At 43.3% G+C, this 230,706-nt stretch overlaps 10 protein-coding genes across 20 annotated transcripts; 7 read left to right on the forward strand and 3 right to left on the reverse strand.

Annotated features, from left to right (window-relative positions):
* The first annotated feature begins 2,368 nt into the window (after nucleotides 1-2,368).
* On the forward strand, nucleotides 2,369-20,458 carry SNW1 (SNW domain containing 1). Its single transcript, XM_053378262.1, has 14 exons — nucleotides 2,369-2,479; nucleotides 5,572-5,725; nucleotides 6,212-6,373; nucleotides 9,789-9,884; nucleotides 9,966-10,072; nucleotides 10,691-10,795; nucleotides 10,887-10,956; nucleotides 13,110-13,175; nucleotides 14,683-14,799; nucleotides 15,090-15,231; nucleotides 15,738-15,834; nucleotides 17,830-17,947; nucleotides 19,521-19,687; nucleotides 19,766-20,458. Exons 1-14 carry the CDS (start codon nucleotides 2,466-2,468, stop codon nucleotides 19,962-19,964), a joined length of 1,614 nt encoding a protein of 537 aa, XP_053234237.1. The 5' UTR covers nucleotides 2,369-2,465; the 3' UTR covers nucleotides 19,965-20,458.
* SLIRP (SRA stem-loop interacting RNA binding protein) lies at nucleotides 20,388-25,201 on the reverse strand. Its single transcript, XM_053378302.1, has 4 exons — nucleotides 25,084-25,201; nucleotides 24,551-24,609; nucleotides 22,494-22,601; nucleotides 20,388-20,520 (listed from the first exon to the last, which is right to left on the reverse strand). Exons 1-4 carry the CDS (start codon nucleotides 25,154-25,156, stop codon nucleotides 20,455-20,457), a joined length of 306 nt encoding a protein of 101 aa, XP_053234277.1. The 5' UTR covers nucleotides 25,157-25,201; the 3' UTR covers nucleotides 20,388-20,454.
* Nucleotides 25,202-25,208: 7 nt separating this feature from the next.
* Nucleotides 25,209-39,157, forward strand: ALKBH1 (alkB homolog 1, histone H2A dioxygenase). Of its 2 annotated transcripts, none has more exons than XM_053378279.1 (6): nucleotides 25,209-25,394; nucleotides 31,223-31,331; nucleotides 31,595-31,757; nucleotides 35,740-35,830; nucleotides 36,605-36,798; nucleotides 38,336-39,157. In XM_053378279.1, the coding sequence occupies exons 1-6, from the start codon at nucleotides 25,263-25,265 to the stop codon at nucleotides 38,757-38,759; spliced, it is 1,113 nt and encodes a 370-aa protein (XP_053234254.1). In that variant the 5' UTR covers nucleotides 25,209-25,262; the 3' UTR covers nucleotides 38,760-39,157. The 2 variants fall into 2 exon arrangements, with proteins under 2 accessions (XP_053234254.1, XP_053234265.1); XM_053378290.1 differs by lacking the exon at nucleotides 25,209-25,394 and adding an exon at nucleotides 25,410-25,684.
* Nucleotides 39,158-62,128: 22,971 nt separating this feature from the next.
* SPTLC2 (serine palmitoyltransferase long chain base subunit 2) lies at nucleotides 62,129-128,520 on the forward strand. The gene is made up of 12 exons (XM_053378314.1): nucleotides 62,129-62,360; nucleotides 75,848-76,042; nucleotides 86,667-86,821; nucleotides 88,858-89,006; nucleotides 89,213-89,337; nucleotides 90,399-90,492; nucleotides 91,781-91,886; nucleotides 92,972-93,191; nucleotides 94,388-94,514; nucleotides 117,631-117,766; nucleotides 118,471-118,600; nucleotides 122,505-128,520. Exons 1-12 carry the CDS (start codon nucleotides 62,238-62,240, stop codon nucleotides 122,622-122,624), a joined length of 1,680 nt encoding a protein of 559 aa, XP_053234289.1. The 5' UTR covers nucleotides 62,129-62,237; the 3' UTR covers nucleotides 122,625-128,520.
* A 4,155-nt stretch (nucleotides 128,521-132,675) lies between these two features.
* ISM2 (isthmin 2) lies at nucleotides 132,676-154,580 on the forward strand. Of its 2 annotated transcripts, none has more exons than XM_053378328.1 (6): nucleotides 132,676-133,117; nucleotides 147,422-147,685; nucleotides 149,589-149,931; nucleotides 150,719-150,859; nucleotides 151,955-152,032; nucleotides 153,036-154,580. In XM_053378328.1, exons 1-6 carry the CDS (start codon nucleotides 132,980-132,982, stop codon nucleotides 153,551-153,553), a joined length of 1,482 nt encoding a protein of 493 aa, XP_053234303.1. In that variant the 5' UTR covers nucleotides 132,676-132,979; the 3' UTR covers nucleotides 153,554-154,580. The 2 variants fall into 2 exon arrangements, with proteins under 2 accessions (XP_053234303.1, XP_053234314.1); XM_053378339.1 differs by lacking the exon at nucleotides 132,676-133,117 and adding an exon at nucleotides 133,124-133,250.
* Nucleotides 154,581-163,580: 9,000 nt separating this feature from the next.
* Nucleotides 163,581-174,105, reverse strand: AHSA1 (activator of HSP90 ATPase activity 1). Its single transcript, XM_053378394.1, has 9 exons — nucleotides 173,889-174,105; nucleotides 169,615-169,805; nucleotides 169,289-169,371; nucleotides 168,922-169,039; nucleotides 167,174-167,262; nucleotides 166,156-166,290; nucleotides 165,521-165,622; nucleotides 164,423-164,474; nucleotides 163,581-164,007 (listed from the first exon to the last, which is right to left on the reverse strand). Exons 1-9 carry the CDS (start codon nucleotides 173,966-173,968, stop codon nucleotides 163,835-163,837), a joined length of 1,023 nt encoding a protein of 340 aa, XP_053234369.1. The 5' UTR covers nucleotides 173,969-174,105; the 3' UTR covers nucleotides 163,581-163,834.
* A 1,450-nt stretch (nucleotides 174,106-175,555) lies between these two features.
* VIPAS39 (VPS33B interacting protein, apical-basolateral polarity regulator, spe-39 homolog) lies at nucleotides 175,556-193,607 on the forward strand. 4 transcript variants are annotated; one of them, XM_053378371.1, is made up of 20 exons: nucleotides 175,556-175,658; nucleotides 177,322-177,414; nucleotides 178,476-178,572; nucleotides 179,265-179,408; nucleotides 179,942-179,980; nucleotides 180,516-180,580; nucleotides 181,632-181,688; nucleotides 182,843-182,935; nucleotides 183,985-184,018; nucleotides 184,899-185,001; nucleotides 185,372-185,399; nucleotides 185,787-185,860; nucleotides 186,518-186,593; nucleotides 187,614-187,748; nucleotides 188,590-188,631; nucleotides 188,964-189,053; nucleotides 189,535-189,621; nucleotides 190,067-190,156; nucleotides 191,415-191,519; nucleotides 192,856-193,607. In XM_053378371.1, the coding sequence occupies exons 2-20, from the start codon at nucleotides 177,322-177,324 to the stop codon at nucleotides 192,874-192,876; spliced, it is 1,473 nt and encodes a 490-aa protein (XP_053234346.1). In that variant the 5' UTR covers nucleotides 175,556-175,658; the 3' UTR covers nucleotides 192,877-193,607. The 4 variants fall into 4 exon arrangements, with proteins under 4 accessions (XP_053234346.1, XP_053234336.1, XP_053234356.1 ...); XM_053378361.1 differs by having other exon boundaries at nucleotides 175,650-175,758; XM_053378353.1 differs by lacking the exon at nucleotides 175,556-175,658 and adding an exon at nucleotides 176,147-176,168.
* A 2,734-nt stretch (nucleotides 193,608-196,341) lies between these two features.
* NOXRED1 (NADP dependent oxidoreductase domain containing 1) lies at nucleotides 196,342-204,448 on the forward strand. Of its 5 annotated transcripts, none has more exons than XM_053378414.1 (8): nucleotides 196,346-196,470; nucleotides 196,642-197,147; nucleotides 197,671-197,819; nucleotides 198,823-199,003; nucleotides 200,179-200,333; nucleotides 201,666-201,891; nucleotides 203,454-203,774; nucleotides 204,094-204,448. In XM_053378414.1, exons 2-7 carry the CDS (start codon nucleotides 196,861-196,863, stop codon nucleotides 203,731-203,733), a joined length of 1,278 nt encoding a protein of 425 aa, XP_053234389.1. In that variant the 5' UTR covers nucleotides 196,346-196,470; nucleotides 196,642-196,860; the 3' UTR covers nucleotides 203,734-203,774; nucleotides 204,094-204,448. The 5 variants fall into 5 exon arrangements, with proteins under 5 accessions (XP_053234407.1, XP_053234389.1, XP_053234397.1 ...); XM_053378422.1 differs by having other exon boundaries at nucleotides 204,143-204,448; XM_053378432.1 differs by having other exon boundaries at nucleotides 196,342-196,470; nucleotides 196,955-197,147; nucleotides 203,454-204,448.
* Nucleotides 204,449-205,575: 1,127 nt separating this feature from the next.
* Nucleotides 205,576-208,042, reverse strand: SAMD15 (sterile alpha motif domain containing 15). The gene is made up of 3 exons (XM_053378479.1): nucleotides 207,557-208,042; nucleotides 206,893-206,991; nucleotides 205,576-205,987 (listed from the first exon to the last, which is right to left on the reverse strand). Exons 1-3 carry the CDS (start codon nucleotides 207,935-207,937, stop codon nucleotides 205,613-205,615), a joined length of 855 nt encoding a protein of 284 aa, XP_053234454.1. The 5' UTR covers nucleotides 207,938-208,042; the 3' UTR covers nucleotides 205,576-205,612.
* A 192-nt stretch (nucleotides 208,043-208,234) lies between these two features.
* Nucleotides 208,235-222,389, forward strand: TMED8 (transmembrane p24 trafficking protein family member 8). Of its 2 annotated transcripts, none has more exons than XM_053378456.1 (6): nucleotides 208,235-208,515; nucleotides 213,323-213,401; nucleotides 215,305-215,434; nucleotides 217,479-217,620; nucleotides 218,525-218,818; nucleotides 219,396-222,389. In XM_053378456.1, the coding sequence occupies exons 1-6, from the start codon at nucleotides 208,350-208,352 to the stop codon at nucleotides 219,611-219,613; spliced, it is 1,029 nt and encodes a 342-aa protein (XP_053234431.1). In that variant the 5' UTR covers nucleotides 208,235-208,349; the 3' UTR covers nucleotides 219,614-222,389. The 2 variants fall into 2 exon arrangements, with proteins under 2 accessions (XP_053234431.1, XP_053234440.1); XM_053378465.1 differs by having other exon boundaries at nucleotides 217,479-217,605.
* Nucleotides 222,390-230,706: the final 8,317 nt, after the last annotated feature.

The following is a 230,706-nucleotide window of genomic DNA, read 5'->3' on the forward strand; positions in this document are numbered from 1 at the left end:
CAACCATACAATCCCACTGGCAGCCTCAAGGAGTGCAGTCCAGGGAAACTTTTACTACCAGGTGTGTTGCCTGCTGTTTATGACTACTTTTGTTGTGTTTATTTGTAAGCTGCTTTGAGCACAGTTTTGACTTTCGAAAGGCGACATACAAATAAAATGGTTGGTTGGAAGTAACTTTTTGCATTGTATATAATCATAGAATTGCAGAATTGTAGAGCTGAAAGGGACCCCAAGGGTCATCTAGTCCAACCCCCTGCAATGCAGGAATCTTAGCTAAAGCATCCATGACAGGTGGCCATCCAACCTCTACTTAAAAACCTCCAAGGAAGGAGAGTCTACAACCTCCCGAAGGAGACCGTTCCACTGTCGAACAGTTCTTATGGTCAGAAAGTTCTTCCTGATATTTATATTTTTCCAGACATGTGATGCCATTAAATATTCACAGGAGGCAAATCAAAGACAGCATGAACATCAAAACTGATATCACACTTGCCATTAGGATCACAGCATTTTCTGCAAATAGGAAAGTGATATTCTGTATATTGAAAATAATAAGTACAGTAGTGGAAAGCAAGGCTTAAAAGGCATAATTCAATTCTTAAATTGCTGAGTCAGCCCACTACCTACAATTGCATCTTTAATACGGAACATTTAGCTCTGTCATAAACATATTTACTGAGAAGTAAATGCCACTAGATTCAATAAGCTTCCACGCAAATGCACATATTACTTACTCATATCCCTTTTTCACTTTTTACCATGCAAGGTGGCTTACAAGGAATAAATAAAATTGGCAATAAAAATGTCAGAGTGCAAACTACACTTTATAATACAAACTTTGCAGGAATGCAGGCAGCCTCAGGGAGGCTTCCATGTAAATACACACAGGTTTTGGCTGAATGCAGTACAGTAGGTGCAGCAGAAGGGGTGTGTGGAATCCTACATCAAGCCTTTTTTGAGGTGTAGTGCACTTAGTACAACTGCCAGCTAACCAGGAAAGTGCTAAACAAGATTAGTGTGAAAAGTACACACCAGGCAAACATGGCATAAAAGAAACCAACTGTAATTACAGCCCAAGTAGTGCTACGTGAATATTAATGTTTATGAAAGTTGCGCCCTTTACTGATATATAAATATTAAAACTACCTTTGCTTTTCGGTATTTTATGGGACGGCAGGGTGGGGCTTAACTGAATTATTCAATGGTTCATTCCAACATATAAAAACAATTCAAAAAATCAAGATTCAGGTTACATAACTAAATTTACTTTGGAATAGAGCCCCTCCAGCCTGGTGTTATGTTCTTGTAGGTATATTCTGCAACATGTCATTGATGCAATAATACTGTAGTGCAGCCATAGGCAAACTCGGCCCTCCAGCTGTTTTGGGACTACAATTCCCATCATCCTTGACCACTGGTCCTGTTAGCTAGGGATGATGCCTATGTCTGCTGTAGTGCATTAGTGGTGGATTGATACTAGACCGTCCACACATTGGTCCATTTTATTAATCATTCTGTGATGACTCCCCGTTGTTCGTATTATTGCTGTTTGTGTAAAGGAAACTGTTGTACTAGTGTGCAACAAACCAACCAAGCCCCAAACACTGGTGGTATAGAAGCTACAGGATTTTTGGAGAAAATTACAGGACAAGCCCTGAATGGACATGACACAGTATTAAAATTCCATAAGGCACAATAAAAAGGATGTCTGAAGGGTCTCATAGGATTGCACTGCTTATCTACCACAGCCCTATTTTGTGTGTGTGTGTGGCTCCTTTATTGCACAGACTATTAAGAGGATAGTTACAGGTAGGTAGCCGTGTTGGTCTGCTGTAGTCAAAACAAAATTTAAAAATTCCTTCCAGTAGCACCTTAGAGACCAACTAAATTAGTTATTGGTATAAGCTTTTGTGTGCATGCACACTGTCTATCTGAAGAAGTGTGCATGCACACGAAAGCAAATATAAATAACTTAGTTGGTCTCTAAGGTGCTACTGGAAGGATTTTTTAATATTTTGTTCAGATGATGCAACCCCGTTCTCCTCGAATGGAGTTTGCACCCAACTTGAAGGGAATGTGGATTTTCTATCAAGAGACTGCAGAATTAGTTCCTATATGCTCCCCTTGAGTTCCATGTAGTCCAAAGCCGAAACAGCATTTTCCTTGACCTGTCTCGTTTTCAAGTTTCTCCTTTTCTCCCCGTAGTGGAAGGAGTGGTAGGGAATACCGCGGGGCGGCGGGGGTGGGAGAGCCGCCATCCCCACGGCATACTATTCCCACGCATCCATCTCAGGAGAGGCCACTGACGCGCATGCGCCGAAAGCAGCCGCGCGACCTCGCGTCGGCAAGCGAAGCAAGCGCGGGCACTACAATTCCCAGAATGCCTTTGGCTCCCAAGCGAGCCTTGCTTTATCGACGCTGTCAGGAACCGCTGGCGAGGCCCAGAGAAGAGGAAGAACGGCAAGATGGCGCTGACCAGGTTGGTTGAGGGCCTGAAGCGGTACCCTGCGAGGCGGTGGGAACAGATTCCCCTCTCTTTTCCGGAGCTCGTTTTCTTTTGAACCGGAGTCCCAGGTTTTTGTTTATGGTAGTCGGTTGTGAGGAGGTTACGATGGCGGCGCAGTTTCGCCAGTGAGGCCTGGACCGATCCGGGCATTTTCCTGAGAGGTTGATCCGAAGGCCTCGCTGTTTTCGTGGGGGTGAGGAGGCCTCTCTCCCTCCGGCATGTCTAGTAACGGCAACGGAATTTCGGTTTCGCCGGTGATGGTGGTGGGTTCCCATCCACGACTGGTGCGAATAGACCGCGATGGGGGCGGGGCGATGATCTGGGTTGCCGGATACGGGTACACTGATTCAGACGTGCTCTCGCTGTCGGCCGCACCTGGGCAAGGATTTAACCTAAGCCTGGAAGCTGTTTTTGTACCCCGCTCGGTTTTCATACGGGATGTCCTGTTGTGTTGGGAAAGGGCTTCTTCGCATGTTTTATGTCCAAGCGGGATTTTCACACGTTACGTTCAGTTAGTGTACAATCTATACACAGAATTTGAGCTGTGCACCTGTAGCGTTATTCACACGCTACGACAGTTGAGCTCTATGGAACGCACGTGCTCATTTGTAGAGACGGTTTGTCCCTCTGTTCAGTGTAATGTGTGAACAAGGCTTTGGGGACTGTGGCATGAAGTGGGCTGTAGTTCCGTAGTAGAACACTTGCTTCGCATGGAGAAGGTTTTAGATTGAGTCACTGGCTGCTCCAGGTTGGGCTGGGAAATACTTACGGCTAAAATCTTCTGCCAGTTAACATATGCAATACTGAGCTAAATGAACCATTGCAGTTTGTGTTGCCTCAAACAAAATGTTTCTCAGTATGTTCTGTTTACACCTTCAGTTGCAGCTTATCAGCAGTAGTCAACTGGTGGAGTGCATGTATGAAATAAGCAAGACAGTGTGAAAGCCATGTTTACATTTTCATGTGCCATTGTTACATGTTAATCACATGTATGCACGGTGAAAATACTTAACATACAGTGCTACCTCGGGTTACAGACGCTTCAGATTACATACACTTCAAGTTACAGACTCCGCTAACCCAGAAATAGTACCTCGCGTTAAGAACTTTGCTTCAGGATGAGAACAGAAATCATGCGGCGGCAGCAGGAGGCCCCATTAACTAAAGTGGTGCTTCAGGTTAAGAACAGTTTCAGGTTAAGAACGGACCTCCAGAACAAATTAAGTTCTTAACCCGAGGTACCACTGTATTCAGCTTTGTCAAACCATGTGCAGCCTTCAGGATTTTTTCTGACATCAGAAGATCATATGTGGAGTTATCTTGGATGTGATTTGATTAATCCTGTGTTATACATTCCCAAATTTATTTGTTTTCCTCTTTATGCATGCCAGCTCAGTTGCTTAGACTTAGCATGCTGCTGATAATGCCAAAGTTGCAAGTTTGATCCCCCATATGGGACAGCTGCATATTCCTGCATTGCAGGGGGTTGGACTAGATGATCCTCAGGATCCCTTCCAATTCTAAGATTCTGTGAAATACTAGAACTCAGGGGCATCCAATGAAGACTTTGGGGAAGGCTTTGCCTCATCATGCTGCAACAGCAAACTGAAGGACCATAAGTGTGAACGTGGTGTTAAGTGGTTTGATATTGAAAGGCTAGAACCTTGCCGCCCAAGGGTCACAGATTAAGTAGGTAAATAAATAAATATGGGGAAGCCAAAGTGTTTCTTACAAAAAGATCTGAAATATTTTCCTTGAAGCTTGAATTGGTTTTATTCTAGATTATATTATTTGATGTTTTAATGTGTTGCTAACCACTTTGAGATTTTTTTCTTTAAAATATAAATCGGTATAGAAATTAAATTAATAATAATAATAAATTTCATTGAGGGGGAAATTGCACCTAGACATTCTGTTTTAGCAACCATAACCTAGGTTTAAGGTGCCATTTGGGGGTTAGCTTATATATATGAGTTTCTAACGTGGTATTTTATTGGTGATAGTGGGTTGTATCCAATACTACACACATGTAATTCTCGCACAATGGGACTTGTTAAGTTTCTTCTTCCTCCCCAGCACCCCACCCATCTGCTTTGAACTCTCCCCTAATCCTCAAGAGCTGATTCTTAGGGCATGGGCTCGGTCCCTGCTCCTGCCAACCTAGCAGTTTGAAAGCACGTCAAAGTGCAAGTACAGTGGTACCTTGGGTTACAGACACTTCGGGTTATGCATTTTCAGGTTACGGATGCTCTGAAACCCGGAACTACCGGAACAGGTTACTTTCAGGTTTTGGTGCTCACACATGCACAGAAGCGCTAAATCGTGCTATGCGCAGAAGCGCGGAAAAGCATCACGCGCATGCGCAGACACGGCACTGCGGGTTGCGAATGTGCCTCCCGCACAGATCACGTTCGCAACCTGAGGTTCCACTGTAGATAAATAGGTACTGCTCTGGCGGGAAGGTAAATGGCGTTTCTGTGTGCCGCTCTGGTTCGCCAGAAGCAGCTTAGTCATGCTGTAAACCGGCTCCCTCGGCCAGTAAAGCGAGATGAGCGCCACAACTCCAGAGTCGTTCGCGACTGGACGTAATGGTCAGGGGTCCCTTTACCTTTACCTTTAGAGGCTGGAGGGAACAGGCAAGGGAAATAAAGTTATTTTGCACACATGGAAATCTGTTGTGCCAGTGGAGCTGCAATGTTGGATACAGCCCACTGTCTTTTCTGTCTAGTTGGAGTAATGCTCAGATATGCTCATGCTTTAAACCAAATGTTTATTGTAGCATCAGCATTGCAAACCAGTGGAAAGGAAGAATGATTTTGCCGCAAGAACTCAGTATGGACTCTACCTAAACCACCTTGGATTTTGAATCAGAACTGTAGCAGCAGGAACCTGAAGTTCAGGAAGGAAAAGAGCTCTTTAGAGGCAAATGAGAGGAAATAAATCAAAAGTGCAGAACTGCAGTTTCTTTGTAAAACGGTTTAATGGAATAAGAACAATATTTCACGTGTTGTCTAATGTGTACAGATATAGTTCAAATATTAAGTTCCTTCTTTCTGTTTGCTTAGTTTTTTGCCAGCACCAACTCAGCTATCTCAAGACCAGCTGGAATTAGAAGAGAGGGCAAGATCTCAAAGGGTGAGACAGACTGCATTGGTGTCATCACGAAGGGAGCCACCCCCTTACGGTTATCGGAAAGGATGGATACCACGAATGTTGGAGGTAAAGAGTGCTGACATGAAGTTGCTGACATGAATAATTATTTTATTTACTTTAGAGAAGTGAGATCTTGGCTTTTGAATGTAAGGGCCTATAATATGTCTATTTCTGTAACTCTGCTGCTTACATAGATACCCATCCTAACATCTAGTTCAGTGGTGAGAAACTTGGGGCCTGCCAGATGTTGAATTACGTCACTCCTGACCTTTGCTCATGCTGCCTGAGGCTGATGGGATTTGGAGTGTGACAACATCTGCAGAGCCAAAGGTTTACTGTTCCTGAACTTTGCTGTATATTTTGTTGTTTCTTCAGCTTGTAAACTGCCTTGTGTATTAGTAATATAAAAAGGCAGTATACAAATTAAAAGTGAAATGAAATGAAAATCCTAGTCTTTGCTGTTACTTTTTGAATGACTAGTCTAGTACTAACAATACCTTCTTGTTTCTTTTGCCCATTTTGTAATCATTTCCAATTTATTTTACTGTATAGGATTTTGGAGATGGAGGTGCTTTTCCAGAAATTCATGTTGCCCAATATCCTCTGGATATGGGCCGAAAAAAGAAAATGTCCAATGCATTAGCTGTTCAAGTGGATGCAGAAGGAAAAATAAAATACGATGCTATAGCTCGGCAGGGACAGTCAAAAGACAAGGTAATAGACTTTCCAGATGCTTGTATATAGATATATAGTTTTATTGTTTATGGATATTGTTTTATTTTACTTGGCTTACTAATTCTAATGCAACCTGGAAAAGTTTTGTTATGAATTCTAGATGAGTTTCTCACAAGTCCAACAGTACAGTGGCAGAACATGAGATTTATATCTTGAAAGTATAACATGTGAAGACACTTTTCTGAATTGCTACACTCTTAAGAAATAATACAGGAACACATTTCATAGCATCTGCCTATTATAAGGCTGTGAGTCTTTATGTGGTCACATAGTCAACATCACTGAGGCCTAGTCTCCATATGCAGCAAAATTATGTAATAGAGTGGACTGTACCACTTCAGGCTGCAGGGCAACATTCATAAACACAACCTTCCATCCTCAGTTTGAAGTACTACAGCCGATTCTACCATCTTAGAATATTTCCACCTCATTCTGCTACATATATAAATCCAGGACCTAGAGTATTGTCCTTAAGCTGGCATCCTCAAACTTGGCCCTCCAGCTGTTTTGGGACTACAGTTCCCATCATCCCTGACCACTGGTCCTGTTAGCTATGGATGATGGGAGTTGTAGTCCCAAAACAGCTGGAGGGCCGAGTTTGGGGATGCCTGTCCTTAAGTGACTAAGGAGTAGGTGATTTGGCTATTCTCACAGTTAGTTGCTGAGGGTGTTGGTGCCCACTCCACTACTATGGTTGCCTACCCAGTCTACGTGTCATGTTTCTGGGACCAAGGAAAGTAGAGATTGGGGAATCTACTTAGCTTCACCCAAGAATGGGAAGCCAAACAAAGGGATAGATGCTTGAGCACTACTTTCCTTGGTTGCAGGAACTGAAGGACAGCGAAGGTGGAGATAGTTATATTGTCATATATCAGTCTATGAACACACCAACTGTTCTGCCTTAAAGATCCAGTAGCCTTTAAAGTGAAAGGGAGACAAAACTGCACATACAGCTAAATATGAGAGTGACCACACCAGCACTGCCTCTTCGGTTTTGCAGCTCAGCTTCTCCTTTAAAGAGCAAATTGCCTTTTGAGGCTAGAACACACCATGCATACTCTGCATGGATACTTACCTGGCTCATTCTTTACCCAGCCAAGGTGAATGGCAAAGCCTCTTCTCAGTGCATTCTTATTAACCAAATAGGGAATCGAGCCTGTCTTAATCACTGTGAGCTTTAGAAGTGAGTGTGAGACTATGATGAATCTGTGTTAATTATTTTGAAGTAAATGATGTTTGTGTCATGTGAAGTGGAAATGTGTTTCTACCTAGTATTCCTAATAGTTCCTCAGAGTGTGATCATCCCCACACAGACATATTCTGCTGTTTTTCCTTCAGTAGTGTGGGCTATTTCTCCAGGATCAAGGTAAAAGACAGTGTACCCAATGCTCAGTCTCCATGCATATAAATGCTAAACATGTGGAAAAGAGAGGGCGAAGAGCATTTTGAACAACCTCCATCATGTAGCCTTGTGTTAAGAGTTGCACTATGGGAAAGAACCAAAGAGTCATGTGGGTCTGTCCTCCCAGTAGGCAGGACTCACCTTATTGCTTTGAGGAAACATTTGTTCTCCATACATGAATGGGCAAGTGGGTAATTGCAAGCCTGTTATTACCAGTAAGGCTACCACATGGTACTCGGTTTACTATCATTTTCTCATAAACAGTGGATAATGAATCGTGGCTTTATCATATTCAGAGCTTCCTCGTTTTAATGTGGCTAGAACATCATCTTATTTCATTCTCTGGGATATTTTGAGCTCTTAAAGTGAGCTTGGTTCTTCATGCTTTGAGATTCTTGGGGGTTTTATAGTTAATTACCATGAAGAAATACTGCTCTTCAAATGTCCTTCATTTGGCTTTGTGAGATGTGTTTCCATTGATACTCATTTAAAGGGTTGTTAATTCTGGAATACTTGGATGAGAATTGGAAAATCGTTCCTGTGCTAAATTATTAGTTGAGCTACAGGTCTGTTTTTATAGTTAGGCAAATGCCATAAAAGATGGAGAGGTGCTGCTTAGAGCAATCTCTTTTGGGGTGAATACTTGCCTCCTTGAGTAACGTTGAGCAATTAGGCTCAGTTTATGGATATATAGAACAACTTAATTCCTGGTTTGCTAGGACTTAGTTCTCCATTTCTTTATTTTTTACCATCATCTTTTCTTGTATATGTTGTGTTTTGGATAGAGTTTAATACATTTTCTAGCTTTCACAGTTGTGTAATTATACACATGCTTTGAGAAAACTGTGTGGTATTACTGCCTCCCCCACAGGCAAAAGATTAAGCGATCACAAAAGTATGTCACAGTAGCTTGAGAGAAATTACCTGGTAGCACCACAAAAAAGAACACGTGTTACCATTTCTCTTGGCTCCTGGCATAGTCTATAGTAAATGGTATATAGGTTTAGTTTAGTAGACACCTTTATACATGCATCCTGCTGCAACATAATTGCCTTATCCCATTTCTAGATGGCAAAGGGGCACTAGTTCTTGAACCTGAAGAACATTGCCCAGAAGCTCTTAAAACGTTACCTTATTCTTTAAAGAAGAAAGCTGCCACAAAAATGCAGTGATGTTAATAGCAAATGCAGTACACGCAGCAACCATTTTAGGCGTGTCTGGTATGTGTGCAACCTCACACACGTGCATCGTGCCAAACCCAGATGTGACCTGAAAATCTCTCAAAAGTGGGCGGGGTGGGGCGGAACAGGGTGTTTGCAGGCTTTTTCAATGGGTGTTCAAATTATATGCAATTTCATGCAACCCCCTCACAAACAGGGAGTTGCCTATAAAATGAACTTCTCACAAATAAGCCCTCAATAATTCAAGCTTATTGACACAAATGTGTTTCACTTGTTCTGGTCTCAAAAATTAATAAATGTGACAGCTTTGCAAAGCACTCTGTCTGCTTTTTCTTAACCAATCAAACTCCATAATGCTTGCAATTTGTGCAACTTTTAAAGTTTCAGACAGCCATTGCACCAGAGGATGAGCTATTTCCTTGCAATTATTTTATTTATCTTTTACCTTCTGTTTTTATGTTTTGTATTTTAACGTTAGCCACCTTGAGTACCATTTGGTGGAAAGGACATAAGCAAAATATCCCAGTAGCTCCAAACAGGGTATGAAAGAATTCCAGGTTTTTAATCAACTCAACTTTGATTCTATGGTCATGATAAAAAGGCTTCCGATTTGGAATTCTAAATATATTCTTAGTGTTTGGCCCTTATCTGGACAATTCTATTTTGGAAAGCTAATCTAGTTTTTTGTTGTTGTTGTTTTTAATTAAAAAAGGCTCCATAAATGAGGAAGGAAACGAAGCTCCATGAGTATGCAGGATTTTTTGTTCATTTACAGTATTCCCTTTTCATAATGCTGTTTTCAATGTTTCAGGTCATTTACAGCAAATACACAGACCTGGTTCCAAAGGAAGTTATGAATGTGGATGACCCTGATCTGCAAAGACCTGATGAAGAAGCTGTCAGAGAGGTATTGTGGTCAGTGATGCACCTAACTATTGAAGCCACTTGCATCTCGTCCAAGTGTTTAATGTAACATTTCTGATTGCAGCTTACAGAAAAGACTCGAGCAGCACTGGAAAAGTCTGTCTCCCAGAAAATTGCAGCAGCCATGCCAGTCCGAGCAGCTGATAAACTAGCTCCAGCTCAATACATTCGGTACTGGACAATTTTTGGATTGTTGAAATTTCTTTGCATGCAAAGTTTAATGTAAGGCCTTTTTTGTGAGTGTGAAACATAACCATTATCTCAGGCCACAAGCAGTTACATGAGTGTTAAGAAATTATTGCTGTTTAATGAAATGTGATATTAGTCCTGTTACAGAGAACGTGATGTACTTAGCTATGCATAGGAAACTGTGTGGCTATGTGTTCTCTTCTTGGTTTGTTTCTGATAATGAACTTTCTTGCAATAAATATATGATGGTTTTTATGGCCCATAAATGGTGAATAGCACAATGAGGGCTGTGAAGCTACCTTCAAATATATAGGTCTGAAATACAGGGTATCCAGTTGGAAAGATTTTTACTATCCTACCAGTAAAATTGGATAGGAATTAGAACATTGGGCTCTGCTGTGTGATTGAAACAGAGCTCTGTAGTTCAATGTGTGCTCAGTTTGAAAGAACAGTGACACATCATCTACTTCTGCACTTCTACTCAAGTGTGTATGCTTGGCAATCCAATGTCTGTGAGCAAAACTAAAATTCTGGCAAAGTAAATAAGAGGCTCATTAGAGGCTCTGTACTGATAACTGAATTTCTTCCTTGTTTTTTCAGATACACACCATCACAGCAAGGTGTGGCCTTCAACTCTGGTGCAAAACAGAGAGTTATTAGAATGGTGGAGATGCAAAAAGACCCCATGGAGCCACCAAGATTCAAGTAAGAATCAGAAATGTACAGCTATTGTGCCATAGAGGGTCCAGGGACGGAGATTGACATACTAAGGTTACTATATTTTTCAACTCATTAGGATTAACAAGAAAATTCCTCGTGGACCACCATCACCTCCAGCTCCTGTAATGCACTCTCCCAGCAGAAAGGTAATGGACAACCGTGACAACTCTTATGTAACATTTTTAAACATCTGATGCATAAAGTATGGAGGATTCAAGTGTACGTATCAACAGACAATTCGTTGGGGGCCATTGGGCAGGAACTGTTTTTATCCAGCCTCAGGGAAGTTAACAAGCTATCCCAGCATTAGACATGATGGAGAGTGGGAAGGACATGGATTACAATAAAATGTAATTTTGAGGTGTCAGTTTAGACAGTTTAAAAAATGGATGGATGTAAGTTCTTCTAAGTATCTGTATTGGTACCACTGCTTTTTAACTTGTTGATAAATGGACTCGAGTTGGGAGCAAGCAGTGTGGTGGCCAAGTTGAGATTGACACCAAATTATTCAGTTTGGTGAAACCCAAGATTGTGAAGAGCTCCAAAAGAATCTCTACAAACTAGGTGAATGTACAAAAGAATAGCAAAAGTGGTTCAATGGAAATTGAGGGGAAAGATCCTAATTGCACATATTACGCCAAGGAGATCTGAGAGCAGTGACTAACCAGAAAAGAAAGATCGGGTTTGTGGTGGAGAGCTCAGTGAAACAGCTACTTGCTCCGCAGCAGCTGTGAAAAAGATAAATTCCATTTTAGGAAACCTTAGGACATCTCAGTCAAAAATATAATTGCTGTTACTGTAATGCCTGCAACCACAACTGGAATATTGTGTGTAGTTACGTTTGTCATATCTGAAAAATGATATTGAAATCCTGAAAATAGGTGCATAAAGGGACAACTGAAAGGATCAGAGGCTGCAGCAGCTCCCCTGCAAGGAAGAGTACAGTGTCTGGGGATTCATAGTTTATAAAAAAATGTAAGCAAGGGGAAATAAGTTTCAGGGCCATAAAATTATGCACAGCATGAAAGTTGTTTTGTCTCCTTGTCTCATAATGCTAGAAGCCAGGGTCATTCAATAAAGCTAGTCACTCTGAGAAACAGGTTGTTGGGCTAGATGGATCTTTGACCTGAGCTAAAATCATGGAATTGTAGAGTTGGAAGGGACCACAAGGGTCATCTAGTCTAACCCCCTGCAGTGCAGGGATCTTTTGCCCAATGTGGGGTGCGAATCCACAACCCTGAGATTAAAGAGTCATGTTCGACCAACTGAGCTATGTTCCTCCTGGTTAGATTGTCTAGTGACGTTCCAGATTTTTTGTTTTTCTTTTCCCTATAGCTTGTGGCTAGACTTGCTTGCTTGAGAAATCTGGAGCCATCTATTCCGTAGGCACTTTGGCATGGTGAACCTTGTTCATTCATTCCTGATAGCTACTTGAGCAATGTGGCAATGTTTGTAAAAGCCATGAATGTTCTTTGGGCTACTATTTGTTGAAGAAACTTTCAGTGCTACCAATGAGGATTATGTGAACTCATTGGATATAGATGTAAGTTCCCATTTTGGGGAATTGGACTGGATAAACTGACCTAGGTGTCAGGGAAGAGTTAGAGTTAGAAGATTCCAGTTTCCCAGAGGGAGAAAGCATTCCCCAAGCGGGGGAGGAGAGCAGTGAATTGAAGAGAAGAGAGCAACAGGAACAACAGGGAGGGACCAGCTGTTCCCAGGAAAGGCAAGGGTTAAGTTCTAGCTCAGATTTGGAGGAGGGGAGATACAGGCCAGCTCTAGCCAGGAGGTTAGAAAAAAGAGCGGGAAAGCGAAGGGAAGGGCGCCTTCACCATTTTGAGAGTGGCTGGTCATGGAGAAGCAGAGCTCAGAAGGTATCTGAAAGAAGTGACTCTGAGGAATAATATTTAAGAACCGTTTATAAGAATGTTTTGTTAATATGCAATAAAAAGTTTTATAAAAGAACAAAAAGCATTTGTGTGGTGATCTGAAGAGGACAACGACCAGTCCTGACACTAGGTCTTCCCAAAAAGTTTGGTATCTGAGGTTTAAACATTCAGCTACTGTTGCCAGAATTGCTGATAGCTTCTCTTTTAGTTTTAGCTTTCCAGGAGATGCAGCTTGAATGAACATGACAATTGCTGGGGGGGGGGAAACATTTCACTGTGTTTTGTTGACACTTCCTATTTGACGGTTCATGGCTACTCAGCTACTGTGTTTCAGAATGGGAATGAATCCCCGCCTCTCATTGGTAAAAAGGGGGAAAAATCTGAAATCTCTTTACCTCTTCTCTGTTCAGATGACCGTGAAGGAGCAACAAGAATGGAAAATTCCTCCTTGCATTTCAAACTGGAAAAATGCTAAGGTAATTAACTTGTCATAACGTCAAACTGTAATGTTGCATCCTGCTGAGGAAACTCCTCAAAAAATGATCTGCAGTCTGAATGATACTTTCAAGCATCCAGAGCTGAGTAAACCAGCTGTGTTCAGAAAGGAGGTTGCAGTGATATGGCTTGACTCTTCTCTGCCTTTTATCTTAAAGCTGCCAAGATGACAAGGGCAAAGAACATGCTAGATAGTAAATTGCTGTTTTGCAGTGATCAACTGTGGTTAGGCAAAGGAAAGTATTTAAAATTCCCTCATACTGCTGTTTGCAGGGTATGAAACCAATTTGCCCTGATGCTCTCAAGCCTTTACCAAAAAAAGATATATTCTTGCAGTAGCATCTATTTATCCAAGTCATTGGAAGTGTTGGACTTGAATCAGAAAGAATTAGATTCAAATTCCCACTTAGTCATTAACCCTATATGATTACCTTGGGCCAGTTGTGTACACTCAGGCTAACATACTTCACAGGACTGTTGCTATAGACTGGGGTAATCATATATACACAGTGGAGGAGGAGCAGGATACAAATGGGAGGAATTACGTATATAAAATTGTTTACTGGTTCACATTTATGGTATTTATGGTAACTAGCTTCTGTTGCAGTCAGTGTGTATATGTACCACCTTCTCTGTCTACCAACTAAGGTCTATGATGTTGCTAGAGAAAGCTTGGGCCACAATAAATTGGTTATTCTTCAATTGCCTCAGCTGCCTTTGTGTCTCTGCTATACTCTGAGCTATTTTTCTCTTTTGCAAAGGCCCTTTGTTGTCCTATTCAGAGAACAATGACATTGACAGTTCAGTGCTTGCAGGAAGAGGGAGTAGTGATGAATTCCTGTGGTGTTTAGGATAATCCTCCTTGTTATTAAAACTTCTGTGGCAGGTCTTACTAAGAGAATATCACATTGAGGCCACTGAATATGTCATTGGTGCAGGGGTTTCTTTGATTCTTTTAATAAAACTTTAGTTTGTAGAAACATGATTAATTTTCCCAGCAACTTAAACATGTTTGGTGATACTTTGGTGCTACTTTTATTTGGAATGTTATTCCCATTGTTAAATAAACGTGCTCAGGATTGCAGCTTCAGTCAGATACTTGGTGGTGGTGGTGGTACGAATCACTTCTGCATTTGTTGGGATTCTTCAGTATACAACAAATACTGAAAAGGAAAAATGTGTTGCATAATTAGAATCAAGGAAGTTTTAAAGACCATTTTCAATCTTGAAACTGAGGGAATTGTATTACTTCAACTAATGCCATAAACAGGGGCTTGGTGTATGGAGGATTACAAAAGTAAAAACCAAACAATGCAACTACTTGCACCTAGAGCAAATGAACTGCCCTCAGACCTTCGGGTATAGGGCAGTATAGAAATTAATTAATTAATTGATTAATATTGAATTACAAGTAAGGATTTAGGGCAGCTTCTTGGCATGCCATGTCTTTTCCTTCATGATCAACTGTCTTGTCTGTTTTTCCTCCAGGGTTACACCATTCCATTAGACAAGCGTCTGGCTGCGGATGGCAGAGGACTGCAGACTGTCCACATTAATGAAAACTTTGCCAAGTTGGCTGAGGCTCTCTACATTGCTGACAGGAAGGTCAGGCTATAGTTGCTTCTCTGCAGTGCATCTTTCTGAGTAATTTCTTTCCACAGAATAAATTTGAGCAGCATTGCAACTTTGAGCCGGTTGCTTGGAAATGGCTTTGGGTCAGTAGTGGCTTCTACACTGTTCTTCTAGCCCTCGTCTAGTTTCTTGATCAGCCCAAAGCAGCTGGCTGTTTCCAGTTCTGGACTGTACATCCTGTTTTATATTACCACTCAAAAGCATAAAAAGTAGGTCTTCTTGTTCTCTCCTTACCATCTGGCTGTGCTCTGAATCTTGTGCAGGCTCGTGAGGCTGTGGAGATGCGAGCCCAGGTGGAGCGGAAGATGGCCCAGAAGGAAAAAGAGAAGCATGAGGAGAAACTCCGGGAAATGGCCCAGAAGGCCAGGGAGCGAAGGGCAGGGATCAAAACCCATGTGGAGAAAGGTATATCCCATCCTCCTGCGGTTTTCATAAAATATTCCAAAGAGGGTTCTGCACATGACAAGTGTACTGACCTTAACAGGAAGACTGCACTATATGCAGTTACAGAAGGGTGGCTTCATTCTGGAGGCCTCTACATGCATAGTGTTCCTCATGCAAAAAGAATGCAGCTCATTTCTATGCATGTTTATGTGGAAGTAAGTTCTCCTTTGTTAAGTGGCGTTCACTTCCAAGTAGGTGTGCATAGAATTGTAGTTTAAGTGGCTTCTTGTTAATGGCATGTAACCTTTAGATGAAAACTGGGGAAAGCACTAAAGTTGTTGGGCCAGGAAAAAATTAAGTATTTCGTGAAGAAGTGTAGAAATGCTAGGAGACCCTTCAACTTCTGAGTACTTAGTCCACCATCCCCTGTGTTCTTCATAGCTGCAAGTTCAGCTTCCACTATGTTGCTGTTAACTCACATAAGAGATGGCTGCATATAATTTTGAATTTCAAATGTATCTGTGCAGAGGATGGAGAAGCTAGAGAACGTGATGAAATCAGACATGACAGACGAAAAGAGAGACAGCACGACCGGAATCTTTCCAGAGCAGCCCCTGACAAAAGGTAAAGTTGTTCAGCTAATAATAACTGGGCAGTATACTACTTGATCAAGGTAAATGTAAAACGTTTGATTCTAACCTAACAAATTAGTATTCGTTTGGTTGTTCTTTTGTATTAAGTAACTGTTTATATAAAATTTATATACCACTTCATTGGAAAAAACCTCAAAGCAATTTACAAGATTTGGAAATGTACATACCGTCTTTTTTGCTCTATAAGACTCACTTTTTCCCTCCTAAAAAGTAAGGGGAAATGTGTGCGTTCATCTTATGAAGCGAATGCATGCTGCGCAGCTATCCCAGAAGCCAGAACAGCAGATGGGATTGCTTTTTTCTCTGCGCAGCGATCCCTCTTGCTGTTCTGGCTTCTGAGATTCAGAATATTTTTTTCCTTGTTTTCCTCCTCCAAAAACTAGGTGCGTCTTGTGGTCTGGTGCGTCTTATAGAGCGAAAAATACGGTGCCTGTAGTGAAGTGATTTCTGGTGTGCTATGGCACACTATTATGTTAAAAGGAGTAGTATGTGTTGATTTTTGTGCTTCTGTGTATTAAGTGCTTGTGTATTCTTCTGCATAGCATTAGTTGAGGCTCTGTATAGGACTAGTTCCTTAGTTTCTCTCTACCAGTCCCAAAGGAGGGACCAAGGATGTATTATGATGGGATCTGCATCTGATGGGAACGAGATTCAGGTAGGTAGCCGTGTTGGTCTGATGCACTTAAAATATATTTTTTAAAAATTAAAAAATTGTCCAGTAGCACCTTAGAGACCAAGAACAAACTTAGTTGGTCTCTAAGATGCTACTGAACAATTTTTATTTTTAAAAAAATATATTTTGATGGGAACAAGTTAACTTTGAGGATTAGCATGGAGAATATTAAACAGACAATCTATGGCTTTTTAAAATGTGGGGAGGGGTTATGGTTTTGTTTATTATTAAGATATTTATTGTTGTTTTTATACTGTAAACCACACAGTAATCCTTGGAGGAAGAGAGGTATATAAATTTAATAAATAATAATACCACCATGATCTTGCTTTTGATGGTCAGACACTGTAGAATGCAATATTTACCCTTAGGCAAGAATGATGCTTGGATAAAGGCTTGAATGTGGCAGGTCCTCCTGTGGCCATCATGTAGATTTCCCCCCACCTAGTTTACTCTTAGGCAGCACACTTTGTGCCAGCCGGACTAGCTGTATATTGTATTTTGAGAACCATCTCTTTGCAGGGTGGATTGATTTTTAAATCACCCAGAAAAAAAAAACATTAATGGATTAAATTTGCATCTGAAGATTTAAATTGTTTCAAATCATCTCCCTTGTTTTAATTTATGCACTTCCTGAGCAAGCATACATGTGAACTAGCTGCTAGAATAATTAACACACAATTAATTGTGTTAAGTAGCAATTAATAAGAACCTTTATACAATATATTCCACAACTTCTATGCAGCCCAGTTCTTTTGCGCAACAGAATTATACCTGCTTTGGAGACAAGGGGAACAGTTTAATTTTACAGTCTGTTTCTGTTTGGCCCTTTCAGTATTACCTGTATTACCTTTCTGTATTCTGTATTACAAGCAAGATAACTTCCTTGAAGTTGAATACCAGAATCCAAAGATGCTTAAAACATGTTACTAACGACCTAAGAGGCTCTGAAAGAGCACTCCCCTTGCTGTTGCCCAGGCTTGTATGGCAGGCTATTTTTTGAAGTTGAGAGTCTCAAAAACAGTTTGTCATGGTGTGAAGTTAGCTTTATGAAGATGGAAAAATGCAAAGGAACCACTGGGTAGTTCAAATGTCATTCATGACTAAGTTATTCCTGTGTTCAAGCAAATCAGCACTGCTTCCTCAAAGTATGTCTAGCCCCACCCCCACCCCCCGCAAAACTCTTAAGTCTGACTTCCAACATCTTTATTCTGAATAGGCAAACTCCTCACATGGAAATTTTAATTGTTGATATTTTTGCAACATAACCAGTATACAATGTTGTTAACTCAGGTCGAAGTTGCAAAGGAATGAGAACAGAGATATTAGTGAAGTCATTGCCTTGGGTGTTCCTAACCCTCGGACATCCAGTGAGATCCAGTATGACCAAAGGCTCTTCAACCAGAGTAAGGTAAGTAATGCCTTCCATTGCTGTGGAAAGTTGTCACGTTTGAAGGAGACAATTGCCATGTGTATGTCCAGATGTACAGCATTAAAAAGATATATACGTCATAAAATAAAAATACCCTAAGCCGCGAGGCATCCCCAAACTGTGGCCCTCCACATGTTTTGGCCTACAACTCCCGTGATCTCTAGCTAACAGGACCAGTGGTCAGGGATGAAGGGAATTGTAGTCTAAAACATCTGGAGGGCCAAAGGTTGGGGATGCCTGTCCTAAGCTATGACATGTCAGCCAATAGATTGAACAAGCCATATTTTATCTGCTTGTTTTCCAAATAGCTCACTGTGTAGTAGATCTGAAAACAGTTATTTGAGCCTATGTTCCTAATTTTCAGCAATTCTAATTTTAAGTACTCAGATGACAACAACTAGGAACCTGTAACTAGTGTGTGTTGCAGGTTATACATTTGTTGTAGAAAATATTAGGCTGGTGGGGAGTGGGTAGGAAAGGAATTGGACTCTGAAGACACATGTCCTCAAGATTATTTTTGTAATGAAGGAGCAGCTACCAAGCACTCTGTACTGTTGCGTTCCAGACCAAGAGAGGCCACAGGAAAGGGCCTATTAAAGCAAGCGCCACATCCCAGAATGGGATAGCCCTATCCTAGAACACATTGAGTGAAGGAAAGCAAACTCAGCACTTCCTCCAGACAATACAATTAAACAGCTTCATTTTCTCAACAGCACTAGATTCTAACACCAACCTGTGCCTTTCAGTTGTTAGGAATTCAACATGTAAATTAGGGGTGGGTAACTTTTGGTCCTCAGGAAAATTTTATGCAGTACTGATTTTAAAAACCTTCTGCAAGTGATCAGTTCAAACCTCTGGCATACAATAATCTGCCCACCCCCACAACCTGCTAGGATGAGGAGGCGGCAGCAGCAGAAAGAGATGAAGGGGCCCCCCCTTTGGCTCTGACTCTTCATCATGTGCCTCCTACCAAATTACCCCTAAAGTAGGTAATGTGGCCCTCAACAGGAAAAATGGGTGCCCACTCCAGTATAATGTAATACAAAAGAAGACACCTCTAAATATAAATTAATATACTACCAAAGCCCCTCAATGAGCAGTGGTTAGAAAACTATGGGTAGGTTAATAGTAAAATGCATTGCACTATCCTACAATATCGCCTTCTTTATGGGTAAATCTAGCATTCACTATAATAGTGTTTCAAAGCATACAGCACTTCTGTTTAGTGGAGAAGAGTGCCCTCTGACACCACTGTGGTTGGAGGCTAAACCTGAACCTGGCATCCCAAGCCATTGAGAACCAAGTTTCTCCTTTCATCTGAATAGTTCTATCCTTTTCTCTTATGCTAGTATGCAACAAAGTTGGGACTTGTTGGTTTTTTGGGTAATTTCTGTTCTCCCAGAGAATGCTGGATTCTGACTCTGAATAGCAATCTACCTAATGCAGTTAGGTAGGTTTTCAGAGTAGTATTAATAACTTCTAAGGGAACCTGTTTTTGGACATTGTGCTTGTTAGTATCCAACTAATATAGATGGTTTTGGTGTTCTGCTAGGGTATGGACAGTGGCTTTGCTGGAGGAGAAGATGAAATTTACAATGTCTATGACCAGCCCTGGAGAAGTGGTAAAGACATGGCCCAGAACATCTACAGACCTAGTAAAAATGTGGATAAGGACGTGTATGGTGATGATTTGGAGGCACGAATAAAAACTACTAACAGGTATGGAAATTTCAAGTATTTCCAATTGTATTTTTACTACTAGAACACTCGATTTACTACTTTCTTTTGGTCTCGCAGGTTTGTTCCTGATAAGGAATTTTCTGGCTCAGACCGCAGGCAAAGAGGTCGAGAAGGACCAGTTCAGTTTGAGGAGGATCCTTTCGGTCTAGACAAATTCTTGGAGGAAGCCAAACAGCATGGGGGCTCAAAAAGGCCTTCTGATAGTAGCCGTCCTAAAGAACATGAGCATGAAGGCAAGAAGAGAAGGAAAGAGTAAGGAATTGGTTTCAAGCATTTTAAACAAGACTGCAGGGGATTGTCTAAACCACCTGACAGTTCCTGTATAGTGGATATAGGCACCCAGCTAAAGGGACACTTTTGCCCAAGGAACAGAGGAAGTAAGGAAAAACTGGACCACTGAATTATAGGTTTTGTGTTTGGGGCTCTAGCTTTGTGCTGCCCCTTTGTTTTTACACAGGTGGAGCTCTGTTCTCTTAAGGTCAGAATAAGCTGCCTGGTGTATATGGAGTTCTTAGTTAAAGCTGCTTATTCCATCTGATAATACCCCCTTGTACATAGTTTGCCCTGCTTCTGCTGTAACGTATGTGAGAGGGGGAAGAAAGTGTATTGTGGTTCATTTGCTCTGCTGTGATTGTATAGTTCATCTTAAGCTTATGAGAAACAGCTGGATTCATTTAACTGAGATGAATACATATCCAAGTTTATTTTAGTTTCTTTATACAGCAGTGAAATAAAGTCTCCTTCCTTTAACTGATGTCAGCAGTTCTTCTGTTTGAAAAGTGGCCTTTGCTTTTCTGACGTTTCACATCAAGCTGAAAGATTGAACAAACACAATTGCTAGTAAGGCAGTAGAAGAAACAATCTTAATATCCATATCAATTTGATATACTTAATATATTCATTTTTGAGGTGATGTTCCACATAAGTTGAAACCACTCTTCATAAAACATTTGTGTAATCAAAACGAATCAAGGCCTGTTTTGAACCCCTAATGAAATACGTTTTTGGCTGAAAGAAATACCAGATCAGCTTATTAATTAAAATTACCTAGGATTACTACAATGTGTGTTTCAGATACAGCTTCATAAATGGCTTTCAACATTTAATTATGCCAACTTTCAACTGTAGATGCACTGACTAATGATCAACCAACTTTCCTTTATTCAATATACCCCATTTCACATTTAGAACTTTAAACATTATAGATTTCCATAACCTCACACTCCACGAAATTTTCAAGACTCATTTTCATTTGTGAAGTAAATGTCTGTGAAAAGACTGTTAGACTGAACTTATTTCAGGTATGAATTGAACTATGAAGGATAGAACATGAGAGCCATTTTATTTATTTCTCTTCTTTCCTGTAAGGACCTGAAAGTGGGGTGCATAATTTTCCTCTCCTTCATCCTTGTAACAATCCTATGAGGAGGGTTAGCTGAGAAAAGAATAAGTGGTACAAGGTCTCTGAAATGTTCCTTGGCAAGCAGGCTTTGCATTGGGTTCCTTTTAATTGGCACCAAATGCAAAACCCACTGGAACTGGTTGCACTCAAGAGCTCTTTACGGAAGTTCCCTAGTACAACTGATCCCTGCTGAAAGTTAGGTTTGCAAAGCATATATTTACAGCCTGGCTTGCGTTGCACCTGAGCTGCAAAGACCCAAGAAGCACACTTAAGAACATGCCCCTGAGTATTTCAACTCCAGCCCACCACCTCTGCTGCAACTGGAAGCGGTAGAGATAAAATGTAGCTATCCGTTGTGAATAAATGTTTGTGGATGACAATGCTAACTAAGGTGCCTCTCAAGTACCACAACAGAGTACAGTGGTACCTCGGGTTACATACGCCTCGGGTTACAGACTCTGCTAACCCAGAAATAGTACTTCGGGTTAAGAACTTTGCTTTAGGATGAGAACAGGAATTGCGTCGTGGTGGCGGTGCAGCAGCAGCAGCAGGAGACCCCATTAGCTAAAGTGGTGCTTCAGGTTAAGAACTGTTTCAGGTTAAGAACGGACCTCCAGAACAAATTAAGTACGTAACCAGAGGTACCACTGTATGTACAAATCAGCTGTGTCAGTTGTTTTCTCCTTGCCCTGTTCTCTGTGGTCAGCTCGGCTTGGGAAAGTGGTGGGTTGAGGCTTAACACTAGCATTGCCCCCTACTCAGTGCTGCCTGTAAGGGGGGGGGGATTACTATAACACAGTAGGAAACAATTCTCTTCCTCCTCCACGCAATCAAGCAATGAGACCATGTTAGGAGAGCGCAAACCTACCCTCTCCTTGCTCAGACCATAATAATATATTACACCCTGTAGATCAGGAGTGGGTAAAACAAAGACATGCCACCAAATGCTGGCGCTCAATACTCCCCAGTCCACACCTTTCTCTTTTACCAATCTGGAACATGTTCTTTAACTGTGGTGCCGCCTCTTGCTTTTCTATATGGACAGGTGGATGCATAAAGCCTCTGGTTTTGCATGGCTCTTAGGTAGCCTACTGTAAGTCACATCCATTGCTCTGCCCACTTTCTGGACCCCATCCACCACTGGGGTGTAGGCCTAGAAGGTTGTCCACAAGGGATTATGCCCCTTGGACTGAAAACTATTCACTCCCCTGCTTATAAATCTGTTGTATTTATGCAAGTCTCAAGTCACTTATTAGGTCTGAACTTGTGAAAGGTCTGAAATGTGCAACAAACAAGCTAACCAGGCCATTCTCCTTTAAATATAAAATAGCAATTCTCTTCTAGGATAAGAAATTCAGTATGCACAGTACCATAGCCTCTTACCTTAGCTCCTTCTAGAATATGAGTGTCTTTCTGCAAAGTATTTTTAAGACCTTCTTCTGTAGAAAATCCAACCCAGCCAAAACCTTTGTGGAATCCCGTTTCTTTATCCTAATCATCCAAAACAAGTACGTTGAATTGATTTAGATTTGATGGATCCTATGTACTTAATCAACTACTGCTTAAATGCTACTTCAGTATGGACTACATGTGCCCTTTTCACCTTCAACAGAAACCTGGTCAACAACAGCGTCATGCAGAAAGCCATTACCAATCATAAATGTTAAACAACTGGCAAATTATATTCTCTTCCCAGCAGACTAGGAAGTTTCCTAGCCACTTATTTCACTGGTTTATGTGGGATGACAAGAATGAATTTGCTGGAAGCTAACTAGTTGCCTCAGGAGTAGCCAATGTGGTACCCTCCACATGTTGTTTAATTCAAACTTCCATCAACACCAGGCATCATGCACAAAGGCGACCCTTGAATGGTTCCTCCATAGTTACTGGGGTTACTGGGGTGGTGATCAGGTGGGATTGCTATGAGGAATTATAACAAATATAGAGTAAGCCATCTGTGTCAGCAATGAAAGCATTGCGTTGACTGGGTTTAAACTATTTTGATAGGATTCTTGATCAATCCACACCTCTGCATCCCTGTTCCATCTCTCTTGCTTCAAAAGTCACTTACACAGCCCAGTTGCTTCGCCAGGCAGGCTCTTGGGCCATAAAGGTAGTGGGTAAGCTTCTCTGATGTCGCTTTCTGGTATGGTAATCTTAGGATGCTAATCTTAGGGCCAGGAAACAGATCTCACATGAAGGTGATAATGATTGCTGTCCTCCTGGCCATCCTCCTTATCATGTGTATTGCTTGTTTATCACCTCCGGGGTTGCCAAATGGACTCCTTTGTAGTTCTGTTAATTAGTTTTGGTGATTTAACTTGTTCCCACGAGGGTTTGTTGAAATGCTCAGAAGAAATCTGACTGGTTCTTACGAACACTCTGTAAAAAACTCTTTTGTAAATAAAACTACCTGGGCCAGGGGCTGCAGACAGACAGAATATTATACGCACCCTTCCCAGAGTCCTGCTGGTTCAAGTCTCTGTGTCTATTCTTATTAATCCTTCCTTTACTTTGTGAACGCCTCACTGGGGGGTTGAGAATTTTCTGGGGGAAACTAATTTTGGATAGGCCACTGGGAATGGGTGGAGTTATAGCTGAAATCCTATAAGCTGGGAGTAAATCCTCATTAAAAGAGGACTTACTTGTGAGTAGACATATGTGATTGCACTGTAAATATAAAATTTAAAGGAAAGCAGTTACTCTACAAGTAACATTTTGTACTTCGATTGCCAGTATCCAAACACAAAATACTCAACTTGAAACATGATCTAGCCATAGTTGCATAATTAACCCTTCCACTGAAATCATTAAGATTTCAGTACAAAAGTAATGCATTCCCATGAAACGCAAAGTGCTCATATTTTGATGTCCCGTCGTTGTGTTAGCACAGCAAAAGCTGTGTGTGTGTGTGTGTGTCCCTGTATCCCTGATTTAAATACACAAGCAGTGAACAGCACAAGATAGGAAGCAATCTATCGTAAAGTGGGAACTGTATGCCCTTCATATTAAGTGGATAGTGCATGCTTTTCTTTAACCCTGAGATATCAGCATCTGAGCACAAGCAGCCCTTAGATGCAGATATCACAGAGGGCAGAAACTAGCTGAAAGTCCATCCGAAAATAAAGTTTGTAAAATGCATGGGAAGAAAAAGAACCATTGGTGGCCTCTGCTAAGTGTGTTCAAATACAGTTCTAAAGGTGCCAGCAGGGAATACTGCATTGTCTCAATCATTTGAATTTTTCTTTTATAATTTTCAGATGCATTTTAAAATCCAAATGCAGGTGATGATACCAACTGGATATTAATATTTGTTAGGTGGCTTTGTGCCAGACCTGAATTTTACTGTTATATGTAAATTGCAATTGTATAAAACTAAAACACGGTGGAGAAGAAATATTTTGTTGAGTTTAGGTTCAGTTAACGGCAATGATACTCACAAATGGCACCAAGCATTTTCTCACAGAGCCAAACTGAGCAAAATACTGTTTTACTTCATCTGCAAAAGAGAGAGAGAGAGAGTCATTTATCAAACCAGGTTGTCTTGGGGCGTTTCTGTGCATGACGACGTGGTTTTTAAATTAGGGCGAGAATAGTGGAGATCCTCTTAGGGCTGCACACATGGAAGATGGACCGCTGCAAAAGAATTCAGAGCGCTGCACCGTTGCAGAGGAAAGGCGGTTTCTGTAGGTGCTGCTTGCATGGCGTCAGCCGAAATCCCTTCCTCTGTAGCCCTTTAGCCGGGGTACAAGGCCCTCAGCACAAGAAAGAAGGTGGGTTCGACTCACGTCTCGGGCCTCCCAAGCATCTGATGCAGGGATGGAGAAAAGGGCTTAAAACCTCGGGAGCGGGAGGCGCCAGGCACGCTATAACCCCGGCTAGCCTTCTTTTAAGACGCCAAAGGGGCCGGCTTACAGCACCCCTTGGGACTCTCTAAAACCCCTTTCCTCCCCTAACCCTGCACCCCACTCACTTGGCCCCGCCGTCCAAGGTACGCGGGCGACGAAGACCTCGAAGAACCGCCGGGAAGGACCTGCCGCCGCCATCTTGAAAGCCAGGAGGAAGTAAGGCGGGCTCTCGCCGGCCAGCCAATGGAGAGGCGCGCTCTTGCCCTTTCCGCTGAGCGCGAGCAAGGTCACTCCCGGCGCTGAGATGGCGGCGGGCGCCGTCTCGGCGCGGGAGGGTGGCGAGGATGCCTTCCGCCGGCTCTTTCGCTTCTACCGGCGGTGGGAGGGCTCGGACCCTTCTGGGGCGATTGATTTCTCGAAGCCAGCGGCGCGGCAGGTAAACCGGACGGTAGTACCCTACCACACCGCCAACGCACGCTCTTGTCTCCATGGTGACAGCTGCCCCTTCCGGGTTCTTGCACGTGCCGCCGCCCCCCCCCCCCCAGGGGGGGAACCTTCTCTCCTCCATCCCCCGAACAGATTTTGCCTCTGTATTTGCAGCTGAGCAGGAATGCCGGATGGATGGATGGAGGTGGGAAGGCTCCTCTTGTGGCAGAACTGAACTTATTGGGGGGGGGGTTAGGCCAGCCGCCCACAACATGTGCACTCAGGTGTGGAATTCCTCAGGTAGGGAGAGTGTCGATTTTTAATTGTAATTTTAAAAAGAGATTAGTACAGCATATCGCTGCATGCAAGCAGCCACAAGCATTCAAAAATATAATTCACACACGTGCAGTCTGAAGCAATACAGGATTCTGCTTTTTTTTGTATAAGGCGCATGAATATATGAAATACATATATATATATGAAAAATCTAGACTGTTAGCCTTTTAACCAGCCATAAGAGAGATGCCAGCGGTTAAATCTGGAACGTTTCGTCTTCAAGGCAGTGTGCACTATTACCAAAGTGTGGCTTTTCCACAAAATGACCCTACGTTTCTGATTGGAGTGTGCTTTTGGGATTGTTGGTGAAAGGGGTGAAGGAGAGTGGTAAACTGAATCCTCATGAACGGTTGTGGGCAGCTAGAGAAATGAATGTCTTTTATTATAATAGTTTACAAATACTGATGATTTGTTTGTTCGTTTATATCCCAACTTTTCTCCCAGAACAGTAGGTCATAAAAATTGAAGCAAACGTGGATAAAAGCATATAAAAGATAATAGTTCAATTACTTTTCAACTATTATCTTTCATATGCTTTTAGCTTTCTGTTTTTTATCCATGTTTGTTTTAACTATAAGAGAATTAGAATCATATGAAAACAAATCTAGTAAAGAAAAAAACAGTGCAGCACTACTAAAAGCCCTTTCCTTAAGAACAGTTAGCTCCCCCAAACCCACCAGAAGATTACAGTCTTCACTTCTTGGCAGAAGGATAATGAGGGAGCCAGTCTAGCCTCTCTAGTAAGGGAGTTCCAGCCTGGGAACAGTCACCAAGAAGGCCTGTGAGGGTGGCATGTCATGAAAATCTTGGAGCCCAGCCAGGTTCATTTGAGAGAAAATGGTTCTTTGGATAGCCTGGGCCTAAGTGTAGGCTGGCTGTCTTTAGGATATCTTTTTTTTGCTGCACAAGCAAAGATACATTTATTGATATTCATGGCATTTTCTAAAGATTAGCATCTTACAGCTGCTACAGTTTACTGATCTGTCACCAGCATTCTAATCTTTTCCACTGAAGGGAAATGGTTATAGTCAGACATACAGTGGTACCTCAGGTTACAGACGCTTCAAGTTACAGACTCTTCTAATCCAGAAATAGTACCTTGGGTTAAGAACGTTGCTTCAGGATGAGAACAGATATTGTGCGGTGGTGGTGCGGCAGCAGTGGGAGACCCCATTAGCTAAAGTGGTGACTCAGGTTAAGAACAGTTTCAGGTTAAGAACAGACCTCCGGAATGAATTAAGTTCTTAACCCGAGGTACCACAGTATGTGCCATTGAGTTCAGTGAGGCTTGTTGTTGTTGTTTAGTCGTTTAGTCGTGTCCGACTCTTCGTGACCCCATGGACCAGAGAACCCCAGGCACTCCTGTCTTCCACTGCCTCCCGCAGTTTGGTCAGACTCATGTTTGTAGCTTCGAGAACACTGTCTAACCATCTCGTCCTCTGTCGCCCCCTTCTTCTTGTGCCCTCAATTTCTTGTGCCCAACATCAGGGTCTTTTCCAGGGAGTCTTCTCTTCTCATGAGGTGGCCAAAGTATTGGAGCATCAGCTTCACGATCTGTCCTTCCAGTGAGCACTCAGGGCTGATTTCCTTAAGAATGGATACGTTTGATCTTCTTGCAGTCCATGGGACTCTCAAGAGTCTCCTGCAGCACCATAATTCAAAAGCATCAATTATTCGGCGATCAGCCTTCTTTATGGTCCAGCTCTCACTTCCATACATAGTGATGGGAAGATAGTACTGGGAAAACCATGGCGTTAACTATACAGGCCTTTGTTGGCAAGGTGATGTCTCTGCTTTTTAAGATGCTGTCTAGGTTTGCCATCGCCTTTCTCCCAAGGAGCAGGCGTCTTTTAATTTTGTGACTGCTGTCACCATCTGCAGTGATCATGGAGCCCAAGAAAGTAAAATCTCTCACTGCCTCCATTTCTTCCCCTTCTATTTGCCAGGAGGTGATGGGACCAGTGGCCATGATCTTCGGTTTTTTGATGTTGAGCTTCAGACCATATTTTGCGCTCTCCTCTTTCACCCTCATTAAAAGGTTCTTTAATTCCTCCTCACTTTCTGCCATCAAGTGAGGTTTACTCCCAGGTAAATGGGGTTAGACTTTCAGCCTGTTAATTTCATAAAGCTCTTTGAGAAAATTACCTCTGGATACAATATCATTATACACACCTAGAGTTGCAGCACCGCCGGACACCTCTTGTGCTCAGATTGTAAATTGCAGTAAGGAAGCAACTCGCTGTCTGGACACAGGAAGGCCACCTTGGAATTGTTCACGTGTTCAGCAGATTACTTTTAATTATGCTCAGGTGCGCTTACCAGATAGCTGGTTTTTCATGTGTAATCAAAGAAGTTATAATTACATTCCCACAGATTTATCTGATGCTCAATGCTGCCTCAACAGACTGACATGGGTCCTGCCTAGTTGCTCAGTTTTAGAAAAGAATAGGCATAGGTTGTTGAGCTCTCCTTTAGGAATGTGCTAGACATCTTTCTGTGATATAAGAACACATACATAAACATGAAGAGAACACAGTATTCCTGTTACCTTAACTTCTACCATCTTAAATTTTTCTTACAAAAAAATAAAAAAATAAAAATTTTAAAAAATAAACTTTAAATAAATAAAAAATGGTGAGATATAGGAGTGCAAATATCCAGAGTGTGGGGTCAGGTGGGATTACTATGAGGAATTACTGTATTTTTCGCCCTATAGGACGCACTTTTCCCCCTCCAAAAATGAAGGGGAAATCTGTGTGCGTCCTATGGGGCGAATACAGGCTTTCGCTGAAGCCTGGAGAGCAAGAGGGGTCAGTGCGCACCGACCCCTCTCGCTCTCCAGGCTTCAGGAAGCTATCCGCAAGCCTTGGGAGCCCGCGGGAGTTCCCTCCGGTCTCCCAAGGCTTGTGGAGAGATGTCTGCATCCTGAAGCCTGGGGCGCGCTGAGAAGCGCGCCCCGGGCTTCGGACAGCTCTCCGCAAGCCATGGAAGCCCGGTGCGACTTCCTGCTGGGCTTCCTAGGCTTGCGGATAGCAGCCTGTTCTGGGGTCGGGAGAAGCTCAGGCTTCCCCCACCCCAGCCCCGCGCCTGGGGGGGAAATAAAATTTTTTTTCTTTATTTCTCCCCCCAAAAAAATACTAGGTGCGCCCTATGGGGCGAAAAATACGGTAGGTAGAAAACTAGTGGGGTGGGGAGGGCATTCTGGTTTTTCTCTGAATATCTCTCCCTTTAGCTAGTTCTGCTTTGGGTTCTTAAGTCTAAATCCTTTAAAGACTATTTATTTGTTTAAATATGTGATTTGTCTTTTGTATGAGCCTCAAGGCAATTTTAATATGCATCATATCTGAGCTTAGGTTCTTGCCTCTGAAAACTAAAGTTACAATCACCTACTTGGTACTTAAGGGGTCGCTTCATGGTTTTTTAACAATCAAGTGGCATATACATTTTATGAAATAAATAACAGGGTAATCTTTTTACTGGTCACAGTGCCTTAGCCATTGTCTTGAAAAATAATTGGCAGTCTATACACATGACAATGGAGAAGTAGTGATAATTATGGGCAACTAGTTGTCAGAAATCTAGATGAATATGCAAATTTCTGTGCACACTAAAAGACTGTATAAGAATGCACAGACAATTGTCCTAATTCTGGAATATTGCTGTTGAACGTTTTTAATGTAGATTTCTTATCCCTTCGATTGCTCTTTAAAGCTGAAAGGAGAGACCTGTATCATGGCCCACTCACTTGTTTGGTACATCCACAGTGCCTCTGATTATTATCATCCTTGTCTGTGGCAAATATACGAATTACATGTGTTCTTCTCTGTGCTTGATTTTTTTTAATCAATGGGCTTTAAACGCTGGTGACAAGTCACAAAAGTTCAGTGTAACCTTGTAAGGAAACTGCATAGGAGTGCTCACTGTGTTATGCATTTTACTAGTTAGTTCTCCACTGTGTGTTCTGTCTCTTCCCTGTCTTTTTTTTAAAGCCTCTTTGCATTATTATCAGACATGTTTCAGAAAGGAAGATTCTGTCTTGCCTATTGCTTCTTACCCACCTCATCCCATTATCTTCTGACTGTTGCAGGAAATTAACTACTGAAGAGAAAATTAACAATAAAGGTGACATTTTCAGGGTGACAGAGGATTAACACTGTCTTCAGTAACAAAAGATCCCTTTTTATTTCATTAAGAATAACATATTAAAAGTGACTACTAGGTATTAACAATTTCCGACTAGCACCAGTGCTTAGACAGGTTTACTGGTCCTCAGTTAATACTGTAATGAGTGCTGTATAATTACAGCCCTCCCAAGGAGAATTTCTGTCACAGAAAGAAGCTCTTCAGACCTCAAGATTGCATAATTATGATTACCCTCTTATTTCTTCAGCATCGTTTGTAATTTCAATTAAAATCACATATCCACCAGAGTTGGAAACTAATGCATTATCCCAATTGAAATTGGGATTCTACTCTGCCACAGGCTATAAAATGTTGTGGCTTTCTAGCACTAGCAATCCCTGTGTTGATAGCCATAATCGTACATAATGCTGGGATTATGGTGCAGACAGAAAAGTGAGCTGTTTGTCAGACTTCAGGTTTCACAACCTACTGAATCAAGAAATAAAATGTGCCACAAAAACCATCACAGGTCCAGAGAAGCAACTGCTGCTTTATTGTCTATCTGACAGTTCCCCTGTAATGAAAACAAATACTATATTGCTTTGAAGAGCTGAAATTCTAAATATAGCACATGCCTCTGACTCAGGTATTTCACAACCTGGTAGATTTCAGGAAGCATCGCGAATCAGTGCGATAGGTATGCATCAATGGGAAAATTTGAGTGTAAGTTCAATTTCCTGGGTTTACTATTATTTCCATTTTAAAGCTATAGTAACTGACTCTAAAAGATAGTAGGCACAGTCCAGCCCCAGTACAACTAACATCAGGCCCACTTATTTAAGAAAAACACTATTAACTTTTGCTTCGTTGTCCCCATTGACTTAACTTTGATAACCCATTGAATTTAAAGGTAACACTATCCAATGAACTCTGCTGGTAATTAAAATATTTTAGTGAACTTTTAGTATAAACTTGCCTTCTCCACAGAATATTTAAACTGGCAAGGTTCTTCCTCCCCCCTCAGCTGCTCTTCTTGAAGGCTGACTTTGAGAAATATCAAGGTGTTTTCTGAGCATGTCCAAACTCAGCACAAGATCTAGCTGGTTTCTCTGCTCTTGTTGGGAAAAGGCCCTGGAGAGATCCGTCAGGCAGCTTAGTAAGGGACAAGGCACCCTCAACTCTGAGCTAATGAGGAAGTTTGGGGCTTATTTTTGTAGATGAACTTAGCCTCTCTGAAACGTATTGACATCACATTTAAGACTCAGTTCCTTTCAAGGGGCAGATTAGGGTTGGTGATGGGCACAACTACTGGCTAATAAAATTCAGCCAGGTTTTGTGGGCCACGTTTCAGGTGTCTCATATTCAATTTTCCGCCACCAGATTGTCAGCTCTCCCCTGAGTTTTTCCTCAGTAAGTGATCACGATGCTTACAGAGCAGGACTGCGTCCAGTTAATCAATGGAAAGCCTATGGCCTCAAAAACTATCCAGGTGAGTGTGTTTGTATGACAAGCGAGGGGCAGGGGAGGACTTTTTTGATGTGGTGTTTGCTTCTCTCATTATTTATGATATAAACTTTATATGATCCAGATTTAGTTGGGAGAACAGCTTGTAGCAACTTGTATTGTTTCTGAAGGACATAGGTTGTAAACTTGTAAGCTCTGTGTTCCTGCTGTTTCTCAACGTTCTTTTCAGTGCTCACATGTATAGAGGGCCTAACAATCTCTTACCCATCCACCTTCATTTTTGTCTAGGGTTTATATTTATCCCAGATCCCTTCCTTCCTGGCTGCCAGCGTCACTGGGTGAAGCAGTGCCTGAAGACATACACCCAGAAGCCTAATGTGTGCAATTTGGATATGCACATGTCTTCTACTGAAACCACTGATCTGTGGGGGAAGAGTCAGCATCAGTTGCGGTATGTCCTGGTTCCAAATAATCCCAAGGCAATTTGATAAAAAGTCATTTACATACAGTGGTACCTCGGGTTACATACGCTTCAGGTTACATACACTTCAGGTTACAGACTCCGCTAACCCAGAAATAGTGCTTCAGGTGAAGAACTTTGCTTCAGAATAAGAACAGAAATCGTGCTCCAGCGGCACGGCAGCAGCAGGAGGCCCCATTAGCTAAAGTGGTGCTTCAGGTTAAGAACAGTTTCAGGTTAAGTACGGACCTCCAGAATGAATTAAGTACTTAACCCAAGGTACCACTGTATCTCCTTTATATCCCAGTTCAATAATCACTGACCCCATCTGTATGAGTGCCATTGATCACTCCCAGAGTTGGCTCATTCAACAACATCATGAATTCAAGCCTTTAGTGTCATCAGCCCAGTATTGTGGAATACTCTGCCAGTAGATACTGCAGACACCTGCTGTTTCAGCTTTCAAATGCCTGCTGAAAGCTTCTATTCTGTCAGGGTTATTCAGACAGTTGAGAGCATATTCACAATAATTTCTGATTTCAACTTTTATATTTTTTTATTGTATTTTGTATGCACAATTGTTTTAACTGCTCTGATTTTTTTATGAATAGTTATATATAAATATGTTTATAAGTAATAAAGTCTCTTAACTGTGTTTTACGTGTCTGGTATTGTCTTTGGTTCTATTTAAGAATAACCAAGGTGCTAACATATTTCTGTTCAGATTATTTAACATTAACCAACTTGTTCTTTGAAACAAACTAGGTATTTACTTTTTATAAAAAAAAATACATGAAAAAAGCATTGATGTTTATCCATAGTGTACTAATTTCAAGAGACAGCTTTGTCTTGGTTGCTAACTATTCTCAGTACTGGATTCATGAACTTAGAGGCCCTCTGTGCTGCTCTATGCTGTTCATTCACCCTATTACATGTGACTATGTCAAAATTAGGGTTGTATAAGGATATAATAATAATAATAATAATAATAATAATAATAATAATATGCTTCCCTATTACCAGACAACTTTAGAACAATTCCTGCTGTAGGTCAGAGCAGGAGACAAATGCCGGCTCCCTCGGCCTGAAAAGCAAGATGAGCGCCACACCCCATAGTCGCCTTTGACTGGACTTAACAATCCAGGGTCCTTGTTTTACCTTTAGCTACTTATAGTGATGGGGAGAGTGGTAAGAACAATCATGTAAGCAGTTGAAATCTTGGACTTAGCCAAGAAAGTGAAAGGCTTTCTCCTCTTTTCCCTTGAGGATTTCTTCTACCTCAACTTCTTTCTCTGAGGATTTTTTTGTCTTTGATTATTCTGTGAGCAGTAGAGGAAGCTGCGCTGCTCAAGCAGTTTTGGAGATACAATTTTTGCAGCATGGCAGTGAATTAACCTTATTTGTAGTTGTTTGACCTGAGTTTTTGACATTACAGTTGGGCATCCAGTCAAGCAAAGGGGCCAAAGGATTAAATGAGGCTGAAATGCACTTGCAGAGTAATGTAATTAAAACTTGTCATTATCTGCACATGGAGCCAGTTATTTGTAAAGGCTGCCGGTTCTATTTGACCCAGCAATGAAATTTAAATGCTGAAGTTTTACCTCTATAAAACTTTCCTCCAGCACCAGGATAAAGGATTTCAACAGTGACTGTGTAATTGCCTTGGGAGGTCTTAAATTGTAAAGTCAGGTGATTTGCGCTTCTTTTCAGTTGTTATTTTAAAAGTCTTTTTTATTGCCCAAATATGGGCTTTTGGGTGTGTTCTCTGATTTTGATGTCTGAACTGACTTATAACAAGTTGATGGTTTAGAAATACCCCAATAAATAAATATTTGGAAGCTACAGTCATACCTCTTGTTACGTTTGGTTCAGGTTATGTCTTTTCAGGTTGCGTCCCGTGGCGACCTGGAAGTACCAGAAAGGGTTACTTCCGGGTTTCGCCACATGCACAGATGCGCAAAATGGTGTCATGTGCAGAAGCGGCGACCCGCACTTGCGCAGACGCGGGTTGCGTTCCTTTCAGGTTGCGAACGGAGCGCCGGAACGGATCCCGTTCACAACCAGAGGTACCACTGTAGTGTATTTCTGCTTTTAAGGTAATGTGGTGTAGACCTCTTTCCATGGTCAGAGATGTTGGGTGTCTGCCTTGACCTGGTGGTTGCAAGCAGATCCCACTGGCAAACTTTTAATATCTATTCTCTTTCATTTTGGAGCTAATTTCATAGTGCCCGAAGACAGTGATGCCATAATAATAATAATAATAACAATAATAATATATTTCTTAAACCCTGCCCAACCAACTGGGTTGCCCCAGCCATGCTGGGCAGCTTCCCAAAAAAATACAGAGGGAAAGAAAAAAGAAAGCATTATAAACTTGAATATACCAAATTGAATTGCATACATACACAAAACTCAATGTAGGTGGACTCGGGAGACCTGGAGGCTTCCCTGCACCTTTCCACGCATAGCTCTGTGACCTACAGCCATTTCTTTGCTACTCTGGAGCTTCTGTAGTTTTCAAAGTTTTGCAGATGCATCTCAGTTCTGCTGTGCAGCACTGTCTGCCATCTTAATTAGGGGCACCCTGCCAAGATGTGTCAGTGTTCTTCAACCAGATCTCCAAACTCACTTGCTGTTTCTCCTCCCACTCACCCAGCTCTTCCAGTGCTCTTTAATCCTGACCTGCAGTTCTCCCTGCTGCTTTGTTCTCAGCAGTGTGGAATATCATATTATGCACGACAGCAATTGCTTGTGAAGCTACATGAAAATATGAAGACCTGAGCAGCTTACTAAAAATATGTCATGAACTTTGTGTCTCTCAGTCAACTACAACATAGTTTCTCTAGGCACTTAGAAAATTAATTTGCAAGTGCCAAATTCAGTTCAATTTGTCTGTGTCTTGGAAGCTTGAGGCTGCTTGTGGATCTCAGTGTCACAGGCAGTGCTAAAAAGTTACTGCACAAAAATGACTGGATTTCCCCCCCGGTGAGATTAAGGAAGGAAATGGGATAATCTATTCTGTTAAAAAAGGATAGTAGTAGTGGGTGCAAGTTGGATTTCTTCCTGTGCACTTAAAGATAGGGAGGCCCAGCTTTCCAGATCAGATACTGCTATTGAGATTATGTAACTTCAAGAATTGGTGGCCTGAATTTGTGTGCTTTTTTCTACCCTCCCCATCTTGTTTTCCTTTTGTATTGTATCTATTGGATATTAAGCCTGCCAGCAGCTACTACCCTTTAAAAATATATCTGTACACTGCTTAGAAAATTTTAGGTTCTTCACAAGTGATAAATAATAATAAAGAATTTGAGCCACTTGGCACTATCATTTATCAAAATGCTCTGAAAAGAGGCCCCCAAGTTGCGTGTCTTAGTATTTCATTGATTTGAAATGACAAGTTACAGGAACATGCAATTATCTGTGGATTGGGAAACATGATCTTTTTATCATTATCAAATGCAATCCTACATGAATTCTGATAGGCAATCTGCCATATTGTTGCAAGAGAAAAATGGAATGGGTTTCATTTACTTTAAATTCAAAGATATTTCAAGATGGAACTTTAATTCCTCCAGTCAGACCAGCTCAGCTTTCCATTAAGCCTCCTACACAAATTGACATCTTTCCCAGTCTTGGAAATACTCACCTTATCCAGCTTTTCTTCACCCTTCCATAGTTCCATTTCACTTTTCCAAAATACTTTCTGTGAATTGCCTTAATCGACCCTTCAGCTCACAGCCCATTTTTTCCCTTTATATTTTTATCATTGAACCTATTGTTGATAATGTAGCACAGATCAAAACTCACTCACATTTGTACAAGTAATAATGAGAATCAAGCTTTATGGGCAGGCTTTTTTAAAGTTAAGAATTGTATTAAGCTGCATCAGAAACTTGGCTTTCTGTATGAAACTCTTGCAGAGATTCATAATTGAAATTGATTTTTAAAAAAATTTTCTTTTGTATCTTTCCAGAAACAAAAGTTCCAGCAAACGGGCCTCAAAAACTTTACTGGAAAAGCTTCGCTGGGTGACTTTGGGTTACCATTATAACTGGAATACAAAGGTATTCAAGGACAACAGAGCCTCTTGGCAATGTATAACAGGAAGATAATATGATAGCAAATATTTGTTGATTTTATTTTTGCAGTGGTTAGAAAATGTAAGCATAAAGTCACTGTGCAAGCTTTCTGCTAAAGACCCCATGGCTTCTTAAAGATATTTGAAGCCAAAACATTCTAATCAGATTGAAAACTTGAGGTAGAGTGAGAAAGAATTGTCTATCAGCATGCTGCAGACATGCTTAACCAAATGAGCCTGCAGCCTTATCTGCTTATTGTCTGGCCTTAATAAGAAATCCACCTATTCCCAGTCTTCTCATCAGAAACATTTAGCAAACCATATTGAGGTTTCTAGTTCAGGGAAGTTTGTATTTAGGAATTTGTGGGAAAGATTCTGGACTATGTCACCCCTGTATGAAAAATATTAATCGTCATGTCTGGTATACTGGGTGTCTTGATTTTTGCTCCTGGGTCTGAACTATAAAATCACTGTTGCAACCGCTAGCACTAACTGAGCTTCTTGTTGGCAATAGCAGAGGAAGTGACAGTTGAGGCTCTAAAGCCCATTTTGAATGGATGTTACACTTGGAACTCCAGTAGGGGAAGCTGCCTAATCTGCTTCCCCACCTCAGCTTTGGAAAGGAGATAGTGGGCTCCAACACAGCCAGGCATTGACCTAAAACTCACTTTAAGTCACGACTGGATGTGTTCATAGGATGGCTTTGTTCCTCTGGAATTCTGTTTGCGTATTTGTTGTTGTTCTTTTGCTCCTTCGCCAGAAATATTCAGCCAACCACTACACGCCTTTTCCATCTGACTTGGCTTTCCTCTCGGAGCAAGTGGCTAAAGCTTGTGGTTTTCCACGTTTCCAAGCGGAAGCAGGAATCCTCAACTACTATCACTTTGATTCATCTCTGGGAATTCACGTGGATGAGTCCGAATTGGACTATTCTCAACCGCTTCTATCATTCTGGTAGGCTACGCAAACATTTTGTAGAAGGCAGCGTACACCTTTCATCTTCTAGCTAATGCATCTTGATTAAAGTGTACAAATGACAGGTTTCATGTGGCAAGCGCAAACTTCTTGCCTCTGGAAGTATGAAGTGTAGGGAAATAGGGCAGATCAAGATCATGGGCAGCAATCGACTACTGATCCAGAATAGTAGGATTGCTGAAGTCTATGGGAGCCATTGTTTATTTCATTTATAAACATTGATTCCGTATCCCGCCCCCCAATAACAGCCCTGTAGGCTAGCCTGTCAATTGACCTTTGTCCACCCCAACATTCTGCACTGTTCCTGAGTTTCTTCTCTGTAAACTGAAGTCAGACTGCAAGTGAAGGCTACAACCCAAAATAGAAGACCTATTCTGTGGAAGAAGCGGTGAAGGAGTACTTCTTAATGCTTCGTTTTCTTTACTGTTTACATTGGGGAAAGTGCCAATAAATAATTTCTATTATTGGGGTTAGAATGGAGAGGGAATTTTAGCAGAAAAATCACTAGTTGGGAGATAGTTGAGAAACACCCCACCAAGCCTTCATGGCTGCGTTTTGTAAAAGAAAATAATAACACCTGGGACAAGCTACGTGCTGTCAGGTGTCCTGTGTGGTTTGGCCCTGTGAATAACTTTGACCATTACATAAGAACAGGGCAAGCTCACCCATGAGACAAGGTGAGGCCACTGCCTCGGGTGGCAGGATCCACAGCGGCAGCAGATCCCAATGTAGATATTTAGTCTCCCCCCACCCTTGTTTCTGATGTAGATCTTCACTAACCCTTCTTCAATGATAGGGAGTAGGACACCATTTTGCAATTTGTCTCAGGTGCTAATATATTTTGGAAGTTGCCCCATACCTGTGAAACACCCTGCCTTCAGATGTCAAGGAGATAAAGAACTATATAACTTTTAGAAGACATCTGAAGGCTGCCCTGTATTGGGAAGCTTTTAATGTTTGATGTTTTATTATGTTTCAATATATGCTGTAAGCCGCCCAGAGTGGCTGGGGAAACAAAGCCAGATGGGTGGGGTATAATTAACAACATTATTATTATTATTATTATTATTATTATTATTATTATTATTATTAATTAAGTCAGGTCCATCTAGGTCAGAACTGTGCGCTGGCTGGCAGCGGCTATCCAGGATTTCAGGCACGGGTGTCTCCCAGACCAACCTGGAAATGCCAGGGATCGAAATTGGGACCTTCTGAATGTAAAGCAGATGTTCTACCACTGAGCTACAGCTCTTTCCCTAATAAACGTGTTAAAAGTACCATAAGAGGAAGGGTGTGGGGAGCTGTTTGTTTGCTTTAGAGTTGAATGAGATAACACTTTGGAAAGTGCATATGTATTATGTAAATTATAACAAAAATACAGCACAACACGGGTGGTCTTTATGTGTGCCAAGTTGCAGCAGAACTTCCACCTTGCCTATTGAGAAGAGAATAGCTGGTAAAATCTTCCCATAGCTACAGTTTTACTAACTGCCTTCCCTCTTTTTCCTCTGTTTAGTTTTGGACAGTCATCCATATTTTTGTTAGGGGGGCTGAAACGAGATGAAGCCCCTGTGGCCATGTTCATGCACAGCGGGGACATGATGATCATGTCCGGCTTCAGCCGCCTGCTGTACCACGCAGTCCCCAGGATTCTTCCCAACCTGGAGGGGAAGCCTTTGCCTTCTTGCCTGGAGCTGCCTCTCCCTGCTGGCCTTCCTGAAGACTCTGTTATGGAGCCCTGCTCTCAGGAGGACTGGCAAGTCTGTGCCAAGTATCTGCAAGCATCCCGTGTCAACATGACTGTCAGGCAAGTGCTTGCTGAAGGTCAGAGCTTCCCAACTGAAGCCAGGACAGGGAGAGACCTGGATGCTTCCTCCGTAGGCTCTTATCATGAGGAGCACAGTGAAATAAAAAAGCACAAGTCTGATACGGGCAGCTGAAACCTGGCCAGATGGAGCAGCAACATACGAAGTGGATTTGTTACAAAACGTTTTGAACTTTGTGGGCAAAGTACATGGCTCAGACCAAAAGACTACTTGTGTTGTGTTTTCTCCCAAGGTCACACAACTAAAGAATGTCGCTCCAGTGCTTTGGTTAACACCATCTGAATATAATAAACATTCCCTGACTTATAGCTGTCTTGTTACTCACTGTTACAAGTGACATCTTTTAGAAGACATCTGAAGGCAGCCCTGTTTAGGGAAGCTTTTAATATCTGATGTTTTATTGTATTTGTATTTTTTTGTTGGAAGCTGCCCAGAGTGGCTGGGGAAACCCAGCCAGATGGGTGGGGTATGTATGTATGTATGTATGTATAAATAAATTATTATTATTATTATTATTACCATGAGGTATTAGGACTGGAGGGAGGCACCAGCCAAAGGAGCAGCTGTTAAGTTTCAGATTTTTGCAACCCTAGGTCATGCCTAAAATAAGCAGGTATGGGTCTGTTTCTTGCCTAGGTGGGAGGCCACAAGGGGAACCAAGAGGAGGGAATGTTACAGATAAATAATAAACCAAATGTTAACTTTGGTTCAGACTGAAATGGCCATTCAAAGACACTTTGCTTGCAGCAGAATGTACATCCCTTCATATTGCCAGCCTGCTCTAGAGAGGCCTGCTGTATGCCTTGCAATGTGCTTATTACCCACTGACTGATACCAAGGGTTCATTTTGAGGGTGGGATGAGGCTTTTATTTAAAACAACCTCCCTTTCTTGGAGGAAAATAATTAGGGACTGTGTAGTGATTTTTCTATTCAATATGTCCTTTTCTTCCCCTTGTCTCTGAATACTAAAACTGCCCTGTTCCATCAGCGTCAGGCCGTTTGGCTGCCTGCATAATGCAATCTTTGCAGTCTGCCTCCTTCAGGAGCAAGCAGAAGAGAATGACTTTACAAACAGGAACAATGAAGTTGTAGATGAAGCGCCCAGAAAGAAAATTAATCAGCGACTATCTCTATTGCCCAAAAGGTAAATATATTGAAACAAATAAGGACAACACAGTCTTCAGTGTCCATCTGTTTTAGGATTCCGACTTCCCTATCTGGTTTTTAATGCAATTTTAATTGCCAGAGTGCAGCGCTCTGTCCCAGGGGTGTTTTGTCGCACTTTTCCCATGAATAAGCTTACTCTGTTTTAAATTAAAGATCCCTATCTGTCTTGGAGGGCTGTTTCTCTCTCTTTCCTCCTCCTCCCCTCCTCCTTTTTGCTTAGTTATTTTGTTCATGCTGCAGTATTGTTCATGCTGCCTTGAGCAACTCTCACCTTTTCCTTCAGGCTGTGTCTAGCTCTGCTGTTCCTGATATCCCCCAGCAGAACAAGGAGTATCTCTTCACCTCTACATGGCTAAACTCTGAGGAAGTTGGACATTTCTTTGCAATGCTCGACCATGGCGTGGGTTTGGTATAGTCCTCCATATCTCTCTCTGGGCTATTCATTCCTGTGGTGCATCAGGATTTTCAAAAGAAAACAACTAGCACCTGTTTTCAGATGTTAGGCTTGCATTTCATTAATGGTTCAAAGTCTTTTCTGTGCAGGCATTCAATATGGAATGATATTAATAAATTAGTTTTCCTGAGATAACATGTGAGGGTACACATTTATCTACTTGTACTTCGACGTGCTTTCGAACAGCTAGGTTGGCAAGAGCAGGGACCGAGTACACCGGGTACACATAACATGTGAGGGTACATTTCTCTTTCACATTGAGACTCAGAAACAGCCCACATTTGCCAGCAAATGCAGCTGGGAGCTGCATCCAGTCATGACTCCCTGACATGCTTGTTGTGTTCCCTCTTAGCATTTCCAGGGGAATACTTAAGCTTTCTTCTGAGTAAGCATGCAGAGGGTTACACTATTAAAATGTTTGGGGTATATACTTCTAAAACTATAATGTGTACAGTAGCTCACAGATCTCCCATATAAAGTATGTACCTGAGATGGCCACTTCTGCTTCTGCTTGTTGTGGAAAGAAGGGGGTGTGTTTAGGTTTACCTTAAGAGAGGTTGGCTGCCTGCTGTCAATTAGTGCAGGTCAGCTAATCCCGGGACATTTTAAATTGTGCTCAGTGTGGCTGCCTATCATTTTATTTAACAAACAGTATATATATATATATATATATGGGACGCGGGTGGTGCTGTGGGTAAAAGCCTCAGCGCCTAGGACTTGCCGATCGCATGGTCGGCAGTTCGAATCCCCGTGGCGGGGTGCGCTCCCGTCGCTCGGTCCCAGCGCCTGCCAACCTAGCAGTTCGAAAGCACCCCCGGGTGCAAGTAGATAAATAGGGACTGCTTACTAGCGGGAAGGTAAATGGCGTTCCGTGTGCTGCGCTGGCTTGCCAGATGCAGCTTGTCACGCTGGCCACGTGACCCGGAAGTGTCTGCGGACAGCGCTGGCTCCCGGCCTCTAGATTGAGATGAGCGCACAACCCTAGAGTCTGTCAAGACTGGCCCGTACGGGCAGGGGTACCTTTACCTTTATATATATATATATATATATATATATATAAAGACTCCATTTGAGGATCTCTCCCTCATTACAGTCGATCAGGTATATGAAGATGAGCAGCAAAGGCAGTCCTCAGGGAATGTGCAGGCGACCTTGGAACGGACAGCTCACGGAAGAACCCCGACCAGACCTAAGAGGAGGCGTGTAGTGGTGATAGGGGATTCCCTACTGAGGGGAACAGAAGCAGTGATCTGTGGGCCTGACAAGATGTCTCGGGAAGTGTGCTGTCTCCCCGGGGCTAAGATCCAAGATGTAACTGAACGACTGCAAGGAATCATAAAACCCACTGACAAATACCCCTTCCTCTTGGTTCATGTGGGAACCAATGACACTGCAAGCAATAGCCTCCAGAAGATCAAAAGAGATTACAAGGCTCTGGGCAGGAAACTGAAGCAATTAAATGCACAAATTGTCATCTCATCTGTCCTCCCAGTTGAACGACGTGGCCCAGGGAGAGAGGGAAAAATAGTGGAAGTGAACAACTGGCTTCGCAAATGGTGTAAACAGGAACGGTTTGGATTCTTAGATCACGGAATGCAGTTTCTTGAAGATGGACTTCTGGCAAGCGATGGGCTGCACCTCACAACGGTTGGGAGGAATGTTTTTGCAAAAAATCTCAGAAACCTCATCAGGAGGGCTTTAAACTGACTAATGTGGGGGAGGGAGACAGTGCTCCTGAAGGTAGGAGTCTATCAATTGATGAAGATGATCATCCAAATGTCATAGACCGAATGGAGCAAACAGCACACAGACCTAGTGGTGGGAGGAAAAAATCCTTAAATAAGAGACACGGGGGAATGATTAATGGACTTCAATGTCTGTACACTAATGCACAAAGTATGGGAAATAAACAAGATGAGCTTGAGCTCTTGGTACAGCAAACTAAATATGACATAATAGGAATCACTGAAACCTGGTGGGATAAGTCCCACGATTGGAATGTAATAATGGAGGGATACAATCTATTTCAGAGAAACAGACCAGACAAGAAAGGAGGAGGAGTGGCGTTATATGTCAGGGATGTGTATACCTGTGAAGAGATCCAAGATTTAGAACCTCAAAGCCAAAGTGAGAGCATTTGGGTCAAAATTAAGGGAGAGAAGAATAACAGTGACCTCATTGTGGGAGTTTACTATAGATCCCCAAGCCAAACGGAGGACATAGATGATGCCTTCCTGGAACAGATGGCCAAGCATGCAAAAGGAAGGGAGATAGTAGTAATGGGGGACTTCAATTACCCGGATATTTGTTGGATGTCAAACTCAGCCAAGAGCATAAGGTCAAACAGATTCCTCACTGGCCTTGCAGACAACTTCATTGTCCAGAAAGTGGGAGAAGCAACAAGAGGAACAGCCATTTTAGATCTGGTCCTAACCAATGTTGATGACCTGGTTAGTGGGGTAGAAGTGGAAGGATCATTAGGCGCGAGTGATCATGCTCTTCTGAAGTTTACTATACAGCGGAAAGGAGCAGCCAAGCATACTAGGACTCAATTTCTCGACTTTAAGAAAGCCGACTTCATAAAACTTAGGGAAGTGCTTGGTGAGATCCCATGGACAGTAATACTAAAAGGAAAGGGAGTTCATGATGGCTGGGAGTTTGTTAAGAGGGAGATAGTAAAAGCACAACTTCAGGCAATACCAATGAGACGGAAACATGGAAGGTGCCTAAAGAAGCCAGGGTGGCTATCTAAAGAACTTTTAACTGAGTTAAGATTAAAAAAGGATGTGTACAAAAAATGGAAAAGGGGGGAAACCACCAAAGAGGAATTCAAACAAATAGCCAGCACGTGTAGACACAAAGTCAGAAAAGCTAAAGCACAGAATGAACTCAGGCTTGCTAGAGAGGTTAAAAGCAACAAAAAAGGCTTTTATGGGTATGTTCGTAGCAAAAGGAAGAACAAAGAAACAGTGGGGTCACTCAGAGGAGAAGATGGTGAAATGCAAACAGGGGACACAGAAAGGGCTGAACTCCTCAATGCCTTCTTTGCCTCAGTCTTCTCCAATAAAGAAAACAATGCCCGACCTGAAGAATTTGGAGCAAATGATTCAGCAGAGGAAACACAGCCCAGAATAACTAAGGAGATAGTACAAGAATACTTGGCTAATCTAGATGTATTCAAGTCTCCAGGGCCAGATGAACTGCATCCAAGAGTATTAAAAGAACTGGCAGATGTGATTTCAGAACCACTGGCAGTCATCTTTGAGAATTCCTGGAGAACAGGCGAAGTCCCGGCAGACTGGAGGAGGGCAAATGTTGTCCCTATTTTCAAAAAGGGGAAAAGAGAGGACCCAAATAATTACCGCCCAGTCAGTCTGACATCAATACCAGGGAAGATTCTGGAGCAGATCATTAAGCAAACAGTCTGTGAGCACCTAGAAAGGAATGCTGTGATCACCAATAGTCAGCATGGATTTCTGAAAAATAAGTCATGTCAGACTAACCTGATCTCGTTTTTTGACAGAATTACAAGCCTGGTAGATGAAGGGAACGCAGTGGATGTAGCCTACCTTGATTTCAGTAAGGCATTTGACAAGGTGCCCCATGATATTCTTGTAAAGAAGCTGGTAAAATGCGGTCTTGACTATGCTACCACTCAGTGGATTTGTAACTGGCTGACTGACCGAACCCAAAGGGTGCTCATCAATGGTTCCTCTTCATCCTGGAGAAGAGTGACTAGTGGGGTGCCACAGGGTTCTGTCTTGGGCCCGGTCTTATTCAACATCTTTATCAACGACTTGGATGATGGACTCAAGGGCATCCTGATCAAATTTGCAGATGACACCAAACTGGGAGGGGTGGCTAACACCCCAGAGGACAGGATCACACTTCAAAACGACCTTGACAGATTAGAGAACTGGGCCAAAACAAACAAGATGAATTTTAACAGGGAGAAATGTAAAGTATTGCACTTGGGCAAAAAAAATGAGAGGCACAAATACAAGATGGGTGACACCTGGCTTGAGAGCACTACATGTGAAAAGGATCTAGGAGTCTTGGTTGACCACAAACTTGACATGAGCCAACAGTGTGACGTGGCAGCTAAAAAAGCCAATGCAATTCTGGGCTGCATCAATAGGAGTATAGCATCTAGATCAAGGGAAGTAATAGTGCCACTGTATTCTGCTCTGGTCAGACCTCACCTGGAGTACTGTGTCCAGTTCTGGGCACCACAGTTCAAGAAGGACATTGACAAACTGGAACGTGTCCAGAGGAGGGCAACCAAAATGGTCAAAGGCCTGGAAACGATGCCTTATGAGGAACGGCTAAGGGAGCTGGGCATGTTTAGCCTGGAGAAGAGGAGGTTAAGGGGTGATATGATAGCCATGTTCAAATATATAAAAGGATGTCACATAGAGGAGGGAGAAAGGTTGTTTTCTGCTGCTCCAGAGAAGCGGACACGGAGCAATGGATCCAAACTACAAGAAAGAAGATTCCACCTAAACATTAGGAAGAACTTCCTGACAGTAAGAGCTGTTCGACAGTGGAATTTGCTGCCAAGGAGTGTGGTGGAGTCTCCTTCTTTGGAGGTCTTTAAGCAGAGGCTTGACAACCATATGTCAGGAGTGCTCTGATGGTGTTTCCTGCTTGGCAGGGGGTTGGACTCGATGGCCCTTGTGGTCTCTTCCAACTCTATGATTCTATGATTCTATGATTCTAGGAATAGCATTGTATATAAAGGATGTGTATACTTGTGAAGAAATCCATGATCTGGAGCATGAAAAGCAGATTGAGAGTATATGGGTAAAAATTGTAGGAGAGAGAAACAACAGTGCCCTTGCTATGGGTGTCTGCTCTTGACCGCCTAGCCAGACTGAAGCCTTGGATGATGCTTTATTAGAGCAGATTACCAAACATTTGAAAAGGAGAGAAATAGTAATCATGGGGACTTCAACTTCCCTGATAGCTGTTGGGACTCAAACTCTGCCAAGAGTGTAAGGTCTGACAAATTCCTCCATTGCCTCTATTGTCTGACAAATTCCTCCAATTTCATTTCCCAGAAGGTGGAAGAACCGACAAGGGGATCATCTATCTTGGACCTGGTCCTCACCAATAGGGAGGAACTGATTAATGAGGTGGAAGTGCCTGGAAACTTGGGAGGAAGTGATCATATTATCCTGGGTTTCAGGATACAGAGGCAAGGGAAAACTGAGTGTAGTCGGACACACACACTGGATTTTAAGAAGGCCAATTTTGAGATGAAGGTGATGGATTACATGGAACTGGCGGAAATGACTGGCAGAATCCGAGACCAGGGAAAAGAGTCGGTGGAGGAAGATTGGAAGAAATTTAAAGACTATTTACAGAAACATTGTAAAATTAATGAATGTTAGAAGGATGTTGGAATGATGTTAAGTGGTTTTAGCAGAAATGTTATAAAGGATTAAGAAAAAACTGACTGTTAATTGGTGAAAGGAGGGAAAGTAAAGTTACATTGTGATAGGAATTTTATGGTCTTAGATATATGGCAACGTTCATAACCACACGTACATAGATCAGCACAGGAAAGCCAACCTGGAACCATTTTGATTCCTAAACTGAGCAAATGTTTCTCTGCATGGTCAAAATGGAAAAGCCTCCCCATTGTCTCTTCCTTCACAAATCCTGTCTTAATCTGTGTTTGAATAAGGGTGTGAGCCTTATCATTACAAAAGACTGCCCAGGCTCCCCAAGAAATCCAATCAAGTAACCTGCCAGACCGGAAATAAACAAAGCGACAGGAGAAAACAACATGCAAATGTTCTGTTTTAGACCGCCTTATCTGAGGGGTGGTCTTAGGTTACACCCTTCTGTGATGAATGCATAATGTTTCTGGGGGTGGTCTTGATCTAGAGGATGGGAATTTCAAAAGTCTTTATAAGCCCTTGCACAGCATTTTTGGGGGTCCTCCTTTCCTGCGAGTGAGGGGAGCACCATGTTGCAACAGATCAATAAAGATCAGGCTTACTAGCTGCTTTGCTTCTCAATATTCTCTGGTTGGCCTCTGTTCTCCTACCAATAGGGAACCTATGTAAAGACTCTATATGGGCTCTTGGATACCCCATAAGGGAAAAGGGCATATTTTTATTTACAACAACATTATATTAAGATAAATTACAGGACAAAAATATGAAAAGATGGAAAGGATTTGCTGAAACAGATAATCGAACTAGAATACAAAAAAGGGAGGTGTGAGGAGGTCAAGGAAATAAGCTAATGAAAGATAAGTTATGGGAAGACACGCTGTATTTTTCTTTCTTGTTTTTTTTAATGGATTTTATTTTTTTGTTTTTTCTTTATTGTGATGTGTTGTATTGTTTTTGTTGGTGTTTTTTACTTTTTCTTTCTGTAACCTTTAAAACTTTAATAAATATTATTTTAAAAAAAAATAAGAAGGCCAATTTTGAAAAGCTGAAGGAACTACTGGGTGTGATCCTGTGGTCAGAAATACTCAATGAGAAGGGAATCCAAGAAGGATGGGAATTTCTAAAAAGAGAAATATTGAAGGCCCAAATGCATACAATACCAACAAGAAAGAAAAGTGGGAGGCATGTAAGGAAACCGGTGTGGCTGCATAAGGAGCTTACAGTTGAGAATTAAAAAGGGCATGTATAAGAAATGGAAGAAAGAGGAAGCCACAAAGGAGGAGTATACATGAGCAGCCAACAGCTGCAGGGGGAAAGTAAGGCTGGCTAAAGCTCAGAATGAGCTCAGGCTTGCAGGACAGGTTAGAAATAATAATAAAATGTTTCTTCGGTTAAGTCTGATGTAAGAAGAACAAGCAAGTGGTAGGTCCTCTGCATGGGGAACACGGAGAAATGCTATTGGGTGACAGAAAAAATGTGGAACTATTTAACACCCCTATTCAGTGCTGTCTTATTAAGCACCTTGAATTACCTGAGAAAAGTATCCTTCCTGCTTTGCATTTTCCGAAGGAGATTGAGAGAAGCAGTGTCCTGTAGCAGGGCTCCTGGGAGTCAGGTTTCCCAAGGGAGTCTCATAAGCATCCATTCCTTTCTTTGTTAGGTACTTGAGGAAGAGATAAGGAACTTTTTTCTCATTAACAGAAAGGTCCTGTTGATTACAGAAGAGGGGAAAACAAACTATAGTTTGCTGTGGCACATTACAGCCATAATGAGGCTCAGAAGAGCCAACTGATGAGTATTGGAGATGGTTATTGATTTTTAAATGATGGAAGATTCAGCACACAGAAGTGAATCTAGGAGCCAGACTCATTCTTCATGCCATGTTTCTTGGTTACATATAGTCAGCACAGTACAAAGAGAGGGGAGTTCAGTACGTTCTTGGCATCCGTCCGTCTTGGGAGACATTGGAGGAGTGCACCTTTGAAGGTTAAGCTACCCCTCCCAGTTTGTTGCCATCTGCAAATTTGATGAGCATCCCCTCAATTCCTTCAGCCAAGTTGTTTGAATCGGAACTAACGGAGCAAATTGGGTTTTTTGTGGGTTGCCGTTTGCTCCAGTGCAGCGGTAAAATGGTTTGTTTTGGTTTTTTTTCAGGGAAAGTGCCAGAGCTAAAATAAAATAAAAACACAACTTGGACATGCGGCATTAAAGTGGAGACCTGTGACTGGAAAACATGGTGCAAAAAAAGAAGTCTGGATGAGCCCTTAGATTCTATTAAAGTCTGTTTGCCAGTCTTTTTGACCTCTTCGGGTTGTTTTCCCCTCAGACTATTTAACAGGTTCTGCCCAGAGCCAGTTTAGTTTCCGGACTCAGTTCAGAGTGCTGGTTTTAACATAAAGCTTCTTGACCCCAATACCCCAAAGACTGCTGTTCCCTATAGGAAGGGTCAGAGGGCCTTTTCAGTGGTAGTCCCTCACTTGTGGAATTCTGTCCCCAGGGAGGCATGCCTGGCACCAACTTAATCTATTTTTAGGTGCCAGGTTTTTGGTCCTCAATTTGAAGGATTTCAGGAACTTGCAGTCTCTTTTAGTGGGGCAGGACATGTCTTTTATTTATACAGATGTGTTTTTTAGGTTTTGATCAGTTGTGCTTCTTGTAATTGTTTCAGTGTTTAAGTCACTTTGGCTGCTTTTGTGAGGAAAGCGACTAATTAGTATTTATTATTACTACTATTATCATTTCCAATCCTTTTCCCACAGTTCTCGAAAAATGGAAAGCCTTAAAGGAAACAAGCTCTACCTATTGACTTTACCCAACTTGAGTCACACCTGACTGCAGCTTTCTAAATGCAGTAGTGCAGGGAGTGGGGTCACAATAGATAATAGGAGAGGTTTAATGTCAATTTTTCTTCCCAGGGGACCCTAGGAATTACAGGTCTGAGAGAGGAATGGGGTCTCCTAACAACTCCCAGCACCTTTAACAAGTGAAAGCTCCTAGAATTCTTTAGCGAAAGCCGTGACTATTTAAAGTCGTATCATGGTGCTTTAAATGTATGTTGTGAATATGGCAAAAGTCAAACTTCCTCACATTGGGCCTCTTAAGCCAAGGAATGAGAGTGAACATCGACCAGAATAATGAAAACAAAACAAAGATGACACAGCTGGGGGGGGGAAACACTTGTCGCAGACACAGCAGACCCAAGAAGTGTGGGAATGTTCAGGGGTGCAGGAGAGGATATATTGTGAGATTATATCCTAATCCAATTTGTGCTAACAAGTTCCCAAAATATCAGCAGAGTTTATAGACATTCCCCTTTAAGTTCGCAACGGTAACGTTTGCACAGGTTCGCTAGAACCTCTATAATAATTACTCTGGTAATTTCCCCTTTGTTCCCTCTTAAAATACAAGACACAACACAGTCTTTATAAAAGTATAAAAGAGTTTACTCACGTTCTGTTCACAATATGATCCCAGAAGGCAGACAGGCTTAAAAAGGTAAAATACATTTAGAATCTATCTTGTAGCAAGATAGTCCTTATCTCCTCTCTTGGCTGGGAGCCAAGAGAGCATCCTTAGATGTTTCCTCATGGAAGGAAGATGGCAGAGAGAGATGGCAGAGAGAGAGAGATGGCTGCCTGCCCTGTGCTTTTGTCATTTACCTGCACAGGTGAGGCCACACCCACCTCTGGTCACATGCGGAGGAAGTCCGTCCCCAGGAAGTTTACCTGCTTGCTAGACAGACATCCCTCCCCATGTTCTAACATGTACACTCTAGGAATGTTGTCATTGACTGCTCCTGTGTTTACATCCCACAAGAAGCTGGTGGCAAAAGTGACCTCCCTGGGGTCCAAGCCTGGGCAGTGTGTTGGAAGATTCTGCGCTGCCCAGATGACAAGGACTGCCCCCCCCCCTTTCGGCCCCTTTCAAAGGAAAGTAGAGCAATACATTTGGCACCAGCTTGGCTGCAGGAGTTGCAGGAAGGAGACATACAAGGTGCAATCCAATCATTTTAGGAACTCCAGATATGAGTAGGGTTTACTCCTTAGCCTTTTCTTCTCTCAAAGATGTCCCGCGAGGTAGCGGAGTTTTAGGATCAGAGTTTTCCTTCTCCTGGATGGGCTACCTTCCCAAGTTGAAGAGCCCCATCTGCCCCTCATTTCCCTCAACAGCACGCGCAGAAACCGCTTCTTTGACCATTGCACCCACTATTGGTGTCGCCTGCTCAATCCACTGGAGCAGGGGAAGTCCCTAACTCACCAGGGGTTTAAAGACCTATTGGCTACTCTCACCTTGTTTAACTGATCAGTCAAAGCCAGTTCTGGGGTGCGGCCACTGCTGCATGTTGACTAGGACCCACAGGTGAGAGCTAAGTGCATGGTGGGGGCCAATGACAGACAAACTACCCCAGAAGGAGCATGGCGGGTCCCCCAGCAGAGATAGTAGAACAAAAGCACACGGGCTGCTGTGTGTTTCAGGGTCTCCAAAGAAGAAACGCGAGAGAACCAGCTATTAAAAAACACACACACAGCCTGCTGTCAACATCTGGCATCCTAGGACAGCTGCTAGACTCCAGGGTCCAGTTCCAGCCCCTCTATGACAATTGTGTCTTAAGCCTGCATTTAACTTTCCCATAATTCCCTTGGAGGGGTGCCATGTCAGGTGCTCTGGGCATTATTGGGAAATTAAAATGGCCACACCTGGCCACCTTTGAATTGTTGCTGATGTTACAAGTGCCAGGAAAGCCTAAAGGGGCATTTTGCCCAGGATCCACTCAAGCCTGTAGCCTTTCTTGAACGCCATCATGCAAGGAGGATATTGTTCTATTTGGGCATGTCAGCCACTATCATTCAAGATAAACAAAGAGGAGGCAGATATCAGTCGTGTTTGTTATAGGATACAAGGCGGAAATAGGCCCATATCACATCTCCTGGCCCAATATGGCAGCCACGAAACCCACTTTGGAAAAGGTCATTCCGGCATAAAGTGGCCCATCTCGTGCTTTGAAAAGCCTCCCTTCTGGATGATCCCTTTTGCCATTTCTGATCTGCTCCTTCCCCCTTGTGGCTGCTCCTGGCGTAACAGCTAAACACCACGCAGATTACAGCTGCTAGAAGCCTTCAAACACAATGCCATTTCTGTTGAGAACCAGACCGAGTGCTCAGAAGCACGATCCACCACCGGTGCCTTGACTCACACAGCACTTGGCGCACTGCATAACAAAGGGAGTAAAGAGAGAGAGAGAGAGAGAGAGAGAGAGAGAGAGAGAGGGAGAGAGAGAAAGGGAGAGAGTTATCCTCTGGCAGAATCATGAGCGATTTGGGAGTTTCTGCCTTTTTTTCTTGCTGGGTTTATGTGCCTTTATTTAGCAACAGCCTGGCATGCGGGCTTCTATCAGCCTGGAGATGCAGTGATGGAGAAAGATAAACCTGCTGGTCTGGGAAGGTGAGGCTCTAGCTGACTCCAGTAGCAGATGCTGCTCCTGCATCTCATCCTGCAGATCAAGGCGCAGAAAGGCCATCTAGCTATGAGTCCTCTGCCTGGCACATTTCCACCTGCCCTGGGAGGGCAGTGCCCTGGCTGACGTCAGCTACTAAGGCTCCTCCCTGACACGTTTGGGGGAATGTTTTTTCCTAGTTTGCCACCGTGGAGATAATATGGTCTTTTACGAAATGTGTTTGATCTATTCAAGAACGTATTTCTGTTGTATCTCAATATTAATTTGTTGATTGTTCTAGTGAGCCACTTTGAGCACAGATTGGAAAAGCAGCATTTAAATAAGCTCGACGATAATGTGTTTTCTCTCATCACACAGCTGTTAGTAAGAGCCTTACATTGGGGACTGTTTAAAGCTCCTGTTTTCATGTGTAACCAATAAAGTTCAACAGGTTTGTTAAGCATATAGAAATCTTATGTACATACACACTACATCTAAGCAGTGATGTCAATGTTTCATCATACTAACAGCATACTGCTAAGTTAGGGGTGGTTTTTGTTTCGGGGGCCGAAGGCTACACTTAAAAATCAACAACACGCCTTTATTTTTGAATTTTCGTCATAGTTACAAAAGAACAAATACATCTAAGATAAATCCTCAGTTGCTCCCCCACCCCTCACAACAGCACATGCTGAACCCATAAAAAACAAGTCAGGTATCTTCAACCTAGGATCCACTTTTAACCCAAACATGCATTTGGGGACCCAGTTTTCAATCTTTTACCATATATTGGCATGGTGGTAGTGCTCCTGTTATGGCCCAGCTTGAGTCAGGCCGTGACCCAGCAGTTGAAGATCAGTGAGGTAAGTGATGATCTACTCCACCTGTTGTTTTGTGAGTAACTGCGGTCATTGAGGATAAGATAAGATAAAATAACAGGTTATGTGTTGGTGGTGGAGTTCATCTCTGTGTTGCTGGTGGATTTGTCATCATACTGCCTTGTCTGATGTATTAAACATACCAAGTTCCTTCAGAGTAATATTTGGGGGGTTTTGTTTGTTTGTTTTTTAGAGCTTTAAGTTGCTTTGTCATTTTTTCCATGAGGGCAATGTTCCAGACTCTTTCTAGTTATGCCTCCTGTGATAGATTGGCAGCTATTCTCCAATAGCTGATCTATTATTTGCTTAGCTGCTATAAAAAGGATTAGCAAGGCTTTAAACATCGGGGGGGGGGGCGGGATCCAACTAACTAGTGCTGCTAGCGGAAGCCTGAGCAAGGACTTTTGCAGTGGGGCTTTTCTCCCTCTCCTCCCCCTCGCACCCTCTAAAATGGGCTTGGGGGGGGGAGTTAGGAGAACCCCCAGAACAGTGCAAGGGGGGATAGGGAATCATTCTGACTGGCATGCTGAAAAGCTTGTGCTGATTGAATGATCTAATTAAAAATACACAAGGTGGTTTGCAATAGAAAATCACCTATCAGACAATATTATTTATTTGAGTATATGGTGCCATGGCTACACAAGGTCTTTACAGAGGTCTCCCACATCCACCACTCTAACCAATGGTCAACAGTCTTTCTCCATTAGACACAGGGAGAAAGTACATCCATGCCTGCAGCCACAATGTTAGCTATCTGCCTCATTAAGATAGTAGTTGTGCAACCATATTGTTGCCAAGTACCGGTATGCATTCTGAATTAAATATATGGCACATGATACCTTTAAGATGACAAATCACACCATTCCAAACTGCACCAGTTTGGACACCTCTCAAAGTACTGTCACCCAATTTGGTGTGACAGTTCCTGAGATTGTACATTTGGATAGCATTTTGAAACAAGATGGGGGACCAAAATGTTTTAACTTATTTTCTTCCTTAGAATTCCAATATTAGTTGATATATTGGTGGTCTCATTCTAGTGGTCAACAAAAGAGATTCAAATACTCTCTCAAGGCAAATCTTTAAAAAAAATGTAGTATAAACACCAACAACTGGGAAACACTGGCCTGTGAGCGCTCCAATTGGAGAATAGCCTTTACCAAAGGTGTCATGGGTTTTGAAAACGCTCAAACTCAGGACGAAAGGGAGAAACATGCTAAGAGGAAGGCATGCTTGGCAAACCCTCACCATGATCAACTCCCACCTGGAAATCTTGTTGGAAACACGCCGGGTAAGGCCGCCAACTTCCCAAGTCTTCGGGGCGTATCTCCGATGGTCCTCCCTGGCTATAAATCTCCATCAGTCCAGAGAGACCAGTGATAAGCGACTTTGGTCTGAGGAAACAGTGTTGACTCTTGCAGCCTTCAGATGTGAACAGGAGATTGAGCATAAGGTTGCTGTCTCAGAAGCTTCATAGAAGAAGAGAGTATGTGTCAAGGTGAACACAGAGTTGGAACAAGGCATGAAAGCACAACTGCTAAGTGCAGGTTTGCCCCAGGAGTTTTGGGCTGAATTGCTGAACGCTTTTTCTTACACGTGGGTAAGAAAGGTTTCCGCTGGTATGGAAAGTTCTCCTTTTGATAAACTCTTCCAGAGAAAACCTTCTGTCAAGCACTTAAAGCTTTTCGGGTCTCACATGTGGGTAGAAACCGCAAGAAGAAGAGTGTGGATTTGATATCCCGCTTTATCACTACCCGAAGGAGTCTCAAAGCGGCTAACGTTCTCCTTTCCCTTCCTCCCCCACAACAAACACTCTGTGAGGTGAGTGGGGCTGAGAGACTTCAAAGAAGTGTGACTAGCCCAAGGTCACCCAGCAGCTGCATGTGGAGAAGCGGGGAAGCGAACCCGGTTCCCCTGATTACGAGTCTACCGCTCTTAACCACTACACCACACTGGCAAGGTGCAAAAGGTGCACAGAGCATTTTCACGGGTTATGAGAAAGGTCAACACAGAGTTTTATTGCCTGATTCTGACACAGTGATTCTTACTAGGAATATAGAATGCACTGCATGACAGGAGAGAGAGGTTCTCCACAGTTTCCCCATCAATGCCAACACAGATGTAGATTCTGACATTGAGAGTGACACTGAAAGCACCACTGACAGTTCTAGTACAGATGACACAGTTATTGAGAGAGGTACACAAGCAATGTCCAGGCCATCGTCTTAGGCTGAACTGGAATTGCCAGAGCCACTGTTTACTGTTGGTCATGGTTCTCCCAAATGTTCTCCTAAGGAAGAACCAGCCAGCAAGGAGGATTTGCACCTGATACGTAAATCTGAGAGAGTCACAAAGGGACTGCCTGTAAATTTCACTCAGGTAGTCACTGTGGGGAGCATTCAGAATACAGTGGTTCCTCGGTGTAGTGATCAGGTGGGATTGCTATGAGGAGTTATAAGAAATATAGAGTAAGCCATCTGTGTCAGCAATGAAAGCATTGCGTTGACTGGGTTTAAACTATTTTGATATGATTCTTGATCAATCCACACCTCTGCATTCCTGTTCCATTTCTCTTTCTTGACAAGTCACATACTGCAGGCAGGCATCCTGGGTCATCAAAGATAGTGGGCAGCTTCTTTTGATGTAGCTTTTCTGGTATGTTAATCTTAGGATATTAATCTTAGGGCCAGGAAACAGATCTCACTGAAGGTGATAATTAATGATCGCTGTCCTCCTGGCCATCCTTATCATGTATATGCTTGTTTATCACCTCCCGGGATTGCCAAATGCACTCCTTTGTAGTTCTGTTTTGTTTGTTGTTGTTGTTTAGTCGTTTAGTCGTGTCCGACTCTTCGTGACCCCATGGACCAGAGCACGCCAGGCACCTCTGTCCTCCACTACCTCCCGCAGTTTGGTCAAACTCATGCTGGTAACCTCGAAAACACTATCCAACCATCTCATCCTCTGTCGCCCCCTTCTCCTTGTGCCCTCCATCTTTCCCAGCATCAGTGTCTTCTCCAGGGAGTCTTCTCTTCTCATGAGGTGGCCAAAGTACTGGAGCCTCAGCTTCACGATCTGTCCTTCCAGTGAGCACTCAGGGCTGATTTCATTAAGAATGGATGCGTTTGATCTTCTTGCAGTCCATGGGACTCTCAAGAGTCTTCTCCAGCACCATAATTCAAAAGCCTCAATTCTTCGGCGATCAGCCTTCTTTATGGTCCAGCTCTCACTTCCATACATCACTACTGGGAAAACCATGGCTTTAACTATACGGACCTTTGTTGGCAAGGTGACGTCTCTACTTCTCAAGATGCTGTCTAGGCCTGTCATTGCCCTTCTCCCAAGAAGCAGGCGTCTTTTAATTTCGTGGCTGCTGTCACCATCTGCAGTGATCATGGAGCCCAAGAAAGTAAAATCTCTCACTGCCTCCATTTCTTCCCCTTCTATTTGCCAGGAGGTGATGGGACCAGTGGCCATGATCTTCGTTTTTTTGATGTTGAGCCTCAGACCATATTTTGCGCTCTCCTCTTTCACCCTCATTAAAAGGTTCTTTAATTCCTCCTCACTTTCTGCCATCAAGGTTGTGTCATCTGCATATCTGAGGTTGTTGATATTTCTTCCGGCAATCTTAATTCCAGCTTGGGATTCATCCAGCCCAGCCTTTCGCATGATGTATTCTGCGTATAAATTAAATAAGCAGGGAGACAAAATACAGCCTTGTCGTACGCCTTTCCCAATTTTGAACCAATCAGTTGTTCCATATCCAGTTCTAACTGTAGCTTCTTGTCCCACATAGAGATTTCTCAGGAGACAGATGAGGTGATCAGGCACTCCCATTTCTTTAAGAACTTGCCATAGTTTGCTGTGGTCGACACAGTCAAAGGCTTTTGCATAGTCAATGAAGCAGAAGTAGATGTCTTTCTGGAACTCTCTAGCTTTCTCCATAATCCAGCGCATGTTTGCAATTTGGTCTCTGGTTCCTCTGCCTCTTCTAAATCCAGCTTGCACTTCTGGGAGTTCTCGATCCACATACTGTTTGAGCCTTCCTTGTAGAATTTTAAGCATAACCTTGCTAGCGTGTAAAATGAGTGCAATTGTGCGGTAGTTGGAGCATTCTTTGGCACTGCCCTTCTTTGGGATTGGGATGTAGACTGATCTTCTCCAATCTTCTGGCCACTGCTGAGTTTTCCAAATTTGCTGGCATATTGAGTGTAGCACCTTAACAGCATCATCTTTTAAAATTTTAAATAGTTCAGCTGGAATATCATCACTTCCACTGGCCTTGTTATTTGCAGTGCTTTCTAAGGCCCATTTGACTTCACTTTCCAGGATGTCTGGCTCAAGGTCAGCAACCACACTACCTGGGGTGTACGAGACATCCATATCTTTCTGGTATAATTCCTCTGTGTATTCTTGCCACCTCTTCTTGATGTCTTCTGCTTCTGTTAGGTCCTTACCACTTTTGTCCTTTATTATGGTAATCTTTGTACGAAATGTTCCTTTCATATCTCCAATTTTCTTGAACAGATCTCTGGTTCTTCCCATTCTGTTGTTTTCCTCTATTTGTTTGCATTGCTCGTTTAAGAAGGCCTTCTTGTCTCTCCTTGCTATTCTTTGGAAATCTGCATTCAATTTCCTGTATCTTTCACTATCTCCCTCGCATTTTGCTTGCCTTCTGTCCTCCGCTATTTGTAAGGCCTCGTTGGACAGCCACTTTGCTTTCTTGCATTTCCTTTTCATTGGGATGGTTTTCGTTGCTGCCTCCTGTACAATGTTACGAGCCTCCATCCATAGTTCTTCAGGCACTCTGTCCACCAAATCTAAATCCTTAAACCTGTTCGTCACTTCCACTGTGTATTCATAAGGGATTTGACTTAGATTGTATCTTACCGGCCCAGTGGTTTTTCCTACTTTCTTCAGTTTAAGCTTGAATTTTGCTATAAGAAGCTGATGATCTGAGCCACAGTCAGCTCCAGGTCTTGTTTTTGCTGACTGAATAGAGCTTCTCCATCTTTGGCTGCAGAGAATATAATCAATCTCCATTTCTTTTTCTGTTTTGTTTACCCCATGCTTAATTAGTTTTGGTAGTTTAACTTTGTCCCCATGTGGGGTTTGTTGAAATACTCAGAAGAAATCTGATTGGTTCTTACGAACACTCTGTAAAAAGTTCTTTTGTGAATAAAACGACCTGGTCGAGGGGTAGAGGAGAGAGATTATTATACGCACCCTTCCCAGAGTCTTGCTGGTTCAAACCTCTGTGTGTATTCTTATTAATCAGAGTTCAATCCTTCCTTTACTTTGGGAACGCCTCACCTCGGTTTATGAACAGCCTTGTTTATGAACTATTTGGTTTACGAACTCCGCAAAACCGGAAGTAGTGTTTGCGAACTTTACCTCGGTCTACGAACAGAAGCTGAACGGTGGAAGGGCACTGGCGGCGGAAGGCCTCGTTAGGGAAAGCACGCCTCAGTTTAAGAACGGTTTCGGTTTAAGAATGGACTTCTGGAATGAATTAAGTTCATAAACCAAGGTACCACTGTACTATTTTATACCATATTCTCACCCATAATTCAGAGTGCTTGCATTGACCTATAAAGTGCTAGATCTGACATTTTGAAGGCATTTGATTTATCCTACCAATGCTCCAATGTAATGCTATTTTGCAGCGGTTTCCTTTAATCTTTTCTCGCCCTTTTTGTTTCTAATGTTGCTTTGATTTTATTGATTTTATTTCTTGAATGGATTTGTACATTTTGTTGTGAACTGCCTCTGGATATAAGGCAGAGAGAGGGGGAATAAATAAATACGGAAATCAGTCTTGAATATATTGCAGACTTGCATATTTTATCCTCCCCAACCATTTTGTTTTCAATGGCAGAAACTTTGTTCAAACACTGAATGTAGCTATTGTCATAAAATAACATTTGTGTGGGTGTGCACATAAGACATAGAAAAATAGGTAACAGTACACAAGCTGTTGAGTTATACAGAACATCTCTGTTATTGCATATACTTCTGATTAGTTAATGGTAGGCAGACCTCAACCTTTTCTAGCCTCAGACAAGACTAAACAATGAAGAATATTTTCTCTTGCCTTTCATTCTTACGTGATGGTTGTCTGTCCTGTGTCCTTTGCGGTGCACTACTTCTAAGTTTCTCTCTCTTCCTTTTACGTGCAGTTACGTGTTTTCATTTAGTCAGGAAATGCTGCACCAGGAAGTAAGACTAAATTCTTGCATTGTTTTTAAGACACATTCACACAAGAGTGACATCATCAGGAAGTTGGAGTGAATATAACAGAGAGACAAAAGTGCTGTGCCTGCAACTAGGGGAAAGGGGGGTTATTCTGACTGAAACCTCTTTATCTGCAAAACAGACCATCCAAGTGTCCCTATTTTCCAGGTACAGTCCTGGATTTACAGAAGCCATCCCAGTTTCTGATTTGATCCTAGAATTAGGATGTCCCTATTTTCAGCAGAGAAATGCTGGAGGGTATGGAGTTATGCAACCCCCAAGCCAAGGAGATAACTAACTAGACAACCTTTAGAAGACATCTGAAGGTATAGGGAAGTTAAAAAAAAAAGGTTAATATTTTATTATTATTTTACAAATGTTGGAAGCCACCCAGGGTGGCTGGGACAACCCAGTCAGATGGGTGGGGTATAAATTAACAACAATAACAACAACCATTATGATGATGATGATGATGATGATGATGATGAACATAATAATAATATAATAATAATATCTTTATTGTCATTGCCCCCTCTCGAGGACAACAAAATTACTTGGCTGCTCCATAAAAACACTAATTAAAACAATACAGTATAGTACAGCAAGGAAGATTAGATGACTTTCAAAGTCCAGGCTTCCCATTCAGGGCAGAGATCGCTCTGGAGAAGAAGCTGTTCTTAAGACGGCTCGTTCTTGTCTTCATCGTCCTGTATCTCCGTCCCGACGGCAGGAGCTCGAAGAGACAGTGACCAGGATCCCTATTGTCATCAGAGAAATGTTGGAGGGTATAAAGCAAGTAGAAAATAAATTTAAAATCATGCAATGTAATTGGCTACAAATCCACCAGTCTTACACTTTGCTCACCTGCAGACCATTCAGCAAGAGTCTAGAGAGCATATTCTCTATGAATCTTTAGTCTCATAGAGGTGTAGAATTCATATTATTGCCTACCATCCCGATCTCTAAGCAGCGCAAGATTCCTGGGGTTTCAGGCCCATTTACCCAGAGTTTATACTTTGAGTAGCTGTCTACCAGCCCTACTTGGTACGCAGGCCGAGACCCTACCTGCCCGCAGACTGTCTTGCCAGAGTGGTGCATGCTCTTGTTATCTCCCGCTTGGACTATTGCAATGCGCTCTGCGTGGGGCTGCCTTTGAAGGGGACCCGGAAACTACAACTAATCTAGAATGTGGCAGCTAGACTGGTGACTGGGAGTGGCCACCGAGACCACATAACACTGGTCCTGAAAGACATAAATTGGCTTTCAATACGTTTCCAAGGACAAATCAAAGTGTTGGTGCTGACCTTTAAAGCTCTAAATGGCCTCAGCCCAGCATACCTGAAGGAGCGTCTCCATCCCCATCATTCAGCTGAGATCCAGCTCCAAGGGGCTGCTAGGGGTTCCCTCACTGCGAGAAGTGAGGTTACAGGGAACCAGGCAGAGGGCATTCTCAGTAGTGGCGCCCGTCCTGTGGAATGCCCTCCCATCAGATATCAAGGAAATAAACAATTATCTGACTTTTAGAAAACATCTGAAGGCAGTCCTGTTTAGGGAAGTTTTTAATGTTTGATGTTTTGCTGTGTTTTTAATATTCTGTTGGGAGGCACCCAGAGTGGCTGGGGAGGCCCGGTCAGATGGGCGAGGTATGTAATAAATTATTTATTATTATTATTATTATTATTATTATTATTATTGCTGCTGTACTGCACACTACCTCCAAGATCAGAGGCAGCAAAGGCAACAATCAAAGGGAGAGGGCTGTTGCCCTTGTGTCCTGTTTGTGGGCTTTCCATAGTTATCTGGCTGGCTTCTGTTGAAACAGGATGTTGGGGTAGATAGGTCTTTGGTTTGATCTACCAGGGTTCATATATTTGCCTCATGCTGAAAACTGGCCGTATGAGTCCCTATCCTTTCTGTTGTCATCCAGTAACACACACCTGTTTCTGGCATCTAATCTTTAAATCTTCGCTTCTTGACATTTGAAGTGACTGCCATATATTTGGCAGAGGCATCATTGCTATGTGCTACTCTGACCAGACTGGCTTCTCAAGCAATAAGATTCATACTGATTTCTGCTCTTGGCATGCATCACATCCCAAATCGGATAAAGTGAAGGGATAGGAAATACCTTTACTCTCCTGCAGACTCTATAGTAATTTTCTCTTTCTCTCTCTCAACATGATATAAGGCCAGAGCACACCCTATTAGCTAATATATTGGGTGATAGAATAGAAACAATATTGGAGGAATCTATACATCACGATCAGGCAGGTTTACTTCTGGGGAGACAAATGAAGGATAATATAAGAAATATCATAGATGTTATAGAATACTTGGAAGTAAGAAATGAAAATCAGGCAGCATTGATATTTATAGATGAAAAAGCGTTTGATAATGTCTCATGGGAATTTATGAAAAAAGTCCTTGAAGAAATGAATTTTGGAGAAAATTTTAGGAAAGGGATTCAAGCAATATATTCTGATCAAAAAGCCAAATTAATTGTAAATCAGGTGGTAACAGATAATTGTAAGATACAGAAAGGAACAAGACTGGGATGTCCATTATAACCTTTCTTATTTATTTTGATTCTAGAAGTCCTGACGAGAAATATCAGGGCAGATGAAACCATTAGAGGAATTATGGTGGGGGAAAAGACATATAAATTAAAGGCATATGCAGATGACCTTGTAATTACAGTCAAGGACCCTAAGAACTCTCTTTCGAAAGCTTGTTCAAAAGCTTTGATGAGAAGAAGAAGAAGAAGAAGAAGAAGAAGAAGAAGAAGAAGAAGAAGAAGCATCAGCAGCTTCAAAAAAACCAAAAGCTTCCAGCTCCCCTTTGCCAAATCGCCTGTCTGGGATCCATCCCGAAGAGCGTGAAACAGAAAAGTCATTTCAGGTGGCAACGTCATCTTGGCAACCGCAATCTCAGCCAGGAAAGGGGAAATTTTGTTGTTGTTTAGTCGTGTCCGTGACCCCATGGACCAGAGCACGCCAGGCACTCCTGTCTTCCGCTGCCTCCCGCAGTTTGGTCAAACTCATGCTGGTAGCTTCGAAAACACTGTCCAGCCATCTCATCCTCTGTCGTCCCCTTCTCCTTGTGCCCTCCATCTTTCCCAACATCAGGGTCTTTTCCAGGGAGTCTTCTCTTCTCATGAGGTGGCCAAAGTATTGGAGCCTCAGCTTCAGGATCTGTCCTTCCAGCGAGTACTCAGGGCTGATTTCCTTCAGAATGGATAGGTTTGATCTTCTTGCAGTCCATGGGACTCTCAAGAGTCTTCTCCAGCACCATAATTCAAAAGCATCAATTCTTTGGCGATTAGCCTTCTTTATGGTCCAGCTCTCACTTCCATACATCACTACTGGGAAAACCATAGTTTTAACGATACGAACAAGGTGATGTCTCTGCTTTTTAAGATGCTGTCTAGGTTTGTCGAGGTGAAATTAGCTTATTTCAAAAATAAATATTCCAGTAGGAAAGAGATCAAAGGCCAAACAGGCTTTAAATTCAATGCATCGTTCTGTGGCAACGCCACACCGAATACAACCCGCTAAGGCCGGGCTCGAACCGCCGCAGCCAACCACCTCAGCGGCTTTTTTTTAGCTCCGCCTCGCCGGCACAAGCCAGACCACCCTCTGCTCCTCCATCACGGGGCGATTCGTGCTAGTCCCGCCCCCTCTCCGCTACGATTGGACCGTCCATCCGCTTAACCCCGCCCCGATACCGACACCGCCTTCTTCGGGATTGGCCCTCTCGAATCTCGGGGCGCCGAGCCGCGGAGCTTAGGCATCTGGGTCTCGCCGCCCGGCTTGCCTTTCGAGGGCGTTTCCACTCTGCGCACCACCCCACCCCACCGTGTCAGTGTAGTAATACGCTCCGACCCCGCCCCGCCGTGACGTTCCCGCCTGTCATTGGCGGGCGCTTCCGGCTGCGTTTCCGGTGCGATATTACCAAGGCAGGGACGGGCGGTGGTTGGTTTCTCGGCTGTTGGCCGCTGACTGACTGACTGAGCCGGCAAGATGGAGCGCGGCGCCGAGAAGCTGAGCGAGGAGCCCCGCGCCAACGGCTGCAGCCTCACCGGGCACCACGCCCTGAAGAACGGCTACGTGCGAGGCTTCCCAGGAGCGGAGCCCCACGGCCAGGTGAGGCGGGTCGACGGGGCTCCTCTACCGGGCGCGCCCTGCTGCCGCTGCTGAGCGGCCCCTCCCCAGAGCGGAACCCAGGCCGCGGCCTGCTCGGTCCCGGCGCGCGTCCGCTTGGGATGGAGTCTCGCCTCAGGGCGAGGTTCTTGGGCTGGGCCGCGCTTGCCTCTGGCGTCCCCCGCAGGGGGAAAGAGGGAGAAGGATGGCCTGGAGCGGCACAGAGGCTCCTTCGGCTGCCTCTTCCCGCCTGCCCTGCCCTCCTTGGCGTCGCCGAGAGGAACGCTCGAGGCTGGCAGAGTCAGGCGACTCCCCGCTCCAGGGAGGGACGGAGGGAAGCAAAAGTGCCTTTCCCTTCCTCTTCTTTTCCTCGAGGGGACGGGGAGTTAATCTAACCCGGAGCTGGCGTCCTTCCCTTCCTTTCCTTTCCTTTCCTTCCTTCTCTTTCTTGGCGGCTTTGGAAGCCCAGGATGATTTCCGCAGGGACACGCACACTTCGTGTCTCGAAATTAACTCCTCTGGTTTCAGTAGCCGAATTTCCTCTTCGCATTCAAGAAGGAAGGAGTACAGCGCCGGCCTTACTGGCTGCTTTCGTTGTGGTTTCCAGGCTAAGACAGCTGCTTACTCTCTTCCGGGGCTGGAAGGCGAGTTTCCTTCACCCCCATTCCAATGCATCCTGATTAATAAAAGGATGGGACGAGGGCAGGCCTGTCACCCCCACCCCCACAAAATGGTCTTTTTGCCCGAGCTTCATATTCAGATCAAGGGGGAAGCCCCAGGACAGGAGTGGAAGTGGCAGGAATTAGGAGCAGAAGGGTAAATTGTGGTCCCCAGTTGTTTGGTGGGGGGTAGGGATGAGACTCCCGTATCTAGCCTTCAATAAGCCGCGGGGCCAGGTAAGAAGGGGATCTGCCACCTATTTGATCCTCCTTATTTAACTGCATTCACAGCAGCCTGAAACTGTGTTTCTTCTATAGTTTAGTGGGGGGGGGGTTCACAGGGGTGCAACCCTCAGATTTTGGCATGCTCTGTGTGTGTGTGTGTGTGTGTGTGTGTGTGTGTGGTAAAACAAAAAAGAAACACAGAATTTCTAATTAAGGCCGCATTTTGGTGCTTTATATAAAAGCCATGAATCCTGCTCCAGTTTACTGTGTGTATAACTTATTTCTGGAACTGAAGCTTGAAATTGAAGTGTGTTTAGTAGTTGTACTACTTTTTATATCTTAAGATGTTCTGGCCATTATTGACACTTAGTTTGGTTATGATTTATTGTGTTTTGCTGCTTTTCTTCTTGTAGCTTGATCATATGTAAGTTTATTTAGAAGTTAGACTTGCAGAATTTAGTAGCCTTCAAGTCTATCCTACATACACTTACTAGTGAGTAAACTTGCTGCCCTATTATTGTGTTTTGATTTGCTCTGTTTCACTTGTATGCAACGCTGACAAATGTTTACTGATTACTACTGCCGTTGTCTTCTGGTGACAATCACTTCATTGTACAAACTTTCTTTTATTCCTCAACAACCTTGTGAGGTATCTGGATGACCTTGGTAGACAACTATTATTTTTTACTGGCCATCCATGAAGTCCAGTCTCACCATAATACTGCATTAGTACCACTGTATATGCATTTTTTGACGTGATCTAAATTTATTCAGACTGAATGAATTAATATCTCAGACTTTGTATAAGTTCAGTGAACACATTGTTTTTAATATTTGATTCACTTCATGCCGTTTGACCTTTTCCATTTTGAATTTCAACCTTTCCCTGCAAACATATAATTTTTGTTAAAAGCCCAAATATTAAACATTTACAATATTACAACATTTACAAACAAACATTACAAGAGAAAACTCTGCATTTTGGACATTCCTTATCCAGGCATTTTTATTACAGAAATGAAGAAAACTACATGTTCACATGAAGCATGTGTTCTATGGCAGTTTTTACTGAGACCTGTTTTAATAGGCTAGCTAGAAACTGTGTCTCAGCTGCAGTATCTGCTTCCAGTTTCTGGGAAAGTGGGTATAGGGTTGTATACAAACTTAATAAATAATACTAACCAAGGGTCATGCTTAAATCAGATTTTGGGTATGCAAGATCCTTCATTTAGAACCTGTGACACACAAAAACACACACATGCGCCTATGTTTCTCACAGCATTTGGATCTGGAGAACTTGTGAAAACTCTGGATTGGTGTCTGAATGAACTGTTGGACTGGATATGGGCCAATAAACTGTATTTGAATCCTGGAAGGAGAGGCTCTTGGAGTGGGTGATTCCCCTACCTAGGAGACTGGAAAGTTATCTGTTCTCCATAGGGTTGTACTCCCTCTGAAGGAGCAGGTGCATAGCTTGGGAGCTCCCGGATACATCTCCATCACTAGATGCTCAAATGTCCTCTGTGACTAGAAGTGCCTTTTACCAGTTCTGCCTGGGTTGCAAGCTATGGCCATTGTTGCACAGGGATAGCCTGATACTGCAACATGCTCTGTGTGGAAATGTGATTGGGCTTCGTTCAGAAATTCCAAACCATTGTTAAAGCATCTGTGGTGGCTGCAGTCAATCTCTGAAATTATCTGCAGGAGTGTGGTTGGTTATCCCCTGAGTTGATGAGGCTCATTTGACAGCAACTAGAAACTGAGCCTTGTGTTTTATTGGCCCAGTCTTGTGAACTTACCATTGAATAGATGCTTAGCAGGCACTTTCTGTTTTAAAATTTAAGCACCTGTTGAAAACCTTTCTGTGTCACCAACCTTATGGTAGCAATGAAGAAAAGATCTTTTGCTAATAGTTAGTGGGTCTCTGATTATAACTTTTTATGTGGTTTTTCTTGTATGGTTTTATGTACGCATGTTGTAAACTACTCTGAATTTTAATGAATAGCAGTATATAAAGATTTTTGTTGATAAATAAGTAAAGCACACTTTCGCAATGGTGCAAAAAAGTTTTATTTAAAACAAGTGAGTAACATGCTGTGTTCAAGTTACAAGACTTCCAACTGTTCTACAAATGAGTTCTCACCATGTTTTTCTGAAGTTCTATATGCACTTAAATATACACTAAACGTGGTGGAACTTCTGAGCAGCAATAGAGAGGGTCAGACCATAAAACACATACATTAGAAAAGAGTGGTTCTGCCAGCTGCAGGGCATTCTTTGAATTTTGAATACACTGAATGTTATTACAAAGAACTGCTATGATTTTAAACATTCTACATTTCTAGCTTGAGTTATGAATTGTGTCAAAAAGCAGGGAGAGAAATCATGTCCTGCATTGTTCTTTCATCTTGCCAATCTTAGGTAAGACTGAGCAAACCCTCTTTAATTCTAACATTTTGAATTGCTAGCCTGAAATGCAAGGAACTGAATGCACTACCACCAGCCCTTGGTTTTTAGTTCCTGCTAGCTCCTATGAGCAGAAACAGTTGGCTTACCCAGCCGGAAACCGTTCCTTCAGAGCAACTTCCATAGCTTCCTGCATTTTCACACATTGAGAGCTTATGGTAACCATGTACACAATTATTGTTAGAGCCTGTCTGAGTCTCATCTTGGTTGACTCCTTCACTCCCAGAAAGGAAAGGACATTTGGGAATGGGCAGTCAGCATGGCATACTTAGTGACTGCTTTTGTGGATTCTTTGGTAGGACACCTCATGTCTTGTGAGTCTACTGTATGTATAGCATAACCTTCCTAGGTTTGAGACTTGGGACAGTACTTAATCGTACTGTGTACTGTGTCTTAATTTATCCTTGTTTCTGTTCAATGTGTAGCAGAATAGTGCAGGCTTGGTGCCAGTCCTGTCAGTCCCCTCTTAAATCAGTTACTTTGTATATCTAGGGTAGTCAATCTATATTTCCTTCAATAGAGAGAGAGTTTCCCCTTGCTACGTATATAGCAGCCACATTTATAGCGGCCATGTCTGCTTACTGGGAATTTGCATTTAAGTTGTCAGTTGGAGCAAGAAAGGGGAAATCCCTTAAGATAACACATGTCTGGGTACCAGAGGAATACAGCATTGGGGTCACTGAATAGTTGGGTTTATGTAACCTCATTCAGGGTGTTGAATGGCTCCCTACTAAAAAAAGAGAAAAAGGTAAGTTCATGACCAGCTACTGACCTGTATCTGGCTTTCTTTTTTTGATAAACCTCTTTTGGAGGAAGATTTCCAAGTTGCTGTATCCCAAGAGTTCAGAATAAATAACTGGAATAAAGCGTTTTGACACCATCTTCAAATAATTAGAGAAATAAATTATCAGTCTATTTATTGCAACCTCTCATCCCTGGGCTACATATAGTTCTCATGTCTCCAAGATTATAAGCAACACAAGGAATTGTACTTTGCTGTTCATTTTAAAGGAGCATATGTCTAATTGCACTGTTTATATAGTTTCTAGACTCGGTTCATAGTGCAGATTCTTAGCTTTATAGCCTTATCTGGTTTGGAACCTATGCAATTTAGCTCATATCTCCTTTTATGAGCCCTTTATCCTTCTTGCTCTGTGAGTTGTGCCTCTGTCTCAATGTGACTTTGTCACTCAAAGCAAGCACTGCTTTAGCAATGAGCAGAGCTTATACAGTCAAGTTGCAGCTTATGTACATTTAACATACAGAATTTCAACTTTATGCGCTTGTCTGTAAAAAGGTGGGCATCCAACGGGAAAGTCAACAAACCCATTGCACCATTGCACTCACCTTGGGGGAGTGTTTGGAGGTGCAGGGTGAATTCAGCAGCCTTGGGAGAGAGTGTAGAGGTGCAGCTGGAGGGTGTGTGCGGCCTTGGAGATTAAAAAGCATGACCATGAAATGCAAGCCAGGTCCCTCCACTGGTGTGCAACATTGGAGACAATGATTGGTTCCAACACTGCAAGAAATGTGGCTGCGTTGAGCTGCTTGAGAGGATGGCATGTCGGTCTCCAGTGTGGCGTGGAAATATAGCTGCAATGAATCCAGCATCTGTGCCATCAAGGTTCAAGAGAGAAACCTGTGAGGCTGTGACAGCAGGTGTTGCAAGGCTTTAGTGAAGACTGCAGAGGCATTATACTTATGGCTGGAAGACATGAACTGTAAACATGTGCCTGTCATGTTGAGACAAAAGACTCTCAACCTGTATGTAGGCACTCTTCAAACCTTCTGCTATGGATGGGCAGCCTGGGAAGGAATTCAAAGCCGGCCATGGTTGGTGTGACAGTTTTAGGCACCACTTCAACCTCAAAAATGTGGACATGATTGGTGGAGCTGCATCTGCAGACAAAGAGGCAGCAAAAGCCTACCCTGAGCAATTAAAGAAGCTGATAGACAAAAAGGGGTATTTTCCTGAGCAAGTTTCTAATGCTGACAAGATGGGCCTCTTTTGGGAGTGGGGAATGCCTGACCAGACTTACATCTCCAAAACAGGGAAACAAATCCCTGGCTTCAAAGCAGCTAAAGATGGTGTGGCAATACAGTTGAGCATTTAATAAATCATGTTTGCTGTACAGATCAGAAAACCCCCAAAGTCCTAAAAGGCAAGAACAAAAATAACCTTCCTGTGTTCAAGTAAAGAGACTTGGATGACTGCAGCAGCATTTTTGGATTGGTTCCACAAGTGCTTCATTCCCATGGTGAAGTTCTACCTTGAAGAGAAACAACTGGACTTTAAACTGTTACTGATTTTGGACAGTGCTCCTAGCCACCCCGAGGCAACCCACTTTGTCCTTAACAGTGTTGAAATTGTCTTTCTCTCCCCCAATATGACCTCCATTATCCAACCTCTCGACTGAGTTGTGTTTCGCAGATTCAAGGCAACTTAAACAAGGCTAGTTGCATTACTTACATTGAGTGATCAGTGAATGCATGCTGGTGAAACTTATGAAAATAATGTCGGAATGGCTTTGAGTGTTTTCCAACAATCAACAACAAAGTGGAACATATTGTCCAGATATTCAGGCGAGTGGGGGTTGATAGCTTTGTTGGCGTCAAGGAAGTAGTTGAATAATTGAGGGTCTTGGACAAACATTGACTAATGAAGAGCATCCTGTTCTCACAGTGGCCAAACAGTTGCCTGTGGGAAACCAGCAAGCAGGATTCGAACACAGGAACACTTCTCTTGTGGTTTCCAGCAGCTGGTATTCAGAAGCCTCTGACTGGAGGTAGAGCATAGTCACCATGGCTAGTAGCTATTGATAGCCCTGCCCTCCATGAGTTTGTCTAATTCTCTTTTAAAGCCGTCTAAGCCGGTGGCCATTACCACTTCTGTGGGAGCAAGTTCCGTAATTTAACTGTGTGCTTTTATAATTTTAAATCCGCTTGAATTCACTCAAGTCTTCCAAACGGAAAAGCACCTAAATGATTTGATTGCTGACTTTGATCCCTTTCTGGAATGAAGCCTCAAAATCACACATGGTGTTACAGACACTTTCAGTCTTTATCAAGAAATGTTTGAGCAGCTCAAGAGATAACAGTGACAGTTGCTAATCACCATGTTTCTCACAAAAAATAACGCAGCAGCAAACGAGCCCATGCAATCTACTTCTGAAGCTAAATCAGAGCCAACCACTTCACATGCAAGTCTCCATCATACACCCAAGCCTCTCCCATCACATCATGGAACAACATCAAGCACTGAAGAGGAAGGCTAAGTACCGTAGCTGGTAAGTGCTGCACCATGATTTTTATGGGGCATTTCTCAGTTTTAAAGGGTTGTTCAGCTATTTTCGATTTATGTGTTACCCCTGAAATGTAATACACACATAATATGTAAGTCAGCAATACTGCCATATCCCAAGGAGAAGGCCTTATAGGAAACTACCACAGATACATTGGGGTCAGAGCTGAGGAAAATATTTCAACTGTGTGTATTGTTGACACTGGCTGGCGGTAGCTCTTCAGGTTTTCAGGCAGGAGTCCACCCTAGCTCTTCCTGTATATGCTGGGGGTTGAACTTCAGACCGTTCGCATGTAAAGTATGTGTTCTTCCACAGGGTTATGGCCCTTCCCTTTTCTTTTTTCATAAAGATCATAAAGCATTTTTTCTTCCACAGAAAGCCTGGCTGCTGACTTCTGAGAATGTTTTAATACTGCCAGTTTCTCCAGTTGATTTTATTATGAGTGTTTTTTAAAGATGAATAGCATATCATAAGCTATCTTCAGCTTCAAGGTGGCAAGAGACACAAAATTTTAAATAATATTTTATAATGAATATTATTTATATTATTTAAAATTTTGTGTCACTTGCCCCCTTGCAGCTAAAGACAGGGACACAAAATTTTAAATAATATTTTAAGAAAATCTTGGATGTGGCCAAAGCTTGACAAAGACTCAGAAGTGAGAGGAAGGCTGTGGTCTGCACAATCCCCTGGTCACTTTTTCTGTGATGGTATTCTTTTTTGCTTACTTGTTTCCCGTTTCCATGTCTTTACTTCTTTCCGTACTATCATCCTTCAGATTCTTTGAGAATCTTTAACTTGAGATAGTTTAATTTTAACAGTTTTATCCTCTGCTTTTTTCGCCCTATAGGACGCACTTTTCCCCCTCTAAAAATGAAGGGGAAATCTGTGTGCGTCCTATGGGGCGAATGCAGGCTTTCGCTGAAGCTTGGAGAGCGAGAGGGGTCGGTGCGAACCGACCCCTCTCGCTCACCAGGATTCAGGAAGCTATCAGCAAGCCTGGGGAGCCTGCGGGAGTTCCCGCAGGGCTCCCTAGGCTGCGGATAGCAGCCTGCTGCACGGAGCACAGGGCGCGCCGAAGCAGAGCGCCCCGCGCTTCAGGCAGAAATCCGCAGCCTAGGGAGCCCTGCGGGAGTTCCCCCAGCTTCTCCCCAGCGCCAGCCCCACAAGCTCAGGGGACAGCGGGGAGGCGGAGCGCCGCCATCCCACTGTTCCCCGACCTGCTTTGGATTCCCCAACCTGGTTTTGGGGGGGAAATAAAGGGGGGAAATTTCCTTTATTTCCCCCCCCCCAAAAAAAACTAGTGCATCCTTATGGTACGAAAAATACGGTATGTGGTGCTCATCTTGCTTTCAGGCCGAGGGAGCTGGCGTTTTCGGGTCAAGTGGCCAGCATGACTAAACCACTTCTGGCACAGTGAAATACTGTGATGGAAGCCAGAGTGCACGAAAACAGCATTTACCTTCTCTCGATCTAAGCTAGAAACCAAATTGTTGGAAAGTAAAAGAAAATTTTTGTCAAAAACATATAATTTATTATTACAATGGCACACAAAAGATGAAGTAAAAGAGGTAATGATAAAATGGGTGAAAGATTTTGGGTATAATATTCAATTTGATTCATGGTCAAAATTATGGAATGAAGGAATTAAATTCATGGCATGTATGGCATTGAAAGAAGATATAATGAAAATGATTTATAGATGGTATTTAACTCCAACCAAACTAGCTAGAATGTATAAAATGAGAGAATTGTTGGAAATGTAATATTAAAGGAGACTTCTATCATATGTGGTAGACTTGTGATAAAGTTAAATTATTTTGGGGAAAGATGTTTAGGTATACTTTTTTTAAAAAAACAACAAAGCTGAAGCATTCTTGTTGGGTTTGATTGGAGAGGAAATATCTAAAGTTGACCAGAGATTGTTTATGTATGCCACTACGGCAACTAGAACTTTGTTAGTACAAAAGTGGAAACAGCAAGAATTACTGATGGTGGAAGAATGGCAGGCGAAGATGATGGACTATGCAGAACTAGCAAAGCTGACAGGGAAAATCTGAAACCAAAGTGACCAAGTGTTTCAGAGAGATTGGAACAAATTTATTCAGTATATAGACAGTTACTGTAAACATGTAAAGACACAGGCAGGACGGAGATAAACCATGCAGTGTATATTAGAATAAATTTTCTATTTTCTTCATCAAGTTTATGATAAGATAGGACAAATGTAGAATTGTGATGATATAAATGCATGAAATTAATATGTGTTTTATAAAAACCAGACAATGGAATGGAGGGAAGTCGAGTAGCTTGATGGAGCTAAAAATGTATAAATGGAGATAAGATGTTATAATATTGTTAAAAATAAAAAAATCAATAAAACATTTTTTTTAAAAAAATGGTGTTTACCTTCCCGCCAGAGCGGTACCTATTTTTCTACTTGCACTGGCATGCTTTCAAACTGCTAGCTTGGCAGGAGCTGGGACAGAGCAATGAGAGCTCACTCGGTTGCAGGGATTTGAACCGCCAACCTTCCAATCAGCAAGCTCAACAGGCTCGGTGGTTTAGCCCACAGTGCCACCCACACTTTTTTTACCTTTTTTACCTTTACCTACCTACTAGGCTGACAGGATTTACTAAAACTGTTTTTTTTTCCTGCAAAGAAAAGAGTTCAACAGTGGAACGGATTCCCTTAGAAGGTGGTGGACTCTCCGTCCTTGGAAAGTTTTAAAGCAGAGATTGGATGACCATTTGACATGGATGCTTTAGTTGAGATTCCTACATTGCAGGGGGTTGGATTAGATGACACTTGGGTACCCTTCCAACTCTACAATTCTTTGATTCTAAGAGATGTTTGGTATGACCAGGTTTCTTACTCTCGGACCCTCCCATCTTTTCTTGGCACACTAAATACAAGCTGTTAACTGAGATTACTATTTGAACAATTCAAACAAGATTGGTTACTGTTATGAAGCAATCCCAAGAATGCACATCTGTGACCTAAAGCTCTGAAAAAGATAGAAAGCAAGTAGCTTATATGTTGTATTTTATTAGAGCTATGATTTTATGCATGTTAATGCTTCATTCTTAGCCAATCTAGGCTATATATTAATATAAAGGCAGTCTTCTAGTTTATGTTATGAAACATTTTGTTCATTGAAATTCACCAAATGGATTGCTATGTTTGTTGGCAACATTGCGGGAAGGATTTACTTGTGCAAGAACCTGGGATATTGCGTGCTTCTAAACATCTCATTGGCCTTACTACTAAATCATTATCTGAAATTATGGAGCATCAAAAGGAGAACAGAATATTCTGTCCAGGAATGCGAGCCAATAAAATCCTGATAAGTGTAGTGCACATTAGCATACAAAATGTAACAAACTAGAATGAAAGAGTGATTAAGCCAAGCAAAAATTAAGCCATTTAGCATTTACCTTAAGGCCTTTACACAGTCCTTGTTTTGTGAAGGTCTGGTGAGGAAGATGTACTAGCTACCAAATTATGTAATATTGGAGCCATCAATGAGAAGTACGTGGTGTTCTTCCACACCAAACTAATCTTATTAGCTTGTGTTCTCTTAGTAGAAGTGTCCTCTTGATCTTGATGAGAGAGCTCTGGTGCAATGGTTATGTATGGTATACTCCCCAAACCAGCATCTTGAGTTTTGCCCTGTAGCCAGTGCCATTGGGAGTGGACCAGCCTATTATTCTTTCTTTTGTTGCATCAGTTGCTGCATTTTCTATCAGCTGCAGCTTCCAAGGGGTTATGAAGGGCAGCGGGTGTAAGGCAATTTATAGCAGTCTATCCTAGCAAGTAGGGACGTGGGTGGCGCTGTGGGTTAAACCACAGAGCCTTGTTGTTGTTGTTGTTTAGTCGTGTCCGACTCTTCGTGACCCCATGGACCAGAGCACGCCAGGCACCTCTGCCCTCCACTACCTCCCACAGTTTGGTCAAACTCATGCTGGTAACCTCGAAAACACTATCCAACCATCTCGTCCTCTGTCGCCCCCTTCTCCTTGTGCCCTCCATCTTTCCCAGCATCAGTGTCTTCTCCAGTGAGTCTTCTCTTCTCATGAGGTGGCCAAAGTACTGGAGTCTCAGCTTCACGATCTGTCCTTCCAGTGAGCACTCAGGGCTGATTTCCTTAAGAATGGATGCGTTTGATCTTCTTGCAGTCCATGGGACTCTCAAGAGTCTTCTCCAGCACCATAATTCAAAAGCATCAATTCTTCGGCGATCAGCCTTCTTTATGGTCCAGCTCTCACTTCCATACATCACTACTGGGAAAACCATGGCTTTAACTATACGGACCTTTGTTGGCAAGGTGACGTCTCTACTTCTCAAGATGCTGTCTAGGCCTGTCATTGCTCTTCTCCCAAGAAGCAGCGTCTTTTAATTTCGTGGCCGCTGTCACCATCTGCAGTGATCATGGAGCCCAAGAAAGTAAAATCTCTCACTGCCTCCATTTCTTCCCCTTCTATTTGCCAGGAGGTGATGGGACCAGTGGCCATGATCTTCATTTTTTTGATGTTGAGCTTCAGACCATATTTTGCGCTCTCCTCTTTCACCCTCATTAAAAGGTTCTTTAATTCCTCCTCACTTTCTGCCATCAAGGTTGTGTCATCTGCATATCTGAGGTTGTTGATATTTCTTCCGGCAATCTTAATTCCAGCTTGGGATTCATCCAGCCCAGCCTTTCGCATGATGTATTCTGCATATAAATTAAATAAGCAGGGAGACAAAATACAGCCTTGTCGTACTCCTTTCCCAATTTTGAACCAATCAGTTGTTTCATATCCAGTTCTAACTGTAGCTTCTTGTCCCACATAGAGATTTCTCAGGAGACAGAGACCTAGGACTTGCCAATCAGAAGGTTGGCGGTTCAAATCCCTGCGACGGGGTGAGCTCCCATTGCTTGGTCCCTGCTTCTGCCAACCTAGCAGTTCGAAAGCACATCAAAATGCAAGTAGATAAACAGGTACCGCTCCGGTGGGAAGGTAAACAGCAGTTCCGTGCGCTGCTCTGGTTTGCCAGAAGCGGCTTAATCATTCTGGCCACATGACCCGGAAGCTGTATGCCAGCTCTCTCAGCCAATAAAGCGAGATGAGCGCCGCAACCCCAAAGTTGGCCACAACTGGACCTAATGGTCAGGGGGTCCCTTTACCTTTACCTATCCTAGCAAGTTACAGGGTTAAGGCGATTAGCAGATTATTTCCCAGCTCCATTGAATGCTGTAGTCCAGGGATCTCCAACAGGTAGATCGCAATCAACTGGTAGATCGCAGGGTGCCTGTGATAGATCGCGGGACCATCCCCCCACCCAAAAAATAGAAAAGAAAAAAAGCTCAACAAGTATGACTTCCCAAAAAAAGCTCTGCCAGTTTTTTTTTTATAGTGGGAGTAGATCTCAGTCTCTTGAAAGCTGGACATGCCCGCTGTAGTCTGAACTAAATGAAGATGTGAAATATATCTCTGGCTACTTTTGGTGGTTCAGGCAGCAGTCGATACCTCCTGCTTCCTTTTCCACTTCAGTACTTAATATGGCTGGGTGATATTTGCTTTTCAACATTGTGATATATCACCATCCAAACATTGTGATGTCGTGATACATCATGATGTTGAAAAGTGGAGGGAGGTACAGTGCCGAGACCGATGCAGTTTGTTCCTCCCTCTGCTTGCCAGGCACTGTAGGTAGAGAAGGGCCTCGGGAGCGATGGCAGTTTCACTCATGATACAGTGGTGCCTCGGGTTAAGAACTTAATTTGTTCTGGAAGGTCCGTTCTTAACCTGAAACTGTTCTTAACCTGAGGTACCACTTTAGCTAATGGGGCCGCCTGCTGCCGCTACGCCACCACCGCATGATTTCTGTTCTCATCCTGAAGCAAAGTTCTTAACCCGAGGTACTATTTCTGGGTTAGCAGAGTCTGTAACCTGAAGTGTCTATAACCTGAAGCGTCTGTAACCTGAGGTACCACAGTATACCGCTGGGTGAAGTTGCCATTGCACTCTGGCCCTCAAACCGTTTCTGGCCTACGTATCAATGCATCACCCAGGCCCTAGTGCCTAACCAAATTATGAAAACAGTTGGAACCATAAGACTTCAAATATGGATTACCTTAATTTATGCCTGGGCTGTAAGCTTTATTTATAGCACTATTATTATTTAAAGGACTGGCTACGGAAAGGACAGTAGCACCACAGTACACCCAGGTCCTGCTGTCCAAACACTCATTATACAAAAATTCACTTATCCAAACACAAGGAATTGGTACCAAAATCTCGCTATACACACTGCAGATTCAGGTATCCAAACAGCCCAACGGATTTAAAAACACTTAGGTCAGAGTCTACTAGGCAGCCTACCTGGTGTTTTACATCAATCTCTAATCTTGAGGAGTAACAATATCCAGGGGCCAAATGTTCTGGGAGGTTGCATTACATCAATACCTAAAAATTGTCAGTCATGCAGATGAGAAGGTGCTGCATGGCAGGAATTCTACAAACCCATTCAGGTGTTGTGCATTCATCATTCAGAAGCTGGGTACCCTGTACAAACCCTGGGGAGCTGTAGAAAAAGCTCTGGTTGAAGAAAATATTGTTTTGTTTTTTAAATTGATACAATATTTATAGTGTTTGAGAGCAACATAGGCCAAGATTGCAGTCAAGATGAGCAGTCCAAAATGTGATTGTTGTAAGTTGGCAGGGGTTTTCATGGGGCTTCAGAGAAGGCTGTAGAGAGCAAGACATGGTGCTGGTTGTGTACACTGGTAAAGTTTAATCTGAAACTTTTAAGGAATTGACTAATCCTGCCTTGCTAACAGCTCTCTTTTCCTTGTAGCTCCCGCATATCGCTCAGAATGGAGGCTTGTATAAAAGACCTTTCAATGAAGCTTTTGAGGAAACACCAATGCTGGTTGCTGTACTGACTTATGTAGGCTATGGTGTCCTCACCCTTTTCGGGTATCTTCGAGACTTTCTGAGGCATTGGAAAATCGAGCACTGTCATAATGCAACAGAAAGAGAAGAACAACAGGTAAATGCTTGCTGTTACCTTTGCTTCAGAGACAAGGTGGGGTTGAACAAGTTTGTGGTGAAGGAGATGTAGCTAGTCTTTTGTAACTATGTGTTTGGCTTAGACTGCATTTGGACATAGGGCCAAGCCATAGTTTGTGTTAATTGTAATTTAGCTGAAATCCTGGCTGTGTCCTAGAATATCAGCCAAATCATGGTTTGTAAGGGTTTTCTATTCCTCTTTCCTTAATACTGCCCATGGTATTCTAAGCTACCCTGCATTGGCGAACTATCGGCAAAATGTTGCCCCATGAGCTGCTCTCTTACTATTGGCAAGCAGCTGAAGTGGAGCAGGGAGACGAATACTTTCTTCCGTGGGCTGATCTCAGCATAGCTGAAAATAAAGTGTGTTCTTGTGCGCAATTCCCTTGCCCTTTTGCAAGGTTGTCTAAGATACCTCTCTTGTTTCCTCGTTCCCACTATTTCCAGGGTTAATCAATCTTACTGCTGATGATTTCATTAGTTATTTTAATGTAAATGGCAAGTAGCTGCAAGGTACGTAGGTACCCCAAATGTTACCAAAGTATGACACTTGAGGCGAAGATACTTACAAATCTCTCTCACACCTTGCAAGTAAGCATTAAATAGCATTATGTACGTGGTTGACTGTTCCCCTTTCCTATTCAAGCCCTCTTACTTAAAAGCTATTGATTATTATTTTTTAACAAAGAAAGGCAAATCTCTAGGCACCCACTCAGTCACAGCTTAAACCTTCTTAGAAAACATTTTTCAGTCTAGCAAAACACAGCATTAAGACCTGTGTGACGTTCCTGTTTCCAGGTTTACTCCTACAGTTCACAAATTACACCACCTCTTTCTTTGGTAGGTCTTTCCATGCTCCCTTTCAAGCCCAATATCTTTTTCAACATAGGTCTTTTTCACAAAAGTGGGAGAAATGTAGCAACATTTTTATTTTGAATTGTTTTGCATCTATATTGCTCCCCAGCTAAGGGACTGCACATAAAAGTTTTCTCAAAAACGTAAGGTGCTTGTTTTTAAAAACAAAACAAAACTAAGGGGCCTTCAACCAAAAATGTTTAGTGGTTTTCAGACGTTATAGAACAAATTGTTTTTCAGAGAACTTACTTTAAATTATTAGAACCAGAAGCAGCAATTTTACTCTATTTCAAAAAATATATTTGTATCCACATAACTGAAAATTGTTTTTAGCCTAATAGTATAGTGCTTCTAAACATTTTTAAAAGCGAGTTTAAACTTTTAACGACTACTTCCTTTCTGAGTCTGGCGGGCTTTCGTCATGTTGAACCTGAAGTACAGTGGTGTGGTGCATTGGTGCTGGTGGAAGATTGATTTATATTCCACCAGTGGAACTTGGTATGGTACGGGTTTTGGCTAACAGGGATGCAGCCCTTGAATTGTCACTTCTAGGCACATCGTCTAGAGCAGGCATCCGCAAACTCGGCCCTCCAGCTGTTTTGGGACTACAGCTCCCATCATTCCTGATCACTGGTCCTGTTAGCTAGGGATGATGGGAGTTGTAGTCCCAAAACAGCTGAAGGGCTGAGTTTGGGGATGCCTGATCTAGAGTGTTCCCTTCAATTTGAATTTATGTCAGAATAGCACAGCTAGGTACTGGCAGCATTTGTTGCCTCAGGGGCAGTGTGTGTGGTATGGGTAAACAGGGGTTGGGGGTGAGGAGGATGTTTCCTGATTATTGATACCAAAATGTTCAGGCAGCCTGGTCTAGTTTCCACTGCCTCCGAGTATGCTCAGAAGTGGCTTCTCTTAATGATTGCCAAAGGCAGCAGGTGGAGTTGAGAGTGCATATTTCATGCCTTTATTAGCTTTCTTCATGTCCCAATCAGCAGACATGTAGTTATTCTTATTGGGAGACTTAATTGAAGAGGTTTAAATATGATTGGGACAAAATATAATTAGGTTTAGCTTGGATGTGCAGAGGAGATTATATAACAAGTAACCACAGAAGGGGGGGAGGGGTTGATATTAATATTGGGTATGTGAAATTTGTTGTATAAAAGGATGTTTTGATTATGTAAAATTAGAAAATGGAAAAATAAAATATTATAAAAGGCTGAGAAGTGTATGAGTTGTCTTAGGGATTTGTTTTTGTTTTTGCAGAGTAGGACACAACAGATAGGAGAGATCATAATCATTCAACAGTAAATGGTGCCTTGAAGAGTGCTGTATTATGAGCTTCTTGTTACCAAAGATTATTAAAAGATTCTTATTGTGATAGTGTCTGCCTAGGTATGTTATGGAGAGGCAGACTAAGGGCTTATGTTGTGAAAATGCCTGTGAGACGTGTTTTGTTGCTGGTGAAATGTTGTCATCCTCCATGCTCTGTAGTCTGGCAGTCTTCAAGGGCGGAATGTGCCAAACCACAGTTTGTGCAAACTGACTTTGTAAGACAGCTTCCAACTTGGATTTTGGACCTTGGTTTGTTGGCCTTTCCTCAAACATCTTACAATGTATGGATTGGCTCTGCTTTTGAATGTTACAGTGTCTTGATAATATGAGGGATTTACCGTATTTTTCGCCATATAGGACATACCGTCCCATAGGACACACCTAGTTTTTTTGGGGGGAAATAAAGGGGGGGAATTATTTTTCCCCCAGGCGCGGGGTTGGGGCGGGGGATGCCCAAGCTTCCCCCGACCCCAGCCCCCAGAACCGGCTGCTATCCGCAAGCCTAGGGAGCCTGGCGGGAAGTCCCACTGGTTTCCCCAGGCTTGCAGATATCTGTCCCCCGAGCTTGTGGGGCTGGCAGCCTCCAAACCAGGTCGGGGAACAGCGGGAAGGCGCGCTGCGCCTCCCCGCTGTCCTCCGAGCTTGTGGGCTGCAGGCTGCTGCCCGCAAGCCTTGCGAGCCCGTGGGAACTCCCGCCGGGCTCACAAGGCTTGCGGACACCTGCACGAAGCATGGGCGCCCTCTGGAGGGCACCCCGTGCTTCGGACTGCAGGCTGCTGCCCGCAAGCCTTGCGAGCCCGCGGGAACTCCCGCCGGGCTTGCAAGGCTTGCAGATAGCTTCCTGAAGCCTGGAGAGCGAGAGGGGTCGGTGCGCACCGACCCCTCTCGCTCTCCAGGCTTCAGCGAAAGCCTGCATTCGCCCCATAGGATGCACACACATTTCCCCTTCATTTTTGGAGGGGAAAAAGTGCGTCCTATAGGGCGATAAATACGGTACTTGAATTTTATTGTAGTGGGCAGAAGGTTTGGGCATATCCGGACAGTTGTGGGAAATCATCCAAAGATGCTCTAAGTTACTGTCTGTCATTTACCTCTGCTCTTAAGTTTACTAATTTTATACCTTGGGTAGGCCTTGGAACAAAACTTCGTAGATACAGGGGTTTAATTTCATTGCAGTGGTGTACTCTCTAAAACAGTGAGGTCTGCATTTTCAGAATGAACTTCAATGACTTAAAGGTTTTCTGGCTACTAAAGGTAAAATAAAGTGGTTGAGTTGAAAGAATGGAGCTTGCTAGCAGATTACTCAGGTGACTCATACAGCAGATTTCTTCAGCTATGCTCTGCTTCCCTGAATCCTGCTTGATTGCTCTTACTGAGAAATAACTACTACTAGGGATGTGGTTTGGTTTTCCTCATGTTTCTGCCAAAAGAAATAAGTTAGCATATCATCAAAACCAGGGCAGCCTTGCATTTCTAAAAGCCTCACTTAAGTAGAACATGGGGTGTGGAGGCCTTATTGGTTGGAGGTGTTCGTTTCTGTTCTTATCACTGTGCAGCTGCTTGGAGTCACAGGACTCTGTTTACATTCCTGGGATTCCAGGGTATTGGAAGTTTCACGGGAGAGGAGACGGGATTTGACGTTAGTGGTTTCCTGTTTCCTTTGTTCCTTTGTTCTGTTGCTCTCTGCTTTCATAGAGAGAGGATGTCTTTTCTGTCTGCGTAGCTTAGAAATAAAACTCTTTGCAATGTAGCCATAAATCTTATCACTTCCGCATGCTGCTGGAAACTCTGCTTAATGGAATGTGCCTGAGGCCTCATCAAAGGCTCAGGTCGTTAATTATTCGTCAGAGGTGATTCCGAAGGCTCAGCCGGAGGAAAATGAGACTTTATCAGCTTGGCCGAGCGGAAATGCTGACATTTGTGGTCATGGGCCCAGACGAACAGCAGAAGAACGGAATGCAGGTTATCTTCTCTGCGTGTCAAGAAGATTGATGAGAGGTATGTGCTCTTGCCCCGGGAAGCCTGCCAGTCCCTGGTTAAGGGTGGACTTTGAACTTCTAGCCAAAGCACTTACCGGCAGCGGCAGAAGAAAGCAAAGGCCTCACGTGTGCTTTTGGAATGCAGCTGGTAAATAGACGCAGCTTGCTTTAAATGACACACACAGAAGGCTAATGCCAGAATAATGGAGGCCCTTCAAAATGCCATGGCAGTTCCAAAGCTCCAAAAAAATAATTATCAAAATTGGGTGCAGTATGAAGAGGCTCTGCTAAGAAAAGAGGGTCTGTTTAATGTGATATCAGATGCCCCCCCCAGCTCCAATGACCGAAGAATGGGAGGCTAAGGATTCCAAAGCAAGGGGAACTCTGATGCTTATTGTGTCCCCTGAAGAGCTATGTCTTTTGCGTGACAAGGCCTCAGCCAGAGAGATGTGGGAGAGTCTCCAAGAGTCACATTTAAGAACAGAGGCAGGAGCTTCTTTGTTCTTTTGTGCCAAGTTGCATGATATGGCACTTGTTGATGTAGCAGACGTACGTGCTCACCTCATGGAAATGCAGAATCTAAGGCATGAGTGAGCCATTCCCGGGGGGTCCGGCACGCTTCTTCTGCGCGGCTCTGATTTCCCCAGGGACCTCCGACTCCAGCAGAACGTAAACACAGCGGAACAGAAGCAGGGTCGCCGTGTGTGCGTAATAACTCAGGCTGAACGCAGGCTGTCTCCTTATCTTACTTTTAAGTCTTTATTCCTTAGCAAAACACAACAGTTATAAATCTCCTGGCGACAATGTGCTCATGGTCGCTGCTCTCTCGCAACGGAGCAAACACACACACTGAGAAACACAGTAAAACACTCCCCTCAGTATTCTAATCCACGCCTCAGAATGTGAGACGTCACTCAGAACTTCTTAACCCTGTGAGTTCTGAGCCTCTCTCCACAATGAGTTGCAACAGTGTGGAATCACCTTTCCAGAGGCTGTGTATTCCTTCATGATTCTACATTCTTTGGGTTCAAGTTGGGAAGCGATTGCCAGCCAGCTTGCTGTTTTGCCAACTGCTCAGCTAACGGTAGCGCATGTTACTGCTGTGGTGTTAAATGAAGTGGATCGGCGTAGTGCTAGCTGCATCACCAAGGGGGAGTCCTCACAGACGTCATCCCAGAATGCAGTGGAACCACTAGATGGTGCCAAAGCTTTGAAGGCAGTGAAATGCTACTCGTGTGGACCTCTAGGCCACGTGAAGAGGGAATGTAAATGTCCCAAGGCCAAGGCAACAGAGCAGCACAGTTAAAGTTCAACGCGTGGAAAAGGCAAAGGTCAGAAGTGCAGGACAATGCAACACAAGGCAATGGTCTCATGCTTCACTCCAAAGGTCCAGAAGATGTCTAGATCTTTCTTCATCGTTGACTCGGGAGCTACCAGGCACGTTTGTCGGGACAAACACCTGTTCGTGTCCTTTACTCCGCAGGAAGGTTCGATTCACCAAGCGGATGACCACACAATCTCCAGTCAAGGCTATGGAACGGTTGTTCTTCACAGCTTGGATGCATCGATACACAACGTTTTTTTCATTCCAGATGCTGCACACAACCTACTGAGCATCTCACAGCTGACTGAACAGGACATAGACGTTTCCTTCAAGAAGAGGAAGTGTACCATCACCAAGAAAGATGACTTTGTATTGCATGCTGATTATGTTGATCATTTTTTTGTATTGCATTATGATGATTCTGTTGATGTTGTGCAGGATGAAACTTGTATTGCAGATACTAACAAGGTTTTGCATGCAGGATGTATTCATGATTATCACAGGAAACTTGGCCATTTAAACTTCGAGGCAGTTTCCAAAATGCCTACCTTAGTTGAAGGTATTAAACCCTGCAGGTACCACATGAAGTGTAAGGCATGCGCAGCAAACAAGGTCAAAATGGCTGCAAAAGGTAAGGTGTCCAGTAGACAATCTACAGAACCATACCAGGTAGTGCATGCTGATCTCGTTGGTCCACTAACACCCTCTTTGGGTGGAGCCAGGTACTTCATGGTCCTCATTGATTTATATTCCAGGTATATTCATGTGTTCAATCTCAAGCAGAAATCAGAAGCTTTTCCTAGGTTCAAGGAATTCTGTGCTTGGTTGAAAAATGTGCATGATAAACAGGTGAAATGTGTATTTACAGATCGAGGGGGAGAATTCACTTCTCAGCAGTTTGAAGCTTTTCTGACTGAGAAAGGAATTCAACATGACCTTTCAAGTCCACGGTCTCCTTGGATGAATGGACTTTGTGAAAGGGCAAATCAAACATTGCTTCAAGGCTTGAAAACCTTGCTGCATGATGCCAATCTTCCAGAGAGTTATTGTGCAGAATCGCTCAGCTGTTTTGTTTATACTTATAATCGCAGATTATCATCACTGATTGGTTGTACCTCCTATGAAAAGATGTTTGGCAAGAAACCATTCATCAAGCACATGAGAATTTTTGGTTCTGACATGTGGGTTCACACACCACAAAGCTCCAAGTTAGGCAAACATGGTTTGCATGGTATCTTTCTAGGATATCAGAAAGATTCTTACAGAGTAATGATGACTGACACTAATACAGTTAGGCTCACTAGAAGTGTTGAATGCAATGCCAAGTGGGGGGGAGAATGTGGGAATTTTCCAATGTTATCCTGATGACAGTGAAGAGACTGAGGATAAGCAGCAGCAAAACCCCACACCCACTGATGAAGGTTCTGATTCTGAATCTGAAACTGACTCAGATGGTTCAGAGGATTTCAAGAGTGCTAAGGCCTCTCTGCGACCCTCTGAAGGCTCTGATTGAGAATTGGAGGAACCACTGTTCACTATAGGCCACCTTTCTCCTAAGAAAGAAGAGGAGAGTGTTGAAGACTTACATCTGATTCGCAGGTCTGAAAGAGCCACAAAAGGTAGACCTCCAAAGAGATTTGCTGATGAATCTGCTAAAGCAGCAAAAGCTGTAACTGCTGTTAATAGCTCCAAAAAGGTATTTGAACCTTCAAGTTTCCAAGAGATCCAGGCTTTGGACTCGAAGGATGCTGAGCCATGGTTAACTGCCATGAAGGCTGAGCTTGATTCCTTGGGGAGGAACAAAACATGGGAGCTAGTTCCAGTAGTCCCAGGGATGAAACTGTTTCACAGCAAATGGGTCTTCAAAGCACAGACAGATCAAAATGGCAAGATAGTCGGACACAAAGCCAGATTGGTAGCCAGAGGTTTTTCACAGGTACCAGGAGAAGACTGTCACGAAACCTACTCACTCACCGTGAGATATGAGAGCATTAGGCTTATGCTCAAACTTGTTGCAGAAGAGAATGTACACGTTTCTCATCACGATGTGAATACAGCATTTTTGTACGGAACCTTAGGTGAATCACTTTATATGCTTCCACCTGATGGCATACAGGTAAAACAGGGATTTGTTTGTTCTCTGAAGAAGTCCCTATATGTTCTCAAACAAAGTGTACGATGCTGGCACTCTAAACTCACTGAAGTGTTGTTTTCTCTAGGTTTTCAGCAAGGTAAAGCTGATCCATGTATATTTGTCAAAGAGGAAGGGCAAAAGAAGCTGTATTGCTTGTTTTATGTTGATGATATACTTTTCTTTTGGAAGATGTTAAAATGTACAATAGCGCCCTAGCTCAACTGAAGGAGCACTTTGACGTGCAAGATCTTGGTGAGGTAACCAACTACCTATCTCTGGAAATAGAGAGAGACCAAGATGGTAATATTTTAGTACACCAGTCACAGAAAATTGCTGATGTGTTAACCAAACTAAACATGATGGATGCTAACCCTGTGGACACACCAATGACAACAGGTTATCAGGTAGATGATACTGAAGAAGCATTTTCTGACACGATACTGTACAGAAGTGTGCTAGGCAAACTAAACTTCATTGCCAGATGTTCAAGACTGGACATTGCAGTTAGCTGTAACTTGCTAAGCAGATAAGTCAACAATCCTATTGTTAAGGATTGGAAAGCTCTGAAACGCATAGCACGCAATTTGAGAGGCACTATGCACTACAGACTGAGATTTAACAATCAGAAGTCTGGCGGTCTTGAAATATTTGCTGATGCAAGTTTTGGAAGTGACACTACAGACAGGAAAAGTACGTCTGGAGTTTGCTACATGTACAATCAGGGTCTATTTGATTGGTTGTGCAAGAAGCAAACAACAGTAAGCTTAAGTTCTTGTGAAGCTGAACAATCCACTTGTGGATTGTGAATGGTTGTTACAATTGTGTAAAGACATGAGAATTCCTGTCAAATTTCCAATCCAGGTTTATCAGGACAACAAAGCATGTTTGGCTTTGCTGATTTCTGAAGGTTGTAAGCAAAGCATGAAGCACTTGCAATTGAAGCTGCAACATGCTAGAGAATGTGTTCAGAAAGGACTCATAATGGTGTCCTACATGCCAGGTAATGAAATTCCTGTTGATTTATTGTCCAAGGTTGTTCCGAAGAATCAACACTGTACCTATGTACAGAAACTGGGTTTGTACTGAGATTGTACTGACATGCTGCCCAGTGGTGTTCACAGAAAGGGGGAGGATGTTAGTTTTTGTTTCTCACTGAGCGGCTGCTTGGAGTCACAAGACTGTGTTTACATTCCAGAGACAGTCCAGGCTATTGGAAGTCTCACGGGAGGCTAGAGACGGATGTGACATTACTTGTTTCCTTTCCTTTGTTCTGTTGCTCTCTGCTTTCATAGAGAGAGGATGTCTTTTCTGTCTGCATAGCTTAGAAATAAAACTCTTTGCAATGTAGCCATAAATCTCATCACTTCCGCATGCTGGAAACTCTGCTTAATGGAATGTGCCTAAGGCCTCATCAAAGGCTCAGGTCGTTAATTATTCGTCAGAGGCGATTCCGAAGGCTCAGCCGGAGGAAAATGAGACTTTAACAGCTTGGCCGAGCGAAAATGCCGACAGGAGGGTGGGGGGGCCTCATACGCATATGAGATTAGTATGTACACTCTATGAAAGAAGGCAACAGAACACATTGACTAGTATTAGAAAGCAGCTTTGAAGTACTGGGTGGCTGCATAAAAAAAAAATCCTTAGCAGATATTTAAAAGAAATTTACAGACACTTAAGTGCTTCTATAAACATACAACTAGAAAATGTATTATAGGTTGCTTAAAGTATTAATTTGTTTGTGATCCTTTGAAAGAGGCCTTTTTATATCTGGCATGTATTTAACTCGAGTACAAAACCACTGGAAGCTTATAAATTGACAGGATTGTGTTAAATAGCTGAGAAACTGCAGGTCATCTTTTTCATTACATAGATAGGCCTAGTGGACGGAGGGAAACACTCAAGTTACCAGTAAAGCTGGCTTGTAGGTAATAGTCTTCAGCCTTTTCAAGCACTTGTCTACCTAACAGCCATAGTAGTTAATGAATCAGCATCTTAGTAGAACTAGGTGCATGCATTGTTCAGAGGGCGTGGAGCAGGAGGGTAACTGCCATATATAATGCACAAAATCTCTTTGCTTTCAGGATTACTATCCCATGAAGACATGCACACACTTTCATCATGGTGGCATAGCTATCCTGTTGTTGGTTCCCATAGGTTCTAGGTTTCCATAGCTGCAGTAATGTGAGACAAGTTATACGTGAGGGAAGGGCATATTGAGGGAATCTGACCATTTTTGCTTTTTACAATTTGCTTATCCCTGGGTCCAGTAGAAAACCCACAGGAATGGGGAATCATGTATTTCACAGTGCTTAACATCTGAAGTTAATTTCTCACCCAACCCAGTCCTGTTGTTCTTTTCCACATAGCAAAGCAGACTTTTCCAGTTTTTCATAGATGGTCATGTTTCAAATGTAAGTGTTGGCTTATCTGCTTCATCTTGTTTAACACAACAAATACAGATATCCTTTTAAAGCACATCAATTTTTTTTAAAGGAAAACTTGTAGTTGGTGTGGGTTTTCTAAGCAGAAAATTAAAACCTTTTAAAAAATGATCTATTCTGGGAGCAGCAGAAGGTAACGGTCTTCTCCCCCACTTTTTAGTTCTGTAACTAGTTATTATAATAAGTCTGTAAACATATTGGAATCCCATGCTGCCTGTGATCGCTGAAAAAAGAAGAGCAGAATTACAGGCCCTGGAGTGCTACAAACCCAGACATTTATAGTTTTACATTTTGTTAGGGACAGAGAACTTGTTTGGAGTCCTTTCAGTGAGTATATCTTTGTGGTTTCTAGGTTCAGTGTCATTGGATATCTTCACTGTCCTGAGCACTTGGTGATATGCAGAGAGGAAAACATGCAATAGCACCAAGCAAAATGGGTTTAACGCCACTTTTGCTGTAATTTATGGGTGGGGGATGGAGGGTGGAAAGTTAGTCCTCACCTATCCCATTGCTTTAATGTCCTTTTCATATGTTTTCAGGATTTTGTCCCTTTGTACCAGGATTTTGAAAACTTCTATACAAGGAACCTCTACATGCGCATTAGGGATAGCTGGAGCAGACCACTCTGCAGTGTACCGGGAGCCAAAGTAGACATATTAGAGCGGGTCTCCCATGACTACAATTGGACATTCAAGTGAGTAAAAGGCTTTTGGAAAGCTCCTGCGCAACTAACCTTTAGAGCAGGGGGCGGAGAACCTGTGGCCCCCCAGATGTTGCTGAAATAAAAGTACAAGTAAGTCAGGGGTCCAAAACCCTTTCAGGGTCAAAGATTCTCCACCCCTGTTTTAGAAGATAATTAGTGAGGGTTTGTGAAATGGGTTGTGGAAGATGGACCGCAGCCTCTGTAGCAAGGATAATAACTCCACTATTCCCTGTCGCTTAACTCAGTGCCAGACCTTCCCTAACTTAACTCGGTGCCAGACTTTCAAGATTGCCGTGCCACAGATCCCAGTTCACCGATACTTGGATCCTACAAAACAGCCCATGAGGGCTGACTGTTTTAAGGCCTATATAGAAAAACCATATAGATTAGGGGTGACCAACATTTGTGTCATGTCTTGTGCACGTTACATTACTTTTGTGTTTCATTTTGCCTTCAAGTGGGTTTGCCTCTAGTCCACTAAGATAAGCAGCATTGTAGTACTGAAGAGGAAGGCAGAAATGGATGCCATAGCCACATTGGTTGATTCCTGAGCTCTGGTCTGTTTGTGCCCAAGCTCATTTCTGCATTGCATGCCATGGGGTTTTGTGCTCAGTAGAGTCTTCAGTCTTATACATGTTTGTGAAAACTTATGCCAGAAACCCTTTGCTTTGGAAAAAGGGCAGTGTGTATCTCAGTCCCGTCTTCTGTGCACTGGATCTTTTTGTAGGGTGTTCAGTGGTATCCCCCTTGGGCAAGACGAATACAATAGCAGCTGAAAGGAAAACCTACCATACTTTCTGTGTTTGAGATAAACTGAGTATGTCCAGATTTCCACTGACTTAATTGGAATTGAAATGAATTGGAAGTGGCATGGGATAGCATGTCAGTTATCTCTGGTCTTTAATTTGGTTTATATATTTATATTATATATATATATATATATTTATATCCCACCTCTCCTCCAAGGAGCTCAAGTGCATAGTCTCTCCCCCCCCCCCGGTGTTATCTTTACAGCAGTCCTGTGAGTTAGGTCAGACTGAGTGACGGTGACTGGCCCAAGGTCACCCACTGGCCAAGTGGGGATTTGAGTGGTGGTCTCCCAGGTCCTAGTGACCTTTAATAAAGTGAAGAAAATTGGCAGGACTGTTTAGAAGCATGCTCAGGAAATGGTAGCTAAAGAGTTCTGTGTTGGAACAGAGCTAATTGAGCAGAGTTAACACCCATTGTTATTGCCAGGTTCATAATTCAAGGGGGTATGGTTAACACACTTCTAGAAGAGAATAGCTTTAGTCCTCCTTGCAGTAGTTTACTGGCTTCCAGATGCACTTCCTTTGGGTGCTGGAGGATATTGTGCTTGAAGAAATTACTAGGATTTGAGGATAACAAGGGTAGGGGGTCTTTTGTGGGGTGGCGGTGGGGTAGAAGGCTTGAAATTGCCAGAGAAAAATAACAAATTGTTTTGAAATGCCTCAGCACTCTGTTTTGATTCTTAAGAGAGCTTTCAAAGAACATCTGCTAATCCGCAATCTGACACTTTACATATTTTGTCTGAATAAAGCTAATTATGTTGGAAGATGCAGAAAAGCTTTAGTTTATGATCTTCAGCTATAACGAAAGAAGTCTTGCTGAGTTAAGCAAACTGAAACAGAGAAGCATTTGTATAAACCTGTTTGTCTTGCCTACTTCAACATAAGAAATCTCTAACAAGCTTTGGACAGAGCCCTGTTAATACATTGTGACCAGTGAGGCTTTGGTATTATTCCTGAAGGATATTATTCCCTTTGCATCATGTCACAAGTGGCTTTGAAGCTTTTGGAAACTTTAAAAAAGCAGTTTGCATTGTAGCAAAGAGTGACTGTTTTAGATGGGCTGCCAGCTAGCTGAAAACTGCTTGGTGTGCACAGAGCCCTTTATTTCTAAAGGATTTTACTAGATTGCAGCCTTCAACAGTACTAAGCATATGTACTTTTACTTGTTGATGATCTCCATATCTTTTACATGCTATGTTTTTATAAATTTATATATAGGTACACAGGAAAAGTGATAAAAGACATAATTAACATGGGGTCCTACAACTACCTTGGGTTTGCAGAGAACACCGGAGTTCGCAAGGATGCTGTGGCTGAAGTTCTTTCGCAGTATGGATGTGGGGTGTGCAGCACTAGGCAAGAGATGGGTAAGTTCAGACAAAGGACTAGTATCTGAGTACATTTAATAATTCAGACTCCACAAAATATTGTATGGCAGTTCCTAAGCTTTTGCCCTAATTTGTATGCATCCAGCTTGCATCATTAACACTAAAAATTAAACTTCTTAGCATTAAAAGTGTTTCATTCACAGTGGATTTACCCATCTTGAACCCCTTTTCTATGTTTCTTCCAGGAAACCTGGACAAACATGAGGAGCTAGAAACATTATTGGCCAGATACCTTGGTGTAGAATCCGCTTTGTCATACGGGATGGGATTTGCAACCAACTCAATGAATATTCCTGCTTTGGTTGGCAAGGTATGGATGTCTTTGGAGAGAGGACTGGCCTAGATCTGTCTTCACAGGTTTCTGATGTTAGCCTCTCACTTATTCAGTGTATACTTTGTGAAGGAGGGGAAAATTAAAATTCCTGTATGCCATGCACTTCTGTTTAGAAAATAGTTATCCCTTGTGGAAATGTTAAATGAATAATCAGGAGAGGAAAAACATGTGACAAGATGAATGAGTGCACCAAGGCTGCTTTCTTAGCCCCTCAAGCTGTATTGGGACAAGAAAATGTCAGTTAGTTTGGAGGGCTGAGCACATTAGTCACATTCGCTTCACTAGAATACAAGATTATTATGTAAAATACGTTGTTAGCTTGATCAGATAGAAACTATGTTATTGAAAGCAGTCTGTTTGGAGAGAATTTGCTAGTCCAGTGCACATTCACACTTCTTGTTTTGAACTTCATCACATGGCACCCAACATTATATTTATCAAAAATAAATTTCTGTATTATTTTAAGTGGGTGAGCAGCACTTGGTTGAAATAAAGAGTGCAAGACATCAAGGTGAATAGCCTACATATGCTGTGTACAAGAATGTATTGCACCATTTATGCCATTGTGAACTTGTAAAGGATTTCTTAGGTTTTTAATTACCGGTATTTTCCAAAGAGAAATGTTGTGTATACATAAGGGGAAGAGTTTAAATTCCTATTTGATTTAAATTTGACTTCAAAAATTTTAATAAGTATACACATCAAAATAAGAAATGTGTATCAGCAAAGCTATTATACTAGGTTGCCAATCTAACTGTTTTAATATCTTATTTATTTCTCTTTTACTGTCAGGCTGCAACCCAAAATAAGCAATTCCTTCTCCTTTATTGTAATGCTGCTTATCCATAGTCCCTTACCCATCTTCTTGTGTAACTGGAGCAATAGGAAGACTGCACAGCACAGTAAAGAGAGCTGTTCCCCTGGTTCAGTGTATCAGAATAGCTATAAATAGTAATGTGTGGTCTTGCAGCATCAGCTATTGATCCTATTCATTGTGGCCAACCAAGGACCATTTATTTTCCTGTATCCTTGTTCAGGGCTGTCTAATAGTGAGTGATGAGTTGAATCATGCATCTCTAATATTAGGAGCAAGACTTTCAGGAGCAACAATTCGAATCTTCAAACACAATAGTGAGTATTTCCCAGGACGTTTATTAATTTGACCGGAAATTCCTATGTTGTGGGCTAAATGCAGACTTTGATTTTAACCCCCTGAAAAAGCTACCCAGAGAACATTCATTTATGGGCAGTATATAAGTAAAACTCTATAGCAGCCCCAGGTGCATTTTAAAAAAACGTTCTTAACATTCAAGGCTACCACAAATGAGAAAGCATTCAAAAGCTCCTCCCTGAGTAAGTGTTACTATGGTCTTCAGATGAAGAGTGGTATAGTTATGTATTTTTTTTGTTAATTTTTCCTCTTCAAGCTTTCTCCATATTCCATTTACCTGTTCAAATGCACTGTTTATCTTATGGACATAAGAAGATCCCTGGTGGATCAGACTAAAGACCTGTATAGTTATCTAGTCCAACATCCTGTTCTCACATTTGTGAGATGGAAACCTTTCTGAAACCCCAAGCAGGACATGAGGGAAATAGCCTCACCTGCTGTTGTTCCACATCTAATGGTATTCAGAGACACGATAGCTCTGATCCTGGAGGGGTGGCAGGTAGTCATCATGACTGATAACTATTGATAGCCTTATCCTCTATGAATTTTGTGATTCCCCCTTTAAAGGCATCCCTATTGATGCTGCTGTCACATCTTTGCAGATTCCATGGTTTTAACTATGTGCTGGGTGAAGACGTATTATTACCTTTCGTTCTGTTCTGAATCTTTCTCCATTCAGTTTCACTTGATGATTTTTGATTCTAGAAGTATACAGTCGTACCTTGGATCTCAAATGCCTTGGCCCCCGAACAAATTGTCTCCCAAACAACTGATACCCGGAAGTGAGTGTTCCGGTTTTCAAACAATTTTCGGAAGCCGAATGTCCGACGTGGCTTCTGATTGGCTGCAGGACATTCCTGCAGCCAATCAGAAGCCACGCCTTGGGTTTTGAACAGTTCCGGGAGTCGAACGGACTGCCGGAACACATTCTGTTCGAGAACCAAGGTATGACTGTAGCTCTGTCATATCTCCCGGCTTAACATGATGTGCAGCTGAGTCCGTATGTTCCCAGTACTAATTGCTTCCGTATGTTCCCAGTACTAATTGCTCCCAGTACTAATTGGAGCGGGTGTTGACAGGCAGAGTGATTCTTCAAAGTGAAGAGTGATTCTTTAATAAGCAACAAAAGCAACAACATAATGTCACCCTCTGAATTACTGCTGTAGTAATGCTGCCTATAGCTGCTTCTGCTCCTAGTCCCTTTACAAAAGTAACAATGTTCTTTGGAATTGTGTTCTTTCTGTATAGATATGCAGAGCTTGGAGAAGCTGCTCAAAGATGCCATTGTGCATGGGCAGCCACGCACACGTCGACCATGGAAAAAAATTCTCATCATTGTCGAAGGCATTTTCAGGTACAAGCTTGGTCCTTCCCATCACCAGTGCTGTTTGCCATATTGGATCATTGTTATTGTCCATTTTGAGGCAATCTGTAATCCAAGCCAAATTGTTAGGTGCTTATTATTTGACTCTGGACAGCTGTAATCCTGTCCAGCCATAATGATGCTCCAAGTTGCATTAGTGCTAATAAATCTAAACTGGAGGTGTGATTTTTTTTGCCAGGTGTTTCTGTAATGGATTGTAATGGACATAGTTTCTGTTGTCTGTCAGCCAAGGGTAAACTTGGTAATGACTGACTGGAGGGGTTACTCTGTGAAGAGAAGGATTGTAACGTGAATCTCTCCAGGTTTATCATTCTACATTTAATGTTTCGGTCGCTTTTCCTCTCCTCACTGAGCATCCAGGGCAATTGCAAAAAGCAAAACAAAAAAAGCTCACCACTGCATTAAGCCAATTAAACACAATATTACAAAGACTATAAATTTGAAACAGTGATTGAAAGCAGTAGATACAAGACGCATAATGCCAGTGTGATGCTGTCAACTATCTTAAGCTCTGAAGCCTTTACTTCACCAAACCTTTATTAGGCATTAGTTAAGCTCTGAAGCATCAAAAACTTGTTAAGAAAGGGGTTATGCATAGTCACAGATGGATGTTTTGGGGAGCCTTGATGCAGTAGAGGGATTGATACCTTACGCAGCAGTCCTAACCATGTCTACTCAGAAATAAGTCCTGTTAAATTCAGTGGAGCTTACTTCCAGGAAAGGGGGGTTAGGATAGCAGCCTTGCGCACTAACTTTTTCAGAGCAATGCCTGGAAAACTGCTTCTATAGCAGGGGTCTCCAAGCTTTCCTTGCCTTGGGCCAGTGTCTCAAGCAATGATTGCGCGGAGGGCGGGGGAGCGCACGCCCGTACGCATGCACACATGCTATTTCCGGTGCACATCCAGGTCAGAGGAGGCCCATGCGCACAAGCTATTTCCGGTGCTCCTCTGACCCTGTAATTACTTGTAAAAATATTAACCGGCCCCTTTTCTAGGGGATTTGAGCATCACTGGGAGATTCCAGAATTCACAACCATCTCTTGTTTTTCTTCACAGCATGGAGGGATCCATAGTCCGGCTTCCTGAAGTAATTGCCCTTAAGAAAAAGTACAAATCATACTTGTACTTGGATGAAGCTCATAGTATAGGAGCATTGGGTCTCAATGGCCGGGGTGTAGTGGACTATTTTGGACTTGACCCCGAGGATGTGGATATCATGATGGGAACATTCACCAAGGCTTTTGGAGCTGCTGGAGGATACATTGCAGGCAAGAAAGTAAGAACTCGTGTTGGGAAGAAATTTTGTGGCTTGTTAGTAAGGAATAGAAGCATCAAACTCGGATGCTTAGAACATCAAGATCATCTCCATTTTAATTTTGAGTAAATTCCAGGATCCCAGGCATAAATATATAAAACATTTTTAAAAGCTCGATTAGTAGCACTATTATGTTTTTGCAGGACTTCTCAAATAAAATATATGGTCCAAACAAATGCCCTTTTTTTACTAAAGCTATCAAAGGTCAAAGTAGCAGCTAATCCTGAGCACTACGTATGTCTTGCTTCTATTATTTATTTATACATACATACATACCCCACCCATCTGGCTGGGTTTCCCCAGCCACTCTGGGTGGCTTACAGTATATATAGAAGACACAGATTACCCAACACTTAAAATAACACCAGTTCTCACTCTCTGATGTTTATTTGATTGCCCTTCCTTATGAACCTCCCACCCCTTCTGCAAGTGTCATAGCAGGTTGGCCACTCACCCACCACAAAACTCAGCCTGTTGGACTCTCCATCCTCCCATATATATATTTGCTGTGCTCAGTTTCCTAATTTTATCCAGAATCAATATGCCATTTGATGACGAGAGAGTAATCATTTATGTGCTGCTAGGCTTTTCCTTGTCAATTGTTATCATTATGACAGCGTCTCCCTGACACTCACTCTCAAAACAACATCATGGAAATACAGTGGTACCTCTGGATGCGAACGGGATCCGTTCCGGAGCCCCGTTCACATCCTGAAGCGAACGCAATCTGTGCGTGCGCAGGTCGCGATTCGCTGCTTCCGCGCATGTGCGTGACGTCATTTTGAGCGTCTGCGCATGTGTGAGCGGCGAAACCCGGAAATAACATGTTCCATTACTTCCGGGTCGCTGTGGAGCATAACCTGAAAATGCTCAACCCGAAGCTACTTCAACCCAAGGTATGACTACAGCTTCTTCCTAATGACAGCATTTATCTCCCAAGCAAAAATGGTTGATCAGAGATAAGGAGATGCATGTTCACCACCAGCCTACAAGGAAAGATGAAGGCGCAACTATATATACCCGCCTTCACTGCGTATCTTTCAAATAATTAGTCAGCAAAGCAGTGTAAATATCAGCACTGCATACTTGCCCCATCAAAGACTGCTCTCTCAGTGGCAAGGATAATTTCTGATAACCTGCTGTATTCACTTTGTCAGGAGCTGATCGATTACCTTCGTGTCCATTCACACAGTGCAGTATATGCCACTTCGCTTTCCCCCCCTGTTATTGAGCAAATCATCGCATCAGTGAAGTGCATTATGGGTGAAGATGGCACAACACTTGGTGAGTTTCAGGCACTGTAATTCTCATGAGGTGTTAGATTAAACAACTGCTCCTTCAAGTCCGCAAAGCAACTTGGATTCTTTGCAGGTGTTGCTCTTGTCCACAAGGTGGCAGTATGCATTGAAGGACCACCTATTCAGCACCATCCGTCATTTTCTGTGGAGGACTGTTTTGTGAAATTAGCCTTTTCTTTATGTTGTTGGTAGTTGACTGAACTTTTCATCATTGCTGCTGGTCAGGTTGAGATTTGTATTGGATAATGGTTTTTATTTACTAAGACAAAAGCTATCGCTGTGCAAAATCCTTGTTTGAGAGATGCATAAATCTAAGACCATAAGAGGATCCGGTTAGAGCAGACTGAAGACCCATCAAGTTCAGCATCCTGTTCTCACAGTGGCCACCCACATGCTTATGGGGAGCCCATAAAAAGCACCCAAACACAGGAGCTCTCTACCTCCAGCCGCTGGTATTCAGAAGTTTACAGCCTCCAACCACAGAGGCAGATCACAACCATCATGGCTAGTAGTCATTGATAGCCTTAGCTTCTAGGAATGTGTCTAATCTGTTTTTAAAGCCATCTAAGTTGGTGGCCATCCCTGCCTCCTGTGGGAGTAAGATCCTTGGTTGAACTGCACTATGTGAAGAAGTACCATATTTTTCGCCCCATAGGACGCACCGCCCCATAGGACGCACCTAGATTTTTTTTGGGGGGGGGGAATCAAGAAAAAAAATTATTCCCCCCCCAGGCGCGGGGCTGGCGCGGGGGAAGCCCGAGCTTCCCCCGACCCTAGCCCCCAGAACAGGCTGCTGCCTGCAAGCCTTGCGAGCCCGGCAGGACCTCCCGCCAGGCACGCGAGGCTTGCAGACATCTGCCCGAAGCACGGGCCGTGCTCCGCAGCGCGCCCCGTGCTTCGGGCTGCAGGCTGCTGCCCGCAAGCCTCGCGCGCCCGGCGGGACCTCCCGCCAGGCGCGCGAGGCTTGCGGGTAGCTTCCTGAAGCCTGGAGAGGGAGAGGGGACGGTGCACACCGACACCTCTCGCTCTCCAGGCTTCAGCGAAAGCCTGCATTTGCCCCATAAGACGCACACACATCTCCCCTTCATTTTTGGAGGGGAAAAAGTGCGTCCTATGGGGCGAAAAATACGGTACTTTCCTTCAGTACTTTGTCCTGAACCCTCCCAAAATCAGCTTCAAGGGATCTCCATGAATTCTAGTGTTATGAGAGAGGGAGAACAACTACTCTCTATCTGCTCTATCTGTGCCATGCATAATTTAACAAATTTATATTTTACAATTTTCTACCATGTCACCTATTTACTTGCCTTTTCTCTAAACCTAAAAGTCCCAGATGCTGCAACCTTTCTTCATAGGACAATTGGTCTTTCCCCTTGATTATTTTGATTGCCCTTTTCTGAACCTTTTCTAACTCTGCAATTATCTAACTCTGCACCAGAGACGGCATGACATTGGCAGTTTTATCCTTTCAATTCCCTTCCTAATTATCTCTAGCATGCAATTTATCTAGCACACTGGGTTGACATCTTCATTGAGCTATCTACTGCTATCCCAAGGGTCTCATTCATGGTAGCCCATTGTGGATTTTCTCTGGAAAGTATATTCCCACAAAGCTTCACAGCTACTAATATGGTAACTAGTGCACTAGCTTTGTAGTTCAGATCTAGTGATGTAGTTGCTGGTGAAATCCCATTATAGCATTAGAACTGTAAGTTCCAAATGGCTGTTGGCTCCAGATTCTAGCTTCCCTGGAAAACTTAAAAGTGAATAATTGAATAAGGTAAGCTCAGGTGGAGTCATCTCTTTTGACTTTAATGTAGGAATCCGAATTTGTTCAGTATGAACTATATCTTTTTAATTGTTTTATAGTCATATTTGGAAAGAACTGGAAGATTTTAGAATTTGAATGTTTACATCCCTAAGCAAAGTTAACAAGTTAAAACACAAAAGGGACAAGTCCCTGGTTTGATTTACAGCCGTTAATGACTTTGATTCTAGATGCTGAGAGATTGCCATTTCTCTTACGTCTTACCAATCTTGTGCTTTGGCCAAGAGCAGATTCTTGATGCTGTCTTCCATGCGTTAAATACCAGTGAAGGTACAGAAGCAATTTCCCAGATCTGGAACTATTGCCGACAGTATAACAATCCTTAAATCAAGAATCTGCAGAAGGGGTTCACTGATACTAGCTGTATACAGTGAGCTGGGTGTTGACTTGCCTTCTGGACATGGAAAGGCTGTAGATCCAACAGAGGCTCCCATTGGAGAAGTGGTGGGAAGGAAGATTATTTTTGCCAGTTCAGTTTGCAGATCCCAGCACCACCTCCCACCCTGATCCAGAAGGTATTTGACCCCCTGGAACAGTTTTCAAGAGATAATCTGCAAAAAATACCTCCCAGCCTCATCATCCAAAGGATGGAGTCCACCGATGGGTTGTCTGGATCTAATTTTCATATTTTATTCTCTATTACTGAACGTGCAGAACAAGTAAAACACACATATTGCTTTCGTTTATAAAGTTGTGTGGTTATAGAATTAACTATCCTGCAAAAACAAAAATCTCCTGATGTATCTCAGTTCTGATTACTTGCAATTTATTCCTGCCATATAATGTAAATTCTCATTGTAACTGCGTTGCTTATTTAGGGTTGTCAAGAGTTGGTTACAAAGGGGTTACTTGAAAGTACTTGAGTTTGTGGACTCCTCATGGATGTAGAAGAATTGGACTAAGTAGCTGAAGTTCATTTCAGGTTACATATGCTAGGATTCAGAACTCATTTTACTCTAGAAAATATATCTGAGCAAAGGTCTTAGTGTCACTCAAGACCTGGGAGGAGGGTGGGAATAAGTAGAAAAAATGACTATGCTTACAAAGTAAAATGGGGATCAACAGCCAGAGCAGAAAATACTTTTCATGTATTCGTTGTATTCAGATGAATGGTAAACAACTTTAGCATCACCTTCACAAATTGTATGAGGGCTTAGTAGCTCTCAAAACTTGGGGACATGTATTTGTAGATTCTATGGTACATTGGCTATTGTTAAATATTTGCAATCATTCCAGAGAGCCTTCCTTGGCCAAACAGGATGTTAACAGCAGGCACCTTGGATAGAATACACATGCCGCAGAAAACAGCATGGCCATTTCCGAAACAGGACAAGAGGCTAATGAAGACTGAATAGACTTAATTAGGTGACAGCACGTGAACATGCAATCTGGAATAGGACAGAAGCTTCCCTTCTTTTATTTCCTATTGTTCGTTCAAACAAATCTTTCAGTGCTGGCATTGTTTCTGTCTGGTACTCATAATGGTCATCCCCAGGGTGCTGTCTGAAATACTCCATGTTAATTTTAAAATATAACTTGTGGCAGTATTTGTTTCTGTGTTTTGCAATTGAATGTGACTTGGTTCTAAAAAGCCAGCCTAGTTTAGCAGCTCTAGACAGAGGCAAAGAGTGTGCTATTAAAAATCTGTTCCTATTACCTTCTTGGCAGGGGCGTCTGTTAACTGTGTGGTTCTTATAAATTAAAAAATTGTCCAGTAGCACCTTAGAGACTAAGTTAATTTGTTCTGGGTATAAGTTGGTCTCTAAGGTGCTACTGGACAATTTTTTAATCTATTTTGACTGTGTCAGACCAACACAGCTACCTGTGTCTGGTTCTTAGTAACTGAGTAGGTCCTTACCTTCAAAGTTTATAGGTGCTTCATTACTATTTTTTGCATGTTAGTATTTTTGCATTTGAGTCTCTCAAATATGTTATGTGTAGTTTCCTTAAAAACGAGCTGCTGACTACAATCCAAGAAGAGGAAAAGGTCTCTCTCCCCCCCCCCCCATATACTTGATTATACAAATGGAAAGGGATTTATTGCTCTTTCTAAAAGTCAGTTTTGGGACAAGTGTCTCCACTTGAGATGGGGAGGGGGCGCGGGGTGGAGAGTCAAAAATCTATTGCTCCAAACTCTTTGGATTAATAAAACATTTAGATTAGAAGCATTTTTATTTTTTTTACAGAGGTTGATAAATTACTGGATGAATGTAAATAATCTACCTACTCTTGTAAAAAAAAAAGTTAAAATAAATAAGGAATTAGTAATAAGTAGCCCATAGCAAAGCACTACGTAGTTTAACTGTTCAACAATCAATTAGTTTGGAGCTCCATGATGCTGTACTGCACATTAACTTACCTGGAGGAGCTGCTGTTGCCCATATTAAACTCACAATCACTGAAGTACATTAGAATCTCTATTTTACCCATGGAGGCATTGAAAAAATGGGGAAGTGGAGAAATCCCATCTTTTTACCTTAAGAGACTTGCTGTAGATGCTTGATCTTTTTGGTTTCCCTTTACTGAACTTAACCAGCTCAGTACAGTATACGATTTGATGTATGGCGACAAGAATTGCACGCAGTATTCCCAGCATGATTGCATTGTAGATTTATGTCTATCAATCCCCAGCATGGAGCTTTCCTTATCTTACAGCAGCTGCTTTCTGAAAAGGTTAGAATCTTTGGGGCCTTTCAGCTGTAAACAAACAAACAGACAGACAGACAGACAGACAGACAGAAATGGATAGAGAAGGGGGAAGATAAGAAGAACTGTATAAAGTTAGGCATAGTGTGAAGAAAGTATCATAAAACTAGAATCCAGTGAAGTTGAATGGTGGGAGATTCAGGACGGGCAAAAAGAAATACCATATTTCTCGCTCCATAAGACGCACCTGACCATAAGATGCACCTAGTTTTTAGAGGAGGAAAACAAGAAAAAAATATATTCTGAACGAAACAGTGAATGTATGATTTTTGTGGTTCATGCTGTGGCCACAGACATGTGATTTGACGGTGAGTTTGGGGTAGCCTAATGCAAAAATCCTGAGGATCCATGTGGATCTGTGCTTTGTAACCACGTTTTTGCACCATTGTGGCCCCACAAAACAGTGGATGCGTGATATTTTGGTGCAGGCTATAGCCATGGACATGCTATGTGATTTGATGGTGAATTTGGGGTGACCCAATGTAAAAATCCTGAGGATCCATGTGCTTTTACTTCCCCCCTCCCAGGCAGCCTCCTTTATCCCTAGTGTCCCTTATCTACCTCCCGATCGCTTGCCGATCAGCTGCTCAGCAGCTTTGTTTCAACACCCCCTTCCCTCTTTCTAAAAAAAAAAAAAGCATGATCTGCTTTTCGCCCCTGGGCAATTCGGCTCCAGGGACCACACATTCACTCTGTAAGACGCACAGACATTTCCCCTTACTTTTTAGGAGGAAAAAGGTGCGTCTTATGGAGCAAAAAATACGGTACTTCTCTCACAGTGTATACTGAAACTATGTAGTTCACCACAAGATGCGAGGGTGGCTGCCATTAGGTGCTTTTTAAAAGGAGATTGGACAAATTCATGGATAATAAGGCTTTCATAGAATGGTAAGAGTTAGAAGGGACCACAAGGTCATCTAGTCTAACCCCTTGTAGTGCATGAATCTTTTGCCCAACATGGGGCTTGAACCCACAACGCTGAGATTAAGAGTCTCATCCTCTACTGACTGAGCTACCAAGGTGGCTGTGATAACGTATCTATTTCCTCCAGGATCTGAGGCAGCTTGCTTCTAACTACCAGTTGCTGGAGATTGTGAGCAGGAGAGTGCTATTGTGCTCGTGTTCAGCTTGTGTGATTTCTAGCTGGCAACTGTGGCAAACAAAGTGCTGGACTTAATGTACATATGGTCTGAACCCGCAAGACTCTTGTGTTCTTGCATTGTTCTAATGGATTACCAATTCTCTGTCATCATATGAGGTCACAAGTTGCACACAGATGCCCCAGGAAGACTTTTATGTGGAAATCTGTTCTATGAACAATGCTGCCTTCTTTGGGATTTTATTGGTCAGCCCAGCCCACGTACTGACTGGTAGCAGCTCCAAGCTTTCTGTTCAATATTCATTTTTAAACAGAGATGCTAGGAATTGAATTAGGACTTTCTGAATGCAAAGCATGCTCTCTGTGCCCAATACGTAGCTCTTGTTTTGTCTTAAATGGTAGTTTCCACCTAGAAACACCTAAGGAAACTGCATCTGCTTTGTCGTTACTTCAGTCCTCTTTTGGTTGCTATGTAAATGGCTAAAATTGCAATTCACAATCTAGAAACTAGCTCAACTTGATGAAATGCTTCCCTTTTTTCTGGTATAAATGGTATCCAAGTAGAATGTGCCATGTAGCCCGCAAAGCAGGATTTGACGCTGACCTTCATGTCCCTTGCTTATAAACTGACTTTCTAAAAACACTTTTTTCCTTGAAGGTTAGGACATTTATGAGCTAAGAGTGGTGTGCGTCCTCTGGTGACTTAAATTTTATTTTTAAAGAACACTTTATTTAAATTGAGGTTGAAAATGTCCAGTTGTCACATTAGCATCTCTCATTTGAATTTCCTTCAATAAGTGACTTGTTAATGAGGTGTTAAATTATCACCTTGGGAACCCAGGGACTAGTCAAAACTAATTTGGGCAGAGCAAAACTTTTGTTGTTGTTGCTGACCTCAAGAATCCCAAGCTGTGCCAAGGAGCTGTTGGGAAAACAAATACTTTGGGGGTCATAAAGAGTTTCCTGCTTCTCCTCAGGGGTCTGACAGCTTTAAACATCACTTACTGGGTTTGTGCTTCTGGCAGGGGGTCTTTTAAATCTAACAAATGGCTCCTCCCCTTGCATTCTCAGAAGGCCCTAGGAGTAGGCTCCAGGAAAACTGTTAATCTGGCATGAGTAGAATCTTTGGCCCATTTAGAAGAATGTTAATAGATGAGCATATTGTACACTTTATTGTAATCTTTACCAGAACACCATGTTGAATGTATTTGTAGTTTTGAGTCGTGCTCCTCTTTCATTTTTTACTCAGGCCAAGTGCCTAAAGAAACTATTTGAATTGTTCCCCTTGCCCCTTGGTTGGAATAAGTTTTTCCTGTGCACTATTAAACAGGAAGAATAGTGTTTGAACAGATGCCAAGAGTCATTGCAGTTCTGTTCCCTGGTCTATTCTGCTCACTGGATATCCACTTGGTTTAAGTGGATAAGGCGAAAATTAGAGGCACTGTTCATTCTTTGCCTTCACTTATTTAAATGTGGATCTATTATGAATATCAGTCTTTTTTCAAACCAGTTACTTTACATCAGAGCCTGCCAAACTGTGTGTTGCGACACATTAGTGTGTCACGCAAATGCTCCCTGCTCTATTCCCTGGGCTGCAAAGGGGTTAGTTTAACTTCCAGTTTGCTAGTAAAACTGAATTAATGTGTCACGAAATGATGCATGGCCAAAAAGTGTGCCACCAAAATGGAATGTTGGGAAAGCTCTGCTTTACATGTTGATTAGGCTGAATCTCTTTTTGCTTGAGGCTAGAGCTCTCTGATTATGCTTTCTGATTATTCTTTTTTCCTCATGATCTGAAACATTACCATGATGACTTTTTTTCATCTAACTCATATGCCTAAACCATATAGCTAGCGAAACCTTCAGCTTCACCCAGCTTCTATCTAACATGTTGAGAACTTCAGCTAGAATTTGCTAAAAACTGTACGGTGCTAAGCTTCTAGCTTCTGTTGCCACCATTGACTGTTTTGCTTTTACCTAAGGCTAACAAGGTGCAAATGAGTTTGGGTTGAATTTTTTAATGTCCCTTTATATATCCTTACATAACTCACCTGTGTTTTTTACCAAGTGTGCCATACCATGGGTATATTCATCTCCCTTCCTAGGAAATTGTCAACGACATGAACTTCCTTCTCTATCAGTGATGTGGCCTCAAATATTTAAGCTTTGATTCCAATTTTAATAGTGGATTGTTTCCTTTTCCAGGGTGCATGAACATTATCTCACTTTAAAGTATTGTAGTCCACTTTACATATAGAAATGAGTTAACGGATAGTCTCGGGCATTGGATAGCTCAATTGGTTAGAGTGTGGTGCTGTTAATGCCACGGTTGCAGGCTCAATCCTCGTATGGGACAACTGCAAATTCCTGCATTCCAGTGGGTTAGACTAGATGATCATCAGCGTCCCTTCCAACTCTACAATTCTATGATTCCATTATCTGAATTTCTTGCATTCCAGGATAATGCATCCTAATGTGGAATGTATTCTCTATTGGACTGCCTGAATATATTGCATTTTCCCATACATCATTTTCCTTTTCATAAGATTAATGATTTTTGTAGAAGTAACTGATTAGCAATAAACTCTGGAGAAAAATGGGAGATGAGCAAGTTGCTTTGAAACTCTAAAAGGAAAGAAGATTTTTCTGTTTTCTTATACTCGTCATGTGCACAAAACTTTTTTCATTTAATCGTATTGCTTCTCTGAATTCAGAAGGGTGGTTAAGCTTTGATATTGGCCTTTCTAGGAAAAACAAGCAGATGGTAAATATACTCTGCACTCCCTGTTATATTAAACGACTAAATTGTTTCCATGAAACGCCTTGTAAACATCCCTCATAGAACACTCTCCTCTGAAGTCTGCAAATTCCATGGCTTGTAAAGAAAGTGGTATTTGTACATGTTCCTGATGTTCCCACCCTCTGTCACTTGTTGGTCAGAATTACCCATACAACTTACAAGCACGCTTGAACAAATGGTTATGGGATGAGCATGTTTACTGCCCAAAGGCTAACCCTAACCCTTGTTCTCTATATGTTTACAGTTACTTTTGAATGTATGAGAACAATGCATTTTGGGTTTTATTCTATATCTGCTGAGGTGTGTGTTTAAAGATCAAAGCATGGCTGTCAGTTCAGCAGACATAGTCCTAGTCTCCTCCCTTTCCAAGACTAATAGTTTTTATTTCTTTTGAAACCTGGCACTTCATGTGTTTCATCTGTCTGCCATTGGCATGGGTTCAGATGGTGGTGTCCGTGATTACTTTACAGATTGTGGTATGCTTGTATGGCATGCCATTTCAGTGGCTAGATATGTTAACAAAATGCAAGTTGCTGATCTGACCGTGCCGTGTAGGAGGGCACACAAAATCCTTTCTTCCATGAATGCTGAATGAAGAAAGGATCACTGAATGGAAAGAGCTTGACTTGTGAATTTGAAGCTTCAAATCTAATGACCTCAGAGCAAGAGATATATATATTCTTGCAGTAATAGATGCCAGTTATTGTATGAATATTGCAACCTTATCAAACAGAATGTGCTTAACCGGTTTTCTCCCCTTCTGAAAAGAGGGGGCATACTGTTCAAGTGAACTGTATGCCAACCTGTAAAACCCATAGGCTTAGCAACAAAATGTAATGAGGCATTGTTGACAGTTGTTGTCAGTGGTGGAAAGGCTTCACTGCTAGTACAGACTTGGCTGTGTGTTCAGTTATAGAGGAGACCAAACAATTTTCTCTACGGTAACAGTAAACACTCCTCCATGGTTTGGGCTAGGCAGCCGCCGTGCATGTGCTTCAAGCACTCTTGGATTAGGAGTTGATTGGAAGATTCTTTTCTAGTATTAGCAGGAATTTAGAAAAATAAAATGTTACTGAAGAGATTGCAGTGCCACACTCCTAGCCGCTTATGCTTTCACCCCTATTGCTTGTTATTAAGTTCCATCTAAAGATATTTATTCTCAAATGTTTAAGTCTTGTGAACAAAGGCAATTGCTTCTGAAGTTGTAAAATATTACTAGATCTCAGAAGAAAAGCTAAATGGAAGTGTGCTACCTGGTCCATATTTTTGTCCCCAGGCTCTCCAATTTTTATATTATTGTTTGTCTAATAGGACATATGGTTGCAACAACTATTGTCCCAAGGAGCATCACTTGTCACTTGCTCTTTGTGAATGAGCACATTCTTTTACCTAAAGGCCGTTCTACGGAAGGTAATTCATAAGGCCCCCAGCACAGTTGCTTCTCACTTGATTCTGCCCTTGGTTAACAAATCATTCCAATTAAAAATATGTATATGTCCACTGTCAGTTCTGAAGAAGTGAGGAGTTTCCCACTTGTTGTTGTTTAGTCATTTAGTCGTGTCCGACCCTTCGTGACCCCATGGACCAGAGCACGCCAGGCACTCCTGTCTTCCACTGCCTCCTGCAGTTTGGTCACTTAAATGCTTCTAAATCTACACCAAGTAGAAACTTCTGCAGCAAATAATAGAGACTTGGGAAACCTGGTGCATTAAATCTATTTTCATCATGATTTCAGGGACCAAATAGAAGCTACATAACTGGCTACTGGTAGTTCATGAACCACAGTTTAAGCACAACAGTTATATACTGATGCAGATTGATTGTTTCTTAATCTTGCCAGTGACAAGTATGAGAGCTGTAGTTGATGCTGATGTTCAGAACTTGATAACCTTCTAGTTGAGTACAAGCAAAATCCCTCATCCTTTGCATAGAGGCTCTGTTAGTAGTCAGTAAATTCATCTGACCTGGTCTGTCACCTGCTTGTTCTTTCTCTTTGCCACTGGTACCAGGGACAAGCTTCCCTCCCCAGAGGAAAAGCAGATCTGCAGTGGGATGTGGATTTCTGCAGCATGGGAACAAAGGTGCCCAGTATCTCCCTGCCTCCCAGGTGCTATTTAAAGATAACACAAAAGGTGTTTTAAATGTCTTCATGCATTTAACACATTTGCTGCTTTGGCCCTGGTTGCTCATTATTACTTACTGTTTTGTGTTTACATTATATTCTCAAGGTGTTAATCTTGTAGAAGCTAATAATTGTGCAGTGTAATTTGAGACCCTCTGAAGTGCAAAGAATTTAACAAGCAGGTCTTTGGGATCACTCACTATTCAAATCCCAAATATTTGACTTTAATGTCAGCCCAATCAGCACTTCTAAATGCAAAAGGACAGATGTGTATAGTAGCACAGACTAGTAAAATGTTGTAGGACAACATCTTTTACATCTGCAGAGTAACTGAAGCTGTCCCACTGAGTTACACCGCATAAAGCTTTGCTATGAGTTGATGTTGTGGCTAGTATTTACTATTAACTCATACATATTGGCTAACATGGATACTTCCCTTTAAAATAGGATACCCAGATCAATGCAAACTTTAGGGGAAACGGCCGCTCAGAGGAGAAGATGAGCTGATAAAATGTTAAAAAGCTGTTGTATTTCTACTGCCAAGAATCTGTCATGCAGCTTAAAGCAAGTGTGGGGGTGGGGAGGATTATGTTATAAGCAGAGCATCAACTGCTGTACTCTAGCATAAAAGCGGAAAGCACTGGTCCACAGTCTATAGGAATAAACGCATGGCACGTCTCAAATGCCAGATTTGCTTAGCAATCATCATGGTGTTAGGACAGCTGAGATGTCCTCATATTAAATTACAAATAGCCTGGCTATTGTACATGAGAGGTCACACACTGCTTTGAATCTGCAGCTGAAATATGAAGGGAAGGGAGTGGAATCATTTTTATACACCAGCGAAACAATTTAATTTCTATTAAAACTTCTGCTTAAAGCTGTTGTACACATCTTTAGCTGTGTTTTGTACATTGTGGCTAATACAGGGTGCTGAATCTTTCTAAGTTTGGCAACACATGCCAGGTCTAGTAAACCTTTGTAAATGATAAAACCTAGAGCAGAACGGAGATCTGTGGATGGGCCACTCTTGACTGTTTCATGTTAGGTGCGGAACAAGTTAAAACACAGATGCAAAGGGACAATTGGGAGCTTAAAGCACATTTCTGGTTATTCCTTAGCAAGCAGGATGGGCTGATAGTGCTGACAAACTTTGCAGTATGGGTGTAGCCAGGATTTATTTCGGGGGGGGGGCAGAACCAAGCTATCTGTGATGCAATTGGTGAGTTAAGTATTTTTATTTATTTACTTGATTTAGGGGGGACAGCTGCTCCCCCTTGGCTATACCCATGCTTTGCAGACACCTTTGCTGGTCTGCAGAGGAAAAAAGGCTGCTTGCAGGCACAGCAAATGGACAAAGCAAGTTTTGTTGTGGTGCTGACAGTGAGACCCTTTGAAGTTATCACCTGGTGTCATAAAAATATCAGGTGGCTGAACCTCTCAAAGTGGCCCAGGGGTTGGAGGAGGTCCAGAACATTAGTGTTTATGCAGAAAATATCTGATTAAGAAGAGTGTGCAGCAAAAATGCCACTTTATTACACCCCCTACGCTTTAAATCCCACTTAGTGCTATCTACTGTCTCACTGTGGTATGCATAAGGCAAACGTTTTCAACCTTTTTGAGTCCATGGCTCCCTTGATCAACTACATTCTTTCTGCGGCACCCCAGTGGGGCTCAGGAGTCCAGTTATGTCACCCCTTGCCTGCAGATCTGGCAGCCTCTCACCCTTTTTCGAACACCCTCCCTTGTGGAGTGTTTCCTCAACCTCCTCTCCTCTCTCCTCTCCTTGAGAGTTGTCTGGGCAGCCGCTGCCACCGTCCCTGGTCTCTGAGCTCCCTCCTGCCCCATAGAGAGGTGCCTCCTCACACTGCCCCACAGGGGCCTGGGACTTATCTGTCCATTCCCAACAGCAAGGGCTGTTGGACTGGCTGACTGGATTTCCTTGCCCGTTTGCTTGCTTACTCAGAGGCCAATTCAGTTCCTGGCAACCAGCACCCCCTGGCCAGCCCCAGAGGCACCATTTGCCTGGGGAGCTTGTTGGCATTGTCCAAATACAGATGATGGGTGATCTCTTTCCAGACTGAAGTGGAATGATGGTTTCCTTTAAGGATATAATTTCTACATGGACAGAGTAAGATTGGTCTCTTGCAAGCACAGTTGGCAGTTCCAAATGAAGACTTCTCACAAGGTGGGATGTTGCAGGGGGTTTAGTACTAAAACATATCTTCTTGCAAGTAAATGCTATCTGGTCCTGGACTTGAACTTTTGTGATTCAAGTAGTATACTTCATTATAGGTTTCAAAAATGTTGTGTAGAGAAACTATTTTGATCAGTGCTTTGCTTGTTTTTGTGGCTGTGGATTTTGGCATGTATAGGGAGATTGGCCGGAGGTTAAAATAAATTTGGAAGCTGTGCTGAAATTCAGAAGAGCATTTTGGTTGTAATGAGGAGGTGCTAGTTTGATTCCCTCTGGCCATGAAAATGCATGGTGGACACTGACAGTTCTGAGTTTTATCAGACTACAGTGGTGCCCCACAAGACGAATGCCTTGCAAGACGGAAAACCCGCTAGACGAAAGGGTTTTCCGTTTTGGAGGCGCTTCGCAAAACGAATTTCCCTATGGGCTTCCTTCGCAAGACGAAAGCCCATAGGGAAATCTCCGGGACAGCAGGGAAGCGCAGCGCGTCTTCCCCACTGTCCTCGGACCTCCTCCGAAGGCTGGCGGTGGGGCGGAGAGACCTCCTCCCGCCGCCAGGCTTCGGAAGGCTCCTCCGAAGGCTGGCGGTGGGGCGGAGAGACCTCCTCCCGCCGCCAGGCTTCGGAAGGCTGCTCCGAAGGCTGGCGGTGGGGCGGAGAGACCTCCTCCCGCCGCCAGGCTTCGGAAGGCTGCTCCGAAGGCTGGCGGTGGGGCGGAGAGACCTCCTCCCGCCGCCAGGCTTCGGAAGGCTGCTCCGAAGGCTGGCGGTGGGGCGGAGAGACCTCCTCCCGCCGCCAGGCTTCGGAAGGCTGCTCCGAAGGCTGGCGGTGGGGCGGAGAGACCTCCTCCCGCCGCCAGGCTTCGGAAGGCTCCTCCGAAGGCTGGCGGTGGGGCGGAGAGACCTTCTCCCCGCGCCAGCCTTCGGATGGCTGTCCTGAAGACTTGCGGTGGGAGGAGGGTTTTCCTTCCCACCGCCAACATTCAGAATGCTGTTCTGAATGTTGGCGGTGGGGAGGAAAAACCCTCCTCCCACCGCAAGCCCCAGGAACAGAGGAGAAGCGCTGCGCGCCTTGCCCTCTCTTCCCGTACCTGTCCTGAAGGCTTGCGGTGGGGAGAAAAGCCCTTCTCCGCACCGCCAGCCTGGCAAGCGGTCTCCATAGGAACGCATTAATTGATTTTCAATGCATTCCTATGGGAAACCGTGCTTCGCAAGATGAAAAACTCGCAAGAAGAAAAAACTTGCGGAACGAATTAATTTCGTCTTGCAAGGCACCACTGTATTAGATTCATTGGCTAGCACCTCAACAGCTTAGCATGCATGCCCAGCACCATTTCTGACAAATAACTGGACTCATCCAACCCGTTAGTTAGTTTCTTTTGACAGTCTTTAATGGTGGGAGGGTATTGTCAGAGAAACATACTCCTTGGCTGTATGCTGTCATTGAGGCAGTAATTTAGTTGCTTAGGGAGGACTTTCTGTAAGAATAAAGATAAGATAGCAAATGTACGCAACTGATTAAGTACTTCTAGTTTTTCAACTGGCAGGATTAAAGGGTATGAAAGTACACAGTGTGCTAATGAGTTTCTAGCTTTGCTTTAGATCAGGGATAGGGACTTCCATAATCCCTGACCATTTGGGCTGTGTTGAATCGGGGTTGATGGGAGCTGGAGGGTTACAGTTTTCCCAACTCTGCATAATTGAGACCAAGAGGAAGAGTTGGTTGACTGGGTGGGGGCATATTGGGGCTCTCCTGTTGGTAGAGTGCTCCCACCAGTGAACCCAGACAGGGCTGTAACATCTCTGTCCCATCCAGGCCCCTCTCCAGCATGGCAGATCAGGGGTTTGCATCGCTCTGAATTAAAGGTATGAGGAATCTAGCTTATTGATCATGCATTATACCATCTAATAATAAATGGTACATTTTCACAGGTTAGTCAAAAAAGAAATGGAAGCTAGCTTTTAGAACTGACTTTGAAAATTCAGTGCTTTCAACATGTGGAGAGCAGCGCTAACCGTGTCATAATACCATGATATCTCCAGCAGTTTAATCTCATATATATATCAAGGATTCCAAAAAAGAAAAAACCAAGAAATTAAAAATAAAGATAGTTTACAACAACCAATGCAATTATCAAAGTGTATTTGTTCTTTAATATTTCGTCTGTTCGCTGTGCTTAAAAGTTCTTAATGGCGTCGAAACCTTCTCTTCCGTTTCACTGTCCTTTGTTCTTTAAAAGCGAAAGTGGAGAAGCGCTTCCTCCTTCTATTTATGCCCTCCGTTACACCAAGGACTTTAATTTTGCACAAATTACTCTTCTGTTCTCCCTTATCTTTAATAGTGTCTTTAATATATTGTATCCTCCTGAAAAGTTACTTTTTAGAAGAGTTCATAGGGGAGAAAAAACAGTAGCTGCTAAGGCAACTCACTTTCACTTTCCCAGCTCTGCAAGTAGCGCTGCGTCAAAGTTGATTTCGGTTTTCGGCTGAACTCCGCAAACTTCTCTTTTCTCTCCGGGACTTCCTTGTTGTTAAAGCTTCAAATTTACGATTAATTTAGAACCGGATTCCTTTAATTTGAGAGCCTAGTGCTTCCTCAGCAAGCTCGGGGCTTCACTATTCGGAGGTAGATAATGGCTTCCCTCGACCCGCAGATCCGCTCCGCAGTTCTCTTCGCTTCTTTCGAAGCTACCTGACGGCCGGGCTGACCGCTTCTGGTCCCGCCGGGAACCTGACCTTCTGGACACCCACCAGAGGTATTTTTGGGGGCCACCGCGCCCTGTAGCACCCCTAATCCTCCAAAATAGCCCGGGATTTCCCTCACGGTAAAATCCCCGCTTGCGACGAGATCGCGCTGCACCGGAAGTCAATTATGAAATGCAATGTTACTGATACTGTGCATTGTGCCTGCTGATTTCAGAGCCAGTTGTATGGAAAGCATGTAAATCGTAACCAGCATAAAACATTAGTGAACCACAGGAACTATAACATTTTGGTACTTAACTTGCCTCTATTTTCAGCTACCTTTGCAGTTTCTTGGATTTCACCAAGGGGAAACAAAGCCGTTGGCTGGAAAGAAAATGCTGGCAAAGTTGACAAGATACATTCCTTCAGGCTAGAGCATGGGTTCCAAAGCTTTTTCTAGTTCTATGCCAGAGGTTCAGGACATATACTTAGCCACCTTGTTTCTACAGAAATAGAGACCTCTCTTAAATCAGTTTCTGTGCATCTAGTTGAAATATTTTTGTCCATTTTGTCATATTAATCCCACCTGCCTGTCCTACATGCATGCCTAGTGGTCAGATTTGAAGAGTTTTGGACAGTCGTGCTTCTGCAGGACTGCTCTGAGAATCACAGTTAAGTAATCCATCATGTGGAGCTCTGTGTTCAGCAGAAGAGAATTTGTAAAGAGCTCTCCTAATCCCTGTTGGGTTACTTGCCTGAATGTGTGGTCTGAAAGTAAGGAGGAGGTGAGGTACACATGCCTCACCCCAGTGTCCCCACATATGCTGTATTCCAGTGGCATCTGGTAACCCTTGCACCTGATGGGGTGGCCTGTAGCCAAGGAGGCCATGTAGGCGAGGGCAATAAGGTCTCACTGATTGGGCCAAGGAGGTCACATGAGCGAGGTCAAGTTGTTTTGGTTTTTCCCAGTCTTCCTCCCTTCTAAAGGTGTGAACACTTGAAGTATTGGAGTTGTGTAAGTACTTGGTGCCAAACTAAACTGAAAAGTGTCTAGTTTAGAATGGGCCCCTGCTGTCAGAATTTCTAGTGTGGGTCAATGTCTCCCTGTTGAATAAGTATGTAAAGCTATCAGATGAGTCTCCAAAGATTTGGAGATGCCGTCAACACACTGATGTTGCCAGATTTCTGGTTTTAGAGTGTAAAGCTATATGGGCTCTCCATTTAGTAAGTTCAGATCTGGAGGGCACATGGTCTGTGTGTGTATCTGTAGGTGAGGGCAGGGTACGGTATTCTGTTCTTTGAACAAATAGTGAAGTTTCACATCTATTTGCAGCAGCATCAAAGGAGTTTTGTCTTCTGACGCCAAGTTAGAAATGAATTATAGTTATACGGAGCAGGGTTTTTTTGGTCACAAAACCCAACTTACATTTCCTCTGGCTTTCAGAACATGCCTAAAGCATTATTCATCTGGTTGTAAATGCAGTCCAAATACAGAATACACTTCCTCAGCTCTTTTAGCCAACCTTAGGAATCCATGATGCATTAGTCATACAGGGAGCAGTATCTGGTTCTTGGAGTAGGCATTTCTTTTACCCCAAGAGATTCAAAACTACTGGCAAGTGGTTTCCTGCTGCCTCTTTCCCAATTCATCTAGTGCTTGGGGCCAGAACCCCCGCCCCGCCCTTTAGTTGTTGTAGCTGAAGCTTGTCCCATGCCCGATGGACCAAACTCCTAATAAGCAGTACATTCACATACACCAGGATTACTTGTTTATATTTTGTATACACAACTGGTTTATACTTGTGTATGAAGATATGTGTATGTCTTTCGGGAATTCTCCATAAACAGGAACATTTCTCACATCCAAGAACTTGTGCCACAATGCTTTAATTACAGTTCTTGATAAAGTGATGGTACTATGCACCTATAATACTGATGAGCTTTAAATAGGCATGAGATTCCATCACCATAGTACACCTTTGCTCAAAGATTTGCAATGGCTGGTGAGTTGTTACTTTACGTTCATAGTTTTACTGTTGGTCTGTAAAGCCTTAATAGGTTGGGGCCAGTTTACTTGAAGGTTCGCCTTGCCCCATGTGTGCCTCTTCTACCACTTTGACAAGCAGAACTTTGACTTCTACATGTGTCATGTAATTTGCAAGTCCATTTGAGAGAAGTTGGATCTTTAAGTGGGGCAGCATCTGCTCTTTGAAACGTTCTTCCTATTGACATAGGCAGTTATTCTCAGAAATGCAATATACATTTGTTTTTTAAAGTTTTGCTGATTTTACCTATGTTTTCTTGGTAATTATTTGAGGTTTTTATGGTATAAATTGTACCAAATAAATAACCACTCAACGCCACCTAGCTCTAAATTGAGTACAAACCTGGACTAGCCCACTATTGTTCTTTCAGTTCTCTTGCATTCCAGCTAGATTTGTCAGTGACTCCATACATGCTATATTCCATTGTCTTTTGTGCAGCACTAAGCCCAAGAGAAGCAGATGTGCCAATTTCTCCTGGTAACTGAGGAGAGAGAGTAGTGTCATTCAAGTGCCAGCAGCTTTATGGAGCAGGCCTTCAGAATTGTGGCCATCTTCTCCACACCCACCCCGAATAAATGTTTAAACAATTTCCCCCAGTTTCTCTCAAATCAAAGCCAGGAAAGCATATAAATGCAGCCAGAGTTACCTAAGCCTTGTTAGGTTGAATGTGGCCAGAATTACAGTGGAAATGCGAATAAAAGTTTTTCTTATTTCTTCTCCTAGTCTTATGTGCCTTCTCTTGTAATAATCCATATTAACTTTTATTTGATCCGTACTTACATAATGTCCCAGATTCCATTGTGAATTTCTGATTAAACTGTGGGCCAGCTACTTGTAAAACTGAAGACAGCACACACTCACTTTAAAAATGGCAAATGTAGTAGAAGCCTGAAGCTTGAATTTGCAGGAAATTAGTGTTTTATGAGCCCCCCTGGCCCTGACAGACAGCACACGTAATAAAAATTAAACGCTGGATTTCAAGTTCACACTGTTGAAAAGGCTGTGCTATTAAACAACCTTGTTTCCACTACATCTTAATTTTCTTTGGGAACAATTGAGCTTTCAGGTGAACTCCTCTGGAGTGCATAGGGGTTTTTTTTATAAAAAAAAAAAAATCCACAAAGTTGAAATTGTATGGGAAATGGACAAAACTGAATATTGTTCACCTAACCTGGATGAGCTCATAGTGGTTTTAGCAATGGAACTTAACTAGATTTAGTAAAGTATATGTATAATAATTGTCATAATAGGTGCTGTCCCTAGACTAGTGAAAATATAAGTGTTCTGCAGTAGGCCCAGTTGATGCAAGGTAAAAATTGTTTTGCTTGATCATGTGGCATAAATCTGGCTCCTTATGGCCTTTCCATGCATATGATCATCTGTTGACACTGATAATTCTTACTAATTTTGGGTCTTTAATTGATTAAAGTAATGATTCTTTTTAATTTGCCACCATACCTACAAACTGAAAACGTGTTGAATCTAGAGATCACATAAGTGTAATTCTGTGTTCAGAGCCTCTTGCTCACAAATGGGTTGTGTGCCATTTTTGCTCATTGCTTTCTGTAACCCCTGAAAATTCTCTCAAGGGATTTTTTTGGGGGGTGGGGTGGGGAATATCTTCCATCAGTGTGGATGGTGGCACAGGAGACTGTGGGAGAGGGAATTGGTGCAATTTGTCTAGCTTCCAGGATCAGGAAATGTCACGGGATTGCCAGACCTTTGGCTGGTTTCAAGCCAAAAAACTGATATGTATTCCACTTAATGGCAACATGGTTAAACTCCCATAAAATGGAGAAAATACTTCTTAACTAGTCTGCTCCTTGAAACCAGGGATATTGCAAGTGGTGGTTTCATACTTGTAGAATAGTACTTGGAACATTCACAGCAATGCTTCTTAAATGGAAATTTGCTGTTCACTGTTTAGGGTTTATCATTACAGGTAGGTAGCCGTGTTGGTCTGCCGTAGTCGAAACAAAATAAAAAAATTCCTTCCAGTAGCACCTTAGAGACCAACTAAGTTTGTTATTGGTATGAGCTTTCGTGTGCATGCACACTTGGTATCTGAGAAGTGTGCATGCACACGAAAGCTCATACCAATAACAAACTTAGCTGGTCTCTAAGATGCTACTGGAAGGAATTTTTTATTTTGTTTCAACTAGAGTTTATCATGTTTGACAGATTTATGTTTGCATTAATACTTAATAATACTGCTGTGAATATAAATCCTCTGAATTTAATGGCAAGTTCTAAAATGTCTGTTATACTTAGTCTCAGTGTTGTTTTTAAATTTGAAACGGAATAATGGAAGGCGCCCCCCCCCCCTATTTTCATGGCCCTTGCTACTATTTGCAACCAGATGCTGTTTTAGAGTGTTTTTATATAATGCTACAATTGCCTGGAAATTGAAGATGTGGTGAAAGTCAACTTCATTGTACTTGTCACAAGCAGAAGCTGCTTTGGCTCTTAAGAGTGAATAAGATGCTTTTAAAGCAGTAGTGGGAAGTTCAAGCTCACCGGCCTTCTTATTCTTTTAAATAAGATTTCTTACCTACCTTTCACCATAAAGTGCAGATGTCTCTGGGAATCCCACCAACAGGGCATGTGTTCAATACCACTCTCCCACTTACTATATATATATATATATATATATATATATATATATATATATATAATTTGTTTAATCTCATTTCGAATCTCCCTAGTTGATGGCCAACACTTGCGATGGCCACTTCTCACTCAGTGAAACTATAGAATTTGTGGTTTACTGGAGAGTTGTAGCTGACACTCCATGAGGGATGGTTTGAGTGCAAGTTGTAAAAGACTGGGTCCAAATCCAACCAAACACAGCTTAGAGTGCATTTACTCTACGCAATGTGGCTATGATTGTGAAAAAAATCATATCTTAGCTACTGACACACCGCCATTCACAATAGTACACTTTCCCCAACCCACATAGAACCATTAATGTAAACTGTAAAATGTAAACTGGAGCTTATATGAGTAGCCTTATTTAACCAAGTCTGCCTCTTTGCTTGCATACCCCCTTGCACAGGTGTTTTGTCCCTGTAAGGTCCAGTTCACCTTAAAGGCACTGCATACTGTGAGAGAAGATGATACATGAGCTTAAGGTAGACTCCCACACCCTTGCATGTGTACATCCTGAACCCTAGCGATGTGTGAATTAATTAGAAGCAACCCTGGGAGATGCTTGATGAGATTTTTGATAGGGATAGTGCTTAGCTTTGGATGCCTTGGGCAGGAAAGCGGCAGCTTTAGAGCTAAGTGCCACTTCTGCATAATGGTGTCGTGGACAATCTGTCATCATGGAAGGAGAGTGAAGAGTATTTTAAGTGCTTCATTCAGAGCTTGTTAATCTTGTTATAAGTGCATGCGTGTTAATCTTGTTATAAGTGCATGCGTGGCAATCTCTACTCCCTCAGCATCTCCAAACAGCAAGCATTTGTTTTCAAGCTCCTCCAGTCACCTTTGTATTTTTGCTGGGTGCTCAAAATCAGAGCTGTGTACTTAAACAGGTTGCAAACTATATATAAAAACAAGTTTTTCATCTACTTTTAGTGACCTAACCTATGTTTGTACCTTGGCATCAAAACTTCACTTTTTACCAGCAATAAAGCTTCTTGTGAATTGAATGTGTTATGTAAAGGAACAGACACTTGAAACTTCATAGAAACTAATCTTGTCCTCCTAAAAAGGTCTGTTGAATTATTATGCAGTGCACAAACATAAGCAGATGCACAAACTTTTAATATCCGTTTCCTTTCACAGATGACGTTAGAAATAGGCATTGGAAAAGAATGCAACGTTAGTAGTATAATCACAAGCTTTAGAAATTGGAGGGTGGGATGTCGCATAGTTACAAAACAGATGCCTGTTTGAAAAGCTGTGTTGCAAGTGTAGAGGGAGGAAGATCTTGTTATCCTCTGTGGGTGATTACTTTGCTTTTAAACCCTAATGTCCTCCAGTGAAATCAGTTTCTCATCAAAGGACTAGCTGGGGTATAAAACAAACACTGATGCTGCAGGCTTCCCCTGCTTGTTTGTGGAATAAGAATTCAACTTATGCTTGGCTTTGATGAGTTCAGAGGAAATGTATTTGTTGCCGTTGAACCCTGGTGCTCCCTATGGGTGGTCCTTGCTGCCATTAGAGAGAGGGTTGGACTACCATCTTAAAAGGATGGCAGACACACCACTTATTCTCTGCCACTTATTTACTGGATATGAAGGTTTACCATCAGTTTCCTATAGGAAAATCCTCTGCTGCTGCAAAATTATTTAAAATACCAGCCTATCCAAGAAACATGCATTAATTATCTGTTAGTTTATTCAACAAGTGCAAATGAAATTCTCTGTGGGAAAATGTGGCTAATGTTGCATAGTAGTAATTTCACATCACAACAAATTTGGTTATAATTTGAATAAGTAGCTGCAAGATTAGTCTTGACAGATCAGTGGTGAAGGTGCTGTAGGGGTTGTCTAGATATCTATCTTTCTATCTCTATCTGGGTCAGGCACTTCAAGAACCTAAAGGACAGCAAGTCCTGGGGATAATGAAGTGAAGTTAAACACAAGTCTTTGTCTTTGTCCTCCAAAGATGTCAAAAACCATGTTTAAGCCATAGTCTTTTTTTCATAGGCATGGAAATCCTTCTAGTATTATGATACAGATATTCTTGGTGTCTCATAGTCAAGAGCTGTTAATGATAAAAAATCTCAAATTTTAATTTCTGAATCATGTAAACCAAATGGGGATTGATTTGTAACCTTCCTGTAATGGTTATAGGGGTTGCTCGTGCGTAAGTTGCCGCCACTCCTGGCTAGGTTGCCTGGTTAAACCTTTTCTGTCTGGACAGCCCTTCACTTCGTGGCTGTTTCAGTCGCTAGCAGTATCCGTCAGTGGGCGTTTCTTGAACCTCTTCCAGCACAAAAGTTCTTTGACGCCAAGTCTCCGCCTACTCTCCCTGCGCGGAAGTCTTCTGCGCAGGGTGGGTGTGGGTAGCGGAGGACCCATGCTCTCCCCGCTGGTCTCCGGCGAGGAGTCCTGGAGCCCCCTCGCTGATTCCCCCATCTTCCCCCCTTTATCCCTGGTGTTACACTGATTTCCTTCCCCAGCCGATGAGCTACCTCTCTCCCTGCTGGTCCCTTCTCCAGCATCGCTTGAGAGCCTTGCCTCCGCCTCTGGCTCCGATGGCAGTTCCCTGACACTTCCATATCCTGGAAGTTGAGACCTTGCATCATCCATTAACCACTTGGCAGATGGGAAACTGAGGCTGATAGTGATTCTACATTCTAAGCTGGTATTTGAACCCCTTCAGTCCCTGCTGAAGGAGAATTAGAGGGATTTCTCCACTCTTCCCACTCATGTCTTCTACTTCTAATGCCTGAGGCTGGATAGTTTCTCCAGTCAATATAATCTTGGCCACATTGAAGCCTTTTCCAAGGCAGGAGATAATAGCATTTCATAATTCTTTTTTAAAAATATGTGCTTCCACCTTTCTCAAGCTATTTTCACCCGTGTGCTTCCACCTTTCTCAAGCTATTTTCACAAAATGTGATTTTGGAATCAGTTACAAAAACCTCATTCGTTTGGTTTTCCCTTTCAGGAAAGCAGCGTATACAACAGTTGGCTGAGAACATCAGGTATTTCCGAAGACGGCTTAAGGAAATGGGCTTCATCATCTATGGAAATGAAGACTCACCTGTTGTACCTTTGATGTTGTATATGCCAGCAAAAATCGGGTAGGTTATATAGGGAGATAGTGGTCGTTTAGCTCTAGCAGAAGTAGTAACAATTGGATGTATACCCAACTCCCTTCAAAATAGTTGGTGCTACAGCAGTAGCAGAAGAAACGGTTAGGGAATTGACATTTGACTTATGGGAGCAGGGATATATGAAGCTACTTCTGTAGGAGGTTAGGCCCCCAGACTCTTGGGAAGCTGGATTATTGCCCGGTTCCACATCCTACTTGCCTTGTTTTTTGTCACTGCATGGAATCACAGAGCATTCCTGGATATTTCTGCACAGTGCAAGCTGCCAGCTCAGATAGCAATTGGCAAGGGAGGGGTGGTGGTGGAATTCTTGGTGAGTGAGCTCCAATGCTGGAGTTTCTGTGTTCTATCAAAGATACTTTCAAGTTTAAGTTACAAATCCGTTTAGAAGTAGCCTGCTAAAAGACCAGCCCCTGCCAAATAGAATCTTTCAGCTTTGTGTGAACTTAATACAGTGAAACCTTTCTAGAAAGACCACCTCCGGACTGAACAAAAGAGACCTTTGTATGCAAGCGCTGTGTGTTTCTAAGGCAAGCAGTCAGAACAGTGGCCTCCCAGGCATTCTTCACGAAAGCCCCCCCCCCCGCCTCCGAGCAGCATAGGCCTTGTATTGCTGCTGCTGCTGCTGCTGCTGCTGCTGCTGCTTCATTAATCTTGTCTTGCTTCCTTCACAGTGCATTTGGACGAGAGATGTTGAAAAGGCACATAGCCGTTGTGGTCGTGGGTTTTCCTGCCACTCCGATCATTGAATCCAGAGCCAGATTTTGTCTGTCTGCAGCGCTTACCAAAGAGATACTTGATATTGTAAGTATTCAAGTTTGTCCCTGATCTGTCATCTTTTAACTAGTCTTAGCAGTAGAGTATGAAAGAGATCTTCTGGTCAGGAGCAGCACATCACGAGACATGTGCTTAGGTTGGACCAGTGTTCTCCTAATTCTGGTGTTTTTAAAGTTACTGCATTCTCCTATGATTGCAATGGGGCACTGCATAACCTAAGTTAGACTGCTTTGGTTTATAAGTCTAAGTGGGGGGAAATTCTGTCCCTTGGTGTGACGCTAGAGGCCCTGTTCTGAATCAGCCACGGTATTATTAAACTGTTGATTGACAGGAGAAGAACTGTATGAAGATGTTCTAGACAACATTTCTGACTTTGTGACACTGCATTTGGAAAGAGGTTGCGTAATTTGCTTATAAGCATGTTGAGCTAAATACAATTAAATGATATGTTTAAAATTTATTGTGCTTTGTGTTTACACACCAGACTATATGCACAGCATCACTGTGTTTTAATGTATTGCCAAAAGGCTGCTACAATTTTTAGTAACTGCTGAGAATTCCCCCCCCCCCTTTTACTTCAGAAACTATTCTAAAAATATTACCATCTGTTAGTTTGAATTTAGATTAACTTTACAGTTACTGATCTGAATGCATGGTGCCTTACCTAACCTTTGTATGTATACATGGGATAAAAATGTGCAGGAATAAAAAATGGTGCTGCATATTTGCAGGATTAAAAGAATTAGCAACGAGAAGAACGTGAAAGCAAGTGGAGCCTGAATGTGTACTACTTTTGTAGAATAAATGAATGACTTTTTATATTATTATTTATTAAATTTGTTACAGAAAATCTTAATGCAAGAAGTGGATTTTGGAGGGTACATACCTCCATTTATTCAGGTGCCCAAAAATCTGAAAGTTGAGTAATAACAGACCCAATAAGTAAGAGATCAATAAGCTCCACTACTTTTATGGCAAAGGATGCCTGTTGTAGGCCATTCTGATGTCTAAACAAGTATATGAAAATAGTGAAACAATTATGCAGGATCTCTCAAACAATTATTCAGGATCTTTAGCAGTATAGTGCCAAACAAAAAATGCATGGAGGGAATATGCATCCATCAACGTTACACCTGGGGTCATTGAAAAACACAGCCCATGCAAAAAAGTTCTGAAGACCCCTATATGTACATAATATGCCTGTGTTTCATACATTAGTATGTTTGCATAGGTTTGAAAAGTTACAGTATTTTTGTTTAAAAAGTGATGGTCCTGTTCAGAAACCTACCTGTCCTCCAAATGGATTGAATTCAGAGGACCATATGTAACAGGACTGATAGAAGTTGATTTTCCCACCCCTCGTCACCTTGGCAGCACCCCCCACTCCAAATATTCCACATGGGGTGAAGAGACCCTGTTGAATGGGTTGTGCTTGGTTTTGAGGGACTGAGGTGGGAAATGGGATTCCTGAAACTAGGACAGCACTCACTGCGTAGTGCCACACTGGAACAGAAGAAGGCTGTATCACTTAAATCCCTGGTAAGAATACCAAAGTAGCTTGATTTATGGAAACATGGGCCTTTCTTCCTTCAGAATAGGTAATGTTCCACATTTTGAACATGGCTGGAACACTGATCTGAACTGTCTTTTCTAAATGATCACAAGTGCTGACAGGTAGGAAGTGGGAGCAGCTTTCCTGAGCTTAACTAAGGCGAAAAAGAGACCTTACAGAGCTGGTCCATGTACCTTCCTCTTACTGGCTGAAGCAAGCACATATTTTCTCATTTTTTTCCTTTTCTCTCCCTACCTACTCTGTGTTGAGTGTGGAGGTCTCTTTAAAAAAAATTAAAACCTGATATTTGTAATGCTTCCTTATTGAATCAACCCACATGATGGACAATGGTTCTCTGGTACAATGTATAACTCTAATGTAAATAAAACTTGCTTGCCTGAAAATACTTTGGCCCTGGATCAGAGCAGAGCCCCTCGTAACTTGCATCCCTGTGGGCTGGTGCTTTCTTTTCAGCGATGAAAAATATATTACACTTTCCTGAAGTCAGAGTTCAGCCATGCCATTTCCTTTGTAGTCTTTGCAAGTCACATGTTTCTCTTTGTTTTAAATTAATAAAATCCTAAATCTGAGTTCAAGAATAACAGTTAACGGACTCTTTCAACAGAAATTCAACCTCAAATTATTTCCACATGTTGCCTTTTGCTAAAGCTGTGCTTAAAATATGCTCACAATTAGACAGTGTTTGGCAATTTCTACCCTTCTCCCCCCCCCCCGCCCCCCTTGAATTCAGAGCTTATGTGGCCTCTGTTTGGGGCGCGGGGGGGCGCTTTCTCAAACTGTGTCACCACCTTGAGGTTTCTTGGCATATGGCACTCATTTATTCACTTTCTGTTGTCAGTTATTGGGGCTACATAGGTTGTGTGGGGATAAGAGCTACCGAATTGTGGGTAGGGCAGGAGAGTTGTTATTTCCTCACACTTGCCACACGATGTTCCTGGAGAAGAATGGACTTCATAAAAGAGAGTTGCGGAAAAAGAAGGGGTGAGGATTTGTGCTTTAGATAAACGTATGTATGCTGACCTAGGGAGGAAATTTTGTGTGCCTACTGGTTTTTCCTTACTAGAGCTTTAGAAGCTTTTGCAAACCTAAGTTCTATCCACATTGGAACTAGTGGCAGGTATAAACCAGGTTGGGCAAGCTTCAGGCTTGTTAGAGCCACTCTGTGTTTTTTACTAGAACCCCCAAGTCTACCAGCCAGAGCCAGGTGCAAAAGGCATAATATTGCTAGAATTAAAGAACAAGGGTGCCTCTAGGCACATTCTGAACCCGGGAAATTGTCCTTAGTACCAGAATTGAACTCAGCTCACATTCCTTACACATACAAATCTAGCCCTGGTTAGCTTTCTTCATATCAATAGGAATCATGGAACTTCTGCTCTCTGGTGCCTCTCCAGATCAGTTCAGGAGGGTTAGATGACCTGCCAGAGTAGACTTTGGGAAGGTGCAGAGTGAGGAGAGAGCAGGGAAGTTCTGCTGTGTGAGTGCAAGTTGTTCTACGAATGCAATGACTTCATTGGCCTTTGCCATTATGTTTTGTGTAAAGGTTCCACTTCATTTATTATTATTTTGAAAGATGCTTTTATTGTTTTATCACTTGTTTTTGCTGCCCTGGGCTTCGAAGGGCAGGATATTATTTATTTATTTTTAATCCCCCCCCCAATGTTTATTTGTCTCCCACCACCACCATGCCAGAGGCAGCCTCCATACCCGGGCAGGATATAATTTAATAAATAAATGAGGCACAGCTTGGGATTGAACTGCAGTTATGTTCAATAATGGTAGACGTAGTACTTCATTATTCCATCAGCTATGTGCTTATTGCCATACAGAAAGAAAAAAGCCTGCCCTAGAAGGCTCACCATCTCCAGGGAGAGGAAACAGAATATTGGAGATAAATGTAAAAAAAAAAAAACCCCAAGAAGAAAACTTAGGCCAGCAGCCCAGTTTTGAGTTTTCTCAGCCTGAAACCCTCCCCTGGGCTGCATGCAGATCTCCTTTTGAAACTAAGCGAGTTTCAAAAGCACTTTAGAGCATGAGATTGGCTGTCGAAAGCAAGCATGGGGCACCTGTGGCCCTCCATATGTTTCTGGAATACTGCACTCTTATGGTCCCTGACTATTAGCCATGCTAGCTGGAGCTGATAGGAATTTAAATCTAGGATCTGATGGAGGGGGGACTACAGATTCTGTAGACATGGATTAAAGCAGAAAGGTAAATGAAATCAATTGTGCTAATACAATCCCCTTGCATGAGCGCAAATATCTCTTTAGATCCTAGCCATTGTGTTTCCCCACCTTTTTCTTCATGCAGCAATCCTTAAAAAAGAAAAAAAAGCAGCTGATATTCCTCTTTTTCCAGGCTTTAAAGGAAATAAATGAAGTTGGAGGCCTCTTGCAGTTGAAATACTCCCGGCATCGACTGGTACCTCTCCTTGACCGTCCTTTTGATGAGACAACATATGAAGAGACTGAAGACTGAGTTCTCTCCCTGTCTTTTGATAGACAAGGCACACTCCTCAGAACTCTGTGTGGCTCAAAGACCAAGGTTCTTGAACCAAACACTGACGGACTGCTTAGCATAAACAGAATGACTTCTTACTCACAAAACTGAAGTGGCAACAACAGCTAGAACTGGTGTGTTGTGAAAAGCAAAACAAAACCTGGCTTTTCTTCCTATTGCTTTAAGGTCTTGCCCTAGGGAGGAGTTTGGATTACATTTTTAAAATGCTGATTCCCTATTTGTTTGTCACGATGAGATCGCGGCGGCCACTGTTGGCAGTGAGTGTGTTCCCCATCGCGCTGCAAGGTGGGCATTGCTAAGGATGCTGCAGTGCTTCTGTCACGACGTTTCCTTTTTCATGACTACAGTCTAACCTCCTTGAGAGTGCAAGACCAGCCAGTTTATTCAGCTAAGGCTTCTGATGAAATCATTGACAGCTAGCTAATTTGAATATATTTAACATGAAATAATCAACCAAAGTCTTTTCCTTGTCCCTTTACATAGTGCTTTTTTTTGGTCTTTATTATTACAGTGGTGGTTGACTTGCCTCTTAAGGACTGTTAGTCAGTTCTTTAAGGGTCCAAGCAGGAATCCTCCCAGGGCCTTTATCCATCTTGATATTTCAAACTGGGTTCCAAGTGTTCCTTCATTAGAGTAAGTAGCGAATAACATTTCAGAGCAGGAAAGAACTTTGTGGACATTTCCCTTTCCCTGTATAGAATTCCTTCAGCTCCAAGGTGTCCCCACAATTCCAGTTTCCAGGATGAGTTCTCATGTTGCTTGTTGGATTCATGAGTGTTTGCCTTTAGCTCTGGGGTGTGTGTGTGTGTGGTCAGATGAAGAACTAGATTGGGAGGGAGTAGTATTCCAAACCACCTTCCTTTTCCTCCTTTCACATATTCCTGCTCTACTTTTTGGCAGAGCTAATGATGCAGCTCTTCGAAACCTAAATGCTGATGGTCTGCCTCCTCAGAGGGCCTTTTGTGGTACTTGAATTGCTCTTGCTATATTGATACCAATTAGGTGTTTGCTGTGGCCACAGAAGGTAGGCAGCAGAAGGCAAAATCCCATTACAACATGTATGTATTTTTTTGAAGTTGCTTTTGTAGCAATCTGTGTATCAAGAGCAATTCCCAAATACACAAAGGTGTGGGGTGGGAATGAGACTATTAGTCTGGTGAGTTTCTTTGTGTGAGTGGAAGCAGCCATTTTATTAGCACAATATGAAAATACTTTGATCTTTGGATATTTGCCTCAAAATATTTAAGAATAGCCTTGGAAGCAAAAAAGAAGAATATGCCTTGTTCACTTTTTAGAAAAATTGTGTTGGAGAATTTGATTCTCAGAAGCATACTAAACTAAGAAAATAGTTGCCGTTGACTATGTCTTCCAGTGAATTCAGTTACAATGGCTATTATTTAATTTACTAGAAATCATATATAGGCTGTTCATTGGCAGAAGTGCAGTGTGCTGTTTTCACACATATGCATTATGAAGTCAGAGTATCCATGGTTCAACTTCATACTCTTTAACCATGTAATTTTTTAAACTTTTTGCACGGAGGAAACCTCCCCACTTGTACATTTCCAGTAAATTATTGCAAAGGATTATGCGTAACAGTAGAAAATTCTGAGCAGCTGAAGATCTGTCAGCTTGCTTAAAGAGCCTCTGCTTAGCCTCTCAATATGGCAAATACTTCAGCTAGGTCAGGGCAAGGATTTCCAAAGTCTGATTCAGAATTAAGGAATAATAATACTTGACCAAAGAACAGATTGTAGTTGCTAATATTGTGCAGTGCCACTTGCCAAGGCCTGAAACAAAGGCAGAACTAAGATTTTGCAATTGTGTTTCCAAGTCATATGCTGGCACGGAGTTTTTGATCATGTGTTGAACATGTTAGATATTTTGAAACCTAACAGTAAAAAAATAATAATTTTATGCTGTATATACTGAGCCGTGTGGCCTTAGCACCAAGAGCCAAATGCACAGGAAGTGGGAAAGAGTCAAAATAGCATCTAAAAGTTTCTATTTCACCTAAATTCTTGGTATCCCACAAATAACTTGAAATGTGTTCACTATAAACTGGCTTTGCTGGAAATAGTGGTCTTCATTTCCACTAGATCTCAACTATGCTTCTTTTGGGGACCTGCCACCATCCTCCATCTGTGTCAATGCCAGATCACGATATAATAATATTATATATCCTAATAATTCCTAAGACCTTCTGCCCAGGATTACTGAGAGTACTGGGAATGACAACCCTATGTTTCTGTATCAAACTGCTTAAGGGCGGCACCATGCATAGCTGTTTCAGGAAGCATTGGTGTTGCAGGCAGTGCCTTCCGCAGCAAACATGTCAAGTGCAGTGATAAGATATTTTGGTGTTTGTTCCAATAGTCATAAAAGTGGTGCTGCCCTAACCTAGTTTACACCAGGACTGCTGTGGGACCTGTGGCCCTCTAGATGTTGTGTGGCCACCGCATCCGTTATCTCTGGCCATTGACCATGCTGATAGATGAGAGTTGGGAGTTCCAACAATGACCTGGATTTCCCTTCCCTAGACAGGACCAAATATAAGGATTCAATAGTTTAAAAATCCATTCCTTGGGATTCAGCTAAGGAACTGCCTGCCCTTGCACTCAACTGACTTCATCCCAACATCAGGGGATGCAGTTTGGCAAGACTGCTAGTTCAACAGCTGAAAAGCTTTCATTAAAAAAAATTATCAGCTATTCTGTCTTCATAAATACGAATGCTACCATGTGCATGTGTGTGCACACACACAGCCTTAGGATGATACAAAGCTACTTTGAGGTGTATGAAATAAATGCAGGCCATTTTTAAGCATGTTTTTGTTAACATTTTCCACAATTGCATTAGCAGAAGTACTTCAGTAACATCTTCAAGGGAACTGGACGACTTAGCTGGGTGAATGAGGTCAGGTGGTATGTCTGAAAGCTGAACTGAATACTTAAACTGTACAGGAGGACAACGTGATACTCCCCAAGAAAGGTTTTTGTGTGTGCTTTGGGTGATGGGTAGGGAAGAAGGAAAATGCAGGAGACAAATGCCTCATCTGCTGTTTTTCTTTTGCTTTGTATCCTTTGGTAGAGTTGGATGCCAGTATCAGGTGGGACCAATATATCAGAATATCCAGTACCCGATATTTAACATAAGATTTATTTGACACAGTGTCAAGATGTCTCTTGTATTCTAATGCTGTCTCCCACCACACACCAATATTTTCCAAGTCTTCTCATTCCAGGAAAGATTATAGCATCGGTTTGGGGATTCTTACGGTTCCCACACTCAACCTACAGTGTGGTGTGATATGGTTGATGGGCATGAACGACAACTTCCCTAGGTTTTGAAAGGGCTGTTTGTTGCCTGTATGATCAATCTTTGGGAAAAGCAGGTTAAATTGTATTTACTGCAGGACATTGGGTGGTCTTCTTCTGAAAGAACTGATTTCTTGCCAAAGAGAATATTACAAAATATCAAGATTGCACTCCAGACTCGCTTGGCTTCATAATCTAGACAGCTTATCCAGAAGGGGGACAGTGAAACATCGCAGCCCTCAGTATACCAAATAACAGATTGCTTGTGTTGGAGCAAGCAAGCTTGAACCTTATGCTTCTCTGAAACCCACATTATCAGTAGCAGCTGACATGCTCTTGCATGTTGAATTTCATGTATAAATGGAAAGACCAGGAATACCCAAGAAAGATCACTTTTGGTGGTGTGGGGGCGGGGTATTTTGGTCTCTGAACCTTAATTTGTTGGAGGGAAGGTGTTTCTCCCCCCAAGGGCAAGCATAGAGAGCAAGGGGAAAGGAACAAACATTGCAGGGGTCAAATCCACGTAGGCCTCCAGAGATATATAGTTGGTGTATTTAGCAGTTGTTTTCCTTCGTGCCCCAAATACCACATTGCGACATACAGGGCTGTGTATCCGCCTGGCAACTTGTGGTTTTCCTCAGCTGCCCCTCCGTGCTGATTATGCACCCCTGCCCTCACTTTTAAAACAGGGGTGAGCCTTTGAAGGCTACCTACTGCTGTGAGTCTGGTTGCCTTGGGACCAGAGTTTGAAATATATGGGACCATCCAAAAACTAATTGTTTTTATTTTTTATTTTTGCTGAAAATGAGGGTTTGAGTCATGTAGCTTATGTACTTCCTGAGAGGTTGTTCCACCCCCCACTCCCCACATTCTGGTCTAGGTTCTAGAGTCAATGTGACACAGCGTGTTGCAGAAAAAACAGACATTGTCTTTCCAGTGCTTGTCTTTTCCAAATGCACATAATTGGGAAATGCTCAGGTTCCTGCTGATGGATATTTTAAAGGATGCTTATGCTGAAAGATGCACTTGCACGCTTGAGATTTGTTGTGTTGTGCATTTTGTACTTTAATGTCTGAAAAGGAAAGTGGAAATCTCTGCAGTGTCTGCAGTAGCGATGCACACTTCCTGTGTTTGCATTGGGGGGCAATGGGAGGAATATTAATTAGGCTTAATGCTATTCTTTTTTTAATTAAAAAAAACCCCAACTTTAAAATGTTTTGGTGCTTGGCACAACTGAAACTTATCCAAAGAACAGAAATTGTTTTCAGATATTCTCTTCCATTTAGTAATTTAAGATGATACAGGGTCTGTTCACATGTAGATAGGTCAGTCTATCAAGCTAAAAGTGGTGCAGGATGACAGCTAATTCTTATCCCAGTTTCCCAGAGTTGTAGGTTCACACACAATGTTTTACCATGCACACACTTATCTACTTGACATTTTCCACAGATAATATTAAAATAATGCACCTTCATGGTGATAGTTGGTATATTTCATCAAGGGGCTTACACTTTCTCCCTAAAGCAGTAAATACCAATGGTCACCTCATTGAGGGTGAAACAAATGTTCCATCATTTAAATCTTAACAATGTGATTTACATTGGGCTGTCTTCATCATATCAGAACGAATGTGGGAAATTTGCTTGTTAACATACATCCTGGGAGGTTTATAATATGAAGCATTCTTGTGGTCTTACTCTCCGTTTGATGGTGTGATTTTTAGATTTGCTGCTTTGAGCTCTGTCTGTTTGTGAAAAAGGTTGAAAGGGCCCATGCCGGGTTTAAGAGCTGCTCTTGCCCCTCTGTGTTGCGCTTGACTTGATCAAATGGATCTTTTTTTTACAGGGCTGCTGTAAAGCTAATGATCTAATGGAAAACTTAACTTATTTATCTATGGCAGCTGGCAAGTGTGTTTCTGGAGCAGCTGGGATGTGCCAAGAAGTGACATGACTACCAAAACACTTTCCACAAACAAAAGTGCACTGAAATATGCAAACCTTCCCTGTGTTGTCCATTTGCCAAATGTGCTGACCTTGGCCAGTATTTCAGCAACCCCTGCCCTAAAAGTATCTCCTGCATTTATGTGCAACTATAGAGGTGGTCAGATTTAGGAGGAAAGTGGAGGCAGGACCTACCATATGGAGCCTGAAGCTCAAGGCTAATTTATTGGTCTCTAAGCTAATGGTGGCCCATATTTTTATAGCCCTAGACTTGCCCTCGAAGAAACAAGTTCTAAGTCTTAAATTGTACTGTGCTCCTATGCCTCTCTGTTGGTAATAATGTACATATAGCCTAGATTTTTTGTAGATATTAAATTTTAAATGACATTTTTAATTACCCCCCCAAAAAATACTTCCCTTCCAGACATGACTTTTTTTACACCTCGAACAATTAACACGAAGTTGGGTACCATGTGGGTAGGGAGGAAGAAGAGAAGCAGATCCTACATTGGCTTTTAAGTAAAAATGCATGTTAAGCGGAGAGAAACTGTTTGACAAAATCCAGCTATGTTCTGCTTAATAAAGAATTCACCAATATTCTGTGTGAGCATTTTATTTAACAAAGTTTATTTAAATGCAGCTTAGTTGACAGCAACCTCTAAATGGTTTGCATAATAGAACAATTTTGAATCTTTAAAAAGCAACAGTGAAAGCCAACATTAAAAACAGGTCAGCACGAAAACAATTTTTAGCAGGCTGTCTAATATCATTGGGCAGGGAGTTCCCAAGTCTACATGCTGCCACAATGAAGGGTGGATTGCTTGCAAGTGTGGAGTGAACATTATGTGGCCGTTGTGAGAGGAGCGTGTTGCTCTTGAAGTTATTAGGAGTACTGTATATGCTCGACAATACTCTGGGCCAGTGTTTCCCAAAATGGGCAGTACCACCCCCTGGGGGGTGCTGGAACAATCCAGGGGGGCAGTAATAGCCTTGGTTGCAATTGTGGAGCATTGAATAAAAATAAGGGCAGTGGAAGCATAAAGAAGAGAATAAAATTTTGAAAAACCATTTGCACATATTTCATCCGTTGTGTAACAACACTTGCAGGATGGTGGCGTAGCCTTCCCTGGATCCTGCTGTTGTGCTGGAGGCGAGGGGTTTTCCCAGGCTTCAGTCAGGCCTGGGAAGTGGATTGCAGCTGGCCTGCTTATTTGGCCAATGGCAGGCATGCTGTGGCCCTGGGGTGGATCAGACTGAGCCGGCAGGCTTCACTCTGGTCCGCCCCATGGGTTTTTACAATATCTTTCTTCTAAGACATACCACAGAAATATCGATACATAAAAGAAGGCAGATTTGTCACTGCAACTTTCTGTTTGCTTAAAGAAGGTAGATTTCCAGGGGAGCACAGAGTCTTTTTTCCCCCTGAAAAAGGGGCAGTAATAATAATAATAATTTATTATTCATACTCCGCCCATCTGGCTCCAAATAAGCTTGAGAACCTCTGCTGTGGACCATTGACTAGCATCCACTGACTTGGAGAGGTTTGCTTGGGATAAGGTTGAAAGCTGAGGGATCAGGGTGGGACTGGCTCTTGTTTTCTTTTTACTGGGAATGGCTGGCGGAAAGATACAAGTCTCCCCAGTACCCTTTTGTTGATTAACATAACCTTTACAATTAAGCATATGTGATACAGGTTCGCCCCAGCATGCAAACCAGACTCCTTCGCAGTGATGCATCTTGGGTTTCTTACAGTAAGGGTACATTACCACCCTCCACCACTGGGTGGCTTCTGTTTTTGTATGGCTTTGCACCTACACGCCCATGCCTTGCACCTGCAAAGCCTTGAGCATTGACATGGTTCCATGCCTGTGCCAAAGTAGGCTTTTGACCCCAAAGAACAAAGAAATGGGCTATTCCTCCTGCACAGGTTTGTCTGCTCCCCTTTTACCCTTAAAAAGTAGTTCAAACAGGTTTTTCAGGTCCCTGTGCAAGAACACCCTTGCCCTGTGGGTGATTCTTAAAATGTGAAGAGAACACTGGTAAAATGATTAGGTTGAACCAAGCTCTTATAGGACTCCCCGGGTATATTTTGTGTATATGTTTTAACAGGAGTGGGTGCCCTTGGCTTGCGGTGTGGTTTGTCCCTAGGACAACAATCTTTTGCCATGGTTATGTTGCTTTCCTGTTTTACTTCTTAATCTTGCTTTAGTTTTGTCCGGTTCAGGAAGCTTCTATGAAGAGCCCTGTTGCATCAGGCCAAAAACCCATCTTAGTCCATCATCTGTTGGCTAACCAGATGCCTATGAAAAGCCCACGAGCCGGATGTGAGTGCACCAATGCTCTTCAACTTTTACCTTGCTGTGTGGCTATTTGTTCTTGTTACAAATCCTGTTGTTTATAGGTGGCCTTAAGTGTGGTAATACCACCGTTGCTGGCGTCTGTCTGTCTCTCTCCCTAGAGACAATGGAAGAGTATGCCATTGGGGTTGAAGTCAAAACTGTTGGAGAGTTACAGCGCCTGCTGTAGTTGGAGAGAAGCAAGAGACGTTTGGTTGCAGCTGGGGCAGGTGAAGGCATTCAATTTCACTGGGGCAGATGCACCATGGCAATACTACCAAGAAGGTAAATACTGACCCACAGGCAAAGAGAAGTGGAGCAGGAAGGTTGCTCAAGTGAGGAATAGGTGCAAGGAATGCGGGTGGCGCTGTAGGTTAAACCACAGAGCCTAGGGCTTGCCGATCAGAAGGTCGGCAGTTCAAATCCCCGTGACGGGGTGAGCTCCTGTTGTTCAGGCCCAGCTCCTGCCAACCTAGCAGTTCGAAAGCACATCAAAGTGCAAGTAGATAAATAGGTACCGCTCCGGTGGGAAGGTAAACAGCGTTTCCGTGCGCTGCTCTGGTTCGCCAGAAGCGGCTTAGTCATTCTGGCCACATGACCCGGAAGCTGTACACCGGCTCCTTCGGCCAATAAAGCGAGATGAATGCTGCAACCCCAGAGTGGGCCATGACTGGACCTAATGGTCAGGGGCCCCTTTACCTTTACCATGTGAGACATACGATGAAGACAGTGAATATTTCCAAACTTTTCGGCTGGATCATGGATAGCTCGATTCAAGGCAGCCTAACAGGCAACTTGTTTTACCACTGGAAAAAAAAAAGGGACGGCCTTCCCTTAACCAGGTGCCCTGCAGCAGGTCTGGACTACAATTCCCATCAGCCCCAGGCAAAAACAAACAAACAACGGGCCCGTCCAAGCACCCGCCTTAAGAGACAGCAGAGTTCCCCCCTCCCCTCAGAAACAGCCACCCCGCGCGGTGTTGCTCCTAAACAGCATGCGACATGTTTCCTCCGAACTCGCTTCACGGCTCCCTCTTCATGTCTTTCCCTATCTCCCTGCAATACAGATACGAAGAACATGCCGGTTTCTGCGCCCGCGCGCGCTGGCAGTCCGCGCTTCGCTTCCTTTCCCTCGGGCCGCTCATTCATTCATTCGGCCTGCGGGGAGGAATCCTGCAGGCGCGTCGGAGGAAAGCCGCGGGGCGAGTGCGGAAGATTCCTTCCCGGTAGGAAGGGCAAAGAGCTGCAGAGGCAAGCCCGGCTCGGGAGGAGGAGACTGCGAGCGCGCTGCCAAATCCGAGAGGGGGCAGATCCGCGCCCCGGAGCCCGTCTGATCTCGGCGGGAGCAGGAGGAGGAGGAAGAGGCCGTTGGCGAAGAAAGGGGCGGCGGGCAAGATGAAAGGGAGCTGAGCCGAGGGGCGGCCGGCACTTGGCACGAGTCTGCGCAGGGAAAGAAGGACGGGTGGCGCCAGCAGCGGAGCAAAGGGGACCTGGGTTGCCTCGCAGAGCTCTGGGCCGGGCCGGGGGCAAAGCGCCTCGTGCCGGAGGAGTCGCAACTTCGGGCGTCGAAGGGACGCCTCGGCCCCCGGGGAAACTTTGCGAAGAGCCGTCGAGAGAAAGAGCCGAGCGCCTTCAGAACAAAGAGTCCTTCGCCTGCGGAGCCGGGCGGGGGGCGGAGAGCCGGAGCAAGCGAGCGCGCCCCGCAAAATGCCAGCTCCACGAGAGGCGCCTCGTCCGCGGCCCGAGCGGAGCCCTTTGCCGCGACGCCAGCCGCAGCCGAGGTAACCTGGGACATGCGGCGGCGGCTGCGGGCCGAGGAGCGGCTGGCTGAGGCGAAGCGGCGCCGAGCGGCGGGAAGGGGAAGCGGCGAGACTCGGGCTCCTCCCGTTCGGGGCTGAGGTGGCGGCGACGACAGCGCCAACGTCGCCGAGAGGAACCCGGGTGCATGGAGCCGGCGGCGGAGACTGGAAGCGGGAGCTCTGCGGAAGGGAGGACGACTCTTCCCCGCGGCGCCAAAGGCAGCGGTTTGTGGCCCCTGGAGGAAGGAGGGGAGCGGCTCGGCAGGATCAGCGCGCCGCGCGCTCCGGAGTTGTTTCAAGGGACTCCGGGGACCGGGCGCGAAAGGAGGAGACGCCGGATTGCGCAAAGGATTATCGAAAGGGGGGACCGCGAGTGAAAGAAGGGAATCCCCCCCTCACACACACTCCCCGTCGGCTCTCCTCTCTTCCACATCTCGAGTCCTTCTCCTCCTCGCTTTCTCCCTAGTTATTCTCCAGCATCATTGGCCCGGCCACCACCAGCAAGGGCGAGTAAATTAAAACGTGCTCAGCAAACTGCAAGAGAGATCAGAGGGACAGTGGAAACGCGAGTCGCGGAGGGGGGGCGCCTTGCGTGCGCGTGTAGGGGGGGGAGAGAGAGAGAGAGTCCTTCCCTCTCCTAATCTTTTCTCTCGCGCCCACTCTGGAGCTACTCTGCTTCTCTGGACCTTTCCAGAGACGCAGTCTCGAAGCAGAAGGCTGAAAAAAGGATTGCTCTCGCTTGTTTTGGTTTTTTGGTTTTTTCCTCATCTGTCTTCTCCTTCTCCGTTCTGCTCCTTCAGGGTCTGGGTTGGTTGGTTGGTTTCTTGCGAGACCGGCGAGGTTGGATTATTGGTGCGCGCTGCCCGCCTTGTGAGTAGTGTGTGTGCTTGGCAAGGAGGCGCGGTGGAGTTGGGAGGAAGAGATGTCTAAGATCGGAGGGAAAATTGTGCTTATCCTTAGCTTCGTGTTTCTGACGACTTGCCTCGATGCGGCGAAAGGGCTGCCCTTGAGGAAACAGCGCAACCACAGTCCGAAGGAAAGGAACTATAAGTTGGTAGAGGTGAGTGGAAGCAATGCATTGCCGCTTGGAGAGTAGGAGGGCCTTACTTAGATGACATTGTTACTCCAGCTTGACTCCGCTTCGTCTCTTGACAGCCAATAAACTCTGCGAGGTCCAGGGTCTTTAAACCCAGGTCAGTGCTGACTTTTGTTATCTGAAGGCAGGTAGTCACTAAAATGATAGAAGTGATACCCCCCCCCCGTTTATTGATCCAAATTACATTTGCACAACCAGTTTTGTACATTGTCCATATAGTCAACACTACACAGTTTAGTGTTCCGTTAACATTTTTTCCCGCCACAATCTCCGAAAGCTGGATAAGGTGATGGATTTTCTCACCCTCATCGTTTCTAGTAAAAGTGGGAGGTTTTCAAATCAGCAGTCACTACATAACCAAGCAAGCATGGAGCTGGAACATGGAGCAGCAGGTTGTGATCTTATGTGGTGTTTGAGACTCACAGGGCCACTGTACTTCTAACTTTAAGCATTTGCTCAAACCCAAAAGGCTGCTTCGGAATCTGGTCAGTTTTAAAAGTGAGAGCACACCAGCAAGTACAGCATTTCTTGAGAGCAATGTGGCAAAGCATTGTCTCTTAAATATAAATGTGAGCTTCAGTGTGAATTCCCAAAATTCAGCAGGGAGCACTTGGGTTAAAGTCCGGCTCTTACACAGATGGCCCCTTGCCTCTAGACAATAAGTTTCTATCTCCTCTAACTGTGTAAATAAATAGTACGAACTTTATGGCTTTGGGTGCAGCCTTCATCTCCATAGGCAGATGTCATTCTTGCTGATGGCCTTGGCTACATTCTGAAATAATTGATACCAGTTAGGTGAAGCTTTGGAGGTTGGGGTGGTTACTGTTTTTGCCATTCTGTTGAAAGCATCCTCTTGTTGCCCCAAGGATGGCATCAGCAGGATTATGCCCAGGAAATAATAACTGCATTCGTAATGTTTTTCTGGAACATCAGAGCCAGCTGAATCAGGACACTGGTCCATCTTGTCCAGCATCCTTGTCTCGTTCTGGTCAGCCAGATACTTATGGGAAGCCCCAAAACATGACCTGAGTGCAACAGTGCTCTTTCCCCACTTCTGATTCCCACTACTGGCTTTCAGATGCATATTGCTTCCAACCATGGAGATAAAACATTATGGAGGTGGAAACTTCTTTTTCTCCCTTTTGCAATTGCAGCTGAGTTGCATGGGTCATTTCACACATTACTCAGGGCAAACACAAATGCAGGATTGCCAAGGAGTGTGCACTCAAAAAAGGAGATGCAGCCATTCAAAGGCCCCTAATAAGCGTATCTGCCTGTTAGCACGTGTGTTTGCAATCACATGTCTGTTGACTTCATGGCGTACATCTTTGGATGTACTTAACACCAAGAACACTTTGTTTCAAGGGTAGCTGTTCCACACAATCCTCGCTCCTCAGTGGTTGTTGTCCCAGTAACACCCGAGCCTTGTTTTATACAACTGTAGCCTACGTTTCCTCCAAGGTGTCATAAGTGGTTCTCTGACCCACCATTCTAGGTTGTGGGATTACCTGGGAGCTCCTCTTTGCTTGTGTGTTGCTGGGTTTGATAGGGACATTACCATGGGAGATGAAGCCAGCAATCGGTCTAGCTTGGCATTTTCTGTTCTACAGCGAATGATAAAATTGCCTTTGGAAGGATCACATCGCATTTATACCCAGGGCAATTATGTCCACATATTGGCTCTGAATGTGGTGGTTATAGCCGCTGACATATACCTCTGCATATTGAATTTTTTGTTACGCCAATCATGCACATATCGCAACATCTTGTGGCAATTAATTCCATAGGTTCAGGGATTTTTTTTCTTTTTGACAGAGATCTTTTATGAGTTGTTCTAATCCGTTTATAGGCAGTCGGTGTCTGGATGTAGTTAGGATTGGTAGCTACATTTGTCATAGGAGTCTGTGTGAGAGAAAGAAAGCTACCTTGTATGTGCACACTAACGTATTTCATGAATAGTTTTTTTAATCTGTTAAATTTATACTCTGCTCTAGTAACAGGATGCTCTGTTTATTATTTTATTGCAAAGTATATATTATTCTTTTATACAATGGAATTGTCCTTATTCCCAATAGAATAGAGGAATGGGCTGTAGCTCTGCGGTAGAACATCTGCTTTTCTTGTAAGGTTCCCAGATTCAGTCCTTGACATTTCCAGGCGAATGTACTCTGTCAGTGTCCACAATATTGAGCTAGCTGGGCCAATGATCCGACTTGAAGTAAGGTAGTTTTGTATTTTTCCAAGTCAACTGTTTTTTTGTTTGGCTTTTTGCTCAGGCAGAGCAGGAATTGTAGAAGCAGTTGCAAAGCATGGAATGGCATTCAAGGGGTGGAAAGAAGAGAAATGTGAATTGTGTGTGCTTCACAACTGAAGAGTAAGCATAGAATCATAGAACGGTGGCGCCCTGAGGATCATGTAGTCTAACTCCCTGCAGTGCAGGAATATGCAGCTGTCCCATACAAGGACTAAACCTCCAACCTTGGTGTTCTCAGCACCAGGCTCTAACCAACAACTCAGGGCCATCTAAAAAGGAACCCCTTCCATTAAGTCCAGGGTCTAAATTTACTGTGTTTCTCAGCAGTTCACAATATACTCTGTCAGTCCAATTTGCCAACAGAAGAGTAAGGTGACATTCGGGGCACTTAGGAGTCTGATGCTACACGGAGTGTGGGGTTGTGAGTGTTCCACATTGGACCAAGGCCTCTTGAGCGTTGCATCGCCCATAGCGACTGGAAGTAACGCCAAACAGAATAACTTTGACAAAGGCATAAGACAAAGTAGATGTTTTACGAGGCTTCCCATCAGAGCCGCTGCTGGGACGCTTTCCTTTCAGCGTCATCCCTGCCCTGACTGTCCCTGTAAGGTTTATTTTCTCTTCAATTTTGTGGCCAGGGATGAAGGCAGGCGATTCCCTTCTCCGGAGCCCATCTGTCTCCTGCTGCTTATTCCTGACCTACGGGCGTCATTCTCTCCCTTCTTGACGTCTGTCCTTGTCTTGGCAGCAGATAATTGTCCTGTCACAGACAGTGGGTAAATGATGGCTCCAGGTGGGGGCAAGGGGGGGTGTGGTTTTGGAGGGGGGGCAGCTGCTCTTGTGCCTTGGCTGAGCATGGAGGAGGCTGGCTTTGCCTCTGTGTGAGGAATGTCTGCCCCACCCAGGGGGGAGTCGCTGTTTCTCTAGATGTGCTTTTTTACCTTTTCATTACTTCAGCAATTAAGTGCCCTGGCCCCCTGCTTTGTCCTTGGCTTGAGGTCGGGTTTGCAGGCACAAAACATGCACGGAAACAGCATCTGGCCGAAGAGGGCTTATTGTGCAAAGGAAGGTGCTTTATCCTTCGACAGCAAGCTTCTGTTTTGAGAAGTGCCAAATTATCTTAGTCAAAATGAGGGGAGGGGGGCTTTTGTGGTGGGGCAAGAAAGGTCTGAGACAGCGGGGAGCCGGCTGAGAGGAGATGGGATTCATTGGGATGGAGATACTTCATCCAGTTTCTCTGGACAAATAAGTCTGTTGACTTTTCTATCAGGGGAATCAAAGAGTTTCCCTCAGAGGCACATGTTTGAAGAGCTGATATATTCTTAACCCTTCCACACACCCTAGGCGGGCTGTTTTAGGTTGCAGTCTGGTGGAAGAAATGAATGAGAGGTCAAATGAAAACAAAGAGCTGATCTGAAGCAACAACAAAAAGTACTTTGCAGATTTTCTCGCCCACCTAAAGCCTCAGTAACTAGGAATCAAAGGAGAAATTCCTAAGATAAATGTGGGAGCAGTTTTAGAGACCTCCATCGACTGGGGCTGTTGTGACATCACAGAAGTGCAATTCTGACAGCAGCTCAGCACGATGTTCTCAACAAACCTTAAAATGTTCTGTTGACAGTCATGTTCCTTGGTTGGATGTTGCTTTCTTCTAGTCGCCTCCTGCTTCTGGCAAAAAACCCGGTTGCTTTTGACTTTTTTATTTTCTGATTTATAATCATCATGGAGGTGAAGTGTGGGAGACCAATTGCACTTGTTGAACTTCTGTCTTGCATGCAGTTGTCAAAGCCCCAGAGACCGCAGCAGGAAAAGTGATGGCAACCTAATTTAAAGGGGGAGGGGGGGGACAACAGATGTCAAAAGAGGAATTACTGTGGTTGAAATGTACTCCTGCACTTGTCTGTTCCAATGTGAAAGGTGCAGAGACCACTGTTTGTGACTGTGCCCTTTCCGGCTCCTCTTTGCTCATTCATTCACTCCTCCATGCATGTTCAATTCGGCACAGCAAACGTGGCTAAAAGGACCCTCGGCCCAGCTCATATTTTGCTAATTATCTCCAGCTGCTCTGCTGCCCTTATAGGCTGCTGGCCTAGGCAAGCATCCGTCTTGACCAACTGGTGGGGAGGAAGGGAGCAGGCGGGCTTTTGGGTGCTCTCCGGGCAACAGGCAGTGGCACATGGAGTGTCATAACCCAGAGGGCACCAGGTGCAGGCCTCTGTGTAACGTCTTTCCCAAGATAAGAGGCCGCACAGATGTCTTCAGCTCACATCTGCTTCTCGCTGCCTTCCCTCTCCTCCCCCTCCACCCCATTTGACAGAGTTGCGGCTGCATTGCTTGGCCAAGCCAGCTGCTCCTTAAATCTATCCTCTGTCAAATGAGACAGCTTAGCGACTTTCTCTCCCTGGATGTATAGATGGGGGAATCCCCTGGAGGTTTCTGCAAGGAACTTGACCCTCAGATATATGTCCTGCTTTTTCAACTCTGTTTGGAGCGCATAATTTGTGCTCCGCAGCTGTATTTCAATCCTGTTTGTATGACACGCCCCTTCTGGTTTTCTGTCCAGCAACTGTGCGCAGGTGGTGTAACTTACATTCTTCAGTTACTGGGGTGCACATGTACAGGAAATTGAGAGCACTTGATCTGCAGTTTCTAACCTTTGCAGCCGTAAAGGGCTTTCCCAGCTGAAGTTGTTGCAACACAGGGAAGGCAAAGGCTGCTTGATGATGTCTGTGAAACCTTTTTAATGCACGTTTTTGGGAAGCAACAATTTCTGCCCCTAGTGAGCATAGTAATGTTGAAAAATTCCAGAAATTTTGATGCTACAAGTCCCAGGGGCGTGGAAGCAGGAAAGGATGTGGGATTTCTCCAGGGAGGGTGGGGGAGAGAGACACTGGAATCAGGGAGAGGGGAGGAGACTGACAATATTGTACCCTTCAACAGGAAGCGGCCCAAATCCACAACACCATCTTCCAGGTCGGAATCCTGTGTGAGTCATGTAACTCATGTGAGATTGTGGACAATGGAAACTGCACGGGGGGGAGGCATGGCACACCAAAATGTGCATTGGGGGGCGCTGCACAAGATTGCTGACCCAAAAAACCCTTATTTGGGGCACAGTGCCAAAAAATGCAGACGTGAAAAAACATTTTTTGGGGGGCCTGAAATTGAGAAAGAGCGACACACCCAAAATGGCCTCTATTCTGGGGGGATGGGACAGGATGTCCTGTTTTGGGGGGGCAGTTGACAGGTATGCAATATGTCTCTCTAATAATATAATATACACTTCAGCAATGAAATTCTACTAATCATCAAACACAACAAGTATTATTTGAACTGCAGTTGGAGAAAATCAGCAATCCAAAAACAGCATGACATGTCAGCAACAAAAAGGGTGGCTCTCAGGAATATATCTACTTTAACCCAAGCAGAGTTTGTTGTGGTAGAATGCAAGAAGAACATTTGTTTTTGTCTGAAAGTATTAAGTTACGATAGGGCTGTGGATTACCAAACATTTAAACGCTCAAGGACCCCTACTGCCTTTCCTTCTCATCTAATTAAATCAGCAAAGACTTTTCAAGGCATCTGTGCATGCTCTGTTCCTGACTCACTCACTCAGTTTACTGTATTCAGTAAATTTATACCAGGTTTTATGAAAGTTGTTCACATTTCCAGGTCCTCTAGCTACACATGGAGAATACATAAGCTTCTCAGCCAGTGCCGTTCACCATTCCCTCAGAAACCACCAATTGGTTGACAGTGCAGTCAGTGGCATAGCGTGGGGGAGCAGGGAGGCCGTGGCCCCAGGCACAAAATTATGAGGGGGCACAACCAGGTGCCCCCACACAGGCACTGGCTTCCACGGGGATCCCCACCCTGGTGAAGGTGGCAGAGCGGCTCAGGCCCACAGTCAGCAGGTGCAGAGGAAGGGAGGTCAGCAAGGGGCAACCACAGCATGATCTCATCTCCGCTGGCATTGGTGGGGATTCACCTGCCAAGGGCCACACCAGTTGGTGGGCAAGCAGGTGGTGTAGTGCAGCCCTGTTTGGCTCTGGGGGGACGCAATGGTGGTGTCAGTGGCTTGCCTGCCCCGGGTGCCAGCAACACCTGCTACGCCACTGAGTGCAGCTGCCACCATCTAATTATTTCCACTCTCACAGCCACCAGCAGACAAATTATTAGCTCCTAAAAAAGCAGGAATTGCGACCTTCAAACAGATTAAGCAGTTGTTAGCAGTTCAGATATGATTTCCTCACCCTTAATTGCTGATATTTGCTCATGCACCTAATACTGGGAAGTCCACCAGTGATGAAAATAGGCATCCAAGTGTTCCACATTTCTTCCAGCTCAATACAATTCTCTCTTATTTGGGATGGCACTGAGCACATTGGCTTTTTACTCCAAACTAGCAAGTTTGTCAGCTGATATTTATTTGCTGAAGTCCTTCTTCCAAATTTATTTAATACTGTTGGTGTCCGGGTCCCTTGTATGAATTAGCAGACTATGCAACCAGTTTGTTCAAACACCCTTCAGCTTTCCTTTTATCTATTTATAAAAATGAATACTTCCTATTATCTGTCCCAAATTCTCCAACATTCCTCCCATCTTCCATGGGACTTGGTTATCTCCAATTAAAGGACTATAGGAAAGCTACAGAAGGATCTTCTGGGAATGGTGCTTCTCTTTACATGGAAGAAGGGCAGATTCATCCCCTGAATCCCTGTGGATGGCAGTGCAGGACCTCAGAAAATTAGTACTTAGAGTGTACTCTCTTATCACCCTGCTCATCAAAATGCCTAGGTAGACCTTGAAATGGAGAATCAAGGAAGCAGCCAAAGGAGGAAATGTTGCAACAAGGGGTACTTTAGTTATCCTCATAGATAAATGCATGTTCCAGTCACAACAAAGAGACAGCATTGGCAGATACCTAAATGACTCTGCCCTAGAACAGTTGGCTATAGAACCAAATAGAGGAAAGGTGACCTTCGACTTAGGTGACACCCAGGACTTGATACCGAGATGAAAGTGTTGTGGAACCTGGGTTAGCTGTTATACTTCCATTCCAACTGTAGGTGGCAGTGTGACCAGCTGAGGCAGTGAGTCTTGCTGCTGCTCTTGCTTTTTCTTTTTTTAAGCACTTTATTGAATAGTCACCATACGTTTAGGTTGAATACTGTATACAGGCACTTTGGAACGGTTCTATCAATAACATGTCAGTTCTTTGGAGAGAGCAGCTGCCTTGTGGGGCTCTGCATCCCGAACCAGCTAACTCTCCTGCTTCTGTGTCCCACTAACCACACAGGGGAAGGAGTCTATCTTCATGCTTTCTCCTACACTCTGGTGCAGATAACGTTGTTCACGTCACACTCCACAACCAGCTTTCCATCTTCTATTTTTCTTTTTATTGTGGTCTCTTTGCCATCCCATTTCTGCAACTGATTGAGCGACCCATTGTCTAATGTTAAAATACTCTTTACTTTCCTGTCATCTGCTGTGGTCTCATCAAACCGTTCCCCCAGTTTAAACTGCTCTCTGTTTTGATGGTTATAACATCTCCGTTGCAACTGATGATTGATTGCATTGGGCTTGGCAACACCAGCCACCTTCTGCTCTTGCTTGCACTAAAGCTGTTCCCCAGTTAAGCGACTGTGAACAAGGGAACACATTGCTATCAGATCAACATTCATGGTAGGCAGCTGCCAGTTTCAAGGAGGACAAGGCTATTGATGGCTAATACCCACAGTGGCTGTGCTCTACACCCACTGCTGGAGGCCAAATGCCTCTGAATGTTGGTTGCTGGAAACCACAGGGGGAGAGAGGGCTGTTGCACTCACGTCCTGCTTGCAGGCTTCCTGTCGGCATTTGGTTGGCCACTGTGAGAACAGGATGCTGAATTAGATGAGCCCTTGGCTTGACCCTGCAGGACTCGTCTTAGGTTCTCATGGTTTTAACCTGGGTCTCTCCAGTCCTAGTCTACTTCAACATCCAGTCTCTTTGGATACTCAGGACTTCTTTTCATGAAGCAATTCAGATACCAGTGGGCCAATCCTAAGTCTCTTTGCTAGGGAGTAAGTCTCATCAAACTCTGTGAGAGTTGATTTCCGAATACATACGTTTAAAGAAGATTGGAAAATGTTTATTGAAAAATAGTGGGAAATTGTGTACACTTGAAAACGTACACAACATTGGCAGCATTAAGATAAATTCAACAGTGTCAATAAGTTTTGATGGATGTAATAATGGAATACTGAATGGTTTAGTTTATGTAAGTATGCAGGGATTTACTGTATTTTTCGTCCTATAAGACGCACTTTCCCCCCTCCAAAAATGAAGGGAAAATGTGTGTGCGTCTTATGGGGCGAATGCAGGCTCCTTGGCTTCAGCAATAGCAACGCGAAGCCTCCGAAGCCTGCGCTCCGGAGGCTTTGCATTGCTTCCGCTGAAGCCAGGAGAGTCTGCTCTTTGAGGCTGGCGGTGGGGGAAAGCAGCGCCTCCTCCATCGCCAGCCCCAGAGGATGGGGGGCAGCGGAAAGGCGCGCGATGCCTTCCGGCTACTCTCCGACCCGGCTTTGAGGCTGGCGGTGGGGAAAGCAGCGCTTCCCCCATCGCCAGCCCCAGAGATTGTCCGCTGCTCCCAGAGCTGCGGGGGGGAAATCATATTTTTTCCCTTGATTTCCCCCCCTGAAAACTAGGTGCGTCCTATGGGCCGGTGCGTCCAATAGGGCGAAAAATATGGTATGTTATGCAAAATGAACCATGGAAAGAGAAGAAGGGAAGTCATTGATATTTTAAGGTTGTTTAAATGAATATTCTAAAATGTAGAACAGAAAATTTAATAAAAATTATAGAAAAAAAGAGAGAGTTGACTTTCGAATAAATAGGTGTAGCATTGTGCTACACAAACAAACTTACTATTCCATATTATTCTATTACGTTGTGAACCTCCTTGAGCATTTTTATTGGAAAGATAGGTTAGAAAAAGCTTTCGATAAACAAATATGTCACGGACTAAATGACCCTTGGGGTCCCTTCCAACTCTACAATTCTATGAAAATCCTACTTTCTATGAAATCCCACTTTATTTATCAAAGAATCCGGCTTCACCTTTCAAAACGTGGGGTTTTTTGTTGTGGACTTTGAAGTATGATGATGTAGAGAGGTTGGGGGGGGCGTTCTATTTGGTTAAGTAGCGCGAATAAATATTTGAATTTAGTCAATGTGCTTCTCAATTTCTGGCACACAAGGGACTCACTTCTAAGCGTCCTCTGTAGGTCTGGCTCCCCATGGGCCACGTTTAATCCTTCCCTTTTGCTGCTACTCTTGCAGTGAGCTTCCAGTAGATTTTTTCCACTGTGGTTTTAAGGCCACACGCCCCATCTCCAAAGTAGTTAGTGGATCATGCCACTGCTATATTTTAAGAAATAAAACCATGTTTTAGTCTGTTCGGATGGTGTAGATCAGAAGGTCTAGGGCGGAGAGTGTGAACAGAGCTCGTGGGGGCAGCATTTCCGCTCCTAAGGTCAGTGGAGGGCATGGAGCTGCCTCCTGGATCAAAACAATTAAAAGTAATATTGAGGCCTTTTGATGGCCAGTCACCGAAAGGTCTGTTCTCAGTGGTTGGTCAGAACTGTATTAATCCAGTTAAAAGCGAAAAGGGCATGGTGCCAACTTAGTGGTGACACACCAAGGACCTGCTTCTTATCTAGGGCTGGAGAGATTTTTGGTTTTATCAGGACTGATTGGAGCTGTAGTTCAGCAGCGTCTGCCAGGCACCATGGTGACTGCCACTGATTTAAATCAAATAGTAATAATAGTAATTTTATTTATTTCCTGCTCATCTGACTGGGTTGCCCCAGCCACTCTGGGAAACTTCCAACATAATCAAAGAACAGCAAACATTAAATATAAAAACAACTTCCCAATACAGGCCTGCCTTCAGATGTCTTTGAAAGTTGTGTAGTTCTTTACCTCCTTGACATCTGATGGGAGGGTGCTCCACAGGGCGGGTGCCACTATGGAGAAGGCCCTCTGCCTTGTTCCCTGTAACTTCACTTCTCGCAGTGAGGGGAACGTCAGAAGGCCCTCAGCGCTGGATCTCAGTGGGGGTGGAGAGGCTCCTTAAGAGTCAGTCATGTAGAGATTGTCTATCAAGTTATGAGGCAACCCTAATATGCTGGCAAGGGATTTGGGTGGCACTGTGGGTTAAACCACAGAGCCTAGGACTTGCCAATCAGTAGGTCGGCAGTTCGAATCACCGCGACGGGGTGAACTCCTGTTGCTCAGTCCCTGCTCCTGCCAACCTAGCAGTTCAAAAGCACGTCAAAGTGTAAGTAGATAAATAGGTACCACTCCAGCGGAAAGGTAAATGGCGTTTCCGTGTGTTGCTCTGGTTTGCCAGAAGCGGCTTCGTCATGCTGGGCACATGACCCGGAAGCTGTACGCTGGCTCCCTCGGCCAATCAAGCGAGATGAGCGCCGCAACCCCAGAGTCGGCCACGACTGGACCTAATGGTCAGGTGTCCCTTTATGTTTACCTAATATGCTGGCAAGTATCGTGAGGTGAATATGGAATCCCTCTGCAGAATGACCACTATTTCAGCCCTTTGTGACCATGACTTCAACCTGATCCATTATCGTCAGAAAACCCTTTCCTCCGAGACAAATTCTTTCCACCCCAGGATCATGTTCGTTCTCTTTTGTGATGCTCTTGCTCATCACAGGGAGTGGAATCAGAAGCTCTTGCACCAAAATGAACAGAATGGAACAATACGACTCCTTCCTGTTGTTTTCACACCTGAGAATCCAGCATGTCCTGAGGACCCCTTTTCTGCCCTCGCATGCCACATATCAAAGGGCTAAGGTCTGCAGCAGGTCGCTTCCTGTACCTGTGGAGCCTCCTTTCCATTTTAGAACCCTGAGTACGGAACCCGTGAGAGGTATTTGGGAATGGTGAACCCAGGAAGAGACAGCTGTCCCTTGCACAACAAAAATCCCATGTACAGACTGAATGCCTAAGTAGAGCTTACGTACATAGTACTTGACAAAGATTTGGTGTGACTGGTCTCTATTCCAAGGCTGTAGAAATGTTCACACAAGGAAGGAATATGCATTATTTCATGTGGTTTATATGCAGTCAGACCATCCTAATGTTGTGGGACTACAACTCCCTTCATCCCTAAGGGGTGGGAGTTGGGAGTCCAGCAACATCTGGAGTGCTAAAGGTTCACCATACCTGCAGCTGTGGCAAGGAGGTTATGCCAAAGATTTCACAAGAAAGGTGAAGGATTGCAGGAAGAGGCACAGAAGCATTTGGGCAGCGGGCAGTTGGCTTTCCAGGGAGCCAAAGTCCTTCAGAAGGCTGACGGGAGATGGATAAGGGAGCATCACAAGAAGAGATGTGTTGCTTTCATGGAAAAAATAGTGCTGCTATGATTCGTAAAGATGATGGTTCCTCTTACCAGGTATGAAGATAGCCATGTGTTGACGAGTAAGAATTGTTTTTAGGTGACCAAGCAAGGGTTCTGTTTCCTAAGAGTGTTGTTTCTACATGTTTTGTTTCTTCCAGGCTATTGGTGTGTCACAAACAATAGTTCAGTTGCATTAGGGACAATTTTTGAAAGCTAGCAGCATGTAGGTCTTTTTTCAAGGCTGCATTCTTCTTTGGGGGTTTTATGCATCTTAATACTACTTTTCATACATCTTTGTTTTAGCGGCTTTACAGCTCTTTAGTTTAATTGAAGCCCATGGATGTAACATGTCTCTCTCTCTCTCTCTCTCTCTCTCTCTCTCTCTCTCTCTCTCTCTCTCTCTCTCTCATATTCTCTTTGACCAACAGGACTGACTCAACCATTAGGCAGGGTGAGGCAGCTACATCAGGTGGCAGATGCCATAGATAGTAACAGCCGCTTGCCCACCCCTGTTCCTCCCTAAGCCACCTAAGGTATCCTGCTGCCTTCAGGTAGAGTGGAGGATGTTGTCCCACTGCCCATGTTGAAGTAAGGTTCAATTTGCCCAGCCCAGTTGGATTCTGTACGTTGGGCAGGAGGGGGCATCATCTTGTCCATCGCCTCAGGCAGCAAAATGTCTTGGACCAGTTAACTTAGTCAAAAATGGCAAATCTTGCAACTGTTCTCATCAGTTCTCAACTGTTCGTATTGCCCTGGGGTAAAGATCCAAGAGACAAGGCCCGATCCCAGCAGTCTAGTATGATCACACTTTCCTCAGCCTTGTATATGAAAGGGGGGAGGCGGATGTTACTGCAGCCCTTTTGTCACTGCTTAGCCCCACTCCTAAATAAAACAGCCGAGAGACCAACAATCTCCCCGCTGCTTTCTCTTCCTTTCACTGTGGGAGGGGAAGACAGGCTTCCGTCCTTTGATGTGTAGGCCTTGTAAATCCATTGATGATGCCTTGTGTGTGCGCTCATGTGAGTCAGGACCAGCCCCAGTTCCCTTTGAAGTGCTCCAACGACCAGGATGAAAGTGGGATGGAGGGGGAAGAGTCCTTCCCAAGCCATCAAGCCCTAATTGCAGGTAATAGTGCCCTTCCGTATCCCATATGGGGAGGCGAGCATCCCTGTTTCCCCTAATCTTGCAGTTACATTCTGGGCTCCTGCCGTGAAAGGAAGTAAGCACACAGGGAACAGGCTCAGAGAACTCGGCCAGCACGTTGGGAAATAGCTCCTGGCTGCAAGATGCACAAGGGAACAGTTGGAAGTTCCTTGGTGAAGAGTTTAAAGTACCTAGAGCACAGGAAGATCTTTTCTAGGGATTTGCTAGGCTGTTGCCAATTCATACATTTATTATTATTTTTTCAAAAATGAGGTTAGGATTGGGGGGGGTGTACCAGTGTGGCAATTTCATTATTATGGAAGGATGCAGAATGCATGAAAAGGAACGGCAGTTGGTTTGTGCAAACGGTGTGGCGGAGGAATATATTAGGGCCTTGGTTTCTTCGCCACTCTGAAACTTACAGCCATGTCAGCTTGCTCCATTATAGTGAAGGTTGCAATGTTTGGTACTTTTTAGATCAGAGTGAAGGTGACATGATAGAAGTCAGCAAACTAGTCAGAACATACAAACACAAGAATGTACCTTAGGCTCAGATCATGGAGTCAGTCTAGCTCTGTGCTGTTTACACTGGCTGGCAGCATCTCTCTAGGGTTCCAGTCTTTGCCAGTTCTGTCCAGATATGCTGAGTGCTATGGAGCATGTGTACCAGGTATGGGAGCAGGGGTTGGGGGGAATTAGCCCCTTTTTTGCCATACCATATTCTGGATGCAGATACAACTCCCCACTCCCCTGCTGCTGTTTCCTCCTTAGGAAAAGCCTACACGTAACTATAGCAAGGTATATAGCTTGTTATAGGCTGTTTTTGTCAAGGAAAATGGCACAAGGTAGGAAGTGTTAATCCTGCCCCCTACTTACTCTTACCGCCATGATGCTCAGGCCCCTTCAGCTGCTTATTGGCCTTGTTTTTCAAAGCTGGGCGATCCTGTCGTGAATTTCTAAAAAATAATAATTCTAGGTTAACTCCAATGCAAGTGTTTACATATGTTGAAAGAGGTTTATTAGTTGAAAGGCAATGCCAGAACCAATAATTGGCCAGTGTGGTGTAGTGGTTAAGAGCAGTGGACTTGTAATCTGGTGAACCGGGTTCGAATCCCCGCTCCTCCACATGCAGCTGCTGGGTGACCTTGGGCTAGTCCCACTTCTTTGAAGAGCCATGGAGGACTGATCAAAAACAAGGTGAGATGCACCAGCATAATTATCTGTAGGTGTTCAAAGTAAGCCCAAGGTATAGGAATGTGCATGCTTAAATATGGTGTGTTTGATATCTCAGACCAGTATTCTGGCCCATTCACAGCTCATTAATCCAATGGGGCAAGTTGCTGACATGCCTAGTGCCTACTCTTATCTTGCCCCTGGTGTGAGAAAAAGAAAGCAGCTAGATCTCAGTTTTCATGAGGCAATGGAGAGTGGTTCTGATGATGCTTCTATCGCTGCCTCTTGTTGCCAGATCTCTACTTCATCCGACACGGCTTCAATCAAAGAAGACGAAATGCCGCAGTCTAACAAGGTCCGGAACCTGAGGCGAAATGGACGGGCCATGCCACACAGGCAGAAACGCCGTTGGCCACTGCAACATCCTGCAAGGAACCAGTTGGCATCGCTCCAGCCAGGTGGCGCAACCCAGGAGGAGAGCACGCCCTTTGTGCTGGACTTGAAGAACCTGCCAGGCTTAGCCAACGTGGACCTGAATGCCCAAAATCCAAATATACAGGTAGGCCAATGGGCTTAGGGCTGTATTGATTAGACTCGGAACAAACAAACAAAAAAACAAAAAAAAACCAAAAAGTGGCACCATCTGTAGTTCACTTAGAACTGACCCGTGCTTTGGGGTAGTTGGTCTTGACTTGGACTCCTGGAGCATGGACAGAAGAGGGAGGGAGGGAGATTCCATAGTTGCAGAACAGTTGCCAAGAATGCCTTTCTGCATGCCCATGTCTCAGGGGTTTGATGCAAAAAAGACTAAAATCAAAAGAGGGGCCTTCAAACATGAGGATTATTGCATTAGTTTTCCTAGCTATAACGCTAGCACTTCTGTCCCAGTTTCTAACGCTTCTTTTGTACTGCGTTACCTGTTGCATTATGGAACGGTTGCCTTTCGATCGATATACTGCCATGTCACACTAAATTTCATTCACACCAGTGGGTGTGTTTTGGCAGAGCAACAAACACCATTGGTTTAACACAAAGAAAAACGACTTGTACTTGTTTTTGAAACGCAGGGCTTGTGCATAGAGAGTCCCAATAGCAGAGTTTAAATCTCATTGTAAGGCAGATTTAACTGAAGCATAGGAATAGGTTTTTTATCTTCTTTTTAACCAATCAATTAAATAATAATAATTACTATTATTTTATTTACACCCTGCCCATCTGGCTGGGTTTACCCAGCCACTCGGGCGGCTTACAGCATATCTAAAAACATAATAAAAACATCAAGTGTTTAAAACCTCCCAATACAGGACTGCCTTCAGATGTCTTCTAAAAGTTGCGTAATTCTTTATCTTACTGATATCTGAAAGGAGGGCATTCCACAAGGAGGGTGGCACTACTGAGAAGGCCCTCTGTCTGGTTCCCTGTAACTTCGCTTCTCGCAGTGAGGGAACCAGCAGAAGGCCCTCGGAGGAGGACCTCAATGTCCGGGCTGAGCGATGGGGGTGGAGATGCTCCTTCGGGCATCCCAGCTCCTTAAGGCAGCTGACCCCTCCTTTTTTTCCCAATAAAACAGACTGCAACATAAGTTTAAAAATGATTTACTTACAGTTACTAGGTCTCAAGACTTGCATTTTCCTTAGTAAAAATGATAAAATGCAGGTAAATATTCTTAGTTGAGAAATATACAGCAAGAGCAGCCTCAGATACATATATGTGACAGAGTAAAGTTGAGCCATACCCGTGCAGTGTGGCAGAGAGAAAAAGGAACAGGAAACAGGCCTTCATTCCTCCTTGGGGAAGACGGGATGTGCCATCATAGAGCCTACTCTAGTAATTTAGGACTCTGTGGTCCTTAACCCCTTCACACACTAAGTAGCATTGTTTGGTATGCCTGCAAATTTTCTACATAATCTCCATGAGCACGATATGCTTCTTTGTCTTGTTCAGTACTTTGCAAAGTCGCTAAGATCCTCTTGTAAAATGGTAACTTCATCTTGCACTGCAGCCCTAAGCACACTTACTTTTGATGTACACACTTACAGAGCTTAAGTGTGACTTACTTCTAAATAAGCATGCAGATACTCTTGCTTATGGTGGTAGAACTACTTCCACTTTGCCCTCCCCTGCCCTGTTAAATGGTCACAGACACTTGCGCCATGCAGTGCGTGACTTTTGAAAACAGCTTTCTTTAGTATCCTTAGTGGCTTATAATATGCACTTAAGCAGAAAAGCAGTTTTGCAAGCAGGGTTTGGGACATGACCTAACTGGATTGATAATGGGGCTCCATTAAGAATTATTGGACATTGAGTGAGTGTCTTGGTCAGCACTAAACTGAGAGAGAAGTGGTAAAAGCTTGAATGGGCAAATACATGAATGTAGGATGTACTGTTGCTCTTAAAAGAACCCCACAGTGCTTTAGTGGTGGTGCCCCATAAACCCTCTTACCCAGTGCCATTACTTGCAGGTGACCATTGAGGTTGTAGATGATCCTCAGGCTGAGATGGAGATGGACCTGCTGAAGGAAACTAGCAAAGACTGGTCTCTGACCTCCTCTGAGTGGCTGTCCCACAAAGACCTCTTCTGGCCACTTTTCTGGGAGTACACGGACCCCATGGAGGAAGTGGAGGAAGGGGACAATTTGGACATAAGAAGCAGGGGGGAAGAAGACGATGATGACGAAGAGGAGGAAGAAGACTACACTTCAGAGTATGATGAGGAAGAAACGGTGCTGAGTGGAGTAGGAGGTGACTGGGACCAGCAGTGGCCCCATCAGAAAAACTGGATCTTCAAAGAGAAGTATAATTACGGTGAGGCTCCCTTTCCTGCCCTTGGTAGGTCTACAGAGCTGCATTAACTCATTGACTGTTAAGGGGCAGGAGAGCATTTTCAGGAGAGAGCAAGAGGGTCTTTTCAGTTCATTATCTCCTCTGTTCCTCTCCAGTTAAGATGAGTGGTCCAGCTGATTTGTTATGGGGGAATCTGGGATGTATCCAACTGAAATGCCTGCATTATTCCAGCAATCCAATAAGCATCCTTCCATATTTGTGCTTTCTCTTCTGTACATATGCTTGAGAATTCCTAATTTAAATCCATTTGTGAAGTTGGTGGGCAAGGTCTGCTTTATGTGATACTAATTCGTTATGCAGACTGAGAGAGAGAGAGGAGGAAGATTTGCATGTCCCCTTTTTCCATTGTAGATACATCAATGTGACAATTGTGTATATTGGAAAAACACTTTTGCTCTGCCCTTCATATTGCATAATGTGTGTGCATTTTGCAACATGAAATGGAAAATATAACCTATGAAGTGACTGCAAATCAGGCCAAAAAGATTTTGAGCCGTTAGGTAGGGTAACCCTTGAAATTTTAGGCACTGCGTGGCCAAAATCAGATCAATGTGCAAAATTCTGGGAATCACAGCTTTCATTTAAAAGTGGGGTGGAGTGCCTGGCAGGAAAAGCAGGTGAGGTGGCACACGTGAGTCTCCTCTTCTGGATTGCTAGCTGCACAATATAGGTTTGGGTGAGAGATCTAGGCTGCTGGGTGATAGGGGAGAAATGTGTGTGAGAGAGACCTTTTTCTTACGTTCTCCAGACTATGAAGATGAAGAGGAGTGGAGCCCTTGGTCTCCGTGCACTGTAACCTGTGGCACTGGCAACCAGAAAAGAACCCGGTCTTGTGGCTATGCATGCACTGCGACGGAGTCGAGGACCTGTGACCTGCACCGCTGTCCTGGTATGCCTTTTCTCCTTCCACCCCTGCCTTGTTTTCTTGTCTGCCTCTTGTTGCCTCTTCAAAGCTCCTGCAGTTAACTGCAGCTTTCTCAGCTGTAAAGAGAGTGACCCCTCTATTTTGAGAGGATCCATTTTCAAACATCCCAAGAGGACAGGGGTGAGTTTCCAATAGGGATGCTTGTGGTCTGACTCTCTGGCAAAAGGTCATTTCCATTCTGACATCTCAGGTGCTAAGAACACCATTCTTCTCCTCGTGGTTGTATGTTCCATTTCTGCAATGATTTCCACTTGTGCAAAGGAGCGTCTTTTCCCTCTCCTTCCCTGCTCTGTGGCCTGTGCCTTAAATCTGCTCATGGGGTCCCTCCAGCCCTCTGGAGCAGATTGGGGGAGTGTGGGAAGAGGAGAGGGAAAGGATGTTTTGCTGCACAAATGGAAGGCGTTTCTCAAACAGGACAATTGTTGTATGCTCTCGTGTGCTGATAAAAGTGCTACGGTTGCCAGCATAAAATGGCTGCCATCGGCCGCAATAAAAGAGGTGAGGGTACTCTGTACTGGTGAGTACTGTTGCCAAAATCACTGGTTATGTGCAACCCTGTCTCTTATTTTACGTTGCTTGCACGAAATGCAAATGCTCCTGAAGAACTTTGTGAAAAGGGGTGTCCCTCTCCATGAGGAATTGGTTTCAGAGTAATGGTGGCTCTCCAAATATTGTTGGACTTCAGTTCCCATCAGCCCCAGCCAGCATTCGCAGTCAGGCATGATGGGAGTTGTTCAGCAATAACTGAAACGGCCAGAGGTTATCCATTCTTGCTTTCAGAAAACCATTTCCCCCCCCATCCTGATAATCAACTCAGTTACTCCTGTCTTTTCTCTGACACATTTGATATATAAAGGCCATCAACTGAAAGCCCACTCAGAGTGTTGTGGGTGAAAAGCAAACTTTGGGCCTCTGTGTGTCTATCTGTGTCACATTTTGGCCTGGGGGTTGTGAACAGGAAATATATACAGAGTTGGAGATTGAAGCCCAGCTCCTCTAACACCTTTGAAGTGGCATGTGGTTCCCCCCTGACCCTTTTGCTTCTGTGCTTCCCTCAAGGAGCAGATGGGGAGTTGTCTCTTGCCACAGAAGAGACACCATTTGAAGCTGAGAATGCCACAGAGATCCTAAACTCAGGTCAGTAAATTCCAGATGAGCACAGCTACGCTAAGAAATTGCACAAGCAACTGAGCGAGTGAGTTGATCATAATCTTAAGGTTGTCTCACTTTCTTATGCACACACCTGTATTCTCTCTCTCTCTCTCTCTCTCTCTCTCTCTCTCTCTCTCTCTCTCTCTCTCTCTGTCACACATGGCCTGCACTTTTGAAGTGTTCACTTGCTCCTGCCTAGGCAGAGGGGGCACCTTTCCCTTCCCAGGTTAAGGCCACATTTCGAAAGCACACTGCTTCTCTCCCTGGGCTGCCTTTTCCAAGCTCTGTGCTGCTCTGGATCGAAGAGGCAGAGCCATTAGAGAGACTGTGGACCTCTCATTTAAAGGATCTCTCTGGAATGAGGTCTGGGAGGTGGGTGGGGGAGGACATTGCTATGGGGAACCTTTTTCAGCCTGGGAAACGCATTGTCTCCTTCCAGGGGCTGTTTGCCGCTGCTGCACATGTCCCAAAGTAGAAGTTGGTGCTCATATTGCCAAATGTGGCCAGGGCAATGGATATGGCTCTTCCGTTTGTGCAGTAGGCTACATTCCAGAGGTTTATGCTCACCCCCACATTGCTCCATCCAAGCAAGAGGCATTGCCCCAATTCAGGGACAAATTCCCGTCAGGCAAAATCCCTCAAGTTGAGGGCACGTAGCGGGGGCCAGTGAGGCATGTGACTTGGGAAGAGTCCCAAGAGGACAGGGAAGCCTAGAATAGGGCTCCCCAACTTGGATCTCCAGATGTTTTTTTTGGACTACAATTCCCATCATCCCTGACCACTGCTCCTGGTAGCTAGGGATGATGGGAGCTGTAGTCCAACAGTAGCTGGAGCCCCACATTTGGGAAACTCTGGCCTAGAGGGTCACATTCAGCCGCTGGGCCTGTGATTCCCTGCTCCTGATTTAGTACCACCCAAGATAAGCTGTCAACGGCATGTTGTTTTGTCTGACGGCCATTTCTCTCTTCCCCCCGTACCCTTTCCTCAGATGTGGACAGCTGTGAGAAGTGGCTCAATTGCAAGAGCGACTTCCTCAACAAATACCTGAGCAAAGTGTTGTCGGACCTTCCCAGCTGCCCCTGCTCCTACCCGCTGGAAGCCGTCTACAGCGCCGTCAACCTGCGGGACGAGCGGCAGGGCAAGAGCTTCCGCTGGCGAGATGCCAGCGGGCCCAAGGAGCGGCTGGACATCTACAAGCCCACGGCCCGCTTCTGCCTGCGCTCCATGCTCTCCCTGGACAGCACCACGCTGGCTGCGCAGCACTGCTGCTACGACGAGAGCGCCAGGCTGATCACGCGGGGCAAGGGGGCTGGGGCCCCCAACCTCATCAGCACCGAGTTCTCCCCCGAGTTGCACTACAAGGTCGATATGCTGCCCTGGATCCTCTGCAAAGGGGACTGGAGCAGGTACCACGCCGTGCGGCCTCCAAATAACGGGCAGCGGTGTGCTGACAACCCCTCAGAGGAAGAATACCTCTCTCAGTTACAGGAGGCCAGGGAGTATTAACGCAGAAAAAAACCCCAAAAGACGTGGAGAGCAGGACATTTTTGGTCTCCCGCGCGACTAGGGACTATAACAGGGCCTCTTTTCTTCTCTCTCCTCCCCTCAGCTTTTATGTCAGCAAAGGCCTCCGCTTCAGAATGGCTACAGAGCCGCTGCTTGTTTTGCATTCCCTTGGTAACCAGGTAGTCTGTAGGAAACCTTAGTGTAAACTCTACAGTGGCTTCTGGCCTGTCTTCTACATAGTGGCCTCCAGTTTCCTTCCTGACTTCCTCGTTACCCAAAAGTTGCCACAATTGGCCCAAATGGGCTGTACCAGAAGGCTTGCTTTGGCCATCCTGAGGGATTGTAGGGATGGGAAGAGCCAGAGGGAAGGGGGGGGAGGTGTCTTTCAAAAGGCCCATTGTGACTCATTTTATACCGCACACAAGCTGTCGCACAAAGGCAGACTGGGAGATCTTATGGCCTAAAACTCTAATCAGGTGCTTGAAGGTTTTGCATAGAGTCTGTAAGCAGTCTCCAGGTGGATGACTCAATACACCTAAATTCTGTTTTTTAGCTAAAAGGGAAACTTGGTTGGACATATTGAGAGTGACAGATCTGGCTTCAAGCGTCTGTTGTCTTGATGTAGTCCTGGGGCAAGAGAAAGGATGACGGTCCACACAGTTTGGGAGAAACTGGGATGGCGGGGTGCTGGATTGTGCTTGCATGCTTTGGAATGTAAGTTCTGGGATGTATTGTGAAAACTCATTTCCTAAAGTGGATGAGAGGCAGACGAAGCCAACCTGCTTGCTGGGTTGATAGAACAATCTGGATCTCATTTCTACCCAGCAAGTCTGATAAGGAAGCAAGCAAATGTTTTAAAACTTATTCTTCTCTTCAGGCCAGAGGCAGGGCAGAAAACTAAGCCCAACACATTTATAAGACTCCAGGGGAGGAATTGAACATCTTGCCCTTCTGATCATTCTGCCAACACAAGCATTTCGGCTTGCAAGACGGGACAATCCTGAGCACAGTTCCCGGCGTCCCCCCCGCCCCCAAAAAACCCTGAACCAATTGGAGGGGCAGGGGGAGGAGAGTTGGGGGCAGGGTGAAGTCCTTGTTCAAGGCTTCTGCTGACAAGACTCAATAGCTGAATCCTAAGCCAGGTGTCATGGGAAAAGTTGCAGTTCTGAGCAACCTCAGTCAGTAGCATGGGAAAGAACAAAACCCATGTCCTCCAGCCAAACCATTTCAATTTCATATACAAGAGGTAGCCAACACGATTCTTTCCAGTTGTTGGACAGTTGTTGGACCTGCAACATCTGGAGCTCCAGGCAGCACAGCCAGTAGTCAGGGATGATGGAAGTTCAGCCACATCTAGCCACCCCTGATAGAGAACTTCATTCTGAGTTTTGGATCTGATGTTTGGCAGAAGATTGGTTGGAATAACCCAGTCATGGATTTCCCACATTGCTGTTTGGTTTCTCAACTTGTGAGGGAAAGATCCAACTTTCCAAATTTCATGTTTCTGTTTTGTTTTGGGATTTTAACTTTTGGTCTAGTTCCTTTATCATTGGCAGTAAAGGGACAGGTTTGCCTCTTGAGACAGTGGGTGACAGATGGGTTGTGAGTGAAGGGATTAGTCCTAGAGCTATTGGTGCTCTGGCTTTATAATAATAATAATAATAATAAATTTTATTTATATCCCGCCCTCCCCAGCCAAAGCTGGGCTCAGGGCGGCTAACAACAATAAAACAATACAAAAGTACAACACAAACAACACTCTAAAATCATTCATTATAAAATTAATTAAATTCAAGCCACTGGCCACCATTGGGCCAGAGCTCCGCGAAGATTGCCGAGGGAGGGAGTCAGGCTGTGCCCTGGCCAAAGGCCTGGCGGAACAGCTCTGTCTTGCAGGCCCTGCGGAAAGATGTCAAGTCCCGCAGGGCCCTAGTCTCTTAAATAAAGCAAGCCCACAATTCTGTGCAAAGTAGTTGTGCAAACTTGCATATTTGTCTTGCACAATTTAGTCTACTTTTCCTAGTTTTGAGGAAGGGCAAAGAGCCACCAGACTGAATCCCTTGTTTTCTCTTCCATATTGTGAAATTTTGCCAGGCATCAGCTGGAAAGGTGTTCCTTTTTTTAAAAAAAAATAAACTTAAATTATTAGGGTGCTAAATTTTGTACGCAGTACCAACTTCCACATTTGCATGCAGAGCATAGCAGCCACCATTTTATTACTCTCTGGTAGCCAGAAAGTCTGCCTAGGGGCTCCTAATCTTTTCTCTGTACTTTGAGAACTAGGAGGTTTCTCTTCTCTTAACATTAAAGGTCATATTTTCAAGATTTTGTATCATAAAGTAGCTTCTGCATTATCTGTCATGCAGATTCCTACGACAACGTTCACCCTTCTCTGATGCTCTGTAAGGTGTTTGCCAACTTGGGGACACATCTCTTGTTCCTGCTGAAGTCAATAGCAATAACTCTAATTGGTTTACAATCAAGTAAGATTGCTGCCTTGACCTTTATACCAAGGTTCTTTTGAGCCGAGGCCACATTCATTCCATACTTTTAAACCACTGTTACCATTTTAAAAAGTTGTGGCTTCCCTCAAAGAATTATGGGAGCTGTAATTCATTCAGGATGCTGAGAGTTGTAGGAGAAGCCTATTCCCATCATAGAGCTCCCACAATTATTTGGGAGGAGCTATGATTATTTATAGTGGTAGCCTAGTGCTTAAAATATATCATGTGAAAGTGGATTTGGCCGCTGACTCCAAGGACAGGAGCCTTTTGCTGGACGATGATCCAGAGTCCAGAACCATCTTCTTTCACAGGACATGCACAGCCAGAAATTGGAGGCTTGTGTGCTGTCCCTTCTTCTACCAGTTTTATTAGTGATGTCTTAAGTTTATGGACTTATGTCCTTTAGTCCCCTTTAAGTGATGATTGGCCTTATACGCATTCCAGCAAATTTTGTTGTGTGTTCCTGGCGGCACAACATGTCTGGCAGACTCCATGATGGACAAGCCATGATCTCAAGATGTTTGGACCACTCAAAAGACTGTTGGGGGAGAGGAGAAGTAGGTCAGCTTGGGCATTGCAACAAGACCCTTCTTTCTTTTTAGAGTATCTCCATTAAAAAAACCCAAAGCCTCTCTTTCTCCCTTAAAGCTCACGTTTATTGCTCAGGACTGACACAGACTGTTGGACTGGGATGGTTCTGCTATGGCACCTAGTAACTACATTAGGAATCAGTAGGTCTGCTGTCTTATGTGGACTTCCTGAGTGAAAAATGTACCTGCGATCCTGGAAATAATGAAGGTGCTAGGGAGTTTTGTCCTATTCTATTGCTCGCTTCTATCTTCTGCTTCTGTCTCCAAACAGAATCTTAAGCTGGTGCATTTTGCTGCATTCAGTGGCTTGGCTTGTTTATGGCTCTACCTTGTAAGTTGCTACCATCAGGTGCTGTCATTCTCTATCCCAGGATTAGGTGAGCTTTTCTGTTGGGGACCACATTCCCAGGCAGAAGTAGTCTGCCGGGGCCACATTCCAACAGCACGTGGGACCCAGAGTCATAGGTAGGTAGGGCTACCTCCTTTCTCTGCCACCCTCTTTACCCATATTTTTGCCCTGAAACTAGGTCCAGGACTACGTCTTAGGGCCACAGGTCACGTCCCCCTCCTGCTGCAGCCCTTTTTTTTGTGGCGTCTTCTCTCAGCTCAGGCTGTTGTGTTTAGAAAATTGTGCTAATAAAACCAAAAAGTGTGCTGGCAGAGAAAGTAAGTGTTTGGGAAGAAGACGCATAATGAAATAAATTTGAATGCTCTGGGGGCTACAGCAAGTGCAGGCAGATGAATGCCGAAAGTTGCTGGTGAAGCCAAAATGAAGGCTGCAGCCTGCCACTTACTGATTTTTGTACTTCCAGAGCCTTCTTCCATGCCCCTCCTAAAAGACTGCTATTCCCTATCACGGCCCTGCTTGCATCTGATATAGCGGGGTCTGTTGTCAATAAATGTTGATCTTGTAATTGCTCACAGGCAAAGAATAGCCAAGTGACAAGACTGTTGACCCACTGGCAAAATGTGTCCCACAACCAAAGGTAGACATAGCTTGAGCCGGCAGTGCGTGGAGCCAAAGTGGGTGGAATTTGAAGGCTTGCAAAATAGCTCTCACCCCTTAATCCCTTCTCTCTCTCTCTCCTGTCTTTGCTCACATACAAACACATAAAGGGGAAGTGATTTCTAGGAGGACTTCTCAAAGAGCAACAGTGAGACTAGATAACAATGGGGAAAGCCTTAGCTTTCACCATTGGGTGGGTGGAGCATGTATGAGTCACAGATGCCTGTCGGAGTTTGATCTCTCTACCACTAGCGTATCAAATGCCACTGTTTTCACAAGCACCTTAGACTCCCAGAAAGTGTTGCGGTCTCATTTGGGTGAGTATATACCAAGGAACAAGGGTTTATTTTTATACCATGTAACTAAGATTCTGTTTGGCGATTTCTATTTAAGCTATATTAAAAAGAAAAGAAAAAAGTATTGTATATTGTCCCTGCCACATAATTTTATTGCTATATCAGCACACTGTTGTATAAAGATATTGTTAGTTCAACAAAAATGGCATTAACGAGATCTCCTTTATCTGAATTTAGATGAAAGCACTTTATTTCAAAGTACATGTGTTTGTGACCAACATTATTCAGATATAATATTGCTGGGCGGTTTAGTTCATTTTGAAATGGACGACGCAGCCCCAAATGATGCGCATTTTAGTTATGTGTCACTAGCTCCATCAGTCAGGACCCGGGGAACTTTGCAATCTCCCTGGGCATTCTGTTGGGTGAACCTAGGAGAAAAGGGGCCTCCAGGTATTTTCTATCAGGGCAAGGACACATGGAGAAGGAAAACCCCAGAAGAATCTTTGTTCTAGCTTGGCTAGGAACCACTCTTTCCTGTGGCATTTTGAGATTCCTCGCTGGGTGGGGTGGGGGTGGAGGTGGGGAAGGGTCTTTTGGGAACTGCACACTGCCTTGTTTTCCAAAGAGGAGTGAATGTTTTTGATGTGGTTCTGTGGATTGGAGGATTGGGCCAGGTTCCTACTTCATGGCTGGTTCACTCGTCCCAAGTTTTTCCACTGCTTTTCAGTCTTCTCCTTGTACAGTATTTATTGCTTGTAATGATTATGATAGCAGAAAGGAATGGACATTCTAGCAGTGCTGAATGAGACCTCGCTCTTGGAGGATATATGTGTGTGTGTGAAGTGCCAAAAGGTAAGCAAGATGACCGTTGTCTCTTTAAATGAATAAACTCTATTGTTAACAAACTACAAATAGCCCACGTCTCTGTTATTCAGGGCTGGTGGAAAGTGAAGACCCTTTCTGCACCTTAATCCTCCAGGGTTTGTAGAATCAATCAAGAGCTGGAACTCTTAAACTCTTGTTTCGCGAGATCACTCTTTTCCCAGAAGTAGCAAATCACCTCCAGGGTTATGAAGTAGGTAGCAGCAGCTAAGCTCCAAAGCCAGTTGAGCTGTGTTAATTACCAATTAATATATTGGTTAAGTATAGGAGAATATGATGTATTCCTAACTTCTTGAATGAAGCCTGACTCTCTGTGATGACCGTGATAATTTTATTAGCGGCAGCGTTGGCACACTCAGTATGACTAAGAAGGCAGCAATGGTCTGTTGCCCAGTTTTCCTACCATTAATTTCATGCAGAATTCTCTTACCATCTCTCTCAAATTCACCCGTCTCGTATCGCAGGCTAGCAGCCCCTTCTTGTGATCCAGCCAACTGCTGCTTAACTCTCAGTTACCTCAGTCAACTGTATGAGCTGGGAAAGGCTGTTGTAGTCACAAGTAGTTCACACTGGCTTACATGTTCAGTGGTTTGAGCAATGGTTGCTTTTCTGAGGAAAAGCAGCATATATTTGCATGCAACAGTTTAGTGTTTTGAGATGATGTCAATGAAATGATATCTCCTAATTTCTAAGCCTAAAGCAGATTCTCCTGCTACACTTAACCTATTTTACAACTGTGAGGCCTAGAAACGTCAAGAAAAAGGCGAGACTTTCAATTACAGTGGTACCTCGGGTTACATACGCTTCAGGTTATGGACGCCGCTAACCCAGAAATAGTACCTTGGGTTAAGAACTTTGCTTCAGGATGAGAACAGAAATCGTGCTCCGGTGGCGCGGCAGCAGCAGGAGCCCCATTAGCTAAAGTGGTACTTCAGGTTAAGAACAGTTTCAGGTTAAGAACGGACCTCCGGAACAAATTAAGTACTTAACCTGAGGTACCACTGTATATCTTTACATAATACTTGATATCCTACAGTCCCTGCCCTATAACTGCTGTCCTGATAAGTCAGTAGCAGTAACATTTCATTGCTCCATGCATTGCTAACTTCCCGCGCACCCCCTCAAAAGCCAGAGCCAGCTGTAGCCTAACGAGTTTAGGAGGGCATCTATTTGTTCTGCCTCAGGACTCCAGAAACATTCCAGCTGGCCTCCTGCTATAGAGCAACATTAAAGTCCCCCTGTATCTGGTTTGTCTTCAGACAGGTTTACAGCTGGACTAAAGCCTGAGGATGGACAAGGACTTGAAGCAAAGCCAAGGGAGGCTAGTCTTTCAATGGGCAGCTGGATCCCCCTTCAGATAAGAATGCAAAGCACTCTCCACTGGGACCATGAAATGGGTGTGAGCCAGCAGCTAAATGTAGCCAGCATCAGATTTCAAAGTCTTCTGTGAAGCTATAAAGCGAGATCCAGCTGCTTGGGAGTGGGTGTGTATTTAAGCAACAGGGTGCTACTGAAAAGTTTGATGACAAGCCCAGAAAGAAACCAAAGCTCTGTTCACAAAGCAGGCACTTCTCAAACAGCTGCCCTGGGTGGGGATAGAGCAATAGCGTATAGTTGATTTACATCATCCAGCTGAAATTCTCTGCAGAAAAGCTGTAATGAGAACTTTCGTAGGGCATTTAGTTTCCCTCCGATTAGCTGAAGACGCCAAAGCTCCCTTGACTTGCTAATTCACTTCCTATAGAACTCACTTTAGTCTTTTGTACCTCAAAATACACCCAACCATTCTCCACCTGGCAAATGGGGGAAATTGCCATTTAACCATGTAAGACCACAGCTGATCTAGAAATCAATACAGTTAAGAACAAAGCCAATAACGTAGTCACTTGTGCCAGTGTTGCACAAGGAAGTTGGTGCAGCTCTTGTACAAGCTCATGATCCTAATTCCTTGGGTATTAGCCAATACAAGGCCAGAAATCACAATGAAGCCCAAAAAATGTTCAGTTACTAAAGATCATGAACGTGCTGTTTCAGCAAGCAAATAGTTTCAGATATGTACAGTAAATGAGTTGCTGGTTCCATGCCCAACATGCAAAAGCGGTTTTTTTGTAGACGAGGCCTGTTTGTTATAATGGCTGCAATTCTGATAACTGAAAATGGATTAGACATATTAGAACTGCTCTAAGAACCCAATTTCCAGGGTTTTTTCCTTTCTCAAAAGCAGCATCAATAGAAGTCTGACTCTGATACCACAGTGGATGTGGGAAGCTTGTTGAGCCCTTTCTCTGCTAGGTTTTGAGAAAACTAATGCTGGAAGGGAGACAACTACAGCCTGAACATCCAGACATTTTCCAGTCCCATTTTGGGTTGGGAATGGTATGTTATGAGACAAAGCCTTATTTTTCTATATAACCTCTATTTTTCGGGGGCTGCCACCTTTGAGGTGCACAGTCAAACCTCAGTTCCCGAATGACTCCATTCTGGAATGTTTTGGCTTCCAAACCCCGAAAACCCAGAAGTAAATGCTCTGGTTTTCGAATGTTTCTCGGAAGCCAAATGTCAACGTGGCTTCCGCTTGAGTGCAAGAAGCTCCTGCAGCCAATAAGAAGCCGCGGCTCGGTTGTCAAACATTTCGGAAGCCGAACAGGCTTCCAGAACGGATTATGTTCGACAACCGAGGTTTGACTGTATGTGCTGCTTACCCTTGGGCTTGACTGCTTGAACATGCCCGGGACAAAAATGTATACTCATCTGTCTTATGCTCAGGAAAACCCAAATTACTTTTCTTGTCAAACGTATTTCAAAACTTCTCATCTAAACCTTATTTTGGACTACCACTCCATCAACACCAGCCAGCACAGAAAACTGCTCTAGACTCTCTTCATTCTTTTATAGCGTCAGGCCCTAAATACAAGATGTGTAATAGAAACTTGCTGCAGCAGCAGCTGTGTAATTTTAGTGAACAATTGTATTTCATAGAGCCATCCGTCATACTGTCCGCATGCGTAGGATTTACGGCTGGGACTGTCTTACTTTGGCAGGAGAATCAGGAATGACTTCTCCAGATAACCACTGCAAATCAGTTTTCCAGCCATTGATCTTAAGCTTCTAAATATTTGCACCCCATTCTTTAGTCCAGCAATTTGTTCTGGCAGAATGTAAACACATAGCATAAGCATAACTAAACCTACTGCAGCTGCTTTTGAAATCTAGAGAGAATTAAGTGCTACCTTGTCACAAACCTACATCCCATTATGTTGGGCAATACTGCCATCTTGTGAGCAACTTGCCACAATAAATACCAAAGGCAAACTTTAAGCTAGAAAGAATCCAATATAACAGCAGCGCTTGGATGTATAGAATAACAAGATTTGTCACATTACATTTCATAAGCAATAGCTTACTTCTGGAAGGCCTATCATTCTCCATACAGGCATCTTAGTAGGCCAGCATGTTCCTTGCTGACAATTTTGGCTATTACAGGTTTTAAGAAGTTAACGCACACATTTTCTTCTTGGATTTAGCCTTAGATATGTCCCACACAGTAAGGACATTGCTGATGTAATGGTAGTTTACCAAGCATAGACTAACTCAAAGTGTAAATGAAATCCTCGCTTGAATCACATCACAGCTGCCACAAACTGAGGCAACAATCAGAAATAGACCAGATCAGAAATGTCACACCAGATGTCTCTTCCAATAGTCAACATTGTATTAGAGGGGTGTGGCACATCTTTAATTAGCACATCAAACCCTCCCTCCCACTTTTAGACTTAGCTCCTCGTTTCCTCAATATGTCAACAAAATCTGAACACAAAACTGCAAACTCTTTAAAAAGAAGCCTGCAACAGAAATTGCACTAAGTATGCAAAATAAGTTTGTTGTAGATATTTGCACCAATTTAATTTAATTGTAGAATGTGGGGCTTTCAACTGTAAAATTTTGAAATTATTCCCAAGAATGCAGTTTTGGATAGGCTAATGGAACATCACTTACATCCTCCAAGACTGTATTAGAAGCACATGTTGAATCACTCTTAGTCACTATCACCATCTCTCTGCAAAATGTGTAACACAGTCTGTTCTTTTTGAAGTGTGGCAGAAGCTACATCCTCCAACAATCCTATCATGGCACAATTCTGAAGAGATCTGAGGACCGCAGTTACAGCACATGAAAAGGCTTTCTAGCCTATGCTTTTCAGTTTTCCTGTTGTAATTAACAGTCCAAATGCATTTTATGCAACAATTCCCACCACCATGGGAAAGGCTCTAGCACTGTAAAAAACCCACAGATATATTAACTTCTATACATGCATATAATGCTGAAGTCATATACAACTGTGGCTTGTGTATGCTTAAGATGCTGCTGCCCACAACTCTCATTGCTTTCATTCTGCTTCCTTTTAAAGGGGTTTAATAAGGTATAACTTGGGAAGAGCCAGGATTCTGAGTTTGATGGGCATTAAAGATTTCTGCTACTAATGCCTGTTCACAGATAAAAGGCCACCACAGAGATAATACAGCTGAGCACCGGTCAGAAGAAAACAGGAAATATGTCATTAGCCCAAGATGTGTTGCAAACTTTTCTAAGTAATTTCTGGAAAGCAGGGGGGGGGGTGTCCTAAACCTGCAAGCTGGAATACGAGGCCTCTGTCTTTTGCCTTCTATTCTCTATTATAGAAGTAAGACTATGACTTAGCTGAAATATCTTCCCTCCTATCTCTCCACTCAGATAAGAGCCAGTACGTCTTCTTTAAGTTATGTTTATTTAGCAATACGGGTGTATATACATTTATGAGAATCCACCTTTTGAATCCCCTGCAGCAGGAGACATGCATGAGCAGTGACAAGTTGGAATCTGTGCTGCTCAGTGGCCTTCAAGGCCATCCAGCCATCCTGCTTATCACAACAGTGAAACAAAGGATAAGAAAGGGACAGACAAGAAGCAAATCAGTTCACACGGCAGAATCTTTGGGTAGAGACTCTCCGCAGTAGCCAGTGTTAAAACAATCGGGCTCCATAACCAAACGTCTGTTTTATGCCCTCAAAATAGTATCGTTGCCAGCCCTCCCTTGTTCTCTCTTCTTCGTTGGCTGGGATGCCCCTTCCTTCCAGGCGGATTTCTGTTTCACCAGCTTTGTCAATGAACGTCAAAGTGATGGTTGCAAAGTGTCCTAAAAGAGCCAAAGAAAAACCCCAACATTCAGCAGTGTGACACAACCTGGAGAAACACAGCCAGACAAACTGCTTCTTTCCTGATATGGTTAAGAGAAGAAATCTGCTCTTCTTCCCAAGATCGCAACAGCTGGGAAACACTCAACTCTTAACCAATCTACCCTTTAAATATGTCATATCCTGTATGATAGGGCAGATTCCTAGTAATAAGTACAGTCAATGCACCAGTTGCTGTACAAGCCAAGCAAAAACATAGCACAACCAAGGCCAAGGCTAGTAACTAACTGAGAAATGCTTGTGCTTTCAAGTATCTTACAATTTAATAATGGGTACCCACTGTTAGTACAACATAGTCAGAGTATAGCTGAAGCATATGTAATTTTCTACTTTGTTATATGAAGTAGAATAACTTACCCTCTGGCCATGTTTTAAATCTCCACTTCATTGCAATCTGCTTCTCAGGAACCTGGAAAGGAAAGGAAGCCTAGTTATCTAGCAGGTATATTTTCATTTGAATAACAAGAGAGTGACAAGAGATTATACTGAAAAAAGCTGGGGGGGTGTCAATATTATTTGAGAGTAACTCATGGTCTAAATACATGTAATGCTCTTTTCTCTTTTTTCTATAATTAACAAGCGCAACAGAGCAACTGTTATCAGTACTGCACTGGGCAAAGAAAGGAGGTTCTATCTGTCTGTCTGTCTAATTCCTCCTCCTCCTCCTTTCCCAGTCCAGGACTCAAGGCAGCTTATGCAGATAAAACAGAAATAGCTAAAAACACAATAAAGACAATCATTTAAATGTAATGAAATATAAATAAAATAGTGTTTAAAAGATCCATTAAGAACCAACAACAGCAATAAAAACATCACAAAACCAGCCCTTTCCTCAAAATACCAACTCCTATTGTAGAGAGATTTATTGAGATCAAAATGATCTAAGTTTAGCTACAGTTCACCAAGCTTGCCTTCATAACATTTCTTCTCTGAACCAGACGTGGTTCAGAAATAACCATAGTTTAGATGAAGGTTGCTGTGCGTACACTGTCTCCTCCCCTCCCCTCCTGCTCTGTAGTGAATAACCTCCAGGATTTCTTAAACTGATTACCTGTTACATCTAAACCAGGAAAGCATCATTTTCATTCTGACAGTGCAAAGGGGAAGGAGGAAGGAGCATAAAGGTGCAATGCTTGTGCCTGCCTAATCAAACTGAGTTTGTTATGTCTGCACTCGGCCAATATTATCCATTTGTTTTTTGAAAAAGATGTGTATTTCCAGCTAAACCATCAGCAACACAAAAGAGTCTATCCAATTTTAGACTTGGTGAGGTAGTACAGGCATTATTATTACTATTATTATTATTATTATCTGTACAACACCCTTCATCCAAAGATCACAGGGCAGTTCACAACATAAGTGTTCAGAGCATTACAAAAGAAACAGATCATGGGGTAAAAAGAAGGCACGTCCCTGCTACTGAGCAACAGAAAATGTATTGTCAACAGTACTTACTAGTTCAGTGAACTCTCCAGTGACACTGCCATCTAGCAGCTGGAATTTTCCTCCTTTGTCAGGTTCCAAAAAGGCAGGTGAGTGAGTAAAAGCCTGGACCATCTGCAGAAAAAAAAAAATTATGATCAGTGAGTCAAGTAGCAAGGTGACCCGTTGCATTAAAATGACCATGACTTCCACCCAATCTACTGAAACAACAGAAATAGATGCTTGATTCCAGCACTCTGGAATCTGAGTCCTGATTCCAGTACCATCTCCCACTGGGGACGGGGGCACTTTCAAGGATGAAAGTAGCACCTCTTGGCTGCCACTTCATTTCCAAATAAGCAGAAGCAAATGCTCATCTCTGTGGGAGCTTCTTTGGAAGTAGGTCTCCTGCTGAAAGAACATATAACCCTTCCAGACTGAGAAGAAACAAGGTGACCCATAATCCTTGAAATATTTCCTAGAGGCCTAGAGGCCGCTTCTGCTGCAGAGTACCAACCACAACACCCTCTGTGTGCGAGCTAATAGGAGAAACAGGGGGAGGACGTTAGTCTAAGCAACCAGTAGAGATATTTATAACCAAATCTAATCTAAGAAGTGTACAAGGACTTCTCAACAGATAAGGACCTGTAGACAGACCTGCAACTTACCTCTTGTGTAATAAACACTCTATACAGTTCATCTGGAGATGTTAAGAAAACGTCCTTCAAGTTTATCTTGCAAGTAGGAATCTTGACTCCTATCGATTTGGATTTAAGTGCATTGCCAGCAACTGGTTCGGTGGTCTAAAAATAGAATAAGTTACAACTAAAAATATATATTAACTGATAATTGTTAGTTGATTTACAAACTTTTTTAAAAAAAGAACAGCACTCAAAATACAATCTAAAAATTGTGAAAACAATAGAAACTATATGCAATACAAATCAGCACAAGCACAACCTAAAAGCCAGATGCAATCAATATAAAACCAGCATAAAAAGCAAGCAAATGGGGGGGAAATTGTATACATGTAAACAGCACTGAGGAATGCAGTGTAACACTATGGCGCTCCCAAGACCCTCAAGCCTTGCACTAGCAGAAATCCTTGGGCAGGCTCCCACTAGCAGAGCTAGTAGTTGAATCCCGCTCCAGCTGTGAGTTAAAAGACATGGGAAAATAAAAAAATCTTCACCTGGTAGCTAATGGTCCACAACGTAGATGCCAGGCAAGCCTCTGCTGGGAAAGCATTCCATAAATGGGGTGCCACCAAGGAAAATACTCTCTCCCTAGGCCACTTGCCTCACTTTGCTAGGGGCGGGGGGAGATTTGGAGCAAAATAATTATTCCAGAACCCTGCTAATAAGATGGCTCATTCCCTGCAGCTGCTGCAAGAGCAAGGCACCAACCTGCAGCCACTTTTCTTCCTCACTGGACTCCAGTAGTCCCCAATCTTCAAGACATTGAAATCTGTTTTTGTTATACTGCCTCAAGAATTTTGGTCCAATTGTATGCCACAGAATATTCACATTCCTATCAAAACTGCTTAGTGCCCAGAGCTACCTCATATGCCACACCACTAAGTCTGCTGCCACTAGGAGTGTAAAGTAGCCCTGTGCCTTATTCTTCATTCCATCAGAGCAAGGAAATGTTAACCTATAAAATACACCTGGAATCTTGGGCTCTTACCTTCCGTTCCTCTGCTTTGCGTACAGGCTGAGGTGGGAGCTCTGATTGTTCACCATTCACTGTGGGTAAGATCATGCCTTGGGTAAACTCTGAAAGGTATTAAAATCTCATTATTCCATGCAAAGCATCTAGAAAGAAATGCAAACCACATTTCATAACAAACATAGCTGTAAGAAAGCATCATTAAAGGAAGGCAGGATGTCACGGAAAATGGGGTAAGAAAGCTACCACACACTTTGATAAATTTGTAACACCGGAACTTTTCAGACCTCCAGGAGGATGTACTGAAAGCTATACAAATGCTTTTGAGAGCAAGAAAGAGGGTCAAACAATAATTACCGTATTGTTCGCCCTATAGGACGCACCGCCCCATAAGGCGCACCTAGTTTTTTTTTGGGGGGGGGAAATAAAGGGGGGGAAATTATTTCTCCCCCAGGCGCGGGGCTGGGGTGGGGGAAGCCCGAGCTTCCCCCAACCCCAGAACAGGCAACTCTCCGCAAGCCATGGGAGCCCAGCACCGGGCTCCCGCACCTTGCGGAGACCTGCGTGAAGCCTGGAGAGCGAGAGGGGTCGGTGCGCACCAACCCCTCTCGCTCTCCAGGCTTCAGCGAAAGCCTGCATTCGCCCCATAGGACGCACACACATTTCCCCTTCATTTTTGGAGGGGGGAAAGTGCGTCCTATAGGGCGAAAAATATGGTACATGATACTATATTAGAGACATGCAGCCTAAAGTTCGACTGGTAAACTCAGGGCAGGTATATATAATTTTCAGACCACGACTTCAAGTTCTCTAGTGCAGGCATGCACTAATGCACACGGCTTTTCCCCCCACAGTGATGTGGTGGCAGTTTCCTTGGTGCTACTTGAGACAAATAATCCATAATAATTTCTATCAGCACTCAGATGGAAAACGATAATTCTTCACACCCTTGAACGGAGTCTTCCCTCACCAGATTTACTTTGGTAGACAAGCAGAGGATGGAGAAGGTCCTTGAGGTATCACAAGTCCTAAGCCATTTAGTGATAACCAGTACTTTGAACTGCACTCAAAAACACCCTGACAACCAGTGTAGCTGCTACAGTATGGGACTGACATTCTCCCCAAACCTGCCACATGTTAGAATTTTAGCAGTGGCATTTTGTACTAGCTGAAGCTTCCAAAGAATCTTCACAGGAAGCCCCACACGGTTTGCTACAGTAATCCAGGCAATATGTAACTAAAGCCCTACACACTCACTCTCCACGCTCATGCCAAGGAAAGAGGAGACCAGCCCATTGGTCTCTGGCTGCTTCGGCCATCATTTCTGCAGCCCACCCACCACCCTCACCATGTTGGGGGCTGCATGTCTTCGGTGGGGAGCCTGCTCTACTCAAATAAGCTCTCCACAAGATTAAAAAGCCTGAAAGATCAGGATATGAATCATGCAGGGAGCCTACTCAAATAGAATGGGCTCCTTGCTGCAGACATTCAGCCGCCATCATGGTGTTAGGGGGAGTGGTGGGTGCTGTGGAAGGAAATGGTGCCAGGGGATGCAGGAGAGGACAAGGCCAGACTTATTCCCTCTATCCCCTTCAGATGAGGGTTAATTGCAGGACAAGGGGAGAACAGGTGAACAGGGGTTAAGATCTATGACAAAGATGTACAAGTTTATTCTAAGCAAACTATTTCTAACAGATTTCGAAACTCCCTCGTCCTCCACAAGAACAGCTTTGACTTGACTATTTCTTTTACCCCTCTGTACTTACCTGTTTTGAGAGTACTAATGTAAGTTTCCAAAGCACTGCTGATCTGATTTACACCTTCATGCTTCATCAAAGCTAGCAGGTTGGTGTCTGGCTCATCTTTGGCAAGACTAACGCTGATCTGAGAAGAAAAGGAGGGGCGGCAGGAATTCATACGGTTCCAACAGGACAAATCTCTTTTCACTGCACATACTCCTCCACCCTGTACTGCATCCATGAAATTATTTTTACTTAAAGACGGTAGCTGTTTTCAGATATGAACTTATGGGGCTTAAAAAGAATAAAAAGCTGAAGAGAGGGACTACTCGGATATCTGATCCCTCTTCAACAAAGCAGAAATCAGGAAAATAATCTGTAACTGTGTTCTTACCTCAATTTCATCAACTTCATTTTCATCCGACAGATTGGGAATCTCCACATATCCCTTATACTTCACACCTGTATTTGAAGTGCCTGTGAAAAGCAATATACTGAATGAATTGCTCAATTTCACTTCCTAACAGCAACTTCTGACATGTTCTGGCATTCTAGAAAACTCTCTAAATTCCCTTTTTCTCTTCCCTTGGAGAAGGGGGTTATTATCTGCTTCCTAACTATTTGAAAAGACTGTAGAAATTCTGCTTTTTGACAATTCAACCTCCAGAACTCTACAGCAAGATTGCATTACGTAGCTAAAAACAAAGCAGGAAAACTCACCTGTCCAAGCCAGCTTGATATTCCACTCATAGAAGAAAATCAGCTTTCCTTTGCGGTTATTGATTGAGGCTTCTCCATCCAATTTACTCACTTCTGTCACTTCACAAGTTCCCTCTGCATTCTCTGCTCTAATAGCCAGAAGCAAACTTTTCAGTTTCTCTGAAGACCAGTTAGATGCATCTCTTTCAGTCCTAAGAAAAGAACAAAATTCTCAAAATATAAAAAGGCAGTAATGAACAGCTGGTGCTTTTCAATGCTCCAGTGTTGCAAAGTTAGTTTTCAATGCATTGCATACACCCCCTTTGTCCCATTCCCTGGAAACACATGGTATTTGGCTATACATCTTGAAAAGTTACACTTCCAAAATTGACTTCTTTAAGAACACATGGAAGAGGGTAACCAAGGGTTTTGACTAACCACTCTGTGTACCTCTACACCAGCGGTGGTGAACTGTATTTGGCCAGTGGGTCAGATTGTTATCTTTCCCACCTCTAGTGGGCTAAGATTGACAAGTGGGCAGAACCACAAACTTGTCGATCACCTGACATCAGATTACCTTTTCTACTTGCAAGGGTCTTTGCATATCACTTCACAAGACAGCACTTTGAAAGGGGCTTCTCATGACCCGCCAATTGCTGAGGCTTGCTAAAACCCTTTCAAAGCACTGCACAATATAGTGCTTTGAAAGGAGCTTCTGAAGTGCTGTCTATCTGAAGCACTCCACACTGAGCTTTTCAGTTGCCAACAAACTCCCTTTTGGCTAAGCCAGGTTTCTACCTGCTCCACACCTGATGTCATATGATGTTGGGTGTAGGGCAGTTGGGCATAGCTTGGACAAAATAACCTTTTTACTTAATTCCCACCACTCAGCAATTAACCAATTATGTCCTATATACATCTATAAAGGAGGGCTCCAACCATGACTAAGAACCCATACCACCTATTTAACCTTGGCTGATCAATTTCCTCAGCCCCATTCTGAATCTGTTACTTTACTTCAGCAGGAGAGTGTGACGTTGAATTCCTCCCAGTGGATCTAACTCTTATGTTGTCTAGCTGTTCATCACATATTGAGCTTACACAGCCCCAAAACTTCCTTCTTAACTTCCTAGCTCTGGTGCAAGCAAAGCATATTGTTGAAGCTCTCACTACTGTCTAGTAATTTCAGGCGTGGCGAAACTTGGCTCTCCAGCTGTTTTGGGACTACAATTCCCATCATCCCTGACTACTGGTCCTGTTAGCTAGGGATGATGGGAGTTGTAGTTCCAAAACAGCTGGAGGGGCAAGTTTGGCCATTCCTGCATCTAGTTAGATGCAGATACAATTCCAAGGTCAAATCACACAGACTGTCTGCTGCTGTGGAACCTATCTTTTTATTTCATTTAACAATCATACTTTTTTGTAAAACAATCTGGCAACATGAGAATGGCATCATACACACACTTAATGAGTAGTCCAATCCCAGCAGGTTCCTATATTTCAATGAAAGAACAGGATGTACAGTTCTAGCCAACCCACAGGATTATCTTGAACCACTAGGTGGATGGACGGAGTGAACTCACAAACAGCTGAGATCATAGCTGTTAAATCTATCCGGCAGAGAAGTAACTTGTAACATGACAGAGACAGATTATACAAACAGATTTCCCCTTTCCTGCTCCTTAAAATACAAGAACTAAATTCCAATACATCAGGCTTCTGCTTTGAAAACCAATCTAGATAAAATGTTTTTGTAGAATCTGCATGTAAAAACAAAGAGTGCTTCATAAGTTGAAGATGGCTTTATGTTTCACAGCTGCTTGAGTGCTGCTGCATTAGCATTACATACCCTTGGAAACTACAGCTTGCTCACCACTGCAGAATGAGCGGCTGGCTCACTTCATACTGCCTATGTCACTGTTTTTTCTTTTTGGCTCCGCACCCCCCAAGGTTGGGGCAGGAGGACAGAAGAAACTGCTGCTAACTGGAGAGCTCTCCATGGTTCTAGAGAAGTACACACACCTTCCTCGGATATGAATTAACAATGATGCTCAAAGAGACAGGGCATATCTCCCCTGTGGTTTAATTTAACTGGCAAGTTCCCAGAGCAGGGAACCTACAGTATTTATCCTCCCTCCTTTAAAGTCTCCTGCAGCTGAAAAAATAGCAGCTCCTCACTCATCACAAATTAAGAGCATGGTGATCATGTTTCTAGTCTAAAGATGCAGAAGAGCCTGGATTTAATAAGGAGCAAAACTGATTGGACTGAAAATCTCAGGAACAGGGCAGACCTGGTAGGTATAGTCACAAAAGGGTAGAAGTGGACTTCTTTATACTAATCCTGAAAGCCGTGGGTTGCTACTAGGGATGGAAGAAGATACGGTTTTCTGTTTCACCCTGTATTTATCGCATGCAGCATTTTCTCCATTCTGCTGCAGTTCATCTTCTGCCAAAACTTACATTATTTGTCTCACTGTGCGCTGTGGTAAAATTATGCAACTTGCGTATTATAATTACACTGTTGTTACTTTATCCCACCCCATTCATTTCTATGCAAAGGAAACACAATGCAAATGTGGGGGGATGGTGGCATAATCGATTACATACAATTTGCAGATAGAAAGCAACAGCAAACACTGGTCATATTTGCCAGATTGATATCCATTACAGACATGAGACAAATAAGCAAACACTAGCAACTTCTACTTGGGTTTCATCAGAGGTTTCCAGCATCCCTGTTCACAAGAGTCCATACCATAATAAATCAAGGTGTAAAGTGCCATTGGCACTTGGTCTTTGCACTGCTGGCAAAATGCCATATTTACACAAGCCACACTGTGCACAGCAGCTGCTTGAAAATATTGTGCATAGTTCACTCCTTGCCCAGGTCTGTAAGTGTGGTGGCAATCGCATGAAAAGATTTTCAATAAGAAACAAAAAATAGAACACTATACATAATAGCAGATGTACATGACCAAGTGACAATAAGAAGGCATCCTGCATCTGCAGGTTTTTCTGGTTCATTTCTATTGGAATAGAAAAATGACTTTCTTACAGCAGTACACAAAAATTATTCTAGTTCATATGATGATAATAATAATAATAATAATTTATTTATACCCCGCCCATCTGGCTGGGTTTCCCCAGCACTCTGTCTCCAATAGTGACTACTGAAAAGCTTACATACATGATGTGATAGCAACAGCCACCCTCTCTGCTATCAGTGTCCTGCACTCAGGAATACTGCTTCTGTGTTTGGAAGCTCCGTTTATATGAAAATTGTTGTCAAATCATCCATGAATTTGTATGTGGCAGAATTGCTAGTTTGCTTAAGACAACTTGCGTCACCCTTTTTCAAATTAAGACTGATTCCTATCCTGTCATCATTAATTCCACATTAAGGAAGCAATGAATGAAATCCTCCCCCATTCTCAAAATGCTCCTGGAACAGTTTCCCTGGATACCACCACTTCCTGTCTACCCACTTTCTCCACAACTACCACACCACAAATCAGTGTGAAAAGCAATCAAACACAGCAACCCAACTAAACATAAAGCATGGCTTTGCATGTCAGAAACACAGTAAGCACAAGCACAGAAACACACACACACCCCATTAAAAAATGACAAGGCGCTTCCTATTCTGGAGAGTGCTTGTGCAGCACCAGATTATGATACAGGTGGAGGGGCTGCCTCCCTGTTGCAAACTTTTATTCAGCAAGCACTCACTGGCTTTACCAGATGCTGCACCTGGCCCCTAGAAAAGACTGCCAACGTTTTTGTTTGCTTTAACCAGTCCCCAGCTCCCATGTACTTCAGCGCAGCTTGATCTGAAAGAAGTAGCTAGAGATCGTATTTCTTTTTCCATGCCAAAAAGCACCCAAACTCTCACTAGCTGCCCTTCTACAGATCCAGCTGTTTGTTTTTTTTAAGGAGGTTAAACCAGGCCAGGGAGGTTTCTCTATCTCCCCCCGCGCTTGTAATCTTTTACCACACTTATTTGAGAGTAAGGTCCCCCGAACCCGAAGGGAAGTGACTCCGGCGCGAACACGCATAAGCGATGGAGAATCTCGTGCGAAGGGGTCAGAGGGAAGAGACAGGGCGAGAGAAGCAGACACGCGTCCCCGCAACCGCGGGGGTGTGGGTGTGGGTGGCTGTGGGTGTGGCGTTGGCAGCACGGCCGCCCTTATTCCCCCAAAGCCCTCAGGGGAAAAGCTGCATCCCCCCCCCAAACACGAGCCACTTCTCCTCCGCCCCCCCCAGCCCCCGCTGCCTTCCCTGCCCCCCTCGCTCACCAGTGCCAGTTGTTGACGTTGGTGGCATCCGCGCGCTGCTCCACAATCCAGCGCGGATCTCCCTCTCCCCACTTGGCCATCAGCGCCTCGCTGAAGGACTCGCCGCTTCTGCCTCTGCCCGGCTGGCTGGCTGGCGAGCGCCCGTCGCCCTCGCTCTCTCGCCGCGCGTCTGGAAGCTACTAGAAGCGCCGCCGGCAGCCGCGCCGCCTCCCAGCTTCCGGCAGCCGCCGGAGAGCTTCCTTCCGTTGCTCCCCCCGCCGCCGCCGCCGCTCCTTACTCCCCCAGTACCATAGAGGGGGAGATCTATAAGCGTAACACACAGACACGCGCAGCCTGGGCAGGGGAGGAAACTGACATGAACACCGAGGGAAGCGGGAGGCACGTTATAGGGGCAGAGTGCATAGACGTAAAAGCAGAGTCTATATGTTGTTGCCTGCATCGCTTCTGGGTGCCGCCCTCCTCCTCCTCCTGGAGCAAAAGTGACAGCTCCCTGTGGGAAATCCAGGATTTGAAGCGAAGCCGTGATTTGGCCAGCGGCCGAGCGTCCACCAGAAACAAAAGACAGGCTCTTTCCAACTCAGGCCTCTTTTCGCGTGGGAATTAAGTGTTTAAAGACTTGAAGCCGCATCTACGCCGTCTAAGTGAGGGTTGGGGCTGGGGGAGAGGGCGGGGTCTAGAATTTCCTAATCTCTGCTGGGAAGCACAGCTGTCAACGTTTCCCATTTTTTAAGGGAAATTCCTTTATTCCGAATAGGATTCCTCTCAAGAAAAGGGAAAAGTTGACAGCTATGCTGGGAAGTGTCGCTCTATTTTTGGAGGAAATCCAGCTTCCTTTAACTGAAAGGGAGGAAGTTCACCGCGGAAGTGAAGGACTGCGGTGGTGTGTAACTCTTAATTTTAATCTCTGCAACTCAGCCTGTGAGGCACGTAAAACGCTCCCGGAAAGGCCTCGAGAGACACAGGTTCGGACTGGCCTCCCACCGCCATGTCGACGTTCCTTGGCGTGTTTCACCTTGGAGATGCCAAGAGTTAGGGAGACGCCACCTGCCTGCATTCATTCCTAACGCTGGGCTTCTTTGGACTACAACTCCCGTCATCCTTGGCTGGGGCTGATGGGAGTTGCAGTCCAAAACCACTGAGGGGGTGGGGCAAAGGTTTCCCGCCACGGCGCTGCGGCGTTCGGTCCAAAGCTCATGCATGCCCGGGCTGTGTGCTTAGGCTTAACATTTGCGCGCCACTCTAACCTTTCCTTACCTCTGTGGCTCCTCCCTGCTTCTGGTTCCTCGCCTTGCCCCTTGTCTGGGCCGGAGCCCTTTCACTCCTAAAGCCTAACGAAGCAGCACAGCCCTTTCAAAAGAAGCGGCGCGTAAACGGAGCAGTTTTGCCTCCGCCCATGACCCGTAGTGACAGAAGCGGAGCGGGGGAGGAAGGAGAGCGAGGAAGGCTCGGCGCTGAGGGAAACCCGGCTTCCTGCCTGGGAAGCGCAGCACGAGCCTCTCCGGATGTAAAGCGCCGGCCTGAGAAACGCCGCCGCGCCGCGCTCTGTAGTCGAAACCGATGGCTGGGGAAGCAGCTGGAAAACTACCTCTCCCGTGATGCTTTTCGAAAGCAACCGCCTTTCTCTTTCCCTGCCTGAGGAGCCGAGGAGCACGGCCCGCAGAAGGGCGCGGGGCCCAGCGCCGAGCATGGACGGGGGACCTGCGTGGTGCTGATCGGATCCCTGCCCGGCTGGTCGTGGCTCCCCGTCCTGGCGGCCCTGCTTCTCCGAGGGTAGGCGGCTGTCTTCTCCCTCCGTCGCGGGAACGGGGTCTCCGGCGCTTCCTCTGGCGCGGGGCTTTCTGAGCGAGGAGGCGCAAGACCGTGTCCTGAGGCAAGTCATCGGGTGGAGATGCACCGGGCTCCTGCTTTCTGCCTCGCCTCTTCCTGGCGCTTGGGCTTGGCCAGAAGAGGTCCCAGCCGGTTATCTCATGCCCACCCCCACCCCCCGCCAGCAACATTGGCTGCTGCTGTTTAGACGAGGTCACGAAGATGGACATCGGGATCTTCCGCCCCTGGGGACTCTGCAGCCTGAGGCAGTCGCCTCACCTTGCTTCATGGGTGGCCCGGCCCGGCCCTGGTCACCCGTGTTGCCTGCTGCTGCCTTACATTCTAGCATAGGCGCCTCTCTCTAACCCTTCTCTCTCTCTCTCTCTCTCTCTCTCGCTCTCTCGCTCGCTAATGAGATTGTAGTCTAATATAGGCAGAGAAGCAAGTAATGGAGGAGGCGCAATGAAAAGAAAGGTTGGGTGGAATGGACTTGCATGTTTCTTAGTCATGTTGCAGTGGAAACTTATGGGGAGGATGGGGCTGCTGCCCCCCCCCCAGCTGTGGAGGCCCAATCCCCAGTGCCAATGGGGCAGTGCCCCAGCAGCATCAGTCCAGCCTTAGACAGCTGCCAGCCTATTTGCCTTCTTATATTCAGTCCAGGGAGTGGCGCTTCCTGTCAGCTTCCTCCTCCTCATAGAACTGAGCAAGGAAAAGCAGGATGGAGACGAAACTAGAATGGGATGGCTCTATCTCACACTGATCTTGGCGTGACCTGCTGTTGGCCTCCTTGTCTTCTGCCTTGCCAGCTGCAATGGGCACCATTCACCATTCTCTCTCCCACTAAGTGGTGGGAAGTTTAGGCCAAATATCACAAATGCAGATTTGCTTGCAGATTTGTTCTGGCAGCAGGTGTAGGAGTGCCTCCTGTGTCATTTTGAGTGGTGTGTTTTTAAACATGCCATATTGGTCAGATCGATCAGTTGCTTAGTGAAAGACAATAAGCTTCAGAGTGAGCCAGTAAAAATAGATCAGCTATACCTTGAAACTGTACTGATTTCTAGCCATCCATGAATTTAGAGCTATTGTATGCAAATATTTGATTCAGGATTATTAAACTGCGGCATCAAGAAAACAAGTGTAGTGTCTCTGAGGTTACTCTTGATGTCAGTTTTGGCCACACTTCTATGGCTGGTAAATCCGCTTTGCTTTACTTAAAATTAACAGCACAAACTGAGGAGCACTTTTCAAGACACTTCTTAGGCAAAGTGCCACTGAGAACTTAAACAGACTTTAAAAAAATAAGCCTATAATTGAGCTGGTACCACCATTTCACAGTCTTTGGTTTTCCTTATCTGTTTGCTACAGGGAATTTTGCATATTCCCTGATGATCAATGCATTTTTGAAAAAACAAAACACAAGACCTACGGTGTGGGTCTCTTTCTGAGGAGCTTGAACAAATGTAGTTGTATTGTAGGACTTGGCTGTAGACGATGGATTATGTGATGTGCTCTGGGTGGAAACTGGAAGCATATAGATATGGGTCATGGATAGTGAGGTGGTCAGGGATTATTTCTTAATTAACCAAAGGTAATATATATGCAGTAAAGAAAAAAGTCTTATTTTCAGATGAACAGAATAAAGGTTGATGAGGAAGAATACTGGCACAGTTCCAAGTGTAAAGCATTTACGTTTGATGATGAAGATGATGAGCTCTTTCAGGTACAGTTCCTAGTCAGAACAAACTGAGAATGCACTATGCAGTGTCTCCTTGCCTGAAATGTTAAGGGAAGCAGAAATCTGCATATAGTGTAGTCTTCTTAAAATTATTGATGGATATCTTTCCATTGAAGGAATTGAGAAAGTAAAATTGAGGAAATGCTATACAGCGGTAGCTCGGGTTACGTTACCTTTGGGTAACGTAATTTTGAGTTACGGACGCAGCAAACCCAGAAGTATATACTTCCGGGTTTCGCCGCATTCACAGAAGCGGTGCCTCCGCATACGGACTTTTCAGGGTAAGTCTGGACCCTGGGACGAATTAAGTTCGTATCCGGAGAGTGCACTGTATTTATATGAGCAGGAAGCATCATGTATGATTGAATGTGTGCACTTCACAAGATATGTGGCACAGAACTGGGATTCCTGATCACCTCATTCTTCATTCATTAGCAGAACACATTTCTAGCCCTTGTGGTTGTGAAGATGTGCTTGAAAGTGAGCTTGCATCTGCAGGTTCAGAAATTTGGTATCATGCAAAAGCATCTTTCCCTACATCATAGCCTCCAATAGTCCTTACTCCAGATATATTTAGTACTTTCTTGCCACATCATTTTTTTCAAAAATCTATTTTCCCGCTACTAAATTATTCCCTGCCAAACCATTTTAATTTCTTATAAAAGTTGAAAAATGGGTACCCAATAAAACAATGTAATAGTGCTGCAGGGCAAATATGCACTATTTTAAATGAGGTGTGAACTTGGCTTGTAACGTTCTTTCACAATTTGCATCTGGTACATAAGGATTTGTCTGACTTTTGTGGGTGGCATGTATCTATATCACTTTTATCTATATATTGAAATGAATATTTTAGATTTATAAAACTATTTAGAGATCTTTTGTTGAGTAAGTGGTATATAAATTTTGATGGATAAATTAATTCAGCTTGTGCACAAACATAGAATACATCTGTTCTTGGGATACCGGTTCTTTAGCATGAAAGTGTACAGTCTATCTGGGTGGAATAGGGCTTGCCTTCATTTTCACTTTGGTTTTGTTCATAGCTGAAGGAGTCAAAACGAACAGTGAACAGCCTCCGAGATATTGTAGATGACGACGATGATCTTGAGAAGTTTAGCTGGAGTGGGGAGCCTGTGGGCAGTAAGTGGAGCAGAATGTTTTTGCATCTATCATCCATTCTTTGAATCTGAATTTGATTATTGCTGCCCTCTGTCAAGAAAAATCTCATTAGAGCTACACCTACTAGGAAATATGGCCTACTGAGGTTTAGTATGCTTAACGTTGAGCAGGAAAAATGTCTAATAGTTTCATACATTACCACAATTGTTTATTTTGCCTATTGCGTGCTTGAATTCCCCCTACCCCTGTTTCTGACAAACAAATGCAGGGAGTAAAATGACTGCTTCTTTCAAAAACAAGTAGATTGATGGTACATTGGGGGGGGGGGAGGAATCCAAACCATGGTGTGTTTTGTGAAAACTCGGCTTGTTCCCTTCACTCATTCTTCACTACTTACCCCAAATCCTGAGTGCATCATTCCTATGAGCCTCATATCAAAGAATTTCCCATGAAGGTAGTCTGTGCTTTGAATATTTCTCATTTTCCTCTGTTTTCCATATGTTTTCCAAGAAAGAGAGTTTTTTAAATATCAAGGGAAGTTTAAGAGTTAAATGTCTCGTATGAGGTGATGATTTAGAAAAGCAAAACATGAGAGCTAGGCCCAAAATCATGTATTCCAGAATCAATAACCCTTCTCTGCTCTAGAATTTTAAAGGCCTCATCTTATGCTTGCTAGAGAATTTATTCAGATTGTGTTCTTTCTCTCTCCATAGGCATTTCCTGGTCAATCAAGGAGACCGCCTCCAGCAGCAACAATACTGCTGAGGGAAGAGACTTGGGTGGGCAAAGAGGCTCTTCTTCGTATGGAGCATTTCCCAAGCAAGCCTCTTCTTACTCACTGAGCAGCTTTTTCAAAGGTAGGACCTTTACTGGGACCTAGAATCACAGAATTGTAGAATTGGAAAGTACCCTGCAAGTTTTCTAGTCCAGCCCCCTGCAATGCAGGAATCCCAACTAAAGCATCCCTGACAGATGACCATCCAGGGAAGGAGAGATCACTAGCTGCCGAGGGAGTCCATTGCACTGTTGAACATCTCTTACCATCAGAAAGTTCTTCCTGATATTTAGTTGGAATCTCCTTTCTTGTAACTTGAATTCATTGGTTCAGGTCCTATCCTATTTCTTCCATGTGACAGCCCTTGAGATATTTGAAGATGGCTACCATATCCCAGGCTAAACATACCCAACTCAACCATTCCTTATAAGACTTGGTTTCCAGACCCTTAATAATCTTGGTCGCCCTCCTCTGCATATGATCCAGCTTGTCAATATCCTTCTTAAATTGTGACTCCCAGAACTGGACACAGTATTCCTAGATGTGTAATGGGTTTTCAGTGTGAGGTGATGAATCTAGCTTTCTTAGCCTGTCTTACATGCTCTTTCTTTTCAGGAAGAAACAAACATGGGAGCTTTCAGTCACTTTCAGATGGTAAGAATCTAGATCTTTGTCCCCAGATTGCTTGAATGGTTGGCTTCTCCTTGCACAGCAGTGGAAATTGGCTCCACTTTCTCCATTTCCCTGGCTAAAATTCTGACCACCTCTCTCCTTGAGTACTGCAAGCTGCTTCTTTCTGGCTTTCCCTTCCCACCACAGTACTTCCATATCTATTCAGAGCCCTACTTCCCAAACAGAATATATGGGAAGGTAGCTAACAGAGAGTAGCATCAGAGATCATTATATAACTTTACCCTTGAAGCTGGCACTCCTTGCTCCTTTTTGGCTTTTAGAAAGAAGGTGATAAGTTGTGTTTGTTGCGGTTTAGTCATGCAGGATTTTCTTTCTAATGTTTTTACAACTTCTGGTTGTAACTGATGCTGTTTTATTGTGACTTCATAATTTTGATGGTGCTTCTGTTTCAAATGCAGTGTTTTTGAGCTACTTGGTGGACCAAAATGACATGGAAAGGAGGGCTCTAAATTGTGTGGGTTTTTTTATTAAAAAAATGCTGTCGTTCTCTCTTCAGCTCTTACAGACACAGGATTTAAAAGTTATGCCCCAGAACTGCGCAGACCAAAAGCAGACTACAAGGTAGGTATATTTTTGGGAGCCTAGATTCAGGACAGCATTAAGGGGCGAAAGGGTTTGAAGCTGCAAACACTCCTCTTCTTCGCCCAAGGGCTGTCTTCTGGATGCTCACTCCACAGAGACTAGGGCTGTGATGCTGTGCATGCTTATTTGAGTGTAAGCCTCATTGAACATACTTGGATGATGTCAGGAGGTTTACAGCACAATCCTGTGCATGTTCCATTTTGTTCAAGTGGGACTTGCCCCCAGGTACTTGTTCACAGAATTGCTGTCTTAGAAGTTCTTTGCCTTTAATAAGCAAGGAAATTCTCTCTAGTGGGTGGAAAAGGAAAGTGGGGAACCATGCTCCTGTGTTGTCCCTTTTCTGGAAACTGCCATCATAACAGTGTATTAATTTTGTCCATTTAAATAATGGATAGCAAATCTCACTGAACATGTTGGCATCAGGGACGGCTAATGTGTAGTGGGCATCAACCTTTATTTTTTTACATTTATATTCTGCCTTTCATCCAGCCTGGAACCCAGGGTGGCTTACATGTGGTTTCCAGGCAGTCTCTGCACTGATCAGACCCAAACCTACTTCGCTTCTGCAGGGTGGTAGCCTCATGGGGCCTTCAGACCATACCCAGGGACCATGCAGCTCTTCAACTTTCTTTCACTGTCAGTGACCAGTGGCAAAATCTGGCATGATACACATTCAATTTTAAGCCAATCCTAATGCGTGGCAGACCATATGCACCCCCCGCAGGCTTGCAGTCCTTTACTTGCAGAACATCTTAAATATGTCATCCCTCCCACAAAGCTGTCTTCACAGGCTGTGGCTGCTTTTATTGTGCTGTGTTCCAGACCTGTCTTGGGTGCTTTTGCGTGCAATACTAGTCGCAAATGACTCTCCTATGAGTCATTTGATGGGATGCAAGCAATGTTACTTCTCGCACCCCACTGTTGGGGTATCTTAATCATACCTATAAGACGAAGGAGTTTGTCCGAATCTGCGCTTCTCAAAATATTTTGAGTGTTAAAGGCATCATGGTTTTGTTTTGTTACATTTCAGGATTACAGCAGTGACTGGAGCCCTAAAGACACAGTAAGACGGCTGCAGAGAGGCAAGGTGAGACTCTTCTTCCCTGCTTCTGAAAGGGCCAGCCTTTGAATTTTTGGGTGGTGCCTCCCATGCATATCCATTTCTTCTGCTCATGCATGTCAACGCTGGAGAAGCGGCTGTTGGTGGCTTTTCATAGTTCTCTGTCTGAAAAGGAGGAGTTGAGGTCCTGCAAATGTCAGGAATGCCAGGGGATTATAGCAGAGGTAGCAGACTCTGCTCCACAATTGAAGCATGTCCAAAATGGCAAGGAATAATATGTTATTTCACTGACAGCTTTGGAGCAGGTATCCCGAGAAAGCATCCATAGATCTGGTGCAGGGCTCTTTATGCTTTCTGTTGGTAGATCAAAGGGGAAATAAGGTATTTTTGGTGAATATAGAGGTAATACACAAGCTGCTCCTGGCTGCTTGAGAACTAGCGATGAGCTGATATGCCACACAACATCTGTGTTTAGGAAACCTTTCTGTAACCTTTAGAAAGTGAATTCTCATCAGCTCATCAGTTTCTGCTTAGTTTATCAGCTCTGTAGATTTAGACCAGGGGTAGTCAATCTTTTTATACCTACTGCCCACTAATGCATCTTTCTTGATGGTTAAATTTCCTTACCGCCCACCAGTGCTCAATGGAAGGAGGATTCAGCTTGTGTTATAGAACCCCCTACAGCCCACCTAGAATCCTGAAACACCCACTAGTGGGCAGTAGGGACCAGGTTGACAAGCCCTGATTTAGACAGTGGGTTCCTAACAAAGATTTTGCGTAGTGATCTAAGGCCTGCAGTTGGGATAGAATGACCAAAATTATTTTTCTGAAAGAGGATTCCTGTTGTACAAATCCCCAATAAGGACTACATCCCAGTGTGTGACTGCTCACATTGCAAATTCATGGACGGAGAAGCACATGATAAGCTGTCTGTCTTGGTGGCTCAGAATAATTTTAATTGTGCCAAGACTGCCACTCTGGCAACAAAGGCTTCCATTGGTGTGTCTTGGCTCCTGAACCGCATGGAGAACAAATGACACATACAAATGATAACCAAGTGCAGCTCCACTTCTTAGGAGTTTTATAATGAGCCACCTGTGTAGCTCCCTGTGTGAAGCAGGCCTCCACTCAGATAATCCAGGTTCCTCTCTAATCCTTCCATTCTTGTTATTCCGTTCTAGATCTGCTCACTGGAGAGGTTTCACTCCCTACAGGACAAGCTGCAGCTACTGGATGAAGCTGTTGCAGTGCATGATGGGAATGTCATTACAGCCGTAAGTGCTGTGATCTTACAATGTAGGGCAGAACAGAATGGGGGATACATGGCTACAGCCTAATATGATCCCATTAACTTCTGGTTCTGTGGCCATTTGCATCTGAATGTGGGGTGTTTTACAATAAGTTTTCATATATGGGTTCTAATTCACTAGAATTGAGTTTTAGATACTGGTTTCGTTGATTGGAAATATTAGGTTGCATTTTAGGAGACAAGGCATTTCCTCAACTTCCCTTGCCTCCAAGGATATGAGGTATAAATGAACCTTATGAAGCTCTTTGAATATTTTCCCTGAAATGTCCCAAGGTCCAGATGCCATGTAAATGTTTAGGTTTCTATTGCAGCAGAAAAACGCAAGTGTGCTTTTTCATATACAAGGTTCCACTATAAGTGACCTCCCAGTTAGGTTAATGAGATGGGAAAGATTATTTCCTGACACCTTTGAGAACTTCTGCCTGGCTAGTTGATTCTCCTGGGTTTTGTAGGCCACTGGCTTTACCATCCATATGAAATCAGTTTCTCTCCAGTTCTGGGCAGATACCACAAATCAAAACATATTTTTTGTGACTCTAACTATTTGAATTCCTGCATTGCAGGAGTAGGTCACCCCCTGGGTCCCTTCCAACTCTAGAATTTGATGGTTATATGAACTGCACTGTGACTGTAATAAAATGTGAATTTTAGTAAATCTCACTTGATCTAACCATCGTCCACAAAAACCTACCTGAGATATTGTAGCATTTCCTAAAAGTGCCAAATCTTTGTTACATGCCTAGAAACTATTTTTTATTTGTAAGTTTGTCAGTCTTTGTAAAGTTGTTTTCCTGACACCATTAGAATGAAGGGCATATTTCATTGACACCTATCTCGTGCTCCATTTCCCCAGAGGCAACTACCCTACTACTTAAATATAAAGCAGATTAGTATAAAGTACGGCCAGAACCAGAGAGACTTCCAGCTGTTGCATCTGCTTCCTAAGCAACCATTTCCAGTTATGCCTCAGGATTGTGGCAGAAAATAAGCACCTTGTTGTCCATTTTCTTTCAGATCCTAATATTTCTGAAGAGAACCTTGAAGAAAGGTATGTGTGCCTGAGAGGTGGCTAGACCCAGTGCCAGGGAGCCAGGGCAGATTGGCTGCCTTTCCAGACCATTAAGATTACTACTTTTTTTTTTTTTTTTGCCTCCTTATCACAGCATTTGTGTTCATCATAATTTTAGTGCCAACAACTAGAAGGGGATAGCTTTGCTTGGAGTGGGAGGGGAACAGCCTTGCTGCAGAGGTTGACTATAGCTGCACTTTGCTAAGCATGGAGAGATTGGGGGATGAGGAATGTTGTCACTCATCATCAGAGATCTGATGAGTACCATTTGTGCATCACATTCTAGACCAGGCTTCCTCAGCCTCGGCCTCCAGATGTTTTTGGCCTACAACTCCCATGATCTCTAGATAGCAGGACCAGTGGTCAGGGATGATGGGAATTGTAGTCTCAAAACATCTGGAGGGCCAAGGATGAGGAAGCCTGTTCTAGACAGCATTATTGCAGCTGACGTATTGGGAGGGAGTGACGGATGGAGAAGGAGCTGCACTTCCTCTGTGGCAATATTTTGCCTTTTGGATGGTAGGAAAATGCAATTTATTCACCATGGAAATGGTGCCTTGACACAGACATTTGGGATCCAAGTCAGCCATTGAGTTGACAAAAGCTTCCTCAGGTGACCGATTAGCACTGACATTTGGATTCAGTGCCCAAAATCAATAACTTGATTAATCCAAGATGGCCCCAGTTTAGGCTTTCACCTGTTCTGACAAACCATATGATGACAATTGTGTGCATCCCAGACCATTAGCCATCTTTATTATTGGAAATGAAATCTATTAAGATAAAAGAAACGCTGTGCCATCTTCCTGCTAGTAGCTGATGCGAATGAGAATGATTCACTTCTTGTCTGTTCATCCAGAAATCCTGTTCAGAGAGCTGGAGCTGCGGCAGGTGGCCTTGTGCCATTTAATACACTTTCTCAAGGAAACGGGGGACCAAAAACTTCTCCTGGACCTGCTGAGGTAAGATTCCACTGGAGCAATTCTTGTTTTGCAGGGCAGTTTTCCTGCCAAGTAATATGTATAAAAATGCATATGCTAGAGACAAATGTACATAAAAACTCTTATATCAGTGAAAATAAGATACAATGATGCATTATATTCAGTTGTTTTGCGATAATGTGTATTTTTGGGCAAAAATAGAAAATTTGTATATTAGCAGAAATTCACAGTCAAATGCTGATGAATTTTCATGAGGACTTAAAAAAGAATCACAAACTAATGTGGAAATCTGGGGAACTGAATTTTAAGAATGGAAGAATGAGAAACTGAAATGGAGAGATTTGCCCATCCTTAGTGCTTAGCAGGACTGATGCTTGTTTTTCCTCTGCAGGTTCCTGGACAGGACAGAGGAGGTTGCAGTGAGTATCCATCATGCCCTGGCTCACTTCTTATTTGTAGGAAACAAAGATGTCCTGAGACATCTACTCAGGGCCGGCCCCAGCACACTGAAGCAGCTGCCTCAGGTGGCAGAATCCCATGGGGTGGCACCCCCACAAGCATTCCTGCTGCCGCCAGGGTTGCAGGATGGCTTCTGGTGGGATCTTGCCAGAAGCCACAGCCACATAACCCCAGGAAGCGAGGCTTTAGCTGCAGGGAGGCGGCAACACCTTCCCATTGCACCTCAGTTGGCAAAACGGGACAGGCCACCTCTGCATCCATTCAGTATATATTTACTCTGCACATCCCACTAGTTTAAGTCAACCCTTCTTGAGCCTGCCGTGTGTGTCTGTTCCTACCTTCTCCAGTTGACACAGTACCGTGAGCACCTGATGATCCAGGATGTGGAGAAACGAAAGGAGTTTCTGAAAGGTTGCGTTGGGTAAGTAGGTTAGGCAGACATTAGTTTTTATAGGATGAAATCAGTTTGAGCCCTAGATGTGAGGTGATTGCCAGTAAGCAGAATGGCCTTACTGTTCCCGCAAACCAGGAAGAAAAAGCTTTAAAATTCAGAAAAATTGTGAGGGGACATGAGAGCAGTCCCTAACATTACGTTAGATGTGGAGAAATGAATAGAGAGGCATTTTTCTCCCTCTCTCCTAGTCCTAGAACCCAGGATCATCCAGTGAAGCTGAACAGTGGTAGGTTCAGGACAGGCTGAATTAGGGTTGGGGAGCCTGTGGCTTCCAGTTGTTGTTGTTGGACTCTTTAACTTCCATCAGCCCCAGTCAATAGGACCAGTGGTCAAGGATGATGGGAGCTGTTGTCCTGCAACATTGGGAGGGCCAGAGGTCCCCCAACCCTGTTAAAGATCTTAGGGCCAATCCCTGGCATTTTCCAGTAGGCCAGAAATTGAAAGCAGCTCATTTTTAGGGTGGGCAGGGAGCTCCAAAAATAACCACCAACGTAGTTCATAATATACGCTTCAACATTGTCATGCACAACAACCCAATTGGAACTAAGGATGGACAAAATCAGCAAACCTTCTATATATAAAAGGAGAAATCCAAAACTGAAGAGAAACTCTTCTCCAATTTAGGTTGCCATTTTCATTGGAAGATGCTGCTCATGTTCAAGACCATTATACGCTTCTGGAGAGGCAGATCATCATTGAGGTAAGGTCTCTTGCTCCGCCTTTGGGCACATGTGCCTGGGAATTCTCCCTCCTGACCCTGATCTGTTTGTTGTAACACCAAAGCTTCCTACTTGGATTGAAAGGGGGGAAATTACATGGGGCTTGGCTTAATCAAGCAAGTCACATCTGGGATGTAGGATGGCTTCCTTGCCGTAGCCAGTCCATCATGATAGATGCTGAGAGACTGTTTAGCCTTCAGGTCATCCTGAAGCCCTGCACTGATTTATAAGACTTGGCTGTAAAAGATTACTATTCTTGCTTTAAAGAAACAACCTGAAACCCCTGCTTTTATTAATAATAAGTAATATGCCATTGGAAGCCTGACCTTTTAATTATTTTTCTTTTATTTCAGCTATTTTTATACCACTTCACCACCAAAGTTTCTAATTGGTATACATAAAGATTACAAAAAGCATGCAGTGGATAAAATCATACAGTGGCTCTGTCTCTGATAACCTTCCACTGGCAGGCATTTTTAGACAAGCTTTGGGCATATGGTGACTGGTATGGCTGTTGTCAGTTTGCTGAAATTAACTATGTTTATTAATTTTATTGTTGTGTTTTACCTGTCTTTACTGCTGCATTTATGTGTTTTAATTTGCATCTTCTCATTAGCTGCCTTGAGCACCATTTGGTGGAAAGGCGGGATACAAATTTTAACAAATATACTACTTGCATTCCACCTTTCCTCCAAGGTGCTCAGGATGACATGTAAGAAGTTTCCCTTTTCCTTCCTGCACAACCCTGTGAGGTAGCTTGAGCTGAAAGACAGTGGCTGGACTAAGAGTGCAGCCCAGTGTCCACTTACCTGGGAGTGAGCCCCACTACCTGTAGTGGGCCTTATTTCTGAGTAAATGCTTGTAGGATTTCTGCCTCAGTATGCCTCATGATTTGAGCTGAGATTTAAAACTGGTCATCCTTGGCCCTATTACATTACCTTGTAATTATCCTTGTTTTTCATGCAGCATGTTTTTTTCTGGTCTCCCCCCCCCCCGCCCAGGTAAATGACAAGCATTTAGAGTCAGCTGGGCAGACGGAGATATTTCGGAAGTACCCTCGAAAGGCCTCCATCCTAAACATGCCACTGGTCACCACGCTTTTCTACTCCTGCTTCTATCACTACACGGAGACTGAGGTTAGGGTAACAAAAACGGCGGGTCCTCTGTATTAGTTACTGAAGCCTCATGCCATGCCGAAGAAAAGGGGGAGCAAGATTTGACTCACATGGCCTGGCCAACCAAAGTAGCCTGTTGCCTGCAAATTGGCAATATGCTGCTCAAGTATTGCAGGATTTCCGAGAGAGTGAATAGCTGGGCTGGGTATAGGGATACTGTATGGGAGACTCCTTCCTGTCTTATGTACTTGGTTCAACCAGTTCCCATTATAATAAATATTAGCTATAACTGGAAGAAAGTAATGCACCATTAGTAATGCAGTGGTTGTTAAAGGTTTGGAACATCATATTCCAAAAGTAGCAAAATAATAATAAGAATAATAATAAAAAAGAAGAAGAAGAGTGGCTAGCTAGAGGTTAGCTAACAAGTTAAGTGAGCATTGGGTTTTTAAAATAATAATTTACTGAAAGGAAAGGTACATTGTACCTTTCAGTAAATTATTATTATTATTCAGTAAATTATTATGTATAGTTATTTTGTGTGTTTGCAAATGTGTGTAAAGATGAACAGATGGATAGATGGATTAGATGTGAAAATGCTAAAATAAATTTTCTGGCATTATAGACTTTAAGTCAGTTCTTGATTTGTTGTGGCAGAGCTAAAGGAGACTAGGTTTTAGAGAGTATAGAGTGCAAGACTCAGACATGGTCGTGAGAAAGAGGTGATCAGAATATCACCAGTTTTCTGTAAATTGCCTGCCATTTATAGAATAGAATATTACAGAATAGTTGAGGTACCAACTAGGATGGGTCATCACTATCCCCTCTCCTTTGTTAAATTTGCCATGTCTCTTCTTTCCAGGGAACATTCAGTAGTCCAGCAAACTTGAAGAAAACCTTCAAGGTAAGGGAGCTATCTGCTGGGTATAATATTTGTGCATTCTAGGAGAGGGCAACACTGTTAGAAATGTGCAGTGGAAATAAGGCAAAGGTGTGCTTTGGGTGAAGGAATTAAGTCCTACAACAGATGACCAAGTCTAGCCGCAGCAGCTCAGTATAGCAAAGTTCATTGCACTGGCCTTTAGCACTTCAGTTTGGCATTGTGCCTTCCAGATATTGCTGCACTCCATCTAGTTGCTGGGTTGTACCTTAAGAATTGATTGGTGCCAACCAGGAGCTCACAACCCAACCTGCTGTCAATCCGTGTTCTAACATTTCAATGTTTCTGCCTTCTAGATCCCAGACAAACAGTATGTGCTGACAGCCCTGGCTGCTCGTGCCAAACTCCGGGCTTGGCATGATGTAGATGCTTTGTTCACCACCAAGGTGAGTCAGGGTGGTTTTCTCAAAGCCTGGGTCAAATAATGGGCCTTCATTGGCTCACAGATCACCCGGGATCTGCCAATAGATCCCCGTCTATATACTTCTCACCTCTGCTTTAAGATACCTGCCCTCCTGTAATACACTAGAGGTCATCTCATTCATCAGTAGATGCTTGTTTCAGGCCTCTTTCACTCTTTCCCTTTAAGGATCCGGCACAGACTGAGAATACAGTGGTAGATGTGGGAGGCTGTTCATAAATTCTGCAGTCAGCCTCCATTGGAAAAGAGCAGCATCCTCAGCCAAAGGAAGGATGCTTTTGCCATTTGAGTGTATAAGGAGGGGCATGCAGACAGAGGAGGAGCTGTCTTGAACATCCTTTGCTTGCTGTTAAGAGTTTTTAATGCTGCATTTCCCATCCTGGAATCTCTGGGTTGCTTTTGTCACAAGATCTAATGTTAATGTGATTTTCGTATTGTGATTTCAGAACTGGTTGGGCTACACTAAAAAGAAAGCGCCCATCGGTTTTCATCGGGTAGTGGAGATCTTGCAACGGAACAATGCCCCAGTACAAGTAAGTGAGTGACTTGCCCTGTTTCAGCATACCAGTATCCTGCCTCTGATGTTAGAGACTTCTAACTCTACCCTGCAATTTCTTCATGTCTGCCACAAGTATATTCATCTTCATTTGGTTGTGCATAAGATGTTGGAAGGGACAAGCCCCTCTGGCTGTGCTTGGTTTTCCTACTCCATGATGGTTTTCTCGATCAAATCTATCTTTGAGTTAATTTATCTTTGTTTGACATATGGAGCATGGGGTTGCTGGCTTGACCATGTGCCTTTTGCATTATAATTTTTTTTTATATCCAGAAATATAAACAAGAATAAATTTAAGCAAAAGCAACTCCTTTTGATGGAGGAAGGCAGGTGCAGAGAAATGTGGTTTACAGATAAACTTGGGAGATGGAGAAGTTTTGGGTAGCTCTGCTCTGTTGATGCTTCCTGTCTTTCTGATGCAGGTCTTACAGGAGTACGTGCGCCTGGTAGAAGATGTTGAGACTAAGTTGAACCTTGCAATGAAATACAAGTGCCATGACGTTGTTATAGATGTGAGTCCTTGCTGTGTGTGGTGGGGAGGAGGCGGCTCTTGTTCCTGACGGTTCTGGGAAGTCTGTCCTTGGACATAGGACACTGCCTTTATACAGAGTCAAACCATTAGTCCATCTATCTCAGTGCTGTCTACACTGAGTGGCAGCAGCTCTCCAGGGTTTCAGACAGAGGACATTCCCAGCCCTGCCTGGAGATGCCAGGCGTTGAAACTGTTTTATACAAGGCAGCTGCTCTACCCCTGAGCAACATTTCTTCCCCAGAGGATAAGAACTGCTTCCTTTCCAAAAAGGTTGAAGTGAAAGCACTGATTCTTCCACTGGGGCAGTGCTCTGTCCCAAGGATCCAGATATAGACCATCGTGAAAGATTTACTGATACCCCTAAGGACCCAGTTGCAGGGATTCCAAAGAAAGATGCCCAGAACACCTGAGTGATCTGTCCTAGTGCCTTATTATGGAGAGATACATCAAAAGACTCAAATAAAACAATACAATGCTGGCTTCCTTGCTTCACCTCAGCATGGATGCTGAAGTAGCAAGCACCATGGCTTTATCCATGGGGGTTTAATATGCTAAGTGTTACTTATACAAAAAACAAGCTACATAAGCTGACAGCAATAGTCCATGTAACCTACCCCTGCCTTAGAGGCCCATTCCCAACACTCATCCATCTCTCAGATAAGAGAATAGCTGGCAGGCAACCAGTGGGCCTGGGTAACAGCTTCCCCTCTCCCAATTATGCCAAAAGCTAAGGCTGTAAAGTAAGCACATGAGCATATGTGATATGTAGCAACTCATACCAATTAATTCAAGATGACATTTACATGCCTTTCACCATTTGGTTCCACACAGGCAGCTTATTTACTTAAAGCATATCTATTCAACTTTCTTCAAGCAGAGTCCAGGGCAGCTAGCAGACAACAGAAAATTAAAAGAACATTATAGTACAAAAGCAAAATGATAAAGATGACAGCAAGGCTAAGAACAATGGAGTAAAAACCGCATTCTTCCACCAAAACCCAATTCTATTAGTAAGAGTTTCCAGCAGAGTTAAAATGCTTAAGATGCCTAAGTTTCAAAAGCTGTCCTTCTAAAAGGAATGCCTTCATTTGATGGTGGAATGCCATTAATGATAGGCCAAAGTCAGTGTCTCCTGGGAGGGAGTACCAGAGTGCAGGCACTGAGAAGGCCAACTATGCTCTATCACTGTGAGATAGAGGACTGCCATGTACCTTAGCTGGCTTTTGCTTTTTAACTAGACCTACAAAGACTTGAAGGATCGTCTCCAGTTGATGGCGTACAGATGTAAAGTTGATCGGGGTTCTCCAGCAGAGGAGAAGATTGATAGCATCCTCAGCAACCCGGTAAGAAAGAACAACTCATTCACACAGTTTGCTCCAGAGCCGTCTATAGCATACGTAGTGCAGGGGTGCAAAAATCCGCCCAGCACCCCCATTTTTTTTGGGGGGGGCAGGTCAAGGTTGTTGAGCTTTTTATAGAGGGGCAGCTCATAACTCATAAAAAGCGGTAACAATAACTCCATCTTTCCATTTTTGCGATCATGCAAAAATGAAAGACACCACTAGGGGGCACCGCCAGATAAGTTGATTCTGCAGCTCTTCCGCAAAAGAGAACAGAAATGACCCATCAACTGCAATCACCCAGGGGTCATGGTTAAGGGCTTAGGCTGCTTCAGCGGTGGCCACCCCCCAGAATTTGGCGCCCGGGTGCACCGCATCCCTTGTGCCCCCAGGTAAAGGCTGCCCTGGTTTGCTCTCATTCCGTTTTTTTCCAGGTGCCAGCTTTGATTTAGTTGCAGAAAGTGGGGTTGAACAATAAGGGCAAGCAGCAGTGATGTTGGGAAGAGCAGTTAATAACTGTTTAGTGATCCTACTGTTGGCTCTTTATCCTTTCATTTTCTCATGTGTGGTAGACATCATCAAACTCATACCACATGCCAACTTTTTTTTTTTTTTTTTGTAAGGGGGACTCTTGTGAGATAGCGGTATCACTTTTATATCGGGGCAAAACAAAACAAAAGCCAAGTATCTGTGTTCGTTTATCATGCCAGGCAGTTGCTTTTGAGAGTCAACTGTTAGCTTGCATCTTTCCCCCTGCTGCCTCCAGAAATCCAATTCTACCTTTCAGATTCAATTTCATTTCCAATTTACAATGTAGTCGTGACTTGTAACAGTATACAGCTAGAAACCAAGAAAATTCAGGACATGATTTCTGTGTACAGAATCCTTCTCCTAAATTGGAAGCTTAAAGACTTAATCCCCTTTAATGATACAGATGGCAGTAAAACTTGCCTTCTACTTAATGGAGATGATTTGTGCAAGTTAATTGCTTGTTGTTTGCTTTCCTATATGTCCTTTAAGCTTGTGTGAAACAGGGCTTCTAACGTGGGTTTTTTATTAATCCATTTCAAGCATTAACCCAAGATTGCTGGCTTTCATTTGGCTCTTCTGTTTCTACTGGATTGTCACTTAGCTGCACTGAAAGTAAAGTCTAATATCTCTATTTTGGTTAAAAGATTAAAATATATAATTTTACTCCCATTGTTTTCTCACAAATTGAGTAGGGAGTCCTCTCTCCCCATCTGTTTTGACAGGTGTAGGTTCACTGGCTGTTGTCCAGACAGCCGGGAGGTGTGATGATATTTGAAACTAGCCATATATCATTCTGTTTCTCTTTCAGCAAATCCGATGGAAGAATTGAGAGCTGCTCACTCATCATGGAAGAAGCCTGATTTTACTGGAACAATGAAGGCAAGCTGCCAAACATAGCTCTGCATTGGTTTTAATCCACTGCCCAGATTGTAGCTGGCTCTGCTTTTGGATCCTGGGACAGAACCCAAAGGAGATGTTCAGCCAACAGAACCAAAGCTAAAAAGCTGAAATCCAGCACTCTCTTTTCAACTTGACCATATGATGAATAGAACATGATTGCATAAATGAGAAAAGTAAAGCTGGCACCTAAACACTTCTTGCAGACTATCTGTTCATCTGAGTCAGGAAGGATGGCTCCCTGTGAAATTGTTATTTATAGGAATTGTTTCCAGTCCTTTCATTTTATCCAGGTCCAAAGTGCGGGACAGTGACTGCTTTGATAGGATTGAAACTCAAGATAATTGGGACTTTTATTTAACTGAGGAAGGGCTGTATAGAGATTCTTCAAGGCGATCTAACCCCACCCGTGTTCTTCTCCCCAGATCATTGTATAATAACCACTTGCCTTTAGGCCAAGGAGAACATAAAACCAATTCTAGTTGGAGACTGACTAATATGCTTCTTGGACAATGGTTGCATTTTCCCTCAGCAAGGGCTAATAAGACTACTTGTTCTGTGGTACTTAATTCATAAAATGTACCACAGGCCTGGATCCCTTTCTCTTCTGCCCTCTTTCTCCTTCATTTTTTCCATTCCTGTAAATAAAGCTTTGCCTCCCTCTGTGTGACTGCAATGTATTTTCTTGCTTTTCTTTATCTTGCAAAAGTAGAATAGCCAGCTGGGGTTATCTTGGGGTTGTACCCTCAAGGGATTATAAGTAAAATGGGAAATTATTATCTAGGGACTCTAAAGCATTTTTGTCCACTGTGACTCTTCAGTGAGAGGACATACATACATACTTTTATTTTATTTATATTAAACCATTCAATTGTTTTTTTAAAAAACCTACAAAACATAAAACAGAAAAATCAAGAAAAACCCAACTACAAAACATACAAAAGTTTAAATACTAAAACACATTAATATTACCTCAACTTTCTAAGCATCTGGGTGTTGTTTTATTATTATTGTTATGTATTAAATTCGTATACGGCGCTTCATCCAAGGATCACAGGGTGGTTTAAGAACACAAAAAATGCATAACATAGTAACAAACGAGCAATAACCTCTAGTGTGCATAATTGTCTAAAGAGTGCAGTGAAGATGCCTGCTTGATCTCAATAGGGAGTTCCAAAGTATAGGCACTGTCGCATTAAAGGATCAAGTTCTTACAAATGCAGAATGAGTATGTGGGCACCTGTAGTGCTGGTCCACCAATCAAAGCAGTCGAGTGGGCACATACGGGATAAGGTGATGGGTGTTGAGATTCCTGCATTGCAGGGGCTGGACTAGATTGCCCTCAGGGTCTCTTCCAACTCTATGGTGCCACAGGCATTTCAGTATAGTGATGTTGATTCACGCTGGACTCAAAAGAATTCACTTGCCCATGTATTGGAAGCTGCTTTATCCTGAGTCAGACCAGTGGTCCATATAGCTCAGTATTACCTACACTTGACTGGCAGCAGTTCTCCATGGTTTCAGAGTGTCTTTCCTAGCATTACCTGGAGAAGCCAGGGACTCTAACTAGAGACTTTCTTCATGGAAATGAACTGCTCTACCACCCTTGTACATCCTGTTTGCATATTCCTGCCAGGCCATGCAAAGCAGTAAGCTGTTGAACTTGGAAGTGGGAGAGATGATTCAAACTCCCATCTAACCACTGGAAGCAAGCTTTAACACTGACTATTTTCAGATGTTCCTTTAGAGCAGCCTTTCTCGACCTTGGGTCCCCAGGTGTTGTGGGACTACAGTTCCCATCATTCCTAGCCATCAGGGCCAGTGGTCAGGGTTTATGGAATTTGCATTGCAAGAACATCTGGGGATCCAAGGTTGAGAAGTACCGTATTTTTCGCTCTATAGGACACACTTTTTCCCCTCCAAAAATTAAGGGGAAATGTGTGTGCATCCTATGGAGCAAATGCAGGCTCCTTGGCTTCAGCAATAGCAACGCAAAGCCTCCGAAGCACAGAGGGAGCGCTCCCTCCGTGCTCAGGAGGCTTCGCGTTGCTTTCGCTGAAGCCTGGAGAGCGAGAGGGGTCAGTGCACACTGACCCCTCTCACTCTCCAGGCTTCAGGGATAGCCGCCTGAAGCCTTCGGAGCGCAGAGCGAGTTCCTGCTGTGTTCTGGAGGCTTCAGGTTCCTTTCGCTGAAGCCAGGAGAGTCTGGTCTTTGAGGCTGGTGGTGGGGGAAAGCAGCGCCTTTGCGCTGCCCCCCGACCTGGTCTTTGAGGCTTTTCCCTGAGGAGGGAGAAGGGACTGACTGGCCGTGTCAGTCCCTTCTCCCTCCTGGTTGAAAAGCCCGCAGGAGCCACGCACTCCTTAAAGGGTGTGCGGCTCCTGTGGGCATTTGTGGGAGATGGGGGAATTCCCTCACCTCGTCGAAAAGCCCGCAGGAGCTGCGCAACCTTTAAAGAGCGTGCCGCTCTTGGGGGCTTTTCCCCGAGGAGGGACAAGGGACTGACTGGCCGCGTCAGTCCCTTCTGCTTCCTGGTCGAAAAGCCCGCAGGAGCCACTCGCGGCTCCTGTGGGCTTCCCGCAAAAGCAGGGAGAAGGTCTGGGAGAAGCGCACAGGCTGCACACAGCCTGTCCGCTGCTCCCAGAGCTGGGGGAAGGGTGTCATATTTCCCCCCCTTGATTTCCCCCTCTGAAAACTAGATGCGCCCTATGGTCAGGTGTGCCCTATGGAGCGAAAAATACGGTATATGCTTTAGAGTATATGAAGAGAGCAGCTTTAATGTATGGTTTATACGTAAGCTAGTACCACATGTGTCAATTGGCCAATTCTGGTATGCCTGGTTTTAAAGTTTATATTTTTAGGTAACTGCATTCATTTCCCCTGTTTTGCTTTAAGATGAAAAATAAGGCAGGAAGTTTTGCTTTTTATAAGTTGCCCTCATAATTTCTTATGCGTTAAAAGTCAAGGATATAAATGTTCCTGTCTTGGAAGACACTTCAACCCCAAAGGATACAAGGGACAATTAGTCTGGAACGCATAATTTAATGCAAGAGTCATTTTTAAAGTAAATTGAATTTAGTTTAGAATTTTCCCTACACACATAAGCATATATTGTAAGAGTAGAGAAAGTCAGCCACCTTAGACTCTCCAGTCATAACAGCTGTTCATACACTAACAATTTTCAACACAAGGTATCAAAGCAGATTCAAATAGAGATGTCTAAAGCTCTGGAAAGTTCATATAAGACAGTTCAAAGTAGTCTGTACCTTTTAAGGAGTTGCTCGGATTCCCTGTAGGGAGGGAAATGATTTGCTGTCCCCTTTAAAGGCAGCAATTATGAAGTCATCACGTGCAAAAATGGGTTCTAGAAACAAGGTTCAGTTACCAGGCATTTGCCATGACGACGGTGGTTTTGTTTGATAGCATGGCAGTTGAGCAGGACCCAGAAGCTTTTGGAGTAAAAAAGGATGGGATGCTGTGCACTACAGCTGCCTGTTTCTTTCAGCAGATGTGAAAGCTGGTAATTGGGTGAGAGTCTTTCTTTCTTTCCCCCTTTCTTGTGCCAGGCGAAGGCAACTTTGCTTCTCATGGCCATCAATGGTTCAACAGGACAAGCTAGGTCCTTACATTTCAATAGTACTATCCTCTTGATGGCAAATTGATGACTTTGGTCAGTAGCTAGTTTTTTGTTTTTTTAAGGCTATATTTTGAACTGAGCATGGGCTGAAGGACAAGGGACATCCACTCCATTCATTCCCAAGAGCTGTGCAAATAGCCACAGAGTTAATGTCTGGAGGTCTCCCCCTTTCGTTGGAAACACAGAGTTTGTGGCAGAGAAGTTTGTTTCTCGTTCTGGGCTGTTTCCCTGTGCGGTTGACTAAAGGCAAAAGTACCCAAGGCTCTGGGTGACACACAAGAATGGCCACATGCACAATAGTTGATTTCACCCTTGCAGAAAGGGTGGTCACCACAGAGCAGTTGGAAATGGATGACCATTCTGCCACTATTGCAGCTGCCGCTCACCACAGAAGGTTTCTGTTCGAGCTCAAGATGGATGATATTATGGTGAACCTGAAGACCTTTCAGCCCGACTATGGAGCAGGGATACATGAGCCCCTGATGAGCCTAAGATGTCGTGCCAAAGGACAGACAGTGACTGCCTGTGCCCACGCATTCTTCTTCTGCAGACTGCTCCAAGCCACCAGGTAAAATAAGGAACAAAAATCGTTTCTGTAAGATTTCCTGCTGTGGATTAAAGCTGCATTATATTAACGAAACACCACTTTCTTCCCCTTTTCTCAGTCTGTGGTCTACATGGGCAAAGCATAAAGGGACCTCACACACTTTTATCTTAAGACTTCATTCTGACTTGTGCAGCTTTCCTCCTCCTGTTCTGTTTCAATAGAGTTTGAGTTTATTGATCTGTCCATGATGCAAGACATTGTTTGTAATAGATATTAAAGAGGGATGAAAATCACATAGAATTGCAGAGTTGCTTTTTATTTTTGCTATTGGGTGCTGGATGTTGCTTGTGTAATCTCTTTGCATTTATAGTATTGACATTTTTCATATGCTATTATATTTGCTGTTGTGTTGTTTTGCTATGTTATTATGAAATTGTTTGTGAGATGCCTTCCTGTTTTCTTGTTGCAGGCTGCTTTTAGCATTTTTGTGCATGTAAAAGCAGCATACAAATAAAACGACACTGCCATTTATGTTCTTCCTCAGGCAGAAAAGAGAGGGGGGCAGCCAAGGCCTGAAGCTTGGGATTATTGGTGGAGGCCATATTGGGAAACAGCTGGCCAGGACAATGTTGCATCTGGGTGGCATGTCAGGAAAGAGCATCCAGATATCTACAAGGCGTCCAGAAACTCTGGGTAAGACTCAGGTGCTTGACAGGCATTCAGCAATCAAGTTAGTAATCACAAAATTTAGGTGCACTCCTGCCTAAAGATCCAGGTGGAGGTCTAGGTGGAGGTCTTTATTCCAAATGAATGGTAAACACACAGGAAATAACTAGATAGAGGGAAGCTAAGAACAATGAAATCCTTTCCAATAATAATCCTTGAAGATAAAGAGAAGGAATATTAAAAGTCTTTTTATAGTTTTTGAAAGGTGGCCAGTTCCTCAGCTATTTTCAAATTATAGACTTTAAATCAGTGTTTTTGAAATAGTGCCAGGTGATTATGCTTTTGCATTTCTTTATGGGACAGAGTCTTCAGTCCTCCATAGCCCAGAAGACCTGTGGTGTATGACAGCTATCTGTGGTCATTATGCAAATTTCTCAAAGTGTTATCAGACGAGAGGACTTGGCTATAATGAAGTCATCTGCCATCACTGTTGTGGCCCATTTTCTTTCATGTTAATGTATTCCAAAAGAAATTACAGACATTAACTCCATCCCAATGCCCTCTACATTAAGACAGATGGAAAACATCCTCTAAGTACACTGTGTGCTATAAGGGCATACCTAGAGATGTTCTTAGTGGCTTCTCTGTAACTATGCTATACACCTCCCCAGGAAGCAGAGGCTGCACATCATCTGGAAGTGATGGTGGAAGAAGCTTTTTACTGAAACTGGCTTTTAATAGTAGAGAAAGGTCAGATACAATAATCAGCATTCTGCTTGGTACCCACTTCAGATTATTGGAACGGTGTATGCTATACAAACCAAGTGAGCTGTCTCTGTGTGTAGGATCACACAACCTTGCAGTGCAGTCCTGAGCAGGTTTACTCAGAAACAAATCCCTCTGTGCTTGGGTGAGAGCACCACTGTGCTCTTAGCTGAAAGTGCATGGGGTTGCAACCTCAGGTATTAAATAGGTGGCCATTCTTATGTGGAAACAAGAGATCATTCTTCTTCTCCATTGTCTTTTCCAGGAGAATTTGAGGCACTGGGAGTTACCTGCTTTTATGACAACAGGAAGCTGGTGGGCTGGGCAGATGCTGTATTTCTCTGCTGTCTTCCGTCTCACCTCCCACACATTTGTGCAGAAATCCAGGATGTTCTTACAAAATGTTGCATTGTCTACAGCCTGGTCACAGCTATCCCTCTGCCCAGGTATTGTGCATTACGACATCAGAGCTAGCTTAATTTGAAGATACCAGCCAACTGTGTAACACAACTTAAAAGCAACAAGTAACTATTTCCTCTGAGTTAAGCAATTGCTGGTGTCAAAGTTGTGATGAACCTTATCTATTCAAGGTGACCCTTCCTAGTACTATCTGCTTTACTTGGGAACTAGATCTAAGGATTTTGCTCATATTATATTTTAGAATTCTGAGACTAGCAGTGCAAATCTATGCCTGTTTACTCAGAAGCAAGTCCCATTCAGTTCTCAAGGAAACTCTCCCAACTAACCGTTCATCAAATTATAGCCTGGGACCGCAATCCTATGCACATTTCCCCCAAGATTGCACAACTGGTATTAGAATTAGGTGTGTGACAGTGTTTAGTCTGTGCCATTAGAAGCAAAACATGTACACTCTGGGTTATAAGGAAAGCCATGTTTGAAGTTTTTCCAATGTAACTTAAGCAGGACACACACCAGACCTTCAGAAAGATGTGTTTAGTTTCTTAACTGCTTATACTATGACACACTTGCTCACTCACCGCAACCAAGGTACAAGCTTGAACCCTAAAACCTCACATTGCTCAGAGATTGACACATTACAGAATAACCATTCTGGCCTGTATTCTGAGTTTTCTTAAGGATGTCAGGAATGGTGATTGCAAACATATCGTTTTCATAGTACCAGGTTCCATCCATATCTTCCACCGAATATTTAATCAGTGTGTTGTTTTAATGGGATTGCTTTATTGTATATTTTAATGGGATTTTTATTGTGAATTTTAATCATTTATATTTTAATGCTTGTGCAACTGATTTTTAGACTTGTAAACCACTTAGAACCCTGGTTTGGCATTAAGGGGTATATAAATGAATAACTACAGCAGCAACAACATGTAGAAATTGGGGGCAGTGAGTACAATCCAGTCCAGTGAGCCCACACACATTCAATGAATGCATTTAGAAGGCATGTAATAGGGGACTCAGCTACATTGAGGCAATGATATCGTTAGACATACGACACCAGATGGTGCTGTAGTGTCTGAGCCTTTGTCAATGTGATTTTCCATAATGAGCTTTAGAACACGTTTTATCATTCTTCTTCTGCCTGCTTGCCTCTCAGACCAAAGTCCATCTGATTAACTCTGCTCTTATTTGCTTTTAGGCTGAAACAACTTCTTTCCTCCAATAACATCTTGAGGCCACAGTACAAGTTTGTGGAGAGTGGACTTTTTCAGATGTGGGAGGCCAGCAGGACAGTTGTGGAAGCCCTCAAAGACCCAGCTGTTATCCAAGCCACATGTCCCTGTAACCCTAATGGTAGGTGAACTATCCTTCTTCACTTTGCAGCCTGTATGAAGAAGAGAGCTGGGTTATTGTTATCTGGTAAATTTAATGTTCACCTCTTATAATCAAAGCCCAGCTTTTGTATCTGTATGCAGGGAGGAGGTGAAATAGGTTCATTTGCCATGTCCTGAATCAAGATGCACAAAACAAACCATCCTCCGAAAACATAGGAGGCCTTCTGACATCTCCCCGCTATATGTGGCAAATGAGTGATTATATCTGAGAATTTCCAATACTTAACGTTTGTATCTGAATATTTTCTTCAGCCCACCTGCTGTTAAAAGCAAAGTTCACTTTTGCTACAGTTTTAACCATTTTCTTTTTTAGTCTTGGATGTTTGAACCTCATTTCTGTTAATGTTTCCACTCCCCCCCATTCCACAGCTTTCTTTTCTCTCGCTCTCTACCACCAGAGGTCTGTCCTCTGTCCCTGCATTGGTCAATTACCCCTTCTCAGTGCTTTTTTTCTGGGGGTACACACGGATACGCATACCCCCAAACATTTTGTGAATCTTTGTGTTTTTGTCCATTTACTGTATTTATTTTTCCTGATTTGAACTATAAAATGGTGATTTTCTTGAGTTAAAATGAGAGTAACCTAAACATTTTTTTTAAAAGCACTGCCCCTTATAATTTTTCACTCCAGCCCAGAAATGGAGTCTCAGATGCAGGTGCACCATCCATTATAGCTGGCTGCCATCAGCTTGGAAAAAGTGGCACCAGCATCACATGCCTACCTCTGAGACTCAAACCACACATGCAGCAGAATGAGATAGGAGAGTGGGCTGGAAGTGAGGGAGATTATTTTGGTCCATGCTTTCCCCGTTATTTTATTTTTTAAAAGCTTCCAATAAATAAAGAAGTAGCATATTTGCAAAAGGCAACTGAGCTCCTTGCTGCGCTAGTTTTCTATGTACAAGGACTTGTTTCTACAGAAGATTTTAAAAATGTGATTCATCCACCTGTAATCCTGAAGTAGTAGCTGCCTCAGAAGTCAACGATTTTATTCTTGACTCATTTAGCTGCCTGTCAGGTCAGAGTCTGCATCCACGGACAGGAGGAGAGATGCAGGTATTCTCTCAGCCCAATTCCCATTCATGATCCTGCTTCTGCGGGCCTTATATGTTTTCCCCAAAAAGGTGCAGGAAAGGGCCTCAGACAATGGCAATCCCTCACCAGGGAGAAGGGTCACAAATTGAAAGGAAAGGTTGGCTTAAGGGCTGCATCATGTTGTGCAGGCCTGGCCTAGCAGTATGGTGAACTAAACACTTTGTATGTCTAATATAACATTTGTGTTATCTTACAGCGGAAATTGTTGTCAATACAAAGTGGCTGGCAGCAGTTTTCTATGCAGCTCTAAACAGCTACACATGGCAGCGTGTAACCTACATGAGAGCCCTGCTCTTCCTCAATGAAGCGTGTTTTCCTGCAAAAGCTAGTACCACCTCATTAGATAATAGATTGGAATCGCCAGAGCTAGTTTGTGAAAACTTCATCAACCAAGCCTTCGCTTCCACCCTGCAATGTAATAAGTAAGTATGACAAACTGGAAATAGTATTTACTCTTGACCTATTGAGCATTTTAAAAAGTGGATGGAGCTTCATCTGTGCATGATACTGAATTAGAAACATGCTTTCCAAGTAAAAGAACCCTATGTTCTTCAATCCTGATGACCCAACCCCACCATTTTCTTGTTCTCCAAACCCTACTCAGTTTAAACTTCCAGAAGAGATAGAGTTTATACAACTGGTTAGTTTAACATCTGGGGTTAGTGTCTGCTTGAGACAGGGTTAAACCTAAAGTTAGGCAGTTGCGTGGAAGTTGTTGGAAATGTTTCCACGTGGTAGTGAGTTCCTAACATTGAAAAGTCACACATCCTGTGTATAGTCCTGATTGTGTGAGGGGTTGCTATACCATTGCCATGGCCACTAAGTATATGCAGCACTGGCATGGGACTCTGGTGTGCAAGAATGGATGCTACCTTTCCCCATGCTTCAGTTCTGCTGAAAATCCCCATCCAGGCTGTTATTGGCTTAAAGAGGTAAGCTTCTACTGACTGTTATTGCTAAAAGGGAAGAAACATTAAGGTGACATTCAACTAAATACTTGTACTAGCGCAATAGGATTTTCCTTCCTCTCTCTGCACATGCCCCATGCATCTGCTCACGAGGGTTGGGAAAACCTCCAGCACAGATTTAGGGGATGCATGGAGAAAGTGGGGAGTATGTTTTGTTGCACAGGGAGAAATCCTTGCGTTGATGGAATGTTCACCTTAGTGCTATGTTGAATACAACCCATCAAATGCATTTAATGCCATCTCTGTTGTGGACTGATCAAGAGAAGGCAGCTTCCCAGCTGTGCAGTACATTCTGTTCTTCGTTTCCTCCCCTTGTTTTCTCTTAGCAGCCCTTGCATAGAAAGAAAGAAAGAAAAGTGGTTAGCAAATTAAATATTAAATCTTCCCATTTTTATTTGCAAGACCTCTATAACAACAAAATTATAAGGATAGAATGGTGGCATTTATATGTGCGTAAGTTGCCCTAGATCATTGATCCTTTATAAAATATCATTCTCTTTTTCTCTCCTAGAAAAGACTGTGTAAGATTCTCTGTTTAGAGTTTAAACATAACACATTACTTTACTTGGTATGCTAAAACACATTTACATGAATATACGAGGCTGGCTAAATATATAGAGACTTATATTCCAAGGCACATAGCAGCATAAAACAACAACTGCTGCTCTCATTGTGAAACTCACTCTCAATCCCTACAGTTGATAACAGACCTAACTGAAAAAACTGCCCACTGTGGTGACATCATAGAATTCTATACTTCATTAATTCTTTCCATAGCATTTTGGATGCACCACTCCCTTTGGTTTCAAATATGTGTTCAGTAACAACAACAACAACTTATTTATACCCCGCCTGTCTGGCCGGGCCTCCCCAGCCACTCTGGGCAGCTTCCAACAAAACACTAAAATACAATAACCTATTAAACATTAAAAGCTTCCCTAAACAGGACTGCCTTCAGATGTCTTCTAAAAGTTTGGCAGTAGTGACCTATATATAAATGTTTTCTGTTCCCCTAGTACTTTCCCATGGTTTGACCTGACAGCTGTACAGCAAAGGGACTCACCTTTTAGCCAGTTTCTTGAATCAACTACATCTTTCCAGAAAGTTGCTTTATTATATCGTAACTTGATTGCTGTATTATCCACAAACACTGAAGACTCCATGAGCGCTGTCTCTAAGAAGACATCTCTTTCAGCTGTGCTACTGAACCCCTCCAAGACTTTGATTCATGGCCTAGATGGGACTTTCATAAGCAAAGTAGAAGAGGGATCTAGTTCTGATTCTGAAGAGACATAAAATAACTATGGTGTGATTCCAATTAAGAAGAAGTAGGAAAGGTATTGCTTTTAATATCAGTACTAAAAACTATGTAAGTATTAAGTAACTACTACCCTTTCTAACCACGTACATTTCAGGAATCCAAATAGTGATTTGTAATGAAAAAATATATCAGTGGGGGGGTTTTGATATTTAGCAATGGAAAGTTTGTAACAGAGGCTAAGCAGGGAAGAATTACTACAAACTGAATCTCAGAAATGACATGTTTTTAAAATGTTTAGATCCTATCATACTATTCTATGCTATGGTATGGTAAAATAAAGTGAAAAGAAACACTAATATAATTATTAGCCATTTGTTCTTTTACCTCTCATGTAGCTAAACCTGTACTCCTTCATCTGCCACTGTTTTTCTCTAAACCTCATAGCTGAACACAAGTGATTTAAATAAATAACATATGCAATGTTGCAATACAATGGTGATGAACAGCTGCCTCAGTTCAGGATAAATGGAAAACAGGAACATCACTTCTTAGCTGAAGCTAAGCATGATCACTTGAAAATATATTCAACGAAAAACTGTGGAACACAACTTCTAAGCAATCCAATGAACACAGTCTCCATTGCTTCATGAATAAAATTTTGTGTGAACGCGGCCTATGAAGCAAAATCCATATTTTATGAACTCAAGGATGAATACAAAAATCTGTGGCATAAAATGTAAATATCCAAAACCATAGATTCAGAGTTTTTTATATTTTATTTATATATTTATATATATTTATATATTTATTTATATATTATATTTATTTTATATTTTATTTATTTTATATTTTATTTATTATACACTTCATATAGATAATCAAGGTAATCCTTACAAATGTGTACTGTAGATGGAGATACTATGGATGAGGGATGGTTGCTTGACTATGGATAAATGGTGAGATCATGGCTGGGGCAAAGTTTTAACCGTGGCTTTCACAGTGCACGTTCACAGCCATCACACTACAGTCTGGTTCACACACCTTGTTAAGACAAACCATAGCTCCAATGACAATATACATACAGTCAAACCTCGGATCCCAAACACCTCCATTTTGGAATGTTTCGGCTCTCGAACAAAGAAAACCCAGAAGTAAATGCTCCAGTTTTCAAATGTTTTTCAGAAGCCGTATGTCCAATGTGGCTTCTACTTGAGTGCAGGAAGCTCCTGCAGCAAATTGGAAGCCGCACCTCAGTTGTTGAACATTTCGGAAGCCGAACAGGCTTCCGGAACAGATTGCGTTCGTCAACCGAGGCTTGACTGTACTGCTAATGTGGTGCACCAAGCTAAACCATGGTTTGGCTCATTGATCCCTGGTCTCATGGTTTTGTTCTCTCCACACTAACCACAAGCTTTAAGATTTGCTCTAAGATTTACAGTTTATGGTTTGCCCAGGGTACCTAAACCATAAGCTTGTGTTTGGATGATATTATAAGTCAGACCATGTCTTAGCTCAGTGCAGTAGCAGAAAGAGGACCAAATCATATGCAATCTCCTCTCCAGGAGCCTCCACACACTTGTACGCACACTTGGGCTAAGCAATGGTTTAGGGTTAGGCTGTTGTGTGAATCAGGCCAATGTGAGCCCTCACAAAGAGCAAGGAAAAGACCTTACGATAAACTCCAGTAAGAACACTCTCCTGTGTTTCTGTGTGCTGTGTGCTGTTGACACCACAGCTGCATGACTGTCCTCTTTGCCATGTTTAGGATTAGGCTGCAGAAAAGCACATCTCTGTTTGCTCTGCAACCACTAAAATTGCCTTTTAAGATCAGGTAGTCCAACTAGCTGCTCAGTGAATGGGGACCACACCCAACTTGATAGTGTTAAAAAACCCAATTTATTTATTTTGGGAATATCAGTTACCATGTTGTGAGCTCATTTCCTGTGAGCTAGCTTGCTGCAAACTAGCTTGATGTGAGCTAGCCTGCTGTGAACTAGTCCGCCGCGAACTACTCCGCCGCGAGCTACTCCGCCGTGAGCTACTCCGCCGTAAACTTTTATATTGTGAACTTCCATGCCATGAACTTTCATCCTGTGGTGGTGCTGGCTCATAGTCACGTAATCCTGAGTCTTCGATAAACTGAGAATAGGTAAGGGCATCACTTTGTTTTCCAGTCCGCGATTTCTGCTCCAGAAACAAACCCATATTATCTCTGCGGGGGAGAGAGATGCTTCTGACAAAGGGGGGCTCCTCTATTTCCAGCAATTCTCGCATATGTCGTGAAATTTCCTGAAAAGCAAAAGGAAGTTTTAAGAAAACCATCTCCATTAGGAAAATAAATGTATTAATATTTTTGTTCTGTTGAGTTTTCATCCTTGTATCCCATAATAAAACAGCAAGAGAAGGAAGGGACCATGGCTCCATGATAAAACACATGTTACACATATAGAAGATCCCAGTTTCAATTCTTGGCATCTTTTCTTAAATGTATCCTGTGTAGCAAGCAATGGAGAAAATTTCTCATTGAGAACTAGGAAAACTGTTATCAGAGTAGATAACACTGGGCTAGATGGAGAAATAGTATGACTTAGTATAGGAAAGCTTCCTAAAATGAATGTGTGCGGATAAAAAAAATGCAATTTCAGTTAGTTGAAGCAGTTTCTTTTGATGGTTTCCAAAATTTTCCCATGGCTGCTGCTATTTTATGTCATGTACAGGAATTTCTAAACACAGGGAGCTATCTAGTATCATATAACAAAGCTTTAGTTTTAGCTATAAGCTTATAATAGCAATAGTTTTAGGAGACAGGACCCAGCAGCAATAGACAGATTTTACTGATTTAATATTGCAATCTTAAGAACGTAAGTAGAGCCCTGCTGGATCAGGCTGAAGTACCATCTAGCCCAACCTCCTGTTCTCAGGATGTAAGAAGGCATTGCTTTCTTTCCTACTCTGCAATCGTTACATGCAGCACGGTTTCTGTTCTGCCACAGTTCATCTTCTGCCAAAAAATGGTATTATTCAGCTCTCTCTCCACTGTGGTAAAATCTACCATGAAAGCACCCCATGTATAATAAAACAGAAGTAACCAGAGAAAAAATCTGGTCTCTACAAAAGTGCATATGCCCATATCACTTGTCAGATAATCTGTCTTCCATCTATAAGGAAGATCCAGTTGCAGTATGTGCTCTTACCTTCATATGCTCAAAGTCAGTTATCCCAATCTGTGGTAGATTACAACAATTTACATGGATGAGTTTGCGACCAGAGATAAAGTTTGCAGTAAAACACTCCTAATTACAACAAAACAAGAAACAAATCAGCAACAACAAAACTGCATAATTAGATAGCATGTGGTATGTATGACAAGTGGCAAAACCTTTTATTTATTTCTCCAACTAACTTAAACTGGTGGCATTTAATTAAATATAACAAAGGTCCAACAATTCACAGAAGTGGAGCTGGGCTCAAACAGCTGAATGTCTTCTCATGTATGCTGCCCTGGGCTTCTTTGAAAGGAAGGATATAAATACATTCAATAAATCAATGCTGCTATACAAGGTTGGTCAGGATTATTTTCATTTCGTGTGTGTGTGACCCCTTCTAGGATACATGTCTATAATTCAAAATGCAATTACAAATTAGAAGAATAACAAAAGTGTGTTACAAAAGCATCCATTTGGGTGACTGAAGTGCACTCTACACATGCTCAGGGTAACCTTTCTTCGCTTTGTCATATCAGGAAGCCTCCCCTCCCCTCCCCCTGAACCTCCTTCTTCCACATACTGTATCATCATGATGGTCCCATCCTGCACCCATCCTGCTGTTTTCCTGCGCTGCAAAGCCAACTCTGTTTACCTTGTACTGGGGGAATCCCAGCGCTTCGATCCACTCGGCCACCTCTTCGGGAGTCCAGGCTAAAAAGTAAGGGCCCATCAGGGCAGGACCCTTGCCATCCTGCTCGGATTGTTCCCCGCTTCCCGCTTCGGTTTCAAGCCCCGCTTCGGAGCCAGACACGGCGGAATCGAGTTTGAATCCGGAGTCGCGATGGACTGACTTGCGGCGCCTCCGCCGAGCCCCCCTGGTGCCGCCTCCTCCCTCGTCCTCGTCGTCCTCGTCGTCGTCATCCTCTTCTCCGTAATCCTCGTCGTCTTCGTCGTCGTAATCGTCGTCGTCGTCCGCCGCATCCTCCGGCTCTTCCGCTTTCTCCTCCGCTTTCTCCTCTGCTTTCTCCTCCATCTTCGCAGCCTGCGAGGGAGACTGCGTGTCCCCTGTCAGCCCGGAGCAGCAGCAGCAGGAGCAACGGCGCCGCTATGGCAACGCGTCCTTCCTGGAACGGTCTCCATGGCTACCAGCGCTTCCGGGAAGTGGGCCGCCTTCCCTTTCCCCATCGCGCCCGCCAGAGAAGCCTCTGTAGCAGCCTGACGAAAGCGGCCCTTTCGAAAGCGGCCGGCTTTAGGCGGGAACTACGTAGGGCGGAGGCCCGAGAGGAGGAGGAGGAGGAGGAGGAGGAGAAGGAGGCTGCGGTGGTGGTCGCGGGTGAGGGAGGGGGACGGAGCGGCTACGATCGCCGCTCGGCTCTTTCCGGCATTGCTCGGCTCCGCTCGACCCTCCCCGGCTGCTTTCGGGCAGCTCAGCCCTCCGCCTTCCCATGTCGGACGTGCTGGCCGCCGCCGCTGTGGGCACCCGCTTCGAACCCTCCGCGGCCAACGGCTTGGGAGGAGGCGGCGACGGCGGCGGCGACAGTTGCCCCACTGGCGGGGCTGGAGACGACGAGAAGAAGCCGCGCCTCACGCCTCCGCTGCCGCCTTCCTCAGGTACTTCAGGGGCCTCCCTCGCGGCTGCGGGGTGGAGATAGCGGAGCGGGGAGCAAAAGAAAACGTCGTCTCTGTCAGGGCCTTCCCCCTCCCCGGGGACTGACGGAGCGCGGGAGGAGGGCCCGTGTGGCTCGCCACCTCCCTCGCTCCCTGGAAGGTCCCCTGACAGCGGCGCTGCAGGCAGAAATCCAACAGGTGCCCCCTCCTTGTGGCAAGCGAATGCTCCACCTGTTGAACTTCTGCCGCTCGGGGAGCTTCTTGGTATTCAATAAGCAAAACGAGGGGAGCGGCGAGGTCGCGACGGGAGGCGTTTACTCTGGGGAAAACGGGGTTGGGGCGCGCGGCGAAGAGCCCGGGCTGAGGCGCTGGGGGTTGGGGCTGCTCTGCTGGCGCTGCAGGTGTTCGAGGCGAGGCGTCGCGGAAGCCTGAAAAGAGTCATCCTGAGGCCGGCTGGGGGTCCTGAAAAGACAGTTGCTGGCCACCTCCTGGTCAGTAGGAAGAACAATCCATTTCTGTTTCCAGACAGACCCTCCTAGACCTCCGTTTTAAGTATATAGTCGTCCTTGGTTTGATTGATGCCTTCGAAAACTCGAGGTGCAAGTGAATCGCTCGAGGGAGTAAGAAGACCATGGGGTTTTCTTCTGAATAAATATTTGTAGGATTGGACTGTCATTGTAGTTCCGTGGTTTTTCCTAAGGAACTCAGTGTATCCTTTCCTCCCAGGGGCATCGGTTAGAAAGGACCCCTACCTTTTTTGGATTTTCGCTTTGCACACAATTTTCCATGACAACATACTGTAGTGCTTAAGCTACAAGTAATAATTAAAGTTAAGTTTACATGCATCCTTTCACTATCCTATACATCTGTAGATATGCTAGCTCCATCCATACCAGAATTTATGCCTTGAGTGTTGGCAGATTACGCATTTTTCTGCAATCGTCGTTGCTTGGACAAGTGGTTTACTGGTTGCATAAATTGTCATCTTTTCTTTATGTTGATCAGTTGAAACCAAGGTACAAGGAAGAATCATGTGTATTACAGAAGACCAGGGTATTAGGTGTCTTGGGGCAAGGCAGAATTGCGGCATGAAAGACTTCCTGAAGATGGGCTGCCCATATTGATGTTCTTCACAATTGTTGGTATCCCAGTAGCTAGAAGTGGAACCAAAGAGCATAAACTCATTTCCATTGTAACAGAAAGATCAGCGTTAAGAATAACTGGATATCACAGAATCACTTTAGTACGGAGATCACCAAGAACTTAATCAGTACTGTGTAGAACAGTGTTGAACAGGTGTCAGAACAAAATCATAATACTGCATTATATGTTTTGCAGTACCCATCAATGTTTTATTTATCCCTCAATAAATAGTGTGGTGGAGCATAATATACTGCAGTATTGCTTGTTTGATGAGCTTGTTTGATATTCTTGTTTGTCAGGAGCTAGCCTTTAATAGCTTTTGTTCCCTTGGGTTACTGCATTGTTTAATTTTTCCCTCAGCATACCAGTTGTTTTCTAATTGGGCTAATGCACCTTGGTGTAACTGTTGCATCAGGTAGCAGACAGTAGTGGCATTGCCATGAACTTCTTTGCTTTCTTGTTTTATGCACCAGACACTTCACTTCTAAAATCTCAAGTGTAATAACACAGCATAGAGAGGTTTAAGTGAAAGCAATGGAAATGTGTTGTTGACTAATCATTAAAATGGAGGATCCTAGAAATCAGTGGTAGATTTAAAAGTATACACCCTGTGCACAGACTTAAGACTCTGTGCAGCTTAGCCCCCATCCCAGTTGTTGTTATTATTTATTAGTCACTTAGAAAAAGTGACCTACAAACAGTAGAAATAATGAAGTCAATTACAATTAGCACAGCCAATAAATACCTTAAAAAACTGAAAATCTATACAAATAAAAGGCAGGTCTAAGCAGATCCTGCCCCAGCAAATGAGGCCACAAATACTTCAAAACCCTATTAGTATACATTGTTATCTGAGAGGATACCTTTGATCAGAATATCCCTATTTCAAATCTAGTTTCTGCCATCTGAACTCAACGGTAGACATAAGGAAGCCATAGACTTAATCTCTCATCTTCAGTTATCAGCAGGATAATTTCTGACAATTGTTTGTAAGGATCACAGCAAAATAATGTATGTGGAAGTGCTGTGTAAATGCCAAGTCCCCACCACCACTGAATAAGCAGTGCCTAATGTTAGTTAGCTCCCACATAACAATATCAATATGCAAAGGATGTTGAGTAATAATAATAATAAGTGAAATATAAAAATGAAATCATCTGTTGTTATAGTATTGGGTGTCAGTGCTGGCTTTGAGACAAGCTGGTGATTCTCCTAGATGGAGATTGGAGTTCTGGACTTTTTTCTCCTCCTGTGTTTGCAAAGCTAATGCACTTCTTTCCTTCTTAAAAACACACAACTCTCACTGTGCAGCTGTGACAACCTTAAAGTAAATACCTGCTTCTGTTCTGGTTTCCTATTATTGGTTACCTGTTATAATTGTGGGAGGAAGTCTCCCTCACCACACTTCTTTCCCCTTTATTTATTTATGGTTTAATTGTGGTGATCCTCAGAACTTCTAAGCCATTGGTGGGTCTGGATTCTAAATAATTCGTTTGTTTGTTTTAAATCAAAATCCTGCACAAAAGGGAAGCCCCCAATCATATTATGTAAACAACATTGGAGCCCCCCACACCTGTACTGTAATTTCTGCTCAACAGCCTCTCTCAAAACCCTGTCAGTTGCTGCCTACACATTTTCAAGTCTTATCTTCACAGCCTTAAGAGCTAAAAATGTACATTTTTAAAAAATGAATACAAACAAAACCAGCTTGAAATTCTTAGCATGCTGAATACTGTACTTGATGCCAAAATCTATACTGGCTTAAGGAAATTGTAGAATAGCTTTACTGTATTTGTAGTACAGTACAGTATCCTTTATTTTTTTGGAAAGATGTAAAGTTTCTGTTCATCTGAGCAGATAAGCACTAATGTAAGAGGGATCTTTTATGCTAAGCCCAGGTTAAGGAAGAAATTATTAAATTAGTTTTTGAGACTTTATCACAACAAGCAGTGCTTTTTTCTTTAAACATATTTAGGGGTACTCTCATTTTTCTACTCATATTGAAATAATGCCCCTCGATGAGGCCAAACTTTAGATTCACAAAATGTTTAGGGGTATGCATACCCCTGCGTCCCCCCACAAAAAAGCACTGACAACAAGCATTTACTTACTGCTTTGGATAGTTTTCTGAAAATCTGTAAAACTGAACAAAAGGGCAGGGCAACAAAATTACCTGTAAAATGATTTAGCAAATCACTTCCAGAACTTAAATGTTCAGAACTGGCTTTCTAAAATCGTTTTAAGAACCAGTACCCCATGATTCCTCCTCATGACCCATAGACTCACCAAGCTGGGGCTGATGAGCTGAAGTCAAACAACTGCTGCAGCTGGTGGTATCAAGCAACTATTCTCTCTCTCTCTCTCTCACTCACTCACACCCCCAAACACCCTACCTCAGAGATGAAAATGCTGGGCTATTTTACATGAGTATTTATGGATTATGAGATAATATATGTAATGCTCTGAAAGCACTATGGTAGTTCTCACTATTATTTTCCAAACTAATTGGTTGTCATTCTCCATACTTTACTTTATTTCTCCAAATTGTTCTCCCGAATCAGACATTCTTTGAAAAGCTGAACATTAGAAACCTGAGAAATGGGGGGAAATGTAGAAAATGAGTAAGCACATTTAAATGTGATTAATCTGCAGAATTTCATTTACAGTACATATATGTATAATTTCTAACTTGTGAAAAGAAAATTGTGCATTGCCATCACCATACTGTTGTGCTTTCTTACAATTCTAAAGATAATCAACCTAGATAAAAGCTCTTATGGCATTGCCTGTTCCCAGTTCCTACATTAAATCTACATTCGGTAAACAATGTATACCAGAGCTTTATAAACAATTATAAATTTAATTTGTCACTCCTGGTCTGGGCTTTAATGAATTTAAATAATAAAACTAATGATGGCGTGCTCCCATTCTGAGTAATCTCTACTGAAAAACCAGTGATTAAATGAATTAAAATGTCATCCTGTTCTCCTGTTTAGAAAAGGTTATCTGTGTTCTTCTTGACTATGTTTGAGTTAGCGATGGTCCTAATTTGTTTATTAAGTTACTCCTCATTGTCCTTCCACGGTTGTTGGTTTTCACCCAATATTAATGCTTTCCCTGATTTTTTCACTACTGTTTAAGAACTGAAAGGGACAGTTTGGCAGGCAACATGGTAAGTACTGATGGCCATTGCCATTTTGCTTGTCCTGTGCTGTAATGGAGAGAAGAGATGTTTATATAGCAAGGGATGCCTTAAATCTGGGGCCTGCCTGTCAGGCTGCCACATCTGTATTCTGTGGCTCAGACGCTATACAATCTGGATACTGTCATAACAACTCATTGTGCTCTGCTTGTTATATGACTTTAAGGAAGCAGAGTATGACTTTTAAGTTGTGATTGTGATATAGCCTGAAGTAGGTGTGGAATGCAATTTTTGCTGACTGTCCATTTGCTCTGAAGTCCTCAGCACTCCCTCCCACATTGTTTCAGAGAGTCCCTCAACTGCTGAAGCAGCTTTTTCAGGGAGAACAAGGGGCTGCAGGGGGAAATGAAAAATAGCCAAAACTTGCCTCCCTCCCTTTCACTCATAAGAGCCTAGCACTGGATAATAGCTAGAGTTTTACAACTGCCGAAAAACCAAATATTATTTCTGTCTACCCTCTTCTAGAGAATGAAGATTCAGATCAAAGACCGGAATCTACTTTCCAGGCAGCTGCCACATCTGAAAATGATGCCTTGCAGTGCAGGTAGGAAATATGTGTAATGAAGGCCTGCATTAGGTCTTGCTCAGGAACAATGAAGGAGAGTTTCTGGTGATGAAGGAGTCTAGCAATCAGCTCAGCCTTCCTTCGCAATATAGAATATATAACTGAATATTTGCCAGTTGCTTCATCCAGTAGTTTTGTTGGATATTCTGTTACTCCTGTAAAATATCTGTAAATGACATATTGATTCTTTATTGATGGTTTTTTGAAGTGTTCAGATGCTGATCTATTGATAATTGTATTATATTATAGTTGTAATGCCCTATAGTGCACCATGTTTAACAAGAGAAAGAACGGGATTCAATGAGTTAAACATTGCTTTTATTGTGAAAGCACAATGTTATTTTTAAAAGCAAACTTAGGTAATCCTGGCATTTGAATTCTGGAGCATAGAGGAAATAGAAATCCCTGCTGCCTCTGTAATTACGTTTTCATCCAGGGATGCTGTGCAGCATCCCATTGATGCCAAATAGGCTTTTGCTTTAATCTCTAAGATAGCATGAATGCCAGGTAATTTTTTTTTCCATTACTACCATGTTTGCTCTCTAAACTAGCAGAGGTTTAAATATTAAATGTTCTCCTGATGGAAATATGTTCTTTACTTTTAGATAATAGATTCTAATTAGATTATTCTTTAAGATTATTATTATTTTTGTTAGTTTCTCCTCCAAAATGGACCCTAAGAATGACTTTAAAAAAAACAAAAATAGGTGTGGGTGGGTAGGGAGAGAAATACAGAGAGAGGTTTTCCACTATATTTTTCTCGGAATAGACTCACTGAAACTAATGAATACAACTAAGCCAATTCATTTAAAAGGGTCTACTTTGAGTAAAACATAGTTGAGTACCATCCTATAAGATCGCCAGTAACAACTGTGACAACTTATTCCGTAAACAAGTTATAAATTAAAGCTGAGGCATGATGAAAATATTAATGAACACTGAAAGAGAGAAAAGGTTTGAAGGGTTAACTATTAAAGGCACAGTACTTATTTTCTGTCAGAAACACTGTTTCAGGTCTAAACCAGAATTTATAGTCCTCTACAACAGAATTGTTTCTATTAAAACAATCTACTTCTAGAATGGGTACCCACTCCTCTAAAAGCACTTCTAGTCCTTTTCCATGTCCTTTTCCTCCACATGAGGAAATTATACAGGTTTCTCCTGCCTGACAAATCCCTAAGCACACCTAGCTACTTCCATAGCCAGCCAGACTCTCTCTGCCAGTTAAACTGTCAAATATCAGTTGTTTTAGAGAGGGCGTGACCAAGCTTAAATAACCCCAGACTTGGTCATGTTGCCCTGCTCCCATCTTTCCAGAGGTCAGAGTAGTTAGCTGGGACAGGAACTTACTGCTGTGGTTAGTCCTGAAGGTTTGTTGGTAAGCCCTGTGTTGTTATCTGTAAAATGTATTTGCATAAGGCTTAATGTATCTTTAAAAAAACATTATTTGAGAAAATTTCATTTATAGACATGGAGATGCTTGCATCAAACTGTCACATTATTCTGATGAATTTTTTCTGTCTAGATGAATTAATCAGCCTGAGTGCAGGGTATGATTTGCTAAAGCCAATGTTTACAAAGTATTTCAGCTATGAAGTGGTGGTTGGACGGGCTCAGCTGGGCTGTATTTCTGCTACCTAAGGGAGTACAAAGCAACAGAATTATTCACTGTAGCATTGGCTCAGCTGAGACAGCTTTATGTGGTTGTGTCAGGAATACACACACTAAAGAAATCTTGTTTCTTTCGCATCCCTTTCTTTAGCATCCTTTAATCAATTTCCCCATTTGATTGGAGATTCATTTATGATTGTTTCACCTGCCTGAAAACATCCTGAATTTCTCTTAAAACATATTGAATTGATCTGCTGTTTTTCTTTGAGAGGCTGCAGAGTGGGTCACCTGTGAATGCAGAGGCTACAAAGGATTGTGGAAGTGCTGACGATGGTCTGAAAGAGCAAGATGTAGAAGGAAAGGAAGAAATCCTAACTGATCAAAATCAGCGCCCAAAAGAGGTAGGGGACTGGCTTCCTAGACTGTCTGCACAGTGTTATTTCTGAATGCATTCGTCTTTGTAGCACATGGGCAATACACTTTGTTAGGTTTATTTGTGATACTGTTCATAATACATGTGTACTTCCTGTTAAGTTTATGGGGCTGTTCTTTGTATTAAAAGAACACTTTATCACACTTTGTGTACTGTTAAGACATGGATACATTTTTGGACACTTTTTACTTCTCTGGGGTCTGCAAAATTTTAAAATTAAAAAACCCTTTGATGAGGAAGAAGTGTGAAAAGACATATGCGTGGCTTTGCAACATATGAGGGAGAGGGTGAAGCTAGACCAGTGTTTCTCAAATGGCTGGGGACCATTATGGTGCCTAAGTCCACTTTCAATAGGGCTTTGGTGCCATGTCTCATCCAGTGCCTCCTTACTCACCTGCATTGTCCCCTGGCCATGCTGTAGCCTTTTTTGCTGGAAAAATGCCAGCACCAGCAAACCAACCATCCCATATTCTGAGTAAAGTTTGCTGGGAGATGGGGGGCGGTTAAAGAGAGAGAGGGAAAAGAAGTCTCCCTCCTCTGAGGCTAAAAGACCAGAAGAGGTGCTGAAAAAAATGAGAGAGAGAGAGAGAGAGAGAGAGGTTAATATTCTTTACAATAGCAAACTAGAAATACAAAGGAAAGGCTTAGGGTTGCACTACCATTTTGTGACTGGTGGTCCCCAATATTTTTCAGCCCTCTCAGCTGGTTCCTAGGGGTAGAAAGTTGGAGAACTCGTGAGTTACACAATAGAACGAAGTTGCAAACAGTGTCTAACAAATTTAGACACAGATCTGACTTGGGCATATATAAATTCTGTGAATTCCTTTGAATTGACCTCTACTGCCTTTTGGGATATCTTCAGGAGAAGCAAAGGCTAAGGAGTTAACCCGACACAAATCCAAAGTGTCCCTAAGGTGGTTGGATGGTATCTTTTACGCTTCTTTCTGGCAACTCCTGCAACCAAGCTGGTGCCAAATGTATTGCTTTTCTTTCTTTGGACCATATCAGCAAAGCCAAGAGTGGGGTCCTGTCATCTGGGCAGCCCAGGACCCCCATACACGCTGCCCAGGCTTGCACCCCAGAGAGGTCACTTCAGTGATGCAAATGCAGCCTTTGAATTTAGAGAGCAGAGATAAGAATCTTGAGTAAGATTGTTGACATCTGTGTCTTGAGAGACAATGGAAGAGTGTGCCAAAAAAATATATGTCTGCCAGAGTTCTTTCTATCTGTTGCTGAGTAGCTGTAGTGTTTAATATAGTACTTAGAAAGTAATTTGATTTGCATTTGATTCTCCTTAAAAGGTAAGATTGGAATTGAAAATTGAACTTTGGAAAAAGGCCAAAGTATTTTGTCATTTTTTTAGCACTTGGTTTCTTTATTCTCTGCTGTTTTCCTAACAGTAAGGCTATGAGACTACAGATGCAAATGTTGGTCTGTGCTTCATGCATTTTAAAATGAACTGAAATAGATGTCTCTTAATGGCAAAGTTGTATTGGTCTAATTATTGCAATGAATGCACTTTGACATGATTTCATTTCAGGAGAATTTCTGTATGCCCAACCTGTCTTCCACTGAAGATCTCCAAGGATGAGGTCAGGGCAATTTTGGCAGTGTTTACTAGTATTGTCAGATTTTAACCTGGGGAATATGTCTTTATACACTGTAACAGCCAGTGCACCTGCTTCCTAGTTTTGCTACTGGTCTCTTGCCCAACATATCACTTTTGTGCTACTATTTTTGTACTTTACATTTGCTCCAGGAGAAGAGGGTGGGTGGTATGATCACTAGTGTAGTTTTGTAGAGGGAGGCACAGTAAATGTATCATGTCTTAAAAGATATATGCAGAGTCTCCTGGTAATCTAGTTCCTACACTTAAGAAATCTCCATGGTTTTCGGTATGTGACCTAGAAATTGTGCATCAACAGGTAAAATTTAGTAATTAAATACAAATAAATGTAGTAATTTCAAAAATATATGGTGTGACTCTAAGGAAGCTTGTGTCCTCTGCATAGGAGGCTGTAGTGCGGATGACAAAGTATCCTGACCCACAAGGACCAGGTGATATAGTCATGATACAGTCTGAATACACAGGAGCAGTAGATGTCCTTACAGCCGAGCTGGAAACTACAGATTTACTGGGTGAGCAGAAGAAAGGTAAGATTTAAGACTACATCACTGTCTCAGGGTATTATTTATTAGTGGCCAGAGTTCTGGACAAATCCCAAATGTAATATTGATACTCTGGTATGATAAATCTTCAAACATGAAATTGATTGATAAGTTTAGAAAAATAGGAGACTGGGACAGTAGACTATGTCTGCTCTTATTTTGTTTTTAATTTATTTACTTATTTTAATTCAGTGGTGTTTGAGTTCAATTGAAAGGCAGTTTATTTATTCAGCCCTGGAGCAAGGTTCTCAAAGCTATATTTCTCTGGGGGTGGTTCCCCCCCCCAGACTAGAAATTCATTTAAAACAGCCCATTTGGCATAGCAAATCAACTATATTAGGATAGTGTTGACAATTAAACGCATTGTCACTAATTGCCCATGAGAAGCTTTTCTATGTGAAACTAAATGCATACTAAGTCTGGGTGTATAGTTTGTTTAAATATGAGATAGATTGCTTTTGTCAGTGACATTAAAAGACTAGTGTCAATCATCCCAAGGTAAAGTTGGGTTGAGATGAAGAGGAAGAAAAATAGTTATCTGCAGTTTCGAAGAGCTCTACCAGCATAAAGGTGGAGGAGAACTATTATTTCTTTTTGAATTTTTTGAAAGTTGGCAACCATATGAGCAGAATTCACCATTGCATCAGTGGGGTTCAGTTTGCATAATGAGACTCTCCTTTCTTCTTCTTTCCTTTATGTACCCAGGGGATTTCTCAATTCTTCAGAGCACATACTGAGAATGCCTGGGGGACTGCAGGAAGGTGGAGTCCCATTGCACAAGCAAAATCTATTCCGCTTGTTCGCAGTGTTGATTTAGAATGTACAATGAAATTAAAGACTATGCCCTCTGTTGATTACAAGCTAGTAATACTTTCCTTGTTTCTTTCAGTTCGTCCTCCACCTCTAATTCCCCCCACTACTTGGACAAGTGCCAAGATAAGGGAGTTCAAAACAAAGATGACAAAGGAGAAGAATGCCCGAATGGTAGTGAAACGGGGTGAGGTGTTAACAGTCCGGGTGCCAACTCACCCTGATGGGAAGCGTGTCTGCTGGGAGTTTGCCACAGAAGATTATGACATTGGCTTTGGAGTCTATTTTGATTGGACTTCTGTTACTAGCACTGCAATTACTGTGCAAGTTAGTGAATCAAGTGATGAAGATGATGATGATGAAGAGTTTGAAGGTCAGTGCAGAACTGGGCAAGAGTCATGATTGTTGCCTTAATATCAGCATGCTGTGATCCAGCTCCGAGGTTACAGGGAACCAGGCAGAGGGCCTTCTTGGTGGTTATGACCACCCTGTGGAATGCCCTCCCATCAGATGTCAAGGAAATAAACTTCTATCTGACTTTTAGAAGTCAGGGAGGTTTTTTGTGTTTTAATATTTTGTTGGGAGCCGTCCAGAGTGGCTGGGACAACCCAGTCAGATGGATGGCATATAAATAATAATACAAATTACATTATGTAATATACAACACACAAGAGAAAAGGGACATGGAGGGAAGAGGAATTATGACTGTCATGCCTCATAAAATAAAAACATAAAACACATACTGAACATCAACATAAATTATAATCAACATCGAGATTAAAAAAGAAAATCTGTAGAACTTCATTGTCATCAGCAGACACTTAACTTAGAAAGCCATGGTCCACTGCAAAGCATAATGTTTTTTTCTTGTGATCTTCCTTAGTCAGTCTGATGACACTTTTTAGTCTTTGCTTTGTTCACTGATGCTTTGTGTGTTTCTTTATTCTCAGGACCTATTCCAGTTGGTGATGTGGAAAGAGGCTCCAGAAGCTATTTGCGAACCCGTTATGGGGAGATCATGCCTGTCTACCGAAGGGATAGCCACCGGGAAGTGCAAGTAGGCAGCCACGATTATCCAGGCGAGGGCATCTACTTGCTCAAATTTGACAATTCTTACTCACTCCTACGCAACAAGATTCTCTTCTTCCATGTCTATTATACCAGCTAGAGCAGTTAATGAGATTTGGAGTGGGTGGGCCATAAGACACCAAAGCAAGCTGCCTGTCATGACTAGTATCTCCTAACAGGCACACACTTGATGGCTGAATCTCTATGCTTATGTATGGATGACTTCCTTCAACCCTTCCTCACTGTTAAAGTGATGCACGTGATTATTGGCAGCTCGTTTGTTTTATGCAGACACCAATCTGAGAGCTTAGTTACAGAAAGCAAATCACTGGACCAGGTTCAGGTGTCTGCTTTTACTTTCTATTGCACTTCCATGAACTGAAGTTGAAATATGCCTTTTCTTTTGGGGTAAATATATTATCACCTTCTACTCCTCTATCTGCAAATAATCACTGGGATCAGCTGCCAGAGTAGCCTGTAGAAACTGCATTGTTACTATGCTGCGGTGCACTGCCATTTGCTTGGTCTCTGGGAAGCTTCTGAAATGGCACGTATGTATGCCATCCAGGCCATTGCCAGCCTGTCTTCTCTCTTTTAGTTCCGTGCAAATGTAGCTAGTTTATTGTAAGGCAAAATTGGTGTGTATTTGCTGGCATAGATACCTGGATTTCACAGCTTGCCTGAAAGAATTTTAAGTTACATGTATTTTCTCTCAGAAAGGGCACAAAATGGAAGAAGGAAGAAGGACGCATAAACCAAATAATTCTAGTCAAGCAATTCACAAAACAAAGATTCTTCCTCCTCCAGACCTTTTGGGGCTAATGTTATTTTCACTGGTTGACTTTTTGCCTGAATTCAGTGTAGCTTAAGATAGGGGTGTCAAACCCAAAATGGGCTGGTGTGTCAATTTATTCCAACAAGTGGATTCATTAAAAAAAGTCACTTTCACTGGAAGCAAATTATGATAATGTGGTTTGCATATGATAATATAGTTATGCTTGTTCATATTTGCTGTGCCGTGCCTGTGCACGCCACCAATAAGCACTCCAAGCTACAAGAAGGCCATTGTGCACAGTCATACGAGTACACAGCATCCCTTTCCATCTCAGTGATGGAAAACTGAGCCATGCAGTAGCATTTATTGGCAAGTGAGGTCCTTTATTCTGGGCATCAACGTCTTAGCCCTCATGATAGTGTGTAGAGTGTTCTATAATGCACATAAGGGATTTTCCTCAGCCTTATTTTTGACACCTCTAGTTTAATATCTCAGGTGTTAGTTGGTAAGAGAGCCTCTTTCCTTGCATTCAGGCTTCGGAGGCCATTGCCAGTCTTTAATACAGCATAAGTGGCACAGATAACTGTTACATTTCAGAGGAGTGGCAGTTGCATCACCTATCGTTTACAGCTCAGGTTTTATAGGGTATATATGTGTAGGTCACATAGTCCTTTCTGCAGCAAAGGACTAATACATGTATTTATCAGGATTTCAGAAGCAACTCTGGAGTATGCCTTTTAAAACAGCGGCTGCTGATGTTTATCTCTTGTGTTTGCTTGGCTCTTTGCATGATTTCAGCAAACAGTTATAGTATGAAGGATACACACACATTTTGGAGACCTTTTGAGGAAATGCCCTTGATCATATATACAGCTATCTTTTGCTGATAGTTTAGTGCTAGAAGGTGCAATGCCAAAGAATCTATCTTCCAAACAGACATGATGGTTCTCTAACTATGCCATATTAAGTACTTTGCCAAGGAAGGAAAAGTTGCAAAGCAAATAAGGTAGCAAGAGTCTATTGGTTCCATTGAACTTTTTTTTTAAAAAAAGTTAAAGACTTGGAGTGAAAACCTAAGTATTTTAATTGTTGGTAGTGAGGCCTGGCAAACAAGGGCTCCTGCTAACTTTTAAAGTGGAAGTCAGGTGTAGCTGCTCCTAGGCATTTTGTTTTTATTTGCGGTGAGAATGGAGAAATTAGTGGCTGATTCCAGGCCAATAAGTGAGAAGCACAGAGTTTGCAAAGCACAGGACTTGCAATAAGCAAACTTTGGGCTTATCTTTCTGCAAATCAATTGGAGGGGAAGAGAATGAGAGGCAATCCAGTAGCAACGCAGATTGATTATTTGGCTTAAAGGACAGTATGTGTATATATTTTTCTATAAATATCCTGAACAGCAGCTGCTGTATTTTTGAAAAGCCAGAAACAGGAGCTCCCTTGTGTCTCACGATTGCACAGCCCATGGTTAGCTTTAAAGACTCTCTTCCCTCTGAATGTTTTTAAACACTGTTGTTCGTTATTGTTCAAAGCATTTTCCCTGTGAATTTCTTGACTTCCCACATTTTACAGAACACACAGAGTCTGCTAAATATGTCCAGTACAAGGGCTCTTATTTTGGTATAGACAGGTAAATGATAGGTATTTGCCTTACCTAGGGTTCTGCTTGAAGAGCAGACTATAAAGACAGATTGTGTGAATCAAGTACAGTATGCAAGTTTGAGTTAAGTTTGTTTGTTACAGAGTTCTCTGCTTTTTGTCACACAAGTAATATGAAAATCTCTGTTCAGCACAATAAATTTGTCTTTGTTCTTTAGCCCATGCCTGCTAGAGGTGTGTTTGCTCATGTTAATTGCTACTGAAGTTGTACTGCATGTTCTACCTATAAATATATGAGGCAGTGTCTCCTTCCTGGCTGGAAATAGTTCACTTTGGGAAAGAGAACAGAATTTGAAATTAAGAGTTAATAACCTAAACTGCAGTAGATTCAAATTGAGCAAAGGCCTTACATGTTCTCCTCTCTACAGTCTGTTTAATAACACATTGGTTTCAGTGCTGCTCTTGTTGATTAAATCAGTTTAAAATTGATCTTTTGCCAACATACTTTGGCCACATACAAATGTAATGTACTTTTTGAAACCATGTTTGAAGATAAATACACACACACACCGCATGCCTTTCCAAATACTGACGGGACTTAGAACTGTTCAGCTATAGAGATGCAGCCAGGGCACAATGTGTGTATGGTTGTCCTATTTTCACATCATGAAATCTGGATCTCTTTCTTGGATCACAGACCTAAAATCCCTGGAGAACTGTCATCTTGGCACCTAAAGAGTTATGTGGGAGATAGCCAGGGAAAATGCACATACTTGTCTGGGATTGATACATGTAATTTTTAAAGCATTTTTTGGGATGGAATGGAAAACCAGTTTCAGGCATTAGGACAGATCAGCTATGATTTCAGATCAGGGGCCAAAGGGATTGGAATTTTCTAAAATAATTGTGAAGACCTCATCAATATAGTGTAACAACGCACTTGAAGTACTTTGATCCCTGCTCCATTTGTTCTGTGTGATGTTTTTGAAGCAACTGAATACTTCAGCAATTTGTTGTTGCTTCAAATTGAGAGAATATTTTATAATCATCATCAATCTTCCCTTATGTGCTTTATTTTTACTTCAGCACTTTCATAGGCAAGTGTAGAATTGGCATGACTGAATTAAATTTAAAAATTTAATTTTTTTAAATGTTCCATTGTATGATCTCTGTGGTTGGGGACTTGCTAGCTTCTGAAATGCTTGCTTTGCTTTTGTGTTTTTCAGTTCTTTACAGCCCAGTTTCTGCTTATTTTGCTTCTGCCTCTTACCAAAAAAAGAAAAGGGAAAAAAAGAAATAATTCTCTGAGAATCTTCAAGTGAGAGGAAAGCTTATTAGAATATAAAAACAAAACAACAACCCTTCATGTTCTTCCCAAGAGTCTGTCTGGTCAGTATCCTGTTTTCAACAGTGACCTTATCCAGATGCTTCTTGAAAGCCCCAAGCAGAGGATGAAAGCAATAGCCCTCTCATGCTGTTTGCCTCTGCACAGACTGCACCATTTAGCTAGTTGATAGCTCTGTCCTTCCATTTGTCTAATACCCTTTTAATGCCTTTTAAAGTAGCAAATTACATAAATCAAGTATACTGGTATACCATTTCTTTTTTGTTTTTTTCACCAAGCACGTAGTTTCCTTTCGCCTGCAAGAAGCATGTTAAACAGGTGATCATCTGGGGCTAATCAATTTTACATCCCTTTGTGCTGCTTTGGGAAAGTAGCCTTATCTCCTTAACCAGGATGCAGTTGCCAGGAAATGATAAAGAAAAAGTTGTGTGATGTAAAGCTAAGGCATCCAATCATATGTGTAGATGAACTCGGTGGGGCTTACTTCTGAGTAGACATGTGTAGGATTGCATTGTAAGGTCTCCCATTCTAAGGATTTGTGCCTCATAAAGCATATTTCTGTTACCTTTCCAGAAGGCCTTAAAACATTTTACAGATAAAACTGAGGTAAGCATAGCTAACACTGTAGTTTAAACATATTCTTAGATGTGCAGGCTAAAAATACTGAGCCACTATAAGTGGAAAGCATGATAAAGTGTGGGAACTCCTGATCTTGATCAAAGGCAGCTTGTGTAGTTTAAACAAACACACCTGTACAATAATTCTGTTGCTGTTTTCTTGTGTCATCAGATATATTGAATCAATGAATTTTATTGGGTTTAAATGTATAACCCTGCTCAAAGAAACCCGTGAACTGAGTAATACATACACACGGTTCAATCCTAAGGCAATACACCTACAAATATGCTGACTGGTTCTTGTGAGATATATTTCTGAATAAACATGGCTAGAATTGGACTACATAAAAGTGTAAAACTGCTACTTTAGAACAGTGGCATACAACATAATGGCTATATTCCAAAGGGCTTGCGTTAGCCCAATATTGAATTCTTGAACTCCAAAGCCCAGTACCACATCAGACCATTTCCTATGAAGATGCCTTATTTGAAGTTATTTATTATTATTTATTAAATTTCTATATCACCCTTCATCGGAAGATCACATGGTGGTTTACAATACAAAACCACAAAAATGCATAACATAATACCAAACACAAGCCATACCCCCTGCCCGTTTAAAATGCTATAGATTGTTTAATTAGCCAAAGGCCTAGGAGAAGAGGAATGTTTTTGCCTGGTGCCTAAATAGATGTAACAACTGAACCAGATGAGCCTCCCTGGGAAGAGTATCCCACAAGCGGGGGCTACTGCAGAAAAGGTCCATTATTGTGTTGTTGCCTCTGGACCTCTCACACAAGAAGGGCCTCAGATGACGAACAAAGGCTTCAGGTTGGTTCATATGGGGAAGAGGTGATTCTTGAAGGCTTTATAGTTCAAAACAAGCACTTTTGAATTGGGTCTTGAAACTAATTGGCATCCAGCATGGTGGGGCCTGGATTGGCATATGCACAAACTGTCTTCCCTTGGTGAGCAACCTGGCTGCTGAATTCGGCACCACCTGAAGTTTCCAAACTGTCTTCAGAGACAGCTCCATGTATAATGTGTTGCAATAATCTAACCTAGAGGATCCCAAAGCATAGACAACAGGATTTAGGCTATCCCTGTCCCGATAGGAGTGCATCTAGGCCACCATCAGTACAGTCCCATCAGAATGATGCTGATTTCCTGAGGTACTGAGCAAGGGTCTTTCCCAGTCCTGCTGTATGCTATCCTTTGAGCTGACAAGAGACTGATGGCTTCTCCCAAATATGTAGGACCCCACTACCACCCAAGTGGCTTGGCAGAACATAATGGGAGACTGCTGTTCAAGAAGCACATGTCCAGTTCCCTCTGGGATGTGTTGGGGCCTGGGCAATAATGAAAGAGAGAGACGTGGCTGAAATAATTAAAATCACAAAACAAGTGGGTTGATGATATATTTGACCAGCTTATGTTCAAATTGCTGGAAGTAAGCTTTTGAATTGCATAAACCTCTCCTCCCATAGTAGATGTTGAAATAAAAAAATAAAACAAATGATGCTGTTTATTGATGTCAGCCGAGCTGTGCTTTGAAATAAAGTACATTTTAAAACACGTAGTTGAAATACTTGGGCCAGATTTAAATAAGCAGTTCAGCCAACAGGAGCCAGTGCAACAAGTCCCGCTTGTGCAACAGAGCTTTTCTCCTCCCCCTGCATATGTTCTCCAACATAATAGCACACAGCGGAAGAAGCAGGGAGGTTGTTTCATCTGGCAAGCAGAAATGCTTGCACTGATGGAATGATCATAATAGCGCAGTGCTGAATTCCTTCGATGGTTGTTTTTGCTTTGAACCCTTAAGCCCAGGCCTGAGTCAAACTTCTAAGAAGCTCCCTTCTAGCATTTTAAACAAACTTGGTATAAGCAGCTAAGGTGTTGCCTCACTTGCTCTCTGTTTCACCAATAATCATCAGTGGGCTGATTCTTGGGCAAGTTGTAGGATACCTAGAGAGGCTGAACTTTATTGAACATAGCAAAACATACTCCAAGCTATTAATAGCCTATACTAAACATTGTGGCTAAGGCAAAAGGAACAGACTATCTGGAGTGATCAACCTCTAGCTGCAACATGCCCTCTAGTCAGAACGCCACCTTGGTACACAATTTCTGTAGCTTGTAGGATTTCTGTCAGTGATTTATGATCCATGTGATATTATTTTTGTTCCTTAATCATTAATTTTGTGCACAAATATGCTGCTCACATCCTCCCAAGCATTCCCACCCCGCTTAAAATTGAGAGGATATTTTATTAAGCTATGTCACTGACTCATATGTTCCGGTACTGGCGAGATAAAGTTTTTCTAGTGTGTTTGCTGTTCCTTGTAGAACTTGGTTAATGTATGTTTCATTGCATGAAGTAAACTTGTGACTTGTGTGTTTGCATTTTTCAAGAAAATATTTCAATAAACATTTTCATCATACAGCCTCAGCCTTCCGTCTTTCCTTTGCTGCTGTGAAGAAAGAAGAAAATGAACTGCAGAGGTAAAGGGGGTGTTGGTCTGAGTTCTTTTCTAAGCGAAATGTTGCACAGGTTCAATTCCTGCTATCTCCAGTTAAGGTAAATGTAAAGGTAAAGGACCCCTGGATGGTTAAGTTCAGTCAAAGGAGAAGAAAGCTGAGGGAAATTCCTGCCTGGAACCTTGGGGAGCCACTGTCTGTCAGAGAACAACAGATGTGTCATGTTGGTATATGGCCGCTTCATATGCTCATAAAGGTTCTGTCTCACTCCTGTAAGACAGTTAAGCACTTATTGCTACAGAGGCCCTTTGCACATTTTTTTTAAATGGCCAGAGCTCTTCTTAAAGGTCCCCTTAATTGCTCCCAAGTGTTCTCTCCAGCACTGAGGGGTCCAGGTGGCTCCATAGAATTCTGGGGAGCTTTGGGCTATGAAGGAAGTGGGATGAAGGCTACAGTGCAAGTGTCACTCTGAAGATGCCCAAGTACTGATTAGTGCACATGCCATAAGTGTGGGCCCCTGACCAGTGGCTGGATGCAGCGGTGAGATGGATGACGGGGAAAATAAGCTGACCTTGAATCCTGGCAAGACAGAGGCTATGTGCGTGAATGGTTCCTGTGCCTGAGAAATTGATTAATTGCTTGCCTGGGTGGGGTTGCACTCTTGCTGAAGGAGTAGGTATGCAGTGCCCTGAGATCCAGCTTTGTCACTGGAAGACCAGGTAGCCTCAGTGGCTAGAAGTGGCTTTTACATGCTGCTACAAATGCACTCCGTATGCACTTGACCAGGAAACTGCAGTTTGTGCAGAATGCCGCAGCACAGTTGCTGACAGGAGTAAGACCCTATCAACATGCAGCACCGCTGTTCAGAGGTCTGCACTGGTTGCCAATTTGTTACTGGGCCAAGTTCATGGTGTTACTAGTGGTATATAAAGCCTAGGACAGCTTGGGACCTGTTGCCTTACCCCATATATGCCCACTTGACATTTTGATCTGTGGAACTGGCATTGTTACAGGTGCCAACTAATACTTGTTCTGCACTCATAAGAAATCAGTCTTTTAGTGTGGTGCACCTTCACTTGGAACTATGTACATCAGGCAGGTGCCTTTGCTGTATTCTTTTCAATGCCTGCTTAAAAAAAATATTTAATAATAATAATAATAATATCTTTATTGTCATTGCCCCCTCTCAGGGACAACGAAATTACTCGACTGCTCCATAAAAACACTAATTAAAACAATACAGCATAGTACAGCAAGGAAGATTAGATGACTTTCAAAGTCCAGGCTTCCCATTCAGGGCTGAGATCGCTCTGGAGAAGAAGCTGTTCTTAAGACGGCTCGTTCTTGTCTTCATCGTCCTGTATCTCCGTCCCGACGGCAGGAGCTCGAAGAGACAGTGACCAGGATGCGATGGATCTTTTACTATGTCCAGTGCCTTCCTATGGCACCTTGTGGCATAAATCTGCTCTAAGGTGGAGAGTGGGCAGCCAACAATGCTCTCTGCTGCCTTAACAACTCTGCACAACCCCATCCTGTCCTGGGTAGTACAGCTTCCGTACCACACACATAAGCCATAAGTGAGCACGCTCTCAATGGCACAGTGATAGAAGGCAAGCAGCAGTTTCTGCGGAAGATGGTTTTTCCTTAGAATTCTCAAAAAGTACAGTCTCTGCTGCGCCTTCTTCACAAGCCCCCTTGTGTTGACACTCCAGGACAGATCCTCTTGTAATTCAATGCCCAAAAATCTGAACGTTGTTACCCTCTCCACACAGACCCCATCAATCAAAAGTGGCTGGATATTGCTCTTCTGTCTCCTGAAGTCCACCACAAGCTCCTTTGTCTTCCTTGTATTTATGAGCAAGTTGTTAGCTCTGCACCACTCTGTCAGCCGCTCCACCTCATCTCTATAGTGCGTTTCACCCTCCCTTTCAGGGATGAGCCCAATCACGGTTGTGTCATCTGCAAATTTGACAACCCTATTACTAGGGTGAGCAGCGACACAATCGTACGTGTAGAGAATATAAAGGAGCGGACTGAGTACGCATCCCTGTGGTGTTCCTATGTTAGTCTTAAGCATTTTAGAGGTATAAGGGCCCAACCGAACCCTCTGGGAGCGGTCTGACAAAAAGTCCAATATCCACCCACAAAGTGATAACGGAAGCCCCAGATCTTCCAGTTTAGACATCAGACGCTGTGGTAGAATGGTATTAAATGCCGAGCTGAAATCTAAAAAAAGCAGTCTGGCATAACCCCCCCGCTGCTCCAAATGTGCAAGGACGGCATGGAGGGCAATCGCCACAGCGTCCTCTGTCGATCTTTTCGTTTTATAAGCAAATTGGAATGTGTCCAGTCCCTCTGGTAGGCAGGCAATGACATGATTTCGTACCAGCTTTTCAAAGCACTTCATGATTATAGGTGTGAGTGCTACTGGACGAAAGTCATTCAGTTCTTCCGGGTTAGGTTTTTTTGCTATTGGAACGATAATAGAGGACTTTAGGCAGGATGGAACAATAGCCTGGGCTAGGGATCGATTTAAAATCCCAGTGAAAACTCCTGCTAGTTGATCTGCACAGTCTCTCAATACCCTTCCAGCTACCCCATCTGGCCCTGTGGCCTTCCTTGGGTTGATTCCCTTCAACACCTTCCTCATCTCTTCTTTTTCCACAGAGACTGCTACATTCCTTTGTACTGATGATGGTGATGGTAGTGATGATGGCAAAGCCTTCCCAGGGGGTGGTGGTGGTGGTGGTAAAGCCTCAGCAGGTGTTGCTGCAGATGTTACTTCAAAACGGGCAAAAAAGGCATTCAAATCCTCTGCGAGGGATGCCCCTCCCTCGTCTGCCAGGGAATCCTTGGATTTATACCCTGTTAATTCTTGTACACCTTGCCACACCTGCCTGGTGTTGTTACTTTGTAGATGATTCTCCAGCCGCTGTCTATACGCCTCCTTTGCTACACGGATACCTCTCTTTAGATCCGCTCTAGCTAAGCTGTACAGCGACTTATTTCCACTTCTGAAAGCAGTATTTCTTGCCTTTAGCAACCCCTGGACCTCCCTTGTCATCCAGGGCTTCCTGTTTGGGTAGATCTTTATCCGGCGCCTCTGTGTTACATTGTCAGTGCAGAACCTGATATAGTCCAACACTTGCTCAGTATGAGTCTCTATATCCTGTTGGGCGAATACCTCCCAATCGGTGTCATGAAAACAGTCTTGTAGTTGTTGGGATGCTTCAGCTGGCCATATTGTAATATCCCTCTTTATAGCTGGAGTCCGTTTCCTCAATGGAATATATTCAGGAGTCAGGAGCAGGGACACATGATCAGATTGGCCTAGATGTGCCAATGGTTCGGCCTTATAGGCCTGTTTAACATTTGTATACAGCCTGTCCAGAGTCTTTTCTCCCCTGGTTGCACACTTTATGTGTTGATAGAATTTAGGTAGAACCACTTTCAAATCTGCCTGGTTGAAATCCCCGCATACAAGAAATGCAGCCTCGGGATACTTGCCTTGTTGTCTGCTAATGGCATCATGCAGAAGACCCATTGCCTCTTTGGTGTTCGCATCAGGTGCAATGTATACTATAGTTATCAGTACTGCTGTAAATTCTCGGGGGATATATATAGGTCTGCATTTAAGCGTCATAAATTCCACAGTTGGAGAGCAGTGGCTAGCTATCACAGCGTGGTTTGTGCACCAGCTGTTATTCACGTATGCACACAAACCTCCCCCCCTTCTTTTACCAGAGTCCTCTGTTCTATCATGGCGGAACAGTGTATAGCCCGTTAGTTCTATGGCTGAGTCAGGAGTAAATGGTGTCAGCCAAGTTTCTGTAAGCAGCAGAAGACAGCATTCACTCACAGTTTTCTCCGTTGCTATCCACAATTTCCACTCCTCCAGCTTATTCCCCAAAGATCTCACGTTAGCATAGAAAATGCTGGGAAGCGGTAAGTTATAACGTTGTGTCTTTAGCCTTAATTGCCTTAATCGCCTTCCTCCTCTGCAGCCTCTCTTCTGTTTACGGTCTCTCCTGTGTCTCTTTACTCCCCAGTTCTTTGAAGTCAGAAAATCCTCCTTGCAGACGCGGAGACACTCACAATTTGTGCAGCACTCACTCTGTAGCCGAATAGATAACATGTCCTGCCGACTATAAACAAGTCTATTTTGGCAGGACAAAAAAGCCAAATTCTGAGTTGAGGAGCAACCAGCCGCTGCATCTACACGCGCCGGCATGACTATCCAGACACATGGGATGCGGGCAGCGCTGTGGGTTAAACCACAGAGCCTAGGACTTGCTGATCAGAAGGTCGGCGGTTCAAATCCCCGTGACGGGGTGAACTCCTATTGTTCGGCCCCTGCTCCTGCCAACCTAGCAGTTCGAAAG

The sequence above is a fragment of the Podarcis raffonei genome, chromosome 1 (assembly GCF_027172205.1).
Source record: "Podarcis raffonei isolate rPodRaf1 chromosome 1, rPodRaf1.pri, whole genome shotgun sequence".
Taxonomy (NCBI): Eukaryota; Metazoa; Chordata; class Lepidosauria; order Squamata; family Lacertidae; genus Podarcis; species Podarcis raffonei.

What these genes read in the sequence shown, in the direction of transcription:
- TMED8 (XM_053378456.1), top strand. Translation starts at nt 208,350, where the DNA reads ATGTCGGACGTGCTGGCCGCCGCCGCTGTGGGCACCCGCTTCGAACCC. An exon ending in AATGATGCCTTGCAGTGCAG is followed by an intron (nt 213,402 to 215,304) that starts GTAGGAAATATG and finishes TTTCTTTGAGAG; the next exon opens with GCTGCAGAGTGGGTCACCTG. An exon ending in AAAATCAGCGCCCAAAAGAG is followed by an intron (nt 215,435 to 217,478) that starts GTAGGGGACTGG and finishes TCCTCTGCATAG; the next exon opens with GAGGCTGTAGTGCGGATGAC.
- SPTLC2 (XM_053378314.1), top strand. Translation starts at nt 62,238, where the DNA reads ATGGAGCGCGGCGCCGAGAAGCTGAGCGAGGAGCCCCGCGCCAACGGC. An exon ending in ATTGTCGAAGGCATTTTCAG is followed by an intron (nt 91,887 to 92,971) that starts GTACAAGCTTGG and finishes TTTTCTTCACAG; the next exon opens with CATGGAGGGATCCATAGTCC. An exon ending in TATATGCCAGCAAAAATCGG is followed by an intron (nt 117,767 to 118,470) that starts GTAGGTTATATA and finishes CTTCCTTCACAG; the next exon opens with TGCATTTGGACGAGAGATGT.
- SAMD15 (XM_053378479.1), bottom strand. Translation starts at nt 207,937, where the DNA reads ATGGAGGAGAAAGCAGAGGAGAAAGCGGAGGAGAAAGCGGAAGAGCCG. An exon ending in TGGGATTCCCCCAGTACAAG is followed by an intron (nt 206,992 to 207,556) that starts GTAAACAGAGTT and finishes TGTTGTAATTAG; the next exon opens with GAGTGTTTTACTGCAAACTT. An exon ending in CTGACTTTGAGCATATGAAG is followed by an intron (nt 205,988 to 206,892) that starts GTAAGAGCACAT and finishes TTTGCTTTTCAG; the next exon opens with GAAATTTCACGACATATGCG.
- ISM2 (XM_053378328.1), top strand. Translation starts at nt 132,980, where the DNA reads ATGTCTAAGATCGGAGGGAAAATTGTGCTTATCCTTAGCTTCGTGTTT. An exon ending in GGAACTATAAGTTGGTAGAG is followed by an intron (nt 133,118 to 147,421) that starts GTGAGTGGAAGC and finishes TCTTGTTGCCAG; the next exon opens with ATCTCTACTTCATCCGACAC. An exon ending in TGACCTGCACCGCTGTCCTG is followed by an intron (nt 150,860 to 151,954) that starts GTATGCCTTTTC and finishes GCTTCCCTCAAG; the next exon opens with GAGCAGATGGGGAGTTGTCT.
- NOXRED1 (XM_053378405.1), top strand. Translation starts at nt 196,861, where the DNA reads ATGGCCACATGCACAATAGTTGATTTCACCCTTGCAGAAAGGGTGGTC. An exon ending in AGACTGCTCCAAGCCACCAG is followed by an intron (nt 197,148 to 197,670) that starts GTAAAATAAGGA and finishes GTTCTTCCTCAG; the next exon opens with GCAGAAAAGAGAGGGGGGCA. An exon ending in ACAGCTATCCCTCTGCCCAG is followed by an intron (nt 199,004 to 200,178) that starts GTATTGTGCATT and finishes ATTTGCTTTTAG; the next exon opens with GCTGAAACAACTTCTTTCCT.
- AHSA1 (XM_053378394.1), bottom strand. Translation starts at nt 173,968, where the DNA reads ATGGCCAAGTGGGGAGAGGGAGATCCGCGCTGGATTGTGGAGCAGCGC. An exon ending in TATCAAGCTGGCTTGGACAG is followed by an intron (nt 169,372 to 169,614) that starts GTGAGTTTTCCT and finishes TGCTTTTCACAG; the next exon opens with GCACTTCAAATACAGGTGTG. An exon ending in GCAAAGCAGAGGAACGGAAG is followed by an intron (nt 166,291 to 167,173) that starts GTAAGAGCCCAA and finishes TTCTATTTTTAG; the next exon opens with ACCACCGAACCAGTTGCTGG.
- SNW1 (XM_053378262.1), top strand. An exon ending in GCTCCAGCTCAATACATTCG is followed by an intron (nt 10,073 to 10,690) that starts GTACTGGACAAT and finishes TTGTTTTTTCAG; the next exon opens with ATACACACCATCACAGCAAG. An exon ending in ATGGAGCCACCAAGATTCAA is followed by an intron (nt 10,796 to 10,886) that starts GTAAGAATCAGA and finishes TCAACTCATTAG; the next exon opens with GATTAACAAGAAAATTCCTC.
- ALKBH1 (XM_053378279.1), top strand. Translation starts at nt 25,263, where the DNA reads ATGGCGGCGGGCGCCGTCTCGGCGCGGGAGGGTGGCGAGGATGCCTTC. An exon ending in CGAAGCCAGCGGCGCGGCAG is followed by an intron (nt 25,395 to 31,222) that starts GTAAACCGGACG and finishes TTCCGCCACCAG; the next exon opens with ATTGTCAGCTCTCCCCTGAG. An exon ending in TGGCCTCAAAAACTATCCAG is followed by an intron (nt 31,332 to 31,594) that starts GTGAGTGTGTTT and finishes ATTTTTGTCTAG; the next exon opens with GGTTTATATTTATCCCAGAT.
- VIPAS39 (XM_053378353.1), top strand. An exon ending in GAAGAGAACCTTGAAGAAAG is followed by an intron (nt 184,019 to 184,898) that starts GTATGTGTGCCT and finishes CTGTTCATCCAG; the next exon opens with AAATCCTGTTCAGAGAGCTG. An exon ending in TTTCTGAAAGGTTGCGTTGG is followed by an intron (nt 185,861 to 186,517) that starts GTAAGTAGGTTA and finishes TCTCCAATTTAG; the next exon opens with GTTGCCATTTTCATTGGAAG.
- SLIRP (XM_053378302.1), bottom strand. Translation starts at nt 25,156, where the DNA reads ATGGCGGCGGCAGGTCCTTCCCGGCGGTTCTTCGAGGTCTTCGTCGCC. An exon ending in GAAAATGCTTGGTGCCATTT is followed by an intron (nt 22,602 to 24,550) that starts GTGAGTATCATT and finishes TTGGATGATTAG; the next exon opens with GATAAAGAAACGGGATTCCA. An exon ending in ATATTCTAGAAGGAGCTAAG is followed by an intron (nt 20,521 to 22,493) that starts GTAAGAGGCTAT and finishes TCAATCTTTCAG; the next exon opens with CTTGATGTGAAACGTCAGAA.